We start from the raw sequence: 285,701 nt of genomic DNA, 5'->3' as shown, positions 1-285,701 counted from the left end.
TACAGGCATGAGCCACCATGCCCAGCCTTAAATAAACTTTATTGGTACAAAAGAGCCTAATTGTAGGTGCTGTTAGTCATTCATCAGTTTTACTATGCCAACTAGAATGATGGTGTTACATAGATTAAACTATATTCTGTTTGTTTTAACAGAATCTTACCATTTATTTTATTAAAGCAGTAAGAAAGTATCTTGTGTGTTAATGGAGGCTCCATGATCTGTTTAAACTCCAAAACGGTAGTAGCTCTGAAAATTTCTTTATTGTTTTCCTCAGCCTAGCCTTCTGAGGGCATTAAATAAACCTGAGTTTTATGCTTTACTTCTATTTCTTTCAAATATCCGATAAGTATATAATCATCAAGAGCACTAACATGCAGAAAATTTGCTCAAAAATTCACATCACTTTTTCCACCATAACATGTTCACTTGCAAATCCCTCATTACAAACTTTCCTAACAAACTATGAAATGAGAGTAAATGCTCAACTTCTCTTGGACTTGAATAGACTATTTAAATATGTTATTCTTTTCCATTTTGGATGACCATCTGTGACAAGTAAACGCGATTTAATATTTGTATGAAACTTCTTAAATGTCTCACTGGCAGTTGGTTAGGGTCTCTCACTGGTTTATATGTGTTTGCTAAGTGGGTCAACTATAGGGCTCAGGCAGGCTCCAGCTCAGAGTCAAGTGGGCAGCACATTGGACTTCACAGTGGTTAAACAGCGCTGATAGAGACTAGCTTTCATTTGTCTGTTTCGGGGAAGATTCCACTATAGCAATACTTTGATGAGTGTCCTGGGACAGAAGAGATTATTTTTAACTTATAATTGGAAATCCCCACTGAATATTGAAAATGCCATACCAACTCAAAGACAAGAAATACTGACTGCAAAATCAGTCCAAAAGGTTGAGGATTACCTGAATCTAGAAGCAGACGTATTGAGATACTAACTTTGCTGTGGGTTATGCCATAAGCTAAAAAAAATTAAAATGAAATAAAGCAAAAAAAGAAAAAGAAAGAAAGAAAGAGCAAGAAAGAAAGAAAGAAAGCAAAGAAAGAAAGAAAGAAAGAAAAAGAAAGAAAGAAAGAAAGAAAGAAGGAAAGAGAGAGAGAAAGGGAGAAAGAAAGGAAAAGAGGGAGGGAGGGAAGAAGGAAGGAAGGACTTGGAGGATTGGTGACAAAGAGATTATTGATGGAACTAGCTCGCATGTGGATAGATCTCTTAGAATGGATACCAAATGTACAAATATTTGTATCCTATATGAATCTTCATTAACCTACTGTGTCAGAGGGTTTCAGTAAGCAAGTGAACAAGATGATGTTGAAAGAGAACATGGACTCCTCCTCTTCACAGCCTACTGGGATCCCTCCTTAAGCTTGAAAATAAAGGAAAAATTGTGAGTCCCTTCAAGGGAAATTCCGGGCACCCTGCAACCAGTAACTAGGGAAATAAATTAATAACCTGCTAAGCAAGAAGATAATAATAGCACAAACAATAGTCACTCAAGTGAGTCAGTCATGAGATGTTTGTTTCCTTATAGAAACTAAAGATAACATGTTGACATATGTCCTTGAGTTGAGTTGTTTTTCAGAAACCAGGACCTCCACCAGATGGAAAATGTTGGTCACTGTCATATAGACCTTGACAAACAGGAACCAGAAGATAGATAAGGAAGTCCTAGAAATTTTCCAGCCTTTAACTCACATTGGAGAACCCCCTCATCCATGGCTTAAAAACTCTTGCTTGTAAGCCATCTTACAAAGATTTCAGATCTTAAGTGTTAGTGGCCCATTAACCTTGCTTGGTGCTCTGCAATAAATGCCTTACTTTCTCTCACTGCAAATCCTAGTGTCAATGTTTGGCTTTGCTGCACTGGAGAAGCAGACCCAAGTTTTGTTGCTTAACAATCTGCTCTATGGATATCAGCAACTCTTTTTTCAGCTATTTCAGCATTTGCTCAAGAAACTTTTGAACATAGTGACCATGCCTGCCATGATGAAGGCCGTACATAGGCTCAAAAAACAAGACAAAAGCTTTTCTGTTGAAATCCAATTTGCAAGAGCCAAAACCAATCCTAATCCCTAGATATGATGTAATATCACAGTGGAAACAGCCAGTCACCTGATGGTAAATTGATTACATTCAACTCTTTCCATGATGGAGAGGACAAAACTTTTCTTCAAAGCAATAGACACTTTGGGATTTGGATTGACTTTTCATACCTACCATGCTCTGTCAGTACTGACTTGTTGAAAGCCCCACTTACACCAGCCTCAACTTAGGTGGGCATTAAAATATAATGATTCGGTTTTTTCCTTTTTTTTTTTTTTTTTTTTGAGACGGTTCAACTTGTTCTTGTAAATCCTTTCCTGTCCCTTAATGGTGCCTTGAGCAGCTCCCATAGCTTTCTGGCAATTTTAAGTATTAAAGGTCTTATTCAGTTTATTTTTAATTTTAAATTTTATTATTTATTGAATAAGTTACATAGCCAAGGATTCAAAATATAAGAGGTACAAAAGGGCATGCATTGAAAAATCTCTGTGATATTTTAAATTTTGTTATGTGTGATGATGATATTGTAGTTCTGTAGGAAAATGTTCTTACTTTTTAGGGATGGGTACTGAAGTATTCAAAGATGGTATGCCATGATGTCTATAATTTAATTTAAAATACTTCAGCAGAGAGAAAGAAAGGTGGGGAGTTAAATATGACAAAATATGAACAATTATAAAATCTAAATGATAAGTATATAGATGTTCATTACACATTACATAACGTAAACTAGAAATAAAATCCAATCCCCACCCCAACCCTGGCCAACTAAACAGACCCCTTGTGGCAAAAGTGATACCAGAAAAAACTTAAAAACTGAATTCCCAGCCCTGACAGAGTGAGAGGTCAGACACGACGACTCATTATACCCACCTCCCTTTTGTGGTTTAGACACAACTGAACAGCATTAAAGTTAAAATAGAGATCATTAGACTGATAGAATAGACTCTTTGTGGCAATAAGATACCAAATTATAAGCAGGACCTAAGTCCATGCCAGGGAAGGGTTAAGTCACACATCCTTTCACTTAAAGAAGAAACTATATTCTAACTGACACAGGTTTTCCTTTTTCTCTGGCAGCTAAACAAGCACTGGCCCTGAGATAAGCAATATTCAAACAATTTGCAGCTACACTAGATGCTGACTAACTGTACCCTCTTCCATCAACTGTAACTATAGCTTTGATTGGACATGAGACTGATTTCAGTAGCTTTCTCCTGATAAGACCAATCATGGACTGATTCTAGCCCTTTTACAGAGATTGCGCACTTCTGTGCTCTCCTGTCCTAAAGTGACCATTTGACATATAGAGCCTAGTTGTAATACATGCAAATGTTAAGTCTCCACTTCAAAGTGAACATGTAACATGCATGTTTGTTCAATGTGCATGTGTCATGGCCCCTACCTGAATATTCATAGCTCCTTCAGTAACCTGTTGAATATGTATGTTTGGTCAACTCATTCAGTATAAAGCTTCCACTTCAACCCCTCCTCCTTCAAAGTGCCTGTCTCTGGATGTGGCCAGAGGAAGGCTTCCCAGCCTGCAGTTTGGCCACCTGGCAGGCTGTAACCCTTAAGAAGAAATACAGTCTTTTCTCTCTTTTTCCAAATTTGTATCTTGTGATCTTTTCTTTAAGTTAAAAATACATAAACCTTTGGGAGCAGATGTGTTTCCAAATTCAGGTTTTTGTTTTTTTTTCAATTTTAGAAAGATAATGTGCATACACTGTATATAATGTAACTTCCAGCAGTTTCAGAGCATATCAAACACCTCAATATTTCTGCTTTGAGATTTATGATTAGTTACTTTAAATGAGTTAAAGGCTATAAAGAAGTTTAGGTTTTCCCCTCAGATAGATTGTAGTGCCAAATTTATGGAGGAAAGATTTGGAGTTTTTAGAATTTTATGGATTTCAGAACTGTGATTAAGGGATCCTGGATATGCACTAGTCTATTTTCTGTGTTTTTTGCATATTTAAACGTTTTCAAAATAAAAATTTGTTAAATAAAAATATACAATCTATTCCTACCACTAGTCACCTAATTTCATTCACTAGAAACAGCCAAAGGTATTGATTTCTTTTTTTTCTTCTAGACAGGGTCTCTCTCTGTCGCCAAGGCTGGAGTGCTGTCACCAAGGCTGGAGTGCAGTGGCACGATCTCAGCTCAGTGCAACCTCCACCTCCCAGACTCAAGAGATTCTCCCACCTCAGCCCCCCAAGTAGCTGGGGACCACAGGCATGCACCACCATGCCTGAAGAATTTTTGTATTTTTAGTAAAGACGGGGTTTTACCGTGTTGCCCAGGCTGGTCTCGAACTCCTGAGCTCAAGTGATATGCTCCCCTCCTCATCCCAAAGTGCTAGGATTCCAGGTGTAAGCCACCATGCCCGGCCTTCATTTCTTATACAGCCTTTCAGAGATATTTTAGGTATGTAGAAGCAAATATTTATATATAATTTTGCCCTGGGATTTTACAGAAATAGTAGAAATTTTTCCTGTAGCCATACATACAAAGCTGCATCTCTATTTTGACAGCTGCATACCATTTCATTATGCAGCCAGTCCTTTATTGATGGGCAATTAAGCTATTAATATTTCCTATCACTTTCCATTTATAAACGCTGCTGAGCTTCAGACACGTATTATCTTACATATGTGTGAGTCTGTCTCTAGGATAAATTCCTAGAAGTAGAATTCCTGCGTCAAAGAATATGCACATTTAAAAAATGTATAGACTTCCGGCCCGGGCGCTGGAAGGTGGGGGTCTTCCGCGGAGAAAAGCCAGCAGCTCCAGCGACGCAGGGCCAGGAGGGCAGGACTGCGCCGTGGCCACAGCCCGGAGCTTCTTCAGCCCCCCGACACGGGCCACCCTCCGGTCTGTTCTCCCCGCCCGGTCGCTGCCCGCCAGCCCTTCATCCCCCAACCGCCCGACATCCTAAGTAAGAGCTGAAAGAATCATTTTTGAGAGTCATGACCCATAGCTGCCTGCTTCGTCCCCCAACCCTCGACGATGAAAAGGACTTCGTCCCCCGGCCGCGCGGCTCCGGGGAAGGAAGACAGAGCGACCTCCGCCGCGCGCTCAGGGCCACTCTAGAGGGAGAAGCCGCCCCGAGGCCGGCAGAGCGCCCAGCCGCGGCGGAGACCGGAAGCCTTCCGGAGCCCAAGGCTGTGCACCGGCCCTGTGCTGATTCTCTGCCTAGGAAAGGACCATGCAGCCTGAGATCAAAGTACCCCTGAACTTCATCATTTTCTACTCTTGTATAACAAGCTGCTCTGGCGCTTCTGAAAAAGAAATAAGAAGTCCACCGGTACCCTGACAAACTGCTGAAGGGCTCTGGCTTCCACCATGTCCACATTGGGGGGATGGTGGACCCCTTTGGGGAGCTGGCCACCAAGCGAAGTGGCCTGTCAGTGGAAGATGTGCGGGCCAATGTGCCTGAGGAGATAAGCATATGGATTGACCCCTTCGAGGTGTCCAACCAGATTGGTGAGAAGGGATCAGTGAAAGTGCTGTACCTGGATGACAGTGAGGGCTGCGGGGCCCCAGAGCTGGACATAGAGATCAAGAGCAGTTTCAACCCTGACGACCAGATACTCGTGCCTACCGGAAGCCAGGACAGCTCCTTGTCCAACTCCCCGTCGCCATGCTTTTCCCATCACCCAGCCCCACCTTCATCCTCTGCCTCGCCAGCCCATCACCTTCACCATAGACTCCTTTGCTGCCACCAAATTAGGCTCCATGAAGATAAAGAAGAGGGGTGGGGCAGCAAGTGGTAGAGGAGCAGCCAGCGGTGAGGCAGGTGGCCAGCAGCTACCACAGTAGCCTCCATGGCCCGCTTCAGCACCAACAGCTTGTTGAAACACAAGAGTCTTTCTCTGTCTATGCATTCACTGAACTTCATCCCGCTCAACCGGGCCCTCAATCCTAGCTCTCGCCGAAGGCCACGTACAGTCTCAAGTACAACAGTGGCGGCTCACTCAGTTTCTTCTTTGATGGGGCCGATGGCCAGGGCAGTGGCACCCCATCCCCCTTTGGAGGCAGTGGGACTGTCACCTGCAACAACAGCAGCTTCTGCATGGTCTAGATATTTGGAGGTGGCACCACCTGCCTCTTCCTGGAGAAGCCACCCTTCATGGAAGGCCTCAGCTACAACCTGAACACCATGCAATATCCTAGTCAGCCCTTCCAGTCCATGGTGCTGGCCAACTGACCGTCTACCTGCCCTGGGGCCAGGCACCCAAGACCACAGAAAAGAGAGAGAAAGAAAAGGAAAGGCCAAAAAAAAAAAAAAAAAAAAAAAAAAGGAAAAGAAAAATGTACAAGAAGATTTTCAATTTTCTCACTCTCACTTCTACAAAAAAAGATCTAGTGCAGGCACGGAATGGGAGGGGCTCCCAAAGCACCAAAATGTGTTTAACTTACCCCCTACCACTTACTACTCGCCCATTGGCCTGTAATTTGGTTGGTTTGGGTTTTATATATCTTTTTTCTGTCTTTGTTTTTTTAACATGTAGTTCTCTATATAACATCTTTAATTGGTGGCTTCCTTTGCTAAGAATGGTCCAGAAATAAATTTCTGCTCCCTGTTCCTCCCTTCCTCCTCACACTCCTGGTTTAGGATTGGTGTGTCCAAGCTCACAGGGAAGGAAGAGCTGCAGCTGGAGCCTGACCCTCCCTGGAACAGGGAGAGGCTGGCCTGTGTCACTGCCTCTGTCACCCAGCTATCCTCACACTCAAAGCCATCCAATCTTGGCAGGCCTTCTCAGGCCCTGCCACCGAAATAGGCCTGACTCCAGCCCCCACTTCATTTCAGGCTGGGCCACAAGGAGCTGCCAGTTGGCCACTTGCCACCCCCCACACCCCAGAGCTGATGTTTGTGACTACAGGAAGGTTAGCATTTTATCTAGCTTAATTCCTGTCATCTCTGTCCTGAGGCCCCACCTCACCATTCCCTCCAGGCCCAGACCATCATCAAGGCCCTGGCCACCCAGCCACTGATGCATATGGCCTTTTCTTTCTCTCATGCAGCTTCTTCTCTCCTGGGTCAGAGGTTGTGGGTAGGGAGGTGGTGTGTGTGTGTGTGTGTGTGTGTGTGTGTGTGGTTTGCTGTCCAGTTTTAAAGGATTCCAAGCCATGTGAAACTTACTCTCTAGATGTGATTCTGGGTTACGACAAATGCTTATTAATGAGTGAGGCTGGGGAGTGGGCTAGGAGTATTAGCAGTCCTTTTACAGTGTGTGTGGTGGGGTCACACCACTATGGCTAAGCTTAAGACACTCCCAGAGAGAAGCACTGCAGAAGGAACTGGTTTCCAGACTGCAGAGGGATCTGCACTCTTGTTTTTGACCACCTCCACCAAAAAAATAGGTTAGCTCTGACGGGCAAAGGGAATACCCAAGCCTCTGATGCCTGTGAGAAGTCCCTGGACTTCGACCCTCCTGTTGTGTGACCTTAGCCCCGTGGGAAGCTGCTCACCTGAGCACCTATGGGGGTGAGAAGGGAGGTAGGGTGGGATATTGGAGTCAGCATCTGCAGTGGGCAGCCCTGAGCCTGGAATGGATACTTTTTGGTCTTTTGGTTGTAGATGTTATTTGAGTACATTTGTGCCCCTGCCTGATAGAGCTTCTCAGAACTTCCTACTATCCCCCTCACTGCCCAGACCTGACCCCACTGGACCTTAATACAGTGAGGGGTAGTGTCCTGGACAGGGACTCTGCACTCCCAGCTGACGTGTTTGGATCACAGAGGAGTGTTTGCTCCTCTGCCTTTGCTAGAAGAGGGTTTGTTTCTCCAACCCTAGAAGGCCAGGCAAAGGTGGACAGGAGCCAGGGGAGCAGGGTAATAAACATTTTATTCTTTGGCAAGTGGGGCACTTGGCATCAGGGTCCCATCACCAGAAAGCACCAAAACCCTTGCCGCCACACTCACTCCATCCTCCCCAGGGACCTCAAGTGGGCAACTGCTGTGGCTGTGGGTCCAGCCCAGGCAGGCACTGCCAGCCTTCCCTCCCTGCAGTGGGCACTAGCTCTACTTCCCCCAGCAGGCAGTGCCCCGATTTCTCAGCCCAGCACTATCTGTTCCCCTAGACTTCTCAGGGGCCAGCCCAGTTTGGGCCACGCTCTCCCTCATTCACGGCTCCCACATAGGTGATAGGCCCAGCAGATAGCTTCTCTCTGGGAAAGGTTGGATGCTGTCTTACATCCCCTTCTAGCCCTCCTATCATCCACACACACAGGCATCCACCCACATCTAGGTCAGCTTGTTTCTCACCACATGCAGGGAGAAAGGGGTGACCAATCCCTTCGTGTCTTTTGAAATATGAGGAAAATTGTGTGTTCAGGAGCATGACTTCAGTGCTGAGCTCTAGAGCCCAGTTCAATTTGTCTTGTCTCAAATCTAGGCATTTTTGCTTCAATTTTATTTTTTTAAGAAAACAAAAACAGAAACCTGTACTAATTTACCTGGTTTCATAGGAAAACTTTCTAAAAATTTTTTATGTTTTTTGATGTCCATTTGTATTGAATAATTTGCTATACTTGTAAAATGTAAGAGGTATGTATAATAGATGTATATTTCTAACACAATAAACATATTTTTTTACTTTTCAAGATTTTTCCTTAAAAAGATGAGAGAAACATTTTTTTTTTTTCAGGAAAAACAAACTTTAGAAAAGAGAATAAAATCTTTTCTCCACTTTCCCCATCCTGTCTCTATCTATCCCTCTTTCCCAGGAACAAATCAGAAGGTGGATTATCTTGTGAAGAACGTAAACTGTTAGTCTGGAATGATGTCTTTTCCTCAATGTAGTAAGCTATGGATCCTCTAGTTTTCTCTCTAGGGATGGGAAGGGGGCATTGAGGCAAGCCTAGAAAGGAGCCAGGAGAGCAGGGTCATGAGCTTTTTTCTTTAGTGAAGGAAGAATATAATCAAGGGGTTTGTATTCAGAATGTTGTGCAATATTTTGGAATGGGACATTAGCATGTTTAGAGATTTTTAGTTTAAAAACAAAACAAAAAGATTTATGAAATCTGTAGAGTTTCTACTGTTCCAGATTGTTTTAAGTTTGTATGGAAAGCATTATATATTATATAATTTTTAAAAATGTGTACATACTGCTAGATTGCCCCCAAAGTAGTTATAAAAATTTACAGCTCTCTAACAATACCTGAAAGTTATTTCCCCTCCCACCTTCACCAAAGTTTTTGATCTTTGACAGTCTGATGGGTAAAAAATGGCATATTATTGTGGTATTAATGAACATTTTTTAAAAAACAAGCTCTGGCGAGTTTATTTAAGGAAATTTTTGCATGGTTTACTTTTCACTAGTCTGTGCTGGCATGCTTCTAAAGATATCAGAATCACCTGGATCAATGATAGCCAGTGTGCATACTCTGTAGTATTTTCCGCATCCTGTGGCCAGTTCAGTATTATTGCTGCTGTAGTGATGGACACCAATTTTGGCCAAAATTGTGTAGTACTCTATTTCAGATTTCTTCAAAGGTGGGCAGTTGTTAGTGAGAATGACCAATTTCACTTTGCCTTGTCTGATCATCTTCAGAGTCCGCTCGTACCCCAGCGCATCCTTTCCTCTTTTCAAAACAAGTTGGAGCCTAGAGTTGCTGGACTCCAGCGATTTTTTCGTTTTCTTTGTAGCCACCATTTTCCTGCCTTAGGTGCCAGATGGCCTCCAACCAAGAGCAGCCATCAGGATGCTGCAAGGGAGTGAGAAAGGAACATTTCTTTAAATGTGAATGAGGTTGAATGAATTAGTATTCATGCATATTTCCTTCCTGTGAATTTTCTGTTTATGTCTTTTCCATTTTTTCTGTTTGTGATGGCGTTTCTTTTTGTCTCCCAGGTTCAAGCGATTCTCGTGCCTCAGCCTCCTAAGTAGCTGGGACTGCAGGTGTGCCCACAACACCCTGCTAAGTTTTGTATTTTTTGGTAGAGACAGGGTTTCACCGTGTTGGCCAGGCTGGTCTTGAACTCCTGAACTCAAATGATCTGCCGACCTCAGCCAAAGTACTAGGATTAAGGCGTGAGTCATTGCAAGTGGCCTGTGATAGTATTTCTTTTGTTGACTTGTATGATTATCATGTATTAGGGAAATCAGTCCTTTGTGATACAGAATTTTTCTATTTAACTTTGTTCGTGGTTTTTGTTATACAGAAATTTTAAATTTTTAAGTGGTTTAATTTAATAATCTTTTGTGTTTTCTAGGTTTTCTGTGATACTTAGAAAGACCTCCCTCATGCCAAAACTATAAAAGAAAATTCCCTCTTTTATTTACTTTTTTTAGTGCTTTTATGGGATTTTTTTTTTTTTTCTGTTTAAATTTTGAATCTCCTGGTTGTGAGATGTGAGATGTGGATTATGCTCTATTTTTTTCAGATGTCTATCTAGATATTCCAGTACCCTTTATAGCATAATTCATCTTTTCTCCACTGCCTTGAAATGTCAACTTTATCAAATGCTTAAATATTTGTGCCTGCTTCTGGATTTTCTATCCTATTTGTACTACAATGTTTTATTCGCTATGCCTTAAAATATGTCTAAATACCCAAAAGGTATTTAGACCTCATTATTCTTTTCTGAATTTTCTTGGCTACTAATGTTGTTTATTTTCCATATAAACTTGTTGTTTATATGGAACTTGGCTACTAATGTTGTTTATTTTCCATATAAACTTTAGAAGCAATATATACAGTTTGAAAACAAAACTCTATTTTAATTTGTATTGGCATTATGTTAAATATGTAGACTAACTTGTAGAGAAGATTGACAAAGTGTTCTTTATATTCATCTTGTAATTTCCTTCTAAATTTATTTCTCAATGTTTTATCTCTTTTGTTGCTATTGTAAATGTTTTATCTCTTTTGTTGCTATTGTAAATGGGGTCTTTTCTTCCATTATGTGTGTGGGTAGGAAGGCAAGTGATTTCTCTTATTTATTTGTATAAATATATTTAATTTCATAAATAAATCCTGTGTGCCTTCATATATCTAATGTTATGATACTTTTATCTCCTTCTTTTGAATTTATTTATTTAAATAATTCTGACTAACCCAAAACACTACAAAATTCTTGTGATGAAAGTGGACATCTTTCTAACTTGTTGCTAATTTCAAAGGCAATGCATATAATGTATTCTCTGAAAAGCAGAATGATGACCGTTGATGTAAGTTAGATATGTTTTCTAAAGTGAAGTAAGGAGCAATCCTCTTTTATTAAAAGTTTCAAAAATTACAACCAAGAAAATGGATCTTAATGCAACCAAATGCCATTTCCACATTTACCTAAATCCTTATATGCTTTTTCTCCTCACGTATGCTAATGTGGTGAATTACATTTAAATATTTTTCTATTTTAAATAATACTTATGCTCATTTCCATTTTGTCATTGTGAATTATTTATTCCTTATAATAATAAGGAATTATTTATTCCTTATTTATCATTTTATTTAGGATTCTGCATAAGAAAGAATGAAAAATGGGTTTTCCTATTGGTAATTATCATGAGTTTTGAGATCACTCTTAGAATTCTTTCTGAAAAAAATCGAATATTCCCTTTGCTTTTTACATTCTGGAATCATTTTAAATGCATTGAAATTATCTGTTCCTTAATGGTTTATTAAAATTTGTCTGTGAAACTGTTAGGTCTAATGCTTTTTCTGGGGGAAGTCTGTTGACAACTTTTATTTGTTCTATTCTAATTGGTATGTTTGATTTTCCATTTCTTCTAAAGGTTGTCTGGTATGTTTTGTAGAAATACATTGCAACCAGGTTTTTCAATCATATTGCAGAGCATTAAACAAAATAATATCTTTTAATTTCATCTGCATTTGCGGTTACAAGCATTCCTACTACCACTGACTGGCTGGAGTGAGAGCAGTTACAGGAACTGAGAGAATGGCAGAGCTCAGAATAGAAACTGAAGCGGAGGGGAACTCAGCTTCCACCTAACACACGGTTTTGGCAGCGCGCGCTTTGTCAGCCAGGGTATTTAAAGTTCGCGGGAACTAGAGGTGCAAAAGGAGGAAAAACCAACAGGCTGGGCGCCGGTGGCTGGCTGTAATAATCCCAGCGATTAGGGAGGCCGAGTGGGAGGATCACTTGAGCCCAAGAGTTGGAGACTAGCCTGATCTGGATCAAAAAGGGAATTCCTCGAAAGAAAAAGGTCCGGGCCGCAAGATTCTGCCAAGAGTGGGGAAGCACAGTACCCATAGCTTGGCCAGCCCGGATTGCAGCTCCTGCTCTCACTGCGCACTCCAACGAGTAAGAGGTGCTTGAGGAATATTTATTAAGTAAATCTTCCTCACTCTGTTGTTTTCCTGCTTTGGACTCCGATTCTTAAATTTTGGTCTTTCTGATTCAGACATTTTAAACCTAGAAGGACCTGGGAACGCATCCAGTAAAGATTACACGTCGGCGCACCCACTGCTCTTTGCTCTGAGATTCCATCCCCCAATCCCACCTTAGTGTCCTACCTTGAGGTTCCTGGATGGTCGCCAGAGAATCTCCGAACCCATGAATATCAAGAATCTTTCCTCAGATCCTTAAAGGGCTACCCAAATGGTCCCGCTGGACGAAGATCAGATCTCCCAATTCCTTTGCCCAGACACTACTAATACCTCACCCCCGCCCCCGCCCCGTACTTTTTAGCACTTCCACCCCCCATCTCTGCCAGGCAAAGCACGACAAATCCTTTGCAGGTAGAAATTCTACCTTTTACTTTTTTCAGTCTTCACACTACCGTCACCACTAAGGTCAACGCAGTAGGTGGTCAGCGCCGAATGTAACATTGACTCTGGAGTCCTATGTAAGTGACTATTAATTGTATTTTACAGATTATTTATTTATTTACTTAATGCTGGATCTCGCACAGTCTCCTAGGCTGGAGTGCAGTGGTGCAATCCTAGTTCAGGGCAGCTTCCAACTCCTGCGTTCAAGCGATCTTTGCGCCTAGGCCTCTCAAAGTGCTGGGATCACGTGGGTGAGCCACCGCGCTCCACCCCAATTTTTAAAATGATATAAAGTTATATGCTCCTCTGCCTGCCAACCCCTTCAGACGTTGCAAAAGCAAATTTAGTAATAACCAAAAAGCCCTTGCACCCCCCATTCAATTCCTAAAAATAAAAAAAATAATAATCTGCAAGAGTTTGGCTTTGGCGTGTATTCCTCAAAGCTACTTAAAAATGAATATATAATTGTATGCGTACTTCTAGACTTATATTTACAAAAACAGAAACTGCTACACAATATTGTTTTGCAGCACGCTTTTTATGTCAGTTACGACCTGTCTATTTTATTCTTTTTGATAGTTGTATAGTAGTACAATTAAGTTGATGCACCACAATTTGTTTAACCAACCTCATACCAACCCTCTTTCAAAGGCTGCTACCTTGAACATTCTTTTATGCTCTTGTTCATACCTTGTGGAATTTATGCAAATATTTCTGTAGAATAGAGTTTTAGAAGTGGAATAGCGAAGTGATGATATCTACCTTTTTAAAAATCAGTTTATTGAAGTTTAATTTCCATTCAGTACAATTTACCTTTTTATATGTAGTTGGATGAATTTTGGCAGACACATGTAGTCATGCAAAGACCTCTACAATAACAAGATATACATTTCCAGCACCCCCCCCCATATTCTTCCTCACTTCTCTTTAGTCAATCTTTCCCTCTACTCCCAGCCAGACAATTACTAATGTGATTTTTTACTTTATCTTTTGTCTTATCTAGAATAGAATCATACAGTGCAAGCATTTAAGTCTGGTTTCTACTTTCTGTCACTTGGCACACTGCTTTTGAGACTCATTTATGTTGTGTTTATCTGGTTTGTTCTTTATGCTGCTGAGTAATATTCCATTACATAGATGTACCACAAGTTGCTTAATCTATTCACTAGGTGTTAGACATTTGGATTGTTTCCAGTTTTGGCAATTATAAATAAAACTGCTATAAGCATTTGTGTACAGGTGGATATGTTTTCAGTTTTTCTGAGTAAATATCTATGAGGAGGATTATTGGGTCATGGAGTAAGAATATACTTAACTTCATTTAAAAAACCTGAAAAACTGTTTTTCCAAGTGGCCATACCATTTTTGCATTCTCACTGGCAAAGTATGAGAGTTTCAATTTTTCCATACCCTCATCAGCACTTAGTATTATCAGGTTTTTAATTTTTTTTTAAAGTTTTGTCATTGTAATAGGCATGTAGTGGTTTTAATTTGAATTTTCGTAATGACAATGATATTGAAGTTTTCTCATGTGCTTGTTTGCTATCTGTATATCATTTTTGTTAAAGTGTAATTCAAATCTTTTCCCCATTTTTACTGGGGAGGGTGGAATTGTTTTCCTATTGTTGTGCAAAATCTACACATGTTTTCTCTGAGTCAGAGAGTTGTCCATTTTTACTAACAGTACCTTTCAAAGAACAGAAGTTTTTAATTTTGTCAAATTATCAATTTTTTATGATTTATGGTTTTTTTCTATTTTAAAATCCTTGTCTAACAAAGTCATAAGAATTTTCTCTGAAGTTTTCTTTAAGAAATCTTAAAGTCATAGGTTTAGTTTTAGATTTTATTTTGGTCTGTGGGCCATTGTGAGTTAATTTTTGTATACAGTGTTAGGTAAGGATGGAGATTCATGTTTTTGTTTTGTTTTGTTTTTGCACGTGGCTCTTGTCCAATTGGTACACCACTTGTTGAAAAGACTTTCCTTTCCCCTCTAAAGGATTAACTGAATCACCTTGGCAACTTTTATGAAAATCAGTTGATATCATGAGTCTATTTTTGAACTCTAATATCTACTTTTAAATTGTGATAAATGATAGGCAAATTTGCCATCCCCACCAGAAAAGTGTGACATCAGCCTTACAGCTGACTCCCAGTTCATTTGGACCCTTGCCCCTTCCTCACCAGAAACAGAAGTAGTACCCTGTGCTCCAGTTTATCTTCCCTCAGCCCAAACCCAGCTCTTCTTAAAGTCTCATGAGCTGATGCCACTGCACAGCTTGGTAGCAGACAACATAGCAACTTCTGTATTTGCCAGAAACTCTTTATGAAGCAGCCAATTCATTTCTCTATGCTAGATATTGTGGAGGCAACTGCTCTTGGGCTGGGTAAGGATTTATTACTGAATCTGGGGATGTGAGTTCAAGACTCAACCAGACCTGGGGGTCTAGTTTTGCGTTTACCTCTCCAGTAACTGCTCATTTCTCTCATTTACTGAGTAAAACTCCTTTCCAAGTTGATATATTTAATTCCAAGGAGTGAGAATGTTATGTTTCAAAACGAAAGAATTCTCACGTTGTAATTTAATGCCTCTTCTCTGTGAATCAAGTTGGGCTGAGCCCTGGAGACCTCAGAAAAGGACACTGTCTTAGGTTTATCAACTGCTCGGCAGCCAGGTGGAAAAGCCGAATGGGAAGGTTTCTCAGGATGCAACACCCGCTGGCCTCATCTTCCGAAGATCCTCGGCTCTCGCTTTGCCCCTTAGCAGGCTCACGGACGCCCGGCCTCACCAGGTCACGTGTTGCTTGATTTGTATGCAAACTTTTGTTCGTCCTTTATCTGAAATTCAAATTTAATTGGGTATTCTGTATCTTATCTGGCAATCCTACCGCGAACCCGACCTCAGGCCGGAGGAGGAGAAATTGCATTCAGGGTAACTTCCTACCCCACTGAGCCAGAGAACAGTTGCCTAAGTGTTGGGAAGAGTGAAAACCTGTCACCGTGAAAAGAAAGGAAGTCTTCTCCAATTGAAAACAAACAAACAAACAAACAAAAACCAAAAGCTGTTACCAGGGACTGGGAGGACAGGTAAAGCCAGATGCAAAGTTAACAGGAAACACTGTTTTCCAAGATCATGCAGCAGCTGTAAAATGTAGCAATGGCCTCCTCTTTGAGCAATTGCTGCCTTTTTACGAGTGCGCAGACCCGCTTTGCCACACCCATCCATGTACTACTGGGGATACTGAAGATCACTCTCTCCTTGTAACCACGCCCAATCCCTAGCTAATCCCTGCTACTCTTAACCCTGCCTCGGAAACACCAAGGAACCCAGAATTGATCCCGCTTCTCTTAGACTTCTCAGAATCCTCGAATGGGAACCCAAACCTTACAAAAGACAACTCTCTCTAGCCTCTTGTTGAACTGCATTTCTCCGTTACTCTGGAATACCCTGTCACTTCATCTATGTATTACATCTGATTTTGGTTTGTTCCTGGTGGTCTTCAGCTAGTGTCTTTAACACCACATTACCGCTCTGTGGACACCGACAGTGCAGGAGTTAGAGGGATTAATTCTGGCATTATAGACAGATTAATTCTATAATTAATTATAGACAGATTAATTCTGGCATTATAGCCATCGCATCAGGCCAAAAGCTAATAATGCTTTGAAGCCAGTGATCCAATTTCAGACCTCTGACTTAAGACACTTTAAAATTCTCATTCCCGGTGGGGCGCGGTGGCTCACACCTGTAATCCCAGCACTTTGGGAGGCCGAAGCGGGCGGATCACTAGGTCAGGAGATCGAGACCACCCTGGCTAACACGGTGAAACCCCGTCTGTACTAAAAATACAAAAAATTAGCCGGGCGAGGTGGCTGGCGCCTGTAGTCCCAGCTACTCGGGAGACTGAGGCAGGAGAATGGTGTGAACCCGGGAGGCGGAGCTTACAGTGAGCGGGGATCGTGCCACTGCACTCCAGCCTGGGCAACGAGGAAGACTCCGTCTCAAAAAACAAACAAACAAAAAAAATCATTCTCATTTAAAAAAAAATTCAAATGAGTCGTACTCTCAAATCACACAAAGCTCAACACCATTAATGCCTAAAAATCCATTAAGTATTGAATTTTTATGAAGCCCAATGTATAAACTGCCAGTAGTTACCCAGAAAATCTGAAATAAACCAAGGTCACTGAGTTTATGAGAATCCAGGATTCTCAATCACTTCCTCCTCACTGTGAGTACTTAAGCTTCCATTTAGACGATCTGGGACAATGCTAGTTGAAACAACAATCTCTCTTGTAAGGGCTGCATAAGCACGTGTGGTCTGACCTCCTTTTCACTTTATTGGGAGGGTAAATCAACACAACTTATACGGAAGAAATTTGACAATATCTTACAAATGAATATTGCCTAGGACACAGTATATCTACTAGACATTTGTATTGTAAATATAGACACACACATAAAATGCTATATTCAAAATTATATGTGTGTATATATATTCACATACAGGTATGTTTACTGCTTTTTACAAGTAGCACCTATATATATTGTCTTACATCATGCTTTTTTCACTTAATAGTATATCTTGGAGAGATTAGTAGTCTTATATATGCAAGTCTTATAAATAATAGTCTTAATATGTTTCAGGAAAGATACATGAAAGCTAATAAGAGTGTCCTACTGGTGGCAACGGTAATTAGTGACAAAACTTTGCTATACAACTTTTCATACTTTTTGAATCATGTGAATGCAGTACTTATTTTAAAAATGAAAATAATTGAATAAATTGAATAAAATTATGTGTGTTCCTTTTTTTCTCTCAAAAGATCAGCCAAGATGGAAGTTACAAATAGAAACTACGTAATACTAACATTCTTCTTTCCTTTCTCAGGAGGAAATACTTTAGTACTAACTAGAAATGTTCTATGGAATGTATTTGTAAGCTTTGTTGTATCTCTACGAGACACTCTCACTCTCCTTCCTTTTTCAAAGACAGGGATCCTTAGACAATAGTGACTGCTTTAAAAGTTAGCGTTAAGATAATAAATGAAAGTTGCAGTGGAAGTATACAATTAGGCTGAAAATGCCTTAAGTAACCCATATGGTTCAATATACATAATGTTGTGTATGTAACTCTTTATGATTTCATAAGTACTTTTAACTTTTTTAGGCAATGGTTTTCTATAGCCCTCAATTAAATCTTCAATTGTTGCCTCAATGGGGAATCATGCTAAGTAAAACTTGTGAAGGAATGAAAATTTGGGTGAGAGTGAAACATGAATCAAATACATCAACTAACAAATTACATTCACAGCGAAGACAAGTGTTACTAAAGAAGCAGAGAACAGGAAAGATCAGAGGGAATTATTGAAATGGCTGGTGAATGGGGAATGAATTCGCCAAATAAAGTGCTTACCACATCATTTATGATTCCTGGAACAAAAACGTTGTAAAGCAGCCGACGAGGATGGGATTCGAACCCACGCGTGCAGAGCACAATGGATTAGCAGTCCATCGCCTTAACCACTCGGCCACCTCGTCTCACGAAGAATTGGCACCTTGTTTCTTCCTCTGTGTAGTGCTCCCAGTGAGTCTTGTAGCAACACAATCTAATCTTTTTTTTCCTGGTTTAATCCCCATAACTATACTCTGAGTCAGGTGTCTTAATTAAGGCACATTTCACAACCACCATAAAAATGACGGATGTCACTTAGAGTAGTGAACTTACTTGGCAAATATCTAATAATAGGTTGAACCAGTGCCGGCATTCATTGGTAGACACAAATCAGCTGCTTTGCTGTTGACCCGGCTCCAGTTGGTTGACCTGCATGCCCCTCGAGACACACGCTGGGACCTTCGCCGGGTCCTTCTGCCGCTTTATTCTGCATTTGAGAGATTGATTTGCTTCCCAATCTAAACTTTGTCCTTAGATTCCTGTTTTATGTGACGTACCAGAAACCTGACTGTAATGCCTTTTCATTTGCTTCTGTAATATGCCCGAGGGCCAGGAGATGCCCTCCTTTCTCTTTTGTTACTTTCTCTAGGTGTTGTTATTGATCAGTCTATGATAAATCAGCAACAGGTGAGAACACGCTTTTTTACAAAAATTAGAGGCGCGCAGCCGCCCCAGTGGCGCTCCTCTTGGCTTTGGTCAGGACACTGAAAGAAAGAAAATCTTTTTGTGTCTAGCACAAGATTGGCTCAGTCCAGTTGCTGCCGACACTGGGAAGGGCCTGTGGGGTGGGTAACTCCCTGTTGCGGGAGTCAGGATGCATGGTCCTAATTGTGGCTCTTAACGAAGCCACCTCACTAAATCCAACCCAACTTGGGAAGCAGAACAGTAACCCCTAACGTTCCTTCCAGCTCTGACAACCTCAATTATAAAATGATCATCAAGAAAAGAAGCCTGAGGCTGGGTGCGGTGGCTCACGCTTGTAATTCCAGCACTTTGGGAGTCCAAGACGCGTGAATCGCTTGAGCTCAGAATTTCAAGACCAGCCGGGGCAACACGCAGAAACCCTATCTCTACAAAAATTGCAAAAATCAGCCGGAAGTGGTGGCCCGCACCTGTGGTCTCAGCTACTCAGGAGGTTGAGATGGAGGGTCGCTGGAGCACTGCGGGCTTAAAAGCTGCAGTGAGCCCTGATTGCCGCCATTGCACTCCAGCCTGGGCCACAGAATGAGACCCTGTCAAAAAAAAAAAAAAGAAGAAGGAAGGAAGGAAGGAAGGAAGGAAGGAAGGAAGGAAGGAAGGAAGGAAGGAGGGAAGGAAAGAAGACTCTTAAACTCGTTAGAGTTTGTGTGCTTTTTGATATTTGGTGCAGAATTTTGGTGGGGAAAGTTTTCTTTTCTACCAGAAGAATGTTGGTGCTTTTTTCCCTCCCTGTGAAATGTCCTACTTTTGTTCTCAGCTTTGTTGGGAGAGGCTTTTTTTTTCTCACACCCATGTTAAACATTAAAACTACCAAATGTCCACCAAAGTGGAATACTTAGTTAAATAAATTATGATTAAGCAAAACATTAAAGTGGTATGTGATTATTAATAAAAATAATGCTGTTCTATACATAGTAGTTTGTAAATATTTCCCCACCTTTTTTTTTTCTTTTCTTTTTTCTTTTTTTTTGAGATGGAGTCTCGCTCTGTCACCCAGGCTGCATGCAGTGGGGTGAACTCGGCTCACTGCAATCTCCAACTCCCGAGTTCAAGCCATTCTCCTGTCTCAGCCTCCCGAATAGCTGGGATTACAGGCACATGCCACCACGCCTGGTTAATTTTTGTATTTTTAGTACAGATAAGGTTTTGCCATGTTGGCCAGCTGGTCTCCAACTCCTGGCCTCAAGTGATCCGCCCCACTCGGCCTCCTAAAGTGCTGGGATTACAGGCATGAGCCACTGTGCCCAGCCTATTTCCCACTTCTAAGTTTTAAAAAAAGGCAAGTTGCAGAACAGTATGTATAGTACAGTTGTTTGTTTTCGATGATAGAGAGTTTAGATATTTAATATTGGTGAGGGGCATTTAGCTTCAGCCTTAATTTTATGAAGGTTCTGAACATAGACTTTTCATGTTATCTTTAAAGGAGTATTGTGTATGTATATCTGTGTATGTATTATACATACAACTACTGTGTATTTTTTAAGAGTGAAATTAAAGGTTTTCAATATTCCCAATATTTTCAAATCTTATTTGGGATTTATTTTTTTTATACACTGAAAATGAAGATGTCATGAACCTTTTGGACTTCTGGAAGGTTCTGCTTGATATAAACATAAAATCCAGAAGGATATATACTACTTGTTAATAGCTGGTATCTCTAAGAGTGGGACTATAAAGCTTTTTAACTTTCTATATTAAACATTTTTTCAAGATTTTACTTTTTTCATGATGAATACGTTACTTAGTAATTAATTTTTTTAAAGATAAATTTAAACAAATTATTTAAGGCATAAGAGTGAACAGAGTCAAATGCAGCTGAGAAATAAAGTATAATATTAAGAAATGACCATTAGATTTACCAATGAAACCATTTTATGTAGGACAAGATGGAGTTTTGCCCTAACATCTTGCAGTTCAAGCTGGCAGACACTACCTATAAAGGGTCTGATTCCACAGACTGCTTCAGGACAGTGGAAACCCTTCTTTTAATCATGTTCTCTAGCATAGTGATTCTAATTGCTATTTTTTTCACCAGGTCCTGCCTGGGCTTTCTTCCTACCAAAGCTTTCTAACTTCATTTCTAAATTCTCACTAAGTTACAGGGGATCAGGACTATAGTTTCCCTCCTTTTTTCGTTGCAGATCTGGGGTATATTTCCCATTTCCACAGGGAAAGCAAATGATTTCCAGAAAAAGATATTTGATTACAAACCCCTTTGAAGCAAAGTCTCAGCAGAATTCTCATTCAGCACCGTGCATTAGCTTCCCATGTTTCAGTTCCACCCCTTGTAACCTGACACCTAACCCTTCAACTCTGAGAGCGTTCAGATGATCTCACTGTCCTCTGTGCCTGTTCTGATTTTCTCCTCTTTCCTGCACTAACAAATGTAGCTAAATCACTAAGTGGTCTGGGGGATTTACTGTTCCATCTTGGACTATCTTAAGATCATTTTTTAACATTCTATAGTTTCAGAAAAATGAGAGATTGCTGCATATCTACTGGACAACAAATGTGTATTTGTGTGTGATGAAATCACACCATCTATATCTGTTTTCTCAACAGTTATTTAATAAATGCCTCTTCTATTCCAGGTGCTGTGCTATGCAAAGTTTATACAATATAGTGGGGAAGACAGACATGAAACAAAAAGAACACAAATAAATACATGATCACAAATTTTATTGAGAGATGTGGAAAATGTACAAAATGTCATGAGAAAAACTACAGGCGAGAATTAATGTAACTGGGAGATTAGAAAAGTTCTTTCCAAATAGATATCCTTTGGGTGAATGAGCGATATTAGGATAAAACCTGAGAGAAGAGTAGAAGATAGGGTGGGAGAAGTGAAACAGAGTATTCTAGGCAGAATGAAGAGCATGTGTGAAGGTACCAAAGCAGGACGTACTGGGAAAGTTAGAAATTGAGCGAAGGTCAGTGTGACCTGAACAGAACTGAACAAGGGAGACAGTCAGGAAATGGGACTGGAGAGATTGACCAAATCTCACAGGCAATAAACACTATCTTTAGGATATAAATACTGCAATACCCAAATTGCAATGGGAACCTACTGAAGTTTTATAAGTAGGGAAGAATGTGACCTGTTTAATTTTTTTTGAGATGGAGTCTTACTCTGTGACCCCAGGCTGGAGTGCGATGGTGTGATCTTGGCTTACTGCAACTTCCTCCTCCTGGGTTCAAGCAATTCTCCTGCTTTAGCTTCCTGAGTAGCTGAGACTACAGGCACACCTCACTATTCTTGTTTTTTTTTTTTTTTTTTTTTTTTTTAAGTAGAGGCAGGGTTTCACTGTGTTGGCCAGGGTGGTCTTGAACTCCTGACCTCAGATGATGCATTCACCTTGGCCTCCCAAAGTGCTCGGATTACAGGCATGAGCCACCGCTCCCAGCCCTGTTTAATTTTTTTGAAAGATCATTCTCGCTGTTCTGGAGAGACTAGGTGCCCAGAAATAGTTGTGAGTAGATCAGTTGGGAAGCCAGCACAGCAGTTGTCATGAGAGGTGGTGGTGGCTCAGACTAGGAGAGTGGCAATAGGAATGGAGAGAGGTAGATGGGTCCAAGACATATATTGGAGATAAAATGGTGGACACACACTGTGAGTAATGAGTAGGGTGAACAATTCATCCTAGTTTGCTAAGAACTTTTCTGTTTCAGCACAGAAAGTTCCATGTCTCTGGAAGACCCCCCAGTCTCAGGTAAACCTAAACAGTTGGTGACAGGGAAGGACAAATGATGAGTTTCCTGCTTCTCGCTTGAGTGGTGGGGCAAGTGGAAGTAGTGTTTATTAAAACTGGAAAGACTGAGGAAGTGGTAGGTATTGTGGAAATGACAATTTTGCTTTTACACGTTAAGACTCGTCATAAACTAACCTATGCAGGCCGTCTGCAGTAGAATGTTTTCTCCTTCGACTTTGAGTCAGGAGAAGAATTTGTTATTTCAAAAGACTATAGGAAATATGAGATTTATATCCATCATGGGGAACTCTCATTCAAGATTTTAACTACAAATGATTAATATTCTGGAATTTCTATTTCTTGGAGTAAATCTAATTTACAGGAAATCATTTGCTGATTCCTTGGCTTATTTCCCATTTTAAATAAATATATTCTTTATTTTGTCCATTTTTCTAAATACTACAAGGGTAAGTTGTACATATTTAGTTTAGTCAAAAGAATAAGATCTTAAAAACAAAATATCTCCAATCTTGCACAAGTTTTGACAGCTAATTTTTTCATATCCACATCAACTGGAATAAAAATAACTTAGTAGACGTCTTCTTAGCAAAGGTGACAGGTGAGCCTTGAATACTAAAGATCCTAGGTGCAAACCTCTGAAAAGAGTATGTTTTTACCAAAGTAATATCCTGGGTTAATTATAAAGAGCACTATGTGAAATCCAGGGAAAGGAAATTTTTAAGAGACAAGTGCAAGGCATTCAATTAGAGCAGAGAGATGAGGGAAATACCACATTCTGTCAAAGACATTATATTTAGGTGACTCTGTTATTGAACAATATTGTTGATTATGTTCAAATTAAATAGGGATAAGATCAGTATTTAACACTGGCCAATAGAAGGAAAATTATCTTGCTGCCCATGTAAGCAAAATTCTGCCCTGGCAACTTTGTGCTATGAAGTAATTCACCTAATACTTTAAGTCGATTCTAAGAAAATTAACACACTGATCAAAATAGGAAAAAACAAATCAGAGAAAGCCATTTTAAAAATTAGACATTCCCAGTAAATAAGCAGTAAGATATAGTATTTTAATATATAATGTTTTAAAATGCTATATCTCAAAATAAAATAAAAAAGCTCTCACTTTTACACAGTGAAGTTTTTATGAATAAAATTATATGCTTGCTTTAAAATGCAGAAGGAAAAAGTTTGAAATATATACAAAATATTGACAAAATATTGTTAATTCTGAGGTTGAGTGATGGATATATGAGGCTACATCATATGAGCTTTTTCCATTTTTTTTGTATTTTACATTTCCATAGTTGAAAGTTATAATATGTTTAACACCTTTTTTTCCGTTGAGTATCCCAAATGTTGTCGTCTCTGCACAGAAAGAATTAATAAAATGGTCAGGGAGAGTGTCAGTAGATAAACAAATACACTATGCTGACAAGAAAAGCAAAGGCTGAGTGAGGCTTAATACCCTATTTGTCGGAAATTCCTCGACAATCTAAAAAAAAAAAAAAAAGTAAATGAGACTACAAAATTGAAGAAACATCACCGTTCATGGGATTCAAACCTGTGCAGAAACTGCTCACTGGTCTGAAGGCTCTCGGTAGTTGCGACCGCACTCTCTAAGCTGGGGCTTTGTGTGTGTCGAAGTGCAGGAGGTGGAGGTGCACAACTTGGTGGCGACGCCACGAAACCTAACATGCTCCACGAGGTCTTGCAGGGGTAGGGGCCGGGGTTTGGGGAGGGATCTCTCTATAGGTTTACTTTATTCCCGGCTTCTGTCTTCCAAGATCCCTCACACGTTAACAACAACAATAATAATGGCAAACACCTAAACAGCGCCGACTCAGGCTAGCGCTCTCGCAAGCGCTTTCCGTGCATTAATTCATAGAATCCCAGAACCACTCTTAGAAGGTGAGTGCCTGCCCAGGGTCACGCGGCAAAGAGTGGCCGAGCTGAGGCTTTCTCCGGGTCTGTTTCCACGGCCATGCTCTTAACCATCACGCCGTATTTTAGACGCGAGAATCTTAAATTATTTTTCCCCAAAGCGCAATGGAGACGCAATCGAGTTTGAGTGGTTTGAGTCTGGGGGTAGGGGTGGGGGTGGGGTGTGAAACCCGCGGTGTCAAAAAATCAAAAGCGGAACAAAGCTTTTTGAAGACCGGAAGCCACTTTTAGGACCCAGTTTCCCAAATATCAACCCAAAAGCTGTAAAGCGAAGTTTGCTCAGTGAGCAGCTAAGGAGCGCCCTCGGTATCTCCGGTGGCTTTCGAACCACGCTACTCCGAGCCGCGGCTCGCTCGGAGGAGGGAGTTGAGTTTATAATCAGTTCTACGCGCTGCCCCGCGGCCCTTCCCCTGGCCGCAACCTCCGCATCCACTCAAATCAGCTGCCCCTGTTCGCAGCCGCGAGGGAGTCGGGGACCAAGTCCTGACCACCGTCTCCTAGAGGATTACATGTCCCTGCACACACGGAGAATAAAGCCGAGAAGGGTAAGTGGTAAATTATAGGGAACTTGGGCGGTGGTGACATCGTTAACGCCATTCTTGCCCTGCTGGGACGCGCACTTTGCGTTTCTGCAATTATCAGTCTATAGTGTGATAACCCAGGAAAGCTGCCCGAGTCCTCCCGTTTGTTGAGTACCCTTCGATTCATTCTGTGGGTAAACCAACTGTTAGTAGAGGAAATTGAAATTTTTTAACTGTTCAAAGCCGCGAGTGCGGGAGCGGAATGTTAGGGTGGATGGTGAACAGGAGGAGTTTCCAACATTTTTCCGTCTTAAGATCTGGAGCCCAGCAGGGCCATAATTTTCCACTCACTTGTGATTGGTGCCAAGTAGCTTTTGGACATTCCAAAACCACAGATGTTTCTCTCAAATTGTCCTCCCACTCTGTTAAAATCTGTTGGGGAGCGTAGCTGACTTGCTGGCTCACCAGAGACGCGAAGAAGGTGGATGCATGAAGGGCTTTGTGGAAATTGATCCAGTACTGGAGCACTGCCCGAGTGCTGGGTTTAAGAGCCCTTATCCAGTCAGCCAGATGAAGCCCGTTCTGTAGTTGAAGGAATTGCTTTCCCAGACTCTAATGAATCCGTGCTCACTTGTGATTTTGCCCTAGTTTTTTTTTTTTTTTTTAAGATTGTGGTTACCTTAAAAAAAAATTACAAACATTCCTAAAATTCTTCCTTTAATATCCCTTTTAGGAGAATACAAAACTGTCATATACCCAGAGTTGAATAATAAAACCCTAAAATATTTTTTCTTTCTCCGTTTTCTGGGAGTGTCTGTTTGCCCTTGGTGAGGATCTTTGATATGGTTTATACGATTGTATATCGGTTGATAATCCAGTGCTGAAGGCTGGGAACCAGCATTTCCACGGAGATAAGATAAGAATCCCTTAGAAGAAATTACATTAAACTTTGGCCCTTGACTATTTGTCTTATTTATTGTTTGGAGACAATTCTCAGAGATAATGTCTGCTTCTCAATAAATTGTGGCAAGAAATAAGCTAAACATTCTTCTTACCCTCTCAGTTGATCTTCCAGCGATGAATCTTTCATTTTCCACTATTTTTTATTTCCCCCAATTTCATTCAAAACGCTGTCTTTATTTGGGCTTTGCATTCAGGTCTTTCGGATTGTGGATGGTAGTTGCTCTCCCAAGTAGACACTACCTTACTTTTTCCTGATCTCTAGAGTTTGGGCCAGACTTTTGCTTGGTTGTAGATATTCTTAAGTGTTAATTTCTCCTAACTGGCTTGAAATGAGCAGATGATTAAATAAGAAGGTAGCTGGTCCATCAAAGAAAAGTTACGTCATCATCCAACTTGTATTAGAGACTAAGAATTCATTCAATTAATGTTACCCAGTCTTCAAATTGTTCCACTAGTATAATTTGATTTTTAAAATAGTGATAGCATAGCTTGTCCAGCAAAGGGTTGGCAGATCCTTGACACTTTCCACATTTTTGTTTTGCAACACTCTTTACTAATTGCCTAACAAGGTAATTATTTCGTAATGGATTCTCTCTGAAAGAGAAAGAACAGCCTCTGCTAATTGGGAGTCTTCCTCACCTCTTTTCTTTTTCTAAAAATTAGTTTTCTTTAAAAATAATCTCTGTTCAATTTTACCCATGCTCAAGACTGTTCTGTTGGAGATGGCCAAAATAAAAATTGAGCTTTAAACAATTGAAGCTCAAAGAATTGAGCATTAAACAACTGGGCGTCCAATATTTTCTTGCCTTTGTTTTCTATTCTTCTCTCCTTTCCACATCAACTTGAGACTGCATCAGTATAGCATAATGTCAGCAAGGAAATTTTCTGATATTTCTCTTTCCAGTTAAGGATCATCTGGAAAGACTAGGGGTGTGTGTTTTTGTGTGTGTGTGTGTGTGTGTGTGTGTGTGTGCGCGCGCGCGCGCGCGCGCGTGCGCGTGTGGGTGTGTGTGTTGAAAGAGAAAGTAGATAGCATGCTTCCTACATCGGTGATCTTGGATTTATTTCTCTCACACATGCCCTATTGTAGAGTGATGATAGTCACATTTTAAAAAATTAATAAACTTTCTTTTTATAGAGCACTTTTAGGTTCACAGCAAAATTAAGCTGACCATACAGAGATTTCCCCCATATCCCCTGTTCCCATACTAGCACAACCTCCCCCATTATCAATATCTCCCACCAGAGTGTTACACTTGTTATAATCAATGAACCTTTATTGACACGTAATTATCACCCAAGGTGCACAGTTTACATTATCATTCACTCTTGGTGTTGTACATTTAGACAAGTGTATAATGACATGTATCCACCATTACTGTATCATAAAGAATAATTTCGCTGCCCTAAAAATTCTCTGTGTTCTGCCTGTTTATCCCTTCCTCCCCTCTAAACTCTGGAAACCACTGATGGTTTTACTATCTCCACAGTTATGCCTTTTTCAGAATGTCATCTAATTGGAATCATAAGTATGTAGCCTTTTCAGATTTGCTTCTTTCATTCAGCAATGTGGATGTGTCTTCTCCATATGAAAAACTCCATGTTTTTCATAGCTTGATAGTTTGTCTTTTTTCTTTTTTTTTTTTCAGAACTGAATAATATTCCATTGTCTGGATGTATTACAGTTTACTTATCCACTCATCTAGTGAAGGACAGTTTTGTAAGCTCAGTTGCTTACAAATTTTGGCAATTACAAATAAAGCCACTATTAACATTCATGTGCATGTTTTTGTGTGGACATAAGTTTGGGGTAAGTACTAAGGAATGTGATTGCTGGATCATATGGTAAGAGTATATTTAATTTTGTAAGACACTGCCAAGCTGTATTTTGTATTTCTTTCAGGAATGAATGAGAGTTCCTGTTGTTTCACATCCTTGCCAGCATTTGGTGTTATCAGTATTCTGGATTTTGGCCATTTTAATAGATGTGTAGTGGCATCTCATTGTTGTTTTAACTTTTTGTGGTTTTAAATGAGCACTTTATATGATTTACTTTTCCCTCCTTTCTTAGTGTGTCAATTATCCTTCTGTATGTACTATTTTTTTTTTCTTTTTTTTTTTGAGGCAGAGTCTCGCTCTGTCACCAGTCACCAGGCTGGAGGGCAGTGGTGTGATCTTGGCTCACTGCAACCTCCACCTCCCAGGTACAAGCGATTCTCCTGCCTCAGCCTCCTGAGTAGCTGGGACTACAGGAGCATGCCACCACATCCAGCTAATTTTTGTATTTTTAGTAGAGGCGGGGTTTCACCATGTTGGCCAAGATGGTCTCGATTTCTTGACCTCGTGATCCGCCTGTCTTGGCCTCCCAAAGTGCTGGGATTACAGGCGTCAGCCACTGCACCCAGCCTGAATTTACTTTTTTTAAGTGGTCGCCCTGGAGCTTGCAATATGCATTTACAGCTAATCCAAACACACCTGCAAATAACACTATACTGTTTCTTGGATAGCGTATGTACCTTTTAATAACAAAATATTCCTAATTCCTGGAACCCTCCTGTCCTTTTATCATTGCGGTCATTGGTTTCACTTATACATAAGCATACATAATTGAATACATTATTGCTATTATTATTTGAACAAATTGTTATCAATTAGATCAATTAAGAATTAAAAAAAGTATTTCACTTTCATGTATTCGTTTTTTGATGTTCATCCTTTCTATAAGTAGATCCAAATTTTGGACCTATATTATTTTCCTTCTTTCTGAATAACTTCTTTTAACATTTCTTACCAGTCAAGTCTACTGGTAACAAATTCCCTCAGTTTTTCTTTGTCTCAGAAAATCTTTATTTCTCCTTCACTTTTGAAGGATAATTCTGCAGGGTACAGAATTCTAGGTTGATAGTATCTTCTTTCAACAGTTTAAAACTTTTATTTCACTATCTTCTTGCTTACATGGTTTTTAAGGAGAATTGGATATAATTGTTATCTTTGATTTTTCTATAGATAAGATTTTTTTCCTCCTTTGGATTCTTTTAAGATTTTAAAAAAATCTTTGATTTTATGAAGTTTGAATACTGTGATATAACAAGAAATATATCAGTGTTCTGTGCCCCTGGTTCCTGAGTTAATATTTGGTCTTTGACCTGGGTTCCTGACACACAGCTCCTAAGACTTTTGTAATTTCCTGAATGATAGGAGTGTGTCTAACACTAATCTTCTAAATCTCTTGGAATTTCCTGAGTTATAGGAACATCTTTTGTTCTAACGAGAAAAATCTTGGTGAGCTCCTAGGTAACCTCAAGAGGAGGGCTGGTTGCCAGGGCAACCAACCATACTATTTGAGAGTTTGAACTTTTAGCCCCACCCCCTACCTCAAGGGAGGGAAGAACTGAAGTTTGAGTTGATCACCAGTAGCCAGTGATATATGTAACCAATCATGCTTACATAATGAAGCCTCCATAAAATCTCAAAAGGACAGGGTTCCTGGAGCTTCCTTGTTGCTGCACATGTGGAGGTTCTTGAAGGGTGGTGCTCCTGAAGAGGGCTTGGAAGCTCCATGTTTCTTCCCACATACCTTTCCCTATGTACCTCTTCCATCTGGCTATTCATCTCTTCATAATATCCATTATAATAAATGGGTAAGCATAAGTATAGTGTTTTCCTGAGTTACATGAGTCATCCTAGCAAACTAAACCCAAGCAGTGAGTAGAGGAAACCCCAATTTATAACTGGTTGGTCAGAAGTATGGGTGACAATCTACTACTGGTGTTTGGCATCTAAAGCTGGTTGCAATCTTATGGGACTGGGCCTTTAACCTATGGGATCCAACTCTAACTCTAGGTAAATTGTGTCAGAATTGAATTGGATTAGAAGACACCCAGCTGACGTTTGCTACAGGATAGATTGCTTGCTTGTTGGTGGGGAGAAATTCCCACACATTTAGTCACAGAAGTCTTCTGTGTTGATTGCTATGGTGTGAAAGCAGAAGGAAAAAAAGATAAAATTTGAGTCTTTTTCCATTCAATTATTCTTATTCTTAGTGGATCTGCGGTAGTTCCTCATTGTGCTTATATATTTGTAAGGACTAGCATTGCAGGAGTCAATTAAGCATCATTTCCTGTTAGGGCAACATTTCACGGGAAATAGGCCCATGGTTTCATCTATTTAGAGACAGATGGAACTAAGAAGATAATTTAAAAATGTTTTAAAAATCAGACTGTTGATAATTTAACAAAATTTTAAATCATTTCTCTTACATATCAGTAAAGTATAAATGAGGCTAAATGCATTTGTTATGCTACCTTCTGATTTGTCTTCTTCAGTGTGATGTTATGTCATCATATGAGTTGAATTGTTATTTGCGTGAACTGGGTAGCTACAATCCTACCACCATAGCATAAGCATTAGAGGCACATAAATGCTAGCAGGGCCAAAATTAGGCATTGAAATAGCCATCCCTCCTATTCAGGTAGTAATTTGGCAAGCCTAGGCCAAAGGTTGCAGGCTTCTGAGGAGTCGTCTGTTATACCATGATTAGGCACTCCAGTTTTCTTTCTTTTTTTCTTTCCAGCAGACGGTTTGTTACATACTCCTTAGCAGATTCTGACATCCATGACCACTGTCTTGCCCAGTTTTCTTATTTTTAATATAATGTCTTTCATGGATTGCAATAAATTTTAAAATCCCAGATAAATTGGCAACAATATAACATTCTTCCCAGAGTTTCTTTCTCTCTAAATAATAAGAGAGTAGTAAGTTTATTCTAACTCAACAGTCAAAATAACAGCTATTATCCAGGACAATGATGCTTCCAAAACTGCAGTAAAGCCTATAAAACATAAAATAATCAAGTTAATGTACAGCTGTGACGAATTTAAAAAATTAAAAATACCTCTGTCTTCCTTTTAGAAGCTAAATCTATCATGTATCTGAACTCTCAAAGCTCTTTATCTATACCTACTATAGTATGTACAACATTCTCTGGATATTGTAGTTATTTTTGCCCACGTCTCATTTTCTGTACACAGCTATAAAAATTTTGTAGGCAAGACTTTCAATGACTGATTAATCTTTACATGCCCCAGAACATACCACATAGGCTTAGGTGTGCAAGTAACAGAGGTGAATTCTGTTAGGATCAAAAGTTAGTGTAGGAGAAGCAGAGACAAATAACACTGAAAAACTAGGTACTGTCTAGTGCCTGCCATTAGTGAGGCAGAGTTTTCAAGTGCCAATTCCAATATTTATTACGTCTTCCCTAAGCAACAAGAACATTTATTGGAAAGCCCCACCACTACCATCACCACCAGATGTATACCAATGACATGTATAAATAAAAATGTTATGTGACCTCACATCTGTTAGAATAGCATATGTGTGTGTGTGTGTATATATATATATAGAGAGAGAGAGAGACAGAGAGAGAGAATTGTACACACAATACTTGTTACTTTCATGTATATTATATATATGCTATTCTAACAGATATGAGATATATATAAACACACACACACACACACATACCTATATATGAAAGTAACAAGTGTTGGTGAGAATGCAGGGAAATTGGAATTCTTCTGCATTGTTGGTGGGAATGTAAAATGGTGCAGCCACTACAGAAAACACTATGGTGGTTCTTAAAAAACTTTAATATAGAATCACCATATCATCCAGCAATTTCATTTCTGGGTATACACCCAAAAGAATTGAAAGAATGGTCTTAAAGAGGTATTTGTACACTCATGTTCATAGCGATGTTATTCACAATAGCCAAAAGGTAAAAGCAACCCAGGTGTCCATTGATAGATGAATAATAAACAAAATGTGGTATATGCATATATAATGGATAATTGTTCAGCCTTAAAAAGGAATTCTGACATATGCTACAGGGATGAAACTTGATGGCATTACACTAAATGAAATAAAACAGTCACAAAAAGGCAAATACTATATCATTCCACTTATATGAGGTACTTAGAATAGTCAAATTCATAGAGACAGAAAGTAGAAAGCTGAGGGCAGGAGGAAAATAGGCAGTTGTTTTCTAATGGGAATAGAGTTTAGTTTTGCAAGACAAAAAGAATTCTGGAGATTGGTTGCAGAACAATGTGAATATTCTTAACATTATTAAACTGTACACTTGAAAAACAGGATGATACATTTGTGTTGCATGCACAGTAGTGCCCCTTTATCCACAGTTTTGCTCTCTGTGGTTTCAGTTATCCATAGTCAACTTCTATTAAAAAACATTAAATGGAAAATTCCAGAAATAAACCATTCATACGTTTTAAATTGCACAGTTTTCTCAGTAGTATGATGAAATCTCTCACTGCCCTGCTTCGTCCCACCCAGGATGCAAATGATCCCTTTGTACAGCATATCTGAGCTGCAGATGCTACCAGCCCATTAGCCACTTAGTAGGTGTTCTGCTTATCAGATTGACTGTCATGGTACCACAGTGCATGTGTTCAACTAATCCTTATTTTACTTAATGGCCCTAAAGCGCAAGAGTAGTAATGCTGGCAATTTGGATATGACAGATAGAAGCCATAAAGTGCCTTCTTTAAGTGAAGAGGTGAAAGTCCTTGACTTAATAAGAAAAAAGATCATACGCTGACATTGTTAAGATCTACAGTGAGAATGAGTCTTCTATCTGTGAAATTGTCAAGAGGAAAAAGAAATTCATGCATAGTATATATAGGGTTTGGTGCTATCCACAGCTTCAGGCATACACTGGGGATCTTGGAATGTACCACCTGCAAATAAGTGGGGACTACTGTCTTTTATTATAATTAAATATTAAAAAGTTATGTGAGGCCTCCAATAAGTGGCCCTCCTGTTTTCCCCCTTCCTAGAACAGATATGTGGACTGAGGTTCTAGAACTTCATTGGACTATGAGGTGATACTGAGAAAAAGAGCTACAACCCATGGTGTAGCAGAGATAAAGGCAGAATGGGTCCCTAATGCTCCTAGAGCGATTGACCCACCCCTGGACTGCTTTCCTCTCAGCATCTGATATGGTTTGGATGTTTGTCGTCTCCAAATCTCATATTGAAAATTGATCCCAGTGTTGGAGGTGGAGCCTGGTGGGAGGTGTTTGGGTCATGGGGGGTGGATCCTTCATGAATGGCCTGGTGCCCTCCTTATGATGAGTTCCTGCTCTGACTTCATGTGAGATCTGGTTGTTTTAAAAGCGTGGCACCTCCTCCATGGCTCTCTTGCTTCCTGTCTTGCCATGTGACATGCTTCTCTTGTTTCACCTTCCACCATGAATAAAAGCTCCCTGAGGCCTCACCAGAAGCTGAGGAGATGCCAGCACCATCTGCTTCCTGTAGAGCCAGTGAGCCAATTGGCTTCCTGCAGAACCATGAGCCAATTAAACCTCTTTTCTTTATAAATTACCCAGTCTCAGGTATTCCTTCATGGCACCACAGAACAGACTAATACAGCTTCTACCTATTCAATACCTTTAAATCTTTCCCTCTCTGTCTTATTACCCAATTGTATTTTGACCATGACATTTACTAGTGCCTAAAATGCTTTTATTTGTTATTTATCTCTCCTTCTTACTTCATGTTCACTAGAATATAAGCTCCATTTTCATGGAGGGACTGTGTGTTTTGTATGCCACTGTTAGTTCCACTGCCTAGAAGTGCCTGACATATAATAAGCACTTAATACATGTTTATACAATAAGAGAAAGAATAACAATACATATGGAAAATAAGGGACATATTCAAGCATTCTGTAGAGATAGAATAGTTCTGCTTGATTGTGAAGTGGAGAAACAAGATAGATGGAAACAAGGATGACTCCAAGATTTGGAGCCTGGGTGACTAGGTCAGGTGGCATCAATACAGGAAGTCATCAGAACAAGATGATGAAATATGTAGCAAAGGGAAATGAAAATAAAACCTACATATAATAGGATACCAGGGGGTGAAATAAATGTAATATGGTGAAAATGTGGGGTATGGGTGTTTGGAGGAGCTGCTACACACCCACTAAACCTCAGTTAGGTTTCCAGTGTGGGATGGAAAGAGAGACAAATGATCTAACATCAAACTCTTTTTATATGTCAATGACCATCAATCACTATTAAGGGGGAAAAAAAAGTAGTACCAGTACTGGCTACACCAAAAATAATTAGAAATAAAGATAATGTGCACAAAATAACATAAATTTCACAAGAAAAAAGAATTTTCTATGGCAGTTTCAGCGTAGCTATTTTATTGCATGAACACTTTATTGTACTGAATAGGGTCAAATCACAAATAAAGTTCTCTAAATCCTTTTTTTCCCCAGAATTTATTACCCATGCAGACTCACTCTCCAATGTGGCACCAAAGATGTTCCTTATTTAATAAGAGATTAATAACATTGAGTCTCATAATGGATAAGCCTTTTCATAGTGACTGATTCTCATGTTGACAAAAAAAAAAGAAAAGAAAAGAAAAGAAAAAATCAGCCTTGCTTAAAGTTCTCACTGAACATTGCACCCCAGAGACTGCTAGGTGTCATAATTTTCAGGTTCAGACAGGGTCCTATGGAATCCTAGTAGCAGCAGTGTCTACACTGCTGGCTGAAGGTCTTCTCTCTGGAAGGTAAAAACCCTAATCCCTGAAGTGGTCTTCCTCAAATTTCACCTTTACTATCACAAAACCTTCCAGGAGGAGCTGCTAGTCAGCAGGCTTCTTTGCATCCACAACCATCAGGGACAACAGGAGCTGTGACCTCAGCAGTGTCTGGGTCAGGAGATATTAAAGGAGCACCCTGAGGAACAAGAAGTAAATGATAAATGGAAATCGAATTTTTTGCTAAAATTGACATAAGTTAAAAAGACGAATTAATGAGAGTACTTCATTAAAAATAAAGTGAGGATTCTGGGATGGTGAAGTAGATGTACTTTTCCCTGTTCTTTCTACTAAGTACAACTAAAAACTCTGGAGATTATATATAAAACAAACATAAGAAGTCTTTAAAAGGTGAAGAGAAGGCAGACTACATAGGAACCTCAGGATTCAAGGAATTACCCAGTAATGAGTTCCTTAGGTTTTCTTTTGGCCGTATTTATCCTAAACTTGAAAGTGAAGACAGTAGCAACCTGAAAATGCCAACAGAAGCAGATTTAACAGTAACAAAAGCTTGCTGCTGCAGCCCAAGGATCAAGAAAGGGACAGCTTAGCAAGATAAAAAACCCTTTTAGATAATAACTGCTCTACTCCAGCCAAACATGACAGAAAAACTCCCCCTGCCAGAGTAGTATCAGAGAGAGCCAGGTTAAACAAAAGATTCTGAATAAGATCCAGAATTTCAGAACATAATATAACAATTTCCAGGTTTCAGTCAAAAATCCTTTTTCATACCAAGGAGCAAGAAATTCTCAGACTGAATGAAAAAAAAAAAACAATTAATATTAAAACTGACAGGACAAATATTAGAGTTATCTAACAAAGATTTTAAAGCCGCCATGACAAAAAAGCTTGACCAAGCAATCACTAACATGCCTGAAACAAATAATAAGAAAAAACAGACACAGCAAAGACACAGAAAATTTCAGCAAATAGGAGAAAAAAGAAGAACCAAATGGAAACTTTAGAAATGAAAAACACAATAACTGAAATAAAAAAAGCTCAGTAGATAGGAGAATGGCAGAATTGAGGGGGGAAAAGGAAAGAATCACTGAACTGAAAGAGAACAACAGAAATTAACCAATCTGAATACCAGAGAAAACAGACTAAGGAAATTAAAAACAGCCCCAGGAATCTGTGAACTATAACCAAAGAGCTAATGTCCATATCATTGGAGTACCAGAGGGGAAGAAGAGGGGGGCAAGGATGAAAAAGCAAAAAAAATAATGACTGAAAATTTCCCAAATTTGTCAAAAGACATAAACCTACGAAATTCAATTAAGTTGAGAAAATCCTAAACATAATAAACCCAAAGAAATCCATACCAAGACAGGTAATAATTAACCTTCGAAAACCAAAGACAAAGAAAAAACTCTTGAAAGTAGCCAAAGAAAAATGATACCTTAAAAATACAGGAAAAACAATGAGAATGACAGGGATTTTTCATCAGAAACAATAGAGGCTAGAAGGAAGTGTCACAATATTTTTCAAGTGATGAAAGAAAAGAACTGTCAGTCCAGAATCCTATATCCAGAGAAAATATCCTTTACGGATGAAGGCGAAATCAAGATACTTTTAGATGAAGGAAAACAGACTTTGTTATCAGCAGAGCTACCGTAAAATAATGGCTAATAGAAATTCTCTGAACAATAGGAAATGATAAAAAAAAAAAAAAAGGAACATTGTAACACCAGAAAAGGAGACAAAACACAGTAAGCAAAAATATTGGGCTGGGCACAGTGGCCTACACTGTAATCCCAGTGCTTTGGGAGGCTGAGACAGGAGGATTGCTTGGGGCCACAAGTTCAAGATCAGCCTAAGCAGCATAGTGAGACCCCCATCTATACAACAACAACAACAAAAATTAACTGGGTGTGGTGGCACTCACCTGTAGTCTTAGGTACTTGGGAGGCTGAGGCTGAGGCTGGCGGATCGCTTGAGCCTAGGAGCTTGAGGCTGCCATGAGCTATGTTCATACCACCTCACTCTGGCCTGACAGGGTGAGACCTTGTCTCTAAAAAGCAAACAACAACAACAACAACAAGAGTTGGCCATGTAATAGACTTTCCTTCTCCTCCTGAGTTTTCCAAATTGTGTTTGATGATTGAAATAAAAACTACAACACTGTCTAAAGTAATTCTAAATGTATGTAGAGTATGTATTTACAAGAATTATAAGTTGGGAAAGGTAAGTATGGAAATACTTTATGGGAACTTGACACTGGTAGACTGTGACAACTTAAATACATAAAATGCAATATATAGAGAATCCCCTAAAAATGCCATACAAAGATACACACACACACACACACACACACACATATATACAGATCAAAATGGACTTTAAAAAAAAGTCCCAGTTACCCACAGGAAAGCAGGAAAAAAAAAAAAAAAGAAAGAAAATGCAACACAGAGAACAAACAAAAAGGAAAAAATAAAACGGCACCAAGTATATGCTGTCTACAAGAAATTCACTTCAAATATAATGATATAAGTATATTAAACGTAGGCCAGATGCAGTGGCTCACACCTGTAATCCCAGGACTTTGGGAGGCTGAGGCAGGAGGATCACTTGAGGTCAGGAGTTCGAGACCAGCCTGACCAACATGGTGAAACCCCATCTCTACTAAAAATACAAAAATTAGCCGGGCATGGTGGCAGGCACCTGTAATCCCAGCTACTCAGGAGACTAAGACAGGAGGAATCACTTGAACCCAGGAGGCATAGGTTGCAGTGAGCCAAGATCATGCTACTGCACCCCAGCCTGGGTGACAGAGCAAGACTCCATCTTAAAAAAAAAAAAAAAAAAGTAAATGGGGCCAGGCACAGTGGCTCATACCTGTAATCCCAGCACTTTGGGAGGCCGAGGCGGGTGGATCACCTGAGGTCAAGAGTTCAAGACCAGCCTGGCCAACATGGTGAAACCCTGTCTCTTCTAAAAATACAAAATTTAGCCAGGTGTGGTGGCTTGCGCCTGTAGTCCCAGCTACTCAGGAGGCTGCGGCAGGAGAATCACTTAAACCGGGGAGGTGGACTTTGCAGTGAGCCAAGATCGCACCGCTGCACTCTAGCCTGGGTGACAGAGTGAGATTCCCTCTCAAAAAAAAAAAAAAAAAAAAAGTAAATGGATGAAAAAAGGTAGACCATGCAAATATCAGTTAAAGTAAAGGAGGAGCAATTATATTAATGTGAGATAGAGTAGACTACAGAACAAAGAAAAGTACCAGTCACAGAGGGGACATTACATAATGACAAGAGTGAATTCACTAATGCGACGTAATAATCTTAAATGTATCTGTACCAAAGAATAGGTAGGCAAAATACGTGAACAAAAACTGATAGAACTGAAAAGAGAGATAGACAAATCCACAATTATATTAGAGAACAATTGATAGGACTAGACAGAAAATCATCAAGGATACAGAAGAACTGAACAATACCATCAGCCAACCAATAGACATTTATAAAACAGTCTGCCCAACACCAGCAGAACACATATTTATTTTTAAGTACCCATAGAATATATAACAATATGGACCATATCCTAGGCCAAAAGACAAACCTCAACAAGTTTAAAAGAACTAGAATGTGTTCTGCATCCATAAGGAAACCAAACTAGGAATTATAACAGAAAGATAGGGAACAACTGCCAAATTCTTGAAAACTGAATACATTCCTAAATAAGTCAATAACCAAAGAGGATGTCTTAAGGAAAATGAAAAAATACATTGAACTAAATGAAAATTGTAAAACAATAATATTTGTAGGACACAGCTAAAGCAGAAGCAGCAAATTTATAGCATTAAGTGCATATGTTAGAAAAGAGAAAAAGTCTCAAATCAATAATTGAAACTTTCACTTCCAGAGCCTAGAAAAAGAAGAAGAAAACCACAAAGCAAGCAGAAAGAATCAAATAATAAAAATAAGAGCAAAACTCAAATGGAAAATTTTAAAAACTATAACAAAATCAATAAAACAAAAAGCAGGTTTTTTGAAAAGATCAATAAATTAAAACCTCTAGTAAGATTGATAAATAAAAAATTAGGGAGGACACAAATGACCAATGACTACAATGAAACAGGAGCTATCACAGAAGACTCTGCAAACACCAAAAGGATAATAGGGAATACTATGAACAATTCTCTACATATATATTTATTCTATTTTTGAGACAAAGTCTTGCTCTGTTACCCAGGCTGGAGTGCAGTGGTGTATGTGATCATAACTCACTTCTGACTGGAACTCCTAGTCTCAAATGATCCTCTTGTCATCCTCTTGGGTAGCTATAACTATAGGTGTTCACCACCATGCCCAGCTAATTTTTAAATTTTTTTGTGGGGATGCGGGTTTTGCTATGTTGCCTAGGCTGGTCTCCAACTCTTAGCCTCAAGCAATCTTGCCTTGGCCTCCCAAGTTGTTGGGATTACAAGCGTGAGCCACTGCGCCCAGACTGTACACAATAAATTTAACAACATAGACCAATTCTTTGAAAAACACCAACTATCGCAACTCATCCAATATGAAATAATTCTAATGTCCTAATAAATACCAAGGAAATTGAGCTCAAAATTATTAATTTTTTTTTCGAAACAGTTTCACTGTCACCCAGGCTGGAGTGCAGTGGTGTGATCACAGCTCACTGCAGCCTCGATGTCCTGGGCTTAAGCACTCCTCCAGCTTCAGCCTCCTGAATAGCTGGGACTATAGGGATGCACCACCACATGTTGCTATTTTTATTTTTTGTAGAAATGGGGTCTTTCTGTGTTGCCCAGGTTGCTTCTGGGCTCCTGCCTCAGCCTCCCAAAGTGCTGGGGTTACAGGTGGGAGCTACCGTGCCTGGCCAACATTTAACTTTTAAATCCATGATCCATTTTTTGTTAATTTGTATATAAGACATGATACTTAGGTCAAGGTTCATAGTAAGACCGTCTCTACAAAAAACTAAAACACTTAGCCAGGCATGGTGGTGCACACTTCTAGTCCCAGCTGTTTAGGAGGCTGAGGCTGGAGGATCGTTTCAGTAGCTGTGGTGGCACACATCTGTAGTCCTAGCTATTTGGGAGGTTGAGGGGGAAGGGTTGTTTGAGCCCAGAAGGTCAGGGCTGCAGTGAGCTGTCATAATGCCACTGTATTCCCACATGAGCAACAGAGTAAGACCTTGTCTCAACAAAACCAAAAGAAAAAAAAAGTAAATGTAAAACTATAAAATTTTTATGAAAAAAAGCCATAGAAGATCTTTAGGATCTAAGGTTAGGCAAAGAGTTCTTAGACTTGATACCATCAACATGATCCATAAAAGGAAGAATTGACCACTGGGACTTGATAAAAATTTAAAACTTGTGCTCTGTTAAAGGTCCTCTTAGAAGGATAAAAAGATAAAGCTGCAAATGGGGAGAAAATACGAACCCATATCTGATGATACTAGTTTCTATAATATATAAAAAACCCTCAAAAATGAATAGTAAGATAGCAATCAGAACATGGCAAAAGATATGAAAAGACATTTTACCAAAGAATGTTCAACATCATTAACAATTAGGGAAATGGAAGTTACAAGCATAGTAAGAAATTACTGTTCTATCAGAATACCTATTAGGATAAAAACAGAGACAAACACCAAATGATAGAAAAAAATGTAGAGAAACTAGATCACTTATATTTTGCTAGTGGGAATGTAAAATAGTAGAGCTACTCTGGAAAAGTCTTGTAGTTTCTTTCTTTTTCCTTTTTATTTTATTTTATTATTATTATTATTATTATTATTATTATTTTCAGACAGAGTCTTGCTGTGTCTCCCAGGCTGGAGTGCAGTGGTGCGATCTCGGCTCTCTGCAAGCTCTGCCTCCTAGGTTCACGCCATTCTCCTGCCTCAGCCTCCCGAGTAGCTGGGACTACAGGCACCCACCAAGGTCTGGTAGTTTCTTTAAAAAAAAAACTGAACATGTGGCCAGGCGCAGTGACTCACACCTGAAGTCCCGACCTCCTGACCTCGTGATCCGCCCGTCTCGGCCTCCCAAAGTGCTGGGATTACAGGCTTGAGCCACCGCGCCCGGCCGAGGTGGGCAGATCTCTTGAGGCCAGGAGTTTGAGACTAGCCTGACCAACATGGTGAAACCCCATCTCTACTAAAAAAACAAAAATTAGCCAGGTGTGGTGGTAGGTGCCTGTAATCTCAGTTTCTCAGGAGGCTGAGGCAGGAGAATTGCTTGAACCCGGGAGGTGGAGGTTGCAGTGAACCAAGATCATGTCACTGCACTCCAGCCTGGGTGACAGAGTCTCAAAATAAAAAAACAAACAAACAAACAAACAAAAAACAAAAAACTAAATATCTGACTATACCAGATGACCTGACAATTGCATTTTTGGTCATTATTGCAGAGAAATGATGACTTATGCTCACACAAATACCTGTACATGAATGTTCACAGCAGCTTTATTCATAATAGCCAAAACTCGAAACAATCCAGATCTTTCAATGATGAATGATTAAACAAACTTTGGTACGCATATACCATGAACTACTACTCTGCCTCGAAAAGGAACAAGTTATTGATATACCCAACAACCTGGATAAATATCTAACAAATTACAGTGAGTGCAAAAAGCCAATCGCAAAAGGTTACATACTACATGATTTATATAATACTAATGAAATGACAAAATGATAGCAGCGGAGAACAGATTGTAACTTATCCACACAATGGAATGCTACTCAGCCATAAAAAGGAACAAATACAGGCAACATGAATTAGTGGTGGGTAGGAGCCTGACCAAAGAGACTCAGAGCTTGAGTGTTAAATTTTCCAGAATTCTGTAAGACATTAAAAAATACATTATTAAAACTGACAACTAAATTATTAATATTAATATTTTTTGAGACAGGGTCTCACTCTGTCACCCAGGTTGGAGTACAGTGGTGTGATAACAGCTCACTACAGCCCCGAACTCCCATGCAATCATCCCACCTCAGCCTCCCAAGTAGCTGGAACCACAGGGGTGCACCACCATGCTCAGCTACAATTTAATTATTAAAAGGTAATATATACTCAAAATATATCAATCCCAATTTACTACATTTTACTATTACTTCTGCTCTTGAGGTTGTCTGTATATCTATATAGTAGAAAGAATCTATAATCCTGTGCTACCCCACATCTCTTCTCAACTCCATGACTTCAGTGATTTGACTGGTAACCAGCCATGGTGCAAGTACTGTACACCACAGAAAGCTGGATATTGGCAAACACTTCAAATCAGGGCTCGGTTTATTGTTTTCTTGGCTGTGCAGATTAAGGAAAATGTTAGATAAAATGTTAACAATGCAGAGTAAACTTAAAAGTATGTCATGTCTAGAGCTGTTACACTGTGACTAGCACAAAGAAATGCAATTCTTCCAGTGTTTGAAAATGATTATCAGCTTCAGCAAAGAAGTCCCTCATATCCTTGACCAGTGAGGGACATAGTTAGTGCTGAAGTTGAAAGGGGTTTCAGTTGAGGAAATGTAATTTGTAGGAGGGTGAAAATGCTGAAATGAAAGGTTTGTCCATCTCCATTTGAACTCAAGGAGCTGTGTTCACAATGGAAAATATATACCCTGGGCTTTAGCCATGATGGCGCCACTAAATTTTGAGTTACTAGGGGCCAAAATTGCTATGTCCTCCACACTACTTAGAATATTACACATCCTTTTTTCACTAGGAAATGATGATTCTGGAGTTGAGATGTGGAAGGGTCTTTAACTCATCTTCTAGATTGTGGCTTGCTTGGTCAGGTAGCCAAAGTAGGAAAGAAACAGAGACAACGTACCTCGCACATTCCAAGCTCTTAGATATTCCAGTGTCCTCAATTGGTACTCAAACAAGTAATTTCAACACTAGGCTATGTTAAAGTTAGTCAGAAATTGAAATGACTTCAAAACAAAATAAACAGAATTCAGTAGAAAAATATATTTTTTAAACAACTGCCCTTGTATACTTTTTTGTTGCACTGATACTTCATTGCATTTTAAAAAGGTAATTGCAGGTAAATTCCTTGATGTTTATTTTCCTAAATTCTCAACTTTCACAGTATTTATGATTTTTATAAAAAGTCTTAGATGTGACATCCATGATGTTCTTAAACAATGAAGTTCAAGAAACAGTTTATCTCAGTAAGAAAAAATCCTGGATACTACTTGAAGTTGTCACCAAACACATGGGCAAGGTGTTCAGTTGTAGTGGATTCTCTGGTGATTAATCAGGGCTGAGCTTCCACTGCAGGCTTTGCACCACTCACCCCACTCCCAGGTCTTGGCACAATGTGGCTTCTCTGATGTTGAACCAGGGTTGCTCTCTGCCCCTAGGCTTTCCCTCACTCTTCACATTTATAGGGTTTTTCCTCAGAGTGGACTCTTTCATGTTTGTTGAGATCTGACTTCCAGCAGAAAGCTCACCTGCATTCAGAACACTCAAAAGGTTTCTTTCCTGGGGGGATTCTGAGATGGTAACTAAGACCTGTCTTCTGACTGAGGGCTTTGCCACACACTTGACACTGATAGGGCTTCACCTTGTTGTGAATCCCCTGGTGTTCTATAAGATCCTCTCCCCTTTTGAGGGCCTTTCCACACTCAGGACATTGGTATGTCTTATCCCCAGTGTGGATTCTTTTGTGGTTCCTCAGGCCAGTTGACCGAGTAAAGGTCTTTACACACTTATCACATTTATATTTTCTAGGCTCAGGAGAGTTTCCATGCTTGCCTCCTAACTTGTGTTTATTAAGCCTGAACATTGACTAAAGGCTTCAGACACTCATCACATTTATAGGACTTTTCCCCAGTGTGACTTCTCTGATGTATGATCAGGGTTGAGCTCACATTAAAGGTTTTTCCATACTCAGTGCATTCATAGGATTTTTCCCTTGAGTGGATTCTGTGATGTATTATTAGTTCTGAGCTCCGGCTAAAGGCTCGTCCACATAAGGACATTCAAAAGGTTTCTCTCCAGTGTGGATTCTCTGGTGTTGGTTAAGTCCGGCATACTGAGTGAAGGCTTTTCCACATACTTTACATTCATAGGGTTTTTCTTCACTGTGAATTCATTGATATTTAATAAGAGGTGAACACTGCCTGAAGGCTTTCCCACATTCATTACATTCATAAGATTTCTCTTTGTTGTGGAATTACTGATGTTCAGTGAGGTGTGAACTATGGCAGAAGGCTTTCCCACAGTTCATACATTCCAAAGGTTTATCTCCAGTGTGGAGACTTTGATGCTTCGTAAGAACTGATCTCCAACTAAAACATCTGCCACATTTACTACATTGATGGGGCTTTTCTCCAGTGTGGATTTTAAGATGTTGGAAGAGTCCTGCCTTTTCACTGAAGCTTTTCCTAAACTCTTTACATTTATGGGTTTTTTTCTTGCTGTGAAGCCCCTGATGTTGGGTAAGTTCTGCACGTGTGATGAAGGCCTTTCCACATTCTGTCCATGGGTATGGTTCCTCTCCATTATGGATCCTCCTATGTATCTGAAGGCCTCTGATCCAGGTGAAAGTTTTCCCACACTCATCACATTTATATATTTTTTCACCCGTGGCATCCTCATCGTGCAATTCCAATTGCCATTAGGCTCACTGTCTCTTCTATGTTTGGCATGCTGAGACACAGTTTCATTACATCCATCTAACTCCTCCCTATGTGGTTCTGTTACTTCACAAAATTCCTGCTTCATGCCTAACATTGTGATCTCAGTCTTCGTATCACCATCTGAAACAACAAACCACAAAAGTTGAGGAGAAAAGACAACCCAAAAATAGTAGTTTAAGAGACAGACAGCTAGAAAGGCCAGTCTTTATGTTAGGTTAATTTTAGCAGTGGATATTATATAGTCTCTTTATTTGGAGTTCAGAGAAATATGTCAGTCAAGGCAGTAGGAATGGTAGTAACACAGGTATGGAAGTGAGAAAGAATAAAGCATAGCTGAGTTACCAGCAGAATATGGTAAATTTGATAGGATGTCTCTTCTGTGATTATAGAAGATTCCAAGTTCTATCTTGCCAGTAAACTCTTTCCATTGACATACGCCCTTACCGACTTTGATGTAGACAGCCACTATATGGAGAAACCAATGTTGTAAGGAACTGAGGGTAACCTCTGGCTAGCAGTTAGCAGGAGAGTGAGGCCCTCTGTCTGACAACCTTCAAGAAACTGGGTCCTGCCAAGATCCATGTGTGGTTGGAAGTGGATCCTTCCCTTGTAACAGATGAGATGCCAGCCCTAGCCAACATCTCATAAAAGACCTTGAAGCAAAAGGCCGAGCTAAGCCATACCCAGACTCTTGACCCACAGATATTGTGGATAATAAATGTGTGTCTTCTTCAGCTGCTAATTTTGTGGTAATTTGTTAAGCAGCAACAAATAACAAATACACCACTAGTATACAAATGCAAAGTTTCCTACCTATAAGAACTGTAATTTTTAAAAAATGAGTAAAAACAAACCACACATTAAAAAGCATATATATGTATATACATATATACATACACACAATACATATCTATGTGTGTGTACATACATTTATACTTATGTCTATATATTTGCATGTGTATGACATGTAAACAGAAAGCAGAAGAAAATTATATTAAGATCAAACATAGCTGTCATATAAATAAATGCAAATAGGCTTAATCTACCGGTTAGATCAAATTAGATTTGATCAGAACAAAACTCAATTTTATTATGTATGTAAGAGATATAACTAAAATAAAATGATTGAAAAAAGTTGCAAATAAAGAATGAACAAGGGTAAATTAAGCAAATACAAATAAAAAGAAAGAATTCATCAAACTCTCAATTTCAGAAAAAGACCAAAGAATAAAGTGAGATAAAGAAGAGTACTTTATAATGTTAAAGAATACAGTTTAAATGATGACAGAACAGATATGAATAATTATGCAGAAAATAACAAGAGTAACTTTCTTAAAGCAAAAATTATAGGAGATATAAAAAGTTTTAGGAAAAAACAGAGACTTTGTCCTCTGCCTAAAAAAACACCAAATGAACAAAAATGAATGAAATCAATAAATTAAATCTTATGGAATATTTACATATGTCAAGCTCTATACCCTAAAAATAGAGAATTATCTTTTTCAGGTATACAGTGAACATTAATGAAAACTGATTACTTATTTGGCCACAAAAAAAACTCAATAAATTCTAAAAGGTACCAAGAACATAAATATTCTCAGATAACAATGCAACAAATCTAAAATTAATAACACAGTCAGAAAACAAACAAGTCCTTCTATTTAAAAATTTCAAAATTTCCAACTAATTACTGGTTCAAAAGCAAAATACAAATATAAATTTCATATTTTCTAAAAAATAATAAAAATACTACATTTAAAACATTTGAGATTCATCTAAATCTGTGTTCAAGGAAATATTCATAGCACCATATAAATCAGTAATAGAGGGAGAGTGGAAACAGAGGGCGAATAAAACCAACCCAGCTTAAAAGTTAGGAAAAAAACACACAACAGAATAATCCAAGATAGCCTGCTCATTAATGCACACTTTGTTGACTTTTTTTCCCTTTCCTGTTTCAATAATCCCTCCTTGTGCTTCCTGGAATCACTTCTGATACAATCTACTACAACTTAAAATATGTAAATAAATAAATGAACCAAAGGAGAACACATGGAAGGAATTAACCAAAATAAATGCAGAAACAAATTAACTATTAAAAATAAACGCTATCATGTTAAAACTGAATTGAATACATCAATAGGAACTCATGAATTTTTAGAAAAGAACTGTCATTGAGCTCTGTCCAGGAAATGTCCTAGAGGCAGTGTTACTCTAGTGATAAGGACACCCCTAGCACCCAGATTTTGTTTTCCAGTACTAGTCTCCATTAAAAAGAACCAAAGCTCCTTCAGAAATGCTCGCGACCAGATCTAAGAACAGGGGAGGTACAAAGTGAGCCTGGAACAATTAATTTTGCTCAGAAAGCAAGCATTCAAAAATTAACAGGGTCATGGCAAACAGATGTAGACGCAAAACTTAAGATGTCTACACAAGCCAAAGATGTGTCAATTTGAGCATTAAAAAAAGTAATGACTATGGTGGATTAAAACCCTGATTCAATGAAAATCTGTAAGTCTATTACAATACTAACATAGAGAAAGTCCTAAAATCTCATGTCACAATTTGAAGTGCCTATTAAACCACTCCTTGGACTTAAAAATTGGTAAATAAAGGGAAAAAAACTAAGTACTAATAACTTCCTAGTAGGAAGTGACCAAACTGACATATTTGATGAGGGAAAACTCTACTATAAATAAAAATGTCAGTTAATAATGTAGAAGGAATGAAATACTTATAAAATCATTCTGTCACCCTTGATAAAATGACTGACCCATAAAAAGATTATCAAACATTATGTATTTTGTTGATGAGAAACTGGCCATTCACATAGTGCTAAAGTGACACCACAAAGTTAGTAACAAGGGGAAAAATTAGCTGTTCAATGGAGGGATCAGACTCTCATCATACTAAGAAAGTGATTTAATAGTGGGTCACCCAGATATCAGTGTCTCCTGTAACCTAATATTAATTTTATCTCCCAATGTTTAACTTGAATCCTTCAAGCCTTTTGATCTAACTTGCAGTTTACAGGAAATATAGGGAATGTAGGTATCAAAGGAAGTGACATAACGAAGAAACAAACAAAATTTCAGAGGGTGAGACAACTAGCCTGGACTCATCAAAAAGACTGTTTAATGGGGGGGGAGGGGGGCAGGGAAGAGACAGTAGGACTGCTCTAGAATAAAAAATTAAGAGGCATAACAACCGTAGGTATCGTATAGCTCTGGTTTGGGCAAATCAATTTTAAAGACATTATGGAAAAACTGGGCTAATTTGAATTTGGGCTGAATTTAGGTAATATTAAAATGTAATGATGGGGAAAGGAGAAGATTATAAACTGAAGAGAATCGGTTATAAAATACCATACATAATATGATCAGATTTTTGTAAAAGGTATATGTGTGTATGCATATATCCACACACACACATATATAAACATGGAAAAAGATGTACAGATATAAAAGTCATCAATCATAATCTCTGGGTGGTAGAATATAATGCTTTATTTTCTTTATTTTTATTTTTGTTTTTGAGATGGCGTCTCGCTCTGTCGCTCAGGCTGGAGTACAGTGGTGCAATCTCTGCTCACTGCAAGCTCCGCCTCCCGAGTTCAGGCCATTCTCCTGCCTCAGCCTCCCAAGCAGCTGGGACTACAGGTGCCCACCACCATGCCCGCCTAATTTTTGTATTTTTAGTAGAGGTGGGGTTTCACTGTGCTAGCCAGATGGTCTTGATCTCCTGACCTTGTGATCCACCCCCCTCGGTCTCCCAGAGTGCTGGGATTACAGGCATGCACTACCATCCCTGGCAAATTTTGTATTTTTAAGAGATGGGGTTTCTTCATGTTGGTCAGGCTGGTCTAGAACTCCTGACCTCAGGCGATCTGCCTGCCTTGGCCTAACAAAGTGCTGGGATTACAGGTGTGAGCCACTGCACCTGGCTGGCTCTTTTTTTTTTTTTTTTTTTAATGCACATCACAGTTTCTGACCTATATCATTATGCTGCTTTCTAAAGAACTTTTTTTGGCAAATGATATGTATGGGCGACAAATTCTCCCACTTTTTGTCTGAGGAAATCTTTTGTTTTTTCCTTCATTTTTGAAGGATAATTTTGCTGAATATAGAATTCTAGGTTGGTGAGATTTTTTTCAACATTTTACATATTTCACTCTACTCTCTTCTTGCTTGCATGCTTTCTGAAGAGAAGACCAATGTAATTCTTATTCTGGCTTCCATATAGGCGAAGTAAATTTTCCTCTAGCTTACGATTTTATTTCTTTGGTTTTCTGCAGTTTGAATATGATATGCCTAGGTGTAGATGTTTTGTTTATTCTGCTTCACATTCTCTTGGGCTTCCTAGATCTGTAGCTTGGTGTTTATGATTAACTTTGGAAAAACTCAGTCATTATTGCTTCAAATATTTCTTCTGTTCCTTTTTCTCTTCTCCTTATGGTATTTCCATTACATGTTGTTATGGACTGAATGTTTTTGTCCCCTGCTCCCATTCACATATTGAAGCCCTAACCTCCACTGGGGTGGCATTTGGGGATGGGGCCTTTGGGAGGTAACTAGAGTTAGATGAGGTCATGATGCTGGGGCACTTATAATGGGATTATAAGTACCCTTCTATTAAGAGACACCTAAGAGCTTTCTCACTCTTTTTGCCACGTGAGTATACAGCAAGAAGGCAACCCTCACCAGAAACCACATTTTTAGCCTAGGGAAATGTAGTAGGCAGAAATTTTCCCACCCACCCAAAGATGTCTATGCCCTAATCTCTAGGATCTGTGAATATGATGTTATGTGGCAAGAGGGAAGTTTAAGGTTTGCTATCACCTGACCTTAAAATAGGGAGATTATCCTGTATTATCTGTGTAGGCCCAATGTAATTACAAGTATCCTTAAAAGTAGAAGGGGGAGTCCAAAGAGAGCTTGGAATGATATGACATGAGAAAGACTCAACTCAATGTTGGCTTTGAAGATGGAAAAATAGGGCCAAGGGATGTGAACAACCTCTAGAACCTGGAAAAGACAATAAACCAGACTCTCCTCATTAAGTCCCCTAAATGAATGCATCTCTGCTGACATCTTGATTTTACCCCTCAAGTTCTTCTGCTCTGAAAAAAAGAGATTTTAGCCCAGTAATACTCATTTTGGACTTCTGATTTCCAGGACTGGATGATAATACACTTGTGTTAAGTGACAGCTTGTGGTCATCTGTTGTAGCAGCAATAGGAAACTAATATAGCTACCTATTACTCACTGTTGAGGCAGACCCCTTCCAAGTACTTTACCCAGTGATTTGTGAATTAGGAGATTCTTCCATGTTGCTGGTGGGAATATGTACTGTTTCCAGCTTTGTTTTGAGTGTTTTGAGGACCTCTAGATGTTGATTTATCTCAGCTTCTATTTATCTGAAAATGTCTTTACTTTTGTTCTTAAAATGCTTTGCTTAGTACAGAATTCTGTGTTGGCAGTTACTTTCCACAAATTTCAGTGTCTTTTGGCACTGACTTTTTTTTACTTAGCTGCCAATCTAATTGTTGCTTCTTTTAAGGTACTTTTTTTTCTTGCTTTTAAGATACTTCCGCTGGGTGCAGTGGCTCACGTCTGCAATCCCAGCACTTTGGGAGGCCGAGGTGGGCAAATTGCTTGAGCTCAGGAGTTCAAGACCAGCCTGGCCAACATGGCAAAATGCTGTCTTTACAAAAAATACAAAAATTAGTGAAGCATGGTGGTGTGCACCTATAGTCCCAGCTACTCAAGAGGCTGAGGAGATAATTGCTTGAGCCTGGGAGGTAAAGGTTGCAGAGATTGCACCACTGCACTCCAGCCTGGGCAACAGAGCAAGACCCTGTCTCAAAGAAAAAAACAAGATATTTCTGACTTTAATTTTTAGTAGTTTTACTATGATATATCTAAATATTTTTTTTCATTTATCTTATTTGGGGTTCATATGGTTGGTTCTTATGGTCCCTGAATCTGTGCTTGATACCCTTCATAAATCTTAGGAAGTTCTCACCTATTCTCTCTGCAAATATTGTGTCTGTCTCATTTCCTCTCATTTTTCCTGAAATCCTAATGACAAATATTTTGGATCTATATTCTCTGTGTTTTACCCTTTTCCTATATAGCCCATATTTTGTCCCCTTGTGCCTCATTCTGGATATTTTTTTCTAAGCTATTGTCTTCAGCTGTTTCATCTGATGCTATATTCATCCACTACTATTTCAGTTGTTTTCCAATTTCAGGATTTCCATTTCATTGTCCGCCCCCAACTGCCCCCCTTGCCTACCTCCCCCCCCCCCCCGCCATTTTTTTAAACTTTTTTTTTTTTTTTTTTGAGGTGGAGTCTCACTCTGTCACCAGGCTGGAGTGCAGTGGCACGACCTCTGCCTCCCAGGTTCAAGCGATTCCCCTGCCTCAGCCTCCCGAGTAGCTGGGATTACAGGTGTGTGCCACCATGCCCGGCTAATTTTTTGTATTTTAGTAGAGAAGAGGTTTCACCTTGTTGATCAGGATGGTTTTTATCTCCTGACCTCATGATCTGCCCGCCTTGGCCTCCCAAAGTGCTGGGATTGCAGGTGTGAACCACCGCGCCTGGCCTGTTAAACTTCTTAATCCTGTCACTTATATTTGAACACTGTATACATAGTTATTTAAAAATCTTGTATGATAACTCCAATTCTATATTCCTCTTCAATGTATTCTATTATCTGTTGCTTCTGTTGGGTTTTCCTTTGTGTCATTTTTTCTTCTCATATGCCTAGCTTTTAAAATGTTTTGCAAAATTGTTTGAGAAATAATTTGAGAGCTATGACAATATTTCCTCATAGAGAGGATTTCCAGGAAGCTATAGCATTATGGAATCACTGAAATCCAACTGCAGAAGAATATTCAAATTTGAGCTACAGTCCTGGGAAGGCCTGCCTGTCTGGTTCACCCTTACTCATCCTTTGGGGTCCCACATTATCAGTGAGCAAGTTAGTCAGTCCTGTCTTTCCCCAAACTTCAACTTGGAAGTTCCCAGAATTCAACTTTGGTGTCTTTTTCTTTTGTGAACTTATCAAACATTTGACTCACTTTCTCAGGTGCCCCTCCTAGAATCAGAAGATACCTAGAAAAACAATGGCCCCAAAGACAGGGCTCATCTCCGTCTATCTCCATGCTCCTCTAATCTAGCAATCTTTCACTCTCTAATTAGTTCTCTAATGCCATTAGGTAGATTTTTTTTTTAAAGCATTATTCCCAGCTTTTCCACTTCTCCTCAGTGGAAGAGTTGGTTCATAGTACCTTGTCTGCTATTATCAGAATCAGAATTCTGGTCATATGTTTTTGCAGGGTAGATGTAATTAGAAAAGTGATTTCAGCTCCAATTCCCATGAATTATTTTGACATTCTAACTTAAGGAAACATTTACATTTAACTTATTTGATTAAAAGTTCTTTTAAAAAGAATACATTATAAGCAATTCTTTCTGAGAAACTATCGATTTTGAAAAAATTCTCTAATTTTAGACCAGATAATTTCAGGATGTCCTTCAGCATTTTAAGCCTAAATCCTTTAAAAAATCCAAGTGAGGGCCGGGTGCAGTGGCTCATGCCTGTAATCCCAGTCTGCAATTGCCTGTAATCACCTTGGGAGGCCAAGGTGGGAGGACAGCTTGAACTCAGGAGTCCAAGACCAGTCTGGGCAACATGATAAAGCCCCATCTCTACAAAAAATACAAAAATTAGCCAGCATGGTGGTGTGCGCCTGTTGTCCTATTCGGAAGGCTGAGGCTGGAGGATGACTTGAGTTGGGAGGTCAAGGCTGCAGTGAGCTGAGATCGCACCACTGCACTACAGCCTAGGTGAGAGAGACCTTGTCTTAAAAAAAATAAATAAATAAAAATCCAGTTGAGAAAAATACTGCTTTCTTAAACTCTTGGTCTTTAGCAGTGTCTGGGGTGAAGAGAAAAGGGGATTGCCTGTAATTAAAACTTTCACCGGGACTGACAGGTGTGGCTGGGGAATGCTTCTGGACTGAGGGGCAGAAGCTGTCGCAAGAATGCCTCTTCCTTTTTTTTAAATGCCAAACTTTGTGTGAGGTACTAACAGATATCCCAGACTTAACACGTTCAATAAAAATAAAAAACAAATACAAAAAATCCCTGCTCCAACTGCATTCTCCCATCACTGTTAAAGTAACTCCATTCTTTCATTCTTTCAGTTGCTCAGTGCCAAAACATTAAGAGTCTAAATAAAAATGAGTCGAAAGAAAATAATTTTGAGACAGGGTCTTGCTCTGTCACCCAGGCTGGAGTACAGCCACCAGATCATGGCTTGCTGCAGCCTTGACCTCCCTGGGCTCAGGTGATCCTCCCCTCAGCCTTGTGAGGAGCTGGGACTATAGGTGCATGCCTCCACACCTAATTTGTTGTTGTTGTTCTTTGTAGAGACGGGGTTTCACCATGTTGCCCAGGCTGGTCTTGAACTCCGGAGCTCGAGCTATCTGCCTGCCTCAGCCTTCGAAGGTGATGAGATCACAGGCATGAGCTACCAAGCTGGGCCTTAAGAGACATTCTTGCCTCTTCTCGTTCTCTGTAGCTCTATGTCTAATCCATCAACAAAATCTTCTTGGCACTGCCTTCAATGCTTATCTAGAATCTGATCACATATCACCACCTCTGCTACCTTTATCTAAGCCATTCTCATTTCCTTTCTGGATTAGCTTTAATTCATTAATGCAAATAAAAACTAAAGAAAGCCTAAATAGCTCCTAACTGTTTTCGCAGCTCTCACCCTGGCCCCATATAGTCTATTATAAGTTTTGACTTTTTAAAAACTGACATGTCATATCTTTCCTTACAATTCTATAATAACTTTCAATTCACTTGGGATAAAATTCAAAAGTCCATAAATTGGCTTACAAGTCTATTTCTTTTCTTTTTCTTTCTTTTTTTTTTTTTCAGGCAGAGTTTCACTCTGTCACCCAGGCTGGTGTGCAATGGCATTATCTCGTCTCACTGCAACCTCCACCTCCTGGTTCTACCTCCTGATTCTCTTGCCTCAGCCTCCTGAGTAGCTGGGACTACAGACGTGCACCACCATGCCTGACTTATTTTTGTATTTTTAGTAGAGACAGGATTTCACCACGTTGGCCAGGCTGATCTCGAACTCCTGACCTCCAGTGATCTGTTCACCTCGGCCTCCCAAAGTGCTGGGATTATAGGTGTGAGCCACCATGCCCAGCCTGCTTACAAGTCTGTTTCTACAGGCCCTCTTCCCTGTCTCTCTGACCTCATTTCCTACTACTGTCTCACTGGCCTTGCTGTTTCTCCAATGTCAGCACCTTTGCAATGGCTGAACTCCCTTTCTGAGATGATGTTCTTAGGTAAAAAGGAAAAATATTTTATTTTCTCTTTGCTCATAGCATAGTCTGATATGTGCCTTCTTAGGTTACACTGTAGTTTAAGTAGTATAATCAGTTTGCATCACCAGACCCTGAAAAGTCAGGCATTATTTCTGAGGTTGAGGTTTTCTCATTCTTATGTTGGAGATTCATCTCACTCCAGGCTGCTAGCAGATGAGAATATGCCTGCCTGGTTTAGTTGTCAGTTGCTCTCAGAAATTCATGCAGAAAAGGGGCTATCATGATCAGGCTAAGCTGCCAGACAGGTCTCTTAGTTCACAAAGAACAGAAACCATTACTTGCTAGTGATATTGACACGGTGCATACTTGTGACCCAGCAATTTGACTCCTGGGTATGTTCTCCAGAAAAACACTCCCAAAAGTGTTCAGAGCAAGACTGTTTATTATAAAGAGTTGTTTAAAATAACCTTCATTAGAGGAATGAATCAATGACTAAGCATTGCACAGCAGTTAAGGGGGTGAACTAGACTTTCATATATTGACATGAATAAACCTCAAAAAGCAGAATGGCATAAAATGAGACATATTAACACAAGACCAGTTTTGTAAATCAAATATTTAAGGATGGGAGAAACACGACTGGGATGAAAGTAAAGGAGAAAAAGTGTGTAAGAATGAAAGCAAGGCCTCACACAGACCAATGATTATGATGTGCCATGAAGTGAGTTCATAATCAGTCCACACTGAGTACCCGAAGTTACTCATTGATCAGGTCTGGGAAGAGGGTAGAATCCTATGGCAAACATAATTAGAGGCCCCTCTGTAGGCTGGATTGAGACCAACCCATAAACAGAACCCTTGGAGTAGTCATTCAACAAGCATGTTTTGAGGGTCTTTTCTGTATCAGTCATTATTCTGTATATTAGAGACACAAAGATGAGCAAGGCAGTAAGGTCTGTTGTTCATCATACTGCAGGTTCACACAGTCTATGCACATTTCTATGCCTTTTTTTTAAACAAAGGAATAGGAAATTTTGGGAAGTGATTTGCCAAAACACACATCTTTATTTGCAGCATTTCTGAGACTAACATCATAAAAAATAAAAGGGAGTAAGTCTGGAAGAAGTGATACACTTATTGGGTCCCAGGAATAAATGTCAAAATCATTCTTAGAAAAATTTTAGTGAGCATTATGAATTCCAAACAAACAACAATATAGTCAATAATGTTTTGATTATCCAGGTTATAGTTACGTGATTAGTTATAAAGACTTACCCTCTACTCTCTACCTCTACTACAGAAAATAAAAAGTTAATAGTATCAAAGACAGTTAAATATCCATAGAGACTGGTCACAGATTAATTCCTCACCTCTGCCCACGAAGTGACATGCCAATTTTCTTCTAATAACAATTGTCTTTAATTCCATAAAATAATGTCAAAGTGATAATATGCATTTGGTCTATTTTTTTTTACTGTCACCACTTCTATTTAATGGTCTTTTCCTTAATCATGACAGATGATGTTGAAAAATTACTATCTCTCTACCACATATTTGATTATTGAGGTCCATTTTTGTTGTGTATCCTTTGTTGCTTAGTAAAGGATGAGTTCATCAAAATGTTTTCTTACATTTGTCCAAGTTATAAAGCTTCTATCTAGTGTGGACTCTGATGCTGGATAAGATCTGAACTTTGACTGAAGGTTTTCCCACATAATTTACAAAGAGCTTTTCCCCCTATGGGAATCTTGATGCCCTTTAAGCAATGAGCTAACACTGTTAGCTTCCCTATGGTCATATGCATACAGTTTTGTTCCAGTGTGGATTTTCTGATGTATACGATTGAGCTTTTTTACATTTTTACATTTATAAATTTTCACTTCAGCATGGGTATTCTGATGATTGAAAAGTGCTAGCTTCCAAATAAAGGCCTTCCCTCATACACTACATTCATAATGGTGCTGCTCTCCAGTGTGGATTCTCTGGTGGGTGACCAGAGCTGAACCACAATGAACCTTTTACTATCTTCTTCAGACCAATAGGGTTTTTCTGCAGTGCAGATTCTCTGATGTTTAATAAGGCTGTCACAGCACCTTGAGGCTTTGCTACACCCACGAATATAGATAAGGCTCTTGTCCAAAATGAATTTACTTATGTTCAATAATACTGAGCTCACACAGAAGGCCTTCCACACTGAAGATATCCAGAAGAGCTCTCTGATGTCTGACAAGACACTGACAAGATCCAGTGTCTTAAGATTTTGCCACATTCTTTTTTATTTTTTTTATTTATTTATTTTTTAAATTTATTATTATTATACTGTAAGTTGTAGGGTACATGTGCATAACGTGCAGGTTTGTTACATATGTATACTTGTGCCTTGTTGGTGTGCTGCATTGCATTGGGAGTTATACCTGATTTTGCCACATTCTTCACTCTCATGGAAGCCCTCTCCAGGATGGCTTCTCTGTTGTTTCATGGAACTTGGGTTTACACTGAAGGTCTTTCCATGTTGAGGATAAACACAGGGCTTTCCTCCAGTTTGGACATGCTGGTGTTCAAGTCAGGGCTGCTGGTATATTAAGGCTTTTTTAAATAGGGAGGGATATTTTCAGAAAAATGACTTTCCCACTAACTTTACATTGAGAGCCTGCTTGTTTTATTACAGTTGCTGAGGTTGAAAATCATGCGCAAACTGAAAGGAGGGTTTCCCACTCTCAGAGCATTGGCAGGACTGAATTTCAGAGCAAATTCTCCCAGGTGTCTCAGGTTCCTTTATCAGTGATACTCTCCTTAGCTTTAGGCAACGTCTGTTGTGCTTCTTCAAAGGGGATCTCCCCTCACTTGGGAAAACTATTCAGAAGCCCATGAACTTGTTCAGTGTTGGGTCCCTAATAAATGTTTCTATTTAGTCCCCCGGGCATCATTCTGTGTTGGACTTCCTCTGGAAAAGTCTTGCTTTGAAACAGACTCCTGTTTAAGGCCAGGAGTCACCATCTGAAAGAACAGGTTGATTATGCAATTAGCACCTTTTTCCTGGAGACAGAAAGGGGAATTCTAATGTAACATATATGAGTAGCCTACAGAGAGAACCTACCTAAAACACACTCTTTATATATGAAGGCTCTAAGTAAGGATATATGTTTGCTTTTTCATTGATTTCTGTTCTTATCTTTAGTACTTTCTGCCTTCAGCTTTCTTTGGGTTTATTTTCCTGTTCTGAAACAGTAGGTCTCAATAAATGGTAGACAGTAGTAGTAGTAGTAGTATCGTTAAAGCAAAACAGGAGAAGTAAAATAGAAGTAAGAGGATTGGGGAGATTCAATACTGATACAAGATCTACTATGAAGATAATAACATAGAAAGCAGAAGATGAAAGAGGTCATCATATCAACATCAATAAAGTATTTTACTATGTACTTGGAGAAAGGATAAGAAATTCAAAGCTGACGGGGTATCAGAGAATATCTGGTCTGTTTACCTCATTTTTAAGGATACAGAAATTGAGGCCCAGGTATGGGGCATGAGCCTAGGTAATACGGTTACTCAGAGGTAATGACTGGATGAGACCAAGGGCTCCTGAATCTCAATCTCACTTTTAGAGTTTTTACTAGCATACCTCATGACTCTTTAAAGCCCAACATGGTACATAGACATAAACCTTCAGATTAAAACTCTCATAATACAGCACTGTGGTTAAGAGAAAAGACTGTGAAGTCAGACTTCTGGTTTCAATTCCTGGCTCTACCGTTTCCTAATGGACAGGTTATTCAATGTCTCTGTTCTTCAACTTCTTCAGCTATAAAATGCGAATACAGAAGTATCTGTCTCATAGCATTGTTATTCATTGAGAAAAATATATATATATATAGGCATTCAGGAAAAGCCCTGGTATAGAAAGCATACCATAAATATTGGCTATCAGGGTAGATATGCTATCTCAATAATAGATTATTGTTATTACACACTGAATTCTTTGTAAGGATTATTTTCCCCACCCCACAGATACTAGGCTTGGTAATTTGAGTTGTTTTAGCAGTGACATATGCTCCTCCAGAGTAGCTAATTTAAATCCATCACATAGTCCTACAACTGTTTTTTCTATTGCTGTAAGAGCAGCACATTCAAGGTAGGACTGCTCCTCTAGCCTGGATCCTAGAATAGAGAGAATGTATTGCACAGCTGCAACTGACCCATAACTGATGTGTAAGAATAAACCTTTGTTATTGCAAGCCACTGAGATTTGGGAGGTTGTTGGTTACATGACAAAAAGCTAATTGATCCTAATTAGCCCAAAATGACTTGTACAATCTCAAGCCATACCAAGGGCTGCAAAGAATCCATAAAGAATAATAATCATCCCTGCAGTCAAAAAACTCACAATCAAAGGAGCAGGACAAGAGAGACACATACAAAGTAAAATAGGGCTGGGTGCGGTGGTTCACGTCTGTAATCCTAGCACTTTGGCAGACCATGGCAGGTGGATTAGCTGAGCTCAGGAGTTTGAGACCAGCCTGGGCAACACGGTGAAACTCCATCTCTACTGAAACTACAAAAATGAGCTGGGCAAGGTGGCGTATGCCTATAGTCCCAGCTACTGAGGAGGCTGAGGCATGAGAATCGCTTGAAACTGGGAATTGGAAGTTGCCTTGAGTTGACATTGTGCCACTGCATCCCAGGCTAAGCAACAGAGTGAGAAACTGGCTCAAAACAAAAAAACAAAGCAAAAGAGAAGATGAATGTTCTAAGAAAGAAACAATGTGCTATGGGAGGTGAAAGAAGAGGAAGATTGGAAGTAGTTACAGAAATGCAAATATGTTTGTTTAGAAATCAGACATCAATAGAGCTCAACCTAAAATGTTTTAATGAACTGTGCAACTTGTTCTAAACATCTTCCAGGTTGAAGCTTTCCTACTTTTTGATAAAGAAGTTTGGAATCCCAACTAAGCACCCAAACTGTGATGTAGAAGATTCAGAGTTTTTTCATGAGGAACAAATTGTCTTTACTTAGAAAGTCGTCTACTACTCATGCTCATGCTGAAGTGGGTTGGCTTTATAGCTGGGCAAGAATAAAGTTTAGCTATCTATTCACACATCCATCCCCTAAACCATCACAAAAAGAATCTGAGGTAGCTATAAAGAATATGTGATCACAGATACTTGTCACAGAATTCAATCATGAATCTTAAGCCAATACTTGCTTAATGTATGTGAAATCTGAGAGACACTACTTGATAATCATTTAACTTTCCATCCATTTAGATTCTTGAAGTTGAACCCTTTTGATTATCAAAATCAAGATTATATAAAGCAAATCCCTGAACATACTCTTAGCATCATGTAGAAATGCTTCACTAAGTTAGAAATTTCATGGGAGAATGAACTAAAACTATATTCAATAGCTTGGATCCATCTCACAATGTCAAAAGAAACAAGTCAGCCACAAAGGAGTTATGTGGTATACACAAAGTTCAAAAACAGGCATAATTCATCATGGTGTTACAAGGAATCATGGGGATAAAGGCTTCTGGAAGGCTGAAAATATTATTTCTTGACCTGGGTGTGGGCTACACAAGTGTGTTCACTTAGTTTAAGTGATAAAATTGTATGCTTATGATTTGTATATTGTAGGTGTGTTGTAATTTAATAGAAGTTAACACAAGATTTTGTGGGATTGTTTTAGGGTTCACTATGACCCATTTTTTCTTTTTAAAACTATAGTTGAAGACAATATCTATTATTTAATATATTTTACACAGGGATTCAAGCAATATGTTTATCTGAATTTAGTTCCAGGAAAAAGTTCATCTCTGCAGTCAAAGAGAGTTGCTTTCTTTTGTTAGGCAAATAAAAAACAATATAAAACAACTTATTTTCCCTTTTGCTAATTGCCAGAAAACTTCAACTTCAGTGCTCAAGTGCATTAATCAATTATTTCTGAGAAGAGAAAAATTTATCATCTGCAGTAGGTTGAGTGGTGGCCCCCAAAAAGTTATGTCTGTGTCCTAACCCCTGGAATCTGTGAATGTGACCTTATTTGAAAAAAGGGTCTTGGCAGATAATTACTAAGTTTATGATCTCAAGAAAAGATCAGCCTGGAATATCCAGGTGGGCCCTAAATCCAGTGACAAGGATCCCTGTAAGAGATAGGAAAGGAGAAGACAGACAGTAGACAAAAGCTGTGTGAATACAAAGGTTGAGATTTGAGTGATGTGGCTACAAGCCTAGGATTCCTAGAATCTGGAAGAGGCCAGGAAGTACCCTAGAGCTTTCAGATGGAGTGCAGCCCTGCCAACAACTTAATTTGGACTTTTAGCCTCCAGAGCAGTGTGAAAATAAATTTCTGTTGTTTCATGCCACCAAGTTTGTGGTAATCTACTATGGCAACCCTATGAAACTAATACCATCTGAAGAGTTCAAACAAGGGGACACTCTGCCTTTGTTTTAGCTCTCATCAACAAGTTTCCTTTTGGGGCATAACTAGTGCCCCGTTTTGGGGGTAATTTTTGTTTAAAATGGTACCCAAATATAGTGGTGAAGTGCTGTCTAGTGTTCCTAAGTGCAACAAGACTGTTATGTGCCTTACAGAGAAAATAGGTGTGTTAGATAAGCTTCATTCATGCATGAGTGACAGTGCTATTGGCTATAAATACAATGTTAATGATTCAACAATTCAGTACATCCAGAAAAAGGAAGAGCAAATTTGGTTGAGGTCACTAGGGAAAGTGCTAAAAAGCCACATCTACAGTGTGGGATGAAGCTAAGAAAAAGCCAGGCACGGTGGCGCATGCCTGTAATCCTAGCTACTCAGGAGGTTGAGACAGGAGAATCACTTGAACCAGGGAGGCGGAGGTTGCGGTGAGCCAATATTGTGCCGTTGCACTCTAGCCTGGGCAACAAGAGTGAAACTCCATCTCAAAAAAAAGAAAAAAAAATTGAGAATTCATGAGATGACAACTAATTAAAGAAAAAAACCAAGAACATGTGAAACCCATCTAAGTTAGTGCTGGCTGTCTCCCATACTGTGGAAAATGTTAAAAGTGTGTGTGTGTAAAATGTTAAAGTTTCAGGCAAGACAGGTTCTAAATATTAGAAGGCTATGGAATATTTTTTAAACACCTGTGTAGTATTATACAGAAAAGGGTTATGTGGAAGAGCTGCTTTCCTTATTTATTTTTATTTTTTATTTTTAGAGAGACAGGGTCTTGTTATGTTGCCTAGGGTGGTCTCAAACTTCTGGCCTTGTGATCCTCCTGCCCTGTCCTCCCAATGTGCTGGAATTGCAGGTGTAAGCCACCTACCTGCTCAGCCAAGGAAGAGCTGCTTTCAAACCCTGATGGGACTGGTTTATTTCACAAGCATGTTGGCGAACAAATGTTTACAATGCAAATGACATATGGATTGATGAAAATATTATGAGTACAGGCTCACAGGAATTTAACCCCCCATTAACTCTAGGAACAACAGTTCAGTACTCATTAATTCAGTGTTTGTGGTAACATTATAGGACCCAACTGACGGTAAGTAATGCGAACTGATTGTATATAGTCGTTCCTCGGTATCTGTTGGGGACTGGTTCCAGGACACCTCAGCATGCACAAGTCCCTTATATAAAACAACATGGTATTTACATATAACTACACACATCCTCCTATATACTTTTAAATCATCTCAAGGTTACTGGTCATACCTAATTTAATGAAAATGCTATGTAAATAGTTGCTATACTATATTTTTAAAATGTTCTATTATTTTAGAAATCAGCTACCAGTGGAGCGCAACCTAAAATATTTTAATGAACTGTGCAACCACCAAGTAAGACTTGTTCTAAAGTCTTGTTTTTGTGCAGGTTAAACAGAGTCAAGAAAATGTGAAACCCTTCTCAGCTAGTGCTGGTTAGCTCGCATACAGGTAGTGTGAAAAATGTTAAATTTTTAGGCAAGGCAGGTTGTGAAGATCAGGATCAAGATAACTATTTATTTATTTAATTATTATTATTTCTGAATACTGACAATACACGGTTGAATCCATGGATGTGGAACCTGTGGACGGGAAGAGCCAATTTCTGAGGGTAACAAATGGGAAAATGATTTCGTTTGAGTCTAAGAGGTTGGCAGCCTTCTATTTCTCTTCTGCTGAGTGTATCCAAAGAAGTGAATGGTTAGCAAAGGCTTGGAATATCCAAGTTTCAAAAATGTTGGAGGTATGAGAGAAGGGTAATCTCAAGATGAGTCACTGGAGAAAGGAACCTACAGGTGAGGTCACAGCAGGCCTTCCAGACAAAGATGCCAACTATTACCACTTCTTTTTATCATGGTAGTAGAGGTCATACTAATGTAATAAGGGGGAAAGAAAGTATAAAAATTTGAAAGGAAGAAATACAACTGTCATTATTTGCAAATGGTATATGTAAAGACCAAAAATATCTATATGTTGTTAGAATGCTGGCTACAAAGTCAATATATAAAAATCAATGCTAAGTCTCTGTAAACAGAAAGTAAATTTTAAAAAATGACACTACTAACAATTACATGGAAGCAATGTCAAATGTCTAGAGATAAATCTAATACAGATCATTAAGACCAACACAGAAAGCCATAAAATATTATTGGGAAAAATTAAGACCCTAAAGAAATGGAATGCTATACCATGTTCATGAATTAGAAAATTCATGCAAGAATGTTGATTCTCCCCATTAATCTCTAGATTCAATACACTCTCAATCAAAATCCCAATAATTTTTTAGAAGGGAGTGGGTCAAATTTGACAGCTGATTCTAAAATTTATATGTAAATGCAAAGAACCAGGAACAGCCAAGACACTTATGAAGCAGGAGAAGAAGGTGGTGTTAAGAACTAAGCTGATGCAGAAAGAACTGAGCTGTCAGGTGTTGTGGTGGTCAGTTAAAACATGCCAAAACGATAAGGTATCAGTCAAGCCTTCCATCAGCAGTAGCATTAGCAAGAGGCTCAGCAGGAAAAAGTGCTGGCTCCTGCAGTGTTACATTCTTACCCATGGAACAGAGTCAAGCAAGCGTCAAAAGAATCAGCCAAGTATGGGGATCATCTTACTACTAAGACAAACCTGAATAAAAGGCTCCATCCATTTTATGGGCCTAAGGGCTGGTAGGAGAAAGAGTGAAAATTGCTAGGAGTGGAAAAGTACTAAATATTGAAAGTGAAGACAAGTGGCATCAAGGTTCCTGATCCCAGTAAAAAGGTCTCAGAATTGTTTAGAGGAGGCCACCAATAAACAGACCTCCAAATAGAGGTGCTTGGTATGCAGATATGCCGAACAGCATGGCTGGGCTGGGGGTCTGGGTCCTTGACTGCAACTTTCTTCAGAGACTGCAATGCATTGGCTGTGCCCCAAGTCTGGCATGGGAAGCGTAGCTTTCCTTCATGAGGTGTACGGACTTTGTAACTGCCTATGGTTGGGCCTGAAAAATGACACATAAAATTTGGCACGGAGTCTGACTCTTCAAGTAGGATGATTTGCTCCACTGGATACCAGAACGATGTAAAGCTACAATAATTAGGAAAATCTCATATTGATGCAGGGAGAGCCAAATAAAGCAATGGAACGTAACAGAGAAACTAGAAACAGATCCATGCATTTTTGGAAAATTAATTAATGACAAATTGGCACTGTAGAACAGTGGGAAATAACAGGCATTCCCATAAGTGATGAAGGATGAAAAGAATATCCATATGGGAAAAGAATGAAATTAGACTTTACCTCACTCAGGAAGAAAAATAAATTTCAAATGGATTACAGATACAAATGAGAAAGCAAATTAGAAAACTTTTTAGAATGGTCGAGATTATCCTCATGATCTTAAGGGCGAGAAAGAATTATTCAAAAGACACAAGACACACACGAAAGAAAAAGATTGATACATTTGACTATATTAAAATTAAAAACTTATATTCATCAAAAGACACCATTAAGAGAATAAAAGGCAAACTATAAAGATGGAGATAATATTTGCATCCTCTATGAAAAGAGCTCATATCCAGAATATGTAAATAATTCCTATAAACATGTAAAAAAATTGAACAGAACTTTCCAAAAGAATACCAGACAGTAATAAGTAAGCAAGGAAGCTAACCTACTCTTAGTCCAAGAGATGTCACCTCATCTTTCAAGGTTACTAGCTGCATGACAATAAAAAGTGGCCTGAGTAAGAGCTGCTATGCCCTTGCAATGTTGGCACACCCAACAAGACATGTAGGAGTGCAAGGCCCAAGGAGGATGGTCTCTCCCAAAAATGGTACACTGAGTTACAACATAAAATGGGTTTTTTACTGCACAAAATGTTTGAAGAAACACTGGTCTAAAGAATATGCTTCACACTTCTTAGCAGAACAAAGAATGTCATGGTCTGGTCATAATATACTACTTTCATATGCATATTCTATGATTCTCGAAATATAATCAAGGTCCATGAAAACTTCCTTCTTTACCCCCAGATGCATTGTGCTTTTTCACATGCTATTCTCACTGTACCTTCCCTCATTCTTCTTTATCATATGGCTCAAGAACTCATTTTTTTTCCTCCAAACTTTCGTCCTCCTCCAAAGCCTTTCCAATTGTTTTCGTGAGTCATTGTTAAACCTTCTTCAGTGCAAAGTACTCTACAAATCCAGTGGCTTTATCACAGTATTCGTTGTTTTCTATCTACTCTCTTCTCCCTGTCACCAAATAGCCTGCGAGTCCCCTGAGATTAGGGTGCTTTTTTTCACTTATTTTTGTATTCCTAGCACCTGGCACAAGACCCAACCTAAAACAAATAATCACTAGTACCTTACTTTGAGCTCAAAAGGAATAACCACAGTACACATATCCTGACTGCTTAATGGTTAAATTCTTCAACAAAATAAATTTATTTTCAGAAATAGCTCCTCCTTCAAAGTCTTCAGAATACCACTCACTGCTTAGTATTTATAGTTGCGCTGGTTTGGAGTGGGATATGGCATCACATTCAGTGCTGATCCCAAAAGGGTGTCCTCCACCCAGATGACTGTCTGTAAACCTCCATTCTAGAAACAAACCAAGATAGTTGGGGTTAGAAAGGTAAACATTAAAAACATTGAAGATAACAGCACAGAAATAGGGTGACAGGTCAAATAAAGGAAAACCTAGTCTCCTTCAATTGCCAAAGACAGGAAGAAGCAGGGCAAAAGAATTCACACATGAAGTCAGCAAAGCAAAGAGAACTTCTTGAAGCCCTTCACTTCTGCTATAAGTACAGTATGTGTTTTAACTTCTCTAATGTGCCCCATTCCCTGAGTAAGGTCCATTTCCTCAATGTGAGCTCCAGAACCATGATCTTCTTTGCCTTCAATCCCCATATCCAGGCCTTGGGCAGGGCTGTAGGCACTACTCCAATACCAGAGGCTTCATCATGTGCTTTTCCACATGCATCTCTGACCTTAGTGCCTTCTGGTCACAAGTTGGCTCAGAGCTTCATGAGGTCCAGTGTGTTTTACAGCTGACTTGCCTGAAGTGCTGATTAGGATAATTCATGGAAACTGTGCATCCCTTTGCAACACAGAGCCTCTTTCTGAGAAGTGAACAACATTTCACCTTCCCAGAGAGCGTTCTCTATAATCTATTCCAAATGTGAACCACCAAAGCTATCTGTAATTTCTATCAATTTGGCATATTCATCTTGAACCTCACATGAATTAAATTTCAGGAATAAAAAATTTCAGGACTATTACTCAGGAGGGAGAAATCACTGTTAAAATAGAAAAACAGCCTAACCTGGTGGCTTATGCCTGTAATTCCAGCACTTAGGTAGGATAAGGCGGGAGGATCGCTTGAGCAGGGGAAGTGGAGACCAGCCTGGGTAACATAGTAAGACCTTGTCTCTCCAAAAAATAAGAAATTAGCAGGCATGGTGGTGCAAACCTGTAGAACCAGCTATTTGGGAGGCTGAGATGGGAGGATCACTTGAGCCCAGGAAGCTGAAGCGGCAGTGAGGTGGGATCACACTACTGTACTCCAGCCTGGATGATACAGCAAGATCCTGCTTCAAAAGGGAAAAAAAAAAAAAAAAAAAAAAAAAAGAAAGAAAAATAGTAACAAAGTAATTTTAAAGTCCAGATTTCTCTCCTGAGTTTCACATGTGCAAATACAGGCTTTGGAGATTAGGGTTAGGAAGTGAGATCATGGTCTGGTGGACAGCTCTAGTGGGATTCCCATAGACAAAGCAAAAACATTTTCAAAATCAAACTCACCTCTCAAATCTGAGTATTCTTGGTTGACATTAGGTATCGAGCTTCACATAGTCATCCTAAAACCAACACCAACCTCGAAAATTCCCCAAATGTCCCATTATTATACCTCTGAGCCTTTGCATATACGACACCACACACAGCAGTGAGCTATGATCAGCTATGAGCAAGGGTCAGAAGTCAGAAATACTTAAATCTCCTCGGGAAGTTTTTGTCTTTGTTTTGTTTGCGTTGGTTGAGGAACCTCAGTCAAACTCAAAAGCTTATTGAATCAGTAAGTCAAAAAAGGTTTAAGGCTTTTTGACTATGCAAGAATCTCCCTGAAAAATTATCTGTTGGGTTTCCTACCTAAAAAGATGCTCTACCTTCTGCCAAGAAGTCACAAACACATCTAATCATCCTAAGAGCACAGTGGTACATCAAAGGCAAAGAAAGATAAATGGGTTGGTATTTTCCAGATTCAACTAAGGATATGTCCTTCCTCTCTCACCAATTGCTTCCAATGTCAAAATCTAATGTTTTATCTATAACACCAACAGCAACAAAACAACAACAAAAGGCTTGCTCATAAGAGGAAAATGTTTGAATTGCTAGTTTGCTCTAAGCCAACATAAACTGCATTATATACTATATGGTTTTTAAATGGCTTTACCTTATGAGTTGCAAAATTACATTCTCAGAAGTAGATGTGATTTTAGAGCCTTAGAAACAATGCTGATGGAGTTACTTTTCAGTGATTTCTCACTTCAGTATTTCAAGGATGAAGTGTCAATTAAGGGATTAACTTTAACCATACTCTTCTTTCGATGGTATCTTCTGATGTAACAAAAGCCCTTTGGAATATATTTGCCACATAAATCACTGATGACACTTTCCTTTGGCATGTATTTTCTGGTGTTTAGTAAGATTAGAACTCCCACGGAAAGCTTTCCCACACTCTTCACACTCATATGGTTTCTCTCCAGTATGGATTCTCTGGTGATGAATAAGGGTTGAGATCTGGCTGAACGCTTTTCCACACTCTCCACACTCATAGGGCTTTTCTCCAGAGTGAATCCTCTGGTGATTAATAAGTGCTGAGTTCACATAGAAGGCCTTCCCACATTCCTTACACTCATACGGCTTTTCTCCTGTATGGATTCTCTGATGCTTGATGAGGGCTGAGCTCACACTGAAAGCTTTTCCACACTCATCACACTCATAAGGTTTCTCACCAGTATGGATTCTCTGGTGTTTGATAAGGTCTGAGCTCACACTAAATGCTTTGCCACACTCATTACATTCATAGGGTTTCTCTCCATTGTGGATTCTCTGATGTATAATCAGGTGTGCCCTTACACTGAAGGCTTTCTTACACTCATTACAAGTATAAGGCTTCTCACCAGTGTGGATTCTTTCATGCACAGTAAGGGTTGAGCGCACGCTAAAGGCTTTTCCACAGTGATCACACTCATAGGGTTTCTCTCCAGTGTGGATTCTCTGATGTCGAACAAGGCCTGAGCTCTGGGCAAACTTCTTTCCGCAATCATTGCATTTATACCGTCTTTCTTCCATGCGCCTACCCTCATGCCTTTCTAACTGGTCCTCATACTGAGAGACTTTTTCATACTCAGGAGTCTGTAAAGTATCCCCATTATATATGCTAGGGACCTTCTGGTGTGGGTCCATCCTTAGAAAAACCTTCCCTTCAGCCCTTCAGAGTTGACACCTTGTTCACACCTCTGGCCTTGAATCCTAAAATAATAAACAGACCTTTGAAATGTGCTTTATTCCTGTTGCTAAAGCAATATAATATGATATAGACTAGAGCTCTCAAACACGTTCAGTAATCCCAGGACACGCCAATCATATGGCACTCACATAAAATGTTTTCATTCAGCCTGTATCATGTCTCAGTAACATCAAAGAACTGCTGGAATGAATATCTGACCCAAACAGCTATTTAAATATATCTTCATGGCACACGCCTATCATCTCAGCTACTTGGGAGGCAAAGGCAGAAGGATCACTTGAGTCTGGGAGATTGAGGCTGTAGTGTGCTGTGATCACGCCACTACACTCCAACCTGGGCAACAGAGCAAGACCCTGTCTCAAAAAATATATATGAATAAATAAAATATCCTCTATAAAGGCATCTAAAACATACACATACAATCTGGAATATAAATAAATATAAAAATAATATATAGTTCCTACTTTTAAAGGCGAATCATATTTAATTAATTGGAAAACAAGACAGAAACTCAAGAGATTTGCAGATAGAGCAGATGAAGGAGGATGGGAATAGAAATGGCAATAGAAACAAATTCAACTGATAAGAAGTTTGGAAAAATGACAATAACACCATTAACAGGTATGTTTTACCACCCACAGGAGTCCATACTACTTGAGATGAAAGAGAGACATGGGGACGAAAAAAGCTCTGTTCATTGCTATGCCACTACTACATCTGCAGCTGTTGTTGCTATGATAAACAGTATCTCAGCAACAGGGATGCTTTGTCTCTGCTGGAATTGTGACAGAATAAACCCTTCACCTCTCCAAAGAAAATGGATGGCTGCTACTTTCTTGGGAACAAACCTAGTTTTGTGTCCAAACTTGATAAAATTTTTGCTTCCAACTCAAATTACACTAATTACCCCTCTCTGCTTTTTTCCACCTTACAAATTGTTTTATGTCTCGACAGTTATAAGTTAACAGTATGCACCCTTGATATGATGAGAATGGCACTTCAACTTTGTGGCCTTCCTCCCCAGAATGTATAACCTCAGTATAATAATGACAAAAACAGTTAAATCCCAATTGAATGATATTCTACAAAACAAACAAACAACAACATTACCAACAAAAACCAACACAAAGCAGAACTGAGGATCCAGACCAACAGAAAATAAGGTCTCCATACCTGCACCCCACTCTCGCAAATTTAGCCCTGTCAGAAAAGCAAGTCGGAGTCACTCCTCTAATTAGGAGTTTTAAGAGCCTCAGAGACAGCCAAGGACAGGACTCAAGATATCAGCCTGCCCCAGCCATCCTCTCTCCCAGGGTTTCTGAGGGTCTACTCTGCCAGTGCAGAAGGGCCAGGCAGGAGATGGGGTAGTGAAGGGAAAGAAATATAAGAGGGAGGATGATGGAGAGGGAGGAAAAGGGAGGAAAGAGAAAAGAGGAGGAGTGTGAGAAAGTGGGTGGAAGAGGGGAGGGGTGGGGAAGGATGGAGGGAAAAGGCAGGCCTGAGGCGACCTGGCACAGTACATAGTTTCTCCCATCCTCCGAGGGTGTCCACCCCAGGGCATAAGCAAAACCCTAGAAGAAAGTCAAGAGGGAACTCACCTGAAAAACTGCGATTAGACTATCTGACCAAGCGACTGAGGACAGCTGTTGGCCTAGAAAGCTTGACTTTCACTTCCACAGATTGCGCGCCTGGGCATCTGGTCATCTACTCTAGGATCCTGGAGGCTTCCCTCTCAGTGGTTTGTGAGCTGGCCAGAATGGACCGTGTGAAGAAAGGATCGCTTACTCCAAGAAGGCATTTTATGCTTTTTATCTCATTTAATCCTACAGGGCAGACATTCAAGTCCTTCTCGCATATATATAAAAACTGAGAAGCAAATAAATTTTCCGAGGTCAGGCACCTGTTAAAACAGCCAAGATGAAATTTCAATCTAGGGCTTGCTTCCCAGATTAAGCCACTTTATGGCTCCTCAGGGGTTAGTACTCAGAGAGTAATCTCCAAATTAATTTGTAAATTCAACACTATTTCCATGAAAATATCAACTTTTTAGAAGATTTTAATGTTCACCTAGAAGACTAAACATACAGGACTACCTGGGGAAACTGAGAAAGAAGGGTACTTGTCCTAAAGAACTTACATATTACAAAGCCTTAATACTTAAAGTGTGTAGTACTCATGAAAATGGTACAGAAGGCTCAGAAATAGGCACATACATTTAACATACAATAAAGGTAGCAAATAAGTTAAAAAAAAAAGCGAACTCTTCAAATGCATGGTGAGAACTGGATAACCATCTGGAAAGATGGTAAATTAGATTTCTACCTTACTCTATAAACTAGGATATATTCCAAATAAACCAGTTTTAAATGTTATAAATGAAACCATAAAAGTACCAGAGGAAAACATGAGGTGAGTCCTTTATAACCTCAGAATAGAAAGGCCTTCCTCCTGGCCGGGCACAGTTGCTCACGCCTGTCATCCCAGAACTTTGGGAGGCTAAGGTGGGTGGATCACAAGGTCAGGAGTTTGAGACCAGCCTGACCAACAGGGTGAAACCCCGTCTCAACTAAAAATACAAAAATTAGCCGAGCGTGGTGGTGCATGCCTGTAATCCCAGCTACTCAGGAGGCTGAGGCAGGAGAATTGCTTGAACCCGGGAAGCGGAGGTTGCAGTGAGCAGAGACTGCACCACTGCACTCCAGCCTGGGTGACAGAGCGAGACTCCATCTCAAAAAAGAAATGCCCCCCTCTATGAGACAATATCCAGAAGTCATTAATGAAAAGATTGATAAACTTGACCCACATAGAATAAAAACTCCTGTGAGGTAAAACAAACAAACAAAAGCACTTTAAGCAAAGTCAAAGACAAAAAAATGGAAATACAGTTACAATTTCTATTTCTGAAAACTGGCAGCCAAGATGAAGCTCCTGAACGATTAAAAAACGTGGAAATGGCAGATCTGAGCTGTATTCTCTCCTGCTCCAGTCTCACTCTGAACTTAATCAGACTCTGCTAAGCATTCACAACTCACTTATCCTGATCCTATCCTATAGCAGCTGTTTTAAAGTCTCCTCAGGTCCCTTACTTCCAGAATCCCCAGAAGACCACAAAACGCCAAGTTTAGCACAACTCTTCTGTAGAGGGAAGAGTCTGTCATTGACACCTCAGTGGCATATTCCTGGATGGCACTAGAGAATATCTTATTCTCCCTCTGCTTCCAGAGCTGGCATTTCTTGCCTACTTCCTGACTGTATCCAAGAGCTGGGGCCAGAAAAAAAATAAACACATGAGTTTATGAAAGAATCGCTGTAGAAATGAATAAATCAGCAGAACAAGCTAATCCCAGGGAGGTAAGGAGAGTAAGAAATAATTACAACAAATACCTGGATAGCACTTCCTATGTAGCAGGTACTGTTCATGTAATCCTCATAACAACTCTAGACAGGTGCTTTTACTATCCCCATTGACAGATGGCACATAGGCACAGAAAGATAAAATGACTTGGACAAAATCACAGTTAGTCTGGCTTCTGACTTACGTGCCTGTAAAGTAGGGGAAAAAAGGGAAGAATCCCTAAGGGACCAAAAGTTTTAAGATAACTTGATAGTATCTCTCCCCACCTGCTGTCTGGATTCACTCAATTCCTTGAAATCATCCAGCTTAGCCACTTCCCCAAGGAAAATCCTCCCTCCCTCCCCTGGTCAGTGCTGCTCCCTCTCCCAGACCTGGTGTTCCTCAGATAGGATGATCAGGAACTGGCCTCAGCCACTGTCAACTGGACTGCTGGAGCCAGCTTACAGAATGCTGGCCTGTGGAGTTTTCTCATTAACAGAATCCTTGGAACCAGCGAAACCAACTCCTCTAAAGATGCAGTCAAGCGTCTTTTCCTGTAATTGAAGAGTCTTCAAGAACACTTCTGTAAAAGAAAAATTATTTTACTCAAAGAAAAAGCAAAGATTGCCATAGGTGTTACACTACTAACGGTTTTGGGGGGAAAGAAGTGCAATGCTAAATAAGGAGCTAATTTGCAAAGGGCTCTCAGATCACATGCTGGGGCAGCAGGTCTGCAGTGGTGATCTTTCCCATTGCCTTTGAGCACTGGTTGGGATAGTGGAAGGGCTCATGAGAGAACAGCATTAAGGGTGCTGTAAGGTGGTCCTGGCGTGGATGGAGGTGACTGTTAAAGGGAAGGGTAGCCATTTACTGCCAAGCTGAAGTACAGAGAGAACGAATTCTGCATTCAAAATGAAATGTCACGGGGACAATTAAGTGGTGGAACAAGCCTCTCCTGAATTTAGAGCACCGAACACTTATTTCCAATTCTTTGCAATTTCCCCCTTTTGTTTGAAAAAGCTGAAGATCTGGTGGGCAGTGATACCAATTGGTACCAGAAGCACACTTGTAGTTGGTACTCAATGAAGTTCTGAAGACGGCAGTAAAGACCAGGGTTGTAACTGAGAGGGAAGTAGTCCCAACTCTGGGCCCCTGCAGCACTAAATCTCGAGGAAAAACCCTTTCCTGGAAGACTGCATTTGGATACAATCCCCACTGTCCCAGGACGGGTTGCCTCTCCTGGGGTTCCTGCTCACATTCCACCCAGGCAGGCGCGGAGAGAGGAGGTCTGAGGGGTTGCAGCTGTGCAACACCCACCCAAGCGGCACCCAGATGCATACCAGCCTTCTCTGCCTGTGGGCAGCAGCCACCTCCGAGGCCTCGCCGCAGGGAGGAAGTCCCTCTCAGCACTTCCGGGGCGTGCCCCGGAAATCTCTGGGCGGGGCCTGGCTGCGCCCGAGTTTGCCAGAGAGGGGTTGAAACCTCAGCCTGTCCAGGCTGTGGTACGGGCGGGGTCTAGACAGGGAGCGATTTGCTCTGGACCGTCGGCAATGCTATGACTTCCTACCTCACCTCTCCCGAAGGTTGTTTTTGCTTCCTGAGTTTTATCCAGGGCAGGACCACCCGTGTATGTTGGAATTTAAAGATAGTACAGCTGGTGAAATATCTCGTGTGGGCCCTACAGGATCCCTTAAACCGACAAATGGGGCCACAGACATCTGGTCTTATTAGTGATCTGAAAGCCAACACACTATATCCTGTGTGCTTTCTCAAAGATTAGAGACAGGAACCAAGAGCAATCTTTTCAAAACATGACTGCGATACTGCAAAATTTCTCCGGCTATTCAATTATTTATGAAAGAATTTAACTCAAAACACTGTAGTCAGTAAATATACTGGCTTGAACATAAAGCTGATAAAAGGAGTAATTCGTAAAACAAAACATTAGAGGTGGAGGCACAAAGTTTGAATCCATCTTATGGCAGAGCATGAATTAAGAATATACAAGGGTCACATCTGAGAGCATAACTAGGGGAGAATGGGCAAAGCCCCAGGAAACCTAACCAAGTGGCCTCTTTGAGCCTCCATTTACAGAATAATGGATTGGAACACTAAACTTAGCATTCTAGACTATGAATATTTAAATATGACAGAACAAGCAGTTATTTCTTTGGTGTATTACACATTTAAACTGATTTTCTAACTTGGGTTGAACTTTTGAGACCTCTGTCGCCCAGTGGCATAATCACAGCTCACTGCAAGGGCTCAAGGGATCCTCCCACCATATTCTTTTGAGCAGCTGGGACTACAGACGCATCCCACTACACCTGATTAATTTTTTTATTTTTTAAGTTTTTTTTTAGAGACAGTCTTGCTGTTGCTCAGGCTGCTCTTGAACTCCTGGCCTTAAGCAATCCTTCTGTGTCTTGGCCTACCAAAGTGCTGGGATTACAAGCATGAGCCACTGCACCCAGGGGTTGAACCTTTCTAAACCTGCTGGATTAAGTACCACTGAACAGCAAAAGGAAGCTAGTGCTTCTAAAGGCCTACTTTTTAACGATTTAATTTAGGAAATCACATTTCCTCCTACATATTTGCCTTCCTAAATAGGATTAACACAGTATGTTAAAAACTATGTTAAAAACAAGTAAAGCTGGAATGGTTTTACTTGGCAAACTGACAATATTCTGGCTCGTGATTTCCTTGGTGTGCTGGTAATTCCTGCCTAGTGGCTGTCCAAGGGACTGAGGGTCGTACGTTGACCTCAAGGATAAATCTTTGATGTTATAGCCCCTCTGCTAAAGAGACAGCCCCCAGCATTTTACCGTTGATGCTATAATGAATCAAGATGTGGAAGACTAAAACTAGTACTTCTGTAACACTTGTATGCTGAAACACTTGGCATAGAGATGATGGCAGATCTGATGCTGAAAGCAACCTTAAAACATCATCAATAACTTTATTGTTTCTCAATACCCTGACATATGTTGCTGTGAATGCCAAACACTAAGTCTTCTTTTTCTTTTGTAGTCTTAAACACCACAAAATATGCACACACTTAGGATTCTCTTAAAGCTTGGAATAGCTACTTTTTCTAATTGTATTGCCAGTACTTCTTATCTCTTTCTCCTATTTACCTTAAATATATCAAGTCTCGCAACCTCAGCATTAAGGATTTTGGGCCAGATAATTCTTTGTGGGGCGGGAGCAGGGGCAGGGGCCGGGCAATGTGGGGGGTGGGGTTGTCCTGTGCAAACATGATGCTTAGCAGCATCCCCAGCCTCTACCTACTAGATGGCCAGTAACATCCCAGCTGCCCACCAATGGTATGACCAAAAATGTCCCCAAACATTGCCAAATTTCTCCCAAAGACAATCACTAATCTCATATACCAAAGCCTATTCTCAAGCACTTTTGGAATTATAACCTTAACACAATAGTCTTAGTGCTTCTTATTTTCTTTCTTGACCAATAAGGCTGGCCAAATGGAAAGCTTCAGCTTTTTACACATAATTTCCTAAAGTTGAATTTTTTTGGCCTTACTCAGGTAGAGGCAGATCCTGACATACTATACTAGCATATGAAAATAGGTCTGTACATTTTTGAGCACCCAAAGTGGTAAGACACATTCTTGAAAACAGCTTAAAAATTTCTGTAGATAACACCACAAATAATCCACACAATACTTCAACAAGCATTTATTAAACGCCTACTATGTGCTCAGCACTATACTAGGCACTCGGGGGTGCAGAGATACAAATGTAAAAGTTATTATTCCTGCCCTCAAGGAGCTTACAATTTAATTTTGGAAATAAATACAAATATGAAACTATAACACAGAGTGCTAGAAAATAATTACAAAGCAACATATAAGTACATGGACCACAGTATAAACTCAAAGGTAAGTGCTGAGGCAGCACAGAATGAGGGAGGTCACCACATAAGGTGATGTCAATCAGGGAGAGCTAACTCAGAAGATATAAAGATAAGCTTTGAAGGGAGTGATGAACATGAGCTGGGACCAAAGAGCAATCTAAGCAAAAAGAATAGCATGAGAAAGGCACAGAGGCAAGAGCTTGTAAGACATCAGTAGAAGGCTGTAGGAAGTTTGAATCTGTTGAATCAAGGTGAATATGCTAGAGAGTAATGAAGGCTGATGAATATTAAGCATAGAGGTAATGGAGAATTTGGAACACCACTGCTCCATAGGAATTATCTACTGGGTGTTACTTAGTGAAAATGAAATTTTACAATAGAGATATTGTAAAAAACAGGTGTTTGAGGAGGATTGCCTTGGAAAAATTATCTACTGGGTGTTACTTAGTGAAAATGAAAATTTTACAATACAAATATTGTAAAAATGGAGTTTGAAGAGGACCACCTTGGAAACTTTATACAAGATGGGGATCCTGGGAGCAAGGAAATTGGAAAAAAAAGAATTACAGTAATCTGGGCCTCAGATCTACAAGAAAGGCTATAATGGGATGTGAGAAATGGGAGATCAAGCCTCAAGGAGAAAACTGATTAAAAACTAGACTGACAGCAAGTGTTTGGACATGGAGAATGGAGAGCAGAAAAAGATAACTCCAAGGCTGGGGTAAAAATATGAAAGGTGGTGACACTTTTCAGGGCAAAGGAATTAGGCAATGAGGCCTGTTTAAAAAGAAAACAGGGATTGGCGATATATGGTGATGAATCCTGTTTTCAAATATCAAGTTGTACAGGTACCTGTGGAAAATTCCGAAAGTCACAAACTGACCCACAGGGTGGGAAAAATGAAGTCATTCGAATACAAATAGTAGGTATAAACAATCAAAATGGATAAACAGGAGTATAGAAAATAAAGTGAATAAAAGATAGACGGGAGATTATTCTCAGCGGAGAAGAGAAGGGGGAGTGGGTGGAAAGATCAGTCAAAAAAAGAAAGCCAGATATTAGAGAAAAAGGTTCCCACAAGCCAAAGGAGGGAAAATTCAACAATATAAAATATAAATTAGATCAAAAAGGACATTAAAAAAAAAAAAAAAGGCCTTACTATTTGTCCACTGGTGAGTCTACGAACATTTCACTGGAATGCTAAGTATGAAAGCCAGCAAGAAGAAGTTTTAAGAACAGATTAAAAAAAAAGGGGGGGTTGAAAAGCGGAAGACATGTTTGAAAAACCATGAACAACAGAGGAGAAATAGAATGGTAGTAGAAATGGGCAATGAGGTTGAAAGCATTTCACATTTTATGCTGCAGATGAACTTACTATTGTTATCCTAACTGACCATCTGCCTGGCCTGGTACATGGATATTTCATTTCCCTCCACAATTCTACTTTCCCTTTGGCAGTTTAGAGAAAAATTATATTTGAATTTATTATTGGTTTATCCTCCCAGTTACTCTGTTAAATTATGTTTTGTTTGCACAATTTAGTTTTATGGTACTACAAAGCATCAGCACTTAAAAATGATATAACTATAACCCCAAAGGGCATTTTCAACCAATTTACCAGTAATTCTAATGTATTTGCACTCTACTGCATATTCTCTTCCCCAGTACCTCTCATGACAAGGGCTACATATTTTTAAGCAGCTGACTAGATTACCATGTACATTATACACAGCACAGCACAGTAGTCAGAAGCACAGGCTCTAGTCTAGAATCAAACTGTGTGGATCAGAATCAGTTTTATCACATACTGGCTGTGTGATATTGGTCAACTCACTCAACTCTCTAAGCCTCTGTTTCCTCATCTATAAAATGGGGGATAAAATAATACCTACTGATATGGTTTGGCTGTGTCCCCATTCAAATCTCATCTTGCATTGTAGCTCCCACAATTCCCACGTGTCGTGGGTGGGACCAAGTGGGAGATAATTGAATCATGGGGGCAGAACTTTCCTGTGCTGTTCTTGTGATAGTAAGTCTCATGAGATCACACTGTTTTATAATGAGGAGTTCCCGTGCACAAGTTCTCTCTTTGCCTGCTGCCATCTATGTATAAGACATGATTTGCTCCTCCTTGCCTTCCACCATGAGTGTGAGGCATCCCCAGCCATGCAACTGTGAGTCCATTAAACCTCTTTCCTTTATAAATTACCCAGTCTCAGGTATGTCTCTTTATTAGCAGCATGAGAACAGACTAATACACTTATTATGAGCCTGAGAAAGGCATAACAGGGTTGGGCACACAGTAAGTGCTCAATAAATGTCGGTTATTATTATCTGGAGACTCAGAACCAACAGTAAAGTTAACTGCTCTGTTTGGGAATCAATCACCATATTCTAGCTCTGCACCTTGCTCCACGGAGAAAATCTTTGAAACCTAACATGCCTCTCCCAGGGCTATGTTGGATGGCATTAGAGTTATGAAAGAACCACCTTATCATGTCAGTTCCTAAAATGAGAAGCTTAGGATGGGAGGAAAAAGTACTGATGAACCGTTCATTTCAGGTAACATAAAGATAGAATCTATAGGATAAAGGAGCTTAATGAATGCCATTCACAGTTAAGAGCTCAAAATAACACACAGCCTGGTCAATAATATTCTATGCTAAGAGTGTGAACTTGAGACAAAGAATGATTTATAATGATGTCCTCAAAGAATCCACAGCCTTTTTCTATTGTCTTATACCGTTTGGCTAATTCTATATATGTGCTGTATCAGCTTTGATAATTCTTTCAAGACACAGTCTTTTCTCACACCGAATATAACACTGATTTTTCTAGTCATTATTTTCTCCGAATTTATGCCAGATGCTTAGTGATTCTGAGATTTAAGTAATCTGGCTACACATTACTCTGAATACTGACACATAAAGAGACTTTAGCTAGTACATATGTACACATTTCAATATGTTGCTCTGGTCTATGGCCATACCACCCTGAATGCACCCAATCTTGTTACTATGTTGCTTTGCTAAAAGGGCTTTTTATTGGAATAGAAGAGAAGCGTTCTTCTAAAGTGTACGGCAGGTGTGTGTGTGTATACATACACATGTGTACACACACATGTATTTTCCCTCTGACAATGCACCTATCATATGTAATACCTGCATACAAGGTAGTACTGGCCCCAGGAAGAATCAGTATCTTACAGAGGGTAAGGCACAACTGAAACAGAGAGCGAAGATCTAGATATGACCAGATTTAGTTGTTTCTGGTTTCTTAAAATTTCAAATACAAAGAAATTAGGAATGGTAACTTATAAATCAAAAAAAGAAACAAGAGAAGGGAGAATAAAATAAAGGATAATGAAAAAGACTGTTGGAAACCAATTTGACAAGTGATGGGTGCCTTCATTCACCAATAGCTCAATGAAATTGATGTAAATAATTCTGATGTTGTTAGTAGTCAAAGTGGGCCATAGGGAGGCAGAGAAGGAATGTTATAGGGAAAGAATTTATGATCCAAAAGGTGGTCCTCTATGAGATAAGATTTTGATTGCTATTTTTGACCCATCAATCATAAAATAATATGATTAAGTGTTATTTCTTTTCAAGATAGTCACAGGGTGAAATTATGAAGCTTTCATCAGAACCTATTTTTTTTTTTCTGAATAGGCTTAATGTAATCAATTTTAAGTTTGAAGGTTAATTTTGGAAAGCCCAAAATTAATTCCAACTCTGGTAAATAAGTGGCTACTCAAATGGTAAAACTAAAGTGTAAGAGTAATAGAGGGTTTTCTCATATGGGTTATTAAATGGGAATTCTAAGAATGTTCCAAATATTTGGAAGAATACAGTAGTACTATTGGAATAACAGTACTTGGGAATAACAAGTGACAACCCACATTGGATGCGTAAGTTCTGGCATGTTACTTTAAACCAGTCTCATTACTTTATATAGTATTCCTTGGTATAATGAAAGCCTCAAAGATGAAATATAGTGCCTGGTGATACCGAGTTTAATAGTACCTCTCTGTTGGTAGATTACAGACATGGATTACAGATCAAGTGCACCAGAGTTCAAAAGAATGAAAAACTGTGAGGTAAGATATTAGATTACCACTGTGGATATTAAAGTCATATAAACTAATGGCAAGAAACAGATGGAGAATAACGAGTGAGGTGCTAAGGCCATCTAAAGAGGTGGGTGCAAGGTAGTGATAGGAGTGACAGACCATCTAGTCAGGGAGTTTGCACAGGCTGATAAGAACCTGAGAAAGCAGTACTGTAATGGGCCAAAAAGGATGAGTATACATTCTTTGTAAGGTTTTTATCTTCCTAAAGCATCTTTGTCTCCTTCTCCTACCTGATGCCATAACTAGCATAGTGCAAACTATTTGTACCACAGTGTACAGTGGGGAGGTAGAAGGAGAGTCAGAAGTCAGCAAAATGTGTAACTATCCAAGATCAAGAGCAGCTGGGCTGAGTCTCCACTCACCTCTTTCTCTGTATTACTCCCATAACCATCACTATATGTGTCCACTTCCTTTGCTGACACAGGTACTGGGACTGGGGGTGGTGAAGGATATATATAGATGCTTAATGATTCAATGGAGTCAGTGAAGGTGATACATGAAGAAAAATGCTGGAGTGCTGTTAAAAATATAGCATTCTGAGTTTGTATGGGAATACAAATTTCCACTGACTAGAAGGAATATTAGAATAAAAAAATGCACACTTAAGCATAAATACATTAAGTGTCTGTAAAATTTTCCTAGAAAGCTACATACAAATATAAGTTTCACACAGAAGCTACTTGTGACTCTAAAGCAGCTTCTTAGATCAGATTAGGAATACAAGGGCACCTTCAAGGGAATAAATGGGAGAGAGGGATCACAGGAGATAGGAAGAAGCAGAGGAACTAGGAGTAGCAGCCTCTCTCAAATCTATAGCTACTCACCTAAAAGACAAACTTAAGTACCTCAAGCCACGACAAGCAACTTGCTCTAATGCTATTTTAAATTTCTAAAGGATACATTTGTCAGGAGCTCCATCAGATACTTTCAAAGACAGTCAAGCTAATCAAACCCCAAGGCACTGGGCCCAAATTACTGAAGAGCTATCCTAATTTTGCCACCACTATAGATTCTGACACTAAAGTTGTGATGACCTTTCTGCCTTTTAGTACACTGAAAGACCTCTCACTGATGTGTGGTTTCTCTAATGCTGAATAATGCTCAAATTGTAACTGAAGTTGTTCCTAAACGCCTATGGATTCAGATTTTTCACCACTGTGGATTCTCTGATGTCGAATGAGACTCGACCTCTGAATAAAGGCTTTCCCACACTCATTACATTGGTAGGGCTTCTCCCCTGTGTGAATTCTCAGGTGTTGAATGAGACCAGTGTTCCCATTGAAAGCTTTCCCACATTCTTTACATTTATAGGGTCTTTCTCCAGTGTGGATTCTCTGATGTTCAATAAGGCCTGACTTCTGACTGAAGGCCCTCCCACACTCATTGCATTTGTAGGGTTTCTCCCCAGTGTGGCTCCTCTGATGACCAATAAGATGTGAGCTCCGCCTGAAGGTTTTCCCACACTCATCACACTCATAGGGCTTCTCCCCCGTGTGGATTCTCTGATGTCCAATGAGGTGTGAGCTATGACTGAAAGCTTTCCCACACTCATTACATTCATAGGGTCTCTCCCCACTGTGGATTCTCTGGTGCAGAATAAGGCCCGCACTCTGACTGAAAGCCTTCCCACACTGATTGCACTGATATGGCTTCTCCCCAGTGTGGATTCTCTGGTGCAGAATCAGGCCTGTGTTCTGACTGAAGGCTTTACCACACTCCTTACAGTGATAGCGTTTTACCTTGTTGTGGATATCCTGATGTGAAAGAAGGGCTGACCTGTAACTGAAGGCTTTACCACACACATTACACTGATAGGGTTTCTCCCCAGTGTGGATTCTCCAGTGGCGAACAAGGCCTGAGCTCTGAGCAAAACTTTTCCCACATTCATCACATTTATGTCGTCTCTCTTGTGTGGGATTTCCCCGCTGCCTCTCTAATCTGCCCAGAAGGTCTCGGGCTTCTCCATGCTCAAGACCCCTGATAATATCCCCGTTGCATTTTGCAGCTGTCTCTCCATGTGGTTGGATTCCAGTAGATATTACCTGTTTTGATGCTAATTCCCTGTTCTCATTCCTGGTCTCACCACCTGAATAAAAATGTAATAAATAAACATTAAGCCAATGTCACATCCTATTCTTTATGGTAGGAGAAAGGAACTGAAGATAGGGAAAAAGGAAAGTACACATGAACAGCTATAAGTAAACACAAAACTTCTGTCTCCAAAACAGCTTCTTAATAGTGACCTTGCTTAATATGAGCTAGTCAACTGGGAAAGAGGTACCATTAAAAAAAAAAAAGGTAACTGGAAGGGGAACTAAAGTCAGGAAAGGATCAACTGAGGTAAGATGAAAGCTGGGGAGTGAGAGGAATATGAAACTACTAAAAAAACTAATGAGCAGGACAGAAATGGGAAAACACCCCAAACAGTCATCAAAAGGGAGGAGATACAATTAATTTATGTGAGAAAAATCTATGTAGGAATCCCATGACAACTTGGAGAAGAAATGTATGAACTCAGACAGCACCTGTGAGATGTCAATTTCCAACTGGCAAACACGCCAGTACCCTAGTACAAAATATAAGGAAGTTCTGGACAGGAGAACAGAAGTTTCATGTAAGATTTCAAGAAGTCTAAACATTATATCCCTCCGTTGGATCCTGAGCTTAAACTCAACTGTCTTTCAGAAAGGCTGTAGCTACTATACACATAAACAACAAACAAACAAAAAATCTAAAATGACAATAATCACCACAGTTCTCCTTACCCAGGGAGAACACGTTTCTGAAATTTTCTGGCCTGTTATCTCTACTCAGATCCTTCTGTGATGGATCAAGAAGCCACTCCTCTCGAATAAGGGACACGGCCATGTCTTCAATCTTCTCCAAAGTCTGAAACAAAACAAGATACCCATTTGGGGACTGTGATTCTTCCACAGCTCAAACCTAGAGCTTGGGAGATCCACCAGTATTGGGAGAAGATTACAACTTGGAAATGTACTATGTAAAGGGATATGAATAGCCAGGAAGAAGAGGAAAATGCATGAGATCAATTGGGGGAAATTTAGGATCGATCTGTCCCTAGGCAAAAGAATTTTTGGGATAAGTTTTTGGGTAGGTACTGCTACAAACTAGACAGTCTAGATATAGGGCAGATGCCACAAACACTGACAAGCACAGCTATGGGGTTTCAGTGAGAAGGAGCACAACTCACCTGGAACCCTGCTGTGAGAAGTGTAGCTGTCATTTCCTGGTCTCCAGAACTTCCTTTCTGGGAAGGAGTAGGACTCTGGGAAGTAGACATGGCTGAGAGGAGAAAGGAGCTATGAATGAGACCAGTCCTGTCCTGTGGTTGTGGGAGTCGGCAGTCACCAATTCCAAATTATTTTTATTTCAGCAGATATACACGTATGCCAAAGATTTTGCACATGAAGTGCTGATATCTTGGATTCTGGGCCCATATCTATGGTTGCCCCACAAAACACATGCACCCCAATGTCCCTGAAGTCAGACTGAAGTTACAGTCAAAAATAGAAAGTATACTGGTTTCCTAACAGGAATCACTTTTCAATTTCTTCTCTACCATCAAAACTACTTCTATCTTTGTGCTTGTACACAGTATTTCCTTAGGTCCTGTTCTCTTGGCAAACCAAGTATCAGAATCAATCAATCTCTATTAATTCATTATCTTTCTGAAATGTCTACTATGGCTTCCAGTATTTGCTTTCTATAGATATCAAACAACTTACTATTAAAATATAGATTACTGTATCTCAGGCAACAAGCTTTAGGACTTTAGACAAGAATTATTAAGAGTGTTTTAATGCTTCTTTAGAAATATTAAAAAGTCATATTTATAAACTAAATCGCATAAATGAAAAAATATGAAATGCAGGGGAAGATGAGATTGGAACATCTCATTCTGCAATAAAGTAAAAAAAATTCTCAAAAAACGATGGGAAAATGTCAAGAGGATACAAGAGCCAGACTGAAGGGGCCTTCTGTGGCCAAATCTGAAATGATTTAGCAAAATAAAGACAGTGGCCGAGCACAGTGGCTCATGCCTGTAATCCCAGCACTTTGGGAGGCTGAAGTGGGCAGATCGCTTGAGGCTAGGAATTCGAGACCAGCCTGGCCAATATAGTGAAACCTCGTCTCTACAAAAATTAGCCAGGCATGGTGGCATGTGCCTGTAATCCCAGCTACTGGGGAGGCTGAGGCATATGAATCGCTGGAACCCAGGAGGCAGAGGGTCCAGTGAGCTGAGATCACTGTGATCACAGTGAGCCACTGCACTCCATCCTGGATGACAGTGAGACTCTGTCTCAAAGACAAAACAAAAACAAAATAAAGACAGTAACAGAATATTTATGGAATAAATAGGAATTTATGAGTCCATATTGATAAAGAAAAAATAATAAAATTGGGACAAGGGAACACTCTCCTTTACAATAAAGAAATGTAGAAGAAATGACACAGTTAGAAAACCACTACTTCATAACTATTTCAGTAATCACTAAGTCAGTTAAGAAGCACCAATGAACACTAAAACTAGTGTTTTAACAAGAAAAGTTTAATGAGGACTAAGATATTTAAATACACTCAAGAGTATCTTCCACAAATTATTTATTACTTATTAGTTACAAATTACTTATTAGTTACAAAGGGAAAAATAGTAACTATACAAGAATAACTTTAACCAAGTCATCAAAGATAACACCACCAATAATAGGACAAATTCCTGTTGTACCCTTAAGAAGGAGTACAACATCTCTTGTTAAGATTTAGGTCCTGTATCCTTGGCAGGGTGAGGTGTTCCTGCCAAGTATATATGACCTCAATGTAAACATGATCAAACATCATGCAAATCCAAATTGCAGCCATTCTACAAAATAACACACCTGTACTGTTCAAAAAAAAGAAAGGTTGAGGAACTGTTCCAAATTAAAGGAGACTAAAAAGCCATGACAATTAACCACAAAGTGTGAATCCGGACTAGACTCTGAACCAGAAAGGACATAATTGGGGCAACTGGTAAAATATGAACTGTGGCCTAGGTTGGTATTGTAGCAATACTACATTTCTTAATTGTGATAAATTTAGGAATGTATTTATTTAAGTTACCTAAGAAATGCTCTTGTCTGAGGAAATACATACTGAATATTTCCAAATGAAGTGGCATGACACTACCAGCATAACCCCAAAAACACCTGTGTTGTAAATGTACTGGGGTAACAGAAATACGCAACTACATAAAAAATAGCCAAATTATTTAATTTGTCCATGAGTTTACCACTAGAATGAATAATCTATATTTAAAGCCTAAACATTTAAACACAGACATTGGGACTGGTCTGTAAACAGGATTTTAGTTCCTGGGTCTTCAGGAACGAGATAGGTATCCCAAATGGACATTTTTTTTTTTTTTTTTTTGAGATGGAGTCTCGCTCTGTTGCACAGGCTGGAATGCAGTGGCATGATCTTGGCTCACTGCAAGCTCTGCCTCCCGGGTTCATGCCATTCTCCTGCCTCAGCCTCCTGAGTAGCTGAGACTACAGGTGCCCGCTAATTTTTTGTATTTTTTTTTTTAGTAGAGATGGGGTTTCACCATGTTAGCCAGGATGGTCTCGATCTCCTGACCTCGTGATCCGCCCACCTCGGCCTCCCAAAATGCTGGGATTACAGGCGTGAGCCACCACACTGGCCCCAAATGGACTTTTATTTCTACTTCCCCTCCTTATTATCAATGAAATCTGGCTACTCACCTCTCTCTTGTGACCCTTGGGGCACTGGAGATTTATGCTGGGTTGCTTCAGATTGGAGCTGAGTATTTGGAGGCTCTGGTGCAGATTCTGAATGTACTACCTCCTCCCAGAGTACTCTATGTCCATGTACACGAGCTGAGACCTGGAAACAACAAACAGTTGAATAATAAGAAATTCCTTTGCGAAATGTAATGAACAATGAAAGAGGACCAAGAACACATCTATAGCGATATATACTTGGGGAAGGAAGCAGCGGACTCTCCCTTACTCCTTAGGGACAGTAAGGAACACCAATATGTAGATGAGCACAGAAAGAAAGGCATCATTTTTGTTTAGTACTAAAGGAAAAGCTTTCTGCGGATGCCTTCCCTGCTACACAGAACACCAATATTTTGTGCTCCTAAGGCAGAAGAAGGAGGAAAATAACAAACTTAAAGCAGTGCTATGCAGTAGAAAAATCTTTTAATAAGGAACTAGAAAGCCTGATTTCTGGTCTCAAATTTACCTTTAATTATTTGGGTGTCCCTGAAAAAGTAACTTAAGCTTCCTATACATTAAGTTCCCATCTGGCAAATAAGAACAACACAGTTGTAGGGACATTATGACAAAAAAAAAAAAAAAGGATTTATATCCTTTACAAACATAAAAAGAACTCTACAAGTACGAGTCATAACTACACTAAAACTATTTTCATCCTTATCCAACAGAAACTGATGCTAAGCATCTGCTCTCCCACTGTGATGCCTATGTCCCTCTACCAAGCTTCCAGGACTCCCACAGTCACAGCATGCACACCTCCTTCTACTTACTGGTCGTCCTAGTATATCAATCTGCCTTTCCAAATCCTCTAATAGGGTCACCACCTCCTCTCCGTTCTCTAGCTGATGTTCCTTAACCAAAGTCTGGAGCTCCTCAGGTAGGATGGTCAAGAACTGCTCCAGCACCAGCAGCTCCAGGATCTGCTCCTTGGTGTTCAAATCTGGCCTCAGCCACTGATGGCAAAGTGCCCGTAGTTGGATCAGAGCTTCTCGGGGTCCTAGTGTCTCCTGGTAGCATAACTGCCTGAAGCGCAGGCGGAACAGTTCTTGGCCAGGAGGGTTATTCTCATGCAGACTAGATTCCTGGTCCCAACCATGATCCTCCTCTACCTTGACGATTACAAGATCCTCTTCAGGAGTCTGGTCTGGTGGGGATGGGGCTGACGGCTTTCTTGATTCTTCAGCCATTAGAGCCTGAAAAGTTCAGTAGGTTCGTTTCCACTATCTTCTTTATCTTCTTAAGAGAAGACTCTTCTGAGGGCCTCTTTCTAAGGGTACTTCTTCATGAAGAAAATATGATAGTGTTAAGGCAAGTCAAAAGTCACTGTAACTTACTATGGTATCTTAACAAGTTCCTTATCATGACATGGACTTCACGGTTCAGCCAACTAAATGATCCTCCCCACTGTTCCAGAAATAACTTCTTACTTCCCTAACTTTCTGCCATGCCAGTCACGCCAAACCCATCCATAGAAAAACCCCTTCCTTCTGCTTTCATCAGCATGTTTGGGATGTGGAACATGGCTAAGCAAAGTCAGGAAACTATGTAGACTGGGTCTAGTTGAAATTCTGTGTTCAATCTCAGCTAGCCTTCAGGGCTGCTCATTTAACCCCTTTTAGCCTTTGTTACACCAGCTGTACTAACCTGGTTCTACACACTTCAGCTCTCAACCTTTCCCTTACTTGTAACAGATGAGACTAATTTCCATATAATCTAATTCAAGGTATTGTCAAAAACTTTCCTAACACTTTGCTCTTCTCCACCCAACATTCCTTATCCTACCTGTGCCCCCCATCTTTCCTCCTATCTCAAGGTTAATTTCCTCTACTATGGATGTGACCTCCAACTCAAAAACTCTCTATAGAGCACTCCAAGGAACCAGGATGCCCTATTGACACCTACAATCCAAAAGTCTACTCCTACACTCAAAAGGCTACATACCATATGATTTTATTGATGTGAGATTCTGGAGTGGGAATCTCACATAAAATCATATGGTATGTAGCCTTTTGAGTCTGGCATCTTTTACATAGCATAATACATTTGTTTTTAATCAATGATGCATCAGCAGTTTGTTCCTTACGTGGATGAATGTTTAAATGTTTATCCACTTCCCAGTTGAGCAATATCTGAGTTGTTTTGTTATCACTGAATAAAGCCACTATGAACATCTGCATGAGTTCTGGTGTGAGTGTAGTTTTCATTTTATTTGGGCAAATATTCAGAGGTAAACTTGCTGTGTCATAAAACACATATATGTATAACTTTATAAGAAACTGCGAAACTGTTTTCCAAAGCACTTTGCATTCCACTACCTGTATATGAGAACTGCAGTTGCTCACCAATTTGACCAGCACTTGATATTGTTTTTGCTTTTAATTTTAGATATTCTAATAGGTGTATGTGTGGTGGCAACTCATTATGGTTTTAACATCTCGTATGATTTTAGTATGCATTTCTCTACCAATAATGTTGAGCATCTTTTTCTATGCTTACTTAACATCTGTATATCTTCTTTAGTGAAGTATTTGTTCAAAACTTTTACCTATTTTTAAATTTAGTTATTTTAAAATTAGGTTTTAAGCATTCCTTATATACTCTGGACACAAGTCCTTTATGAGATATGTAATTTGCAAGTATTCACTCTTTTTCATTCTTTTCACAGGGTCTTTTGAAGAAAAAAAGTTCATTTTTTTTAGTGACTGTGCTTTTTGTGTCATATCTAAGAAATCTTTGCTTAATCCAAGGTCACAAATATTTTCTCCTGTTTTTTACTAAAAGTTTTATAATTTTAGGTTTCACATTTAGGCCTATGATCCATTTTGAGTTAATTTTTGTATAAAATTTGAGGTATGGATGGAGGTTCATTTTAAGGATTTTCCTTTACGTACTCAACTGTCTTTGTGTATTTGTCAAATATCAGCTCACTATATGTATGTATATATAAGGGTCTATTTCTGGAATCTCTATTTTGTTATTTGACCATCTATTCTTTCACCAATACAGAATAGTCTTGATTGTGTGACTTTTAAAATCTTGAAACCAAGTAGGTGTGAGTCTTGCAACTTTGTTGTTCATTTTCAAAATTATTTTCACTTTTCTAGTTCTGTTGTCATTTGATACACATTTTAGAATCGGTGTATTAATTTCTACAAAAATTCTTGAATTGGATTTGTACTGAATCCATAGCTCACTTTAGGGACAATTGATAGCTCAACAATACTGAATTTTCCATTCCATGAATACAATATGTCACTCTGTTGAAGTCTTCTTTGACTTCTTTCATCAGTACTGACACTACCTTCTTAAAGGACAAGATAAAATACTGTTGCCTTTAAAATCCTTTCCTGGTGTCTCCAATTCTAAATTATTTTCCTCTCATTCTATACCTCTGTTACTTAAATGTGTATTGTTTTAATGTGACTTTCCCAATAACTGTATATTTATTAGTTCTAAAGGAATTCTGACTTCGTAACTTAATTGTATTTTCCCCAGAGGCAAAGATCTATATCTTTATCTTATTGATAGACTCGAAGAACATTAGCTGTATTTACAATAGCAAACACAGAACATGTTTATATTTCTTGTAAGAGTGAGGTTTAAAAACAAGACCTGACGTCCAAAAAAAGTTCAATTTCATGATCTTATTTCTTTGTGAAATATGTCTATGGTTTCCATCTTTGGTATAGACATCATCTCTTGCCTAGAATCGCAATGGTAACTTTGGTTATGCTTTTTTCCCATTCATGTTCTACAGTATTGCCTACCGTGGGTTGAAATGTGTCCCCCAAAAAGATATGTTGATTTCCTAACCTCTAGTACCTGTTGATGTGACCTTATTTGGAAACAGGGGCTTTGCAGATGTAATCAACTTAAGATGAAGTTATACTGGAATGGAAGCCAATACAACTGGCACACTTTTAAAAGGAGAAAAGACACAGAGAGACTCTCAGAAACGAGAAGGTCATGTGAAGACACAGACACACAGATGAATGACAGCTAAGTGACTACAGAAGCAGAGACGGAGTTATACAGCGCAAGCCAAAGCTTGTCAATGACAAGAAGCTAGAAGAGCATGGCTCTGGCGACACCCTGATTTTGGACATCTAGCCTCCCTAACTATGAGACAGTAAGTGTCTATTGTATTAAACTACCAGGTTTATGATACTTTTTTTTTTTACAGTAGCCCTATACTGCAGAGAGATTTTTTAAAAATATGTAGTATGACTCACTTTCTGAAAATATTTCAATAGGAACCAAATTATTTAGCATGGTATGCAAGGCCCTTTATGAATGTAAACCTGGCTGGCTTTATCTACTTTAAACTCACATAAAGCCTTTTTGGGCTGTGGCTTTCTCATACTTCCATTCTACTACAGAGTTCTTTACTCTAGCTCAGTGGTTCAAAACTGATGGCAATATTGTCCTTATCCCCATCCCAGGGACCTTTGGTAATACCTGTAAATATTTTTGTTGTCACAACTTGGGGGGAAGGGGTGCTACTATTATCTCATACATAGAGGCCAGGGATCCTACAACGCTCAACATAGCCCCCACCACAAAGAATTATTTGGCCCAAAGTGTCAACGCCAAGGTTGATAAATCTTGGTCTAGCTAAAACCATTCAACTTTTTTTTTTTTTTTTTTTTTTTGAGACAGAGTCTCACTCTGTCGCCCAGCCTGGAGTGCAGTGGCACAATCTCGGCTCACTGCAAGCTCTGCCTCCCGCGTTCACGCCATTCTCCTGCCTCAGCCTCCCAAGTAGTTGGGACTACAGGCTCCTGCCACAATGCCTGGATAATTTTTTTGTATTTTTAGTAGAGATGGGGTTTCACCGTGTTAGCCAGGATGGTCTTGATCTCCTGACCTCGTGATCCGCCCACCTCAGCCTCCCAAAGTGCTGGGATTACAGGTGTGAGCCACTGTGCCCGGCCTAAAACCATTCAACTCTTAACTATAATTTATCTATTACCTTTTTCATGAGTTCTTCTCTGTCATCCCCCTGCCATTTGTCATTCCTACCAAAGCATTTTTTACATGGTCCAAATTTAGGACTTATCACATTGTGAGAATGGGTCATAGCCTTACTGCAAATGTTTATTGACAGAGGTGATCATTATCTTTGTATTTCAGGAAACACTGTAGAGAATGAAGAAGAATGTAAGTAAAGGTAGCATACCCAAAACCAGATGTCATAAGATGCTAACATCAAGATAAAACCAGAGACCTATAGTCCACAAAGAAGAGACAGGTACTTAGGAAAAAAATCAGATTACTGTACATATAGTTCCCCATACGGATCATCAAGGCAGCGCTTATCTTTCTAGTTTTTGGAGTTGCGGCGGGGGGTGGGGGTGGGGGTGGGGGTTGGTTTATAGACTCTTCAACCTAAAGAAAACACAGAACTTCTTTCCAGCAAAATGTCCACAGATACAAAATTGTACATTCAATTTTAGCAGGGTTCACAGACTCAAAGGCCATCTAAGAATGACAGAAAGGTTAAAAACAAACAAACAAACAAATCCTCCATAGAGAGTATGCACAGAAAAGGAAGCGAATTTGAAAATTATTTTTAAAGTTAGACAAGGCCAGGAACAACAGGGTGGAGAGTAAACTACAGATTAGAAGAACCAAGGAGCAAAAGATATGGTTAAATATATCAATTAACATCAGGGGTATAGTTCACTGATTACGATTTTACAGGAAAGTGGAGGAATTTGCTAGAATAGTGAGATTTGGGGGAAGAGAGAATTTGAGGAAGATGCTGAGATTTTTTTGAGAAAGGGTAATCAATTTGGTTTGAGCAAATTACCTATTTGTTTTTGTTTGAATAAATTATCTATAATTTTAAGATAATTTATTTTAAAATGATCTTAGCTCATTTTAAAATAATTTAATTTTTCAAATCAAAACAAACTTAAATTTTCTTAAAATAGCTTCTTGTGGTTTAATGTTAAAAAACTTAAAGGTCATTACATGGGACATAAATTCTAACTGTTTAGAATGTGATGTTATATAGTGATAGCCTTACCATGTTTTCTTGTAAATTTCCTTAAAGCCGAAGTTCATTTTTAACTACTGAACAACTGGCCATCTGTTACTGAACAATCCTCATCCATAATGGTTATAAAATATTTATTATTATTATCATTATTATTATTTAGGGACAGGGTCTCACTATGTTGCTCAGGCTTGAGTGCAGTGTCTATTCACAGATGCAATCCCACTTCTTACCAGTACAGGAGGCTATAAAATATTTTAATGTGAAGTGTGCAGCATTCAAGAACTTTATATTGTTGATGTGGTATTAAAAAGTCTCAATAGTAATACTGATGAAAACCAGCTAATTACCAGGTTTGTTCATTTTTTATACCAAATCGGCCAACAGGTCTTGCCCATTGCCCATTTTGATTATTCTATTTAGTGGCTAATTTTCCATATTTTTAAGTCTCTTCCCTCTCTAATCAGCTAGTTTTTGAGAATTACAACCTATAAATAACTGAGTGCAAAATTACTCCACTATGTACTTTCCTCTCAGTTTTGTGCGTACATGTCTGTATTAAGTTGGTGAGCACTGTGTGGATACAGACTGATTTTTACAGTCTCCTTAAATAACACCTAGTCAAGTTTACATGAGTTTAATATGCCATCTTTAAAGCTTCCTCTGAATTTTAAATGCTGTAATCCTGTGAGATACTGAAGGCACAACTCAATTTTAACAGCATTATTTTTTCAATAGTTGTAGAAGGAATGTATTCTTCCTTCAGACTAAGTCTAATTTGAGAAATGTTTGGGAACTGAAAACAAAACAAAAAAGACATTTTCCAGGATTTAAAATCCAAGAAAAAGTAGGTGAAGCAAATACTATGCTTTGTTATCTCAAATTGCATTAGCTGAAAGTTTTAATTAACATCATATTTTACATTTAACCACAACAGAAATTCAAAACATGTATGTATTTGCTAAAACAATGACTGTTTGTAAATATACTCAACGGAACTAACAAACAACAGAAATATGTTTTTAAAGGTGGTGGTGGCAGTCAAAGTAGCCTGACAAAAATTATTCATGACTAACCAGAGTTTTGGAAATGGGGACCTCCCAGAGTTCCTCGTTGGCTAACTTCAGTTTGCTTTAACAAATGAAATAGGCATTCTGATAACGCTGAATTCTGAATTACCCTGAAATTAAAAAAAAACAAAACAAACTTTCGTACAATTATCTAGTCAACACACCACCAGTTTCTGAAAACACTAAAGAAAGCAGAGTAACAGCAAAAATGGGTATGCATGGAAAACTGGGGCTTCCAAAAGCAAAATATGTCTTTTTTAAAAACTGAGAATTTTGTTGTGACCGAAACGCAAAATAGCGCTATCTGAAAACAATTCAGACTCTGGAAATAATTGGATAAAAAATAACATGGGGGGGTCAGTTCCCCATTTTAAGATAAACACGATCGACTACAAAATCATACCACAAAACGATTATCTATGAAGAAAGCTTCATAAAAGGTTCCCTCGCAAAAAGTTCGAGGGCAATGCGTGGGGACGTACTCTGCCTGTACCAGCAACTAAGGCGTCGGAATCGGTCCGCGGCGACGACCACCGCACAGGCCCCTCTGCGGACCCCTCACGCCAGTTCTCAGCTGCGGCCTGGACCAGCCACAAAGCACCCACTTTTCTCCGACCCAGAGCCCGACTGTACTCACTGTGAGTTGCAGAGGCGCCCCGGCGGGGGGAAGGTACGCTGCAACGGATAAACACACCCGGAAAAAGGTCAGGAAGTAAAGGCGATGAAAACTGTACTCCGACCAGGGCCCTCCGGCCACTAACTTCCAAATCTGCGGAGGCACAACACCGTCCAGCACGCATCTTGCCCCAAAGGCACTTCCGGAAGCTCTCTAGGAGTCCTGGAGGTCTAAAAGCTCTATGGTCTGCCGACTGCGGGTACAGGAGTACCACGCCCCTCACCTGCTGTGTGCTGTGCCTCAGGTTCATCTGCGTGCCTCAGGCTTCCCCGTCGCTGGGGCAGTGAACGTGCTGGGGAATAACGGACCTTGGTGTCCCCTCTGCCTTGTGTGCTCGTGCAGCTCCGCGCATTCGCTGACAATAGTAACGGCCCCCTGGGGGTAGATATCCGACGTAGGGAGGCTGGAGCTGTGTAAGGAGGCTAGGAAAGTGTTGGAGGAGGGAGCACTTCATGGTTCCTCAGGATTCCAACTGGACTCGCGTTTGGCCCCGTTACATACCCTGTACTTTACTGTTCATAAATATATTCATAAATATATCCAGTCCTCCCACATAGAGTACAAACTTCATGAGAAATTCCTGCTAATCACAGTTCATAGTTTTGTGAAATCCCTATGGCATGGCACTTAGGAATCGCATACTTTATTAAGTATTCAAAAAATCGTAATTAAATATATATTCTTTTTGGATCTTTACATATTTTCCACTCTTTCCTATGTTAATGAATTTCAATTGCTTACAACATCTGCTTTGCTGCTTAGCTGTTTTAATGCTAAACCTATGATGTAAGCTTGGGGAGTAAACCCTAGTTTTAATACCACAAAATTTGGGGAACAAATCTATGTTCATTCTTTTTTTGCTAGTCTTTTTTTTTTTTGAGACGGGGCGCTATTGCAGAGTGTGGTGGTGTGATCATAGCTCACGGCAGCCTCAACCTTCTGGGCTCAAGCAATCTTCCCACCTAAGTCCCCCAAGTAGCTGGGACTACAGGTGTGCACCAACCTCAGCTTTAAAAAATTTTTTCTTGTAGAAACGGGGTGGGGGGGGGGGTCTCACTATGTTGCCCAGGCTGGTTTCGAACTCCTGGGCTCAAGTGATCCTCCTGCCTCAGTCTCCCAAAGTCCTGGGATTACAGGCATGAGCCACCGCCCTGGCCCTATGTAATGAACAGACCTGTTGCATTACAGCCTTTTAACTTTTGAGACTAATAGTATTTCAGGGGTGGAGGTTGTGGCAAGCGTTAATTTTTGTTGTTTAGGTCTCATGTATTTATTTCCTTCAGCGCCTTTCCCAACCACCTATTTATTGAGTTCTCAGGGCTCCTCCAATTTTCACCTTAGTTTCCCTCTTTATCTGCTCCTGCTGGTAGCTACCACCACCGTTTCTATCCCTTCCCAATTACTAACTCCCCAAATTTTGTGTACTGACAAAGTTGTTTTGATTTAAGGGTTTTGTCATCTAATTATCACATGAAAACAAGTAAATAATAGTAAACACTAGGAAGCTACAGTGCTTCTGGACTCCTTCAAAGCACTTATTTTTGCTTTTTATTTCACAGCTGTTGCTTTCCAACTGGGATGGTAACTGGAAGTAACTGGTGACAGATTAGAACTCTACTTTGTTTCTTTTTTTACATTTAAAAAATAACTTTTTTGGCTGAGCAAGGTGGCTCATGACTGTAATCCCAGCACTTTGGGAAGCTGCGGGAGGATCACCTGAGCTCAGGAGTTTGAGACCAGCCTGGCCAACATGGCAAAACCCCATCTTGGCAAAAAATACAAAAATTAGCCGGGCATGGTGGTGGGCTCCTGTAGTCACAGCTACTCCAGAGGCTGGGGCAGGAGAATCACATGAGCCTGGGAGGCAGAGGCTGCAGTGAGCTGAGATCCTGCCATTGCACTCCAGCCTGATCAGTGGAGCAAGACCCTGTCTCATCTTAAATAAACAAACAAATAATTTTTAAGTCTGAAGTTGTGCACATACATAGTTGTACAAATTCAATGTGCACACAACTATGACTGCACATACTATGTATAAAATTGTGTACACACAGGAAGTAAAATAGCATCATGCTATAGGCAGTTTTCTCAAACTGGACACACAGACACCGATTATAACAGATAAAATTGATAAATTTGACTTCAAAATTTTAAATTTAAATTCTCATGAGAATTTAAATCTTCTCAAAAAAAGCACCATTAAGAAAGTGAAGAAAAAGCTATACACTGGAAAATATTTGTAATACATCTATCTGACAAAGAACTATCCAGAATATATAAAGAACTCTCACAATTAAATGAATAAGATAATTCAACACAAATAGGCAAAATATTTGAACACTTTGTGTACAAAAGATAAAAGAATGGCCAGTATGCACACTAAAAAGTAATAATTATTCATCAGGGAAATGCAAAGTTAAAACCACAATGAGTTACCACCACATATCCATTAGAATGGTTGATAACATCACCAATTTCTAAGTTATCCAGGTTTGAGAGGCTTCCTTAGCTTACTCAATGAAATATGGAAATAAAGGAGAAATTATCAGCACCAGATTTCTCCTTTGAAATGTTACTTTTCTCCATTAATGTAACCACCATCCTCAGTTCTAATTAATTCATATCTATGTGACTGCAACAGCCTTGAGATAGTCTTCCTAACTATCCAAGACGTGGTCCTTAAATATCATTATCATTCTTCCAATCACTAACCCTGAGTGGTTCCTTCTCTCTAAGTAAAATTTAAACTTCTCTGTTTGCCTTTTATTTTTTGTATTTTTAAAAATAAATGAAACATGATATATTATATCAAATTATTAAAAGCTGGTATCTCTACCCTCAAATGGTATTTACCTAGAATGTTGGGAGATAATTCTTTAATGGTCTCTCAAATTACTCCTAGTCTTATGGTAGATTTTTCTTTCAGGTTAGCTTTTCAAGGATATTTGTATCTCCTTTTAGAGCACAGTTGTTTCCTGACCAGGATAAAGATAATGGCTCATTCTGGGGCAAGGCTAAGCAAAGGATGGGCTTCCTACGCTTGGCATTCCTCTGTTAAGTTGCAAACCCACTGTTCCATCCTAGCAGAGGAATGCCAAGCTTAGGCCACTCTGTGGGCTTTGGGAACATAAGCTTTGGGAACAAGGGAATATAAAGCTTATGTTGCCTGTGTTATTAAGTAATAAAGTCTTATGTCTCTGACGCAGGAGTCCAGGGTCTTCTGTTAGTATCCATAAAACTGTGGCAAGTTAAATTGTTAGCTTGCAAAGTAGGGTAAAAGTTTCACAATTTTCGACATGGGGTAATCACTGTTAAGTCTGGAGTGCATCCTTTTCCTGTACAAATACCCCACAAATTATATCTATATACACAAAATTTTTCAACAAAAATGGAATATATATTGTTCTGACACTCCTTTTGTCACTGATCATTTATCATTTTAACGGTTGAAAGGTATTCCTCAATAGCATATGTCATATGTAATTCTTCCCCATTGATAGACATTGATAAACAAGTGTTTTCCTTTTTTTATACCACTAGCATCCAGTCTGCCTTTTATTGCCTTCCAGAATGACCTTCTCCCTATCCCATACCCCTGGTCACAATTCCCCTGTACCCCCAAGTCAAAGGACTTATCTCATTGCTCACTACTCAATCTAAACACTCGTCTATTATTCTAATAACCCCCTCTCAAGACTTTATTATTCGATTTTGCACTGATCACATTCTGTCTTATATTACTTGCTATTGTTACATTTGCTGTCAATAGATTAAAGCTTCCATAGTTGAGGTGTCGGTTCTGAGATCTCCCTCCCAGTTCTAGTAAGTGGTAGCCCTTGAAATAATGCAGATGTGCCATACATTTCTGACAGGAAAAGTGGTTTGCCTTTTTTTGTCAAGTAGCTAATCAATGTGATTCATCCTCTTCCTTCAATTCTAGTCTTATTCAATAATTCCTTCTCCTTAGGTAGGTCCTCATTCACCCAAGTACTTATCAAGCACCCACCATGTGACAGACGACAAGTGAGGAGAAAGTGCTGGGATGAGCACCTCTGTGGATCATCCATCCATCTTTTGTATCCTTCTTGGTTTTTCCTTTACCCAAGTCCTGTACTTTACTCTTCTTCACCCGTGCTTCAGAAAAGCGGAAGTTGGTTAATTAATTCCATTTGTCTGACTTGGATGAGAGTTGACAGCAGACAAGGGGAAAGGCAGGGAAATGCCCTTAGACTGTTCTTACATGCACTCTCACACTTAATAGTCAAAGCCACCCTATGAAATAGGCACTACGTTATTAGCCTTACATAAACGAGTAAACAGAGGCTTGAAGAAGTTAAAAAATAAATTGCCCTAAGTCCTCACTGGAGAGTGGTGGAGTCAGAATTTGAATCCAGGTTTAAAGAATTCCAGTGCCGGCACGCTGCACCTATTTCGCTCTAGACACTCATTTCCCCTAAGGATCAGAGAAACTCAAAATAGGCTCCTTGTCGTCTCCGTAAGTCCGCAAGGTCCTGCCAGTTCCCAGTGAGCAGGACACCGGCAAATACAGTCTGCGACCGCGAGACGTAAAGGGAGGAATGCTCCTCGGCGCCCCTCCCCAGTCTATCCTAAAGTCAAGAACGTCCGAGCCCGCCTTTTTCCGGGGGCGGGCTGCACTAAAACAGTAAAATCCCCCATTCCCCATCAGCGGTCGACTGGGGGCTCTCCCGAAGCGGCAGCTCTATAGGACCACTCTTCTACCCCAAGATCCCTCGGCTTCGGCCCCCTCGGTGCCAGGGTTTGCGGGACCCCACGCTCAAAGTCTCAGGCTGGGGTCGACAACTGCAGAGAGGGTCGGGATAGGAAATTGCGGGTAGCGGCAGATGCTGGTCCCCGGGCATCCCGGAGGTTCCCACAGGTCTGCAGTGGGCCTACTTTGCGAAAAGGGCCCAGCTGCGGCGAGCCTCGTTCAAATCAGATGCCAGACAGTGTTTCTTCGGATCCATCCAAATAGGTCCCTAACTTCTCCTTGTGGGAGCCCTGGGCCTCCTTCCAGGCCGGAACCCAAGTGTTTAGGCAGCTGGGAAAGACCGGCCCCCTTTTTCAGTTCTCTCTCGACCTCTAGCCACTTCCGGTTGCTAACGGTTCCCAAGCAGCCCACGAAAACGCTACGTGAGCTGGGCCCTGGGCCAGAGGCAGAAAACGGACGGAAGAAAAGGTCTGGCCGGTGAGTGTCAGAGTGAGAGCGAGGTTGGGTGGTGTTCTCTGCCGGTGGATAGGCTCGACCGTCCGGTTTGGGATTGGGGTTAAGTATTAGGGAGCGGTTCAAAATTATGCTAATTGTTAAGATTACGAGTATTATTTAAAAATACACACAACAGCAACAATACAATGAGTCCATGAAGATCAAATGTCAGTTAACTGATTTAAGCAGCTTTGATAGGAAGAAAATGCTGAATTTAAGGCTAACAAAAAGATCTAAGTGCGCTGTTAGGGACTAAGACTTTTATAACATTATGGGCCAATCACTCTTCTAAACCTTTCACATTTGGTCACTCATTTAATTCCTACTTTATGAGGTAGATATCATTATAATACTGTTTTACAGATGGGGAACCTGAGTTTCAGAGAAAATAAGTGTATTAGCCAAGGTCATATAACTAGTAACTGGCAGAACAAAGATTCATATTCAGGCATTCTTCCTTTAAATTCTGTACTCTCGCCTTTCGTTGATAACCTGGTTTTATCAGCTTAGGAAATTTGCTGTCCAGATGAAAGTATAAGTTTCTACAGAGATACGTTATTGCAGCAGTGTTCTGAATCTCATCGAGTTTGTTGGCAATTTGTCTTTAAACAAACGGTTTTTTGTTTGTTTGTTTTTGTTTGTTTTTTGTTTTTCTCTCTCTTTTTTTTTTTTGACAAGGGTGCCTTCCACAGAGATTTAAGGAGAAGAGAACAATAAAAATTTTCATTTTAATAAATAAGCCCCATTTCAATGTCCCCTCTCCAGTTTCATGCCTCTGATTCTTCTCTATCATTATTTGTTTCTATTAGGTTAAATCATTTTACCTTTCTGGTATTTAACCATTTTGACCCACAAAAACAAGGGATTTCATTTGTTTAACCTAATACAGAGACATCTTTTCAAGCAGAATTTAGGAATCTACAACAATGAGCAAGATTATATTTTCATCTCCAAAATGTACCTTAAATCTGTTTGTTTCTCTTTATACCTACTGGGAACCCATGGTCCATGCCACCACCTTCTCTCACTTGGGTTACTACAGTAGCCTCTGGACTGATTTCCTTACTTCTGCTATTTTCTCATTCTTGCCTCTTTAAGGAGCCAGAATGATCTTTTAAAAACAAACATTGGATTATGTTCCTCCCTTCTAGTAGTTCCCCATCACGTTTAGAATACACATCCCGGCCCCTGCTCACCTCTCTAACCTAATCTTGTGTGACCTTCCCCTTAATCCAGTGCTTTCAACACGTGACCTTTTTCAGTTCCTGTAACACACCAAATTCATTCCTAATCAGAGACTTTGCATTACCTCTCTCCTTTGTGTGGAATGGTCTTCTGCAGAACTGAAGGTCAGTTCTGTCTAATAAATAGGAAGATAATAGGATTCACCTATGTAATTTAAAACTTTCTTATTAATAGCCATATTAAAATGCAAAAAGGCAGGTGAAATCTTTAGTTTAAACCATCATATCCAAAATATTACTATATCAGCATCTAATCATTATAAAAATTATTAATATCCTGTATTCCATTTTTTGAAAGCCAGTGTGTTTATACTTATTGGGCATCTCAATTCACATATTACATTTTCATAAATAATTTATACTGAGATTACATAAAATTTAAAATGGAAAAAATAGATTCACAAATCCAAATTATTTCAAACATACTTAAAAGTTACCTAGTGAATTATGAGTTTTAAAGTTTAATTAAAATTATAAATTTAGTTCCTCAGTTGCAGAGCCGAATGTACTTCGTGGCTACTACACTGGACAGTACAGATTTAGATCAGGGATAAAATGTCCATGTTCATGTTTGGGTCAAGGGGCAAAGAAGAAAATTGCACCAGAAGTGTGGCAAGGAGGGAAGGGGAAGGTCTGCAAAAATGCAGTGTAAGCTCTTTATGCAAGTCACACTGAAGTCACATTACTAGTCCTCACTAGTAAATAAGGTAAGGCTTTCTAAAGTAGACTACTTTTTAGCATCATTGCTGCACTGATTTTAGGTATGTTGGGAATAATTTTCTGGGGTAGGAAAAGGGTCCAGTAGTGCTGGTCACATGTAGCATTTCTTTCTTCTCTTTCCTTCCTTTCCCTCCTTTCTTTCCCTCCTCTCTTTCATTTCCTTCTTTCCCTCCTTTCCCTTTCCCTTCCCCTTTCCCTTCCTTTTGTTTCTGCTGTTGTTGCCCAGGCTGGGGTGCAATGGCACGATGATCTCGGCTCACTGCAACCTCTGCCTCCCGGGTTCAAACCATTCTCCTGCCTCAGCCTCCTGAGTAGCTGGGATTACAGGCATGTGCCACCACGCCCAGCTAATTTTGTATTTTTAGTAGAGACAAGGTTTCTCCATGATGGTCAGGGTGGTCTGGAACTCCCAACCTCAGATGATCCACCCACCTCGGCCTCCCAAAGTGTTGGGATTACAGGTGTGAGCCACCGCGCCCGGCCACATGTAGCATTTCTAAGTAGAATTTTATTGTATATGATGTGGAACAGTCATAGAAATCTGATTATTTTCCTGTAGTTCAGGGGTTCTCAACTAGGGGTGATTTTGCCTCTCAGGGGACATTTGCCTCACTCAGCCTGCCCACCAAATTGCCTGGAGACATTTTTGGATATCACAAGTGGAAGTACTAGTAACATCTAGTGGGTAGAGGCCAGGGATACTGCTAAACATACTACAGTGCAGAGGACAGCCCCTGACATCAAACAATTGTCTGGCCCAGAATGTCAATAGAAATAGTTTCTCAAGGTTGAGAAACCTTGCTCTAGAGGATCTGAGTAAGAAAGACTGAGATACCTACTCTTTTAAAACCTCAGCCTAACTCCCTTGTAATATTATGATGGGAAAAACAGGTTGTTTTGAAGCATTTCCGTTTCCATTTGTTTCCACTGTTGATGGATTTTGTGATGAGACTATAATAAAATAATTTCATCCTCAGGATAAGAATGTAGACCATTTAATAAAGCTAATACAGTGTGTGCTGTACACATAAGACTCAAAGCACTTGGGATCAGGAGCTAGTCTTTTTACCTTTATATGGCTTGTATCAGATGATCCACTGTCTCCAACAATGATTGATGCCAATGTATTAGAATCACTTGTCTATCTTTCCTATCTCCATCCCTTGTTTTATAGTTGTTCCTCTCCCTATGCCTTTGCCCTCCTTTTAAAATTATTCTCTTTTCATCCCTTTCTCCTCATTTTCCCCCTTTTCATCAATACCCACTGACACCTCCTATAGACCCTCCCTCAACACTCATCTATTTGTTCCATTCATACCTGTTGACACCCTCACTTAGAACTGCCAGTTCACTACCATCCTATCTGTGTCTGAGAGAGCTGTCCCCCATAATCCCTATAGCTGTCTGTTGTAATTACTGTCTTGTTAGTCCATGAAACTACAAAATATAAATTCTTGACTCCTCCCCCAGGAAAAAAAAAAAACCCTCCAGAAAGATATGAAGAACAACAACACATTTGCTTTCGACACAACTCTCTGAGGAACTGCTTTTGATGTTCAGGGTTTTTTTTTTTTTTTTTTTTTTTTTCCAGACCAGGTGCTGTCCATTCAGGATGGCTCTCTTCTAGAACTGATACAGTGTCCAAAATATTACACCTCCTCTTCCAAGAAATGTGGCTTGATTGAGCTGTGTTATTTCCAACTGGTTGCACTCCCACCCGTTTCTTCTGTGGGTTTCTACATGCTTACTAAGACACTGCCTGCGTCTCCATAGTACCAGCAACTACTTCGATTTCCTTTGACCTCATGCCTCTTTTGCCTTTTGCCTGCAATTATCCTAGATCCCACTGACTGTTCTTCTCTTACCTACATCATGCTAGGCTGTCTCTGGCCCCATGTCTTTCTGTCCCTCCCTGACTCTTACCGTTACCCTTCTGATTAACATTAGACCAAACCTGTGGTGGGCACTGTGGTGGCAATTTGGAATCAACATAAAATCTAAAAAGGGGCCGGGCGCGGTGGCTCAAGCCTGTAATCACAGCACTTTGGGAGGCCGAGACGGGTGGATCATGAGGTCAGGAGATCGAGACCATCCTGGCTAACACGGTGAAACCCCGTCTCTACTAAAAAATACAAAAAAAAAAAAAAACTAGCCGGGTGAGGTGGCGGGCGCCTGTAGTCCCAGCTACTCAGGAGGCTGAGGCAGGAGAATGGCGTGGATCCAGGAGGCGGAGCTTGCAGTGAGCTGAGATCCGGCCACTGCACTCCAGCCTGGGAGACAGAGCGAGACTCCGTCTCAAAAAAAAAAAAAAAAAAATCTAAAAAGGGTAGAATGGTTGTACTGCTCCAGACTGCTCTTCGCTCAGCCTTTAAGGGTGCAGAACTCTAAGACTAGAACAGCTCTTTGTACATAATACGTATTCAAAACTACTAGCTGAATGGAATGTTCTGTCATATATAGCAGAAGTCCCCACGTCCCCGCCATGGCCAGGAAATAAGGAGGTGAGGGGCCAATGAGCAAGCAAAGCTGAGCTCTACCTCCTGTCAGATGAGCAGTGGGATTAGATTCTCACAGGGTCGCAAACCCTATCGTGAACTGCACATGCGAGGGATCTAGGTTGCACTTTCCTTATGAGAATCTAATGATAAATGAAACCACACCCACTTCCCTGTCCCTGGAAAAATTGTCTTTCACGAGACCAGTCCCTGGTTCCAGAAAGGTTGGGGACTGCTGATACAGAGGATAAAGGAAAATCAGTCTGTCATGTGTTTACCAATTTTAGGAAATCTACTCTTGGGGTAGCCAAAATCATCTTTCTTACCATTGCAGAAGCCTCCCTAAATTCAAGGAAGGATAAGATCAGAAACGTGAGTTTCCCCTTTAAAGATCTGAACACTTTCTAAGCATTGTAGTGTTTCTCAGAAAGATTAAAGGTAAAAGGGGAAAAGCCATTATTCAGAAAGCACCTAACTTTATTTTTAAAATAAGGATGTTTCTAATACTAATATTAAATATTTCATACTTTACTTTTCAGGACCATTAAAGAAAATCCTTTCTTTGACTGTTTCAAATTCTTTGAAATATTGCTCAGGTAATTATAGTAAGTCACAAAACAAGTATTCGTGTGAAACCTGACATTAAAAAATGTGTTGATGTAAGATATTCAAAGTAAATATACATTTTTTTTAAAGGACCATTATGTTAAAGGGACATAAAAGCTCAGTTTATGTTTAGGGCATTATGAGAAATACCTCAAGATTCATTTTCTTGGCGGGGCATGGTGGTTCATGCCTGTAATATCCAGCACTTTGGGAGGAGGATGGGAGGATTGTTTGAGGCCATGAATTCGATACTAGCCTGAGTAACATAGTCAGACCCTATCTCTAAAACAAACAAAATACCCAGACACGGTGGTGTGTGCTTGTAGTCCCAGCTACTCGGAAGGCTGAGGTGGGAGGATCGCTGGAGCCCAGGAGTTCCAGGCTGCAGTGAGGTATGATTGTGCCACTGTACTCCAGCCTGGACAATGAGGCTAAACTCTTTATTATTATTATTTTTTAAAGATTCATGTTCCTATAGTTGTAGACATAAAAATGATTCTTGTAGTTTTCCTGATCTTAAACACAACGATAAAGCAGGTGTTCTTAATAGATATCTTCAATTGAAATCTCTTAATTGAAAACAAGAGATTTGAAGAGATTAGATCACTTCTTTCCTGATTGTTTTGGTGATCATTATTCCTAGAACTAAGCAAAGAACCAGAGTTCTGCTCTTGGCAGTTTGATTGGTGGTGTGAATTTGAATGTGCAAGGCCTTCGGCCACAATTCCTGTCATGGTATAAGATTCTCAAATTAGTGATGTGGCCAGGTGTGGTGGCTCACATCTTTAATCCCAGCACTTTGGGAGGCTAAGGTGGGCAGATCACTTGAGTTTGAGACCAGCCTGGCCAACATGGCAAAATCCTGCTAAAAATACAAAAATTAGCCAGGCATGGTGGTGCATGCCTGTAATCTCAGCTACTCAGGAGGCTGAGGTAGGAGAATCGCTTGAACCCGGGAGGTGGAGCTTGCAGTGAACAGAGGATCACTCCAGCCTGGGTGAAAAAAAGACAAAAAAAGTGTATATCTGTGCTATCCAATATAGTGGCCACTAACATGTAGCTATGAGCACTTGAAATATGAGGAACTGAATTTTCCATTTTATTTGAGTTAATGTGAGTAGTGGCCACCCATCTGGACAAACTGGACCAAGTTAGATCAACCCCTTCCTATCTCCCTCAGTTTAAAATAACCTGAAATCCAGAAAAGAAGTTATTTATCTAGTTATAGATCCTTTCCTCTCCCCAGCAACTCCTAATGATCACAGACTGCCTTCTCCTCCATTTTGTTTTCCTCAGCCTCCTTTTTTTCTTCTTTTTGAGATAAGGTCTTGCTGTTGCCTAGGCTGGAGTGCAATGGTGCAATCACGTCTCACTACAGCCTTGAACTCCTGGGTTCAAGTGATCTTCCCACCTCAGCCTCCTAAATAGTTGTGTGGGACTACAGGTGTGTGCCACCATGCCTGGCTAATTTTTCTTAAGTTTCTGTAGAGGTGGGGTCTCGCTGTGTTGACCAGGCTGGCCTTGTCTTCTGATGGCTTATTCTTTATCACTGGCAAACAAAAATTTCCAAAAAATAATCATACTCCCCATTTTAAGATAAAAAAGGGATATTTAGGATATTATATGAGTAATGATGGAAAACAAATAATTAGCATTGTTTTATATCTTAATCTCAAAAGTAGTTTTCATCTGTTTTAACTTGTCAAAACATACCTGGTGAGCTTCCATTATCATCTGTACAGAAGGGGAAATGAAGGCAGAGAAAAACTGTATGTCTTGCCTAAAGTCAGACAGTGAATGGTCAACTAAAAGGATCTAGAGCAGAGACAGAATTAATTCACTGTCTTTCATCCAGGAACCATTGATCTTGGACTGCAGGTGAGCAGTGTTGTCAGTGGACAAAGCTTTCTGAAAGAATTCTTGATTCCCCCTCAAAACTGAACTAATTTGAAATAAAAGGACATTTTACTCAGGTAGATTCTTTGGTGCCAGAGAAATTTAATGATGACTGAAGCTTTGACCACACTGAGGAAACTCAAGGTTTCTAAATTAGATTCTCTGATAACTAGTTAGGCCTGAGTGTCTAAAGAACTTTTGATATCACTACTATATTAGTAGAGTTTATTTGCTGTATGAATTCTTTGATGTCTAATAAGAGCTGAACTTACTCGGAAAGGTCTTCCACACTCATCACATTCATAGGGTTTTTCACCTGTGTGGATTCTCTGATGTTGAATAAGACCTGTGCGCCCACTGAAATCTTTCCCACATTCTTTACATTTATAGGGTTTTACTCCAGTGTGTACTCTATGATGTCCAATGAGATGTGAGCGCTGAATGAAGGCTTTTCCACACTCGTCACATTTATAGGGCTTCTCTCCAGTGTGAGTTCTCCTGTGTTTACTAAGGTCTGAGCTATGACTGAAACTTTTCCCACATTCATCACATTTATATCGTCTTCTTTCCCTCTGTTGCCATTCTGATCTGCCCTCATTTTCCATAATATCTTTGGACTTAGGATGCTGAGGAGTATCTTTGTTCAGTCTGTCATTTATCTCCCCAAGGAATTCCTTGTCTTTGGGCATATCTTCCTTCTGGAACAACTCTTCATTCTTAGTCCTAGTTTTATCACCTGTAACAAACAAACAGTACACAAACGGGTCCTATTGTATGTTTCAGAAGCAAACAGCCTATGGAAGAAAGAACATGTAAATGTTATAAATGTGTTATAAAATAATGAGAAGTCAACATAACAACACACATATCAAATATTTGGTACCATCTTATTTTTGGTATCATCATAGCACAGAGTCACAATGGAGGGAAGAAATTAAGAAGGAAGATATCAGCAGAAGAAGTTGTTTGAGAGTAGATTAAGAAGAAAAGGCAAAAATAGAGCTCAAGAGATAAGCTAGCAATACTGTATAAGGGAAGAAGGATAAATGAGAGGACTATAGATATGCCAAGGATAATTAGAGAGACTGGAGAACAGAGATGGGGATGGAGGTAAAAGTTTGGGAGAAACATGCAGGGGCCTGAAACATAGGTGGCAAGTAAAATCAAGTAAAAGTGAATGGAGAGGATAATAGGATTTGGGGTCTGAGAGGAATATAGTGAATAGGAACCATCCAAGGAGAGGCGTGTGTTTGAAGGATAATAATTAGCTGGAAGCAGGGTGACAACATGCAGGTCAGGGTAAACAGAGGAATGAAAAGGAATAGGAAATGACAATGGATAGTCAGTGTATATGCTGGATAAAATATTTTTTTCCTGAAACTGATGTTCTTGCTGTTATCGCCTCCTGTCTAAATCCTAGCTTAGTGGTTTCTAACCTTACTGTGCATCAGAATCAGCTGGATGGTTTATTAAAACACAGATTGCTGATTTTCCCTCCCACAGGTGACTCCTTATCAGAATCAAACTCAGAGCAGTTGCTATTCTTAGAATATTATTCTCTGATGCTATTTTTTTTCTCTGTTTCTTTGCCTAAAATGTCACCCCCTTTCAGTTCCCACATGACCTTCTCAGCTCAAGCAAGCCTACTCTGTGATACTTTTGCAGGTGCACCTTAGGGATAGCTATCCTCTTTGCAGTTCACAGTGTATCTCTAGTACAGTAATTATTATGCTATTGTAAGTGCTCACTCTCCTGCTTCTTGAAGAGAAGTAATGTAAGTGTCTTACCTTTGGATTCCTTACATTTAGTATAGTGCCTGGCATACAGCTGCTACTTAGTAAATGCTCAATGAAAGATGAATGAATCAAAAGATGGGTTGAGCTAGGCACAGTGGCTCACGCTTGTAATCCTAGCACTTGGGAAACTAAGGTGGGAGGATCACTTGAGCCCAGGAGTTTGAGACAAGCCTAGGAAACATAGTGAGACCTCTCTTCTAAAATAAAATAAAATAAAATAAAAATAAAAAAGAACAGATAGGAGGTTCTCAATCTCACTTCTAAAGTCAAACAGTAACCAGTACTCCACTCCTAGAGTTAAAGCACTTAAAGGCTTCTTTATGTTACATATAATTAAATGTCATCCTTTCCAGATAGCAGCTAGGAACATCTTCACTCAAAATAATCTTTCAGATTAGACAAATCATTGGGTAGGGATCCTACAAAATGGGAGAACTATATTGGTAAAACTTAAGTAGTAAGAATACAAAATAGGCTGGAGTATAAGGAACTACCCGGAGAGGCATTATTAGACATGAGAGCCTCTAGAGAAAGGGCGGTAAGCACTGAAAAAGGTAGGGTTTGGACAAACTGGAATTTAAAATTCACCTGCTTTTTAATGTAGCCTGGGGGATACACTAGACACCCTCGTTTGTAATTAGGGAGCTGGGATGGGGGACCAAACCCAGTTAATTTGACATGCAGATAAAAACAAGAAACTTTGCTGTACTGACTGATCATTGTCTCTTTTCCCTACTTCTTTCATCATGGGAATGTGTTATGGATTGACTTGTCTTCCTCCACAAATTCACACATTGAAGCCCTAACCCCTTTCAAACATTACTGTATATGGTGATAGGGCCTTTAATGAAGTAATTAAGGTTGAATGAATTCATAAGGGTAGGACCCTAATCCAGTAGTACTAGTGTCCTTACAAGGGGAAGAGACACCAGGAGTGTGTGTGTACAGAGAAAGGCCATGTGAAGACACAGCAAGAAGTCTGCAAGCCCAGGAGAGAAGCCTCACTAGAAACTAACCCTGTAAGCATCTTCTTCTTGGACTTCCAGCCTCCAGAACTGTGAGAAAATAAATTTCTATTGTTAAGCCACCCATAAGTCTATGATATTTTGTATGGCAGGCCTCGCTGACCAATACAGGGTGCCATAAGTTCTCCTGTCTCAAAATGGAAATTTAGGGAGATTTGGAACTAGAATCATTAGATAACAACAGAATTATAAGGATATTAAATAAACTCCATCCTCATCCCTTGGGCCAAATAACAGCTTTTTTTGTCCAGTGAGAAACTAAAATATAACTCTATCATGGAGCAAGGGTAATAACAGGAGAAAATTATCCACAGTGAGGTGGAGGACAAGCAGGGAATCTTTAAAAGGAGAAAGTTCTCCTCTCACCTAAGGAAGCACCTCTTCCCTCATATACTTAGAGCTGTTCCTGCTTACCATTCCTTTGTGGTTTCCCAGCTTCCTGCTCCAGTTGGGTCTTCTTGGGATGAAGCTGGACAGTCAGTGATTCATATGGCCTTCCCAAGGGGGCCAACTTGTCCATGAGTATGTCCTGTCTCTCTGAATTGCCTGGGACCTAGGGAAAATAAAGTGTGTAAGGTGAACTTTATGGAAACTTAAGTAACTTCAGATAATCAAATGAAACATCTGCCAGGGACATAGGAAGGGGGGACAAATTCTCATTTCATTGTAAATGGCAATAATGGCTAGGAAAAGGAACAGAGGCTAATCTCTACAATTCAGGACACTAGAGAGTAAAATTCAGTGTCTCTTCTTTCATTGATCTGCAGAAGTCCAGGATCAGAGCACTGGGATTTGGAAGGTAGCTTAAAAATCATCTAGCCCAACTTCCAGCAAATGGGAGCATTTCTTCTATAACCATTCTGTCTGATATGGTAGTCACTAGCAAAATGTGGTCACTGAGTACTTAAAATATGGCTAGTATAAATGAGATAAATATCGTGGGTTAAAAATATATTTCACCTGTTTTTGTTTTTTTAATGTGGCTACTAGAAAATTTAAATACATATACAGCTTTCATTACATTTCTGTTGGACAGGTCTATTCTGCAATATCCTTGACATCTACTTGAATCTCCGCTTGAATACCTATATGGAAAGGGAGTTTCTTATGGGGTAGCCTATTTTATTTATGGGTATCTATGAATGGCAGAAAATTATTTCTTTTCCTCTAATACCTGATTGCCTTTTGGTAACTTCCCATTGATCTTAGCCTTCCAAACAGGCATAGAATCAGTCTAGTGACTCTTTTCTCTTTACCCAGCCACACTTTAATTATTTGACATAGGTAGTCAGGTCCTTTCCTATGCTTTGTTCTTTAGAGTATAAATATTTTGAGATGTTTTTTCATATGCCTTTTGCTTTGGCTCCGTCCATATGCCCTTATCACTCACAGCCAGATGACTGCCCCTTCACACCTGCTTTCCAGGTTCATCAAGCTCTCTCTCCAGATCCTCCAGCACAGTCACTGCCTCCTCTCCAGTCTCTGGATGGTGTGCCTGCACCCATGCTTGCAGGTCTTTAGGAAGAATGCTCAGGAACTGTTCTAGCACCAGCAGGTCTAAAATCTGCTCCTTGGTGTGGCATTCTGGCCTCAACCACTGACGGCAGAGCTCCCACAGCTGGGTAAGAGCTTCACGGGGTCCAGGTGCATCCTGATAGCAGAGCTTCCTGAAGTGCTGTCTACAGAGTTCCCTCCTGTGAGGACTGCACTTTGGTGAGCTGGAATCCTGTCCCCAGTAATGGTCTTCTGCCTTAATTATCGGAAGTCCTTTTCGTTCCTCAGGTTCCAGGGCTGTGGTCATTCTGGGCTCTGTCAGGAGAGATTGAGTCAAAGAGAATCTCTTAGAATCCTGCCTCAGAGACACTCCTAAGGCATAAAAAGTTGTTACCATAGAGAAATTACAAAAATTGCTGTGAACATAAACACATCATAATAAAGCCAAGCCACCAGAAGTCAATCAGAGAAAACAGTCTTATAGGAAGCTGAAAACAACAAAACAAAACAATAAACAGTGATGCAGGGACATGGTTTGAATCTGTGCTCTATTGTGTAACTTAGAGGAAGTTATTTATTTGGACTAGAACTACAGATCCTCATGTACAATTCTCATGTGTGTTACAGGGTTGATACACAGATTACATGAGAACGTATGCAATGTCTCTGGCATGGCAGCAGGCACTAGTAAGCACTAAATAAACACCAAGTATTATTAACTGCTTTGTTAAAAGGCTCTTCATTCTGTTACTATGAGATGCATGGGCCATTTGTGTCCCCAGGATTCACTGGTTATAGGATATGTGTGCCAACCCTGGAAGGGAATCAGATGCCTCTGCAAAGGAACCCGCAACCAGTGTCCCCCTTCCACCCGTCCTCTCCCAGAAGGTCGGGCCAACTCCTCTCCCGTAGATCTGTTGGGGGACGGAGGGAGGGAGAGGAGTATTACACTCTGCCCGCGACAGGGAGGTGTGGGGAGAGTGTTGCTGCTGACCACAGCTGCGCCTTGTCCCCTTTTCTCCACCTGGGAGCCGGGAGACACTCACCTTACGCACAGGGAGGAACAGGTGCAATAGCTAGCGTCCTTTGGACAGCCCCGAACAAAGACTAGACTCAAAGACACCAATCAGCGCCCGGCCGCTTCAGCCGGGCACTTCCGGGCCGCTCTAGGAAGCTTCGCCTCTGTGGCAGCTTTAGGGCTTGCCGCCTCAGCCCTAGGCAGTGGAGGACCGGGGTTCTACACCTCGTATTGATGGGATTGCGGGGCCTGCGAGCAAGTCTTATTTCTACTTTTTAAAAATGTTTTACGGTTTAATTATTAAATAAGTAGTATGGATAAGTAATGCATTCACATACATTTATTAAAAAGAGTAAATGTCCCCCAGCGTCTAGTTTGACAGTATTTTTCGTGACTTGTATATCCTTCCATAGATACATTACACCGTTATAGATTGTCTGCGCTTTTTCCCCTCTGCATAAAGAGTAGCATTTCTGTAACTTTCTTATTTTTCTTTTTACCAAGTGGTCTTGGTAAAGACTGTACATAACTGTTTCCTTGATCTTGGTCTTTTTAAACAACTGCACAGTATTCAACTGTGTATTATGTGCCGTAATATATTAATAAACTACCCCATTGGTGGTCATGAGGTTGTTTCCAATTTTTCTTTTTCAAACATTGCTGCAATAACTTACCGTGAACTCACATTTTTCATGTGTAAGGATATATCCATAGTCTGCATTTCTAGAAAGGGAGTTACTACAGCATAGAAGAGGGAAATTTGTACTTTTGTTAATGCCAAATCACCAATCATAGAATCTACTAGCAATATTCTTATTTACCTATACTTGTCAACACAGTGTTATAAAATATTTTGATCTTTGCTAAACTGATGGTTGAAAAATGCTCTTAGTTTTTTCCTCCCTCTTCCCGTTTGTTCCGCAAATATTGATTTACCTACTATGCCAGGCACTATTGTGGAAGCTGGAACTAATTTTGAGCAAAACAATGCCCTTTCTTTCATGGAATTTATAATCGTGTGTGTGTGTGTGTGTGGTGGCAAGGCAGGCAATAAACCAAAAAAAAATAGTGTATAGATGGTGAATATTAGTGCTAAGGAGAAAATAAAGGAAATAGGGAATTTGGGGTGAGAATGAAGTGATACAGTTTAAATAGGATATTCATGGAGGACCTGACTAGTAAATTGACATTTGAGCAAAGATTGAGGGAGCTGAGGGAATGGGCCATCAGGGATAAAGATGTTTCAGGGAGAGGGATAACAAATGCAAAAGCCTGGAGTGAGGTGTGTTTTAAGTAATTTGGGCAAAGGAAGGATACTTGTTTTTCTGGAGCTGAGTAAGCAAAAGAGCATTGGGTGGAGAGAGAGTGAGAACCTTCGGTGAGTGCAAGGGTATTTTTACTCTAAAATGATAAAATGCTAAGCTACTGAAAGTTTATTTTCTTTTATCTTTTCTTTCCTTTTCCTTTTTTTAAGTGATGGGTCTCATTCTGTCACCCAGACTGGAGTGCAGTGAGTGGTGTGATCATAGCTCACTGCAGCCTGAAACTCCTGGGCTCAAGTGATCCTCTTGCCTCAGCCTCCTGACTAGCTGGAACTACAGGTGTGAGCTACACAGCATGGCTCATTCGAGATTTCTGAGTAGAGAAGTAACATGATTAAACTTGGGTATTGAAATTATTATTTTGGCTGCTATGTTAACAGTAGACTTGAATGTGAAGGGGTTGGGCAAGGGCAGAAGCAGGGAGGCAGGTTGGAAAACTGGACTGGGAAGGGGCTTTTTAAGAATAACGCAAAACCCTAAAGACATAAAACTGAAAAGGCCATGGAGGAAAAGATAAATGAAACTGGTCTTGTAAAATTAAAATATTTGAATGAAAAAAGTAAAAATAAAATATAAATTAAAAGTAAAATATGCCACACATCTAAAAGACACAGCTGATTTTCCTTATATACAAAGACCTTTTATCTTACCAAAAAATAAAAATATGAACAAGCCAATAGAAAAATAGACAAAGTACTTAACCTGCATGCATTTATTGTCAGGCCTCTGACAATATGATACAAAGCCATCATAACCCCTGTGACCAGCAAGTATACATCCAGATGACCTGGAGCAACTGCAGAACCACAAAAGATGACATTCCACCATTGTGATTTGTTCCTGCCCCACCCCAACTAATCAATCGACCTTATGACATTCCCCCCACCCCCGACAATGAGTCTCATGATCTCCCCACCCTGCACCTTGTGACCCCCGCCCCTGCCCACAAGAGATAACCACGTTTAACTGTAATTTCCCACTACCTACCCAAATCCTGTAACACTGCCCCATCCCTATCTCCCTTTGCTGACTCTCCTTTTGGACTCAGCCCACTTGCACCCAAGTGAAATAAACAGCCTTGTTGCTCACACAAAGCCTGGTGGACTCTTCACACGAACTCAGATGACATTTATAGAACACAAAACTAAGAATAATGAATATGAAAAGATTCACTAATAAGAATTTAAATAAAACAAGAAAGATGTTTAAAAATCTTTCAGATTGCTAAAGACAAACAATTTATAATATTCAGTGTTAGGAAGTGTATGGATATACGGGCATACTTAGTTGTACATTTTTAGAAGGTAAGACTTATTTAGAAGGTGAGAAGTTGTCCATACCCCTTGATTCAAAACTTAGCTTCCTGGATTTATCTATATAGAAATGCTTACTTAAATGTTTGAACATATGTACAAAGAAGCACTGTTTATTTAAATTGGGAAACTCGAATGCCTAATATTTGGAATTTAAATTTCTATATGTCTATTCATTAAAATACCACCCAGTTTTTAGAAACTAAGAGATGCCAAAGGTATATTGAGTAAAATAAAAAGTTACAAAAGATATGGTATGATTGTTTTTGTGAAAATTATTATCTTAAAAATGTTGGCCAGGCACGGTGGCTCACACCTGTAATCCTAGCACTTTGGGAGGCCAAGGCAGGCAGATCACGAGGTCAAGAGATCGAGACCATCCTGGCCAACATGGTGAAACCCCGTCTCTACTGAGAATACAAAAATTAGCTGGGCATGGTGGCATGTGCCTGATAGTCCCAGCTACTCAGGAGGCTTAGGCAGGAGAATCACTTGAACCCAGGAGGTGGAAGTTGCAGTAAGCGGAGATCATGCCAACGCACTCCAGCCTGGTGACGGAGTGAGACTCTGTCTCAAGAAAAACAAAATAAAGTAAAATAAATAAATAAATAAAATAAATAAATAAATAAAATTCACCGTGAGTATCAGTTGGGGGTAATCTTAAGGAGAATTTGCATTTTATACATTGTATATTTCTGGAATATTTCAATTTCTTATGAAGATTTGCTACTGGGAAATGGGAAAAGATAATTGTTCTTAAAACCCTATTTATTCTCCACAACCTACAAATTGATGGAGAATTTCATCAATATCTATTTTCCTCCTCTGAAATTCTTTGCTTGACAAGTCAAAGATAAGTAATGAATTCACATAAATTTATTAAAGAGAATAAATGTCCCCAGCATCTAGTTTGACAATTTTTTTTTTTTGGTGAAATGTATATCCTTCCGTAGATATATACCTTTTGTAGATATATACCTTTCATCTTAAAGGAATTATGCCTTGTAAAAGGGTATAATTCCTTTAAGATGAAAATCAGATTCAAATTCCCTGTGCTTTTAAACAGTAAATATAAGTGAGCAAATAAATTTGTGTGAAACATTTAGAAAGTGTAGATATAAATAATTTTCAAATAAACTTTAGAACACTCTCCACTCTGGAAAGAAAATTTTAGAAAAAGTATAACCCCTGCATTTCTTTCCATTAGAAGTACATGATCAAAAGCCAAAGTCCCTTTTTCCCTTGACTGTGACATAACATGTCCCTCATAGGCAACTGAACAGATAAAAAATCCAGACAATGCTTAGTAATTTCCTGCTTCCCCTTTAGTGCACAGTGTATTATCAGTATGTTTTGCTCTCTTTATTTTAAATATCTTACTGAATTAAATTATCTCATCAGCTTTTTAAGCACAAGCCCAGCCTGCTTTCTGGATGACACCTGCCACAGGTCAACCTTCCTGAACTTCCTAAATAGCCCAGAATATTCAAATATGCCCCTGGCTCATCATCCAACTTCGGAGAATTAACTGGCTAGCACCTTGGAGCACCTGCTGTGGTAACGTGAGTGGCTGAACACCAGACAAAAGGAGGATTCCAATCATTGTTGCAGATCTTGTTAAAATCCTGGCTCTATCCTCAGCTTAGGTGTATTCTTCCTGTACTAGGATAAAGCCTCTCTCACGTCTTCATTAGTCTAAGTATACAGTCTGGTATATGACAAGCAGGACCTTCCTCTCCTGCCCCTGTATCTTCCAAAACTACAAAAACAGAAAGCCCCAACCTTCTCACCCCTGCCACACACAAATCCCCACAGTGGACTATTTAAAAAATAACAGTACTTGGTAGATGTATATTCTCACTTGCTTTCGTTATAGAAAAGAGAAAGAAAATAAATGAACTAAGCATCCAACTCAAGGAATTACAAAAAGGAGAAAGCCTCCCCTGCCCCCAAGGAAAAAGCTAGAAAAAAATAAAGTAAAAGCAGAAGAAAATTGATTAGAAAATAGAAAATAGAAAAATAGTGACATTAATAAATAAATACAAAAATAAAATCTTTGTTAACAAGCCTATGGTAAATCCAATTGAGAGAAAACATTTAAACATTATAAATCACAAATAGCAGAGGAAAATAGCCTGCTAACATTTTTGAAAATCTCAATGAAATTAGTGATTTTCTGGCAAAAAATATTAGTTCCAAAATTCATTTGAGAAGTGGACAAATCTAAATAAACTAACCCTACCCTAAAGACAATAATTGAAAATGTTATGAAAGAATAATCTCTGGACTCAGATAATTCTGTAGCATTTTAATTTTTCAAAAGCATTTACATGTGTGTGATGAATTCTTTCTAACTTTTCCATTTGGAATATACAGAAATTGGAAGAAAAAAGGGGAAATCTAATTACCTAATTACCTAAATACAGTTGAGTTTGTTGTAATTTCCTTTCAATTTTTAATATTTTAAATATTTTACATAGTTGTGATTATATTATGTAATATATTCAGTGATGAAAAGAACACAAGCACGGCTATGCTGCTTGACTTTTCTTTTTTTTGAGATGGAGTCTCGCTCTTTCCCAAGGCTGGAGTGCAGTGGCGCTACCTCAGCTCACTGCAGCCTCTTCCTCCCAGGCTCAAGTGATTCTCCTCCCTCAGCCTCCCGAGTAGCTGGGACTATAGGCGCACACCACCATGCCCAGCTAATTTTTGAATTTTTAGTAGAGACAGGGTTTCACCATGTTGGCCAGGATGGTACAATCTCTTGACCTTGTGATCCACCCGCCTCAGCCTCCCAAAGTGCTGGGATTACAGGTGTGAGACACCATGCCTGGCCCGCTACTTGACATTTTAATGTAATAAAAACTTGTCATTTTATTATAAACTTTTCATAAGAATAATTTGTCTATACATTGTTTAAGAAAATATATAGAACCTAAAAGAAGAATTGGAAAGTTTACATTAAATATATAAGGTGCTTGGTACAATGTCTGAACCACAGTAAGTGCTCAACAAATGGCAGCTACTATTGCTATACTTTATAAGGGCTTTTCCTTTTGCATGTATCATTTATTTAATTCAGAATGAGTATTATTATCTCAGAAAATACTGTTGCAGGGTGGAGAGGGGGAATAGACAAACTTCTTCCCACAAAGGAGCACTCTGGATGCCTCTGGAGAAGCCAAGCATATATTTTTGCTCCTCAGGAGAACCTTTTTTGCTGAAGTGGCATCTAGGCTGAGCAGGATTCAACAAACTGGGGCCTAGAGTGGTAGACAGGAGAGGTATCCTGTGTCAACACTCAGAGACTAACACAGGGCAAGGATCCTGAGTGGCCCTCAAGGAATAGTAGTACATTTAGATTTGGGTTAGGATCCTTCATATAAGGCATTTGGCTTACATGGCTTGGAAATAAAAGGTTGATTATTACTCTGAAGTCAGTGATAAAAAGAACATAAAGTACTCCTACCTCCAGAGACCTTCAGCTTCCATCTCACATTTCTCTAAAGGTTGCTGCGTTCTCCCCTACTATACTTTCACTAGCTTGGCTTCCATTTCCTCTTTTTAGTTTGTTTTTGTCATGTCCTTGTCCTTTTTAACCACTTTTTCCCTTCCCCCCTCCTAATTTCTCTTCACTTTCCTTTGCTTATAGAGTTTATTCCCATCCTTCCCTTATTCTTCGCTGCTTTTTTCCCCCTACCTCTCCATTTTCCCACTTTGGCCCCATTCTACCGTTTTTCCCACAACTGCTCCTAATACTAAATACTTCAAATGTAAATGATTCTCTCCTCAGTTTAATACCTGCTTTTGGCCCAGTGTTTTTTTACTATTACACTTAATGTTGACCCCCTTCATGTGTTTTTTATCTTACCCAAAGAACTAGTCTTTAAGGAGTCTCCTAGAAGCTATTATAGTTGACTTCCCATAGATTACCTACAAATTCTATCCAAATAAAATTTCAAAGTGGCTTTCCTCTAACTTCAGGTGATCAAAGAATATATTTAAAATTTTTAATCTAAATCTTCAGATTTGTTAGCAGAAAACCTATTCTTCATAGAAAAATTTAATTGGAAGGCTAATATATAAAACTAATGAAATCACGTGAAGCTGTTTGGGTGGTAAAGCATCTACAGTCCTTGAAACCTCACTAAGAAATCCTTAGGGCACACAGTTTAAATGGGTGAATGAAGGGGACAGTGAAGGGGTGGCCTGCCCCTCCACACCTGTGGATGTTTCTCCTTAGGGGGAACCAGAGACTTGAGAAAAGAAATGAGACACAGAGACAAAGTATAGAGAAAGAAAAAGTGGGCCCAGGGGACCGGTGCTCAGCTTACAGAGAACCCATGCCAGCCCAGTCTCTGAGTTCCCTTAGTATTTATTGATAATTATCTTTACCATCTTAAAGATAAGGGAGTGGCAGGACAATAGGATCATTTTAGGGAGAAAATTAGCAGTAAGACATATGGATAAAGATCTCTGTGACATGAATAAGTTCAAAAGAAAATACTGTGCCTTGGTACGCATATGCAAACATCTCCATAAACCTTTTAGCAGCATTGCGCCAGCGAGTCCCACCTTATGCCGTAAGGCGGTTTTCTCCTATCTCAGTAAACAGAGCATACAATCGGGTTTTACACCGAGATGTTTCATTGCCTAGGGACAGGCAGGATTTTTAACCAGCAAGCTGCCTTCAGGCACTTGTTTAACAAAGACACATCCTGCGCAGCCCAAAATCCATTAAACCTTGAGTCACCACAGCACATGTCTCTTGCAAGGTCAAGGTTGGGGGTAGGGTCACAGATTAACAGCATCTCAAATACAGAACAAAATGGAGTCTCTTAATGTCTACTTCTTTCTATATAGACACAGTAAGAGGCTGATCTCTCTTTTCCCCACAGGACAGTATAAAGCAACAGAAGCTGTGTGGCAGTGAGGACCGTGTCCAGCTGGAGAGTAGAATGAATTTGAATGAATTATTAGAATGAATTATTATTTACACAGGTAGGATGGTTCAGTGAGGGTAAAACAAGATTCGTCACGCAAATTCCCAATAACCTTTCACATCTTAAAGATGGCAAACAGTCCAAATGGGCTGTATTTGGCCTGCACAGGCATTTCCCCACCCAATGCAGTATTTTTAGTACTTTGTGTTCTAGGTGAGAGTAGAATGAATCAGCTCGTCAACTGCTGCCATGTGGGAATGTGGTGTCTAATATAGTCACGTCATGCATTTTTGTAAAAGTATCTGGAAAGTTAGATTTTATGTGAAATCTCCAGATTCTTAAATAATGGCAATAGTTTTAAATATTTTTAAAAATACTGCATTGGGAGGAAATGCCTGTGCAGGCCAAATACAGCCCACTTGGACTGTTTGCCTTCTCTAAGATGTGAAAGGTTACTGGGAATTTGTATGATGAATCTTGTTTTACCCTCACTGAACCATCCTACCTGTATAAATAATAATTCACTCTAATATTACAAAATGGCTTTTGTATTTCACAATGCTTTTAGGGTAAGTAAGTAAAAAGCTATAATATTTTTTCAAGTTAAAAAAATACAGGGCTTTTTTATGTAGATCAGATGTTCTAATTTCACACTCTAGAGAAGATTATTACTCCAGCTTCAAAGAAAGCAAATAGAAGAGGAGAAAAAGGGAAGGGGAAAGAGAACAGTAGTAATTGCTAAAACCTCCAATATATGTCTAATAGAATTTTTAGATTTCCTGAGCCACTTGCTTTAGAGACATTTTGAGAGTATGGAATAAGCCCCTGCAGAGTCCCAGTTTATCAGGTGATGTGCCTAATGGCAGAGAATCAGAAAGCCTTGTTTAGCAAGCCTGCAGGTGCTTGCCCATTTCAGCCTTCACATATATTTTCTTTCCTTTTTTCTGGGACAGAGTCTTGCTCTATTGTTCATGCTGGAGTATGGTGGTGTAATTATAGCTCATTGCTGCCTTGAACTCCTGAGCTCAAGCAGTCCTCCTGCCTCAGACTCCTGAGTAGCTGGAACTACAGGCATGCACCACTATGTCCAGCTAATTTTTAAATTTTTTGTATGTTGTATGTAATTTTTTGTTATATGTAATTTTTCTATGTTGCCCAGGCTGGTCTTGAACTCCTGGTCTCAAGTGATCCCCCACCTTCACCTCCCAAACTACTGGGATTACACGCCTGAGCCACCATGCCTGGCTGTATTTTTAAATGACTGCTGAAATTGCAATAGTGATTGCAGAGTTCCCTACAAGACTGTATTGGTGGCATCTTTTTCTAGTTGGGCTTTTTTGATGTTCCACAGGAATGAGCATAGATGAACAATGTTGCACCACGCTTGACATCACCGGGGCTTCTTTTCAGTGTGGATTTGCTGATGTAAAATGAGGTGTAAGCTCCGCTGGAAAAGTTTTCCATATGCACCACATTTTCAGGGCTTTTCTCCAGTATGGGTTCTTCGGTGTCCCAAAAGATGTGAGCTGTTACTGAAAGCTTTCCCACACACATCACACTCATAGGGCTTCTCTCTACCATGGATTTGCTGGTGTCTAACAAGAGCTGAACTGTATCTGAAGGCCTTTCCATGCTTGTCCCATTCATATGGTTTCTCTCCACTGTGGATTTTCTTGTGACAGAAGAGGCCCAAGCACTAGCTAAAGCTTTTCCCTCACTCACTACACTGCTATGGCTTCTCTTCAGTATGAACTCTGATGTTGTCTCAGATATGAGCTCAGAGAGGATTTCCCACAATCATTACACTGGTATGGTTTCTCTTCTGTGTGAGTTCTCTGGTGTCAAATAACATCTGAGCTGTCATGAAAAACTTTCCCACACTCACTACATTGGAAATGTTTCTCCTGTGTGGGTCCTTCAATGCTGAATAAGATATGAACTGTAATAAAAGACTTTCACACTCATCACACTGATAGGGTTTTATTTGGCTAAACTAAAATTTACTGATGGTCAGTAAGTTGTGAGCTCTGAGTAAAAGTTTTGATACATACATTACATACATGAACAGCGTGTCTTACGGTACAGATTCTTTTATGTCTAATGAGGCTTGAGTTTTGAGTGAATGTTTTCCCACATTCATCACACTTATATTTTCTCTCAGTTGATTGTGTTTCTCTGATATACTACTTTGCTTTTTTTTTTTTTTAAAGACGGAGTCTCGCTCTGTCGCCCAGGCTGGAGTGCAGTGGCGCGATCTCAGTTCACTGCAACCTCCAGCTCCTAGGTTCAAGTGATTCTCCTCTCAGCCTCCCAAGTAGCTAGGATTACAGGCTTGCACCACCACACCTGGCTAATTTTTGTATTAGTAGAGACGGGGTTTCACCATGTTGGCCAGGCTGGTCTCAAACTCCTGACCTCAGGTGATCCGCCCATCTCTGCCTGGAGTGGTGGGATTACAAGCCACTGCGCTCGGCTCTCTGATATATTTCTGTCCATCCTTCATGTTCTTGGGTTTCTCCTCATTCAGAAGCCTTTCCATTGATTTTGCCAGGCAAATTTTCTTGGGATTCCATATCTACAGTAAGTTCCTGCCCTTGAATCAGTTCTATATTATTGATTCTGATAACATAATCTGAAATAAAAAGTAGAGCATCCAAATGTCACTGGGGTATACAGGAACTAAAATCATATACTAGAAGTAAATGGCTTAAATATACCAACAAAATGGTTTTAAAACATTTGAGGAGGAAATTGGGGGATGGCAATGGAAGAGAGGATGGACAGAACTTTGAAGGCATGATTGAAGAAAAGAATGGAGAAAAGTAGGGAGGAATGATAATCATGATCCAATGAGCAAGCACAGTAAACAACAGAAGAGATCTAAGATAAAAATATGTTCACCAGGAAAGGCCGGAAGTTGAGTAGAGAAAAGTAAAAAGAGAGACAGGAAGTCAACAGTGGCAGGTACCCCGTGAGTGCCATGAAATAGTTCTGTGCAGGTTGCCCTGAAGGCCTCTGGGAATACCGAAAAAGTCAGGGAATCAGAGCACAGGGAAGTATCCCATTTCCCATGTGCAGAACAAACAGATTAGGCACCTTAGACAAAACAAGATGTTATCACGGGAATAGAACAGAAATTACTTTGGTCCCTAAAGACCTCACTACTTTTTTTGTAGAGAACACTGGGGATCTGTCAAGCTTGAAACTGCATTCTGTGGGTCATTTCAGACTTCCCAGGCTAACAGTCACTGATAGAGAGAAGGTTCTTTAACAGACCCTCAACTTGCATCTGTCTTTGCCCAGGGGATCCATGTTCCTATAATTCCTCTGCCTATATTTTCTGGAGAGGTTCCTCTGAGCAGGGTCTCAATACCCTCATTTCTTCAGGGCAGGAGATGTGGCCATATCCTCAGTAATCTATAGTTTTTGAAAACATGAGATTTTCATACCCAAGGCATATTTGCTTGAACTTAATCCTATTTTTAGGACCCAGAGTAAAGGGGAGAATTTGTAACTACATAGGAAGAACACAGAGAAAAGCAGTGTTTTGAGTGGATAAGGAACATTAAATGGAAAAAAAAAAAATCATGAAGACAGCTGAAGCACTAGGACACGGACAAGTCACAGCTAACTCTAGGCAGAGGCAGTGGGATTCATTGTGCTAAAATGTGTTGACTAAACAGACTCGGATGAAGAAGAGAAGGAGCCATGGTGAGACAGTGAATTCAAATCTTTGAGAATGTGGATGAGGAATAAAGTTCACTAAGCAGTCTGTCTGAGAAAAATGACTCTCATCTGGGTCTTGGAACTTCTGTGAAGGGCAGGAACAAGGGATGAGGCAGAGCTGAGAAAGCACATTGCCAAGAGTGAGATCAACCTTCTCTGGGGGCCTCGTTTTACACCAGAGCCTGCAATAATCTCACCATACCAGCTTGCCACACTGCTTAAAAACCCCTCACTGTTAGTGGCTATTTAAGGTTATCTTAAAGTCTTTGGGTACTTTAAAACTTTATGTTACAGCTACCTGTCTTGGTCCATTTTGTGCTGCTATAACAGAATACATAGACGAGGTAATTTATAAAGAACAGAAATTTATTTCCTGACTTCTGGAGGCTCGAAGGTCCAAGATCAAGATGGTGACATCTGGTGAGGACCTTCCTGCAGTGTCATCCTAGTCAGAAGATGGAGGGGAAGAGAGAGAAAGAAAAGGGGAAAGAGGTGTTGGAGGAAAAAACACACCAAACTCATCCTTTTATTAGGAACCTACTCCCATGATAACTAACCCACTCCCACAATAAAGACATTAATCTTTTCATGAGGGCAGAGCCCTCATAACCTAGTCACCTCCTGAATATCTCACCTCTCAACACTGTTGCACTGGGGATTGAGTTTCCAGCATGTGAACTCTGGGGGACAGGTTCAAACCATAGGGCTACCTGAAATATATCTGTGTGCAGAATCTGAAAGCAAATTGCACAGATACACATTTATAAAAGAACATAGTCTTTTAGAACCATTAGCAGATAAAAAAGTGACTATCATAGATGGCATCCAAAATACTACTACAGATATAGTAACTAAAATCCATATTAGCATCAGACGAAAATATATGGATTATTATAAAAAAGAAGCACAACATAGAAACTCAATTAGTAACTGAATAAAAGAGGTTGAGGAAAATGGTGTATTTCCAGTCAAGATGGCACAGTGAGTTTGAAGGGGTGGCCTGCCCCTCCACACCTGTGGGCGTTTCTCGTTAGGTGGAACAAGAGACTTGAGAAAAGAAATGAGACACAGAGACCAAGTATAGAGAAAGAAAAAGTGGTCCCAGGGGACCAGCGCTCAGCATACAGAGGACCCACACGGGCCCCAGTCTCTGAGTTCCCTTAGTATTTATTGATAATTACTATCTTAGAAAAAGGGAAGTGGCAGGATAATAGGATCATTGTAGGGAGGTGGTCAGCAGTAAGACGTATGAATAAAGATCTCTGTGACATAAGTTTAAGGAAAAATGCTGTGCCTTGATAAGCATATGCAAACATCTTCATAAACCTTTTTAGTGCATAAAGAGCGGCATTGCGCTAGCAAGTCCCACATTTCGCCCTAAGGCGGTTTTCTTCTTTCTCAGTAAACACAACATACAATCAGGTTTTACACTGAGATGTTCCATTGCTCAGGGACGGGCAGGAGAGAGATGCTTTTCTCTATCTCAACCGCCAAGAGGCCTTCTTTCCTCTTGTACTAGTCCTCCTCAGCACAGACCCTTCACGGGTGTCAGGCTGGGGGACGATCAGGTCTTTCCCTTCCCACGAGGCCATATTTCAGACTATCACATGGGGAGAAACCGTGGACAATACCTAGCTTTCCTAGGCAGAGGTCCCTGCCACCTTTGGCAGTATATGTGTCCCTGGGTACTTGAGATTAAGAGAATGGTGATGACTTTTAACCAGCAAGCTGCCTTCAGGCACTTGTTTAACAAAGCACACCCTGCACAGGCCAAAATCCTTTAAACCTTGAGTCATGATGAAAGGAGCTGGGCACATTCCTCAGCCCCGGGCTCAAAACTCCCTGAGCCTAGCACAGACACATCCCATCCTCCCATCCCACCACCATATATCTCTCAAACTCCCTGAGCCCAGTATAAACACCACCTGGAAAGTCTCCGATAAGGAGACAGCCGTTCAAGGTTACTGAAAGCGCGGGAGCCAAAAGAATTTCTTTGTTCCCCTGCAACTTTCGGGCTATAAAAAGCAAACGCTCGCATTGTTCAGGGCCCTCTTGTATACTGTGTAAAGGAAGGACCAAGTTCGAACTTGTAGTAAAGATCCTTGCCGCTTGGCTTTGACTCTGGACTCTGGTGGTCTTCTTTGGGGAACAAACAGTCTGGGCATAACAATGACAGCACATGTCTCTTGCAAGGACAAGGTTGGGGGTAGGGTCACAGATTAACAGCATCTCAAATACAGAACAAAATGGAGTCTCTTACGTCTACTTCTTTCTATATAGACACAGTAACAGGCTGATCTCTCTTTCTTTTCCCCACAGAATTCATACTTCACCTCCAAATACAAAAAGTAATAGATAAAAATTAAAAATCTGTAAACACATCTGTGCTTAAAAAAAAAAAAAAAAAAAGGAAAAGGAAAAAAACCCAACAAGATAAACATTTCTGTGTACCAGAAAGGAAGCAAAAACACAGAATGGTGGCTATAGCTGAAGCTCTGGGCCTGCTGGGCTCCTGGTCTTAAAAAATGACTGAAGTCTTGTCACCAGGGGAACCTGGAGAACTACAAGTGCTCCATGAGACGAGGGACTGGCACCATCACACTGCATGGTGCCAAAGGCTAGGTGGAACAGACAGGCACCCACATACACAAGTACCTTAACGTGCACAGAGCAAGACAGTACCCTGTGACCAAGAACCATGTGAAGCCATCTGGAAGCCTGTGACTACGTTGATGATATTTGTGATATCACATGGAACAGGAGTCCTAAAATATCACTGTATAAAACCTCGTTCTGGAGGAGGAGGTGCAGGTAAAGGTACAACAGAATTGGTAAACAAAGAAGAAGAGAAAGTAAATAGACCAGAACTCCAAATGAGGCTAGAAATAGAAATTTCAAAACGAATGAATTGAATGCTAAGAAAGATGGTGACAAAATCACCAACTGGAAGATGAATTCAATCCAGATGAAATTACTTTCATCAAACAGCCTGATGAAATTAATAGATTAAAGATATGGGGAAAAAAGATAAATAACATACCATCCATGGCAAATAAACATAAATTTATGAAACGAAATAAGCAGAACAAGGATAATTGCTATGAAAACTCAATAGAAATTTTAGAAGTAATAGTTTTTGAAATAAAATCTTCAGTGGAATGGATAAGCTGAAGACAGTCAAAGGGAGAATAAACTGGAAGATAGTAGAAGAGGAATCCACTAGGATGTACCACAGAGAGACAAAGACATAAAACGTGAAAAAACAGTTAAGTGGAATCGATGATTGGTAAGTGGTTTTAATGAGTACATGTTGGAAGCTCCAGCAGACGATAATGTAAGGAATAAAAAAGATGCTTATTTAAGGAACTCATAGCTGAGAATTCCCCAGATTGAAGAAAAACATGGGTATTAGAGCAAAAGTGTGCATTTATAGGCCAAGCAAGCTGAACAAAGATAAAACCGTACTGGACATACTTAGTGAAACTCAGAGCATAAAAGTTAAGAGTAAATTTAAAAAGCTACTAAAGAGAAAAAATGGAATCTTTTTTTTTTTTTTAAAAGGCAGACTACTAGTAGCTTTTTGCTAGCAAACAATAGACGCTAGAAGAGAGTAAAGTATTAATAGTATCTTCAAAATACTAAGGGAAAAAAAATGTCAGTTTAGAATTTTATCCCAGCTACATGATTTCAAAGGAAGGGTAAAATAAGAGAACTTTCAAACATGCAAAAGCTCAGTCTACCACCCAAAGAACCTCACTAAAATAATTTTTAAAGGATAGACTTCAACAAGAGTGAACCCAGAGGAAAGGTGTTAGTATACAAGAATGGTGACCTCGGAAATTGATAAAAATTATCAAAAAATTTAATTTACTATTAAAGAACTCATCTGTTGAGCATACAAGCCCTTCATGATCCTAGAACTGGGATTCTTGACCCTAGCTACACCTGGAGAATTAAGAAGAAAAAGCAAGCCCATGCCTGGGCCCCACTGTAGTCCAGAGAAAATCCACTTTCTGAGGGTGAGGCCCAGCCACTGATAAATTTTTAAAGTCATCCAGATGCACAATCACATCACTCTGATGTGAGACTGCCCTGCCTACCTTTCCAGTTTCATTTTCCTAACTCTTCACCTCTCTCACATTTTTACATTCCATCTCTACTATAGAGTTAAGAACATGGGCTCTGGAGACAGGATATTTAAATTCTACATCTGCTATCTATTAATATGGCAGTCTAATACCATTTTAGGATAAATCTGATAGACCTACCTACCTAGAGCCTCTAAGGGCAGCAGTGATTTGCAGGCCAGAGTGAGCACTCATGTCCATAATTTATAAAAATTTCTAAATTATGAACAATAGTTTTATTATTAATTAAATTAATTGTAATTAATTTAAATCTTCATGAAAAGGATCATTTGTGTTCACCCTACTCCAAGAATATGTTATACATCTTAGTAAGATGACCCTTAAATAATAAAGTTTGACCAACAAATGGCAAGCTTCAGTTATTTAGGGAAACCCTAGCATGTAGAACACCTTATTTTCTAATCTCTTACTAGAAAATTTGGAAAACATGCATTTCACAATGATACCAGAATGAACAAACATACCCCTATAGGTAAGATGTATCCTACAGTCATTAAAAGTCCTCCCTAGGTATAATGAGGAAGACCACAATGAAGAAAACATAGCTCATATTTTTTAGATGACACTAGTTCCAAAAATGATGTTCTTCATTTCCATTGGGAAAGTGAGCATCATTTCCATCCGTCAGACATAGGAAGATTCCAACCCTGATACCTGGATCCTTACTGAAGCAAGGAGAGGTGTCAGAAAGAGCCATTCTGTCCTCTTTCCAGTACGCTCTGGAGCTTTAGGACAAGTGATCTAGCTAAATCTCTCGCTCCCTCTCCATCCACCACCTGAAGCTGCGCACTCATAATGTTGAGTTGCAACTATAGCAACAGTCTTTAAAGTGGTCCTTTTTCTCCTCCCTCTGCAATACAGCTTATATCTAGTTTATAGGGCACATATTAGTTCCTGCTTGTATAGTTGGTTTTCACACTGCTATAAAGATTGAGACTGGGTAATTTATAAACAAAAGAGGCTTAATTGACTCAGTTCTGCCTGCCTGGGAAGGCCTCAGGAAACTTACAATCATGGCGGAAGGTTAAGGAGAAGCATTGTGGAAGGTTCAGGAGAAGCAAGTACCTTCTTCACAAGGTGGCAGGAAAGAGAAAGTGCACAGGGAAAACTGCCACTTTTAAAACCATCAGATCTCATGAGAACTCCCTCACTATCACGAGAACAGCATGGGGGAAACTGCCGCCATCATCCAGTCATCTACCACCAGGTTTCTCCCTGGACACATGGGATTACAATTCGAGATGAGATTTGGGTGGGGACACAGAGCCAAACCAACTGCTCAAATTAACCCCCATCTCAAGAAGAAAAGAAAAATAGGCTGTCTACAATTTTGTTCCAGACCACCTAGTTAGCATTATTCCTCTATTGGCTACTCTGTCTCAGCCAAACTGATACACTCACATTCTCTTATCATTGTTTGTACTTTTCCACAGTATTCCTCTGCTTAGACTTCATCATTCACCTTTACTGAGCATTTTCTACATATCAGTTGCAGGGGATACACAAGAACTTCAGACAAGTGAAGCAGTTAATACAGTATGCTAATGCTATGACAGAAGTATGCATAAGATGCATCATATAACTCAAACATGTGGGGGGTATCAAGAAAGGCTTCCTAAAGGAGGTGACAACTGAGTTGAATCTTGAAGAATAGCTATGAATTGGGTTGGCAGAACAATGGAGAAGGTTTGGTCAGAGGTGGTATTTTACAAGACTAGCTCAACAAGGTGGAGGTGTGTGTGTACATGTGAGTATGTGGCAGTGGGGTGGAAAAATGTTGGCCATATTTGCAAAAAACTAAAATGTACCATGGGTCCGATGCAAAAATCTGAAATGTACCATGGGTCTGATGGGACAGGGAAAGAAAGAAACATTGAGAGGAAAAAAGGGATGAATGACTGTAAGTCTTAATGTGACGGAAGAAGATAATAGAGGGACAGAGAGCTAGAAGAGGGGTAAGTATGAGGAACATCGTTCCTGATACTGTCTGCCCAGTGAAATGTTACCAGTTCTTTATGATCCAGTTCAAATTCCAATCATTCCACTAACATTACCATCAGGGCCTGAAAAGACAGATTTCTCTCTTCTCAGAACTGTTATCTCTTATTTGGCAATCATTCACTGCCTCAAATGAGGCAATCTTTTTATTGGTACCCAACTCCTTTAGGGCAGGGACCCTCATAGAAACCAGAGCTAGGTTTTACACACTGTGAAAGCTAAATATTTAGTGAAGTTTTGGTGGGGGGACTGGAGTCTCGCTGTGTTGCCCAGGTTGGTCTCAGACACTTGGACTCAAGCGATCTTCCTTCCTCAGCCTGCTGAGTAGCTGACATTTTCTTTCTTCTTAACAGGAGCCACGAAGCTCTCATGTCCTGGTCCCTGACCACCTCTTCTCTGGGGCTCTGCCTCCATGCTGCAGTCACACTGGTTTTCTTTCAATTCCTCAAACCCACCAATTTCTTTCCCACTCCAGTTTTTGCACATGCTCTTTTGGTCTGGAATGCTTTCCTTTCTATTATTCACTTAGCTAATTTCTACACCACCTTTAAGATTCAGCTCCCATATTACTTCCTCAAAGAGGCGTTCCCTGACTACCCTCTCTCCCCATATACAATCTGTCACAGTGTATTTATTTGTGTGTTTAGTACCTCTGTCACAAGACTGTCTCCATGAAAGCAAAGATCATGTCTGCTTTGTTCACTATTCCTAGAGCCTTGCACAGTGCCTAGCACATAAAAAGTAAATATATATTTGCCAAATGATGGATGATTCTAAGGTCTCCAGGGGAGCCATATGACCCAAGTGTCAACACTAACCACAATCCTTTTGCTGTTGAGAGTCCTGAGAGTCACTTTTAAGTTGAGTCTCCACGGAAGGATTGAGAGGCACTGAAGTCTCAGAAAGCACTTCCTGACCAGGTGCAGTGGCTCACGCCTGTAATCCCAGCACTGTGGGAGGCCGAGGCAGGTGGATCATTTGAGGTCAGGGGTTCAAGACCAGACTGACCAACATGGCGAAACCTCGTCTCTACTGAAAGTACAAAAAAATTAGCTGGGCATGGTGGCATGTGCCTGTAGTCCCAGCTACTTGGGAGGCTGAGGCAGGAGAATTGCTTGAACCTGGGAGGCGGAGGTTGCAGTGAGCCAAGATCGTGCCACCGCATTCCAGGCTGGGCGACAAAGTGAGACTCTGTCTCAAAAAAAAAAAAAAAGAAAAGAAAAGAAAAAGAAAAAAAGAAAGCACTTCCTGCACATGGACCTGGGCTGAAACCTGAGGACTAGCTGGCTCACTTGGGCATCTGAAGGGGCGACAGTGTACATGATCCCCAGAGATCCCACAAAGGACCAGCTTGGATACCCTCTCCAGGCTGTTCTACCCAAGTGTATAGGACCCTTTCTTACCTCCAGCAAAGCCACTGCCTCCTCTCCATTCTTTGGATGATGCTCATGCATCCAGGCCAGGAGCTCCACGGGCAGAATGGCCAGGAACTGCTCAAGCACCAAGTCTAACATCTGCTCCTTGGTGTGCATCTCAGGCCTTAACCACTCACAGCAGAGCATCCAGAGCTGGCTCAAGGCCTCACAGGGCCCAGGAGTCTCCTTGTATCAGAACTGTCAGAAGTGCTGGCAGAATAACTCCTGTTTGTTTGGGCTACTCCTTTTTGGGCTGGATCCCTGCTCCATGGCAAGGCTTTCTTTGTTGTTTACTTCAAAGAGCTGCTTTGTCTCTTCAGGAGCCCATGAAAGGGACACAGTGGGCATTCTAGCTCCAATGGGCTAAGAGGATTGCTGCTGTAAGTGTTATGTTAAGACACACTCCTAAGGTAACAGAAACTATAGTTCAAAAAATAAAAGTGTAAAGCAGTTCAAACCTTTTCTCAAATAGAAGGAATGTTTGTCAAGAAACAGCAGTTTTCACAGTCCTGAGAAAATTTTTGGATGCTTGTTTCCCAAAAGTAACAACAAAACAATGTTGGCAAGGCAAAATGAAGTTTATTCTTGTGGGTGATAAAAAGCACTACCTTGACAGAGTCCTGGTAGCATCTCTGAGGGAGGAAGGCAAAGTCAGGATATTTACAAGATTTGAAAGGTTTAATGCTGATCTTTCAAAGCAGAATTAGGACTGGGCAAGGATGGTGATACAATAATTTAAGGTTGATGGACACATTCATTAAGATGAAGGTTTTGAGGTGAGGGTTTCAAAAAGTCTGGATGCTAATTATTTAAAGTTGAAGAATGTGATGTTCATTTAAATAGATTTTTTGAGGGTGAAGTTCTTGAAACAAAAATATTTGCAATTTTTATCTCCTACAGCAATAATGTCCTGGAATACTAAAGTCATGTTGATAAAGACAGTACAATAGTAGTATCACATTAGTAAAGACAGTTGAATAGTAAAATTATGCCAACGTAGTTAGGAGGCTGTGTGGGTATAGGCATTTCCAATTTTCCAAGTAATAACTGATTTAGGCAGGGCCTATCTGTTACCCAGGATTAACATGGTGGGCAGTGGTTAAGGGCATGGGCTGAGGATTCCAAAAGTCCTGGGCTCGAATCTTGTCACATTCTCTTATGTGTAGTGGCCTAATCTCTCTAAATTTCTATTCCCCTTCCACTGTTAAAAACAAACTTCTAATTTTGTTTGTAACTTTTTATTTTGAACTAATTTTAAACTTAGAGAAAATTTCCAAAAAGGTATAGAATAGTCCCTATATCCTTCACCCAGCTTCCTATTATATTAACATCTTACATAACCATAGCACAATTGCAAGGCCAAAAAATAGTATTGATACAATGTGATTAAACCACAGACCTGATAATATAGGGTTGTTTTAGAAAAATTACAAAAAGCATTAGATGCAGTGCCTGGAAAGCATTAGACTCAGTGCCTAGCACTTAGTAAGACCTCAGTAAAGGACTGCAGTTATCGCTGACCTGGTCATCCAGGGGCTGGCAGGGGAGTCCACACCTGGTGCTCAGGGACACTTCTCTGTTTTTTGGCACACAACTTAGGACCACGCAATAAGGCCCTCTACTGCCTTCTCTGTGCTTAACTTCTGTTACCCAATCGGCATCTTTGAAAGATATCTTCACTTCCTGGGCTCTAAGGATTAATTCAGGGGCTTCTGGAGCAGGTTTGGAGAAAGGCTGTTTCAGGAATCATTCAAGATAAAGGACATGGAAGCGGGTTCTACAGGTTGCCTTCCACTAGTTTAGATCTTTGAAAGAATAAGGCAAAATACATGTTAACCAACGAGACTGCAAACACCTTCCCTGTTTACTCTGTAACATAAACGAAATGGCAGATCATCAGTGGACAACCATAACGAGCCTCGGACTCAACAAGATCTGGCTATGTTCCTTAAGCCATCAGGGCCTGACAGATCCCAAAAAAATTCCAGTAATCCGCGGTCACGTTGGAGAAAAGGGTGGTCCGCACAGACCGACCAGGTCGGCGTCTGTGAACCAGAGTCGGACTTCGCAACGTCTGGGGAAACGTGTGGGCCGCGTGGGGAGCTGGGCTCCGGTTAGCTAGGGCAACCCGGCGGTGCCAGTGCCGGGACGCCCACCAGTCCGCCCCGTGCAGTGTCTCCGGACGGCGCTTCCAGCGCGGGGATGAGCAAACACGGGGCTCCTCTCGCCTGCACCTGGCTGAGCCGGGAGACTCCGGCGGCGGCGTCCGGCTCTCTCCCCGCCAGTCCTACTACCTGGGCCGAGTGGCCGCTGCAGCCCAGCTCTAACTAGCTCCTCTGCGCCCTGCCTGGCCGCCGGCGGAAGTGCGTTTGCGAACCCCTTCCGACCTTGCGCCCCAGCTTCCAGAGGCTTCAAAGAGGTGCGCACCGTGTGAGGTCCCCAGTGCGCGCCGCGGAGTCTCTAAATGGGGTCACTTAGGCATGGGGTTTTGTTTCACAACTTGTCTCATCCCAAACAAAGGATTTGAGTGCCAGTTCCGCAGCGATGAGTCCGTCAGTCCTCCCCGCTCGGGTCGGCAGGCGGGAACCTCCCCCACTTCATCCCTGTCCACATACCTGGAATTTAAGTTTTCTCACAAAAGTACACTTTTCCCAATCACTGTAACCATAAATGGCTCAAAATAAAAATGAAGTTTTTCTTGACTCTGGAAAACAAAACAAAAAAAGAATCAGAATTGTTTCAAACAAAATGTCACAAAAGATCACTGTAGTCCTCTATCAGATTAGGCCTATGTTATTAATTCTTGTTCTGCTTGATGTTGGGTTTGTAATCTTCATGAAATCATCAGTTTTTTTTTTTTTTTCTTAAGAGTTCTGGAAGTTTTTAGTTAGTCCAGTGGTGTGATTTCCAAAGTTATTGGAGACCTGCATTCAAGAGTACTTGGCAGTGTCCTTTCCATGAATTTCCTTGAAGAAAAATAAAATTTTAGACTGTAGCGAATTGTAAATCACTTTTTGAGAAGTAAAGAAAGACAATAATTGTCTGGGGATGACAAAAGGCTTAGAGTAGCCATGGTTAAACACACAGTTAACAAGAAAATTTGGTTACTTCTGTGGCCTACAAAATTTGCCATAATCATAATTATGACTGATAACAAAGACACGTCAGAATTTAGGAATATACGATTTTGGAACACATGTTAATAACATTTATACAGATGTGACTGAAAGTTTTGGGTTTTTTTTTTTTTTTTTTGCCTTTTCCCACATCTTCTAGTCAATGAAAGTTAAATGCCATTTCTTATTTGACAATGCTTCCTGTGTGATTTTAACATGCCAAATAAGCCTAATATGTTTCTCTTGACCTATCAGACATTCCTTATAGAAAATACTTAATTTTAGAATTTGAAATTTGATTTTGGGAAGTATGCCAAATATCAAAGTCTTAAAACCTTTGATATCAAAAATAAGATCACAAGTCATAATAATCATTTATTTAGCCAAAGTGATAATTGAAATATTTCAAAAAGCATAAACCTTTACTCTTTGAAAGAGAGGAGATTCAAAACAAGAATCTGTCTCTCTCTCTCCTTTTTAAATTTTTAACAGTTTATTCAAAAGATGAACACCAGTCTTATATCTCTTATTAATACTATATTGTTCAAGCAAGACAATGAAATTCTACTTTGTATCAGTGTATTGTTAATATTAAACATAATTTTAATAATACCTTATAAACAGATCCATCTATTCGCATTAGCTTTGACCATGAACTTTTTAAAACCACAAACTTTTTATAACCTTTTACAATTTTTCCTATTCTCTTTTCCCAAATTTCTGTATCCATTCAGTTTATTATTCTTTTTAAGCCTTTCACTTTAAAGCAACCATTTTTTAAAAAATTTTACTTTAAATTCCGGGATACAAGTGCAGAACATGTAGGTTTGTTACATAGATATATGTGTGTCATGGTGGTTTGTGGCACCTGTCAACTCGTCATTTACGTTTTAGGCCTGCATGCATTAGCTATTTGTCCAAATGCTATCCCTCCCCTTGCCTCCACCCCCTGACAAGCCCCCATGTGTAATGCTTCCCTCCCTGTGTCTATGTGTTCTCATTGTTCAACTCCCACTTATGAGTGAGAACACGCAGTATTTGTTTTTCTGTTCCTGTGTTAGTTTGCTGAGGATGATGGCTTCCAGTTTCATCCGTGTCCCTGCATAAAGGACACGATCTCATTTCTTTTCACGGCTGCATAGTACTCCATGGTGTATATGTGCCACATTTTCTTATCCAGTCTATCATTGATGGGCATTTGGGTTGGTTCCATGTCTTTGCTATTGTGAATAGTGTTGCAATAAACAGACGTGTGAATGTGTCTTTATAGTAGAATGATTTATATTCCTTTGGGTATATACCCAGTAATGGGATTGCTGGGTCAATAAGTATTTCTGGTTCTAGATATTTGAAGAGTCACCACACTGTCTTCCACAGTGGTTGAACTAATTTACATTCCCACCAACAGTGTAAAAGTGTTCCTATTTCTCCACAGCCTCACCAGCTTCTGTTGTTTCTTGACTTTTTAATAATCGCCATTTTGACTGGCATGAAATGCTATTTCATTGTAGTTTTGATTTGCATTTCTCTAATGGTTAGTGATGTTGAACTTTTTTCCTTATGTTTGTTGGCCACATAAATGTCTTATTTTGAGAAGTGTCTGTTCATATCCTTCACCCACTTTTTGATGGGGTTGTTGTTTCCTTGTAAATTTGTTTAAGTTCCTTGTAGATTCTGGATATTAGACCTTTGTCAGATGGGTAGATTGCAAACATTTCTCCCATTCTGTACGTTGCCTGTTCACACTGATGATAGTTTCTTTTGCTGTGCAGAAGCTCTTTAGTTTAATTAGATCCCATTTGTCAATTTTGGCTTTTGTTGCAATTGCTTTTGGAGTTTCGTCATGAAGTCTTTGCTCATGCCCATGTCCTGAATGGTATTGCCTAGGTTTTCTTCTAGGGTTTTTATGGTTTTGGGTTTTACACTTAAGTCTTTAATCCATCTTGAGTTAATTTTTGTATAAGGTGTAAGGAAGGGGTCCAGTTCAGTTTTCTGCATATGGCTAGCCAGTTTTCCCAGCACCATTTATGGAATAGGGAATCATTTCCCCCATTGCTTGTTTTTGTCAGGTTTGTCAAAGATCAGATGGTTGTAGATGTGTGGTGTTATTTCTGAGGTCTCTGTTCTGTTCCATTGGTCTCTATGTCTGTTTTGCTACCAGTACCATATTGTTTTGGTTACTGTAGCCTTGTAGTATATAGTTTGAAGTTAGGTAGGCATGATACCTCCAGCTTTGTTCTTTTTGCTTAGGATTGTCTTGGTTATATGGGCTCTTTTATGGTTCTATATTAAATTTAAAGTAGTTTTTTCTAATTATGTGAAGAATGTCAGTGGTAGTTTGATGGGAATAGCATTGAATCTATAAATTACTTTAGGCAGTATGGCCATTTTCATGATATTGATTCTTTTTTTCTATGAGGATGGAATTTTTTCATTTCTTTGTGTCCTCTCTTATTTCCTTGAGCAGTGGTTTATAATTCTCCTTGAAGACATCCTTCACATCCCTTGTCAGCTGTATTCCTATGTATTTTACTCTGTTTTTAGCAATTGTGAATGGAAGTTCATTCATTATTTCGCTCTCTGTTTATTACTGGTGTATAGGAATGCTTGTGATTTTTGCACATTGATTTTTTATCCTGAGACTTTGCTGAAGTTGCTTATCAGCTTAAGGAGTTTTGGGGCTGAGATGATGGGGTCTTCTAAATATACAATCACGTCATCTGCAAACAGAGACAATTTGACTTCCTCTCTTTTTATATGAATGCCATTTATTTCTTTCTCTTGCCTGATTGCTCTGGCCAGAACTTTCAATACTACGTTGAATAGGAGTGGTGAGAGAGGGCATCCTTGTTTTGTGCCAGTTTTCAAAGTGAATGCTTCCACCTTTTGACCATTTAATATGTTATTGGCTGTGAGTTTGTCATAAATAGCTCTTGTTATTTTGAGATATGTTCCATCAATGCCTAGTTTATTGAGAGTTTTTAACATGAAAAAGATGAATTTTATCCAAGGCCTTTTCTGCATCTATTGAGATGATCATGTGCTTTTTGTCATTGGTTCTGTTTATGTGATGGATTATGTTTATTGATTTATGTATGTTGAACCAGCCTTGCGTCCCAGAGATGAAGCCAATTTGATCATGGTGGATAACCTTTTTGATGTGCTGGTGGATCTGGCTTGCCAATATTTTATTGAGCACTTTCACATCGATGTTAATCAGGGATATTCAGGACTTGAACTCAGCTCTGGATCAAGTGGAGCTGAGAGACATCTACAGAACTCTCTACCCCAAATCAACAGAATATACATTCTTCTTAGTGTTACAGGGCACTTATTCTAAAATCAGCCACATAATTGGAAGTAAAACACTCTTTAGCAAATGCAAAATAACTGAAATAATAATAGTTTCTCAGACCACATTGCAATCAAATTAGAATTCAAGATTTAAAAACTCACTCAAAACCACACAACTACATGGAAATTGAACAACTTCCTCCTGAATGAGGTCTGCTGTTAGTGTGATGGGCTTCCCTCTGTAGATAACCTTGCCTTTCTCTCTGACTGCCTTTAACATTTTTTCCTTCATTTCTACCTTGGAGAATCTGATGATTTTGTGTCTTGGGGTTGATCTTCTCGTCAGGTATCTTAGTGGTGTTCTCTGTATTTCCTGAATTTGGATGTTGGCCTGTCTTGCTAGGTTGGGGAAGTTCTCCTGGATGATATCCTGAAGTGTATTTTCCAGCTTGGTTCCATTCTCCCTATCTTTTTCAGAAACTCCAATCAATCGTAGGTTTGATCTTTTTACATAGTCCCATGTTTCTCGGAGGTTTTGTTCATTCCTTTTCATTCTTTTTCTCTAATCTTGTGTGCATGCCTTATTTCAGCAAGAGGGTCTTCAAACTTTGATATCCTTTCTTCTGCTAGGTTGATTTGGCTGTTGATACTTGTGTATGCTTCACAAACTTCTCGTGCTGTGAGCTCCATCAGGTCATTTATGTTTCTGTCTGAATTGGTTATTCTAGTTACCAGCTCCTGTATTTTTTTTGTCATGTTCTTACCTTCTTTGCATTGGGTTAGAACATGCTCTTTTAGCTCAGCAGAGTTTGTTATTAGCCACCTTCTGAAGCCTACTTGTGTCAATTTGTCCATCTCATCCTCTGTCCAGTTCTGTGCCCTTACTGGAGAGGCACTGCAATCATCTGGAAGAGAAGAGCCACTCTGGCCTTTTTGGTTTTCAGCATTTTTTCATTGATTCTTTCTCATCTTCATGAATTTTTCTAGTATCAATCTTTGAGGCTGCTGACCCTTGGATGGGGTTTTTGTGGGGAGTTTTCTTTTTGTTGTTGATGCTGTTGTTGTTGCTTTCTATTTGTTTTTCTTGCAATGGTCAGGTCCTTGTTCTGTAGGGCTGCTGCAGTTTGCTGGGGGTTCACTTCAGGCCCTATTCACCTGGTTCACTGCAGCTTACAGTGAGACCAATGCAGAAGGTGAGTGATTTCTGCCTTTCCAACTGAGGTAACTGGTTCATCTTATTGGGACTGGTTAGACAGTGGGTGCAGCCCACAGAGGGCGAGATGTCACTTGAGGAGGCTGGAGAGCACAAAATGGGTGCCTGCTCCTTCCTCTAGGATCTCTGACCTCAAGGGGCACCGAACTGATACCAGTAGGAACACTCCTGTATAGGGTGTCTGACAACCCCTCTTGCAGGGTCTCACCCAGTTGGGTGGCACAGGGAACAGGACCCATTAAACGAAGCATTTTGACTGTCCCTTGGTGGAGGGGGTGTGCTTCTCGGGGGGGAAGCCCACTCATTTGTTCTGCCTGGATTCCTCAGAACTAGCAGCAGGAAAGTCTACATCTTTTGGTCTGTGGAGACTATAGCCACCCCTCTCCCTAGGGGCTCAGGCCAGCAAGTGATCCTATTGTCTTGGCCTCCCAAAGTGCCAGGATTACAGCTGTAAGCCACTGTGCTGATCCCGAGTAAGCAATTTAAGCAATTTTCATTGTTATGTACCAGATGCAGAGTCCAGGACAAAAGATAGATTTGTGAAGATAATGTCAGGTGAAACTAACCCTTCCTAGCATGTCCAGGAGATACAGCTGAGCCAGGGAGAATATACTTGTTTGGTACTTCCCTGCAGCTATTGGCCGAAGTGCTGTCATCATACATATATTCCCAGGCCTTAACATGGCCACCTGTCTAGATTCCAGAATTTAATGGCTCTAAGACATATGCTCACACACAAATTGAGCAAGTATCAAAGAATATCACAGAAGGAACAGTTTTATGACTTAAAACATTTAGTAGAGATAAGCCTAAACCTGTCTGACCAGCAGACCCAAGCAAAATGTCTGAATTATATTTAATACTGACAATTCTGAAGACATTTTTACTTTACCAACAATGTTTTTCCTAGAGATACGAGCACAAAAGAAAATTTACCAACAACTTTAAAACTAGTTTTATTTACTGAAGATTACTAAAGTCCCATGAACCTGAAAAATATTTGGGCTTATTAATTCATGAGTGCTCAGTTATTTATAAGTCAACTTGGTACCATGTAGATAATATACAAACAGATAGGTATACAGGTATACATAAAAGTAGAGACAAAACCTTTTATAGCATTTTAAAAAATTATTTTATTTTTATTTATTTTTTCTTTTTTTGAGACAAAGTCTCACTCTGTCGCCCAGGCTGGAGTGCAGTGGCATGATCTCGGCTCACTGCAAGCTCCACCTCCTGGGTTCACGCCATTCTCCTGCCTCAGCCTCCCGAGTAGCTGGGACTACAGGCGTCTGTCACTGCGCCCGGCTTTTTTTTGTATTTTTAGTAGAGATGGGTTTCACCATATTAGCCAGGATGGTCTTGATCTCCTGACCTCGTGATCCACCCACCTTGGCCTCCCAAAGTGATGGTATTACAGACGTGAGCCACTGCGCCCAGCCTATAGCTTTTATTTTAAAACTTTTCCATGAAGTAGATGAAACTCACTAGTTTAAAAGGACAATTTGTGCCTTTGTAAATGGAAGAAGTTAAAGTTTATCTGTTTCACAAGGCTGAAGCCTTAACTGAGTTTTAGAGAACAAGGTAGCAAGTTTACATCTCAAAGTGAAGAGAAAGAATTTAAGCTTTCCAAAAGGCCAATTAAGTTTTACATTTTTCTCAGCAAAAGTCATGACAAAGGGATCTGATAAGATGACCGAATAGGAACAGCTCCAGCCTGCAGCTCTCAGCAAGACCAATGTAGAAGGTGGTGATTTCTGCATTTCCAACTGAGATACCCAGTTCATCTCATTGGGACTGGTTAGACAGTGGATGCAGCCTATGGAGGGTGAACAGAAGCAGGGTGAGGCATCGCCTCACCTGGGAATTGGCAAGGGGCAGGGGACCTCCCTCCCCTAACCAAGGGAAACTATGAGTAACTGTGCTATCTGGCCCAGGTACCATGCTTTTCCCATGGTTTTTGCAACCCACAGAACAGGAGATTCTCTCATGTGCCTACACCACCAGGGCCCTGGGTTTCAAGCACAAAACCCAGGTGGCTGTTTGGGCAGACATCGAGCTAGCTGCCGGAGTATTATTTTTCACACCTCAGTGTTGCCTGGAACCTCAGGGAGACAGAACCATTCACTTCCCTGGAAAGGGGGCTGAAGCCAGGGAACCAAGTGGTTTCGCTCAGCGGGTCCCACTCCCATGGGGCCCAGCAAGCTAAGAACCACTGGCTTGAAATTCTCACTGCCAGCACATCAGTCTGGAATCAACCTGGGACAATCAAGCTTGGTGGGGGGAGGGGCACCCACCATTACTGAAGCTTTAGTAGGCGGTTTTCCCCTCACAGTATTAAGGAAGCCACCGTGAAGTTCGGATTGGCCTTTCTAGATTCCTCTTCAGTGGGCAGGGCATCTCTGAAAGAAAGGCAGCAGCCCCAGTCAGGGGCTTATAGATAAAACTTGCATCTCCCTGGGACAGAGCACCTGGGGGGAAGGCAGCTGTGGGTGCGGCTTCAGCAGACTTAAACATTCCTGCCTGCCGTCTCTGAAGAGAGCAGCGGATCTCCCACAGCACTCAAGCTCTGATAAAGGACAGGCTGCCTCCTCAAGTGCATCTCTGACACCCATGCCTCCTGACTTGGAGACACCTCCCAGCAGGGGTCAACAGCCACCTCATACAGGAGCACTCTGGCTGGCATCAGGCAGGTGCCCCTCTGGAATGAAGCTTCCAGAGGAAGGATCAGGCAGCAATCTTTGCTGTTCTGCAGCCTCCACTGGTGACACTCTGGCAAACAGATCTGGAATGGACTTCCAACAAACTCCAGCCAACCTGCAGAAGAGGGCCTGACTATTAGAAGGAAAACTAACAAACAGAAAGCAATAACATCAACTTCAACAAAAAGGACGCCCACCCCAAATCCCCATCCAAAAGTCATCAGCATCAAAGATCAAAGGTGGATAAATCCATGAAGATGAGGAAAAACCAGCCCCCAAAATGCTGAAAATTCCAAAACCAGAATGCCACTTCTCCTCCAAATGATCACAACTCCTCTCCAGCAAGGGCACAAAACTGGACAGAGAATGAGTTTGATGAATTGACAGAAGTAGGCTTCAGAAGGTGGATAATAACAAACTCCTCTGATCTAAAGGAGTATGTTCTAACCCAATGCAAGCAAGCTAAGAATCTTAATAAAAGGTTACAGGAACTGCTAACTAGAATAACCAGTTTAGAGAAGAACATAAATGACCTGATGGAGCTGAAAAACACAGCATGAGAACTTTGTGAAGCCTACAAGTATCAATAGCCGAATCGATCAAGCAGAAGAAAGGATATCAGAGATTGAAGATCAACTTAATGAAATAAAGCATGAAGACAAGATTAGAGAAAAAAGAATGAAAAAGAATGAACAAAGCCTCCAAGAAATATGGGACTATGTGAAAAGACCAAACCTACGATTGATTGGTATACCTGAAAGTGACAGACAGAATGGAACCAAGTTGGAAAACACATTTCAGAATATCATCCAGGAGGACTTCTCCAACCTAGTAAGATGGGCCATTATTCCAATTCAGGAAATACAGAGAACATGATTAAGATACTTCTCAAGAAGAGCAATCCCAAGACATATAATTATCAGATTCTCCAAGGTTGAAATGAAGGAAAAAATGTTAAGGGCAGCCAGAGAGAAAGGTCAGGTCACCTACAACGGGAAGCCCATCAGACTAACAGTGGATCTCTCTGCAGAAACCTTACAAGCCAGAACAGAGTGGGGGCCAATATTCAACATTCTTATAAAGAAGAATTTCCAACCCAGAATTTCATATCCAGCCAAACTAAGCTTTATAAGCAAAGGAGAAAAATAGAATCCTTTACAGACAAGCAAATGCTGAGGGATTTTGTCACCACCAGGCCTGCCTTACAAGAGCTCCTGAAGAAAGCACTAAATATGGAAAGGAAAAACCAGTACCAGTCACTGCAAAAACATACCATAATATAAACACCAATGACACTATGAAGAAACTGCATCAACTAATGTGCAAAATAACCAGCTAGCATCATGATGACAGGATCAAATTCACACATAACAATATTAACCTTAAATGTAAATGGGCTAAATGCCCAATTTAAAAGACACAGACTGGCAAATTGGATAAAGAGTCAAGAGCCATTGGTGTGCTTTATTCAGGAGACTCATCTCATGTGTAGAGACACATGTAGGCTCAAAATAAAGGCATGGAGGAATATTTTCCAAGCAGGAAAAAAAAAAAAAAAAAAGCAGGGGTTGTAATCCTAGTCTCCGATAAAACAGACTTTAAACCAACAAAGATCAAAAAAGACAAAGAAGGGCATTACATAATGGTAAAGAGATCAATGCAACAAGAAGAGCTAACTATCCTAAATATAAATGCACCCAATATAGGAGCACCCAGATTCATAAAGCAAGTCCTTAGAGACCTACAAAGAGCCTTAGTCTCCCACATGATAATAGTGGGAGACTTTAACGACCCACTGTCAATATTAGACAGATCAATGAGACAGAAAATTAACAAGCATATTCAGGATTTGAACTCAGCTCTAGACCAAGCAGACCTAATAAACATCTACAGAACTCTCCAACCCAAATCAGTAGAATATACATTCTTCTCAACATCACATAGCACTTATTCTAAAATTGACCACATAATTGGAAACAAAACACTTCTCAGCAATTGCAAAAGATCAGAAATCATAACAGTCTCTCACACCACAGTGCAATCAAATTAGAACTCAGGATAAAGAAAGTCATTCAAAACCACACAGCTACATGGAAACTGAACAACCTGCTCCTGAATGACTACTGGGTAAATAACGAAATTAAGGCAGAAATAAATAAGTTCTTTAAAACCATTGAGAACAAAGAGACAACATACCAGAATCTCTGAGACACAGCTAAAGCAGTGTTTAGAGGGAAATTTATAGCACAAAATGCCCACATCAGAAAGCAGGAAAGATCTAAAATCAACACCCTAACATCACAATTAAAAGAACTAGAGAAGTAAGAGCAAACACATTCAAAAGCTAGCAGAAGACAAGAAATAACTAAGATCAGAGCAGAACTGAAGGAGATAGAGACATGAAAAAGCCTTCAAAAAATCAATCAATCCAGGAGCTGATTTTTTGAAAAGATTAAAAAAAAAAAAAAAAGACCACCAGCCAGAGTAATAAAGAAGAAAAGAGAGAAGAATCAAATAGACACAATAAAAATGATGAGGGGGATATCACCACTGGTACCACAGAAATACAAACTACCATCAGAGAATACTAAAAGCACCTTTATGCAAATAAACTAGAAAATCTAGAAGAAATGGATAAATTCCTGGACACATACACCCTCCCAAGACTAAACCAGGAAGAAGTTGAATCCCTGAATAGACCAATAACAAGTTCTGAAATTGAGGCAGCATAATAGCCTACCAACCAAAGAAGCCCAGGACCAGGTGGATTCACAGCTGAATTCTACCAGAGATACAAAGAGGAGATGATCCGATTCCTTCTGAAACTATTCCAAACAATAGAAAAAGAGGGAATCATCCCTAACTCATTTTATGAGGCCAGCATCATCCTGATACCAAAACCTGGCAGAGACACATCAAAAAAAGAAAATTTCAGGTCAATATCCTTGATGATCATCAATGTGAAAATCCTCAATAAAATACTGTCAAACCAAATCCAGCAGCACATCAAAAAGCTTATCCACCACAATCAAGTCAGTTTTATCCCTGGGATGCAAGGCTGGCTCAACATACACAAATCAATAAACGTAATCAATACACAAACAGAACCAATGACAAAAACCACATGATTATCTCAATAGATGTGGAAAAGGCCTTCAATAAAATTCAACACCCCTTCATGCTAAAAACACTCAATATGGTGGATGATGCCCGTAATCCCAGCACTTTGGGAGGCCAACGTGGGTGGATCACGAAGTCTGGAGATTAAGACCATCCTGGCTAACACGGTGAAACCCCGTCTCTACTAAAAATACAAAAATTAGCCTAGCGTGGTGGTGTGCGCCTGTAGTTCCAGCTACTCAGGAGGCTGAGGCAGAAGAATTGCTTGAACCTGGGAGGTGGAGGTTACAGTGAGCTGAGATTGTGCCACTGCACGCCAGCCTGGGTGACAGAGCGAGACTTCATCTCAAAACAAACAAACAAATAAACATGTTCAATAAGCTAGGTATTGATGGAACATATCTCAAAATAATAAGAGCTATTTATATCAGACCCATAGCTAGTATCATACTGAATGGGCAAAAGCTGGAAGCATTCACTTTGAAAACCAGCACAAGGCAAGGATGTCCTCTCTCACCACTCCTATTCAACATAGTATCGGAAGTTCTGGTCAGGGCAATCAGGGAAGAGAAAGAAATAAAGGGTATTCAAATAGGAAGAGAGGACGTCAAATTGTCTCCGTTTGCAGATGACATGATTGTATATTTAGAAAACCCCATCATCTCAGTCCCAAAACTCCTTAAGCAGATAAGCAACTTCAGCAAAGTCTCAGGATACAAAATCATTGTGCAAAAATCACAAGTATTTCTATACACCAATAACAGACAAACAGGGTCAAATCATGAATGAACTCTAATTCACAATTGCTGCATAGAATAAAATACCTAGGAATACAACTTACAAGGGACGTAAAGGACCTCTTCAAGGAGAACTACAAACCACTGCTCAAGGAAATAAGAGAGGACAAAGAAACAGAAATGGAAATGGAAAAAAATTCCATGTTCATGGATAGGAAGAATCAATATTGTGAAAATGGCCATACTGCCTAAAGTAATTTATAGATTAAATGCTATTCCCATCAAGGTACCATTGACTTTCATCACAGAATTGGAAAAAAACTACCTTAAATTTCATATGGAGCCAAAAAAGAGCCCATATAGTCAAGGCAATCCTAAACAAAAAGAACAAAGCTGGAGGCATCATGCCTACCTAACTTCAAACTATATATTACAAGGCTACAGTAACCAAAACAACATGGTACTTGTAGCAAAATAGACATATAGACCAATGGAACAGAACAGAGACCTCAGAAATAACACCACACATCTACAACCATCTGATCTTTGACAAACCTGACAAAAACAAGCAATGGGGAAATGATTCCCTATTCCATAAATGGTGCTGGGAAAACTGGCTAGCCATATGCAGAAAACTGAACTGGACCCCTTCCTTATACCTTATACAAAAATTAACTCAAGATGGATTAAAGACTTAAGTGTAAAACCCAAAACCATAAAAACCCTAGAAGAAAACCTAGGCAATACCATTCAGGACGTAGGCAAAGACTTCAAAGATTTCATGACGAAAACTCCAAAAGCAATTGCAACGAAAGCCAAAATTGACAAATGGGATCTAATTAAACTAAAGAGCTTCTGCATAGCAAAAGAAACTATCATCACCATGAACTGGCAACGTACAGAACGGGAGAAAATGTTTGCAATGTATCCATCTAACAAAGGTCTAATATTCAGAATCTACAGGAACTTAAACAAATTTACAAGAAAAAAGCAACCCCATCAAAAAGTGGGTGAAGGATGTGAACAGACACTCCTCAAAAGAAGACATTTATATGGCCAACAAACATAAGGAAAAAAGTTCAACATCACTAATCATTAGAGAAATGCAAATCAAAACCACCATGAGATACCATCTCATGCCAGGTAGAATGGCGATCATTAAAAAGTCAGGAAACGAAAGATGCTGGAGAGGATGTGGAGAAATAGGAACACTTTTACACTGTTGGTGGGAGTATAAATTAGTTTAACCATTGTGGAAGACAGTGTAGTGATTCCTCAAGGATCTAGAATCAGAAATACCATTGACCCAGCAATACCATTACTGGGTATATACCCAAAGAAATATAAATCATCCTACTATAAAGACATATGCACACGTATATTTATTGCAGCACTGTTTACAATAGCAAAGACTTGGAACCAACCCCAATGCTCACCAATGATAGACTGGATAAAGAAAATATGGCACATATACACCATGGAATACTATGCAACTATAAGAAAGAATGAGTTCATGTCCTTCTCAGGGACATGGATGAAGCTGGAAACCATCATTCTCAGCAAACTAACACAGGAACAGAAAACCAAACACCACATGTTCTCACTTATAATTGGGAGTTGAACAATGAGAACACATGGACACAGTGAGGGGAACATCACACACTGGGGCCTGTTGTAGTGTTGGGGGCAAGGGGAGGGAGAGCATTAGGACAAATGCCTAATGCATGCGGGGCTTAAAACCTAGATGATGGGTTGATGGGTACAGCAAACCACCATGGCACATGTGTACCTATGTAACAAACCTGCACATTCTGCACATGTATCCCAGAACTTAAAGTATAATAATAATTAAAAAAAAGAAAAGAAAAGAAAAAGAAAGCCATGCAAGCAAAGTGAGGGACCAAGCATATAATTAAAAGGTGGTTTATGTTGACGGAAAAAACAAACAAAAATTCCTGGAAACAGAATCCAAAAGAGAAAAAGCGGAAAGGCCATATATACATACATCTCACGCACACACACACAGACTCTCACACACACACACTCACACACACACACACTCTCTCTCTCTCACACACACACACACACACGCCTGATTATCAGCTTTTAATTAAGCTGACTTCTGACCATAGAGCTCTTAATAAAATTCTTTTCACATCTTTTATCAGATTTCATCTGGGACAAACAGCCAATATTCCTAGCTTTTAAGCTTTTTTTTTTCTTTTAAACCAAAGGTACCTTTTCAAGTGACTCACCTGAACCAATAAGCCTTACCTAAGGCCTTGTGATGCACAAGGAAATCTCCAAAGAGGTGCAAAGCAGTCCTCACAAGACCCAGAACCACCTCAAATGTCAAAGAAAGAAATTCTTGCAAGCCACAAATGGTATACAACCTATGTTTTAGTCAGGCCATATTCTCTAGGGTCTCTGCTTCTCAGCTGATGTCCTACACATAAAGGCCAAATGGAAGATTGAAAGAGACAGCTGGTAAAACAGGAAAACCAAAGGTGCCTATAGGGGTAGTGCCAAAGGTGGGAAAATATGGAAAAGTAAATTTATGGGAAGAGTAAAGTCTGCTTCTAGATTCTCTGGGGCTGTCTCTGAGCTGATATGTAAGCTTTGTAAAAGGACCAGTCTTCAGGTAGGAAAAGGCAGGAAAACCTTTGTCTTTGAAAATCGCTTTCCTGCCATCAGGCAAGCAAGGAAGGAGGCAGAATGTCCTCATGCATTTTCACCTTTTCTAGCTCAGTATTTTAGAGAGGAATATTTTAGTTTCCTATAGTAGAAAGAATTACAAATGAGTACCCCAAAATGTCAAGAGTCATATGAATAATTTGAAACAAATAACTCAAATTTATTCTAATATATGTTTGTTTGTTTGTTTTCCCCTGAGCTAATGGTGTCTGCTAGAGGTGTTTGAACCAGAGCAACCCCATCCTGAAAAGGAGCTGGGCAAAATACAGGCTGAGACCTATTGGGCTGCATTCTAGGAGGTAAGGCATTCTAAGTCACAGGATGAGATAGGAGGTCAGCACAAGATACAGGTCACAAAGACTTTGCTGATAAAACAGGATGCAGTAAAGAAGCTAGCCAAAACCTACCAAAACCAAGATGGCTAAGAAAGGGATCTCTGATTGTCCTCGCTGCTCATTATATGCTAATTATAATGCATTAGCATGCTAAAAGACACTTCCACCAGCACCAGGACAGTTTACAAATGCCATGGCAACATCAGAAAGTTACCCTATATGGTCTAAAATGGGGAGAAACCCTCTGTTCTGGGGAATTACCTATCCCTTTCCCAGAACACTCATGAATAATCCACCCCTTGTTTAGCACATACTCAAGTATTATCAGTCAAGCAGCCCAAGCTGCTGCTCTGCCTAGGGAGTAGCCATTTTGTATTCCTTTACTTTGCTAATAAACTTGCTTTCACTTTACTCCATGGATTTGCCTTGAATTCTTGCACGAGATCCAAGAACCCTCTCTTGGGGTCTGGATCAGAACCCCTTTCTGGTAACATATCCACTGAGGAAAGGAATTTTGTGATGGCCTAAAGAATTTTAACTCTTTCAAATCTGATCTCAGCTAGAATGCTGCTTAGCTAATTCCTTGGATGTTAACATTTCAAATGAATAATAAGATTTATATCTTCAAGAGACTGCAAAATCCAGCAAGACATTCAAAGGGTATTGGCTGATATTGGGTAAGGATTTAATCGGGTTTACTTCCACTTTAACGGTGGCAGCTGAATACATTTTAGCAATGTCAGTGGAGGATTGGGACCATAAATGGTCTGGCAAAGCTTGCAATAAATTATCAGTGGCATTTATTAGTCCCAGTGTAGAAAAATATTATTGGATATGTATTTTTTATAATCTTAGGAGTTTCATTCTTATTCCGTAGTTGTTCATTTGCTCCTTCTGTTACAAATTTAAATACATTTCTCCCTTTCAAGAGAAGAAAATGTGTGCATTTTGAAATTCCAAAAAATATTTGCCTAAGAGATATATGGGAGCTGAGGGAACAAGCAGAAAGGAACAACACTGAGTAAACCTACCTGGAATTCTAAGGTTTTGGACTTACATACAGTAATAGGTTGATTAGATACGCCTACCATTTAGTTTCATTACTCTGAGGAAGCAGACAGTTTAAGGTAGTAGGGTAGAGGACAGAAAAAGTAGCTCTAGTGTTTTGAGGGTATGTGTCTGTTCTCCATTCATGAAGATGTAAGATACATTTGGAGAAATGGGAAAGCCCCCTTTTGGTCCTTGAAGCAACCCTACTTATCTTGTCAGGCCCTGTCCTCTTGTTGTTCCTGTTGTCATTTAAGTTTTCCACAATCCTTTTAAAAATGGCCAGGCATGGCTGGGCACGGTGGCTCACTCCTGTAATCCCAACACTCTGGGAGGCCGACGGGGTGGGCGGATCACCTGAGGTCAGGAGTTCGATATCAGCCTGACCAACATGGAGAAACCCCGTCTCTACTCAAAATACAAAATTAATCGGGCGTGGTAGCACATGCCTGTAATCCCAGCTACTTGGGAGGCTGAGGCAGGAGAATCGCTTGAATCCAGGAAGTGGAGGTTGCGATGAGCTGAGATCGCGCTCTAGCCTGGGCAACAAGAGCGAAACTCCATCTCAAATAAATAAATAAATAAGTAAAATGGCCAGGCTTTTTGCAATAGAAGCAAATGCCTCTTTTGTCATTAGAAAGAGGATCATTCATCTTTTCTCAAAAGGCCTAGTTTGACTAGTCAATTGTCGTAGTTACAAACTAAGGCCTCTTTGAGGCCTTAGTTATTTTTTTTTTCTTAGTAGCTTTAGAAAGTTGATCTGCTAAGCTTGCTAATTCATGAATTTATATATTCACCCAATTAAGCTGGTGTCTTTTAATTAAGATAACCAAGTCCTCATTTAAGTCGTTGAGGAAAGTAGAATTTATAAGATAATCATTCTGGTGATCTTGGAGATTAGAATCAGCCATTCAGAATTTTGTTTAAAAGTTTTCTTCAAATCGTTCAAAATAATCAAGTACAGAATCAACTGATGTTTGAGTACCTTGTGGAATTCTACTCTAATCTACATGTTTAGAAAAGACCTAGGAGACTTCCTCAGGCAGTGATAATGGAAGGAGAGGCAAGTCACGACAGGGGAGTTCAGATAAGAAAGAATATGAAGGCACAGGGATGTAACCACTCAACAGATTTACCTTGCCCACTGCCTAGACAAAGCTGATATATCAAGACAGGGGAACTGCAATAGAGAAAGAGTTATTCATGCAGAGCCTATGGTGTGGGAGACTGGAGTTTTATTATTACTCAAATTAGTCTCTGAAAACTCAGGGATCAGAGTTTTAAACTATAATTTAGCAGGTAGGGGCTCCGGAAGTGGGGAGTGCTGATTGGTCAGGTTGGAGATGGAATCACAGGGGGTCCAAGTGAGTTTTTCTTGCTGTCTTCTGTTCCTGGGTGAGACTGCAGAACTGGTTGATCCAGATTACCGTCTGGTGGTGTCAGCTGATGCACTGGAATGCAGGATCTGCAAAATATCTCAAGAACTGATCTTGGGGTTTACACCAGTGATGTTATTCCCAGGAGCCCCTTGAGGAGGTTCAGACTCTTGCAGCTGGAGGCTGCATGGCCTCAAACAGTAATCTTACAGCTAATTTGTTAGTACTACTAAAGTAGACTGGTCCCCAGGCAAGAAGGATTTGTGTGTTTTGTTTTGTTTTGTTTTGTTTTTCTGGGAAAGGGCTATTATAATTTTTGTTTCAATGTTAGATGATAAATTCCTTCCCAAGATTAGTTCGGCCTATGCCCAGAGATGAACAAGGACAGCTTAGAGGTTACAAACAAGATGGAGTTGGTTAGTTTGATCTCTTTCATTGTCATAATTTCCTGAGTTATAATTTTTGTAGAGGCTATTTTAGGAGTAGAAGGAGGAGGAGCTGGAGGTGAAAGAAAGCAAATCTCTGAAGTCTTTTAAAATTCAGAAATAGTTTCAGATATTCTTTTGTTTACCTCTTGTGAACCCCGAAAACCTGAGACAAGTCTCAGTTAATTTAGAAAGTTTATTTTGCCAAGGTGAGGACACACACCCATGACACAGCCTCAGGAAGTCCTGACGACATGTACCCAAGGTAGTCAGGGCACAGCTTGGTTTTATACATTTTAGGGAGACATGAGACATCTATCAATACGTATAAGAAGTACATAGGTTCGGTTCGGAAAGGCGGGACAACTTGAAGCAAAAGCAGGAAGACTGGAAGTGGGGAAGGGGGCTTCCAGGTCACAGATAGATGAGAGACAAACGGTTGTATTCTTTTGAGTTTCTGATTAGCCTTTCCAAAGGAGGCAATCAGATATGCTTTTATCTCAGTGAGCAGAGAGAAAACTTTGAATAGAATGAGAGACAGGTTTGCCCTAAGTAGCTCCCAGCTTGAGTTTTCCTTTCAGCTTAGTGATTTTGGGGGCCCAAGGTATTTTCCTGTCACATTCTTGAATAGAGAAAATTTTCTCAGAATTTCTTTAGAAGTTTCTAGTTGCTGTTGGAAGTAAGTCTCCCCATTCAATTTGTCTGGTTCTAAACCAGCTTCTTCCAACTGTGTGCACCAATAAGTGATTTAGCCATTTCTAAAGATGCCTATTTTGGCCATTGCTGCTATGACCATCCTGGTTTAGGTGGGTCCACGTTCCTAGGTGTTTATAAGAGGACACTCCGTAAACATTATAAATTCAATTGGTATTTCTAAAAGTGGCTGTCCCTTAAAAGAGTGCTTAGATTTTTAGGCTTGATTTCTCATATTTTAGGAACTTTTCAAAAGTGACTAAGGCTAGGAATGTGTTTTGAGTCCAAGTATGCTGCTTATAAGTGTCACTGCTCTAGGTGTCACCCAAGAGTTGTGAATTGCTCTCTTACATATCTTGGGCTATCTCTAACTACCAGGTGACATTAGAGTGCTCAAGGTATAGGGGACCATACCCTCATATTATACCTGAAGAGCAGAAGGGGATCCCTAAAATGTTATTTTGGTGAGGAATGCCCTACAAGGCCACTTCACATCCTAGGCCATATACCTGACACCTCTGCAAAGTCTTCAGTCATCTGGAACACCTGAATGGGTCAGAAGGCACAATTGCTTCTTTTCTTCAGGGCAAAAGAACTCACCCTCATATATTTTTCAGTTATAACTAACAGGAATTAGTAACAAATGAAAATCTACATCTGGATTTCCAGCAATAGAAAACACCTGTAGTCTTAAAAGCATGCCATGTAAAATGAAACCACCAGTGCCTAATTGCTAGTACTTTGAACTGAACCCTCTGTGGGACAGAGGTGGAAAAGGCAGGAATTCTCTGCAAAGCTCTTTGCCTGACTGTGACCTAAACCTTCTGTCCTCAGGCAGAGGCAGAAAAGGCAGTTTTTCCTGTAACCCAAATCTTCTATCTGCGGGGTGACAACAGAAAAGCTTCATTCTAGAAAGGGAGGATTGGAAAGAATAACTCGAACAAAGTATAGACTTTAAACCAAAAAGTGAAAAGGTACAGATTTTCAGTAGAACTTACCCCTTTATCTTCAACAATTTCTCTCAGAGTCAGAAGAATGAACATAAGGGGTTGGAGGTAGCCAACCTCTTGAGTCCAGGAGGAACGTTGGATGGTAGGGGATGGGTTGTTCTGAATCCTGCTCACAGTGCCAAAAATGTCAACCTAAAAGGAAGAGATTGAGGCACAAAATATAATTTAAGGAGTTTACTTGAGCCAAAGTGAGGACAGCTGCCCAGGACACACTTCCAAGTTGCCTGGGGAGTGCTGTGCCAGCCTTGGTTACAAGCAGGCTTTTAAAGTCAAAGGGAACAAGGAGTGAACTGATGCAACATTGTTTGACAGTAATTCTCATTGGTTTACAGAGATAACATTGATTAATGATTGGTTATATGTTAATATTGGCTATATGAACTATGGGGTATGAGTTATGGTGTCCAGCATATTGTACTTTATTGCTTCTTGGCATCAGTTATTTGAGAATCCACACAGCAGGTGGCTTCAAGAGATAATTATTTAACTTGAGGTGGAGTGACATGACTGCTGTTTCATTCTAATGTCTCTCTGGGCCTGATAATTTAAAGGGGCTCACATTTCTTAGATAAAAGGTTTATTTTCTTTTCTCCCCCCCACAACCCAAATACACTTTTTTGACATAAGGATTATTCTGAGAAACAGCAAACATGGGAGAAGATCTGAAAACAAGGTAGAAGTTACCCTAATGAAAGTGAAACTTGTATTTATGAAACAGGACATCTCTATTTGTAAGGGTGTCTCCCTCTCTATACCAGGAAGAGAAGGAAGACTCTGAATTACAAGACAGTCATATCAATGGAGAAGGCACAAACTTTGATTTGTACAACAAACCTTATTCTTATTTACTTTTCCTGGTCATTTCCATAACTGGTCTCTCTCACACCTCTGTTTTTAGCTAAAGATGGTGTTTAAGCCTGAATTCTAAGCCATCTCTTCGAGAGTTACTCTTTCTTTGAGCTTTTCCCCATGCATACATGAGATATAATACATGTTAACCATCTTATTTGTTTTTTACTTATTAATTTGTCTTTTATTACAGGGGCCCCAACAAAAACTTAGAAGGGTAAAGGGAAAATTATTTTTCCCTCTTTTATAGACCAGTCAGGGAAACATAATAGCTAGGGGTGTATTTTAAATTATTAGCATTAATTTTATTGTTCATCTTTATATTATGCAATGCCAGTTTTAAATGCAAACATAAAAGGATTTACCTCATGTGTAGAATTACCAAGATTACACAAAATTCATATTTTGTAGCTTCTACATGCATATATATTTTGTTCTTACCACATTAGTGAAAACACTGTATAAAACGAACTCATCACTTGAAAGGCACACAGTCTACCAAAACTCTCTATCTTTAGCTTACTGATGAGTTAGGAAGGATTGAAAGAAAAAAGAACTATGAGTTACTCAATCTTTCCCTTTCCTTCTGTGTCATTTTCAGGAAGTGTTTGCCTAATATAGAAAGTAACATGAATAAAAAAGAAATACTTTTTCCTTATGAAACACAGGAGTCATGGCTGACACACCTATAACAAAAGACATATTAACAAGAGGAAAGCATTACAAATTTATCTAATTAAAGTTTTACATGCCACAAGAACCTTCAGAAATGAAGACTGAATCAGGTAAAACTGTATTTTTAGCCTAAGTATGATGAAAAAAGCAGATGGTTGTGGAGAAACCTGATTGAACAAAAAGGGTATGATTTTACGGTAATAAACTGAGCAAGGTCTCTTTGTTCAGATTCTTCTTGGTCTCTCTGCATGAATTCCTTTCCTTTAAGTATAAGGCAGGACATCTGACCCATGAGGATCTTCTGACCTACTTTCAAGGGAGGTAGGTCAGAGAGAGTGACCTTAGTAGGTGTTATAGTTTGCTTTGAGAAAGCAAACTATAAAAAGAGAAAGATGGGCAAGAGACACGAGGGAGGAGAAGGTCAGAGAGACTTTCTTGCTTCTGAAGTCCTCCTGTCTCCTTCAGCACATGCCAAGGTGCCATACTTTGGCACACCATGCTTTGAGCCCTGATAGTTCCTTGGCTACTCCAGTTTTTTAGACCCTGCCATTGACAGATTTCTGACTTAAAAGCAAGTTCTGGTTCCTGCAGAAAGCATGATCTCTCCAGGCTGTGAGTGCCCCAGCTTACTCAAATACTTTCCTTGTACTCACTTTGAATCTTGCTGAATGAACTGTGATGCATTGTTGACCCACCAGAATTCCATGCTCATGGAGGATCACAAGTGCCATACGTGAATGGTGCAGCAGGAAACCACAGATAACACATATAGCATGGAGAGCTTCTGCTCATGTGGATGCTCTATTGTTCTACTTACCTCACTTACAAAACACAAGTTCAAAGGTAAAATTAACAGTTTCAAGCCTGTGACAACAAAGCACTAAACTGTGCTCAGGGCCCTCTAAACACAGTACCCTTGTGAATACTGGGCCCTGTGGCCTGTGTGACTGCATAGGTCACACATCTTTGAGGCCAGGCATGAAGATCTAGCAGACTCAGTGGGGAAACTGACAAGGAAGACAATTGCAGAGAAGACTTTAAACATACAAGTTGTAATTATGAGGATAATTTTGCCTGGAACTCAAATCTCATTAGACACAGGAGAAACCAGACTGGAGAAAAACCTTATAATTATAGTGAGTGGAAAAATCTTTATTTAGTGTTTCCAACTTAACTGGGTATCTGAGAAGTTGGTCTTGGGAGAAACTGTATCATTGTAATAAGTGTAATTGGTCAACACTGTTATCCTGAAAATCTATGTCAAAGTGAGGTCTTATAAATGTAAAGAATGTGGGAAAGCTTTAAATTAAAGTGCCAGCCTTATTCAGTACAAGAGACTTCACACAGTAGAGAAACTCTATGAATGCAATGAATGTAAGAGAAGTTTTTGGGTGAGCTCAGCTCTGATAAGGCACCAAACTTCCATGTAGATAAGAGACCCTAATAATGGAATAAATATGGGGGCCAATTTTGCTAAGAATTCAGGCCTTTCCCAATGGATAATGCATTTTGGAAAAGGATGTTATGAGAAGGAGCACAAAGAAAGCTCCAAAGTCATTTCCTTCTCACATGGCACATTTTTTCCTGACTTGATGGCCCTCATATGGAGATGATTCTTCAAAATGTCTTGCAAGGTGAAAAGACTTTCCCTCTACCCTCTGAGGATTTGATAACTGAGTCTATGACAGAAACTGATAACAGGCAGGTTAACATGAGAAGATGTACAATTTTATTATGTGCATGGAGGCAGTACAGAAAAGAAAGCATACACCTAAACAACCAGTGAGATTCAGGAGTTTCTATCTACAGGGGAGGGGAGGGGAGATGTAGGCAATTTAGGGGAGAAATAATTTTTGGGAAAGATGAATGGGTCCTCAGAAGAAGAGCTGATAGTTTTTGAAGAAGTTTGTCTAGGTGCTGTGTCAACTTCTAGCCTCTTCTCTTGTGATAAGAGTTAATCTTCCCTGGTTGATGAAACTCTCAGGGAGGGGACTGATGACAACTGAGCTCCTTTTGGAGGATCTGTCTTTAGGCAGATAGGGGGAGTTCAGAGAAAGCTTCTCCTTACATTTGTTGTTTTTCAAGTCGCTTTGGCTAGAATTAACCCATATACCAAATTGGCATAGTTTGGAGTGGCATTTCCTGAATTCCTTCAGTCTTCTAGCTAAACACTCATAAGTCTTCTTTGCAATGCACTAGACACTTATAATGTAAGGGTTTATGTATTGTCTTTGTATAAATAGCTGTAGCTTTGGAGACTGTTGCTTCTTTGCCTCATAACCGTGTAACTGTTGACAAGTTATTTGACTTCCTTATACTCAGAATTTTCTTCAATAAGATGAGGGTAATATCTGCCCTACTATCTGCCAAGGATATCTGAGGATAAAAGAAGGTAATACATGGAAAGTATTTTGAATACAGCATTCTTGTGCTGGCATAAGAAAGCTGTAGTATAGGTGAGTATTGGCTCTGCCAAATCAAAATGGAAGAACAAAAGGATTATATGACATATAAGTAAAGAAATAAACAATCATAAAATACCTGTTAAAATGTCATGAATCTCATTTAAGCAACATATTACAAATGTATTTCTAGGCTATGGACCAAAATCTTTTCCCAGGGTTTATGTTATAAAGGGTTTTTTATTTTGTCTTTATAAAATGTACATACTCAGAAGACAAACTACTGTGTTTCTAACCAAATATTTTTTCTTGAAAAAACGTGGAATATCAGTGCTTTCAGATGAGAAAGATGGGATTAAAATATTTTAAGACTTCTACAAAATTTTACGAAATGATGTGGATACATAAAAAGTTATGTTTCAGAGTTAGTGTATTAGTTCGTTCTCACATTGCTACAACGAAATACCTGAGACTGGGTAATTTATAAAGAAAAGAGGTTTAATTGGCTCATGCTTCTGTAGGCTGTACAGGAAGCATGACGCTGGTATCTGCTTGGCTTCTGAGGAGGCCTCAGAAAACTTACAATTATGGCAGAAGGCAAAGGGAGAGCAGGATTCTTACATGGCAGGAGCAGGAGCAAGAGAGACAGAGAAGGGAGAGGTGCCACACACTTGTAAACAACGAGATCACACAAGAATTCACTATCAGGAGAACAGTACCAAGAGGATGGTGCTAAACCATTCAGAAGGATCCAACTCCATGATCCAATCACCTCCCACCAGGCCCTATCTCCAATATTGGGGATTACAATTCAACATGAGATTTGGGTAGAGACACATATCTGAACTATATCAGTAAGTAACTCTGGGTTGAAATGAAAAGAATAAAGAGGAATTATTTCTAAATTCAAATTTGTTATACAGTATGAATTTAAAATTTGGCTTATTATCTGTAATAGTGGATGACTAAAGAATTTTTATTATATTGTATTTTGAACCTTCATAATTTGCCTTTTTCAGTGCTTCTGAGAATTGGGTTCCTTTGTAGGAGCTACATATCAGAGAGCTATCTTGGCCTACATTTCACTGCTGGAGACACATTATTTAGAGCCAGAGCTGGAAATGAAAAATAATTCCTTAACTCCCCCAAACTGGTGCTGATTGGGAGGAAACTAAGGGGTGAGAGTTTCCAACTACAGACTCATTTGGAAGATGGGGAACCAGAATAAAGAAAAGGAAAACTAGGCTAGTTAAGTCTGAGTCTTGAATCGTAAAGATCTCCGTATCTCAAGGGTATAATCTCAGTAACTAAAGTTTCCCCAAATTAAGGGAAAGAAATATAGTACAGAGTAATACTTAGTGATTTTCTAGGATATAGCCACTGTGAATGGAGTATGCATCCTATATTTGTAAAATTTTTCATGAATTCTATTCCTAAGTATATGTTTCACTTTGAATAAAATACTAAATTGGGTTACTTATACTTTTGGGAGCACACACTGGTTTTCTGTGAAAAAATGGCCCTTAGAAAATGTAAATGGTTCTTCAGTCAAAATCTACTATTAATACTTTTGTCCTTTTCTTTAAGCAAGCAAGCTATACTCCATGCAGATAACTATCTTCCCTGCTTGTGATATCTCTAAGAATATATTCCTTGTAAGCGAGGAATAAGATAGCTGGTAAATGGAAGGAGACCTCTCGTGCACATTATTGCCACAGAATTGGGACATGAAGTCGTGTTAAGTTGGGCTGCCATAACAAAATACTATACTGGTGGTTTTAAATAAGAGAAATTTATTTTCTCACAGTTCTGGAGGTTGAAATCAGGGTACTAATATGGTTGGTTTCTGGGGAGGGCTCTCCTTCTGGCTTTCAGATGATCACTTTTTTGCTGTTGTGCTCACAAGACCTTACCTTCATGTGTGCATGGAAAAGATATCAAGCTCTCTGGTGTCTGCTTTTAAAAGGGCATTAATCCTATTATACCAGGGCCCTGCCCTCAAGAACTAATTACCTCTCAAAGGCCGCATCTATAACACCAACTCATTGGAGGTTAGGGCCTCAATGTATAAATTGTTTGGGGGTTGTTGGTGGGACCACAAACATTCAGTCCAAACCACTGAGCAAAGGAAGAGACAGAATAAAGGAACAACCAAGAAGAGAGCTGTGTTGAGCAATGGGAGTAAAAATGAGTATCAAAAGTAGAGGAGGATGAAAGTGAGTGGAAGGTCTGAAGATGGCATGTGGAAAGTGACAGGTAAGAGAAAAATAATTTGTTTCTATTGAGAGTCAGGACAAATTCCAACATACTGAAGTTAGAAGTAATGGGTCCAATGAGGAAGTAATACTGAAGACGATTGACCTAAGGGATATTTTAGAATTATTTGTAATGTTTGAATTAAAGACAACAGGGACTAAAGAATAAAAATGTTTAGATGAGTCTAAAAGATCAGGTCAATGATGTAGCTTCTATTACAAGGGAACAGAAAAGAGGGTACAAAATGGCTTTAGGTGATCCAGGGGATTCAGAAAAGGTAATTTTAAGACAAAAGAGTAAAGTCTACTTTACAGAGAAAGCACTAAATGTGTAGTAGAGATTGGTATATGAAGTTATATATTATGAAAATATTACAAAAAATTAAAGGTAATTTTGTTTTATGAGAGTGGCCTAGAATAGCTTTTTAAAAGAAATTAGGGAAGCTGGTGTACAACTTCCTGCTGAGGCTGATATGAGGGAGGACAGCATTATGCCATTCTGCATCAGGTCCTTTGTTAGTGCCACATAAGCTGGAATGTAGTACTTCAGGGGATGGACCTTCAGTCTGATTCAGCATGGTGTTATGTCTGAGATGCTCCTGATGCTGTTCAGCCTGGGTAACTGGCAGAGCTTTCAACCACTCCCTTTCTCTTGAGATGGATTGCAATGCTCACCTTGCTCATGAATGGCCTGGAATTCTGGATATTCCCATTTAAACTGTCTTTTCATTGGCTGGAAAGGAATAGTTGGTGGCTCCTGTGCTGCTTGATGATGATATTCTGAGTGCAGTCCCATTCCACATGCACTGGCTACAACTTGGAAATGATTAGATATGGCTGGGCTTGTGAAAGACTCAATGAGGGAACCACAATTAATATATTTAAAAGACATCTTACAGAACACATCTCAGGGCATAGAATAGAGAAAGAATGCTGACACAGTCTTCTTCCACCCTTAAGAAGTAAGGAGCAAACCAGAAAGGATGAGAGTGAGAAACAGAGAATTATATATCTAGTGGGAGGGAGTGGAGATTGAGCTCTGCAACCTTGCTTCCCTGGGTGTGTGGCTGCTTCTTTCTCTGGCTAGGGTGTTCATGTGCCTTTTAATCACACATGACATTCTGTTTCATCAAGCTCTCTTTCCAAATCCTCCGCCATGATCACCACATCCTCTTTGTTCTCCAGCTGATGCTCTAACATCTGGGCTTGGAGCTCCTCTGGCAGCATAGTCTAGAACTGCTCCAGCACCAGCAATTCCAGGATCTGTTCTTTGGTGCGGGTCTCTGGCCTCAGCCACTGATGGCAAAGTTCCCAGAATCAGCTCAAAGCCTCACAGGGTCCAGGTGCCTCCTGGTAGCAGAAATGCCTAACGTTCTGATGAGCTACCTCCTGGTTGCTGGAGTTCTTCCATATGAAGTAGCCCATATCTTGGCCCCTAGTGTAGTCCTCTGCTTTAACTGTCAGGAGACTTTTCTATTCCCTTTGAGATTTAATAGTCAAGGCTGCAGCTGTTATGGGCTATAACAGTTCATGTAAAGTCTTATTTTGCAGGTTGGGGTATATAGAAGTCTGCTTTAAGGAGGCTGTCCTTGGGCAAGTTTCTTTTGGGTCACTCCCAAGGCAAAATAAATCATTACTAACTTGCAGAAATGAAAAGGTTGCTAAGAACTGTTATTTATTTTTTTAAGATTAAAGACATCTAGTTATCTTGAAACTCATTGATTGAACCACTAATTCAAAAGGAAAATGGACAATTCGGGTGAATTTTATCATGTGCAACAGAAAGCACAAACTAGGTAAGACAGACATACAATTAATAATATGATTTGAAAACTGCAGATACGAGGATGAAATCACTTTTGTCAGACCCAGGTAAAATACGGCTGGGAAGGCATGAAGGAGAGGAGGCTCATGCTTACATGTTTGAGATAAGAACTGTTTCCAAGGTCTTTCTAAACACCGCACAAGAAACCCTTTCATTTCCTCCATGCATCTCCTGCTTTGACAAGGTTTATCAGTAGACATTCTTCAGGACTGCTATAATTCAGATACGATGTTCTGGAAAGAACACTTGCCCAATTATGGCATCTCCACCATGAACTGACAACTCCAGATTTGAGCCTCTGAAACCAATGAACACGGTCTCTAAGCAGCTTATATGAACCTCTCTTTTTGCTAATAAAAACTTGCCTTTACCCTTCCCTCACTGAATGCATTAGTAGCTTGCCATTCTGTGCATTCTGGGTTATAATCTTCATTTCTCATTTGCGAGTCAACTTTTTTTAAGTTTAACAATGGAAACAATGTGAAGCTTGACTACAAATATTATAAAATTAAGACACCAAAGCAAGCATACTAGTGTGTCTCACTACAAATACATCTACATATAACACTTCTGATCATTAGAAAATAATCCAATTGTGTTTAGAGGTTCAATGACAGCATAAACAGATTTAAGTGTGATTTATACACCTCATTTCTCCCACAGGGCTCCTCTACTAATGCCTCTGGGAGACAGCTTCATACTGCCAGCACCAGGAGGGGAGAGGAGAAGAAAGGAAGTCTTCTCTCCATGCCCTCCTGGGGCCCATCTTGGTGTTGTGTGTGGTGAAGGGGGGACGAATCTGGGGTCTCAGTCGCAGCCTCCTCTTGCAGCTGCCACCTTCATCCCCGAAATCCTGTTCCTAACAATCAATAGGAACCCTGAGAAAAGTTAGAGGTGTGAAGTCTGCACATAACCCTGGGCCACAAACTCGGTCCCGGACGCCACAGGACACTCACTCACCCGGGACACACATCCTGGCTGGAAGATGGGCGTGTACCGGGGCTCCTGCTGCTTCCGGCCCCTCTAGGAAGAGGCTCTCCGTGGTGGTCTCGCGCACTCCGTATTGGGAGGGAGCCGCCGCGGGGTTTAAGGGTGCAGTCGGTTCCTAGCCTAGCGGGTGGCAGTTCCCTCCATGATTTTGAAATGTTGATGCATTAACCTTCTAGAAGGGTGCTAGGTCTCCCTCTTTCCCCCGCCACCAACTTTAGAGTTGTGGTGTACAAGTGCTATCTTTTCTGATGTTATATTCCATAGGAATATTTTCAGTGACAAAATCAAGTGTAAGCGTTAAGAACTAGGGCCCTGGAATAAAATGCGTTAAAATCTTGGTTCTACCACTTACTATGTGATCTTTAGCAAGATAGTTAACTTCATTACTGCTGAGTTTTCTCACCTATAAAATGTGAAAAATAATAACCGTTACAGAATGAAGTAGGACATACTAGTACAGTGCCTGTAAAAAACTGTGGGCTCAACATTACCTTAAAAAACAAACCAAATATTGTGTTACTTAGATCCTGTCAGGACATTTTTAAAGTCATTGAAAGTAAATGCTATCTCTTACAAAGCCTCTTAGTGGGAGATTTTGTACATTTCACATTATCATACATCTAACATCAAGCTCCTGTTTACATTTTAAAATGTAAAAACCTTACATACTATGGAATGTTTCAGACTTAAATCATTCCTCCCTACCCTCTTTCATATACTATTGCTCTACACTCTCTTCTCAGTCTTTTCTGTAGACAGCAGCCAGCAGCAACGAAATAACATTTCAGGACCATTATTTCCAGTACTAACTTCCTCGGTAATCTACCACAATTGCCAGTAGCCAGAGAATCCTATCACTTTCTGTCAGGAGAGCTCACTATAGTCCCTATCAACCTACTCCAGAAAGGTGCCAAAAACCAGTAAAAGCCCGGTTATCCTGTGTTTATCCTCCAACTTCTGAGGTTTAGTTCAATTTGAACACATTTTCTCACTCCTAACCCAATTCTATTTCTTCCTGTCTTACTTAAATATCTGGATTCTGGCCTCTTCCCTGGGGTGCTCTTCTGCTTTTTTACTTCCTGGTATGACCTCTGGACACAGATTTTGGCCTCATATAGGAATGCCACCATTACATATGTCCTTATTTGACATGACTCTCTAACTTAACATTAGCATCTAACATAGTTTTGTGGTCTTCAGTTTTTAAAGGGATGCTCTGAAAACACTGTTCTGCAGTGCATTGTGCAAGCTATTTCACTCCTGGGTTTAGCTGACCTCTTTTTGTGCAAAACTAACTAGGAAAATAAACTAGGACTGATTATCAGTCTCTTTACCTAAATCTTTATTTTCTTCCCACACTGTAATCATGGTTGTTTCCCCAGTCTCTATTTCTCTACACTGCACTGCCATAGACTACCCTATTTATTAGGCCCCCTAAATGTAGCTCTTTCGGTTTGACTTTAGTAGTCAATGAAAGAAGGGGTACATCATCAGTCTCACAGAAAGCACACACACACAGATGAAGACCAGACACTGGTCTTTCAGTCTTTCATCTTGCCCAATATTTATTTTTTATTTAATATTTTTCATATTGTGTCATTTCCTCAGCATTTACATACAAATTTAAGTCCCTTACATTAATAGGTTTTCCCTCATGTGAATTCTCTGGTGTTGACTAAGGTTTGAGCTCTGACTGAAGGCTCTTCCACACTCACTGCATTCATAGGGTTTTTCTCCAGTGTGAATTCTAAAGTGTCGAATAAGATGTGAGCTCACTCGGAAGGTTTTCCCACATTCACTACACTCATAGGGTTTCTCTCTGGTGTGAATTCTCTGATGCCGGATAAGATGTGAGTTCAGGTTGAATGCTCTCCCACATTCTTTGCACCCAAAGGGTCTTTCCCCAGTGTGAATTCGCCGATGTCTAGTAAGATCTGAGCTCTCTGCAAAGCTTTTCCCACATTCATTACATTCATAGCGTCTCTCTCCAGTGTGGATTCTCTGATGCCTAGCAAGTTTTGAGCTGTGCCTGAAAGCTTTCCCACATTCATTACACTGATGAGTTTTATCTGCACTGAAAACTGCTGCATGTTTAGCAAGTTTCGGGCTCTTGAAAGATTTTCCATATTGGTGAATTTTTTCTCCAGCATAAATTCTTTGAGGGTTAATAAAATCTGAGTTCCATTTGAAGCTCTGGTCACAGGTACCATGTTTACAAGATTTCTGGTGTGTGAATTCATTTGAGTTCAGATTTAATCTCCTCTCACATCCATCATGGCTTATTATTTCACCTCTGACTATATTTTTGTGGGTGAGGATTTTATCAAAACCTTCATCCTGGGCAGATGACAGTCTCTGAGACTCCCCTGATTCTTTTTCCCATTGCTTCTTTACCCTACCTGCAGACTTACAGATGTCTTGAGATTCACCAGATGCTTCTGATATGTATCCTGAGATTCTTCCAGATGTAATTCTCTGTGATTCAATTTTTTCAAAAATTTCCAGCTTTGGCATGGATCTACTGTTTTCACTCCCATTATCTAAAATAAAAAAGAAAGAGGTAAATATCACCTGTTTGCTGCACTAGAAGAAAGAAAATTTTGCAGCATGCTCAAGATAGTTACATATTGATATGCCCACTTTAATATATGACCTTTCAAATGAGAGGAATGATAGAATGAAAGAGGATGACAGGAATGAAAGAAACATTGGTAAGAACAAGTAATGCCTGCAGTGGTTGGCAGAGAGAGGAATCAGACATGTGAAGCATATATATTAGAAAAGATTGGGAGGAGGATTGCCATCAGCAAGAACTCAAGAGATAGGGGGAGACAGAGTAAGGAGAAGGAACTCTACAATGTTGACTGAAGGGGATCTTGGGAACCTTGGATCTACGATACATTTCTAGAGGGAAAATGGAGGCACTACCTCAAAGAAAGCAGATTAGAACACAAAAAAAGTAAAGCTATGTTACTCTGAAGTATGTGTGAGAAAACTTCCATCCAACTATCGTCTATTTCTTCCTCATATTCCATGGTAAATCAGTCTTCTAAATCCTGTCATCTCTGTCCGCTAAGTGTCCCTTGTATAAATCCCTTCTTTTACATTTCTGCTACCATTGCTGTAGCCTTCAACCTCACCATTTCCTATCTAGACTTTAACTGCCTCCTTGCTGTTTTGACTGCACTTTTCTTCTTCCTAGTTATCCTAAAGATCCTTACTAGACTAATGGTCATTAAACACTGTCATCCTTACATACTCTACTCAAAAACCTTGAATATCTCTCTCTCTCTCTTTTTTGTTACAAGACTAAACTCCCCAGCCTGGTTTCCAAGATCCATTTATCATCTAGTCTTCACAAATCCCACCTTGTAGCTCACAACTCTATACCATGCTGGAGTTGAACTGCCCTTCTTTGTCATAAGGTATCCTTTGTCTACAATATGCTAGGGCAGGAAAGAGGGTTAGGGAGTGCTGTTCGTGGGGTGAGGGAAATTTACAATTTTATATAGGATAGATGGAGATGTTTCCAGAACAAACCTGAAGGCAGAACGTGTAGAAATTTATTAAAAATTAATGGTGGCTGGGCGCGGTGGCTCATGTCTGTAATCCCAGCACTCTGTAAGGCTGAGGCAGGTGGATCACGAGGTCAGGAGTTTGAGACCAGCCTGGCCAACATGGTGAAACCCCGTTTCTACTAAAAATACCAAAATTAGCCAGGCTTGGTGGCAGGCACATGTAATCCCAGCTACTTGGGAGGCTGAGGCAGGAGAATTGCTTGAACACAGGAAGCAGAGGTTGCAGTAAGCCGAGATCACGCCACTGCACTCCAGCCTGGGTGACAGAGCAAGACTCCGTCTCGGGAAAAAACAAAACAAAACAAAACAAACGAACAAACAAACAGTAAGTTATTCTTGGGTTTACTATAGGGACCATTCACACCTTAAGTGATACTGTATCTGTGAATCTTTTAAATAGATGAGTTTTAGAATAGAGATGCATAGTCTATGGAAGTAGTCTCTAGAAGTATAGCTAACTTTCTATAAAAGTGTAAAAGAGCTTTATAAGACCAAGAGCATAAGAGGAAAAATATGGACCAGGGTCTATGTTACTTGTGAATTATATACTATTTCTCAGTATATCATCGTGTATCTGTTTCTCTTGATCATTATATGTACCTCTCTATGAACATGTTTTGCTTCTGCCCATGTATTTCTTTTTGTTTTGCTGCTTTTCTCTTTTTATGATATTTTTTCACTCATTCACTTTTATTTTGCTTCTGCCCATGTATTTCTTTTTGTTTTGCTTCTTTTCTCTTTTTATGATATTTTTTCACTCATTCACTTTTATTTCTTTTAATTTGGTCATATCATAAAAATGTTCTGTGTTTTGGAAATATTCTGGATAAGGAACAAAATTATCTTTTCCCCCACAATTGGCCAAAGACTCACAGGAAAACAAGTTCTCTCTTTTCATTTTTTTTTCCTTTTTGAGATGGAGTCTCGCTCTGTCGCCGAAGCTGGAGTGCAGTGGCGCGATCTTGGCTCACTGCAAGCTCCGCCTCCTGGGTTCACACCATTCTCCTGCCTCAGCCTCTCGAGTAGCTGGGACTACAGGTGCCTGCCACCATGCCCAGCTAATTTTTTAGTACAGACGGGGTTTCACCATGTTAGCCAGGATGGTCTCAATCTCCTGACTTCATGATCTGCCTGCCTCGGCCTCCCAAAGTGCTAGGATTATAGGCATGAGTCACCGCACCTGGCCACAAATTCTCTCTTTTCATTGGGTAATAAAGGAAAGGACCACCTACAGTTACCAAGACTAGTTTGTGAAGGGAGATTCATTCTCCTGTTTCTTCAGTGATGTGCACTGTATGGCATTCTGCCCCTTACCACAGTCCCATAGGAGCTGGGGTTCTGATGAATCAAAATAGGCCTTGGTTTCCACTGGCTGTAACTGGACACTAAGTGCTGGTCCAGGTGGTGACACTTTTTTCCTGAATATTTCTTGTCCACGTTCATGGGCTTGAACCTGAGAAAAATAAAGTACATTTGGGCTATAAAAGAATCCCTGTGTTAAACATCTTCTAACAACGAAGAGAAACTCCCATAGGAATACAAAACTGGGGAAGGAAGAATCAAGTCTGAGTCATTTGTAAAATGTCATGTGGAATCAAACAGACAGGAAAGGAGACATAAATGCACATTCAACCAATAGCTCCTGCAAGCTAGATACGCAATCTCAGGCCTCTCCTCCCATTGTGGGACTTTATCCATTATGGAGGTGTTAGATCTCCCATCCCCTATGCACCTGGAGTACTGCTTTATCAGTGCCTCTCTCCAAATCTTCCACTATGGTCACTGCCTCCTCTCCACTCTCTGGGTAATGTTCATGCACCCAGGCCTGCAAATCTCCTGGCAGGATGGTCAGGAACTGCTCCAGCACCAGCAGTTCCAGAATCTGTTCCTTGGTATGGATCTCCGGCTTCAACCACTGACAGCAGAGCTCCCGGAGCTGGCTCAGTGCCTCGCGAGGTCCAGGAGAATCCTGGTAGCAGAACTGCCTAAAAAGCTGCCTGTAGAGCTCCTGCTTAAGGAGTTCACTTCTCTGTAAGCAAGCGTCCTGCCTGTGGATAAATTCTTCCTCTTCTATCTTCACTATCAAAAGTCCTTCATCCTCTGGAGAGTTCTGGGCTGCAGCTTTCTTTGATTCCGTAGCCATCTGTGGAAAGAATATATTATCAGAACTGCTTTGGAAAGGGTCTTCTTTAGTTTCAAGAGTCCTCCTGAGGGATCAAAAATTACTATTACTGTCTAGGGAAATGAAAGACCATGTAATAAAAATCATCATTCTCCCTTACACAAAAATTTACTGGGCATTTATTGTATGCAAAAGCACTGACATACTTGATTTGTAGAATACAACTGTTATGATTTCTGCTTCAAGATAGCTTAACGTTTAAATTTAAAAATAAGAATTTAAATTAGAAACAATAAACTTAAATGTAATACTAAATATTAACAAGGTACATGTTATTAAATTTTAAAAGTCACAGAGAAAATAAGGATGAAAAAGAAAAATGACAGAAGTGCTTCATAAAATGGAGATGGGAAAAATACAGATGGTTGCAGTGGTCAAGGGAAGCTTAATGAAAAAATGAAATTCTGAAGAATAGAAAAGATTTGACTGGGATGCGAGAGAGAAAGAAGTAGGAAATTACAAACAGAGAAATAGTCTGAACAATTGGGTAAGGGTAGGAATACAGAAGTGGGAAAGCAAAATGTTTAGTAGGTTTGTATAAGAAAATTATCGAGACAAAGCTTGGAGATGTCACTGCAGAAAACATCAAATGTCAGGTTCATGAATTTGGAGTTTATCTTTTAGGCACTAAGGAGTCATTGAAGAGGAGTCAATTCTTCTGAGCAGAATGACCTACTGAACACTGTAGAGATGAATATGTTCTTAATTTCTAGGGTGGGTAGTAATAGGAAAAGACAGAAGCCACTGTATTCATGAAAGTATGAGGTTCTTTTTGTTTGTTTTTTGAGAGGAAGTCTCACTCTGTCACCCAGGCTGGAGTGCAATGGCACAATCTCGGCTCACTGCAACCTCCGCCTCCCAGGTTCCAGTGATTCTCCTGCTTTAGCCTCCTGAGTAGCTAGGATTTCAGATGCACATCACCACACCTGGCTAATTTTTTTGTATTTTTGGTAGATATGGGGTTTCATCATGTTGGCCAAGCTGGTCTCAAACTCCTGACCTTGTGATCTGCCCACTGCCCAACTCGGCCTCCCAAAGTACTGGGATTACAGGTGTGAGCCACCGTGCCAGGCCTGAGGTTCTTTTACTGAACATTTCACTAAGTTGACTACTGACTGATGCAATCACATACATTTTATTAAGAATCTTATCACAAGCAAAGTGTTGGGCTATAAGTTGTATAGCGATGGTTTACAAGAAAGTCTGAATCTGACACTGGGCTTGCTGCCTAATCATCATATGGGATCTCTGGTAGAAACAGCTTCTTAGACCCTACCTCTGGAGATGCTGACTTGGGCCCTGCTCCTAGAGATGGTAACTTGGTCAGTATGGCATATGCCTGGAAAATCTGTATTCTAATATACAGCTTAATGGATTAAACAAGAAGTGTTTGAGTTTGTGAACTAGTTGGGAAGAAATTATAAAACATGGAAATAAAAGATTTAAATGAGAAACATTTAACATGACATACACATTGCACATGTTTGTTAAATGTTGAATATTGAAGTATAAAATGAATTTATGGTGGAGATGCTGAATGTTCTAACTGTCCTGCGGTGGGAAGAGACTGTCAATGGTAGAAGGTATTTCCCAGAGGTGGTGGGTATTAGAAATAAATTTTTGGGCGGCAAAATAAATAGCACTCGAACATGAATTTTCTCATCAAGGCAATTTTGCTTCTATAGAAAGGTGCGTCTTGCAGATGGAGCAATGGCGAGAGCACACCTAAACAAGGGAGGGGAGGGGTTCTTATCACTGACACAGGTAGCCCTTACTGCTGTGTCATTCCCCTATTGGCTAGGGTTAGACTGCACAGTCTAAGCTAATTCCGATTGGCTATGTTAAAGAGAGCAGGGGTATGAACCAGAGTGGTGGGGTGAGCAGTTTCAGCGGGAAGGACAGTTATGGAACGGGTAACTAAGGTGATGCAGGTCAGAGCAGGTGACCAGGGGAATAGATGTGAACTACTGATTGGAACTGGTGGGAAAGGTTGTTTACTGAAACTAGGGGCAAGAAGACGAGGTTAAACTTTAAAATGGAGAGCAAAGAACTGAACATACTGACATAATAATTCTTTGAAGAGAAATGTAGAACTCACTGTATTTAACATGGGGCTTAAATTGGTCAATAAAGGATGAAAAAGATTCAGAAAGGAAAGGACAGGAACAGAGTTGAGGAAGTGGGAATGAGCAGCAGGTTGATGGTGAGATCAGCTTACAGGGTATGGTGGCTGGAGTGACTAAGAACTCTACTGCCTCTGTTAAGAAATTGCTCAACTCTAGTCTGAGTTCTTACAATTCCTAACACATACATATATGAATATATAAGTCCTTGTATTATTTTTAGTTGTTTGGCTCTTTTTTTCATCAACTGATTGCTGTTCCATGAGGTTAAGGACCATGCATTATTAAGTGTTCTTAAGGCTTCATATTTGTTGATTGAATGAAAGGAAAAATTTGGAAAGTTTCAGATGACTTCTGTTTTGGATGATCTGTATTTAAGATGATAATAAGACATCTACTTGGAAAAATATTTCCAACAGAAACAATGATATTTCAATAATGGAAAGGAACTTGGAATGGGAAGACAGATTTTGACAAGTGTTGGGAACAGGGCCCCAAATCTGGCCATAAACTGGCCCCAAAACTGGCCATAAACAAAAATCTCTGCAGCACTGTGACATGCTCGTCATGGCCTTGATGCCCTCGCTGGAAGGCTGTTGGTTTACCGGAATGAGGGCAAGGAACACGTGGCCCACCCAGGGTGGTAAATGGCTTAAGGAGTTCTTAAACCACAAACAATAGCATGAGCGATCTGTGCCTTACGGACATGTTCATGCTGCAGATAACTAGCCAGAGCCCATCCCTTTATTTCGGCCCATCCCTTTATTTCCCATAAGGAATACTTTTTTTTTTAAATGCTACTAATATTTAGATGAATTTATTTTTTTATACATATATCTATACATTTTTAAACATATAGAGATTAAATTCAATGTGCATTTACTTAACATTTGCAAGAAATTATATGAATATTTAATATATATTCACTAACATACTTTTAGTAAATCTTATGACTGGCTTGCTGTCAATAAACATGTGGGTAAATCTCTGTTCAAGGCTCTCAGCTCTGAAGGCTGTAAGACCCCTGATTTCCCACTCCACATTCTATATTTCTGTGTGTGTGTCTTTAATTTCTCTAGCGCCGCTGCGTTAGGGTTTCTACGACCGAGTTGGTCTCCGCAGACAAGATTCATGAAAAGGGTAGTTGAAGATATCTATCAGTATTAATTCTCCAAGGCTATGAAATAAATATCACAGGTTCAGACTGAACCTTGGAAAACAAACAGTTTGAGTGAGAATAAGAACAAAATTTATCAATGATTAAAAAAAAGGAGGGGGTTAGTTCCATGGTATATTAACCAGAGAGTCTCAATCCCTTATATTTTACTGGGTCATTCCTTTGATGTTTCTTGTTATGTTTCCTAGATGCCCTAACCAAGTAGTGTCCTAATGCTTAATGAGCATGATCTCATTTACCATAGTAGATGGGTATAAAGTAGGCCCATATAATCCGAATGAAACTTCAATTATGCTAAGCAGCTGGTTCTACGACATGTTATCTCAGCTGACAGTCCTGTCTCCAGGTGTTTTATCACTTCTCATCCATTTAAAACCTAGTCCCCCTAAAGTTAGTAGCTTTAATAAATATTTATTGAGCATCTAGTGCCTTATAATAGTGTTAGGAGGACTTACAAAAACGGGTAAGCAGAAGTGTAAACAAACGCTAGGAGAACAGAGAGGAACGAGTAATTAATTATGAGAAAGGTGGAGGTTAAAGAGGAGGGCTCCTGATGGATGAACATGCCTTGGTGGGTATATGGAGGAGGGGAAAACGGGTGAGAGTTTTGTTGGTGGAGGGGGAGAGAGTCAGGGGAAATCCGGTAGAGACCACAAAGCAGAACAGAGGCGTCAAGGGGCATGCCTGTAAAGGCTCCCATAGTACCTTGTGTTTCTCAAGGGTAGGTCAGTGTTGGTTTCACTGCATCCTCGGCACACAGGAAATACTATTTACCGTGTCAATAAATTTCAGGACAAGCCGGGGTTGTCCCCAAGTGTCCTACAAAAGGGCAGTTACTCTTCCCAAGGGAAGCAGGGGACTGGGGATGGTCGTCACAGCAGTTTCTTTTGGCAGACAATGACAGATGCGAGACATTTGACACCCCTCCCCATTCCACCTGGCTGGAATGGGCAACTCCTCTTACCAGTGACCCCAAATTCAGGATCAGCAGGACAGCCCCCACCCCACGCCACCACGCCCTCTCAGCGCCCCACTATGACGTCACGCGCGGCGGAGGTAACTATGGAGACCGCCAAACCCTCACTAAATACGTAAGCGCGCCTGCCCTCCCAACGCCGAAGCTGGTTCCACCTTTCTCCGGGATTCCTCTGAGGTCCAAGGTCTAGTCACCCAGAGGCTGCTAATTTCAAAGGCACTATGAGAGGGACTGGATGTTTGGAGGGGGAAACAGGGCTGGACGTCTGGGTCCCCAAACCCGGACTCACCTCTCGGACAGGGCTGATTCCGATCGGACACTTCCGGTGGAAGGACTGAGCGGCACTACACTTCAAGGATTCCGTCCACAGGGACTTGTGAGTCTGCGCAGAAGACGGGATGCCTTTGGACTACGATTCCGGGAATCCTTCCTGGGTCGCTTCAGGCGCAGACTTTTCGCCAAAGTCCTGAAGCTCTCAGGGCTTGAAGGAGAAGGCGTCTTTTTTCTCCATTGTAGTAGTGTGTCTCGCTAAATAACAGAGGGGACTCTCGAAAAGAAAATGACGTTGGCCGGGCGCAGTGGCTCACGCCTGTAATCCCAGCACTTTGGGAGGCCGAGGCGGGCGTATCACGAGGTCAGAAGATCGAGACTATCCTGGCTTGCAGGGTGACACCCAGTATCTACTGAAAATACAAAAAAAAAAAAAAAAAAAAAAAAAAAAATTGCCGGGCGTGGTGGCACGCCCCTGTAGTCCCAGCTGCTTGGGAGGCTGAGGCAGGAGACTCGCTTGAACCCGGGAGGCGGAGCTTGCAGTGAGCCGAGACCGCGCCGCTGCACTCCAGCTTGGGTGACAGAGTGAGACTCAGAAAAAGAAGAAGAAGGAAAAAAAATATATTTACACTCGAGCACAAATTTTCTCAGCAAAGCAATTTACTTCTATAGAAGGGTGCGTCTCACGGATAGAGCAATGGCTAGAGCACACCTGATCAAAGGAAGGGAAGGGGTTCTTATCCCTGACGCAGGTAGTCCCTAGTGCTGTGTCGTTCCCGTGCTGGCTAGGGTTGGACCGCACAGTCTAAGTTAATTCCGATTGGCTATTTTAAAGAGAGCAGGGGTAAGAGCCGGGGTGGTGAGGTGAGTAGTTTCGGCGCGAAGGATGGTTACGGAACAGGTGACTAAAGGTGACTCAGGTCAGAGCAGGTCACCGGGGTGACTCACGACAGAGCAGGTGACTAGGGGTGACTCAGGACGGAGCAGGTCACCAGGGAAACAGATGTGAACTACTGATTAGAACTGGCGGAAAAGGTCGTTTACTGAAACTAGAAGCAAGGAGATGAGGAAAATGAGGAAGTTAAACTTTAAAATGGAGAACAAAGAACTGAAGGTACTGACATACTGGTTCTTTGAAGAGAAATTTAGAACTCACTGTATTTAACAAGGAGTTCAAGGCCAGCCTGGCCAACATGGTGAAACCCCGTCTCTACTAAAAATATAAAAATTAGCTGGGTGTGGTGGCGAGTGCCTGTAGTCCCAGCTACTTGGGAGGCTGAGACAGGAGTATCGCTTGAACCCAGGAAGTGAAGGTTGCAGTGAGCCAAGATCATGCCACTGCACTCCAGCCTAGGCGTCAGAGCAAGACTCCACCAAAAAAAAAAAAAAAAAAAAAAAAAATTTATTCGGGAATAGGAAATTGCATTAAAGAATAGACTTGCCAGAGTAAACTATGTTTCTATTCAGGGAGGTAAGGGAAGACAAAGGTTTTTAAAGGAAGAATAAGGAGGTTTATGTGATTGTTTAAAATCATTATCCTTGACTACAAAGATTGGTAACAAGGATGACACCAGTCTGAGGTTAGACAAACAGTTGCTGGGCAGATGTCCTTGCAGAAGTATTTTTGGTGTAAGGTGGGTTTTGCAGTCATATGTGATAGTTTTCTTATGAGGCGTACAAGCCTGAGAAGGGCTATAAAGAGACCCTTGAAGAGACCCTGGCTCTATCTGTCAGATTCTTGCTTTTGTTTTTATTTTTTAACACTAGTGGGCCGGGTGTGTTGGCTCACTTTTCTAATTCCCCACTTTGCGAGGCAAACACGGGAGGATTAATTGAATTCAGGAGTTCGAGACCAGCCTGGGCAACATAGCTGGGACCTTGTCTCTACAAAAATTTAAAAAAAAAAAATAGTCGAGGGTTGTGGAGTGCACCTGTATTCCCAGCTACTCACGAAGCTGAGGCGGGAGGATCACCTGAGCCCAGGAAGTGGTGGCTGCAATAGTGAGCTGTGATTGCACCACTGCACTCTAGCCTGAGTGACTCCTGCCTCTATTTAAATCTCAGACGGTGAAATTGAAGCCCACGCAACAGGGATGCAACTGAAACTTCACCTCCTCTGCAAAACCTTCCTGCATTCCCATGCAACTTTTCTTCTAAGGCCTTGTTTGATTCATCGCCTTACTCCAGTGGAACTCAGATATTCAAAATGGTATTAATTATAACCACTGGCTGTCATTGGTCCATGCGTGGCCTTAAAGTGTGAACATTTTTTAATCCATTACCTGATCTGTAAGAACTATAGATTGACAACAACTTAGATTTAATACTACTCTTTTTCTAGTCCCTCTCTGTACTACCTCTCATCTGAGGAAACACTATCACAAATTTTGTATTTGTTGTTCCCTTGCTTTTTAACAAGATGATTCCATTAGATATGTACTGTTTTGTCCCTCGAAAGTGGTGGCAGGGGAGTTCACACAAGGGAGTGCCCAAAACTGTCCTAGTTGGGGCTGGTTGGAATTCCAAAGAAAGAAGCACTATGTGCCAAGGTGATCAGTCTAAAGCATTTATTGAGGGAACTTACATCGTGTTGCAGAAATCCTCCGCATGGATAGGAGAGAAAAGGGGTGTTCTACCTAGATATGTCTGCAGTGAGGGGGTCAGGGTATGGAGTTTATATGAGGGTTTAAAGAATTTGGCTCAGGGCCAGAGCTAGTTTCTTTCAGTGTTTTTGGCGACAACTTAGATACCTTTATCAGTGCCTGAGAATGTTCAAGACCCAAGTTTGGGTTCAAGCATGCTGGGAAAAAGCTGCAGCTGGCTAGGTCAAAGAGGGGTCAAGGCACTCTGATTTTCAGTCACAGAATAGTCAAGGCTCTATGATTTCCAGTCAGAGATCCTGCAATCCATTTTCCTGATTGGCTCTTACAATTTCACATGCCCATCTCTTCCTATATGTTCCCTGAGCTGGTCAGAAAGGGTGGGATCGTCGGCAATTTCTTTCCCCTGGCTTTATGAAACACAGCAAACAAAACCTACGCTAACAGTAAATACAAGTGCACATGACAAGATCTAAAATCACATTTTCCAAAACGCTTGCTAGCAGAGCTTTCCACCAAGGACCCCATCCTGGAAAACATGACTTTGTGTAGACCACTTGGCATACCCTATGTGGTCAGTAAGCTGTAATTGCTTTTATAAGTGAAGGATGGATTGATTAACTTCAGATTCTTTGTCTGGAATATGCACACAATGTTCACTTTTGAAAAGGGCGCAGGTTCCCCCTTGCACAGGTGTCAGCATCTCTAGGGCCATTTGGTTTTGTAGACAACTTTTTTCATTGCTGCTTTTTCAATGTTCAAGGCCTCCATACCATGTTTGGCATCATTCAAAGCTGTGGAGATGAATCTCTGAAGGGCTTCCAGCTTCTACATGATATCAGAAGAACCTACTGGAGGCACAAATATAGTCAATAAGTAATCCCACCAAGAAAAAACAGACCTACTCCACTGACTTCTCCAGATGGACTCATTGAGGGATACAGGAATGGTGTCAGAGATTCTGGAGTCATCCAAGCCACCCCAGGGGAAGCCTGGGCTGCAGGTTAGTAGCACAGAGCCACTGGGTACCATTTGGGGCAATTCAGTATATTCCTGGCCTACAAGACTGTTTGTGACAAATCAATCTGTGTCCTTAAGGATAATGGTGTATTGGCATTGGGCAGTTGGGAGGAAACCTAGGTACTAGAATACCTTAGGCATTACCTGAATGTCTTTAGCGTGATTAAGTTGTTCCTAACAGATCTCTGCAACTCAAGAGAGCATCCTTGCTGTAGGGATGAGCTAAAGAAAGCCATCCCACATTTGCCAGTATGATCTCCATTGCCAGAAACTGGTGCTCTTCAGGGCAGTTTTCACTTTTATGGTTGCCTTCTGTGGGACATGTTTAGGGAAAAACTTAAATTTTGTCTATAGTTGTTCAATGTCATATCTCAATCACTCACATTTGCATGTGTGGTGTTAGATGGATCTATGGTACCTATTTATATGTATTGTCCGGTTATCCAAGTTTGTACAGAGATCCAGTCTTTACCCAGTAGTGGCTCAGTCCACCATAGAGTTCCTACATGGCTATTCAAGGTCATAAGACCAAACACTCAGCAGTTAGGTTGGCCATACAGGTGGGCTGTGTGATGGCCCCAGGCCAGGAAAACATTTTGGAAGGATTTCCAGGTGCCAGTGGGAATGATATAACAGCAAAGGACAAAGCAACTCAAGCTAACAGTGAAATGAACTGTAAACTAGTTCAACCATTGTGGAAAACAGTGTGGCGATTCCTCAAGGATCTAGAACTAGAAATACCATTCGAGCCAGCCATCCCATCACTGGGTATATACCCAAAGGATTATAACTCATGCTGCTATAAAGACACATGCACACGTATGTTTATTGCGGCACTATTCACAATAACAAAGACTTGGAATCAACCCAAATGTCCATCAGTGACAGACTGGATTAAGAAAATGTGGCACATATACATCATGGAATACTCTGCAGCCACAAAAAAGGATGAGTTCATGTCCTTCGTAGGGACATGGATGCAGCTGGAAACCATCATTCTCAGCAAACTATCGCAGGAACAGAAAACCAAACACCGCATGTTCTCACTCATAGGTGGGAATTGAACAATGAGATCACTGGGACACAGGAAGGGGAACATTACACACCGGGTCCTATTGTGGGGAGCGGGGAGAGGGGAGGGATAGCATTAGGAGATATACCTAAAGTAAATGACAAGTTAATGGGTGCAGCACACCAACATAGCTCATGTATACATATGTAACAAACCTGCACGTTGTGCACATGTACTCTAGAACTTAAAGTATAATTTAAAAAAAGATAAAAATAAATAAATAAATAAATAAAATAAAATAAAAATAAATAAATAGAAAAACATTTAGAGTTTAAAAAAAAAAAAAAAGAAGTGATTACAACGATCTCAACTTGTCAAGAAACAACCTGACAAGCCCCAAACTCTCTTCTCTGCTTTACATTCTAGTTTTTCTCTCAAGATAAAAGAGGAACAAAGCCATATGATTACTTTTCTTACAATTTGATTGAAGTGATAGAGTAATGGTGTTGCACTACTTCAGAAAATGGTAAAATGGAGTAATTGCAATAGGGTAATTAAATTGTAGAGAAAAGAGGCAATTGTAATAGCACATAGTATTCCCATTCTTCCTCTGTCTACCTGCCATTTGGGACAAACACCTGGTGTTCAGCAGGCTTTCTGGAGCTGTCAACCAAAACTCCAAGACAAGGATGTCCTGCTGACTCCAGAAAATAAACAAGGCAGATTTGAAAGGTCTTATAGACCCAGATGGGGGAAAAAATGGAGGGGTAATATCTTAGGATCAAAAGCCGTACCTGAAAGTTGGCATAACATATTTTCTTGCAAAGATCATGGGGGTTGCATGCTCCCTTTGGGTAATTAACTAGTGCAGCAGAAGGAAATAGAAGAGTAAATTCTTGTGGGAAATCATGGAGTCATCAGGGAAATCATCAGATGATTGGGAATCAAAACTCTTAGGTCCTTTTTTAGGTTTTAGTCTGGGCCATAGCTGTTCATATCCTTAAACTTTGACTTTTTATTTCTATGGTAAAATACTCTTGGTGTTTGGTGAGGCAAAAAAGTAAATTTGGCAAGATAGCACAAATATGAACAGTATTTGAATACTTCTTTGTACTTAAATTGAGATTTTTGTCAGTTTTCTTAGGAAAGAATATTGAAGTCTAATTTATTTATATTTTAATATAATTTTCAATTGAAAATTATATTAAATCCAAAGAGTTTTTTTTTTTTTTCTTCCATTGTCACTGGATTTGTAACTTTTATTTACAGGTTCGATTGGCAAAGTTACTGGAATGTATGACATACAAAATAAACACATGAAATTTGGTTGACTGATGCTCATAAAATTATATTCAAACAAAAAACTGAAGTCACACTGATTACCCTTTGGAGAAGGTAAAATTGGCCCCCAAGAACCTCCAAAATCATAATATTGTCTCTAAGAGAAGTTAAGGATTACAGAGATTTCTTTAAGAATGGCTCATAGCTTAAGAAGAAACATTGAGCACATTCATTGCTGTGAGAGACTAAAGCTTACATTTTCCTCAAACTGATGTTATTTGAAACTCATGACTGACCCTAAAAAAAATTATTTCAGGCCGGGTGCGGTGGCTCACACCTATAATCCCAGCACTTTGGGAGGCCAAGGCAGGCAGATCACGAGGTCAGAAGATCGAGACCACCCTGGCTAATACAGTGAAACCCTATCTCTACTAAAAATACAAAAATTCACCGGGCATGGTGGCACGCACCCTTAGTCCCAGCTACTCAGGAGGCTGAGACAGGAGAATTGCTTGAACCCAGGAGGTGGAGGTTGCAGTGAGCCGAGATCATGTCATTGCACTCCAGATTGCATTGAATCTATAGATTGCTTTGGGTATCATAGACATTTAAACAATGTTAATTCTTTCAATCCACGAACATGGATATCTTTCCATTTATTTGTGTACTTTTTAATATACTTCAACAATGTTTTATAGTTTTTATTGTAGCGGTCTTTCACCTCCTTGGTTAAATTTATTCCTGGGTATCTTTTTTTGTAGTGATTATAAATGGGATTGCTTTCTTGATTTTTTTTTTCCAGATAGTTTGCTATTACACTACTGAGTTTTGGATACTGATTTTGTATATTGCAACTTTACTGAATTAGTTTATTGGTTCTGACAGTTTTTTTGGTGGTGTCTTTAGGGTTTTCTATATATAAGATCATGTCATCTGTGAACAGGGACAATTTGGCTTTCTCCTTTCCAATTTGTATGTCTTCTATTTCTTTGTCCAGCCTACTTGCTCTGATTAGCACTTCAGTACTATGTTGAATAAATGTTCTAAAAATGGGCATCCTTATATTTTTCCAGATCTTAGAGATTGGAAAATCTTTCAACTTTTCCATATTCAGTATGATGTTAGCTGTTAGCTTGTCATATATGGACTTTATTGTTTTGAGGTATGTTCCTTGTACACTTGGTTTGAGAGTTTTTATCATAAAGCCTATTGAATTTTATCAAATGCCTTTTATTTGTCATGTAATTTTTGTCCCTGATTCTGCTAACATGATATATCATGTTTATTGATTTGTGTATGTTGGACCATCCTTGCAACCATAGGACAAATTTCACTTGATCATAGTGAATGATCTTTGTAATGTGCTATTGAATTTGGTTTGCTATATTGTTAAGAGTTTTTGTATCTATGTTCATTAGGGATATTGGCCTGGAGTTTTCTGGTTTTGTTGCATTTTGTCTGGTTTTAGTATAAGAATAACAATGGCCTTGTAGAATGGGTTTGCACGAATTTCTTCCTCTTCAATTTCTAAAATACTATGATTTACATAAATATGCAAAGATAACAGGAGTTTCAAATAAGTGAATTTTTAATTTTCCCTGTTTAGTCTTGTAAAAATAAAAAAGTTAACATATAACCATATGAAAATGTAATATATAATTATGACTATATGTTGCTTTAACATTTATAAGTGTTAAATAAATGTTGGAAGTAAATTTTTAAAATTAAGCTTCAGTTTAATGTCATTTGTTTTTTCATGTTTTCTCTGTCTTCTAAGTAAAAAGGAAAGATACTCAACCCACTAACTCATTTAACAATTGACTTATTGTCCCTGACAGTTAAGTTCTGAAGGAGATGAGAAAAAAAGATGGAATTATAGATTGGAGAGACTAAAGAATGAGAAATGTTTGGATTTATTGATAAAAGAAGTTTTTCTTAGGCCATCTTTTTCTGGTAAAATTAAAAGATGGTTACATTTACTCATGTGATTCTCTCTGCATAACTGAAAAATCTTAAGGGAGTCTGAGTGATGACATCGATGGGTAACATTTAAAATTAGAGCAAGTGGGAAAGTGATTTTCAACTTCTGCAGTTCTTTATAAAAGGTGGAAGGAAGAACAAGACCTTAGAGATCTCATTATAATAATTATTAGAATTCAGCTGCCAACAGCAATGATCTTGTTTTCTCCATGTCCACAGGGATCCAGCTCTTGGGAGAGTAGAATCGATTAACATGTTCTGCCTATGCTGCATGCAACTATTAAAAAGTTTCAAATGAGTTTTGTTATAATTCATAAAATGGAATACTCTCTGGGGTTGTCTGCCTTAGAAGAGAAACAGTCAATTAAGGACTAATTACAGTGGAGAGCTAAAGTGAGTCAGCTCCTGTCACTGTTGTCTTCCCTTTGCTTTACAGTTGCATCTTAGAGCTATTCAGCAGCCCTGGGATTTACCCAATACTATTATTCACACCATCGAATCTGAAACTTTCCCAATAGAACTCAAATAATCATCCCCTCACTTCTGGATGGCATTTTGGTGAGTAAAGATTTAGTGAGAGTACCTAGGAAAGCTATTCTCTATCAGTGACTTTTTTGTTCTATGCGTATCCTTCAGGAATAATTCCCATAAAATCTTACAATGCAGAATGACTCTGGGATATGCAATATGTTTCTATCATTAGACATTTTCAGGCACTGTGAAAGACACTTGGGATGTAAATAAATGTTACATATGTGCCCTCAAGGATCTCACAATCCAGAGAAAGGTAAGAATGAGGAAGTTACAATATTGTGTCACAATTACTATCTTATCCAAGACAGTGAAAAAGATAAACATTGGATTATTTATTCTATTATGTTTGTTAAGTGCTTATTATTTTTCCACTCTTTGATATTTTCATTTCCATTAAGTATTGTGTTTACTGCTATATTCCCCCATGTGTAATCCCTTCTATTAAGTATGAGTTAGTCTTATTGATGATGGCAGGAGGCAAATAGGTTACTAGGTGGGAAGGGGCGGGTCTGCAGTGAGTCCCGACCTTCAAGCCAAGAATGGCCTGAAGCCTCGGGACTGGGCTGCCAGTTCCAAATGGAGTCCAAGACATAGAGTGAGAACTTCCTTGATGCCTTTTGGCTAATCAGATGGTTTTTCCGGGCCTACTCATTGACCAATTAACATGTACTTTCTCCATGGACCAATTCTCCCACCCATGGACCAATCAGCATGTACTTCCTCCTTTTCGAGGATGGTTATAACCTTCCTGGGGTTATTCTGAGCCCATAAAAACCCCAGATTCAGTCCAATCCTGCCTGTGAATAGGAGTTACCCACTTCGGGTCTCCTCTCTGCTGAGAACTGTTCTGTTGCTTAATAAAGCTCTTCTTCACCTTGAACACCCTCCAGTTGTCCATGTGACCTCATTCTTCCTGGACACAGGTCAAGAACTCGAGACCCATGGAATGGCAGGCATGAAAAGGGCTGTAACACTTTCCAGGCTGGCTCACTGAGCTGTGGGCAGTGACACACTCCTGTTTGTCAAACTGTGGGAGTGAAACCTGGTGACTGGGGACTCTTCTGAGGGCCCAGACCTCGGGATTTCCCCTACCAGAGCTGTAACACTATAGCCCTGCCCACCTTCACTGGTGTAGGTGGCTGCCCCATGCAATGGGAGGCAGGGTGTGGTTGGGCCAGCCCAGGAGTAGGTTGGAGTGGGATGGTGGGACCGAACCAGTTGTAACACAAACGGGCTGAAACCGACCCTCTCTCCATTCACCAAGCTGCAGGTGGTGTGAACAAGAGAGATGTAGCATGTGCCCCGCCCAACCCTTGGGGTTCTTGTGGCATCGTCAAGTTTTCAGGCACCACCACATTCCCCTCATCCAGGCGCCAGTGCCTGCAGTGGAAGCTGCTTGCCGTACACCTGGTCCAGCCACAGCCTTGCATGGGGTCGGCACCAGGAGCTGCCTATTCCGCCACAGCAGTTGGTGCGCCTGGTTATGTTCAGTGGCCAGACCCCACACTCACTCACACAACCCTCACTACTCTGTGCCTGGCTCACTCTCGGCGGGCATGGGATCTGGGCCGGTAGTGCAAACAGAGTGCAGCCTGCTGAGCCAAGTGGGCAAAATGAGCCCAGTGGGCACGAGCTAAACTCAAGCAGAGGCGCAGATGGCCACAGAGGTTTCTGGCTGGCGAAGTGACACCTGAAGGATCCTGTGACATTATTGACTCACTTCTAACAATTAGAATAAAGCAGAAGTGTTGTGATGTCACTTCCAAGATGTTAGGTTATAAAAAGACTGGCTTTCACGTTGCATGCACTCACTCTCACTCGTTCTGATGGATTACTCATGGTGGAGAAAGATAGCTTCCACGTCATGGAGCAGCTGTATGAATAGGCCTAAATGAGTAACCCTGCAAGTAGGTCTTCTGAGACCAGCCAACTATCAGTGGGTGAGATTGGAAACCCCATTAAGACCTAAGATGCCTGTAGCTCCAGCCAACACTTTGTATCCTTGTGTGAGACCAACCCTGAGCCAGAGGACCCCACTAAGCTGTGCCTCAATTCCTAACCTAAAAGAAACTGTGAAGTAATAAATGTTTGTTGTTTTAAGCTGGTAAGTTTTGGAGTGATTTGTTATGCAGCAATAGATAACTACCTTACCATACTGTCAGGGGAAATTGACCCTGATCAGCAGGAGGAAGCAGGGCTCATTTTAGACAAGGGGCCACAGAAGAATTCATGTGGAGTACAGGAGATCCACTTGGCTACCTCCTGTGTTCCATCATAACTATGAATAGACAGATGCAGCAACTTCAGACTGAAGACAGCATGATTACCAAGGGTTCAGACCTTTAGAAATGAAGGTTTGGGTCACAATCCCAGGTTAGCAATCAAGACCCTTCAAGATGCTAGACGAGGGTAGGGGAGATTGGAATAGATAACTAGAAGATACCCTTGTGAATTTCCACTCAGAAAGAGAAGTCCATGAATACCATGGGAGATCTGCTTTCCTAACATGTTGGGAGAAAAATATCTGTGTGGGTCATGGAATGGATTACAGTGATCAGGAAATTGATGTACTATTCTGTGTCTCAGAAGAAATGAATGAGACTTTCTGCCACTCTGCATCTTTGCTAGCAATTTGTATTGTCGATTTTTAGATTTTAGTTCATTCTAATGAGAATGTAGTGGTATCTCCCTATTTTTTGATTTGTAATTTCCTAACAAAAAATGACATTGACTATCTTTTTACATGCTTATTTGCCATTTGTATTTCTTCTTTGTTGAGGTGTCTGTTCAGATATTTTGCCCATTTTTTAATTGGTTTACGTGTTTTCTTATTGTTGAGCTTTGGCTCACCAATACCTTGGGCAATGATATCTTAAATATTTTTTTCCATTCAGCTCACTGATAACCTTGTTTAGCCAGTCATCAGTTGCCTCCATGCCTACTCTGTCCAGGATCTTCTTGATGTCCTTGGCACTAAGGGAGGTGTTGCTCACAAGGGAAGGTAATAGGTAGGAAGTGAGATAGAGCATCTCAGTGGCAGTGGCAGTGGCAGAGGAGGGGCCTCGTGGGTCATGATATGCATGTTTTGCAAATATTTTCTCCCGATCTGTGACTTGTCTTTTCTGCAACTCTGGAAATAAAGCTAAGGCACAGAACAAACAAAGTTAAATGGTCTATCCAAGAGAAACAGCTGAATCTTAATAAGCTAGTTGGGGTCTGTGATATTTTAACTTGGGGATCCCAAGCTCAGTGGCATCGTATTCAAACTCTGGCAGCCTTTCAGTCAATAGAGAGGTTTGACCTCTTTTGGAGCTCTGTTAAAAAAAGTAAAAGTCATGTTCACTGAAAACTATAAAACATTGTAGAAAGAAATGAAAGATTTAAATAAATGGAAAGTCATCCCATGTTCATGGGTTGGAAAACAATATTATTAAGATGACAAAACCCCCCGAATTGATCTATAGATCCAATGCAATCTGTAACAAAATCACAGCTGGCTTTCTTGTTTTTTGTTTTGTTTTGCAGAAATTGACAAGCTGATCTTAAAACTAGTATAGAAATGCAAGAGACACAAAATAGTCAAAGCAATGTTAATAATGAAGAACAAAGTTGAAGGACTCACACTTCCTAATTTCCAAACTTACTACAAAACAGTTATAAAGAAAGCAGGGTACAGGCATAAAGGTAGACATATGGATCAATGGAATAAATTGAGAGTCCATAGATAAACTTACAGATTTATGGTCAATGGATTTTTGACAAGGGTGCTAAGATAATTTATTGAAGAAAGAATAGTCTGTTCAACAAATGATGCTGGGACAAACATCAAATAGATATGCACATCTAAAAAGATGATACTGGACTCCTTCCTCACACCATACGTAAAAATTAACTCAAAATGGATCACAGACCTAAATGTATGTAGAGGCTGAACTATAAGTCCCTAGAAGAAAACCCAGGTAAAAATCTTTATGGTCTTCATTTACACAGTGGTTTCTTAATACTTAAAGATAAATTGGGCTTCATCAAAATTGAAAAACTTTGTGCTTCAAGGGACACCATCAAGTAATTGAAAATACGGAACAGGAGAATATCTTTGCAAATTATATCTCCAACAAAGACTTGTACCCAGAATATGTAAAGAACTTCTGTAATTCAGTAATAAAAAGACAACTCAACTTAAAAAGTGGGCAAATGATTTGAATACACATTTCTCCAAAGAAGATATACAAATGACCAATAAAAACATGAAAAGATGTTCAATATCACTAGTCATTAGGGAAATAAAAACAAAACCACAAGATACTGCTTTGCAACCAACAGGATGTCTATAATAATGAAGAATGGCAGTACCAAAGTGTTTTCAATAAAGTGGAAACTTAGTATCCTCTTATGTTGTTGGTGGGAATTAAAATAGAGTAGCTACTTTGGAAAACATAGTGGCTGGGTGCAGTGGCTTATGTCTGTAATCTCAGCACTTTGGAAAGTCGAGGCAGGCAGATCATTTGAGGTCAGGAGTTTGAGACCAGCCTGGCCAACATGGCAAAACCCTGTCTCTACTAAAAACACAAAAATTATCCAGGCATGGTGGCGGGTGCCTGTAATTCCAGCTATTTGGGAGGCTGAGGCAGGAGAATCGCTTGAACCCAGGAGGCAGAGGTTGCAGTGAGCTGAGATTGTGCCACTGTACTCCAGCCTGGGTAACAGAGTGAGACTGTGTCTAAAAAAAAAAAAGAAAAAATTAAACATGGTGTTACTATATGGCCCAGCAATTTCACTCATACATAGAATATATACCCAACAGAAATGAAAACATGTGTCTATATAAACTTATACTTAAATGTTCATAGTGACATTATTCATAAAGACCAAAAAGTGGAAACAACTGAAATTTTCATCAACTGATGAATGGATAAATGAAATTAAGTATATCTATGCAATGGAATATTATTTGGCAATAAAACAGAATGAAGTACTGAAACATGTTACAACATGAATGGGCCTTGAAAACATTATGTTAAGTGAAAGAAGTCAGTCACGAAAGACTGTGTATTATATGACTCCATGTATATGAAATGTCTAGAATAGGCTAACGTATAGATATGAAAAGTAGATTAATGGTTGCCAATGGCTTGGGTTGGAAGTGAAGAGCAGGTGAAATGGAAAATGACTGCTAAGGTACACAAGGTTTCTATGGGGGATAATTATAATTTCTAAAATTCAGCGGTGGTGATGATTACAGAATTCTGTGAATGTACTGGAAAACCACTGAACTTTATTTCTTATTTTGTTTATTTTATTTTGAGAGAGGGTCTTGCTCTGGCACCCAGGTTGGAGTGCAGTGGCGCAATCAGGGCTCACGGCAGCTTCCACCTTCCTGGACTCAAGTGATCCTCCCACCTCAGCCTCTCAAACTGCTGGGATTACGGGCATGAGCCACCCCACCTGCTAACTATACTTTTGAATGAGTAAGTTTTATGGTATGTAAATTATATCTCAGTAAAGGTGTTAAAAATGAAACAAGCTTGAACCTGGCAGGGCCTGAACAGTACTTCTAAATGAGAAAGTTTTCTGGTATGCAAATTATATCTCAATGAAGGTGTTAAAAATGAAACAAGCTTGAACTCAGATTGCATCACTGCATTCCAGCCTGGGCAACAGAGTGAGACTCTGTCAAAAATGAAAAAGAAACAAAAAAGCTACAGATTAGGAGAAAATAATTGCTAAATATGTATCTGATAAAAGACTGTGTCTGCAATACATAGAAAAGTCTTGATAATAATAAGACACTTCATTTGACAAATGGGCAAAATATTTGAATGTATATTTTATAAAAGGAGCTGTATAAATGGCTAATAAGTGCATGAAAATACGCTCAAAATCATTAATCACTTGGAAAATGCTAATAAGTACATAATGAGACATTACTACACATACTCTAGAATGGCTATACTCCAAAAGTCTGAAAACATGTGTCGGTTAGGATGGGGAGAAATTAAAACCCTCATGTGTTGCTGGAGAAAAATATAAAATGGTATAATCACTGTAGAAAACAGCTTCGTATTTTGTTAAAAATGTACACATGGATTTGCCATTACAACCTAGCATTTCTACTCCTAGATGTGTGCTCATGAAAAATGAGAATTTATCTATATAAAAAATTGTCTATGCATTTTCATATAAACATACTGAAAATAACCCGAACTGGAAACAATCATAAAGTACAACTGGTGAACAACTGTGTAAATTTACTAAAAGTCATAAAACAATAAAAAGCAAGTTAATGTTATGCTGCTTAATCAGAGGATAATAGGCTACATAGCTTCAGTCTATGAATGTCTATAGATAACTATTCATCCTAATCTTTAATTAAACATTCCAAAACTTCAGAACTTTTGGCTCTAGACAGTTATTTTATTCCTAAGTTAAATTCCTTCTTTATTTATACTCACAGACTCACAGAATCTCTGGGTTAGAAATCATCCTGTAAGTCATGTAATCCAACCATCCTTCCAGTATTTGAATACCATATGAAATATTTCCACAAAGTGATATACTTGAATAACTGTTGCTAAGGAAATTTTATTTTATTTTGTTTTTAAATTATTTATTTATTTATTTATTTGAGATGGAGTCTTGCTCTTGTTGCCCAGGCTGGAATGCAATGACATGATTTTGGCTCACTGCAACCTCCGCCTCCCGGGTTTAAGTGATTCTCCTGCCACAGCCTTCCGAGTAGCTGGGACTACAGGTGTGTGCCACCACGCCTGGCTAATTTTTGTATTTTTTTAGAGACGGGATTTCACCATGTTGTCCAGGCTACTCTCAAACTCCTGACCTCAAGTAATCTGGCTGCCTTGGTCTCCCAAAGTGCTGCGATAACAGGCGTGAGCCACTGTGCCTGGCCAGGAAATTTTATTATTCATGAAGCCAAATCATTCCATTTTTGTTTTTTACTGACTGTGAGCAAGTCCTTCCATACAACCAATATTGTCTCCACATACTTCTTACTAGTTCTTTCTATTTTAGAAACCAACAAATAAAGTCTAACTCCTTTTCTATATGACATTTTCCCAAATGTTTCAAATTATCTGTCATTTCTTTTTCACATTTTGTTTCTCTGGACCTCAATGGAAATGGTTATCATGGATGCAATTTATTACAAAAACTCCCATAAGGATAGGTATATCTGTTATAAGGATTATTATGAGTTGAACTGAATTTGATAATCTACATGTGGTACCATGAATATATGTCCTTAGTTCTATCCTTATGAGAGTCACTGGCAATCTTATAATTTCTACTATTACATAGAATATAACATGTAGTAAAAGCTTTTGCATTGATGTTCAATTTTATTTTTTATTTTTTTAGAGATGGGTCTTGCTATATTGCCCAGGCTGGCCTTGACTCTTGAGCTCCAGCGATTCTCTTGCCTCAGCCTCCAAAATATGATGTGCAGTTTTATTCCCTAAATTTAGTTTACTATTCCTGGTTGGACCTGATTGCTCTTTTATTTGAATATTTATGTCCCATTACAATAAAACCTCTCTTCTTGAGTAATTTCCATTAATCAATTTTTGAGTGAGAATATAGAAATAGATATGAACAAAAAGAACTCTACTATTTTCTGGTTATTCTCTGTATCATAAAATATATATCACAAAACACTTTATAAAAATTAATTTTATTAAAATGAGCTATATGGAGAAATTACAGCCCTTGTGGACAGTTAGTGAGAATGAAAAATGGTGCCACCATTATAGAAAACAGTATAGCAGTTTGTCAAAAAATTAAAAGTAGGATTACCATATGATCTAGCAATTCCACTTCTGGGTATATACCCAAAAGAACTGAAAGCAGGAACTCAGACAGATATTTATACACCCATATTCATGGCAGCATTATTCAACATAGCCAAAAGGTGAAAACAACTCAAATACCTATCAACTGATGAAGAGATAAACCAAATGTGGTATATACATACAATAGAATATTATTCAATCTTAAAAGGGAGGAAATTCTGACACATGCTACAACATGGATGAACCTTAAAGACATTATGCTAAGTGAAATAAGTTAGCCATGAAGAAAAAGCACTCTACAATTTCATTCATATGAGGTATCTAGACTGTTCAAAATCAGATGGAAAAGAGAATAGCAGTTGCCAGGGGCTGGTGGGGACAAAATATGGAATATAGGTAGTTATTTTTTAATGGGTACAGAGTTTTAGTTTCAGGAGATGAAAAAATTTTGGAGATTGACGCTCAATGTGATTGCACTTAATGCCACTGGCTGTACACTTAAAAATGGTTAAACTACCAAATTTTATGTATATTTTATTATAAGTATAAAAAAATCCAAAATACATTCTCCTTAAAAGTGGTTTGTATTAGAAAAATAAATTTCTCAGAATTGCAAAAAAGGAGAGACACAGTTAGTTTAATGTGTCTTGTTCTATATGAATCATTAATATATTTTTTATATTCTCAAGGTAACTGATAATAGCTTAGTTATAGAAGTTACCAGTATAAAATTATACACCAGCATACAAGTATAAATACTAGTTAAAACCAAATCTGCAATTATAAAATTAGTTAAATCAATAAACCTCTCGTTTTAAAAATTAACTATTTCAATTTCTGGAATTCTGTTTTCTCTTCTATGTCCTCATAATTCATCAAACTACACTGACATTGGCTTTGAGATACACATTTGTCTCCAGTAATCTGACCTGTCATTTATTTGGACCTTTAGCAATGAATTAATTTTCAGTGAGAAAATTATTATCTTTTTTTTTTTTTTTTTTTTTTTTTTGAGACAGAATCTGGCTCTGTCGTCCAGTCTGGAGTGCAGTGGCCGGATCTCAGCTCACTGCAAGCTCCGCCTCCCGGGTTTACGCCATTCTCCTGCCTCAGCCTCCCGAGTAGCTGGGACTACAGGCGCCAGCCACCTCGCCCGGCTAGTTTTTGTATTTTTTAGTAGAGACGGGGTTTCACCGTGTTAGCCAGGATGGTCTCGATCTCCTGACCTCGTGATTCGCCCGTCTCGGCCTCCCAAAGTGCTGGGATTACAGGCTTGAGCCACCACGCCCGGCCGAAAATTATTATCTTACGCTTTAAATATACTTTATCACTATTTTGCTTCCATTTATGCTTTTTATGATAATTATTCCCATTAGGAGAGAAAACTGAAGTCAGAACTTGGCAAACCAGATTTATTTCTTTGTTAACATTTTATTATGGCAAAAGTACTGTAGGTTTTGATAAGAAACATGATAAATATATTTTAAGCTACTGTATTTTCTACATGTATAATGCATTAGTAGAAGAAAACAATGGATAAAGAAGGGTAGCAAGGTTGTTAAATTATTATAATGTAAATGAATCACTCAATAACCAAAAGAATCAACTAATAATGTAAATGCATGCTATTTCCTCAGCACTACGATGACTTCTAAAGGTGATGTGGTAAAATGTATGCTGTAGTTTTTGTACACTCAAGAATAAAATATAATTAGACTACTATTATGCAAGACAAAAGTACTAAACAATAAATCTTTGGAAATCATTATATAATGTACTATTTTGGAATCTAAGCTGTAAGTGCTTTAGGGTTTAAAAGAATGGTAGATAATATGATAGTTGGGAGAATTAGGAAAAAAAATTCATGTAAAAGAAAATTAGCTGGACCTAATAAATATCTAGGGTTTGATTTGCAAAGGAAATAAAAAGAATGCTTTCATTTAGTAGAAAAAACATGACTACAGAAATATGGTAAGAAAATGGAAAATCTGGTTATAATTTTAGAATAAAAATTATTATAGATTTCCTTATTATGCTGATGTGGGAGTGGAAATTTTAAAATTAGAATTGTTAACCCAGATCCAAATTTGAAGTGGTGGGGTTTGAGAGTTTCAGTGAGCCTCCTTTAGTGTGTGTGTGCTTTTGTGTGTGTGTGTGTGTGTGATATTGGAGAAAGAAATTCTGGCTTTTCTAAGGGTCTAAGTTACACTGAATTGTACAAGCATTGATGGGATGTTTGACAAACCTTGAAGATGTTGTGATTACAATTTTTGGTGAATTGGAAGGTCAATTCTGGGGGCTTGTTGAATGAAAACATTTCGGCAACAGAAGCAAATATAGTTCTTCGTCAAGGAAATTTTATTTGAGGGAGATTACAATTGTTCTCTACAGTAATGACAAAAGTAGGACAACTTGCAGAGAAATTAGTAAGCTAAGTAAACATTTTGTCTTTAGCAAAGCTTATCATTTGCATGTTTCTTATTTCTTGATTAGAAGACTCTTGCAACCAACCTTTTAAAGGCTTCCTTTACCTCTTTGTTCCTAAGTGTATATATAAGGGGATTCAGCATGGGTGCAATGATTCCATAGAAGAGAGAAACCATCTTTCCTCGGTCCTTGGAGCGGGGTGAAGGTGGTTGCACGTACACGGAGATAGCTGTACCATAAAAAAGTGACACCACAATTAGATGGGAACCACATGTCCCAAATGCTTTTTGTCGACCTTCAACAGACTGTATCCTCAACACTGCTCGGACAATAAAAGCGTATGATATAAGGATGAGTGTTAGGGGTATTAGATGGAAGAGCACACTGACAAGGAATAGTTCAGCCTCATTTGCTGTTGTCTCAACACAGGATAACTTGAGCAGTGCAGGGACTTCACAGAGAAAGTGATCTATCACATAAGGGTCACAGAATGGCAGCTGGAGAGTCAGGGTAGACAACCACACTGAGTTACCAAAACCAGTAATCCAGGATGCAGCTGCCAACTGGAGACAGAGTCTCTAGTGCATGATAACTGAGTAATGGAGAGGCTGAAAAATAGCTACAAACCTATCAAGGGACCTGACAGCCAGGAGAAGACATTCAGTAGCCCCCAAGGCCAGAAATATGAAAAGCTGAGCTACACAGCCGCCATAACTGATTACTTTTCTGATGCTGCATAAATTTACTAGCATTTGTGGGACTGTACATGTGGTGTAGCAAAGATCCAGGAGTGACAAATTGATAAGAAAAAAATACATAGGGGTATGGAGTTTGGAGTCCAGGCGTGACACTAGAATAATGGTCAGATTGCCAAAGATGGTCATGACGAAAGAAATCAAGAAGACCACAAAGAGTAGAAATTCCAGCCAAGGTCGATCTGAGAAATCCAGCAGAATAAACTCCTGTATGATGCTCTTATTTACCCAATTCATGATTAATGTTTCAACTCTTGGTTTCCTGAAACAGAAAAATTCAGGAAGTCAATTAACACCCATTTGTTGACTATTTCAGTTACTTATAGTCATTTTACTACCTGTTTGAAGATATTTACAGAATTGATATTGCTTGTTTTATGACATGAAAAATATACAGCTGAAAATCCTCATAATTACCAAAGTATTTCTAAAATTTAATCTTTTTATATCTGTATCATCACTGCAAAAGTGAAAGCTAAAATGTAAAAAGTAGATTCCTGATTTAAACAACTATCACAAAATTTGTTCTTTGATCTTTTGTCGTTTGGTTAATCTTTCTAATACTTTCCACATAGATAGCTATTTTTAGATTCAGTCATAATCCCTAACACATTTTTTTTCACTCTAATTTCTCAATGCTAAGGAAACTGTCTTGTCATCTGAAACAAAGAATTTGTTAGTTTCTTACTTTTTTTTATTTCAATAGGTTTTTGGGGAACAGGAGGTCTTTGGTTACATGAATAAGTTCTCTAGTGGTTATTTCTAAGATTTTGGTGCACCCATCACCTGAGCAGTGTATACCGTACCCAGTGTGTAGTCTTTTATCCTTCAGCTCCCTCCCGCCCTTTCCCCCAAGTCCCCAAAGTCCATTGTGTCATTCCTCATAGCTTAGTTCCCACTTATCAGTGGGAACATACAACGTGAAACAATTAAAATTATTTAGACCACCTCAAAAACTATACATATAGGCTTTAGCAAGCTATTAGACACATCTCAAGGAAACATCTTTTGCCTTCTACGACTTTATCAAATCAGAATAAAAAGATATTAGCATGGAATTTGGAGGCAGATAATCTGGGTCCATGTCCCTACTAAATAAGTCATTAGTTATATCCTCCTGGGATTATTTCTTACTCTTTGTGAGCTTCAAGCTTCTCATCTATAAAATGAGTGTAATAGTGCCTTCCTGGGATAGTGGTACAAAGTGTAGACAAAAGGAACTGTAGTCATCTTCTGATGCTCAGAGAAAAATTATGTATGATTTTCAGAACTCTAAATGTCCTAGGGTTGCCAATAAAAAATGACTCTGTGAGTTAAAATTTATCTTCTTATTCTCTCCACAGCTCCAATACCATCAACTTTAACAACAGAGATAATAATAACTATCTGATGTGAAGTATAAATGTGATCTTTAATGTAAATTGCCTGGCATAATGGCACACAGCAATGTGAATGAAAGTATCATATGATACAGGAACTCTGAGACATTCAAGGCAGAGGCTGTTCAGAGTCCTAAATTTGCTAAGTACTAATATAAGTCAAAGCTACCCGTTAAAAATTTCCAAGTCATCTATCTTGCTAACGCCACCCTCTATTGTTTTATTATTATTTTGTTAGTGTAAAAGTGTAAGTTTAAGGATAAGATCACAAATTTTAAATTATTATTCAATATGTATTTTAATTTTGCTCACTTATTCTACAGTTGTTAGTATAGAATGGGAGGGAAAGCTTTTATAGCCTCTCAAATGAGTCCCAATGCTATGCAGCTGTCAATAAAATTAGGAATGTGGTATAGATATAAATTCAGATATAGCTATAAATGTACAAAAATACTCAAATCCTCAAGGAAAAAAACAAGTTCCTGAACATGTATTTAGCGTGCGTCCCTGTGTTTACATAAGGGAATATAATATATTGGTCATATTCATATATGTATAAAATTACCTAGAAGGATACAGACGTGTTAAAAGTTGTTACTTCTGGGGAATGGAAATAGAAAGAGGGAGAAAAATCAGATTTTGATATTTGACTTTATCCTTGCTCTTTCTAATTTTTAATAAATATTATAATGCCTTTTATTATTAATAAAAATTATTATATATTACATAATTACTTTAAGTGAGGACACATTCATACTGTATGTTTTACTATAAAGACAAGCATTGCTTTAGACTTTATAACTGAAACAATCTTATATGAATTTAGACTTTTATCTCTTAACAGATTTTTAAAAAAGAATCTACATTAATCTACATGGACATTTTCTAAAGACTGGACTGCAGGGACATTGGGCATTCGGCATCTTATTGACAAAAAAAATCGAAAAGGGTTGCCACTCATTATAGGAATTCTGAAAAGCAGAACAAGTGGAATCCATAGAAAGAAATTTCACAAGTTCACAATTTCCTTGCGTTAACAAGTGTTGGAAAATACCCTCAGTCTATATAATTAGGGTGACTGACTGCATATCTCAGTTTGCCCAGGACTGCGAGTTTACTCCTGCTGTTCTGACACAATTACTAATAGAACCACTCAATCTTCAAAAGGGTTCATGTTTGGGTGATAAGTTATAAGTCTCTCTAGCTGTAATATTGGAGACTAAAATAATTTTCAAATTATTGTTCAAGAGCTACCTCATCACTGAGGACACTGCATATGCTTTCTCCTTACTTGTGCCAGTGGCTTTCCCTGACCAGCCCTGTATCTGGCATTTCTCTGCCTAGAATTCAGCCAAAAACAAACTCTCCAAGAAGCCCTGACTAATGACAATTCTAGAAGGGAGGAATTCAATTAACTTCTCACCCTTTCTCACTGAGGTTCAGCAATTACAAAAGTATTAAATGCACTTCTGTTATAGGTAATGTCCATGATCCACAGCAGTAAGGGAAATTTTGCCCCAAATTTCTCCTGCAGGAGAAGAAAAGTACTGGGGAGACTGCAGTGCGACTCATTCTTATATTCTGCTCTGCTCATTTTTGGGGCAAAATTTCGCCATCTTTCAAATATCTAGTAACCTCAATACATATCCACTCTAAAAAAGAGAACTTTTGTTAAAAAGTTGAAAAATTGGCTGGGCGTGGTGGCTCATGCCTGTAATCCCAGCACTTTGGGAGGCTGAAGTGGGTGGATCACCTGAGGTCAGGAATTCAAGACCAGCCTGGCCAACATGGTGAAACCCCGTCACTACTGAAAATACAAAAATTAACTGGGTATGGTGGCACATGCCCGTAATCCCAGCTACTCAGGAGGCAGAGGCACGAGAATCACTTGAACCTGGGAGATGGAGGTTGCAGTGAGCTGAGATCGTGCCACTGCATTCCAGCCTGGGCAACAGAGTGAGACTCCATCTCAAAAACAAAAATGTTGAAATATTATCTTGCACACAGAAGTTTCAAGTAATTTGAATTGTTATTCTTATCACTATCATTGGATTGGAAGGACTTGTTAACAATGGAAACAAGTAGGAAACTTGTATCTTGGAAATCCTTGCAGATAACATAACCAGTTATTTCGCGGATTACACCTGTGCTGATGGTAGTGCCCAGTCATGGCTGACACCTCAAAAGGCTACACAATCTATTCCTCTGGTCCTGAATAGAATTCTGTTTACAGCATCTTCGGAAGATATCATTCTCATTTTGAGTTAACAAGCTTTCCTTTGGTCAAGATAGGAACATATTTTAATAATGCGAGACAAAAGGGATCAGATAGCATAGCAACTGTGTTACAACTGCAGGTAAGAAAAAGTGAGTATTGGGCCAGGTGCAGTGGCTTCTGCCTATAATCCCAGAGGGAAGCTAGGGCAGATTGCTTGAGTCCAGGAGTTCATCCTGGGCAACATGTTAAAACCCTGTCTCTACCAAAAATACAAAATCAGCTGGGTGTAGTAGCATGTGCCTATAGTTTCAGCTACTCAAGAGGCTGATGTGGGAGGATTGTTTGAGCCCAGGAAGTTAAGGCTGCAATGAGATATGATTGCATCACTGCACTCCAGCATGGGCAACAGAGACCTTGTCTCAAAAAAAAAAAAAAAAAAAAAAAAAAAGCAAAAACAAAAGTGAGTATTGTAAAAACCAAGAGCTGAAAAGGTTTATTTGGACTTTTAGAACTTTTATCTACATATAACTCAGGATATTTTTAATTTTATTGCCCGAATAAATACAATCACCACCCGTTTGCTTGTATATTAGTTGGGATTGCATCCATCAGCTACATACTGAAGTTTTTCAGTACATGGCTGACAGAGGATTCAGAATAATGAGGTTCAGCAAAGTCCTGAAAATTTTATTTTAAGCTGTTTACTATGGAATGAGCATTGAGATAAGAAATATGACAACAGCTGTAGTTTAGATGCTGCTACTAAGTCACTTCACAACTGGGCAAGTTACTCAATGACTTTGGGAAGCAGTTTAATCTATTGTAACACCAGAGTTTTCTGTTTTCCACTCGATATAAAAATTGTTTGCTTCTAAGTTTTCTATAATTATCATACCTCTGAGAATGTATAAAAAGCTTTAAAAATACTACAGTGAACCCCCATGTTCCTGCTGGAGTATAAGGATAAATACTAGGAGTAATTTTTTCACACAACAGTGCAATTTGGCTTAGAATAGATGAAAAGTTTGCCAATATTTTTTGTCTGTTTCACAAAAGGTTAATTATTCAGGTGGAAATCTGAATCTAGAGGTTCAGAGAGATTATTTTCGCAGGCTAGTACATAGCAGACAGAAGGCTTGAATCCAAGACTGCTCTGCTCTAAAGTTTTAATTTCCAGTAGAGTTAACAAAACATTGCAAATAGTAGTATAAAACAAATAAATGGAATTAAGACACTGGAGCCTTAGTCAAATTTTTCTAAGTGAGATAATCATAAACAGTCCATAAGTGCTCAAAACACCCAAATTTTAGCAAGTTTTATATAATAAATTTCTGAAATGTGTTCTGCCTACCTCTATTTTAAGCATTAGTGATAGGATGATTTGTGTGTCCAAGAAGCTTTAAATTCAAATAGGATGAAATGGAAGCATGCAGATTCAATAACCTCTTCGTAAGCTATTAATTGTAAAACTGATATGGTGAAGTTTGTTCACTTTTCCCTTGTTTCACTCTGTAAGTGGCAAATTACAAGATCTCCATTCAGGATTAATTTAGAAAATATGAGAGTAGGTACAAAGCATTACAGATAATCCGACATGTTTTTCTGATATTATATTACCAAGTATGAAGGTATTTATTCGTCTTTCCAGAATTCTCCTCACCAGGTTTACAAAATAAATGAGAGGGATAGGAAACTTTATTTTCGAATGTTGGGTGTGCTCTGGCTTACAGGGGAAGATAACAATCCTCATGTGGTTTATGGTAATTGACCATGATACCTGATGGGAAGAGAGAAGGAGGAGATCTCTGTGACGTGATACTTCATTTTAGTTTAGATTTTCTCCCTAATGCCCTTTCTCTGGGGATTGTCTCCTCAATTGTTTCTGAGACAAAAGGGAATGACAGTAGGGACTAAAATACTTTATCAAATAAAGTCTGGATTTTGTGCCACCAAACTGAGTGTTCGTTTCCTTTTTACTAAGCAAGTTCTGTCAAGCCACAGAAATTTGTCCATTTACTCTGAAATCCTGAGGTCAATTATTATGCAATAAAATAGGCTTCCAGTTAATTTGATGTAGAAATATTTTTACCTTGATTTACATAAAGTAGTTTTCTTCATTATATATCCAAATAGGTTTCTTTTCTTTCATAGATTTTGAATTTCTAGCCTTAGTTAAAAAACTCTTCTTCAGTTCAATGTAATTTCCTAGATATTTTTCCAAGATTAAAAAAAGATTTATATTTTTCTATAGTTTTTTCTATACAGGATTTGTTTTTATACATTCTAATATGTAGTTTCATCAGCTTTTAAGGATGAGTCGATATGAGAAAATATATTTTCTCATATGGTTATGAAAAAGGTTGGTATCTATAAGTAGAGTTTTTATAAAGCCCAAGAAAAATACAAATAACACAATTGAAAAAATGCTAAATGATATGACCATATATATACTGTGAACTCAGAATAGAAAATCTATATATGATTTTAAATTCCCAAATATTCAGACAAATATATTAAAGTAGTAATGATGAGTCACTTATCAGACTGAAAAAACAATGTAACTAGCAGTAACTCCTATTTCTAATGTTGCTGAAGGGAAAAGGCTCTCATAAATTATGGTTAGAAATTCAAAGTGTCACTGACATTTTAGAAATAAATAGGGCAGTTAATCTTGAAAAAAATATTCTACTCATCAACATAGCAATGCCATTCATGGAAATCTATCCTATGGAGTAAATTTACCAGTACACAAATCATAGAAATAATGATTTTTATTGTAGCAATGTTTGTGGTGGCCAAAGTAGAGAAAAAATTAGTTTCTCAATAGGAAATTGACTAAGTAATTAACCTAATCCGGAAGTATTTGCCTGTGATGTTGCTGAGTGAGAAAATGAAGATGTAAAAAGGAATAAATAACATGATCTTAATTACATAAACAATGACTAAAATGCTCTCAATATAACTTTATGTATTGTGCACCTGCATGGAATTACACGAGAGTGAAGAATAATAAAGAATACTTATTAGCTCCTTCATGTGGGCAATCTGAAGAGGGCAGAGGCTGACAGCTGTGAAGGGAGAAGGAAGGGGCATCAAGTAAACCAGGGAAAAAGAGTAAGATGTAATCCACAAAAAATAATGCATACCATTTAAAACCTTCCCAAACTAGTAACAGTGCTTATCACTGAAAGTAAGAGTGAGCATGAGGGCGGGATTAATCAGGGGAAAATGTTTATAATGTTGAATTTTCTTTTTTCCCATAAATGCTTATAATAGATAATTTAAGTAAAGGGAATAGTATTTAAAGAAAAAAAAAACACCAAAAAACAGAGAGTTAAACAAATAAGAAAATAAAGACAAATCTTTAGTTTGCAGAATGAACCAAGGTAAATAAACTAAAAAATTTCAGTAGTCCTTAAAGTGAAAAATTAAGAAATAATGCTCAGTTATCAAAGGACTGGAAACAGGGGAGAATCTGCAGTTTAATACTACTACTAATAATAATATCAATGTTTACTATCCTTACAATGTCTTACATTTGTATCCTTACATTTCTATCCTTACAATTGCTACACTTTATTTTTTTTAATGTGGAAACGGAGGCTTAGAGAGGTTAAACAAACTTCCTAAATTAACATAATTTGTTAGGAAACCTAGATCTACTATGAATCTACATTTTTGTTCAAGTTTAATTTCTCCTCTTTGACTAATGCTTAAGGATGATTCTTGCCAAACTCAACACTCCCCGTTTACCCTAATTTCCCAGAGGACTACTTACTTGATTAGTAGTGAAAGATCTCTTGAAACAATATAATTATAATTTTGTATATTAATTTATGACCATCTAATCAATTACCTCTCCTTATATCGGAATGAATGAGGCTTGGCTACAGTAATATTTTAGTGACTAGCCTTGGGGGTTGGATCACTCAGGCTTAGCTCTCAGGAAGAACTTTGTATGTAAGGGGGAACTGAGCATTGAGAAAGATAAACCTTTAATAGTACTTTAGGAAATGCCAAGTATTAAATATCTGAGAGACTAGGTGAATATAGAATTTGAAAAACAGTGTATCAGAGCAAAACAAGAGAGGGTCTTGGGCTACTGCCACAAATGTGCATGGGTATTTGTGCTTGATTTAATGGTACCTGAGAACATAACATGTTCTCAACCCAAACCTCATTCTTAGTTTATATTTTCCCTTTTATGATGGGAAGGTCAGCAACATCATTATGTTTAGTATGTAGAAGCTCAGATAAAACTTGGAGCATTCTTGGATTAGATAGGTTTCCATAAACTGATATTATGACTCAACCAATTTTAGTTACTGCCCCCAAAATTAGAGTGGCATGATTCTGGAAGAATTTAGGCATTTTCATAAATGTAATTTTGGTACCTTATGCCTGTATATTGGGTACATGTAGAGTTCAGGGCAGGGTCTAGCTAGGCCCCCAAAAAGCAAGGATTCAAGAATGGAAGCTAGATACAAATGCATAGGAAAATTTGGAAAGGTGTGAGATTGAGAACCTTACAGATCTTATTGGCCTTAGAAATAGTATTCTAGTTTATGAAAGCATAGGAATGTGTGAATGCTTTAGTGGGAGAGCTGAATAAATCCTTAGCAATATTTATCTCATTCTGATGCCTGTATTTGGTTGAAATATACTTTATACTATTCTTTGCACTGAATGTTTTGCAAAAATTATTGAGTGGAAATAAGTTCTTTCATGTACATAAATGATGAATGCACTGTGGAAAGGAAAAGTAATGAGGGAGAACATCATGTTTTATATAAAATGCTCTGTCTTGCAAATTTGCTGAAAATTAGAATCAAATTCTATATCAATAAGGCAGGTGAGCCAGTTGTATTTTCTGTAAAAGAAATTCTATAACAGCAGAAAAGACTGAAGACGTTGCCTCATGTTAAGAGGAAATGAGGGTGGTGTGGGAAGAGGCTGAAATTCTACTACAATTATAAAATGCTCCATACTGAAATTCATAAGAATAATGATTTTAAAGCAGTGAATAGTAAGATCACGTGATATGAGAAATATCTGAAGTAACTGAAGACAACAATAAGGTTTCCTTCAAGAAAGGACAGTCAAAAGAGTGATTCCCTTAATCTGATGCTGCAATTATCAAAAAGAAGTTATTTGGGTACAAAGATGAAAGTGTTCTTTTGAGGCTTCCTTTTAAAAATACCTCCAGTAGTAAAATCTGTCATTTTTATTGTCACAAAATCTTGATCAAATTATCTCCCTATTTCATTTTATTATTTGTCTGTTGCTGATATGTATAGATACAATCGATTTTTGTGCATTGATCTGTTTTCCAGTGACCTTCATGAACTCATTTAATTAGTCTAATAGTTTCTATGTAGACTCTTGCATTTGAACCCATACAATCATGTCATTGGGAAAAAATGATAATTATACTTCTTTCCATTTCTAGTGTATTTTATTTATTTTTCTTGTCTTATTACACAAACTAGGACCATCAGTATAATGCCAAAAAGAAGTGATGATAGTGGGCCTCTGTGTCTCATTCAATACTTTATAATTGTGTATGATGTCTGCTGCAGATTTCTTGTAAGTATTCTTCATGAGCTTAAGGGAATTTTCACTATATTCCTAGTTTGCTAAGATTTAAAAAAATAAATAGGCATTTAATTTTATCAAATGCTTTGTCCAAATCTATAGAGATTTGCGAAAAATTTTTTTAATTGATAAATAGTATGAAATGATTTTCAGATGTTACACCACTCTATCCTGTGATAAACACCACCAGTGCAATATGCTATACTTCTTGTATAACACTAGATAAAATTGATTAACAATTGTTTAGGATTTTCATATCTAGGCTCACAAGAGATTGGTCCCTAGTTTTCCTTTCTTGCAATGTCGTTATCACATTTGGTATTTAAATTATGGTGGCCCTACAAAAGGGGTCATAAATTGTATCTGCTATCTATTTTCAATATAATACTATGGAAGAAATAACCACAAAATCCCTGGGACATCCAAAAATAATTATTTTTGCTTAGAAGTCCCTGGTTTAGCTGAGTGGTTCAGTTCCTCAAGTCTCATGTATGTATCTGTGGACAATACAGTTTGGCACAATAATTTTGCTAGCCTTGGCTGAAGCCTCAGTTGAGAAAATTGGGCTAAAATAGCTCTACTCAGTGTATGTTATTTTTCACCTTGCTATCCTGAGCATGTTCTCAAGATAAAATTGGAGAAGCATGAAAGGGAGTTGGAACCATGCAAAGCCTCTGGCATATTCTGTGGACCAAAGAAGTCACAAAACAACTCAGATTCAAGGGCTCAGGGAATAGACTTTACTTCTTGATGGGAGATGCTATAAAGTTACACTGTAAGTGGCATAAATACACTTACAATATGTATTTGTAAGTGTATTTATACTTACAAAGAGAGAGGGCTATAGAATTAGAAATATTTTTATAATCAATCTATCATAGTTAACAATCTTTTCATATAAGAAATATGCTTACTTCTTTCCATGATCCCCAAAAGTCTGTCCAATCATGGCATCAGCCTCAAAGTCCAGGATCCTATGACCAGCATTGCGTTTGGATGCAGCTCCTCTTGATCTACAGACCTACTCTCATAGATACTATGGTGCTCCACCTAGATAACGTCTTCAGGGCCAAGGCACTCATCCCCAAGGTCCTAAGATACTGATGACCGATGAATCATCCCTAGAAATTTCTTTGGCCATAGGGAAATGCCTTGGCCAAGGGTTTACCTCCTCCACAGTTTACAAAGACCCATCTTCTTTGCTTCTATTGGGAAAACTCTGAAAGGCCAGCCTAGCTCCTAAGCTCCCCATAAGACTTTGTGAGTTGCAGCCTCAGCTGTAAATGCATTTTGGATACTCCTCCAACGTATTTACCAATAGGGAAGGTTGCCATCTCTGAGTGGGCCCTAGAACAGGAAAAGGCTCTTCAGAAATTCCAGACTGCAACATAATTATAGTATTCCACAACTCTAGGCATCATGTGAAGCCACAGGTTAAACTCCAATAGTAGAATTGCAGTGTAGACCCCTAGAGTTCTTAAAGTTATCTGAAATAGAGAACTATAAATGTTTGTAAAACCGGTTTATGACATGCTAGTAGGCATTGTAGAGTTAGAGTCTGACCGCATGACGTCAAGTAACTATGAGGCAAGAACTGCCCATCATGAGCTGGGTTCTGTCCAGATTCATCAAATCATAAGGTTGGGTGGGCCATTAGCAATGCAATATTAGATGGAAATGGTATATCCTGGACAGGGCACAAGCAAGGCTGGCAGTCTAAGTAAGCTTCATGAGCAGGTAGCCTGGTCTTATATGTTCATCTTTTTTGCATTGGGACCTCTCCTTTAGTTCATTTCTATGTCTGTCTGTGGCAGAAATTGGGGGTGGCTAATAACTAGCTTGCAGTAGACAAGAAAGCTCATACATAGCTCATAGAGGGGTCAGCCCAATGTGTTCACAGGAGCTGAAAATGGATTGCTTTTACACTACAACACCACTCATGAGTGGTCCTAAAGACATTGGTGAGAAATCTTCCCAATGGGAAGAACTCTGGGAAGTGAACTAGGCCATCTATTTTTTGTGTGAAGAAAGAAGTGACCCAAGAAAGAATATAATGGGAGGTAAAAAATGGCCTGGCTGATTAATTAAGGAGCAAGAATGGAAGATCTGAGACCACTTTTTCTGAAACAGGGTATGTAGATGGTTACATGGAAGTTAGTATAAGTGTGAAGAACTTTGCATTACACCTTAATGTCCACCAGGGACTATCCATTATGGAAGATGGACTCAACATCTGGATAGTTGCCTAAGCTAGTTGGCATCAGCCAGCCTCTATCATTAACCATCCCAGTCCTGGCACAACGGAGTTGTAAATGCAGTAGTTCTGGTAAAAGAGATGGAGGCAATGTGTGGACCCAACATCTTTGGCTCCCTCTTATCAAAACTGATCTAGCAAATTGGTGACCAGATTGAAGATAAGTTTACCAGCTTAGACACTTTCCAAATCAGAAGAGGCAGCAATTTATTTTGAAAAGTATAGGCAAGAATATGCTGGGTATGAGCCTATCTTTCTTGCCTATAAGTCTTCAACCTTCTTTACTATCTGGTGGTTTATATTAGAGTGGCATGAGATTTCATATAACATTTTGTGAAGAATAATGCAGTGAAGAAGTATGGCAGTGGGTAAATGATTATGACTCCATTGGTTGTGTCATATATTACACCACACAGAAGCTGCTATCCTGAAAAAACAACGAATGTCTTTTTAATGGTAAGGCTAAAGTACCACTATGGAGGCAGAACTTTACTAGACTAGGAGGTGTGCTCCAGGATTCAGTTGACATTCTAAATCAAACACCCTTAGATGATACTTTGCATCTAGTATACAAAATACATGGGTCTGGGAACCAAGGAGTGGAAGCAGGAATGGCTGTACTTTTCATCACTGTCAGTGATCCACTTGAGGAATTTGTGCATCCCATCCCCACAGTTTTGGGGTTTGTGGGTTCAGAGGTCCTGGTTCCCAAAGGGAGAAAACTTCCACCAAAGACCAAGGCAAGAATCTAACTTATCAGGCTTCTCAGACTAAGGGACCAGCAGGTAAGAAGTGGAGTCATCACCTTAAGCAGGGACAATTTACCCTGATCATCAGGGAGAGCTAGAGCTACTGTTACATGAGGAGACAGGAAGTGGTATATTTGTCAACTCTAGGCAAATCCTTGCCCAATTTTCAGAGCAAACATACAAGTGAAGCAAGCCCAATTTTAAAAGGACGTAGTGACTAGAGTCAGGAATCAAGATTTGAGTCACTTCACCAGTTTAAGTTACCAGGATCTGCTGAAGATGAGGGAGGTCTGGAATAGATAACAGAGAAAGGCTATGATAAACATCAGCCGTGGCCTCTAAACCAGCTGGAGTGATGGAAGTTGTAGATCATCTCACTAACCTTCACTAGTTTTCCTTAGGAAAAGAAGCTCCGTGGAATTTTAAAAGAGAATATGTATCTAAGAATACATATAAGGAAATGGATCAAAACACAAAGAGTGGACTATGGTAGACACTGCAACATGCTAGCCAGTCCTTATTCAGAAATAAAAGACGTATTTCCTAGCTGTCAACTTTCTTTAGGGGTTGTCTTAGCTAAAGAAAACTGACCTGCCAGAGGTCATTCCTTCTTCCAGAAGCAGCCCACATACAATGACCGATCAAAATGGTGGCATAAAGCCACTCTTGCCTCAAATAGGGACAATTTTTAAGAGCCATCCTAGTTTCAGAGTTCCTTATGGGATCTGCTGAGGTCTTCTTTGTGAATGCATTAAAGTTCAACTTTTCCCTCTGCCAAGCTTGTTTCTCTTTTCCAAGTGTTTTACAGAGTATCTCCTAATAAATTCCTGCACACCAACCTCTGTCTCAGAATCTTCTTGCCAGGAACCTAACCTGCACCAGTACAATTCAAGGTAAAAGCATATTTAGAAAAAAACCCAAACCAAGAGAATTAATTGCCAGTTGAGAGATATGACAATAAATACTAAAATAAGTTTTTGAAAAGGAAGTAAAATTAACTCAAGTGAAAATGCTAAAAATACAAGAAGATATGGAGCAACAGGAAAAGTAAACATATGGGTAACTGTAAATGAATGTTGATTGTGCAAAACATTAATAGTAATATAGGATTAAAAGTATGCATAGACTAAAAAGGCATAAAGAGAATAACATAGAAGGCATGATAAGGCAAATGGTATTAAGGTTGTCTAAGATTTTAAAAAATAATAAATGTCATAAATTGTGTTAATCTATAATTGGTCCCAAATATGCACATACAAGATCCAGGGCAACCACTGAAAGAATGTTAAAGAATGTAAAACTAATTAGCTAGTATAGGGTAAAATGAAATTTAAAAATTGATAAATTCAAGAGAAAGAAAAAAGAGAGAATGTAAAACAAGTGAATCAAATAGAAATAGTAACATAATAACTATAAATCCAAATATATCAATGATTATATTGAATACAAATACAATAAATAAACTAAAAGTCTAAAATTATGAGACTGGAGGAAAAAAATCCAACCATAAGCTGCTTATAAAATAAGACTTAAATATAAGGACACAATATTTGAATGTAAAAGAATAGTAAAAAGCATATGTAAATGTGAATGAAAACAAAGCTTATGTTGCTCTATTATTATTTTTAAAAAGTACACGCTAAAGCAAGATGCACAGCTAAAGAAGAGCAATATTTTGGAATGGAAGAAGATTCAATTCACCAGGAAGAAATAACAATTTTAATTTCTGTATGTATCCAATAACAATTATTCAAAATATGTACAAGATAAATAGACAGTTAAAAAGAGATAGAAACAATTCCACAATCATATTGGGATACTTCAATATACCTTTCTAAATAGTACATAGGAAGAGCTGACCAAATTTCAATATGGGTATAAAACATTGTAGGGGAGGCAAAACTTACCTCTGTCCTCTCAGGCTCTCTGGCTAAGTCTGAGAATTAAATTGATACAAGACAGATTAACAGTAGAAAAGCACACAGATTTTTTACATACACATGGGAGGCCTCATAGGAAAATGAAGATCCAAAGAAGTGGCACAACCCAAGTGCTTCTACACTACGTTGAAGAAAGACAATTTGTAGAAAAGTAACTAAAATAAATGGGGGAGAGCAAAGGAAGATATAAGTTACTTTAACAAGGTCTGTTTGTACAGAATTCTTTTGGACTCAACTTCCCATCTATGGTGATAAGAACATTTCTTTCCAATGGAAGTTTTATCTACTGATTTTAGGAAGAAAAAGAAAGGTCAGAGTGCCTTTCTTGTACCTACTGTTTTTCATGTGCCTTTAGCTCAAAACAATCCTTATGCCGAAGTGGCATATTTTGGCATCTGATAGAATATTCTGCCACTCATCAAGACAGAAAATATAAAAGAAAAGCCATATGGCCATCTTAGTAGATGAAGGAAGAGTGTCTGACAAAATGCAACATCCATTTTGATAGTAGTCTAATAGAAGAGAACTTCCTCAAATTGCTGAAGAGCATCTATGAAAAATGTATAACTAACAGCACACTTACTGAGGAAAAACTGAATGCTTTTCTCCTAAGATAAGAAGCATGGCATGGATGTCCACTCTTATCTCTTCTATTGAACTTTGTTCTGGAAGTTATAGCCAGTGCATTAAGGCAAAGCAAAGAAAAGGCATCTAGATTGGAAAAGAAGATGTAAAGTAGCTTTACTCACAGATGACATGATTGCCTGTGTAAAAAACTTGATTGAGTATACAGTAAAGCTTCTGGAACTAAGTGAATTCAGCAAGTTTGCAATATACAAGATAAATACTCAAACATTCAATTGCATTTCTATCTAGTAGCAACAGATAAATAGAAATTAAAACTAAAAATACTTTTTATGCTAGTATCAAAAATATGTAATTTTTAAGAATAAACCTGATACTCCATCATCATTCTCACTGAACCATTTTTTCCATACCCTATTTCTACTTGTCTCTTCCAAAATAAATTTCTTCATTTTTGCTTATCTTTTTATTTTTTCTTATGAGCATACATCCATGTATTTTTTTATGTCCTCTGCTTTCTTTCATCAAAAGTCACATGCTATAGATACTTTTTTTGTACTTTGCTTTTTACACCTAACAGTATGTCCTGGAAATTACTGCATATTGGTTCCTAAAGATGTTCCTTGTTCCATAATAGTCTATTGTATAACTATATCATTGTTTATATGATCACTCCTATGTAGAGGCATTTATGTTGTTTTCAATATTCTTAATTTATAAGAAATGCTGCACAAATAACTTTGTACATATGTGTTGTTGTACTGAAGGAGATGTATCTTCAGGGTAAGTTCTTAGACATGGGATTGTTGGGTAGAAAGATAAGAGCATGTGTGATTTTGTTAGATATTCCCAAATTTTCCTCCAGAAGGGTTGAACTCATTTGCATTCCCAACAGCAATGTACACTAGGAGAATTCTGGCTCCTGTCTAGAAATCTATGTGGGATGTTTCAAGTCTGGTCACAGGCAATTACAAAGATTTTACCTGGCAGAATCCCTAGGGGAAAACTGCCTCCTCACACCAGACTGGATGTACAGCCAATGTATGGCAATCCTAGGAGAGCTGCAGCCAAGAACTCGGGCCCCCCACTGGCTTGCTATGTTCTTTGGTGTCTTGGCATTCTTAGCCCAGGCATTTCCTTTTAGAGGCCTCTTTATCTGGGGTCTTTTGCCAACATCTTCCTCAGGTGCCTCTGCCAATACCTCCATACCGGAAGAAGGGGATGGTAAACTTAAAGGCACTTTTATTCACTTTTACTCAATATTAACTACTTTTCTACTTGCAGCCTTTCTTCCTGTCCCTCCCTTCAACCACTGGGTCCATAAAACTGTCACTGAAAAAGAGGACTTGTCGCAGACTCCAAGAGCAGGTTCTTGGATCTTGCATGGGAAAGAACTCAGGGCAAGTCGCAGAGTATAGTGAAGTTAAGATGACCTATTAGAGACTTCAGTTACAAAGTAGAGCATCCTCAGAAAGCAAGAGGAGGAACACACCACCTTAAACATACTGCTTGCTTATATAGGGTGTTAAGAATAGAGTGTTTATTAAAAGTCTAGGATCAGCTTCTGATAGGCTACTAGTATTGTTATTTTCCTATGTTACTATTGATTTCAGTAAGAATTTATGAGTATTCTTTTATTTTTTAAAGCAAAATCTATCCTTAAACTAAGAATGCTTTTCATTCTTAAAGTATTGGGACATTTCAATAAGTTCTGGGTCTTTAGTTAGTTAACATCATTAACTCAGTCCCTCAACCATAAACATCTTGTAACCAAGAGTGTCCAACTCCCTGGGAAGGCAACCCAGCAGGTTTGGCTTTATCCAGCCTTTATTCAAGATGGAGTCACTCTGGTTAGGAAGCCTCTGACAGAACTGCAGGAGCCTTTTGTTTGGGACTTTCAGCATTTGAGAAGATTCCCCAGATTTGTGCTAGTTCACAGGGTATAATGGAAGTGTGGGGAGCACTTACTCCAGTTTAGCTGCTTTACAATATTATCAGAGTAAGTGATTAAAGGCATTTACTTTAATGGATTTAAAGGATTGCTCCTTTCATTTTGGCTGTTGTTTTAATTGACTTCTCCCACAACTGGCAGCTCAGCTCAGCTCTTACTGGCCATTGGAACTCCTGTTTCCACGGAGCTTCACTAAAAGAACATGCCAATATTTTTAATGCCAATCTAATAAGTGAGAAATAGTATCTCAATATTGTTTTAATTTGTGCTTGTCTAATTATATGTGCATTTAAATTTTTTATATGTTGAGAATAATTTTTGTCTGGTTTGTTGATTGCTTCATTTCTCCATTTTTCTATTTGATATTTGGCTCTTCCTCCTTCAATGGTTCTTTATATATTAGAGATATTAGCCCTTTGTGCTATACATTGTGAATAGTTTCTACTACTTTTGTCGGCTGCATTTTGACTTTGTTTACAATATTTTTGCCATAATTTTTTTTTAATATGTAGACAAATTAGTCAATCATCAAGAGTAATTCATCCATTTCCTTTTGATACTTTTATGTTTTCAATTTTATCTAGATCCTCAATTCCTTTGGAGTTTATTCTTGTAGTGGGTGTAAGGAAAGGATCTTATGTTTTTTAATAATGATCTACATGATCCTGCATGAATAAAAATAATTCCATTTTTACCTAGTTATTTCAGATGTCATCTTTGTAATATACTGAATTACCATATATATTTGGGTCTAATTCTGGACTTTTTATTCTATTCCACTGGCATAGTCATGCACTAGTACCGTGTTATTTTAACTATAGAGTTTTATGATAATGTTTGGAAGGGCCAGTGCTCCTTCATGGTTTTTACTTTTCAGTGTTTTCTTAGCTCTTCTTTCATTTTTTTGTTTTTCCATCTGAACTTATTATCAACTTGTTTCAGGCTAATACTGTTCTAACGGCCTTTATCTCTACCATGTTTTATATATTGTGACAACACTATAAACATGTGCATTGTGCTTACAACATGCCAGGAACCATTCTAAATGCTTTCATGTATTAACTCATTTAAACATCAAAATAGCCCCTGGAGAATGGCAGTGTTATTATTCACATTTTTAAGCGAAGAAACTGAAGAATGGAGAAGTTAAATCTAAAGTAGAGATGAAATTCCAATTATGCAAGGAAGCCCATGTTCTCAAACACTTGACCCTTCTCTCTGTGGATCTATATAACCTCAAAGTTAACTTTATCTTTGACATATGTGTATCAGATTTGGGGGAAGAAAGAGTGGCTTGCAGCAGCATGATTTTCCTGAGACTCTGTATGCCTGACTTCAGGTGAGAGCTCTCTGAGTGTTGATAGGCTGCAGCTGCATGCAATACCACACGAAAGGGTCAGGGAGAGACCAGAAGGTAACTGGAAGGTAACTGAAAAACCCAGAGGAAAAACTTAAGATATTGACTTCTGATACCAGGCCTGACTGCTTATTATTGGATGGGGTATATTATGATGATAGGAGTGGAATTAACTAGGAGGAGCTTATGAAAGCACATCATGTGAAGGAGGCTTTACAAATCTTTCTCCTAGGAATTGCATATACATGATTCCCATTTACGGCATGAAACTTCTAATCTCACTTGACCTACTAGTCACATGTTAGACAGTTGATCACTCCTTCCTTCTGGAAACGCGTTCTGCTCTTTCAGGATACACCTGGTCTTAATCTTCCTCCTGCTCACTCAATCCCTTTCTCTGGTTCTTCCTCATTTTCCTGAGATAAAAAATATTGTGCTTGCGACTTTCTCTGCTGGGATCACTCTCCCACAGATGTGTTTTCTTTGCTTTCTGATCTCCATCAGATCTTTGCTTGAACATACTTTCTAAGGTCTTCCCTGACTTCCTCCATTTGAAATTGCAGCCCTTCCGTAATTCCTCCCACCTTTCCCTGTTATACTTATCGTCATAACACTTACAAAGATATTAACTATCACGTTTCTTTTATTTGTCGGTTTTCTTTCTTCTCCACTAGAATATAAGCTCAATGCTATGATGATTTTGTGGGTGTGTATTTTTGTTTATTTTGTTCCAGTACCTAGAACAATGCCTGGTGCATAGTAGGTGCTTAATACATATTTACTGAATGGATAAATAAGGAAGAAAACCTTGAAAATAGACAACATATAAAAGAGATGAAAGTTGTCTTCATGGCTGTTGTATTACCCATCAAGACAACAAGATGGAAAGTGATGTGCTAATCTGATTAATTGGCACTCATTGAGCTGTTCTCTTATAGATCATAATTCAAAATCACAGTGAGTAGAAAAACATGCACAGAGGCATATATGTAATATTTATTTCTCCTGGAGTTAGTTTCAGCATCATGGCTAAGAGATATGCAATTGTGCACAGTGGGTTGGATCCTGATGCTCTTTTATCTAAACCTCCGTCTGCTCTGTCTGTGTAAAAGACCAGACTGTAAGAATGAGTCATAGATTAGCAAAAGGAAGAATCTGTAGAGGATAAAATGTTTCTGATTTTTTTAAAATTATGGGCAGTATTATGTGATTCCCATGAACGATTCCCAAGGCAGAACTATTAGAATATATTTGATTCAACTCACTTTATGCCTAAGTAAGCTATGTCAACTTTATAAACTATCCTACAAAATAAGTAAAAGGTGATGCTGGGCCATGTTAATGTTTTTAAGGACATAACCAATGTTATTAAGGACATTTTTCCCTTGAGATCTGACACTGATTATTCCCTAAAACCTATAATAATGATTCTAAGTTTTTTAGAAGAGAGTGTAATTAACATAAAGCTTATGGAGAAAAAATAAAGTTTTGAAGAAAATTAGTCGGAAATTCCACAGGGTGCTTCCAAAATCAATGTATCTATAGAGATTTATACTCTGTTTTTTTAATCTTCTGTCTTACCTATGAATTCTAAAGTAATGCATGTTTAAACAGTATGGAGATTATAAAAAATTAATATAATCGTTGTTTTTAGAGAATGATTCTAAAAGGACTTTTATTTATTTAGAAATGTATAGTATATACATGCTAGTAAGACACATATCCATAAGTTGTTTTCTAGTAGAAGAGATGGAAAATGCTAAGCTGTGGGTCTCAATTCTGTTGGCTGAATTGATCCCTTTAATAAACATCATCATGGACAAATATCATATTTTACTCAGTGTAATGTAGGAAAAATCAAATATATTCTAATTTTTCTGCCTTCTTATGGAAATAACTGAATATCTTCCACAATCAAAACCAAACCAAAACCCCATTCTCATAAACCCTAACTAATCTAAATATAATATAATATAATCCACCTGGATAAAATACAAGAGTTAGAGCTCAAAAAGTGGCAAATACGCACATTGTATCTGACAATTATATGTTTTGAGGAAAATACATTAACTATGTGGTATATTTTCTAAGGCTTCTAGATTAACCTGACCTTTCTTAAAATTTTTGAGGGAGCTTAACTGAGAAATTGCTAAACCCATTTTGTATCCAGTTCCTAATGATGCTGCTGGCAATACTCCCATATTTTGGAATCCCTTATTCATTTGCAGAAATTTTAACATAATAGATGTTTTCCAAAGTTTTGAGATGAGATTGATTCAAATGATATGTCAGATCTGAAGAAACACACTTACCTTTAAGGTGGATATCCATTCATTTGACATAAACCATTCAAATCAATTTCCCTGATGACTGTTGAGGTACTGCTATCATTAAGGTAAATGTGAAGAAATCAACACTTGGGGAATACCCAATCATTAAGATTCTAACAGCCCCCTAGAATTGATCTCATTTCTCTCTGCCTCTATTCAAGGTTATCCTGACAACATATGAGAAAAGCAGAGATTGAACAATCTTCAAACATTTTAATCAAGAAGACTCCTTAGCTTTCTTTTGCCATTAACAAGTAATAACAAGGATCGAGTAGTAACAAGAAATTCTTCCTTCTATATAAAGCAAACACCTCATGGTCTTGCTTTATCTCCTTTCTTCTTGATTCTCTATCACCTCAGAAAATCAAACATAAATGTCATTAAACTCAATTATATAAATAATTCAACATATTCGGAATCCACGATTGGTTATGGTGTTGGAGATACTAAAGCTAGATAATTCAACAATTTATTTTGGCTCTCATTCAAGCATTTGGCACTATAAAAGCACATTTGAACTTTCTAGAAAAAAATAAGTACTTCTTCAGCACGACTTCGAAGATCTTTCTTTTCATATACTGTTGAGGACCTACTAAGTCCTTCTAAGATATTTCTTTTCATATATTGTTGAGGACCTATTAAATAACTGTGATAGAAACTGGTATGAGAACAAAAATGGCTGGTGTCTATATTCACGGCCAGTATTTTGGAGGCTTCTGGTGATGATGCTTGATTTAGAAGGACTTGAAAGGAATACAGGTGATTGTCAACTCAGGAGGAATATTACATGTTTTACATGTTTTCCTTCTTTTCTATCTTTCTTTTTTTCCTTCCTTTCTCTTTTTCTTTCTTTCTCTTTCTTTTTTTTTTCTTTCTCTTTCTTTTTCCTTCTTTCTTCCTCTTTCTTTCTCTCTTTCTTTCCCCTCTCTCTCTCTCTTTCTTTCTGACAGGGTCTTGCTCTGTCACCCAGACTGAGTGCAGTGGCACAAACATGGTCACTGTAGCCTCAAATTCCCAGGCTCAAGTGATCCTCCCACCTCAGCCTCCTGAGTAGCTGGGACTGTAGGCATGCACCACCATGACTGGCTAACTTTTTATATTTTTCATAGAGATGGGGGTCTCACTATGTTGCTCAGGCTAGTCTCAAACTCCTGGACTCAAGCAATACTCCCACCTCCCAAAATGCTGGGATTACAGGTGTGAGCCGCTGCTCCCAGTCTCTACTTTCTTGACCTAGCTAAACCATTGAATTCCCCCATCTCATTAAATGCCTCTTCATTCTGCAATGCCAAAACATTCCTATATTTGCTAGGTCTAACAACATGTATAGAAGATGGGTCAAAAGACAATCCCAAAATTTAATCACCCCTTACTATATTTCTGCACTCCCCTTCCCTAGCACCTTCTTCACGGCCTCTTGAACGTCTTTGTTTCTCAGTGTATAGATCAGGGGGTTAACACTGGGAGTGACAATTGTGTAGAAAAGGGTAAGAAACTTGCCCTGGTCCTGGGAATAAGTATTTGCTGGCTGGAGGTACATGTATATGATTGTACCATAGAAGAGAGAGACAACAATTAGATGGGAGCTGCAAGTGTTGAAGGCTTTCTTTTGCCCAGCAGCTGATTTGATTCTAAGTATTGTTCCTGCAATGTAACCATAAGAAATGAGAATGAGGATGAGTGGTGCCAGGATGATAAAGATTGCCAGGGCAAAAGCCAGTGCCTCAAGCATCGTGGTGTCTACACAGGCCATACCAATTAGTGCTGGCATCTCACAGAGAAAGTGGTCCACCCGTCTGTGCCCACAGCGGGGTAGCATCAATGTCTGGGGTGCCATTATGAGAGAATTGCCAAAGCCACTCAGCCATGCCACTGAAGTCAGCTGTCCACAGAGACGTGGGTGCATGATGACAGTGTAGTGCAGGGGTTTGCAGACTGCAGCATAGCGGTCATATGCCATGACAGCCAGGAGGACACACTCCACCCCTCCCAGGGCCAAGACAAAGTACAACTGGATGGCACAACCCACATAGCTGATGGTCTTATCTGGACCCCAAAGGTTGTAGAGCATCTGAGGGATGGAGCCTGTGGTGAAACACATGTCCAGGAATGAGAGGTTTACCAAAAAGAAATACATCGGTGTGTGCAGCCGGGAATCCAGAGCTGAAAGCAAGATGATGGTCATGTTGCCAAGAAGAGTCAGCAGATAAAAGATGAGGACAACCACAAAGAGGATCAGCTCTAGGTGGGGACGGTCAGAGAAGCCCACCAGGATGAAGCCTTCAAAAGAACTTGTATTATCCTTTTCCATCACCTGTGGCTACATATTACCTATTGAGAGAAAGATGAGTGCCTGTGAATAGCAGAGATATAGCCCTTCAAAAGTGAATGATTGGTAAAATAGTAGAATGGCAACTTCCTTAGATATGTGGGATGCTTGACCCAAAATTTTAATAGGTATGGATTAAATCATTATTTGGTCTGAGGAGCAGAGCATTTGGGAGAGGTCCTTTTTTTTTTTTTTTTTTTTTTTTTGCTCCTGGCTGTGATGATTTACCAACATTTTGCATCACTGTTTTTCAATTGGGCAGGATGTAAAAAATTACTTTCAAAAGCTAAAGGAATTAACACTCAAAATGTTCCACCTTTTTTAAAAATGGAGAAGTAATAAATGTTTCTAGCCGTACGTGACCCTTGGATAGACAAAGTGGATTGGGCCGGGCATGGTGGTGGTTTACGCCTGTAATCCTAGCACTTTGGGAGGCCAAGGTGGGTGGATTAACTTGAGGTCAGGAGTTCAAAACCAGCCTGGCCAACATGGTAAAACCCTACATCTACTAACAGTACCAAAAGAAAATAAATAAAAAAAAACCTGGGTGTGGTGGCTGGCGCTTGTAATCCCAGCTACTTGGGAGGCTGAGGCAGGGGAATTGCTTGAACCTGGAAGGTGGAGGTTGCAGGGAGGTGAGATCACACCACTGCACTCCAGCCTAGGTAACAGAGCCAGACACCATCTCAAAAAAAGAAATAAATAAATAGTGGTTTGTGTCTCTGGATCAGAGAACCAGACTTGCTATTAGGTGAAATCTCATTCTAAATACTGTCTCATAAATACTGGAAAACCTAGAGTCATATCTAAACTCAACAAGGTGCAAGCCATCAAGCAAAATTTTAGGAAGAAGATTACTTCATTATTATTTATATCTACATCTCTGATCCTATTCATTTTATTTACTGGGCATGACTCTGACATAGATGTGTCAGACAAGACAGCAATGAAAAGCTTACATCATCACCTCAATATCCTCAGCCTATCCAAAGCCTCTGTGATCAATTGTTTTACACCGCTGAGATGTATTTAAACCCTGAGATTGAGTGACTTTTCTGATGTTGGGAATGCTTTTCCACACAGATAGAAAGACAGAAGTAAGGCAATCTCCAAACTCAATTCCAATGGAACTAGTATTCCACATTTTATTCTCCCAAAGAATCCACTTCTAAGAAGCCGAATCGAATATTGTATTTAGTTGATTCTTATGATCTCATAGAATGAAAAGATTTCATTCCTTACATTTTTAATTACTTGGTGGTGATTTTACGTCTTAAGGTGAATGCACTATATAATATTAATTAACTAAAGGCAGAGTCCCACTTACTAATATTTTTGAATACTTTTCTAACTAAGCAGTTAGTAAAAAGCAATAGCATTGTGACTGTTAAAAGGGAATCTTTTGTATCTCTCAGGTACATAGAGGCACAAAACAGGGTACAAACCCACTGTTATAAGAATGCTTTGCCATAATTAAATCATGTTATGACATGTGTTCCCAGCAACGGCTTTAAGATTTTATACATTAAACTTTGACACTTAATTTAAGTCACCATAATCTTTGCAGAAACATACACTCACACACAAATGTTGACATTGGAAATTAAAGGATTGTCAAAATCATCAGTCCAGAGGCTGCAACAAGTTTCTACAGTAGTGAAGGGTGTATGTGATAATATCTAGCTGGATAAAATGGGAATTTTAAAAGATGATGTTATATAATGGTTAAAGAAGAACATACAGGTACCTACAAAAGAACTGGAAAGGTCGATACCAAACTGATGATACTGGATGCCTCTGGAGAGAAAATTGGATTAAGGACTGGGACTTTCTCTTTATCTAAAATGTTTTATTTCTTTAAAAATATCTGGAAGAAAATATGGCCATAAAGGAATAGCTATTAATTCTGAATGGTAGAGTATACATGTTTTCTTCTATTAGTCTTTGTAAATTTCTATGTTTTAGATATCTCAAAATGTTTTAGAAATATAAATTACAAGTTATTTAAATATTAATGTAACCGATATGTACCTCTTATGAGCTAAGGCACTAATGTTAACTGTGTGATAGAGTTTACCTCACTTCATTCTCAAAGAAGTCCCAGGAGGTCAGCAGTTTTATTTGTCAACATTAAGCTATTGAGAGTGATGAAATAACCTGCCCCAGATCACAGGACTGGGTCATGGAGCCGACTAGATCCCCTGTGATTTCACTCCAAAGATCACTTCATCAATCACAGTTCTCACTGTAGAGCTGAGCAGCACAGTAATTATACTAAATCTGCACATAAAGAGAGAAAATAAGTTGTAAAATTTGACTAAAACTCATGTCCTTTGACTTGTTGCACAAAGTTCAATATAAAAAGACTTATTGGTTATAAATTGAATAAGGTAGGTAGGTAACTGTCTTGGTATTACCGGCAAAGATGTAGAGAAACAAATCACATTTTTATTCGGAAAATGAGAAATACAGTTAAAATTTGCCTGCTAGGATGGGTTAACACTAAGTTCACTGGGCACAGAAACTCTGCTGCCAAAATAAGCCTAGGCCTGGCATCATCTGTACTTACGGGAAGAAAGTGCAAGGCGACTGTGATTGGCAGTGACTGTCTCATTCCATAGTTATCATAATCAGCATTTTCCCTATGAATGTTTATCAGCCATAAAGTGGAATGTAATAAACCCAAGTTGTTTTATTATTTTTCTTCTTTCTCAAATCAACCAGGGATTATTCAACTAGGATTATCTTCATAAATTTTTCATTTTGATTCAAAGTGGTTAAGCCATCTGTTCACTGCCTTTCTCCTTATATGATCATATCAATTCAGTTATTACTCTTCCTTATTGAACCTTTCCTTTGTGAGAATTGCATTCCTGTGTTTATGGACTTTAAATAACTAATGCATAATTTCTTTGTGTGCCAAGAATATTATTTTAAATGATATGTGTATGTCTATCCTTATTTGAATTCAATAGAATGGCTTCTAAATACAGTGACATGACAATTTTCTCACAAGAGCCATACACATTAACTATTTAATTATAGTGAAGCAGCTCATCAGTTCTGGCATTTAAATGTGTTACTATTGTTTTGGAAAACAAGACAAACTTGTTTTCTTGAGTGACTTCTGTAACCATGACCAGGTAATATAAATTTCACAATATTTTTAAAAAGTTGAACCAAATAATACTCCAACACCAACTATTAGCTAATTAGCTTATAAAGAACCAGAATGGGGATTTACTGCTTAGTTAGTTTGGAGGAATGGATTATCAGGTCCCAGGGTTAAGAAACACGTGGGCACACTTCATAGCTAGATAGGCTGCTCGTTCTGTGCCAAATGGAAAATGAGGTAAATTCAAAGTCATAAGAAACCTAGAAGAACATTTTTTTTCTTTCATTGACTCTCCATGTTGGAGTTCAAAGTCCCAGTATCAATACTTACCACTCACAATTACTGAGAGCTCATTATTCAACATACTCTCATGCAATGCAGAACTACAGTTCATAATTTTATTCTTAAGATTTTCTAATACATTAAGTTCTACTCTCTAAATTAAGTTTTTGGTAATAACTCCACTAATAAACTCAAAGATCTCTCTCTAGCTTCCTCCTAACATTAATGGTATTACACCACAATCTTTAAAATTTGACCAAATCTATGTAAATAAAGTGCAAAGACAGACTGTGAGGTATTGGCATAATACATTTAATTGTCCATGATTTTGGCCACAGCCTAAGGTTCTAGGGAAACCAGATCCTTGGGTAGTTTAGAGGCCTAGGTCACATTTCTTACTACACCATTAACTTACCAAATTTGACTGCAACCTCAGAAAAGCCATGTCTGTGTTGCTTCTCTTTTTGGGACTTCACTTGGAAGTCCAAATGGGATGACCAGAGTGCAGACAAGGAGAGGAGAAAGATGACATTTAGGAAATCCAAAAGAATGGGAAAAAAACAAAGGGGCAACAGTACCTAGCAGAGCTAAATCTGAGTGAATGAAGAGAGAATGTTGATGAGCACGCAATAGTTACATCACCCGAGGTACAGCTATGAGGTACATCCACATACTCCACCACCCAGCCCCAGATAAGGAGCCAGATAAGAAGCAGCATGAGGGAAGTTGGGGGTTCTCTGATGTACACCCAGCACAGGAAACACTTAAAGATTCAAGTCTGAAAAGGAAACTCTCCTTATAGGGTTCAGAGTTGATACGGGATTGGATACTTCCTTTTCTGATCACTCTATGGAGTAAAACTTGCTTTTCAAAAACTCCTGTCACTAATTATCCCTAACAAGGTTTGGGGGACAGTATGGCCTCAGAGGAAATATCGCTCTTCCCAGCACACACAGACACACACATAGGCATGCACACACACAATGCAGATTCACCCAAGAGAGAGACAAGAGACAGCACCAAATCTTCAAGAGTCTATTTTCGTCATCAAGACCAGTACATAGCAATAAGCATTAAGGTACCAAAAGTGGCCACCTTATACTTAGTTCAGAGCAGAACCTAGAGTCATGGAAAAGATGTACCAGGATATATGTGTGCTTTGGTTTCTTTTTGTGTTTCCTATCCTCTACCACTTGCTTAGTATATGCAGTGCAAAGAAGTGCTATTATTAAAGTGCTTTTACCATTTTGTTTACTTAAGATGAATTTTCTATGCAATTTTAAAATCCTTAACCATAAAGTTTAACTTGAATGTTTTCTATTTGAGACAAATATAGGTTATCAAGAGGAGGGTGAATTAAAAAAAGAAAAAGATTGATTTTTGACATTTAAAATTAATATTAAAAAGGCCAAAAATATTAAAATAATTTTATTTCAAAATTGCCAAATTTGGCATAAAATTATTTCAAGAGAGTTACTATCAATCTGACTGACAAATGACATCAGCTAAGTCAGAATAAATTAACAAGTTTTGGGTTTTTAAAAAGGCAGTAAATAACAGTATGCAATCGTTTCAGATCACTTGATTATCTGTTATAGTCATAAGGTAAACAATATAGAAACAACTGCATCTCAAAAGCATATGTTCTATATTTACCTATCAAAGGCTTCTAAGGGAGATAAATTTTACATTTTACCTCTGCAACCAAAGGTTTTAATTGATGACACACATGAAATATAACATATAAATGCAGTTTGTACATTTAAAATGTTATTTAAATTTTAATAGTGGGCTAATAGTCTACTAACTTCAGTGACTATTTCCAGGGACTTTTGTCAACAGAACAGAAAATATCTGGTCATTAGTTTGTCAAATACTATGTTTTAAATATAAACATTATTAAAGTCATGTAATCTTAATACCACTAACTATATAAGTAGAGATAGAATATATTAGCTAGAAACAATGATAATACTATCATCTCCATTAATTTACAGACAAATGACATGCAACTTGTTTTGTTTAGACAGAAATACTGAAACACATAGAGGTGCAGTCAAAATTAATCAATATTAATTCTGTATGCCAACAAACTTCTTGGCATGGTCAGATGACTATTCCTCCTGATAATTGCTTTCTATGCTTAGATTCAGTTATTAGCTCATATTACTATCTGTTAGCTAATATTTTCTCTTGGAAACTAGGGAAAAATACCTAGAGAATTTGATGCTCTCAAGAATTTCCTATCTGAGATAATGAGTCCCTCTGAGAAGTGAAGGAGATGAGGTCCTTATGGGGCAGTTAACTCAAGAAGGGATATTAAGTTATTAAACAAAGAAGAAAATTTAGAAGCAATATTTAAATTTATTTTTTGCCACCTCGCTTCTACCCCTTTTATTCACTCTTGGCCCACCACCATTCCTAACTCATTACAAATACATTTAAACTTGTAACTGATGGAACTATTATAGTCATGGAAAGCTACTTTCTGTGAAATAAAATGATACAATCAAAGGGTTATATGTGATGCAAGAAGTGCTTCCCAACATGTTGCCATACGACTTAACATTTTGTAATATGACATAATAGAATGTCTTCAAGAAAGAAATGAAAGCTATATCAGTCATCTTTTCCATCAGATGCAATTACATTTAATTCAGTCTTTTTTTATTGCAATTTAATTGTTATCATTGTAGATTTTGTGGAAGTGAAAAACAGATTACTTATAATAGTTACATCACAAGTATGTATAAAATTTGATGTCAAATGTCCATTATTTCTTATTTCTTCAAACTTTATTTTTCAAACCTGCTCTTTTTGATTTTCATCCCTTTGTGATTTGTCCAGTCAACAAGTCTTGAAATACCACCATTTTCTTAGGTCATCTATTTCCCTGAATGCTCATATTCAGTAAGTTTCTAGGACTACTTTTAACCTCTGTCTTTCATACCTCCAACTAACTTTTTTGTTTTTACTCATCTTGTGCTAGCTCAGTAGCTCATTAACTTTTGCATGATTTGTTATACTAGCCTGTTCCTTTGTTAATCTCTAGTATCTTGCTACTTCAAACCATCTTTCGCTTTGCTACAAAAGGAGCCCTCCTAAAATATAGGCTTTGTTATGCCCATACGTAAAGTCCTGAAATGACCCTGTCTAGAGAAATACATGCATATTCTTTAATATTGATGTGGTTCTGTACCAACTTCACATTTCCAACTCTATCTAAAGAGCGCCTGTTTGTTTTATGCTCCAAATGCATTAAACTACTGACCATTTTTCATAAAGAATAAGAATTTAAATCATCTCTGGAATAAAGAGAAAGAAGAATAGCCTTTAGAGAATGGCTGAAACTCTAGCTCAGAAACAATCACTGCAGGCTTGAAAATTAGGAAGGCTCATTTACTATCATTAGAGAGAAAAATTGCTTTGAAGAGTTGTTGTGAAAGTTAAATAAGGTAAGAAACACTAAATATTTAGCATTGTCCCTGACATACAGTAGCTCTTTGATAATTATCATTACTGCTTTAACTATATCTCCTTCCTTATGATGTTCTTTCAGATGAGGATGTTCATCTTATAAAAATAATACTGAAAGAATCAAGGCCCAGTTGAAAAATTCTTCCTGTTGCACTTGACTATTGATATGGTTTGACTGTGTTCCCACCCAAATCTCATCTTGAATTCCCATGTGTTATGGGAGGGACCAGTGAGAGGTAACTGAATCATGGGGGCAGGTCTTTCCCATGGTGTTCTTGTGGTAGTGAATAAGTCTCACGAGATCTGATGGTTTTAAAAATGGGAGTTTTTCTCCATAAGCTCTTTTTGCCTGCCACCATCCATGTAAGATGTGACTTGTTCCTCCTTGCCTTCCACCATGATTGTAAGGCCTCCTCAGCTATGTGGAATGATAAGTGGATTAAACCTCTTTTTCTTCTCATTCTCAGGTATGTCTGTATCAGCAGCATGAAAATGGACTAATACAGAAAATTGGTACCAGCAAAGTGGGATGCTGCTGAAAAGATACCCGAAAATGTGGAAGCAAGTTTGGAACTGGGTAACAGGCAGAAGTTGGAACAGTGTGGAGTGCTCAGAAGAAGAGAGGAAAATGTGGGAAAGTTTGTAGTTCCCTACAGACTTGTTGAATGGCTTTGACCAAAATGCTGATAATGATATGGACAATGAAATCCAGGTTGTGGTGGTCTTGGATGGAGATGAGGAACTTGTTGAGAGCTGCAGCAAAGGTGATTCTTGTTATGTTTTAGCAAAGAGACTGGCATCATTTTGCCCCTACCCTAGAGATTTGTGGAACTCTGAACTTGAGAGAAATGATTTAGGGTATCTGGTGGAAGAAACTTATAAGCAGCAAAGCATTGAAGAGGTGACTTGGGTGCTGTTAAAGGCATTCAGCTTCAAAAGGGAAACACAGCATAAAAATTTGGAAAATTTGCAGCCTAACAATGCAATAGAAAAGAAAATCTCATTTTTGAGGAAAAATTCAAGCTGGCTTCAGAAATTTGCATAAGTAACAAGGAGCCACATGTTAATCACCAAGACAATGGGAAAATGTCTTTAGGGCATGTCAGAGAACTTTGCAGTAGCCCCTCCCATCACAGGCCTGGAGACCTAGGAGGAAAAAATAGTTTCATGGACCAAGCCCAGGGTCCCCATGCTGTGTGCAGTCTAGGGACTTGGTGCCCTGTGTGCCAGCCACTCCAGCTATGACTAAAAGGGGCCAATGTACAGCTTGGGCCGTGGTTTCAGAGAGTGCAAGCCCCAATCCTTGACAGCTTCCTTGTGGTGCTGAGCCTGCAGGTGGACAGAAGTCAAGAATTGAGGTTTGGGAACCTCTGCCTAGATTTCAGAGGATATATGGAAATGCCTGGATATCCAGGCAGAAGTTTGCTGCAGGGGAAAGGCTCTCATGGAGAACCTCTGCTAGGACAGTGTGGAAAGGAAATGTGGGGTTGGAGCCCCCACACAGAGTCCCTACTAGGGTACTGCCTAGCGGAGCTGTGAGAAGAGAGTCACTGTCTTCCATGCCCCGGAATGGTAGATCCACCAACAGCTTGCACCGTGTGACTGGAAAAGCTACAGACACTCAGCACTAGCACATGAGAGCAGCTAGGAGGGAGGCTGTACCCTGCAGAGCCACAAGGGTGGAGCTGCCGAAGACCAAGGGAACCCACCTCTTACATCAGCATGACCTGAATGAGAGACATGGAACCAAAGGAGATCACTTTGGAGCTTTAAGATTTGACTGCCCCACTAGATTTTGGACTTGCCTGGGGCCTGTAGCCCTTTTGGCCAATTTCTCCCATTTGGAACAGCTGTATTTACCCAATGCCTGTACTCACATTGTATCTAGGAAGTAACTAACTTGTTTTGATTTTACAGGCTCATAGGTGGAAGGGACTTTCCTTATCTCAAATGAGACTTTGGACTGTGGACTTTTGAGTTAATGCTGAAATGAGTTAAGACTTTGGGGGACTGTTGGGAAGGCATGATTGGTTTTGAAATGTGAGGACATGAGATTTGGTAGGGGCCAGGAGCAGAATGATATAGTTTGGCTATGTTTCTAGCCAAATCTCATCTTGAATTCCCACATGTTGTGGGAGGGACCTAGTGGGAGGTAATTGAATCATGGGGGCAGGTCTTTCCTGTGCTGTTCTCATGATAGTGAATAAGTCTCCCGAGATCGGATGGTTTTAAAAATGGGAGTTTTCCTGCATAAGCTCTCTTTTTGCCTGCTGCCATCTATGTAAGATGTGACTTGCTCCTCCTTGCCTTCCACCATAATTGTGAGGCTTCCTCAGCCATGTGGAACTGTAAGTCCATTAAATCATTTTTTCTTTTCTTTTCTTTCTTTTTTTTTTTTTTTTTGTAGGGGGATACAGAGTCTCACACTGTCACCTGGGCTGGAGTGCAGTGGTACAATCTTGGCTCACTGCAACCTCAGCCTCCCAGGTTCAAGTGATTCTCCTGGCTCAGCCTCCTGAGTAGCTGGAATTACAGATGCCCGCCATCATGCCCAGCTAATTTTTTATATTTTTAGTAGAGATGGGGTTTCACTATCTTGGCCAGGCTGGTCTCAAACTCCTGACCTCATGATCCGACTGCCTCAGCCTCCCAAAGTGCTGGGATTACAGGCATGAGCCACCGCACCTGGCCTAAACCTTTTTTTTTTCTTTCGCACTCTTGGGTGTGTCTTTATCAGCAGCATGAAAATGGACTAATACAGCTATTCCTCTCTGTTGTATTTGGCAGAATACCAGAAGCTCTTTATTTGCAGTTTGACTTTAGCACTTATTTTACTCTACATTGATTTTAGAATATTTTGAAGAAAATTTAGAGAGATGGATGATTAAGGGGTGAATTACTAATAAAAAGAACAAAATGTACATAGAGAGAAAGGAAAAGTGATAATTTAGAAGAATTTACCAAAATGAAAGAATCAAAATGCTTACTGTGGCTGGTATGTGAGGAGATATGAAAGTAGGGGTGAAGGACAGTGAAGTGGAAGAAAATCTGCTTACTTGATCTACCTAAAGGAGAAACCCCTTTGGTGGAAAATAACATCATCTATTGCTCCTATTGTCCACTTACACAATGTCTAGTATATAATAAAAAGTTACTAGACATGAGAAGAGCAAGAAGACCATATAATCAATAATCAAAAAATTTTAAAGAGGCCTTAGAAAGAGATCCCTAGATGAACCAGATTTTAAGGTTAGCAAACAAATATTTGATCATAACTATGATTATTTTGTTAGAGAAAAATATGGATAAAATACATAAACTTACAGAATTTTCACCAGAGAATTGAAATACACAAAAAAGAATAAAATATGCATTCTAGAAATAAAAAGTAAAATAATAACAAATTACAAATTTAGTCTGGCTACACTGTTGTTGGGAACGTAAATTAGTGCAGCCATTGTGGAAAGCAGTTTGGAGATTTCTCAAATAATTTAAAACAGAACTAACATTAAACCCAGCAATCCCATTACTGGATATATATCCAAAGGAAAATTATTCTACCAAAAGACACTTGCACTCATAAGTTCATTGCAGCACTATTCACAGTAGCAGAGACATGGACTCAACCTAGGTGCCAATCAAGAGTAGACTGGATAAAGAAAATGTAGTACATACACACCATGGAATTCTATGCAGCCATTAAAAATATCAAAATCATGTCCTTTGCAGCAACACGGTTGCAGCTGGAGGGCATTATCCTAAGCAAATTAATGCAGGAACAGGAAACCAAATACTGCATGTTCATTGGGTACGCACAGATATAAAGATAGACACTGGGGATTACAAGGGAGAAGGGATGAAGGCAAGGTTAAAAAACTAACTATTGGATACTATGCTCAATACCTGGATGATGAGATCAATCAGACCCCAAACCTCAGCATTACAAAATATGCCCATGTAACAAACCTACACATGTATCGCCTGAATCTAAGATAAAAGTTGAAATTATTTTTAAAAATACATAAATGTAATTCATTTTTCTTTCTTTTTTTATTATTATTATTATACTTTAAGTTCTAGGGTACATGTGCATAATGTGCAGGTTTGTTACATATGTATACTTGTGCCATGTTGGTGTGCTGCACCCATCAACTCGTCAGCACCCATCAACTCGTCATTTACATCAGGTATAACTCCCAATGCAATCCCTCCTCCTCCCCCCTCCCCATGATAGGCCCCGGTGTGTGATGTTCCCCTTCCCGAGTCCAAGTGATCTCATTGTTTAGTTCCCACCTATGAGTGAGAACATGCGGTGTTTGGTTTTCCATTCTTGCGATAGTTTGCTGAGAATGATGGTTTCCAGCTGCATCCATGTCCCTACAAAGGACACAAGCTCATCCTTTTTTATGGCTGCATAGTATTCCGTGGTGTATATTTGCCACATTTTCTTAATCCAGTCTGTCACTGATGGACATTTGGGTTGATTCCAAGTCTTTGCTATTGTGAATAGTGCCGCAATGAACATACGTGTGCATGTGTCTTTATAGCAGCATGATTTATAATCCTTTGGGTATATACCCAGTAATGGGATGGCTGGGTCATATGGTACTTCTAGTTCTAGATCCTTGAGGAATCACCATACTGTTTTCCATAATGGTTGAACTAGTTTACAATCCCACCAACAGCATAGAAGTGTTCCTATTTCTCCACATCCTCTCCAGCACCTGTTGTTTCCTGACTTTTTAATGATCGCCATTCTAACTGGTGTGAGATGGTATCTCATTGTGGTTTTGATTTGCATTTCTCTGATGGCCAGTGATGATGAGCATTTTTTCATGTGTCTGTAGGCTGTATGCATGTCTTCTTTTGAGAAATGTCTGTTCATATCCTTTGCCCACTTTTTGATGGGGTTGTTTGCTTTTTTCTTGTAAATTTGGTTGAGTTCTTTGTAGGTTCTGGATATTAGCATGTAATTCATTTTTCACGGCAAATCCTCCCCCCCAAAAAAAAACAAAACAAAAAAACCCACCAAACCCTGTAGTCTTATTTTAACCTCATAATACAGGAATTGTGACTGGAAGACAAATAAGTAGAAGAAATCCCAAACTAACAACAAGAAAGAAAAAAAGAATAGAAACAAATTATGAACATAATGATTTGTATAGATGTATACAAATAATTTAAGATACAAATAGAGTACCAGAAAGAGAAGTGAGAAAATACAAGGCAGAAGCAAAATTTGAAGAGATAATGGCTAAGAGTTTTTCAAAACCAATGAAAAACATCAGCCAACATATTCAAGAATCTCAGTAAATGCTAAAACGTGACAGCAAAAGCGTAATCCATAAAAGGAAAACAAATAAGTTGACTTCACCAAAATTGAAAATGTTTTTCTATGAAAGGCCCTGTTAAAAGCATTAAAAAAACAGTTATAGACAGGGAGAAAGTATTTACAAACCATATATCTGACAAAAGACTCCTAACTAGAATATATTTTTTTAAAACTGTCAAAACTCAACAGTGAAAACGCAAACAATCCAACTAGAAAATGGCCAAAAGACAGGAGCTAATGTTTACCACAGAGCTGATGTTTACCACTGACAGCAATAAGCACACGAAAATATGTTCAACATCGTTACCTATTAGGGAAATGCAAATTAAAATCACAAAGAGATATCACTACATACTTAATAGAAGAATTTTTTAAAATACTGATGACACCAAAGCTGACAAGAATATGGAGAAATGAGCTATAATACATCGCTGGTAGAAATGTAAATAGTACAACCACTGTAGAAAATAACTGCTTAAAAAATTAAACATACACTTACCATATAACCCAGCAGTCACATTTCTTGACAGTTATCCCAGAAAAATGAAAACTTATGCTTACAGAAAATTCTAGACATTGCTGTTTATAGTAGTTTTATTTGTAGTACCAAAACACAGACACAACCTAAATGTCCTTCAATGAGTGAATAGTTAAACAAACTATGGTACTTCCATGTCATGAAATATAACTCAACAGTAAAAAGGAACAAACTATTGATACATGCAACAGCTTGAATGAATGTCAAAGGAATTAATCTGAGTGAAAGAAGTTCATCTTAAAATATTACATGCTATATGATTTCATTTATGAACAAACATTCTCAAAAATGACAAATTAATGGAGATAGTGAACAAATTAGTGGTTGCCAAGAGTTAGGGATGGGGCATTGAGAACAGAAAGAGATAGGTGTAATTAGAAAGGAGTAACACAAGAGATATTTGTAGAAATGGAACAATAGTGTATCTTGATTGTGGCAATAGTTACACAAATCTACATGTGATAAGTTACATAGAACTATACACACACACATGCTTGTAAAACTAGTTAAATGAGTAAAACCTATGGATTGTATAAAAGTCAATTTCCTGGTTATTTTACTATTATTATGTAAGATGTTCCATTGTGGGAAACTGGGTAAAGAGTACAAAAGACCTCTATTATTACTTTTGCAATTTCTTGTAAATCTGTAACTTTTTCAAAATAAAAAGTTTTTAAAGAGACTTTTAAAATAGAATAAAGATGATCTGTATGAAGTAATACAGAGTGATTTCAGGTTATATTGTTAAATGGAAAAAGCAAAGTGCAAAGAGTACTATATATCATCGTTCTATTTTGTTTGTTTGTTTGTTTTTTAGATGAAGTCTCACTTTATCACCCAGGCTGGAGTGCAGTGGCACAATCTCAGCTCACTGCAACCTCTGCCTCCCAGGTTCAAGCGATTCTCCTGCCTCAGTCTCCAAAGTAGCTCGGATTATAGGTGCACACCACCACACCCAGTCAATTTTTATATTTTTAGTATAGACAGGGTTTTGCCATGTTGGCCAGGCTGGTCTCAAACTCCTGACCTCAAGTGATCCACCTGCCTAGGCCTCCCAAAGTGCTGGGATTACAGGCGTGAGCCACTGTACCCAGTCTATACTACCTTTCATATAATGTACTATCTTACAGTTCTTTCATATAAGAAAGAAGGACATGTAATAAACGATACACATATCTGCCCCTTTATACAAAAAGAAAGACAGGAATGATAAACCAGGAACTAATAAGATTAGTTACCCACAGGGTTAGAGGAGGTGGTGATTTGGAATACAGTATTAAAAATGGGAGAATTAGTGGAATGGAAAGGCTGAGGGGGAGTGACACTTTCGTAAGTACATATAACATTTTGTGTGTTCTAACTTTTATAGCCATAGTAATGCTTCATATATCCAAATTTAAATAAATAATTAAAGTCAACCGGAATGGAAGATACCCAAAAGAAATACAGAGAATAATAAATTAACCCACCTGCATTACAAATGGGCAACAAAAGCAAGTTAAAGAGGGTAAGGAAGAAAAAAAAAAACTAACCTAATTAACTTTGGGAAAAAGAGTATCTTGACTATTTTGCTGATGACAGACTCATCTAAGGATAAAAGCAAAAAGAACTGTACATAAATATTGTACTCTAGTTAGTGAAATTGTTATTCCCAACAGAGTGGATTAGTAATTCTAAAGCTATTTGTGTATTAGAATTGAGCAAATAAGTACATATATTATGGATAATGAGAGCCAAATTTCTCACTGTCCAAGAAAGAAGGTACAAGAAAGGAATGGAGGGAGTTGATGCAGATAAACTCTGTGGTATTTAGATTGGAATCGGAGGCATTAGTATGAACTGTGGTCACACACACACACACACACACACACACACACACAGAGCTAGGTACAGAAATAAAAATGTATGTGTATGCTCTGTTCACTGAGAGTCTGGAAGCAATAACAAATCAGTAGCAATGAGCACACCTGATGCCTAGATCTTGATTTCCAAATATATTTTCCAGTAAAAGGAACCAAGGATCCTTAGAAAAATTATTGATTCTAGGGCTGGGGAAGTAAAAGTCCAAGATGACCCTAGAACAGCTGGTGGTGACACAGAGTATAGAAGTTCTAAAATAGTGATGGGGCATGTTAAAAAGATACATGAGTCAACTTGAAGGAGCTCCCAAAGGCCAAATCTAGGACAATTTTAGCAGTAAATTAAATAATGATAGTATTGGGACTACAAACAATAGAATAAAACAAATTCCCATGAGTCTATATGAGTTTAAATAAATGACTGAACAAATAACAAACGGGGGAAAATAACAGCTCTTCTTTACAGTAGAATTCCAATAAATAAATGTAGAATTAGCAATAGAAATAGAAAATAGATGCTACAGAAATAATGGTTGCAGGCAAGAAGCACTGATGAACACCAACGTAAGTAGCAAAAATATTATGAGAAACAGAATATTTGCAGAATCTCAAAATATTCCCTCTCAAGATAATTATAAATTTAAAAAGGAAAAATGGTCACTTTACAGTGGAGAAACCTGGAAGAAATTATCTTAACCAAGTGTTCAAAGTTATCGTCATAGCAATACAATAAAACATCGTGAACATCTTGATATGAGGTACTAAAAGGAGCACCTCAACGTTCTTGTGATATTCTTGCCAAACATATATAACCTCAATATATGCCATAAGAAAACATCAGACAAACCCGAACTGAAGGTACTTCTATAAAATAATTGGCTAATAATCTTCAAAAGTGTCAAAGTCTTGAAAGACAGACTGAGGAACTGTCCCAGGTTGGAGGAGGAGACTAAAGAGATACAGCAACTAAATGCAATGTAGGATCCTGGATGAGATCCTGGGATAGTAAAAGGACATTTGTGAAAGAGTTTGCTTTTTTTTCTTCTTCTTTCTTTTTTTGAGACAGAGCCTCGATCTGTCACCCAGACTGGAGTGCAATGGCTTGATCTTGCTCCCTGCAACCTCCACCTCCAGGTTCAAGCGATTCTCCTGCCTCAGCCTCCTGAGTAGCTAGGATTACAGGAGTGCACCGCTGCACCTGGCTGATTTTTGTGCTTTTGGTAGAGAACCGGGTTTCACCATGTTGGCCAGGCTGGTCTTGAACTTCTGATCTTGGGTGATCCTCCCACCTCGGCAAAGTGCTAAGATTACAGGTGTGAGCATCTGCAGCTGGCCCAGTTTGCAAAATTTTAACAGTATTTTATCAATGGTAATTTCCTGTGCTTTGAAAATTATGCTATGATTATGTAAAATGTCTAGTTGAAGAGTATACAGGAGTTCTCTCAACTATTTTTGTAACTTTTTTGTAAGGCTAAAATTATTTCAAAATAAAAAGCTAACAGAATCAGTAAAATACACTCAGCAATTCATTTAAAGAGCTTTGCATTTAATTATGCGCAGATATATGTGTATATCTATATACATATATCTATAATCTACATTTCTTAAGACAATTAAGAATGTGAGGTCTCCTTTTATTTTATTTTATTTTTTTTAGCTGTGAGTCTGAAGATCTGAATGTCCTGTTTTTAAAGCAGTAATTTAGGATTCTCACCTTTCTATTTCCCTCAGTTGATCATTTTTTGCTAAAGAAGGCATGGCTGTGCTGCAGAAATCTGGTAGCCTCTGCTAAAATACTTCTATCAAGGCATATATGGCCTCCATATAGCATTCCAATCTGCTTCAGACAGATCAAGCACTTTTGGATTTTCTTGGGTATGACAGCTAAAGCCACAATTGCTCACCTATAGATGGACAGATTCAAGATCTTTCTCTTGCTTTCAGCCACACACAAAGCTAACAGTCTCATGAGTTGATTCAGAAATAGAAGCAGAACATTCAAATACAGTTAATTTCTTCTCCAAAGTTGAAATTTAGCTCACTTAGTTTATTATATCCCTGTGGCAGCTTTTACAAATTGCCACATACGTGGTGACTTAAAACAACATAAATGTACTATCCTACAGTTCTGGAGATCAAAAGATAAAAATCTATTTCAGTGGGCTAAAATCAAGGTGTCAGTGAGAGGTTGCCAGATGTCAAGGTGGTCAAATAGGACAGCAAGTCAAACTGAAAGTAACAATTAATTAAAATTGCCACCTTATGAAGCTTATAATAATCCATTTCATTCATCAATCTCAATTTGCTTTATGCACGGGCTAAAGAGATAATGCAACTGGAGTTCAATACATCTTTCAAGTGTTTAACAGAAACATTATTCTCTGAAATCTCCCCAGAAGGGAGATTCTACTTGGTCAACTACTGAGTGTGGAGATTCGTGGCAGTCAAATGATAAATACTGTTTTCACCTAAATTCATTTCATGTGGGCCCTGGGAGTCCATAAATCCAGTCTGTGGTCATTTCCTCTGATTCAGGATGTTCACCTTTTCCTTTGCTAGGTAGAAAGGAATTTATCCAGGCAATGCCTGGATATATCAAGCATGATGTCTATATATATATATACATCAAGCATGATGTCTATACAGTTTCAAAGTAACTCTCTACAACATACATCTCAGTTAATAAATGCAAAATACTTATTAATTAGTTTTGTAGCAGACAAACTTAGCAGACACTTCATAAACCAGGTAATAAAAGTAAAAAATCTCAAATAATGAGACACATGGATATCAGATGCCTCTTAATATGATGAATGAGAAGATAACAGTATTTCTGTTGTATTCCTGCCAAAAATAAATAATGAAGAAAAGTCAAATGCCCCAAATTGAGAGACAACCTACTAAGTGACAGGCCAACATTCTTGAAAAATACCATGTCATGAAAGATGAGGAAAAGCTGAAGAACTGCTCCTGATATAGGGAAACTAAGGAGACATCACAACTAAATACAACACATAACTCTGAGTTGGATCCTAGACCAAAAGGAAAAGTTGATTATGAAGGACACTCCTAAGGCAACTGACAAAATTTAAATGTGGTGTGTAGATTGGATGGCAGTATTGCAATGGTGTGAATTTCCTAGTTGTGATGGTTATGCTGGAAATGGAGAATATTCTTGTTTGGAGGATATACTCTCTGAAAACTTTAGGAGTAGTGGGTATCAGGTCCAAAACACACACAAATGCTTCAAAAAATTTATACATGCACACATGTATATCTAGAGAGAGAGAGAGAGAACTATAAAACAGGACTTGATTCTTTGTATTGAAGGCTTTGCTTTTTTGGATTTCTTATGGCAACATGGAATTAGTTGAGGAAATTATTGTTGGGCTAGCCTTGTTTGGAGAAAGCTTCAGCATTCCCTTTGATTTCTTAGAATACGACCCACTCCCTTTGGACTCCAGTACTAAGGGTTCATTTTAAACGTTAGTAAAATTTGGTCCTTATCCTATCTCCATTTCTCCTGGGAAAGTTGTTATATCCAGTCTTTCATGCTTCCTTAATATTTATCTGACAGAAAACACTTTGCCCACCTTGCTACTTACAGAATTTTGTTCTAATATTCGATACATTTTCTATTTTAAAATGCTAACAAGTAAATTTCTGAAAAATAAGTCCTAGTGGTAAGAAGGAAGGCATGAAAAAAAAAAGAACAACAAAAATACAAAATACAAAAATAAATAAATAAAAGTGGAACAGCCATATTATGTCACCAGTTCCCTGACACATTCTATTTTAATCACCCTAAGCCTCAGTTTCTACATCTATAGAATGCAGATAGTGAATTGCTTTCTCAGAGAGCACTTATGAGGACTGAGTGAAATCATCCTTTGAAAGGATGGCACATGTCTGGCTAGTAATAATAAATTCAGCAGATCCTTCCCTACTTCCAGAACTTGCGTAAGTGGGTATCACTTGATAGTTTCTAAGTTTCAGAACTTTTGAAACCATTTCCATTTTTGCATAATTGGTTCATTCTACAGAATATTTATATTTATTCATATTTTCTTGCTTAGTTCTTTACTTTCTTTTCAAACTATGCTTTTGTTTATTTAAATTACAACCTCTTGGCCATGCCCGGTGGCTCACACCAGTAATCCTAGCACTTTGGGAGGTCGATGCAGGCAGATCACTTGAGGTCAGAAGTTCGAGACCAGGCTGGCCAACATGGTGAAACCCTGTCTCTACTAAAAACACAAAAAAATTAGTTGGGCATGGTGTTGCATGCCTGTAGTCCCAGCTATTCGGGAGGTTGAGGCAGGAGAATTGCTTGGACTCAGGAGGTGGAGATTGCAGTAAGCCAAGGTCACGCCACTGCACTCCAGCCTGGGCCACAAAACAAGACTCTTGTCTAAATAAATAAATAAATAAATAAATAAATAAATAAATAAATAAAACCTTTTTGAAAATATTGTAAAAAAACAAAGTCCACACACCAGTACAATTTTTCCGCTTATTCCTGGTCTTCTATTCAGGGGTAACCACTGCTATTACATTTTTAAAAAATCAATTGTATGTGAAATCTTAATTTCTTTCTCTTTCCAGTTTTACTTCATGTCCCATCTACCTCTTTCCCCTCCTCACCCCGCTCCTCCTCCTAATATTACTGTCTGCCTCTCTCCAAGTTACTCTTGTTAATTATGTAAGAAGTGGCCTTTCTTATTATTCTGGGGGAAAAAAAGGTCTTTTGTTATGTAATCTCACACAGACACACAATACAGAAAATCATATTTATGGTGCCTTAAATAATTATTTTATAAAACTGGGACCATGTTTTTTACCTTTTTTGCTTCTTTATTTGCTCACCCAGCGATACCCCAGGAAAATATCTCCAAGCTGTCTGTAAGACCTATAGTTCCTTATTTTAGATGGATGCATATTATTCTGTTCAGTGAACATATTAATTATTTAGAAAACTATCTACCAAAAAAAACACGTTTTTCTCTATCTCTGGTCATTAAAATATCTCTACAATAAACGTCATTGCCCATGTGTCCTTATATACTGTTAATTTCCTTTCCCTAGGAAAGATTCCCAGGAGTAACAGTGCTAGAATGACAATATATATAGTTTGTAAGCAACTATTGCCATATTTCTCACCAGAATGCCTATAACACTTTAAATAGCCACCAATAATCTGTGAGTAACTGTCTTCCTTCATCCACCTTAGCAATAAAATTCATTTATCCTTTTGTTTCTGATCTGGTGAAAATGGGGAGCTTTATCATCATTACTTTAATATATCCTTCTCTCAGAAGGAGATGTTGAACTAAAAAGATATATCTTTCTATATTTGATAACTTGATCATATTTTCTTATATCTATTGATCATTTGAATGTGCTATTCTCTAAACTGCCTATGTAATTTATTTTCCTATTGAGCTATTTGTAGTATTTTTTCAAAATTGTTAAAAGTGTTTTTTTCTATTTAATAGATACCAAATATTTTTTCTAGAATTATAAACATATGTCTTCTAATTTTATTAATCTAGAAAACAACTTAAATGAATCTGCATATTACAACATATAGAAAATAAAAGTATTACGTTTGGATTAAATACTGTACTATAAATAAACTTTAAACCAGGCAATTTAAGGGGCCAGATACAATTCTGAACTGAGGAAGACCTTAGAAACTGAGACTGAAAACTCAAAATCCATCAAAGAAAATATATACTAGATATATTGCTGCACATTAACTTTTTAAAAAGCCATTTTATACAAAATATACCATAAATCAAATTAATACACTATTTTCTTGAGATAAATGGTAGCTTATTTTCTGATATAGAAATCAAAGTTTTGGGAACATGATCTCGGATCGCATCTTAGAGATTTTACACGTGAAATAAAAACATTCTTCCCTTGGGCTGGGCGCGGTGATTCATGCCTATAATCCCAGCACTTTGGGAGGCCAAGGTGAGCGGATCACGAGGTCAGGAAATTGAGACCAGCCTGGCCAACATGGTGAAATCCCGTCTCTACTAAAAATACAAAAAAATTAGCCCATGCGTGGTGGCGCGCACCTGTAGTCCCAGCTACTCGGAAGGCTGAGGCAGGAGAATTACTTGAACCGGGAGGCAGAGGTTGCAGTGGGCCGACATCACGCCATTGCACTACAGCCTGGGCAACTGAGTAAGACTCTGTCTCAAAAAAAAAAAAAAAAAATTATTCCCTTGGCATGTGCAGCTGTGATTTAAAAAAATAATAATAAAAATAAAGACTTCTTTCCTGATAGAAGTAATTGGTTTTAAAGAACTCATGAAATAGTTTACAGAAGAAAACTAACTTCAATTCAATAGCATAAAATTCCAGTGTTTTTTGATAAAGTATTTTAGTCCCCATTGTCATTCCTTTTGCATTAGAAAAAGTTGAGGATTCAGTCCCTAGAGAAAGGATTTTGCTTAGCAAATCAGTTTTGAAAGAGGAACATCACTTCGTAGAGATCTCCTCTCTCTTCCCACTGGGTATGCTGTTTACTGCTATAAACTGGGGTCGCCGGGGCGGGGAGGGGTTTTGCAGTTCAGTGATTGAGATTTCTGCCAGTGACCAAAACAAACACTACAATCAATAGAGAAAATTCTCTTATCCATTTTGCAAAACTGACTCGAAAGGTTCTCCGAGAATAGCAGTTGACACCCTAAATTCCAAGTGATGTGATGCTGCACACCACATTCTGGTCATCAGCAATATTTCATCCTTATTATCTAGTTAACTCTGAGTAGGGACTTCAGGACTTACTGCATATTGAGTGGAATTAAAATAAGTAAAAAAATTTCATGAAATCAATTATACAACTAAATGTATGAAGATGTTTATCTGTGCACTTTAAATTAGTCCTGTTTGAACTCAAGCCTTCTTACACACACACACACAAAAAAGATCTACCTCTAATGCTTAAAATGGAGGTAAGTAGAAAACATTTCTAAAAATTATGAAATAAAATTACATTAAAATTTGAGTGTTCTAAGTAAGCACTCATGTTAAAGTCTGTAATTCAAATCTCAGCAAAGACCAAATTATCTGCTGGAAAAATCTGACTTAGCTTCATCTTTTAGGTGCTTTATTGTTATACATAATGTTATTTTGAGCATATCTGTAATTTCTATGGGAAATAAGAACTTCAGAGAAGGTCAGTCTTTTGTTCTAATCTTCAGTTTGCTGCTTACAAGACCTAGGACTTCGGGAAAGTAATTTCTTTGAGTATATAATTTCAGGTTTCTACCTACAAAATTAATCTTTTATAAACAGGAATTTTTTTCTTTTACAAACTTCCTTGTGCAATGTATCAGCTGTGTGGAGAAAATGGTCCTATGATTCATTCTCATACTCCAGCAAAAAGACGGTATCTGGAAATGTATCTCACAGGGATATGAGAAACTTTAAGAAAACATAGAAGTAAACAGTTTTATGCTGTAAGGAAAATAGCAACCCTATAATGTTACAGAAAATAAAACTGACAGCTGAAGCTATTAACTAACTCGCCCAATTATACAGTGACTTCGGATGGCAGGTTTGGGACTAAAACTCTTGTTGCCTCTCTTGTCTCGATTTTTTTTTCCACAGTGCAATTTAAAAAGATGCTTCCAAGACTCTGTTGAGCCTCATCTGTTTTTAATGTTAAAAATATGTAATGAGAAAATTCACGAGGGAGATGACAAATATAAGGTCAACCAATACACAGGTAAGAAAGGAGGTAAGGATGCGTATTCATCTAGGTAAGTATTCTAAACTAGGGATTAAAACATTCTAAAGTGACCACAGAAAAAAACTATAAAGATCCCCTCAGCAGCTTTCTAAAATTCTCTTCCATTAACTTCTGTTTTAATCCACTTGCTACGCTCTCTTTCTGATCTGCTAGATATATCACATAATTCAAATGTTTTGTTTTGCTAGTCAATGGAATGTTTGCTATTCAAAATGCGAATAATTGTATCTGGAGATGCTGGTAATGTGATTTTATTGGAAAGCAGAGAAAGCTACCACCTTTAAGACATTAGCCACAATTGCAAGCAATTGGAGCAGGTGTTAACAGGTAAGTACTCAGTAGCCTATTTGATATAATCTTAAAGATGCAGATAAGGACTTCCTAGTTTTGTTTTGTTTTGCTTTTTAGTTGTTGACAAACATTTTAATCCTAAAATTAAGGATATGAATCAGAATTTAAATTACATAAAATGTATGAAATACAAAAGGATACCACAGCTATTTAAAAATATCCTTTTAAGAGTGGATAAATATTTGAGGTAACTGTTTGTTTAGAAGATGAGAAAGTATGCAAAGATGAGTAAGACAGAATATTAGAATTCAGTGCTCTGAAATCTCCAGCTTCCTCCCCTCACTGCTTTCCGGCTGCATCATTGTTATTCAGCTCCAGGGCTTCCTACCTGAATGATAAATATTTCCCCCCTCCTTGTGCCCTTACTACAGAATGCGAGGGGTATTACATAACAGGATACACTAATATGTTATATTGATGAGAGGGCAGTTTATTTATTTTGTAAGGACTGAATCTCAGAGTGAGGCAGTCAATTAATTTGAAAAGAGTTAACTGATTCTCTCCTTCTTCTATAATCCTCAGTGAAAGGGCTTTTTGGTGAGGCAGTCTCTTAGCTGAGTTCTAAGGAGAAAAGTAAGACAGACGGCCTGGTCAGGAAGGAAGGGCCATTGACCCATGTTAAAGGAGAAAGCACATGCAGTGTCCTTAATAGTGAGAGATCTCCTGAGCAATAAATGACAGGAGACATTATAATTTATCCAAACAGGAACGTGTCTGAGAATAGGAGTGACTCTGTTAGTGACTATGTCAAGATAGCAGGAGTACATTCAGCAGTCCTGAATGAACTGGGGCATTTCAGCCATCCCAAAATTATGGGTTTGAGGGGATCTCTTCAACACTTGTGCAACTCAAAGAAATTGTGAAGTATATGAAATCTGTCTTTACTGAGGCCATTTGCCTTGTTTTATCTGATTCCTGCATTCCTTGGTGCTCTCTCTTTCTCTGTCTCTCACATTAATTGGATCAGTCTGTAATTTTATGTAAATTGCTAGCAAAATATATTACTAGTAATATATATAATAGTAATATATATATATTACTAGTAAGATACAAAATGCTCCTACAATCCATCCTTTAAAAAACTCTTTGTAGGCCGGGCGCGGTGGCTCAAGCCTGTAATCCCAGCACTTTGGGAGGCTGAGGCGGGTGGATCACAAGGTCAGGAGATCGAGACTATCCTGGCTAACATGGTGAAACCCCGTCTCTACTAAAAATACAAAAAACTAGCCGGGCGCGGTAGCGGGCGCCAGTAGTCCCAGCTACTTGGGAGGCTGAGGCGGGAGAATCGCGTGAACCCGGGGGGCGGAGCTTGCAGTGAGCCGAGATCGCGCCACTGCACTCCAGCCTGGGAGACACAGTGAGACTCCGTCACAAAAAAAAAAAAAAAAAAAACAACAACAACAACAAAAAAAAACTCTTTGTACTTTCAGACTGAATTTTAAGGAATTATCAAGAAATAAAAAAATTATATTTCTTATAATATTTTCACCCTCATGGAGATCAAAGTCTTAACTAAAGCAATGCTAGTCTGAAAGTGGAATACAGAGAATAAATTGGTCAGCACAGTCATTTAAAAAAAATATTACAAAAGTAATGTCTGCTTATTAAAAACTTGAACAAAAAATAGGTGAATTTATTAGTAGAGTCTGCTTTACTCACCACCATTTTGATTTCCTAGGAGTAATACTTTCTTCTGTATCATTCAAGGTAGTTTTTAATTTATATATTAGTATATATGTTATACTAATATTATATTCTTTTTATAAACTGATGGAATCATGCTATACAAATGTTCAGTAACTTCCTCTTTTCACTTAAAAATACCTTTGAATATCATTTCATATCCACATCTATGACTACAAATCTCAAATTTCTTTTCATATGAGAGTCAAGGAGACATTTATTAGGGAACGAATGGCTCTAAAATAACTAGAAAAATTAAAATTCACATTGCTAACATTTTGCTGAACATGAAGGAAATTGAAAAACAAATATTCTGATATTGATAAAGTAATAAAATAATTAAGTGTCCCATTAAGATTTTGGGGGGAGGATGAATACATGTTTAGCTGGTAGAGTTGGCGTATTAGTCCCTCCAGGAAATGTATGGGGCTGAATAGCCTCTACTCAAAGCATCTCAGAGTTCCTGCAGAACTGTTGTACTTTCTCTGACATGGCTGTGCATCTATGTGCCAGGCACTTTGCTAGGCAATTTACAGTAAAGATCACATTTATACTCACATCATATGCTTACTATGACCCCCTCTTGTTGGAGCTGATGGTTTGTGGGTTAAGAAGGAAATCAGATGTTGAGTTTTAACAGGCATAGTCATTTCCATTGGTAACCCTAGGAAATTTAAAGTTCTAAAAATCATAAGTAATTCCTCTCTGAGCACCTCAGACCTTGGATCACTATAGTTCCTTTCATCCACTTTTCTCCATTTCTAAAGGCGTGAGTCTAGGGTAAATGTGTGCACTTATACCTCACATCATTTATACTTCACATCAAGACAACTTAGAAAAATATTACAGTAGTCCTTCCTTATCTGTGGTTTTGCTCTGCACAATTTCAGTTACCCACAGTCAACCACGGTCTGCAAATATTAAAAGGAAAATTACAGAAGTCAACAATTCAGAAGTTTTAAATTCACGCCATTCTGAATAGCCTGATGAAGTCTTGTGTTGTCCCACCCAGTCACAGGAATCATCCCTCTGTTTAGAGCAGGGGTGTCCAATCTTTTGTCTTCCCTGGGCCACATTGGAAGAAGAATTGTATTAGGCCTCACATAAAATACAGCAACACTAACAACAGCTGATGAGTTTTTTTTTTTTTTTTTTAAATCATCAGTGAATATCAGGATGTTTTAAGAAAGTTTACAAATCTATGTTGGGCCACATTCAAAGCCGTCCTGGGCTGCGTTCAAAGCCATCTTGGGCTGCATGCAGCCCGTGGGCCTCAGGTTGGACAAGCTTGATTTAGAGCATCCACCTGCCTGTTAGTCACTGAGTAGCCATCTCGGTTATCAGATCATCAGAACACAGAGGGGTGAGTACACTAGAATAAGGTGTTTTGAAGAGAAAAAAAGAAAGGGCCACCACATTCACATAACATTTATTACAATAAATGGGGGTGTGGAGCTGTTATACTTGTTCCATTTTATTATTGTTCTTAATCTCTTACTGTGCCTAATTTATAAATTAAACCTTATTATAGTTGTGTAGGTATTAAAAAAAACATAGTATATATAGGGTTTGGCACTACCCACAGTTTCAGGTATCTAGCCACTGGTGGTCTTGGAATGTATCCCCCATTGATAAAGGGGGACCACTGTATCATCTTCATTTTACAAATGAGAAGTATGGAGATCAAAGGGTTAGAAGCATTCCAATATCATGAATGTAACTAATTAGAGAGGGTAGGGATATGAGACCAGCCTGTCAACTTCAAATATCATATTATTAAGGAATCTATACAAATTCTATGAGCTTCTAAAATGAAAAGGATGTGTCTCCTTAAATTGTGTCTGATAACTTACTAGATACTGTCTACACGACTTTTTTGAGGGAAGGGGAATAATGGGAGGTGGCTTTAACTAATTTTAACTGATTCCTACAATCAGGGAATCTCACTGGCCTTGAGGAGAAATTAGAATGAATTCAAATGACAGGAAACTGTATCTACATCTACCTCACAGTAAATATCTAGGTAGGAAGAATGTGAAAAATACATTTACAAACAGTAAAATATCAAAGGATACATTATGTCAATTTGGAAACTGAAAATATGGCTTAAGATTTTTGAAATTAGGCCGGGCACGGTGTCTCATGCCTGTAATCTCAGCACTTTGGGAGGCTGAGGCGGGAGGATCACCTGAACTTGGGAGTTTGAGACCAGCCTGACCAACATGGAGAAACTCCATCAATATTAAAAATACAAAATTAGCCAGGTGTGGTGGCACATGCCTGTGATCCCAGCTACTGGGGAGGCTGAGGCAGGAGAATCGCTTGAGCCATGGAGGCAGAGGTTACGGTGAGCTGAGATGGCGCCATTGCACTCTAGCCTGGGCAAAACAGCGAAACTCCGTCTCAAAAAAAAAAAATTAAAAAAAAAAAAATGGATTCTTGAAATTCACTTTGCTGATACGCTGTTACAAATATATAAACACTTTTTAAATACTTGGATGGATAAATATTTATATTTTTATCAATACTTTTTCACATTAATTGGATCAGTCTGTAATTTTATGTAAATTGCTAGCAAAATGATTATAGCCGACAAAATCAGTAAGTGTGTTGTTAACTTCCTGACTTCTTGTATTTCAGAGAATGAAGAGTTGAACCATTCAACATGAATTGGGTAAATAAGAGTGTTCCACAGGAGTTCATTCTGTTAGGTTTCACAGATCAACCATGGCTAGAGATTCCACTCTTTGTGATGTTTCTGTTTTCCTATATCTTGACAATCTTTGGCAATCTGACAGTAATTCTTGTGTTACATTTGGATTTCAAACTCCACACCCCTATGTACTTTTTTCTTAGCAATCTCTCACTCCTGGACCTTTGCTATACCACAAGTACAGTTCCACAAATGCTGGTAAACATATGCAACACCAGAAAAGTAATCAGTTATGGTGGCTGTGTGGCCCAGCTTTTCATTTTCCTGGCCTTGGGTTCCACTGAATGTCTTCTCCTGGCCATCATGTCCTTTGATAGGTTTGTAGCTATTTGTCGGCCTCTACATTACTCAATTGTCATGCACCAGAGGCTCTGCCTCCAGTTGGCAGCTGCATCCTGGATTAGTGGCTTTAGCAATTCAGTATTACAGTCCACCTGGACACTTAAGATGCCACTGTGTGGTCACAAAGAAGTGGATCACTTCTTCTGTGAAGTCCCTGCTCTGCTCAAGTTGTCCTGTGTTGAGACAACAGCAAATGAGGCTGAACTATTCTTCATCAGTGTGCTGTTCCTTCTAATACCCGTGACACTTGTCCTTATATCGTATGCTTTTATTGTCCAAGCAGTGTTGAGAATCCAGTCTGCTGAAGGTCGACGAAAGGCATTTGGGACATGTGGCTCCCATCTAATTGTGGTGTCACTTTTTTATGGTACAGCTATCTCCATGTATCTGCAACCACCTTCACCCCGCTCCAAAGACCGGGGAAAGATGGTTTCTCTCTTCTATGGAATCATTGCACCCATGCTGAATCCCCTTATATATACACTTAGGAACAAAGAGGTAAAGGAAGCCTTTAAAAGGCTGGTTGCAAGAGTCTTCTTAATCAAGAAATAAGAAATATACAAATGATAAGTTTTGCTAAAGACACAATGCTTACTTAGCTTACTAACTTCTCTGCAAGTTGCCCTATTTTTGTCATTACTATAGAGAACTATTGTAATCTCCCTCAAAGAAAATTTCCTTGACAAAAAGCTATATTTATTTCTGTTGCCTAAACATTTTCATTGAACAAGCCCCCAGAACTGGCCTTCCAATGCACCAAAAACTAATCAAAACATTTTCAAGGTTTGTCAAACTTTACATCAATGTTTGTACAATTCAATATAAACTAGACTTTTCTGATCTAGAAATCATTTCTTCAGTAATACACACATACACACACACTTAGAAACAAAGATGTAAAGGGAGCTTTTGAGAGGTTGCTTGCAAGGGTGTTAATAAATAAATAAGGAATTCCCAAATTATAGGCCTTTTAAAGACATCAATTTTACATAGCTTATAATTTAATTCTCTCCAAATTGCTTTATCATTACTATTCTTAGAAAAACTATTATGGTGGTCTTCAAATAAAATGTCGACAGAGAACTATATCTGTTTTCCACTGCCTAAATATATTCATTGCACAAATCTTGAGAACTGATCTTTTATGAATTCTCAAAATAGCATAGCCTTAAAATCTTTAAGGTCTCAAACATCTTAGCACTAGTCTGTATACATCAGGAAGAGTCTTAGACTTCTCTGAAACCAAAATAAAAGCTTAGAAATTCTTTCCCCAGAAACAAAACATTTGATACACATACAGATGCCCTCATCCTTACACACATACACACACAAACTCCATGGCACAAATTATTTTTCAGACAATTGTAGATCTAACAGAAGTATCCAAAACCTTGTCTTAATTATCGATATAAGGTTAACAGCCCTAGCCTAAATTTTAACACTATTCGCACATCAACACAATACTAAAATCCACAATGATTCTCCAACCCCCAGTTTTACTTAGATCTTCTGTTGTTTCTGTACTTCGCACTTCCCGTTGAAGTGTCTTATTCCATCTACCAAATAAAGTTGTAGCTACATTTTAGACTGAAATCAAATGCCTGCTTTTAACCTTTTAAAATTATTCTTCCATTGTATATATTATCTCTCTCCTTTAAACCTCGAAAGCACTTAAAGGGGCCAGGCATGGTGGCTCACGCCTGTAATCCTAGCATTTTGGGAGGCTGAGGCGGGTGGATTGCCTGAGGTCAGGAGTTCAAGACCAGCCTGGGCAACAATGGTGAAACCCTGTCTCTACTAAAATACAAAAATTAGCTGGGCGTGGCGGTGTGGGCCTGTAGTCCCAGCTACTAGGGAGGCTGAGGCAGGAGACTCGCTTCAACCTAGGAGGTGGAGGTTGCAGTAGAGATCACACCACTGCACTCTAGCCTAGGCAACAGAGTGAGATTCCATCTCAAAATAAAAAAAAAAAAAAAAAAAAAAAAAAGGAAATGAAAGCAAGCACTTATAGGTTAAGTCATTAAAAAGCACATTATATAATCATGTCCACAGCTTGTTTAATGCACATTTCTTGTACAAAAAGAAATGCTTATTAATTTCATGTTAGTTCCCTTGAGGTAGCATAGATCGTAATTTCAACTTCTTCCATATGGACTTCAGAGCCCGTAAAAATGCTAGAGACAATAAACACTATAAGTTGGTTATTTGGTTGATTTTGTGAGTTACACTATTATATTAACTGCTTCATTATTATTCTTTTTCCAATTTTTTCTTTTATCAAATATGTCATAAAAGTATAAAATGCAGTAACAAAGAAATACAATTAGAATGTTTTACTTCAAAACCTTACAGTAACAACATAAATTTCAGCATAATTCTAACCCAACATGGTGGATCTTAAAACTTTAACTTGCATCAGAATCATCTGTAGGGCTTTTAAAGTTCAGATTGGTGGGGGTCACCTACCCCTAGACCTTCTAATGCAGTAAGTCTGGGGTGAGGCCTGATAATTTGCATTTCTACAAATTTCCAGGTAATACTTATGTTGCCTGTTAGGAGACCACACTTTAGGAACAGCTGTGCTAACAGTTAAAATAAATAAAGGTATGCTGCTTGCTGAGTTTCTATCCTTTATTTTTAGAAATGAGTTATAATTTAAAGGAAAATAGGAGAAAACACTAATAGAGTATATTGAAATACGAGGGGACATTCCTTAATAAAAATGTATTCATATCTTAAAGTCCAACTAAATGATATACCAGATTTCCAGAGACAAATTTTGATGTCAGCTCAAAGGCAATGTCAGGGTCCTTTAAAGAATTATGAGAAAATAGTAGAGAAACCAGAGTGATGGAGATTGAAGTATTTTATATTTTTTTAAATGAGCCATTAATTGATCTAATAAATTGCATATTGGTAAGTTCTAAAGCCATATGACAAAATTTTATATATATTTTGCCATCAGTTACCTTGTGACTATATACATATATATTCTGGCTTCATTTAGAATAACAATTACTAAACTATGTTATAGAGATACGTATAATAATTTTTTTTTTTTTTTTTCCAGACGGAGTCTTACTCTGTCACCCAGGCTGGAGTATGGTAGCACAATTTTAGTTCACTGCAACCTCCGCCTCCTGGGTTCAAGCAATTCTCCTGCCTCAGCCTATGGAGAGTAGCTGGAATTACAGGCAAGTGCCACCACGCCTGGCTAATTTTTGTATTTTTTGTAGAAACAGGGTTTCATCATGTTGGCCAGGCTGGTCTCAAACTCCTGACCTCAGGTGATTCAATTGCCTTGGCCTCCCAAAGTGCTGGGATTACAGGTGTGAGCCACTGCACCCAGCCTATAATTCTTGATTTCTTTTTTTTTTTCTAATTCAACTTTTAGTTTAGATTCAGGGGGTACATTTGCAGGTTTGTTACCTGGGCATATTTTGTGATACTGAGGTTTTGGGTATGATTGATCTTGTCACCCAGGTACTCAGCACAGTATCAATAGTTAGATTTTCAACCCTTGTCCCCCTCCCCACCTACCCACTCTAGTAGTCCCTAGTGTCTACTGTTGCTATCTTTATGTCCATGAGTACCCAATGGTTAGCTCCCACTTATAAGTGAGAACATATAGTATTTGGTTTTCTATTCCTGTGTTAATTCACTTAGGTTAATGGCCTGTAGCTGCATGTTGCTGCAAATGACATGATTTTTTTCTTTTTTATGACTCATGGTATTCCGTGGTATATACGTACCACATTTTCTTTATCTAATTCACTGTTGGTGGGTTCCTAGGCTCATTCCATGTCTCTGCAATTGTGAATAGTACTGTGATGAACATATGAGTTCATGTGTTTTTTTGGTAGGATTTGTTTTCTTTTGGATATATACCCAGTAATGGAATTGCTGAGTGGAATCGTAGTTTTAAGTTTAAGAAATCCCCGAACTGCTTTCCACAATGGGTGAATTAATTTACTTTCCCACCAACAGTGTATAAGTATTCACTTTTCTCCATAGCCTTGCCAGCATCTGTTGTTTCTTGACTTTTTAATAATAGCCATTCCAACTGGTATGAGATAATATCTCACTGTGGTTTTGATTTGCATTTCTCTGGTGATTAGTGATGATTAACATTTTGTCATATGTTCATTGGCTGCTTGTATGTCTTCTTTCAAGAAGTGTCTGTTTATTTCTTTTGTCCATTTTTAATGGGTGTTATTTGCTTTTTGCTTGTTCAATTGTTTAAGTTCCTTAGAGATTCTGGACATTATGCCTTTGTTGGATGTGTAGTTTGCAAATATTTTCTCCAATTCTGTAGGTTGTCTGTTTACTCTGTTGACAGTTTCTTTTCTATGCAGAAGCTCTTTAGTTTAATTAGGTCCCAGTTGTTAATTTTTGTATTTGTTGCAATTGCTTTTGAGGACTTCGTCATAAATTATTTCCCAAGCCCCATGTCCAGAATGGTGTTTCCCAGGTTTTCTTCTTCGATTCTTGTAGTTTGAGTCTTACATTTAAAACTTGAATCTATCTTTAGTTAATCTTTGTGTATGGTGACAGATAAGGGCCCAGTTTCATTCTTCTGCATATGGCTAGCCAGCTATTCCAGCACGATTTATTAAATAGGAAGTCCTTTCTCCATTGCTTAGTTTTGTCAATGATCAGATGGCTATATGTTTGTGACTTTGTTTCTGAGTTCTCTATTCTGTTCCATTGGTCTATGTGTCTCTTTTTGTACCAGTGTCATGTTGTTTTGGTTACTGTAGCCCTTATAGGATAGTTTGAAGTCGGGTAATGTGATGACTCTGGCTTTGTTCTTTTTTTCTTAGGATTGCTTCGGCCAGTGGGACTCTTTTTTGGTTCCATATGCATTTTAGAATAGCTTTTCTACTTCTGTGAAAAATGACGTTCATAGTTTGATAGGAATAGCATTGAATCTATAGATTACTTTGGCTGATATGGCCATTTTAACAATATTGATTCTTCCAATCCATGAGCATTGAATGTTTTTCCATTTGTTTGTGTCATCTATTATTTCTTCAGCAGTGTTTTGTAGTTATCCTAATAGAGATCTTTTTGTTTGTTTGTTTGTTTGTTTGTTTGAGACGCAGTCTCACTCTGTCGCCCAGGCTGGAGTGCAGCGGTGCGATCCTGGCTCACTGCAAGCTCGGCCTCCCAGGTTCATGCCATTCTCCTGCCTCAGCCTCCCGAGTAGCTGCAACTACAGGCGCCTGCCACCATGCCCAGCTAATTTTTTTGTATTTTTAGTAGAGGCAGGGTTTCACCGTGTTAATTAGAATGGTCTCAATCTCCTGACCTCGTGACCCACCCCCCTCGGCCTGCCAAAGTGCTGGAATTACAGGCGTGAGCCACTGCGCCCGGCCTAATAGAGATCGTTTACCTCCTTCATTAGATGTCTTCCTAGGAATTTTGTGTGTGTGTAGCTATTGTACATGGGATTGCCCTCTTGATTTGGCTTCAGATTGAACATTATTTGTGTATAGAAATGCTACTAATTTTTGAATGTTAATTTTGTATCCTGAAACTTTACTGAAGTAGTTTATCAGTTCCAGGAGCCTTTTGGCAAAGTCTTCAGGGTTTTCTAGGGATAGAATCATATTCTCAGTGAACAGAGATAGTTGCACTTCTTTTTCTATTTGGATGTGTTTTACTTCTTTCTCTCACCTGATTGCTCTGGCTAGGACTTCCATAAATCTTGATTTCTGAATAGAATTTGCAAACAATTCTTATCTACTTCTGTACAACATGGAGCAATAATGACCAAAATGTCAAAGCGGTTCCATTTGTCCCTATCTTTTTGTAAAATCTCACTCAAAAGATGATTAATAAAACACTATCACCCTGAAAATATCATTATAAGACTTAAGTGTTTTGTCCTACTAGAATATGCACTTATAAATAACTTGCATGAATTTAAAGAGAACAGACTTCATAAGTTAAAAATGACATTAAACTTTGGGAAATTAATAATTCTAGAGAAATCAGAAGTAAAATTAAAAAATAAAAGCAATAAATAAAAGGATGAAATTTAACATAAATCAAGATGGACACATTTACTTCATTTGTATACTACAGAATAGTATTAGTAGAAATATGACTGGCAGTGAATCCCATAGAAGCCCAGCTAAGACATATGGATAATAAAACATGTAGATTATTGGCTTTAGTTTGAGGATTTTTATCTTAAGAGATACATTATAAAACTAAAATGCCTACACAAAATAATGACTAGAGAATTGAAAAATCAGAACATCATGCCTCTTGAAGAATTATTGAAGGCATTTATTTTTTCAATGTTGAGTAGAAAATGCTTTGTCAAAGTATGAAGCAGAGCTTTCTTCAGGTATTTAAAGAGAAATCATGTGCATAGCTTAGTTTGTCTCATAAAGGTTAGAAATCCTACTAATGCATAAAAATTAAAAAGTAGATCTGAGCATGATATACGGACACACACACACACACACACACACACAAATAGATGTTATACCATGATGAAATAGCTGACCATTTCTGGCAATTTGGGAAAACAGAATTCTATATAAAATAGAGATTAAAGAGGAAAATGCGTTTCCTCTTTAAATTCTGTTTTAGGGATTTTCTTTTGTGAAATAACATTTGTGATAACAATTTCTGTTAATGACCAAAGAAACAAAAACAGGCAGAGAAAATGATAGCTATAACTAAACCTTTGGAATAATGTCATGTAAAAGAAATTGAGTTGATTCCAAGGAAAGAACTGGATGGAAGCTATTCTGATTTAGCATATAGAAGTCAATGCTAGAAAACATGAAATGGCTTGAATGGGTAAATATCTGTGGAGATACGATTTTCAAATATGAGAAGTAGTCCAAGGGAAGTTGGACTATGTGACTTATAAGATCCCTTTCAATCCAAAAAGTGTATGGCTCTGCCAATTACAATATAGGAGAAATTTGGTTAGATTTTTTAAAAACTTCCTGAAGATAAAAGATGGGGTTTAATGGAATATTTAAACAAAGGATACAGTGAAATAATCAACTGTATCAGTTTCCCAGGGCTATCATAACCAATTGTCATGTACTTGATGGCTTAAAACCATAGAAAGTTATTATCTCACAGTTCTGGAAGCCAGAAGTCCGAAATCAAGGTACTAGCAAGGCCATGTTCTCTCTGGAGGGTGGTGGGCAGAGGAGGTGTGGTGGTGGTGGTGAACTTGTTTCCACTTTTTTTGTTTTTTAGTGACTATTGGCATGCCCTGCTCATCCTTGTCTTGTGGCTACATCACTCTCAGCTCTGGCTTCATTTTCATATCTCTTTCTTTTCTGTGTGAGCCTCAGTCAAATCCCTCTTTGCCTGTCTCTTACAGGAATTCATGATGGCATTTAGAATTCACTCAGATAATCTAGAATAAATGTCTCCTCCCAAGATTCTTAATCACATCTTTCTCCATATAAGGTAACATTTGCAGATTCCAGTGATTATCACCTAGACATATCTTTTGGGAAGGGCCATCATTCATGGTACTGCATCATCTGTATCATTTAGGGCTATATAGTCCATCATCTTCCAAAGAAAAGAGCATAAAATTTACTTTTGAAGGGTCAGATTTTTAAATTTTAGATTCTTAAGGAAATGAGCAAGAATCCAACTGTATTCCTACTCATAGTATCATTACTATCTTATGAGAATTTGTAAACTGCATACATTTTCCTGTTTAAAACAACAAACACATAGATTATATCATTTTTCAGTACATACACTGAATTGACCACAGGGCAAAAATTGGTGAAAAAATAAAATCTTTTGTGCAGATATAAGAAATCAATATAGTTTTTAAAAGGTGCATGAGTATTAGCACCATATGGATAGTGGAATTATTAGGAAGATAATACAGTCTGTCTCTCTGTGTATAATTTAAATATAGACACAAAATACATTGTCATATTTATCATATTTTACTTTTCTAAGTTATTTACATTAAGAATAACAATAATAGTCCCATAAATATGTCACAGGTTTTTTTTTTAAACACCATTTCCAGTACCAAAATGTGTCCCACATATGCTCCAATAAAAAGACACAGATCATCAGACTGATAAAAAAGCAAGGCTCACTATATGCGGTCTATACAAAAGGTACTTTAAATATAAGGACACTAGCCGGGCATGGTGTCTCACACCTGTAATCCCAGCACTTTGGGACCCCAAGGTGATCACTTGAGGTCAGGAGTTTGAGGCCAGCCTGGCCAACATGGGGAAACTCCGTCTCTACTAAAAATATGAAAATTAGCAGGACACAGTAGCAGCACATCTGTAATCCCAGCTACTTGGGAGGCTAAGGCACTAGAATCGCTTGAACCCGGGAGGCGGAGGTTGCAGTGAGCCATGAAATGTGCCACTGCACTCCAGCCTGGGTGACAGAGGGAGACTGTTCCAAAAAATATATAAAATAAAATAAGATAAAAATATATGTGTGTGTGTGTTTGTGTATGTGTATATATATGTATCTATAATGACACACACAAGTAAATAGTAAAAGATTGGAAAAGGCAGCCATAGTAACATTAATCAAAAGAATTGGCTATGTTATTATAAGAAAAGGTAGATTTCAGAGTAAAGAATATTGCCAAGAATATAATCATTTAATAATAATAAACCAATCCATCAAAAGGACATGTGAATCTTAAACATTTATACACATGATAACTAAACTTCAAAATACATACAGAGAAATCTGGTAGAGATGAAAGAGGTAGGTATGCCATGATTATAGGTGATTTCAGCACCCCTTCATCAATAATAGATAGAACAAATAGACAGAAAATCAGTAGGCATATAGAAGACTTGAACATTATCAACCTAAGTGATCTATTTGACATTTATAGAAGGCTCTACATAGCATCAGCAGAATATGCGTTCTTCTCAAGCGCACACACATTTCCCATGATAGACCATGTTCTAGAATATAAAACATCTATCAGTATAGTTAAAAGGATTCAAATCATAGCAACGTATGTTCCCTGACAACACGTTTTGTTGCAAGCCTGAGAGAATTTTAGTTCAGTTATAGATGTTTGCTTCTATGCCCCACAGTTTATATTCCAAATTTCATAAATTCTAAGATGTATATTTTCTCACATTTAACTTCTCTTAAAAATTGCTGTTCATCTCTAATCTATGACTTTTACAATCATGTTGGCCAGGTGACAGTCACAACATAGTTGCTATTGCAGTTGTGAATTGCAATGTGTGAAGTTCACTGTTACTCCTGATAGCCTAGCTGGCTAACTGGAATCCTCCATGTTTCAGTCAACAGATGATTTTAGGACCATTTATGGAAGGACTATAAGTCTGAGTTGTATCCTGAAAACTTTGTTGATACTGTGAAAGAAAAATCAAAATTACTAAACTAAAGGGAAAAGTCAAGCTGGGAACTACTCAGGGCAAACCTTCCCCCCCCCATTTTATTTAAAGTCATCCCTCTGCTCGCTGAGACAGATGCATATTCTGATTGCCTTCTTTGGCAAGGCTTATCAGAAACTCAAAAGAATGCAACAGTTTATCTCTCACCTACCTGTGACCTGCAAGCCCTTCCCTGCTTTGAGTTGTCCCTGCCTACCTGGACGGAACCACTGTTCTTCTTACATATATTGATTGATGTCTCATGTCTCCCTAAAATGTATAAAACCAAGTTGTGCCCCAACCACCTTCGGTACATGTCGTCAGGACTTCCTGAGGCTGTGTCATGGGTGTGTGTCCTCAATCTTGGCAAAATAAACTGTCTAAATTAACTGAGACCTGTCTCAAATTTTGGGGGTTCACAATACTTTCTGGTAAGCTCAAGAATGCAACAGCGTTTGTATTTGCAGAATAGGTATAGTAACTATTACTAGATTACAGGGAATACTGTAAGAGTTCAGAAATTTAATGGTTCAGCATAATTCTGGGAACATAGTAAGTTCTCACTGAGTATCTGCTACAATAATGTTTCAAATATTATTGTCCCTCAGTAGCAGGTAAAAACTGTGGCTCAGATTGACACATACTTTGTAACAGGGAGTTCCAAAATTTGAATTCTGGCCAGTACCTCCAAATTCCAGTTGTTTGCCACTAAACCACTCTTTTCATATGTGTTAAAAGTGTAATTGAATTACATCTTCTATTTAAGAAACAACTTATTCTTTTCAAAGAAATCACATTTCTTATCTCTTTGAACAGATGTTCTTATTTCCATTGTACACGGGCAGAAATTGAAACATGACAATTATCTAGTCAAGGTTGTCCAGCCAATCTAACAGAGAAATGTCCTTTTCACTAGAGAAACACTATAAGGTTAACTTGGTTTTTCACAGGAAAACTTGAGCAAAAAAATGAGAATATCAGGATTGTTAAGCATGAAGAAAATTCTAAAAACAAGAGACAAAAGTTGATAAAAATGAGAGTCACTCATGCCTGTAATCCCAGCACTTTGGGAGGCCGAGGAGGGCAGATCACAAGGTCAGGAGTTCGAGACCAGCCTGGCCAGTATGGTGAAACCCCGTCTGTACTAATAATACAAAAATTAGCCAAGCATGGTGGCACATGCCTGTAGTCCCAGCTACTTGGGAGGCTGAGGCAGAAGAATTGCTTGAACCAGGGAGGTGGAGGTTGCAGTGAGTCAAGATCATGTAACTGCACTGCAGCCTGGGTGACAAGAGCGAAACTCCATCTCAAAAAAAAAAAAAAAAAAAGGAGAAGAAGAAGAAGAAGAAGAAAGCCTCAAGTAAGCATGTGTACAACTTCAGTAACACATTGTGCATGCAGCCCCTCCAAGTGCTGGCAGGGCCACTGTGCATGAGCACAGTCCACCCCAAGGGAAGAATCAGGGGAAAAGGAATGCAACTCCCCGGAAACATGCCAATGGAAGCATGCTAACATATAAAGTCCCAAGTCAAACATCAAACAGCGCACTTGAGTCTCTCAAGTCACCCACTTGGCCGTCTTCCAAGTGTACTTTACTTCCTTTAATTCCTCTCTAAAACGTTTTAATAAACTTTCTCTCCCAGGGCGCAGTGGCTCATGCCTGTAATGCAAGCACTTTGGAAGGACAAGGCAGGTGGACCACCTGAGGTCAGGAGTTCGAGACCAGCTCAACCAATATGGCGAAACCCCATCTCTACTAAAAATATAAAAATCAGCTGGGCGTGGTGGTGTGTGCCTGTAGTCCCAGCTACTTGGTAGGCTGAGGCAGGAGAATTGCTTGAACCCAGGAGGCAGAGACTGCAGTGAGCCAAGATTGTGCCCACTGCACTCCAGCCTGGGCAATAGAGTGAGACTCTAGTTCAAAATAATAATAACAATAATAATAATAAAATTTTCACTCCTGCTCGAAACCTTACCTCTATCTCTCCCTCCGCCTTATGACCCTCAGTCTAATTGTTTCTTCTGAGGAGGCAGGAGGTGAGATTGCTATAGACCTATACCGATTTGACGCAGCTAGTATCACAGCCAGCAAGGTATGGAATGCCTTGATGGCATCACCTGAGAACTTGTTACAAATGCAAATTCTTGCATTCTATTCTGACACACTGCTTTAGAAACCCTAGAGTTTGCGGCCCAAATATCTTTGTGTAATAAGCCCTCTAGGTGATTCTGATGCATGCCAAAGTTTGAGAACCACTGGTTTAAACTATTTGAAAATTGGGCTGTTGTCAAATTGAATGCTGAGTAACCAACCAACATTGCATCCTTCAAGTGTCTACGAGGTGAACAACACCATGCTAAGGGGTACAAATTTACTCATTCATTTGATGGGATTCAAGACATGCTACCCCAAAATATGGCACCTTGGCATTTGAGAAAACATCAGAAGCAGGAAGGTCACTCTTTAACCTTCATTTAAAGTAGGTCATAAAGTGAACTAGTGAAGTATTAACTCTCACTTTCATTCCAAAGGTACCCTCCCTAAACCTGGAGGAAAGCCTTATCTTGGCCACTGCGCCTTATCTTGGCCAGGCGCTGTGGCTCACGCCTGTAATCCGAGCACTTTGGGAGGCCGAGGCAGGCGGATCACGAGATCAGGAGATCAAGACCATCCTGGCTAACACGGTGAAACCCCGTCTCTACTAAAAATACAAAAAATTAGCTGGGTGTGGTGGTGGGTGCCTGTAATCCCAGCTGGTCGGGAGGCTGAGGCAGGAGAATGCCGTGAACCTGGGAGGCAAAGCTTGCAGTGAGCCGAGATGGTGCCACTGCACTCCAGCCTGGGCAACAGAACAAGACTCTATCTCAAAAAAAAAAAAAGAAAAAAGAAAAAAAGAAATGTCCTTATCTCTGAAGACATAGGAATACAGAAGAATCTAAACAGGTCTGCTAAGATCCCCCCAGTTTATTACCATTAGATCATACCCCTTCTGTCCTACAATGATATTTCTCCCCAGCTATCCACTTCTTCATCAAACTTAGCATAGAAATACACAGGTATCTTTGAAATTTGTCTCTGAAGGCTTCTGTGTCACATAAAACCTAGAATAAATAAGTTTCTGTTGTTAATTTGTCTTTTGTTATAGGGGCCTCAGCCATGAACCTTGAGATGGGTGAGGAAAAGATATTACTTTACTGATAAGTACTTACTGCGCATCTACTAGGTGCCTGCATATTTTCAGAAATTGCAGACACAGCAGTAAACAAAACTGACAAAAATCCATTTCTTTGGGGGACATCTAATCTGGTGGACAGGAAATAAAGTGAAATTTATGCTAGGTCAGAAGGAACTAACTGCTATGAAGAAAAAGGCAAAGCAAGAAAGAGGGGTAGGGTGTGTACATTTCTCTGTTTGAAGGCAGATGTTGCTGCGTCAAATAGTGATCAGGCAAGCCCTCAGTGATGACAAATGGACACTTAAAGGAGGAGTAAAATTGAAGAAGGTGAAAGACCTGCAGGAATTTCTTGGGGAAGACGTTTATGGGCATAGGGAAGACAAACTGCAAAGCCTGTACTGAGTCTGTGTGATATGGTTTGGCTGTGTCCCCACCCAGATCTCATCTTAAATTGTAGTTCCCATAATTCCGACGTGTCATGGGAGGGACCCAGAGGGAGGTAATTGGATCATGGGGGCAGTTTCCCCCATGCTATTTTTGTGATAGTAAGTTCTCATGAGATCTGATGGGTTTTATAAGGGGCTTCCCTCTTTGCTGGGCTCTCGTTTCTCTCTTCTGTCACCATTTGAAGAGAGACGTGTTTGCTTCCCTTTCCGCCACGATTGAGAGTTTCCCGAGGCCTCCCCAGTCCTCAGTTAAACCTCTTTCCTTTATAAAGTACCCAGCCTTGGGCAGTTCTTTATAGCATCATGAGAACAGGCTAATACACTGTGGTTGGAAGGCTCTAAAGAATTACCTGGCTCTTCATTGGTTGAAGCACAGTGAACAAGGCCTGGCGTGGGAGGAGAGGAGGCATGTGTGGCAGGAGGCAGGGAAGTAGGGCCTCGTGGGTGATTTTCAGGAATACAGCTTGGTGTGTACCTACTTACACATTATCTGCTCCCCGTCCCCTTCCCATCTAAGCTGCTTCCCCAAGGAGGGGGCCTTCACAAAGGCGAGGCTGAAGAGTAGGTGTGAGAATGAATGAATGAGCAGCATGAGAGGGATGGTACTGATGAAAACTACTTTTTTTTTTTTTTTTTTTGAGACGGAGTTTTGCTCTTGTTGCCCAAGCTGGAGTGCAATGGCGTGCTCTCGGCTCACTGCAATCTCTGCCTCCCAGGTTCCAGCAATTCCTCTGCCTCAGCTTCCCGAGCAGCTGGGATTACAGGCATACGCCACTATGCCCGGCTAATTTTGTATTTTTAGTAGAGACGGAGTTTCTCCATGTTGGTCAGGTTGGTTTCGAACTCCTGACCTCTGGTGATCTGCCCGCCTAGGCCTCCCAAAGTGCGGGGATTACAGGCGTGAGCCACCGCGCCCGGCCGAAAACCACCTTCCTGGTTAAAAGAGGGAGAGCAGAGGCCCTAGAACTACTGGAGTACGGTTTCTAATGTTGCTAGTGGGCCAGTTCAGGTTCTTGACTTCACGGCACAAAATAATTTGAAAGTGAGTCCTAAATAAGCAAGAGTTTATTGCAAAACGAAAGTACACTCTGATAAAGCTGATCAGAGAGGGCTGCTCAAGAGACAGTACTGGCTGATACTGGACAAACTCGCCTCACGGGAGTCTTACATGATTATTCATGAGCAGGTGGGAGGACATTGCTATAAAACATGTTCTGGGTGGTCTCTTGGTGCACTGTGGTTTTGCATGGTAGCACATACATCGCATGTCTCATTAGCATGTTAAATATCCCCCTGGGGTGTGTTTTTTACTGCTATAATGAGTATAGGTCAATTTAAGGACACCAATCACGGGTTTCTGTGCTTGCGCCTATTGGAGGATTTTTTTCCCCCTTTTTGCTCTTCTAATTCTTCGCTGCAGAATGTTCCAACTGTCAGGCCTCTGAGCCCAAGCCAAGCCATCGCATCCCCTGTGACTTGCACGTATAGGCCCAGATGGCCTGAAGTAACTGAAGAATCACAAAAGAGATGAAAATGCCCTGCCCCGCCTTGACTGATGACATTCCACCACAAAAGAAGTGAAAAATGGCCGGTCCTTGCCTTAAGTGATGACATTACCTTGTGAAAGTCCTTTTCCTGGCTCATCCTGGCTCATCCTGGCTCAAAAAGCTCCGCCACTGAGCACCTTGTGACCCCCCACTCCTGCCCACCAGAGAACAACTCCCCTTTTGACTGTAATTTTCCTTTACCTACCCAAATCCTACAAAATGGCCCCACCCTTATCTCCCTTCGCTGACTCTCTTTTCGGACTCAGCCCACCTGCACCCAGGTGATTAAAAAGCTTTATTGTGCACACAAAGCGTGTTTGGTGGTCTCTTCACACCAACGCGCATGACACCAACCATAAGTCCAGGATGCGGCTGGTTTGTGCACTGTCAGGCAATTTGTCCTCTCCATTTATTTAGCAAGTTTGTCCTCCTTTAAGAGAAGCTATGATCACCGTATCTAATCTACCTCATTTAAACTAGGTTCCATATCTGAAATCGAATGCAGATATGTGTGTGCATGCACAGGCTTCTAGAGAGTGAGTCCAGATCTTTCATCACTGTCTTAGCTTGGGCTGCTATAAAAAACAACATAGGCCGGGCGCAGTGGCTCACGCCTGTAATCCCAGCACTTTGGGAGGCCAAGGTGGGTGGATAACGAGGTCGGGAGTTCGAGACCAGCCTGACCAATATGGTGAAACCCCATCTCTACCAAAAATACAAAAATTAGCCGGGCGTGGTGGCGGGCGCCTGTAATCCCAGCTATTCAGAAGGCTGAGGCAGGAGAATCGCTTGAACCCGGGAGGCAGAGGTTGCAGTGGGCCGAGATCACGCCACTGCACTCCAGCCTGGGTGACAGAGCGAGACTCCATCTCAAAACAAACAAACAACAAACAACAACAACAAAAACTGCCACCATAGACTGGGTAGCTTAAACAGACATGTATTTCTCACAGTTCTAAGGCTGGAAAGATCAAGCTGCCAGCATAGCCTGGTTCTGAAGGGGGTATTTTTCCTGGTTTGCAGACAGTTACCTCCATGATGTGTCCTCACATGGCAGAAAGAGGTAACGTCTTTCCTGTATCTTCTTATAAGGGCACTAATTCCATTCATGAGGACTTAACCCTCATGACCTAATTACCTCCCAGCTACCTTCAAATATGTCACATGGGGAACTGGGGCTTCAACATATGAATTTTGGAGAGACACAAACATTCACATTCTGTGAACCGAGGTCTTAAGAATCCCCAGCCCTGTACTGCAGCCTAGGCGACAGAAAGATACCAAAATAAACAAAACAAAAAAAGAAAGAAAGAGGCCGGCCGCGGTGGCTCACGCCTGTAATCCCAGCACTTTGGGAGGCCGAGGCGGGCGGATCACGAGGTCAGGAGATCGAGACCATCCTGGCTAACACGGTGAAACCCCGTCTCTACTAAAAATACAAAAAATTAGCCGGGCATGGTGGCGAGCGCCTGTAATCCCAGCCACTGGGAGGCTGAGGCAGGAGAATGGCATGAACCCAGGAGGCGGAGCTTGCAGTGAGCCCAGATCGCACCACTGCACTCCTGCCTGGGCAACAGGGCGAGACTCCGTCTCAAGAAAAAAAAAAAGAAAGAAAAGAAAGGAAAGGAAAAGAATCCCCACCCAAGACTTTCCCCAGAATATGATCAGGAATATCAGACCAGTGCTTTTGGCATTGATAAGCTTTCAAAAGCAAGTTTAACTTCTGAGTTTGGCCCTTACATTTATGCTCAGGTAAGGTTGAGCAGCAATCTACCTTAAAAAGGAAAAGATTGCTGGAAAAATTTGTGCTTCAGAGGAAAACTATAACACATCTTTCTGTGTCATCTGATTCCGATTGTACGGGAGCTATTTTACAACTCTGCAAATTGTAGATAATGATGGCAATACAAAATTCTTCGTATCTATGGACATGCAAATTAATTATATACTGTGGTAGGGACAAAATGGATGGCCATCTTCTTTAAACACGTTTGGGGAACATCTCACCAAAACAGTTTTGGCCTCATTTACACACCTATTTTAATATTCCTGATCTATAAATAGCATCTGTTCTTTGGATTCTCCTATATGTGCTGCGAGCACTCTTTGGATTCTCCTTTGAACAGGTATCAACACCTCACCAATTACCTCATTGAGTTACACAAATTTTTTTTACCCGGGTTCATTTTTATATTTATATTAGAGTCATCACTGCACCCGTTGTGGAAATTATTCTTCAATGAGACCTTTGCGCTCAGTTTGCCAGGAAGAAGTTTCCAGTGCCACCCCATAACCATGGCAACTGAAGCATAAGGTAAATCCACAAAACTCTTAAATCCCCCACTGCCTCCCTTTTCTTTGGGGAGCCCAGTGGAGAGCAACACTAGGTTCCTGTTTGACTCCCCTTCCCTCTGGCTCCTCCCCTCCTCCCTCCTCTTTTGGCCGCCCTACCTTCTTTATCCTCTGCTCTGGTTCTCTTCCTCCGCGGTCCTCCACTTCATTTTCTTTATTCTTCGTGCTCATGTAACCCTATTCTACCTCTCCCGTTCCCTCCAGAACCTACCTGGACTTTGAGCGGTCATAAAATGTCTTCTGCCTCCCAAACTAAGGAATTTGGCATCTTCCGTAGCGCTTCCTGAAACTTAAGAGTCCGGAGCTTGAGAGCACTCGGCAAGTGGATACCCAGGGCCCTGCAGCGGCGGACAGAGTCAGCTCAGGAGCCCGCACCCGCGTGGTGAAGGTGCAGGCCCAGTCGGAGCAGTCCAACTGCGCCGCTGAGACCGTGCGGGAGCCGGGCAGCCCACACACGGGCCAGCCTCCAGTGTTGCCAGAGACGCTTTGAAGTTGCATTGAAAGGGATTTTTTTCTTCCTGAAAAGAAGGGAAGAAGGCAAGAAGGCTCTGTTATGAGGCTCTATTCAATAAGAACGGAAAGCTACCTAAATATCTTTTTGAAAACAAGGTCTATGGTATCAGTTGGATTCCTGAAAAATGGCAAAGCATTCCTAGAGACGGCAAGGTTTGTCTGTACAGCAAGCATTGGTGGTTCAGTGGTAGAATTCTCGCCTGCCACGCGGGAGGCCCGGGTTCGATTCCCGGCCAATGCAGCGGTGACGTTTTATGCTTCTTGAAAACTACGCATTATAGTTCAGAAGTTGGATATTTTCCCTATACGGTTTTTTGCCTTAGTCTTACGTCCTGACTACATGATAAAGCAGGCAGGGTAGCGACAGGCTATTCTTACAGAAACATCGAGGTTTTCTTTTTTTTGCTTTCAGAATGTTTGATACCAATACACGCTGAACTCATCCTCATGTTTGCAGCATAAATAGAACTAGTGGCCCTTGGTGGGGGGTGGAAATCAGATTTATTTAACTGTACCAAAAAACCAAAATCCCCACCAACTTTTACCAAAATCCCCACCAACTTTTGAGGTAAACATCACAAAGAATTTCCCGGCAGAGTAAGCTTCCGCGTGTAGCAGAGTGGCGCAGCGGAAGCGTGCTGGGCCCATAACCCAGAGGTCGATGGATCGAAACCATCCTCTGCTAGTCTTTCTTTTTTTTTTTTTTTTTTTTCCCCTAAAAAGTTACTTAGGATATACTGTCACCAACCTTCCTTCCCTTGCTAGGTCAATCAAAGTGAAAGTGACAGCAAATGGAAGTATTCACATTCCTTAGAGGAGAAAATCAGAAAGCAGCTTTCAGTTAAGAAATCAGAGGTATCCCATCTTACAGAGCGGGAATTGATACTAAGTCCATGAGCTGAAATACCTCCACCTCTACATACTATCATTTTGTAAACTATAATTTAAGTTTACAGTTTACAGTTTATAGGTAGGTAAATTTTAGAGATTCAGTTAAAGAGAATTGGAAGTATTTATTTTATTTTTATTATTTTATATTTTATATTTTATTTTATATTTTATTTGAGACAGGGCCTCACTCTGTCACTCAGGCTGGAGTCCAAGTGGCGCAATCATAGCTCACTGCAACTTCGAACTCGTGGGCTTAAGCAGCCTTCTGAGTAGCTGGAAGTACAAGTGCTCCCCGCCTAGCCCAGCTGTATATATATATTTTTTTAATTGTAGAGATGGGAGGTGGGAGGAAGGTGTCTCACTTTTTTTACCCAGTCTGGTCTCGAACTCCTGGGCTCAGATGATTCTTCTGCCTCGGCCTCCCAAAGTATTGGGATTACAGGTGTGAACCCTCTCGCCAGACCATGAAGTTATTTTGAATAACAACTCTTCCAAAAAATGTCTTGCTCCTAGTCTGTTTTCTTCCTTAGCACTTATTACTATGCAGTATATTGTGTCTTTATTCATTTAGTATTTTCTCTTTCATGGGAAGTAAATTTAAAAGGATAGATTTTTGTGTTTTGGCACTGTAGTTGCCATCATACCTAGAACAAGGCCTGGTACATCTTAGATACTGGTGAGTTGGTAAATATTAGTTAATAGCCACAATTTTCAATTCACTAAACCGAAACATCAGCATTTCTCATTACTCATCACCTTATTTTACCTTTTAAAAAATTATAGAAGAGTTAAAAGTGACCACACGGATTTGATCTATTATTAGCATCATGACATATTCACTACAAGTTTCTTTTATATTTAGAGAAAAGAGGAAAACACTCATGAAATGTAAGTATTCTTCAACTCCATCCCCAGACCTGTTAACGACTTTCTCAGGGCAAGTCTATTATGACTTTGATGCTCATCTGTCACGTTTCGTTTTCACTCCTGCTTATATATAGGCCCATGGCAATACAATTTTTTTCTGAAACGGTCTTACTCTGTCGCCCAGGCTGGAGTGCCATGGCACCATCTCAGCTCACTGCAACCTCCACTTCCCGGGTTCAAGCAATTCTCCTGCCTCAGCCTCCTAAGTAGATAGGATTACAGGTGTGCACCACCACTCCCAGCTAATTTTTTGTATTTTTAGTAAAGACAGGGTTTCACCATGTTGCCCAGGTTGGTCTCAAACTCAACACTGTTCTGAATAAGAAACTTTCTAATCACACAGATAAGCAGGGACACGTGGTTTATCTTAAAAACAAAAAATAAAAAACAAAAAAAACAAGAAAAACGGAACTGTACTTTTTATTTTCTCCTGGATCCTATTTAAGAAATGAATTTTCAGTTTATTCTTGGATATCGTGACTGTAGACAGAGCCTCCTTCCAAAGTAGTGAATTCAATTTACCTCCTAATCTTATACAAGGCTGCCATTCTTCTTTCTGTATATAGTTTCCTATTAGCAAGCATGAAATTGAAAAGAGAGCAGCTATATAAAGATAGTCGTTTTGTAAAGACAGACACTTTGGGACCTCAGAGCACACTGTCAGTGTATTGTGAAAGTTGTCAGAATCAAAATGTAATCACTAATGTTAAGAAAACTCTGACAAATAGAGCCCAGGAAGGCCATGAGGAGTGAGTTTTTATATTTGTATATCTGATCATAAAAACTATCACAAAACATTATAAAAACCACAACCTTGTATAAAGGCCCTTGCAAATTTACACAAAAATATTTTTATAAGGACATCCATCCAGTAACTGTCTGTCTAACCTTGAACTGGTGTTACCTTTGTTATTGATCTTGTCAATGAAAAGAGTCAAACCCTGTAAAATATTTGAAGAGATGTATTCTGAGCCAAATATGATTGTGTCCTGTGACACACCCCTCAGGAGGTCCTAAGAACATGAGACCAAAGTGGTCAGGGCGCAGCTTGCTTTTATACATTTTAGGGAGGCAGGAGACATCAATCAAATACATTTAAGAAATACATTGGTTTGGCCGGGCGCGGTGGCTCAAGCCTGTAATCCCAGCACTTTGGGAGGCCGAGGCGGGTGGATCACGAGGTCAGGAGATCGAGACTATCCTGGCTAACATGGTGAAACCCCGTCTCTACTAAAAATACAAAAAACTAGCCGGGCGTGGTGGCGGGCGCCTGTAGTCTCAGCTACTTGGGAGGCTGAGGCGGGAGAATGGCGTGAACCCGGGAGGCGGAGCTTGCAGTGAGCCGAGATCACGCCACTGCACTCCAGCCTGGGAGACACAGCGAGACTCCGTCTCAAAAAAAAAAAAAAAAAAAAAAAGAAATACATTGGTTTGGTCCAGAAAGGCAGGATGCCCAGGCGGGGCAGGAGTGTTCGGGTGGGGGGTGGGGATGGGGTGCTTCCTCGCTACAGGTGAATTTAAACATTTTCTGGTTGACAATTGGTTGAATTTGTCTGAAGACCTGGGATTGACAGAAAGGGAGTGTTCAGGTTAAGAAAAAGATTGTGGAGACCAAGTTCTTTTGAAGTCTTACAGTGGCTGCCCTTAGAGAAAATAGATGACAACAAATGTTTCCTATTCAGATCTTAGTTAATCTCTTTAGGACTGGGAGGGTCTGGAACAGAGATTCTTTACAGACGCAGATTTTCCCCCACACAAAAAAACAGCTTTGCAGGGTCATTTCAAAATATGGCAAAGAAACATGGTTTTTGGTGTAAAATATTTTGATTTTCTTCCTTGTCTCATAATGTTTTATGCCAGAGTCAGGTTGGAAAGTAACTCATGATATATAGGGTTAAATAAAACCCATCTGATGAGAATTTATGATTTGTAGGGCATGACTCCCCAGACCCCTTATTTGGGAATTTGGGCAAGATAAAAATCAGAGTTTAGTCCTCAGTCTTTATGGTCAAGGATAATTCTTTCTAAACAATTATGTAAATAATTGATTTTTTAACCTTGTCTTTTTTTACCTTCCTATATACTCACCTTATTTACTCTGGCATGCATATTCCCGTTACAATGCTCTAGTCCCCCAAGATATATTTTATTTTAGAGAGCCTCCCTCTGTTATTTAGGTTGGCAGTGTAGAACTACTTTTTCCATGATTGAAACAAGTCTTATGGTATGTGACATTTGTTAGTGATAGCTTCATGTGATCCATATGGAGGAGATCTATTTTCACAAGCCAACTATTTATTCTGGAAGAGACTTTAGAAATCACTTTTAGTTGAGGAAAAAGAGACCAGGAAGAACAATCCAGTAAATGGCATAAAATGAGGTGATGGCAGCCAGGGCGAGTGGTGGATAGAACTTAAACTTTCTAATTCCTCAAATTATTAGTCCTCAGTTGCCCATTTTATTCTTTTGGATGCCAACTACAGAGATTTTCTAACCTCAGAATTTCTTAGAGATGCCACGAAACTCCTTGTGTGGGAGACTATTTCTCTGGCCAAGAACTGCTCAGGTTTGGAGGAAAAGGGTATTAAGATTAGCTTTCCTCTCTCCCCACCTCCTTTCCACATTCATCACTCCGAACCATTCAGCATTTTATCAACTCTCTACAACTTAAATTCTTTCTCTATTTAAATAGAGGAGTAAGGAGAAAGGGGAGTTGGAGCGACCTAGGAAGAGTACGATAATGAAAACAGGAATGGGCTTTCAGAGTAGATAGTGGCCTATCTGGACGAGGAGCCAATTTCTAGTCTGTTCTCCATTCCACTTCTGTTGCTGTTAATCTTCCCAAGATAGATAAAAATGCCTAGGAAGGATTTTCATGATTAATTAACTTCCTTCTCCTGGAGAATCTGCATTTAATCAAATAAAAGAGATTCAGAAAAAGCCCCTCTGTGCATTTGCTATTTCCCAAATGACTTTAGCATGAATTAATCAGCATGACAATGCGGCATATTTACAATGCGGCATATATTTGGGATGATATTTACTGAACTCCTTCAGTATACACTATAGAGGCAAGGGGCCAGGCACCGTGGCCCACACATGAAAATCCCAGCACTCTGGGATGCCAAGGTGGGCGGATCACTTGAGTCCAGGAGTTCCAGACCAGCCTCGCCAACAGGGTAAAACCCCTTCTACGAAAAGTACAAAAATTAGCTGGGCGTGGTGGTGCATACCTGTGGTTCCAGCTACTTGGGAGGCTGATTGAGACATGAGGCTTAAGCTTGGGAGGTGGAGATAGCAGTGAGCCGGGATGGAGATCGCAGTGAGCCGGGATGGTGCCACTGCATTCCAGCCTCAGCAACAGAGTGAAGGCAAAAAAAGAAAAAGAAAGAAACACTCCTTGAATTACATTACAGAGTAAAGGAAAGCTTCCCCTTCACCCTCTGAAGGTTTGCTGAAAATCACTGACTAAAAGGCAGATTAATAGGAGAAAAAAAAATTGATCATAGTTGTACATCACATGGGAGCCCTTCAAAATGAAGGCCTAAAGATACAGGGGAAATTGTCCATTGTTTTTAAGGTTCTATAAAGTATGGACAGCCTTGTAGAAATGATTGGACATGAAGGGTAGGACCTAATGATAATAAACACAGTAGAGAAACCCAGAAAGGCCTGTCTGTCCAGATTCTTCTTGGCCTCTCTGAGCAGCATTCCTTCCTTCTCGGTATGGGGCAGGTCCCTCTCTGGAATAGGGATCTTATGACCTATAGTCAAACAAAGGAGGGCAGATAATTTCTGACCATAAATGGCCAGTTTTCATACAAAAAGCCTTGTGGAATGGGGTGGGTGAGGGGAGCTACAATAGTATTTGTAGGTTTTACAGCTGGCTTTGGGGAAAAGGGGTTCTGGTTTTTATGACCTGCCTTGGGGAAGAGAGATTTTAGTTTCTGTGGCTAAGCTTGAGGGAGAATGACAGATCAGAGACAGAAGGGCAGGAGGTCAGGGAAAAGCTTCTGCTTCTGAGGCTGCTGCTGAGGCCTTCATTTTGGGTTATAGTTTTCTGAGCCCCAGCAATATATCAAAACATCATACTCTTTCTCAAAAATGTATACAATTATGATTTGTCAATTAAGAATAATATTAATAATAAAAAATAGTGTTACAGCTCTTTTAGAATTTGTCTAGCAGGCCTTATGGTTTTCGCTAGGAAGTCCCCACCCCCACAAAGAATAACATTAATTTAAAAATAAGACAAATGTAACATAAATAGAAAAGAACAGGTTTATTTACCCGGGTAACTACTCAATCCACAATGAACAACTCTGAACGTCTTTCACCACTTTTACCTCATAGCTGTGAGAACTGAATTTTTTGTTTTTTCTTTAGTTCACTTTGCCTGTTTACTTAACTGGCAGAAAATAACTCTTGAATGCCTGATGTATGTGAAGCCTAATGCGCTATCCAGAGGGGCCAAGTGAGGAATGAATTACTTTCAGCTGAGGATTTAGAAAGTTGGGAAGTCCGGGGCATTTGATGTGGGCCCTGATGGCAGAAAGAGCAGCTTGGTGAAAAGCTTGTCATGGATACAGGAATCTTTGTTAATGTCCAGAGATCTCAACTTCAAGGATGAAGGGCTTCACGAGATCTCTATTTTAGAGGTGAAGGGCTTGATGAAGTCAGCAGATTTGTTTTTTTAATAGTCTGTACCATGATATAAATGTTTTATTAGTTGTCAATATTGAAAATTTATAATATTTCATATTAAGCTGCACATAATCTTGAAAAATTAGAAGTCACACTGTCCGTGTGCTTGCATTGCTAGAAGGGAGAAATCAGTGAAACCAAATTGCACAGGTTTTGTCTTCACTTCTCAAGTTCCCACTGGTCCTGTTAGTTTCCATATTAGTTGGCATTTATCAATATGCTTGTGCTATGGTTGTTCTTACAGCAGAATTAAGAAAACAGTTAAATATATCTTGGTCGATTATCTCTATCAAAACTGGAAAAATGAAATATGGTGTCAGAAGTTAGTGTGTTTCAAGAAAAATAGCAAATAGCACCTCTCTTTATAGAGATAAGGCATGATTTTTAATATCCAGATATTTTTACTCTAATGTGCTGGGCCTTTGTGAGCAATTGACTTTTAACTTCTGGTTTAAGGAATATCATAACTGTCACCTTATCTGCAAATTAAGCTAAATGTAGATATTTTATAAAGGAGAACTTGGAATAGAAAGTTGGGATGAAAGCATGGAAAATGGTCTTAAGTGCTGTTATGGACTTCATTGTGTTCCCCCAAACTTAGACCAGGTGCAGTGACTCCCGCCTGTAATCCCAGCACTTTGGGAGTCCAAGACCAGCCTGGACAACATGGTGAAACCCTATCTGTACTAAAAACACAAAAATTAGCTGGGCGCGGTGGCAGGTGCCTGCCTGTAGTTCAGCTACTCAGGAGGCTGAGGCAGAAGAATCGCTTGAACCCAGGAGGAGGAAGTTGCAGTGAGCCTAGATTGCGCTACCGCACTCCAGCCTGGGCGGCAGAGTGAGGCTCTGTCTCAAAAAACAAAACAAAACAAAACAAAACAAAAAAACTTAATGTTGAAGTCCCAACCCTCAGTGTAGTTGGTATTTGAAGTCAGGGCCTTTAAACGGAAAATTAAGGTTAAATTGAGTTGTAAGTGTGGGGTCTTAATCTAATAGAACTAGAAAGCGTGATCCTATTATTATTTATTTTAGGGTACAAAGCATTTTGGCTTTTGATTTTATTTGTTTATTTCTTTTGGACAGCTCTGACCAGATCACAAAACTCAACAGGACTTCCTCCCTTACCCACTCCTCGCTCTTTCTATTTACCTCCCCCACCCTCCTCCCGCTCCCTTTTAACCTCCGCACTAACGACTCTTGAAGAAGCTTGAATCCTGCAATTAAAAGGAGTGAAAAATGGAAACCCTACCCTAGCCCACTGACTCAGTAGAAAGTTAAGAAGAAAGCATTTTAACTGGGACCAGAAAACACAACGCCTTGAACTTGTGCTTTTGCTTTTTTTGCCACAAGATGGCAAGAGAAAGTCACACGTGCTCTCTCACCCACTCGGAGGCTAATCATCCCTCAGATGTTCTCTCAGGGTCGCGGGATGGGCAATCTCGTAAAAGAGAGCGACGAGGAATGAAGGGAGGCGACAAATGTGATGCCAAGTTAAGGAACATGATGAAATTAGGGGACTGCTCTCCAAGTAGCTTAGCTTGTCGATAAGCTCCGTCGCCAAGCCCGAGGCGCCAAACTAATGACAAGGTACTGGGGAAGAGAACATTTTAGGGTAGTGAACGGCAAATCCTACATGTATTTTGCACGACTCACTAACCAGTTGGCATAATTCGGGGCTGTTTGTCACCTGTGACAGAGACGACCCTATTCGTCCGAGATAGCCTTCCACCCAGAGCTGCAAAGGAAGTGACGGCAGGAAAATAAAGGAAAAGCTACGGGGTGATTTTAAAGCCTGGAGTGGAATTGTGGCGGGGCTTGCTATTTTGCTTTTAAAGATTTACAGTAGAAGTAATTTATTTAAGAGAGGATAACGCTGTGGCAGAGGATGCAATGCTGAGAATTCAGGCACTGTTGAGAAGAGGGGATCATGCCTTGAAAGTCTCCACTCCCTTATACTCCCAGACTCTTGGTTTACCTCCTATTTCTGTGATCTCTTCTGGGGTCCGCTTCTCTTTAAATGAGGGATTCTCCAACATCTGTCTCAGGATTCCTAATCATGGACTTTAAAATCCCACCTGCACAGAACGGAAAATTCATTCCCATTCCCGCAGAACCTCTTCGAAAAACACAACCATAATGAGACTATCTGGCAAATTGCAGCCCTTGGCGGGCTTTTCAAATAGAGCGTTGACCAATCAGAGAAGGGGGACGTTACAGGCATTTAAAGATTAACCCGACCGGGCGCGGGCTATGGCTCACGCCGGTTATCCCAACACTTTGGGAGGTCGAGGCGGGTTGATCAGAAGTTGCAGACTAGCCTGGCCAAGATGGTAAAATTCCGTCTCTACTAAAAGCGCAAAAATTAGCCTGGCACGGTGGCGGGCGCCTGTAATCCCAGCTACTCAGGAGGCCGAGGCAGAATTGGTTGAACCCGGGAGGCGGAGCTTGCAGTGAGCCGAGATCGCGCCACTGCACTGTATCCTGGGCAACAGAGGAAGGCTCCGTCTCAAAAAGAAAAAAAAAAAAAAAAAAAAGGAAGGAGTAAGCGAAAGCAAACTTGTAATTGTAGTTTAAAGCACAACTGCAAGGCTTTTTCCCCAAGGGCACCTAAGAACCTAAACTAAATTTGTCAGACTGAGCGTATATACTCACACGCAAAAAGCCTAGGGAGCTTAGCTTACTTTTTCCCGCCATCTTCCCTCCTAACGGAGGCCGGCCGTAGCCCACTCAAAAGACTACAAGCAAAATGCACCGGCTCTTTCTCTGGAAGCGTGAGTGGCTCTGAAAAGAGCCTTTGGATTGTCGGCAGCTGCGGGCGAGCTCACTTGGAGCTGGTGTACTTGGTGACGGCCTTTGTGCCCTCGGACACGGCGTGCTTGGCCAGCTCCCCTGGCAGCAGCAGCCGCACGGCCGTCTGGATCTCCCTGGAGGTGATGGTCGAGCGCTTGTTGTAATGCGCCAGGCGGGAAGCTTCACCCGCGATGCGCTCGAAGATGTCATTGACGAAGGAGTTCATGATGCCCATGGCCTTCGATGAGATGCCGGTGTCGGGGTGGACCTGTTTCAGCACCTTGTACACGTAGATAGAGTAGCTCTCTTTGCGGCTGCGCTTGCGCTTCTTGCCGTCCTTTTTCTGGGCCTTGGTTACGGCTTTCTTAGAGCCCTTTTTGGGGGCTGGAGCGGACTTAGCCGGGTCAGGCATGGCGGAGGAGAGTGAAAGACCACTCAAGAAAAAAGAATGAAGAGAAGCTAGGTTATGCCCTATTTATTCACAAGTCTATATGCAGATGAGATTGAGAAACTCTTCTGTCTGATTGGAAGTTACTCAGATGACGTCGATATCAATATAGTCCAATCAAAATACGTATATTGAGAAACCTTATTTGCATTAAGAGAGAGCCGCAAGCTTAGCCAATGGCCCAGCTTCTTTTTCGCGCCCAGCAGTCGCTATAAAATGCGTCCCTCTAGTTTTCTTCCAGTCACTTTCTGACTTAGGTCACAGGTCGTTTTACCATGTCTGGACGTGGCAAGCAGGGAGGCAAGGCTCGCGCCAAGGCCAAAACCCGCTCCTCTAGAGCCGGGCTCCAGTTTCCCGTGGGCCGAGTGCACCGCCTGCTCCGCAAGGGCAACTATGCTGAGCGGGTCGGGGCCGGCGCTCCGGTTTACCTAGCGGCGGTGCTGGAGTACCTGACCGCCGAGATCCTGGAGCTGGCGGGCAACGCAGCCCGCGACAACAAAAAGACTCGCATCATCCCGCGTCACTTGCAGCTGGCCATCCGCAACGACGAGGAGCTCAACAAGCTGCTTGGTAAAGTTACCATCGCTCAGGGCGGTGTTCTGCCTAACATCCAGGCCGTGTTGCTCCCCAAGAAGACTGAGAGCCACCACAAAGCTAAGGGCAAGTAAGGACTGGACTTTAAAAGTGTAAACTTATAAGACAAAAGGCTCTTTTCAGGGCCACCCACCGTTTCTACGGAAGAACTGAGCACTCTGTTCTCCAAACCTATCAGAAATTTGTGGCCGAGTTCAAGCACTGAGGTCATTAGTTTCCTATTGGGTAAAATGCAGGTATTGAATCAGGCCTAGTGAATACTATCCAATTGCTTCATTATACTGTTAAACGACCGTCCTTCATTGTACCCTCCCCACAAACACCTTTCTAGGTCTTTAAAAAACATTTTGGGGCCGGGCGCGGTGGTTTACACGTGCTCAGCATTCTGGGAAACTGAGGCAGGTGGGTGGGGAGAGGAGAAATCTCTTGGGACTTTGAGTTCCAGACCACCGTGATAACGAGACCTCTGCCTCTAAAAAAAAAAAAAAAAAAGCTGGGCGCGGTGGCTCACGGCTGTAATCCCAGCACTTTGGGAGGCTGAGGAGGGTGGATCACGAGGTCAAGAAATCGAGACCATCCTGGTCAACATGGTGAAACCTCGTCCTTACTAAAAACACAGAAATTAGCCGTCCGTGGTGGCGAGCGTTGCCAGGGAGGCTGAGGCAGGAGAATCTCTTGAACCCAAGAGGCAGAGGTTGCAGTGGGCCGAGATCACACCACTGCACTCCAGCCTGGGCAACAGAGCGAGACTCCATCTAAAAAAAAAAAAAAAAAGAAAAAATCAATGCAGGGCGCAGCGGCCCTTGCTTGTACTTGGCGGCAGAATAAACTTGACAGCAGAAGGAACACTTGAGCCCCAGGAGTTTGAGATTTCAGTGAGCCAAAACCTTGCCACTGCACTCCAGCCTGGGAGACAGAGCGAGACTCCGTCTCAAAAAAAGAAAAACAAAACCTAAACAAAAGTATTTCTGGTGATCATTTGCTCCTGTGAATATAACAAATGTTAAACCAACCTTTTTGTTGTTTTTATGGGTCTTTATCAATACCAGAACCTGGTAGTCCTTTGATCAACTAAAATCTCCATCCTAATAAAATGCTGTTGTCAGAACTACCCAGATTCACTGGCAAAAATCTAATCACTGACCCAAACCTATAATTCCGCGCATGCTAATGAAATTAAACAATGATTTACATAATTAATCCAATAAGCCATTGGGTTGCTTTAAACTCAGTTAATGAAGAGGTCACATACCATTTATTGGTTCAAGCACCTATCAGACTCCTTCTCCACACTACACTGGGCAAAACTAAGGTTTTGGTGTTTTAGCGGAGAATGTGCCAGACTAAATTTAAGTTGTTTTTGTTCTGGGTGTTGATATAGTCATTAAAAGATTTAATTAAGAAGTTACAAAACGGAACTACTTTTTGGAAGTACTAGCAAATACATTGTTCTACTGTATATATTTTTACAAGATCCGAAATAGGAAAAATGACCCATTGGAAATGAATTTAAGACTACGACTGACCTATACAAATTCTAGGTCAGATTATATTTTCATTGGGGGAATCTTAACATGATTGGTTGAAAACAATAAATAAAATAGCCCGGAGGGCGGGCGCGGTGGCTCGCACCTGTACTCCAAGCACTTTGGGAGTCCGAGGCGGGCGGATAACTGGAGGTCAGGAGTTTGAGACCAGCATGGTCAACACGGTGAAACTCCTTATCTACTCAAAAATTAGCGGCGTCGTGGCAAGTGCCCAGCTACTCCGGAGGCTGAGGCAGAATCGCTTGAACCTGGGAGGCAGAGGTTGCAGTGAGCTGAGATCGCACCACCACACTCCACCCTGGGCGACAGAATGAGACTCCGTGGGGGGGAGGGGTTGGCGGGGGAAGAGGTGGCAGGAACCAAATGAAGATAGTACTGAGAACCAATCAGGTTATTCCCACAGCAGTTCTGACCAATCAGGATCAGATCATCGTTATAAATTCTGGTAGAAGCCACTGCTCATTCAGTGCTTTCTTTCAGAGCATAGCTTTCTCAACTATGGCTCGGACGAAGCAGACAGCCCGCAAGTCCACCGGCGGCAAGGCACCGCGGAAGCAGCTGGCCACCAAGGCAGCGCGCAAAAGCGCTCCAGCGACTGGCGGTGTGAAGAAGCCCCACCGCTACCGGCCAGGCACTGTGGCCTTGCGCGAGATCCGCCGTTATCAGAAGTCGACTGAGCTGCTCATCCGCAAACTGCCATTTCAGCGCCTGGTGCGAGAAATCGCGCAGGATTTCAAAACTGACCTTCGTTTCCAGAGCTCGGCGGTGATGGCGCTGCAAGAGGCGTGCGAGGCCTATCTGGTGGGGCTCTTTGAGGACACCAATCTCTGTGCCATTCACGCCAAGCGCGTCACTATTATGCCTAAGGACATCCAGCTTGCGCGTCGTATTCGTGGTGAGCGAGCATAATCCCCTGCTCTAGCTTGGGTTTCCTACTTGTTTCCAAAGGCTCTTTTCAGAGCCACTTACGTTCTCACGGAGGATAGCTGTCACACCATTGGTTGACTTAAATCAACTTTAAAACAGGGGGAAACTGGGGGAAACTGGTCAAGGCTTGTTCATTCTGATTCCTTCCTGTGTCCTTTGTCTTCTAAGATGGTCCTTTTCTCTGGGCCCATCTCACAAAAGGGTCTTACTTTATCCGAGGAAATCTGTACATCTAAGGTCAATCTGCTTCAAGGGGAAAGCCAAAATCCTTGCACATGCTGTCCTTTGGGGCCGAACTTTGGGGATAGCATGTCCTGAACCCCATAACTAACAATTAGATTACAGGTTATATGAAATGCCATTCTTAACTGTGAAACAGGCACTGGCCTTGGATCCCTGGAAACTCGCTGAAAATCATTGACGTGAGGCCAGTTGATTAATAGAAGAAAGGGCATACAAGTGTATTTGGCACATAGACGCGAGAGACTTCAAAATGAAGACCCACCCGCCGATGAGATATAGAAATTTATATATCACTTTGAGGTTATAGAAAGAATGCAAGCTTAGATCCTGGCAAAACAGATTATAGGAGGGAGAAAGGAAGAGGCTTGGCTAGCAAGGGGTGGGGGGTGTTGTTATGTAGCTGAAACCTCACAGGTAGCAGTCCTCAGAAAAAATAGATGGTAAATGTCTCTTGTCAGGCTGGGCGTGGCGGCTCAGGCCCTCCACTTTGGGAGGTTGTGGAAGGAGGATTCCCTGAGCCCAGCAGTTTGAGATCAGCCTGGGTAACAGCAGAATCCTGTCTCCACGAAAAACAAAAGCTGGGTGTTGCAGCGCACACCTGTAGTTCTAGCTGCTCGGAAGGCTGAGGCAGGAAGATTGCTTGAGCGCACCGAGTTCAAGGATGCAGTGAACTATGATTGCAACACTGCGCTCCAGCCTGGGTGACAGCAAGACGGTCTCTTAAAAAAGTAAAAATAAAAAAGGTATCAGACTCTCAGTTAATCTCTCCTAGATCCAGGAAAGGACTAGAAAGGGAAGGCCTGGCAACAAATGGAAATTTCCCCCACAAAAGACTGATTCGCAGGGCCTCATTGGTCTGCGGGCCCTGAGGCAGCCATTTAAAAATAGGTCAAAGAAATATCTTTTGGGGTAAAAGAGTTTTATTTCCTTCACTTTACTTTCCTCAAGAGATTGCTTTAAAGGTTAAATGCAGTAGTATATTCTAGGGCCTTGGACAGTGCCCCAGAAAACACATTAGGCGCACAAAAAATACTCCTTGAACTTGATTTTATCTCTGAATCTTAGTGTGGAGTACCCCTTGTGGGAGACTAAAATATGCCATCCCAAAGTATACTTTGTCCTATTTCAAGATGGCTATTCAGAGAAACTGCAAACATAGGAATAGCTTTGAAAAACTCTTTTGTAAGAGAAATTTATACCTATCAAGAAAATCTACATTAGTAAACCATGGATGCAGGTACTGGCTTTCTCTGAGGCCCCTTTTCCTGCCTAAAGAAGTATCTAAGACTGACTCAAAGGAGAGAAAACTACTTTGTCACAGGCTGTCAGCTATTCTGCGATTACCAGAGAGACTTTATCTATATAACAAGAAAACCTTTGCCTTTCCTCCCTCACCCTCCTACAACTTGTGTCACCACCTCCTCCAACCCCCCAGAAGTCCTAAGACCTTTTTTCTTTCTGTAGTCTCAGAATGGTATAAAAACATCAATTATTTGGCCCTTCTGAGAGAGAAATAATATAGGGTGGTCACAAGAGAATAGAAAATTCCAGGCAGCAGTTTCACATGACTAGCAAAAAGGAAGCTGTTGAAATAGCTGCACAAGCTAGGAGCCAAAAAGACCCTGAAAACTGAAATGTTTGCTAAGCTGAGTAAGTCCTAGTTGACCCAACATGGCACTGGATTTGACCGAGCTTTCACCTGGGACCTCTTTATACACTTATTAACATACAAATCAGACACCCACCAACACCATGACAGTTCTGAGAACACCCATATTTCATGGAAAAATGGATAGCACCACAGTTCTGAGAAATTGTCACCCTTTTCCAGAAATCTTCATGAATATTCCACCCCTTGGTTAAAGAAACCCACAAAGATAGAAGCCCCAATCACTGCTGGGCAAGACTGACTCTCTTGAGTAAGCCTGCACTTTCCTTCCTTGAGTGTGTATTTTTCACTTTGCAATAAACCTCTGTACTTTCACTATTTTCTGACTTGTCCTTGGATTCTTTCTGGCAACAGTGGCAAGGGCCTGGACACTGGCTGGGATCAACATCCTAACGGCGTTTGGGTACCTCCCCTAGCCCACAGTATCATTTCTTGGAGCATTGTATTTTGTGAGGCTCTTGTGCATATGCAGGTAATAAATTTGTATGTCTTTTTTTTTTTTCCTGTTTATCTTTCTACTGTTGGTTAATTCCAGAGACTCAAATTATTGAAACTTCAGAAATCAAAGCAGAAGTTTAAAACAACCTTCATCCTCATAGAACTGGGGAAATACATCTAAATTCTCTGATAAGATTGGATTGAGAAGTCACTCTTGTCATTGGTCAAGATTTGGGAAATAATACAGTTTGATTAGTAACACAGAAACAAATCACTGTAATGATGTCACTTCTGCTAATGGCCAGTATTTATTTGTTTATTTATTTTTATGATTTCTGTTAGCTTCTGCTTCACAAAGCAACATTTTCCAATCTTGTGTTCCAAAACAGGAAACATTTTTGTTTAGGAAGCAGAAAAGATGAGAACAAATGCTTCAGAACCACTCCCTCCTTCCCAGAAGTGATGAAGCCCTGAAAGCGTATAAAACAAGACAGGAAACAAAGTCACTGAAAATATATTATAAATAAAGCTTATGTAGATTTCCACTCAAATGGAATCTTGAGATTCTACAAAAACTGTTTCCCAAAAATATGGTTCTCAATATGAAAGAGATTCTAGGCCTGACCCAGTGACTCACGCGTGTAATCCCAGCACTTTGGGAGGCCGAGATGAGTGGATCACCTGAGATCAAGAGTTTGAGGCCAGCCTGGCCAACATGACGACAAAACCCTGTCTCTACTAAAAATACAAAAATTAGCCGGATGGGGTGACCCGCACCTATAATCCCAGCTACTCAGGAGGCTGAGGCAAGAGAATCACTTGAACCCACGAGGCGAATGTTGCAGTGAGTCAAGATTGTACCACTGCACTCCAGCCTGGGCAGAGGTGGCAAAGCCAACATTGTACCACTGCACTCCAGCCTGGGCAACAAAAAGGTTCTAAAATGTAAAAAACATGTTTTTCTATATATCTGTTGATAATAATAAGGTTTCTTATCTGCACAAGATTAGAAATACTGAATTTTCTGAGATGGAAACTAGTACAAGCTACATTAAATTTTTAATCTATACAAGTAGTATAGAGAACCAAGGGAAAAACTTCCCCTTTGCCATCTGAAGTTTCACTGAAAAATCAACTCACAAAGTGCAGATTAATAAGAGAAATGGCAAATGAAGTTATGATGTATACATGGGAGACAATCATTGAGTGATCATCCAATATCCCAATAAGGCCCAAATACTTAAATAGCCTGATTTCAGAAGGGAGAGAAAAGATGAGAAATATAGGTAATTTTGTTTATGGACAATAAATAATTAATAGGGTGAATAAATGGCTTGGGGAACAGAGATTAAATGTAAATAATTCCCTTGGGAAATTGACCTAATCGCCCCCCAAAGGCCACATCTAATATCACCACATTGGAGACTAGGCTTCAACAGTGAATTCTGTGAGGACACAAACTTTCAGTTTATAGCACTAGGTATAACTTAGTGTCGAATGGGAGATGGAGAAACTCACTCTCATGTGGTGGTTTAGTGATAGTGGCTTTGCAAAAGACATTTGGAGAACCATTCCTTCTGTGCCCAGGCCTATGCTCCAAGAAAACTCTCCTGTAGACCCATATGAGGACAGATCAAGAGTATTCATCAAAGATATTTGTGATAACATGAAAGTAGAGGTAATTTAAGTCATTGAATAAGTAAAATATAGTGGATGAATACTAACCAGTGCTCTCTTTTTTGAGGTCAAGATATAAGTAAATGTCAAAAACAAGAGCTGAACTCAAGACTCCATCAACCTTACTATTGCCACTCAATTCATACTGTAAAAGAAAAGGGCTGGGCGCGGTGGCTAACGCTTGTGAGCCCAGCACTTTGGGAGGCAGAGGCGGGCAGATCACAATGTCAAGAGATCCAGGCCATCCTGGCCAACATGGTGAAACCCCGTCTCTACTAAAAATACAAAAAATTAGCTGCATGTGGTGGTGCGCCTGTAGTCCCAGCTACTTGGGGAGCTGAGACAGGAGAATCACTTGAACCCGAGAGGCGGAGGTTGCAGTGAGCCGAGACTACGCCATTGCACTCCAGCCTAGTGACAGCGAGACTCCGTCTCAAAAATAAAAAATAAATAAATAAAATAAAATTTCAGGGACTTCTAAATTTATTATGTCAAAGGTGAACTTAAGCCCTGAAGACTGATTCATGTAGCATATTTTCAATTATGCCTCTTAGATTATAGTTTAACTCTTTTCCTCATTGTTCTTGTTCTGTAAATGTCTAGGACAGATCCAGACCTCCCCGCTTCCAATCACTGATCTTAGTTATGCATTATCTGCCTCCTTCACTGTCCTTTGTCTAACTCAGACCAGATGGTGCTCGAGACCTCATGACAGTTACATCTTCTTGAGGCTCAGAAACTAATAACCAAAAATATGGTGGATTGACATGCTGAACTGAAGAAGCTTCAAGTTCTCTCTGACCATGCTTTGCAAAATCTCTAAATCCTCTATCTCAAAGCACTAGATGAAGTTGTTCTCTGAAGTTCCTTTATCGGCCTAAAGTCCCAGCCCACCAAGGAGAACAATTGTTTTTTATTCTTTTTATCCTGTAATCTCATTATCTATTATGGAAAAAAAAGATCAAGAATATAACCATTGACCGGGTGCGGTGGCTCACGCCTGTAATCCCAGCCCTTTGGAAGGCTGAGGTGGGCGGATCACCTGAGTTTGGGAGTTCGAGACAAGCCTGACCAACACGGAGAAACGCCGTCTCTACTAAAAATACAAAAAATTAGCAGGGCGTGGTGGCGCATGCCTGTAATCTCAGCTACTCGGGAGGCTGCGGCAGGAAAATCGCTTGAACCCGGGAGGAGGAGGTTGTGGTGAGCCCAGATCCCGAGATCGCGCCATTGCACTCCAGCCTGGGTGACAAGCGTGAAACTCTGACTCAAAAAAAAAAGAATGTAACCGTACCTGAACAGACCCTCAAGATAATGTTGTCTCCCAGGAGCATTCAAATTCCAAAGAGAACTATTTACAAGTTAATCTCTTTTCCCCAATCCACTCATTCTACCTAGTAATCATTTACTGCTCCTCAGCAGAATCCCTCTTCTCAGAACCTTCGGTTAACCTGTTTAGCTACGACCCAAGCGCACATTCTTTCTGTAAACATTTTCTGCCTAAAGAATGTTTGTAAACTTCTGTATACTAGTTGGAAAGTGGGTAAACACTCTGCGGTTGTCTCCTATGTGCACGTTAACACATTCGTAAGCCTTTTCTCTTATAAATCTGCCTTTTGTGGTAAAATGTTGTAAATGACTACAGGACACCAGGGAAGACCACTTACCTCTTCACTATTGAGTCTCATTATAGATGAACTTCCCTGTTTTCTATCTTACACAAAGACTTCTTAACTATCATATTGTATAAGATGGAATTTTAAATACACTCTTTTAAATGTGAAAGAAAATAAAAACAAACCGTAACTAGTCAAATTGTAACTCGTAAGCCACCTTTGTACAGAAACTTAAAATTCTACTAAATTTCTTTGTTTTCTATCGATATAAGCAAGATCTTTACTTTTATATTTGGCGCTCTGATTGATTCCATTGATCCTGGAGTCTATTTTCCAAATGGCTATTCCCAGTTTTCATTTGAATAAACTTAAAAATATATATATATATTTTTTTTCTTTTTTCTTTTTTGGAGACGGAGTCTCGCTCTGTCGCCCAGGCTGGGGTGCAGTGGCCAGATCTCAGCTCACTGCAAGCTCCGCCTCCCGGGTTTACGCCATTCTCCTGCCCCAGCCTCCCGAGTAGCTGGGACTACAGGCGCCCGCCACCTCGCCCGGCTAGTTTTTTTTGTATTTTTTAGTAGAGACGGGGTTTCGCCGTGTTAGCCAGGATGGTCTCGATCTCCTGACCTCGTGATCCGCCCGTCTCGGCCTCCCAAAGTGCTGGGATTACAGGCTTGAGCCACCGCGCCCGGCCAAAATATATATATTCTTAATAGAGACAGGGTTGCTATGTTGCCCAGGCTGGTAGGCTGGTCTGAACTCCTGGGCTCAAGCGATCCTCCTGTTAAAGAAAGGGTTCCCAATACAGACCCCAATAGAGGGTTCTTGGATCTCTTGCAAGAAAGAATTCAGGACAACTCCGCAGTGCAAAGTGAAAGCAAGTTTATTAAGAAAGTAAAGGAATAAAAGAATGGCTACTCCGTAGAACAGACTGGTTGCCCATTTTTATGGTTATTTCTTGATGATATGCTAAACGAGGTGTGGATTATTCATGCCGCCCCTCTTTAGACCATATAGGGTAACTTCCTGACCTTGCCATGGCGTTTGTAAATTGTCATGGCCCGCTGGGAGTGTAGCAGTGAGGACTACCAGAGGTCACTGTCATCACCATTTTGGTTTTGGCTGGCTCCTTTACTGCAATCTGCTTTATCAGCAAGGTCTTTATGACCTGTATTTTGTGCTGATCTCCTATCTCATGCCGTGACTTAGAATGCTTTAACTGTCTATGAATGCAGTCCAGGAGGTTTCAGCCTTATTTTACCAGCTGCTGTTTAAGATGGAGTTGCTCTGGTTCACACCCCTCTGACATTCTTGCTTTTGCCTCCCAAAAGGATGGGATTACAGGTGTGAGCCACCAAGCCCAGCCAATTAAATTCTTTACAAGTAAATTCTGATCCTTTCAATGATAGGTTGAAAGACTTTCAGGAGAAACTGAGAGGTTTCCTGATAGAGTTTTACAAGTCAGGTTTAAAACCGTAGGCACTCGGCGGGAAGCAATGGCTCCCGCCTATAATTCTAGCACTTTGGGACACTGAAGCGGGCGGTTTGACTGAGCTCAGAAGTTCGAGACCAGCCTGGGCAACACGGTGAAACCCCGTCTCTACTAAAAATACAAAAAATTAGCAGAGCGTGGAGGCCTGCGACTGTAGTCCCAGCTACTCGGGAGGCTGAGGCAAAATAATTGCTTGAACCTGGGAGGCGGAGGTTGCAGTGAGCCAAGATTGCGCCATTGCACTCCAGCCTGGGTAACAGCCAGACTCCGTCTCCAAAAAAAAAAAAAAAAAAAAAAAAAAACCATAAGCACTCAAAGAATATAGCACATATGGCATAGTAAACGTCAGGCAAGAGGGTAGAGGGTGGTCGCTGTGGCTCACGCCTGAGATCCCAGCACTTTGGGAGGCCAAGGCAGGTGGATCACCTATCAGGAGTTGGAGACCAGCCTGACCAACATGGAGAAACCCTGCCTCTACTAAAAATACAGAATTAGCCAGGCGTGGTGGCGCATGCCTGTAATCCCAGCTACTCGGGAGGCTGAGGCAGGAGAATCCCTTGACATTCGCCATTGCACCCGCCATTGCACTGGAGCCTGGGCAACAAGAGCAAAGCTCTGTCTCAAATAATAATAATAATAATAATAATAAAAAGGGCACGGTAAGAGGAAGAGAAGTCAAGAAGGGCAGTGGATTCTGTATCTTCAAAGTTCTTTAATTGATCTTTTTGTTTTGCTTTTTTAGAGACAGGGTCTCACTCTGTCACAGGCTGAAGTGCGGTGGTGCCATCGTAGCTCACTGATACATTGAAGTCCTGGGCTAAAGTAATACTACCCTCTCACCCTCTGGAGTTGCTGGGGCTATAACCTTACCTGGCATCTCAATAGGTCTTAATACCACTTGGAGGCATTATAAGCTTAAAGATGCAGGCGGGGCGCGGTGGCTCATGCCTGTAATCCCAGCACTCTGGGAGGATGAGGTGGGCTGATCACCTGAGGTCAGGAGCTGGAGGCCAGCGTGGCCAACGTGGTGAAACCCTGTCTCTACCAAAAAATACAAAAATTAGCCAAGCATGGTGATGCGTGCCTTTAGTCCCAGCTACTTGGGAGGCTGAGGCAGGAGAATCGTTGGAACCCAGGAGGCGTAGGTTGCAGTGAGCCGTAGACCACACCACTGCCCTCCAGCCTGGGCAACAGTGAGACCCTGTTTCAAAAAACAAAACAAAAAAACGCTTAAAGATGCTTTGAGGATGAGAGCAGGGATGGTCATTTCTCTGAGGCAAGGCCAAGGAAGAAGGAAAACTTGATGTTTCCATGTCTCATGTTTAAGGTTCTGACCTGGCAAAGGCCAATGAAGTAGAATGCAAGACTTCAGAGAATAAATTAACGGAGAGGAAAAAACTGAATTGCAAATGGTGTTTTGTTTTGTTTGAGACAGTGTCTCATTGCGTTTTATATACATATATATACACACACACATATCTATATATATACATACACATATATATGTGGGGGGGTGTCTTTGTGTGTGTGGTGTGTTTATGTGTGTGTATTGGAGCAGGTGAAGTGAGAACTAGAAGTACTAATAAATAAACTATTTGTGAATGAAGACCAAAGAGGGGGAAAAGCCATGTAAAACACAACCTATCAACCAATTCTAAAGCCTTATGCAAAACAAACAAAACTAGGTGTCAATGAGATAAATAGGTGGCATATCAAATGGAAATTTTAAACTATATTAAAAAGGATTGAGGCCAACACTGAAACCACCTTTGCAAAATTATGACTGAGACAGTGAAAGAGATTTAACTTAATCAACTCCATCTTGCTTCTAACCTCCTAGCTGTCCTTGTTCATTCCTGGCCATAGACTGAACTAACTTTGGGAGAAACATAGTTTATAGTTTAAAAACAAAAATTGTAAGCCCAGCATTTTGGGAGGCCGAGGCGGGTGGATAACGAGGTCAGGAGTTCAAGACCAGCTTGGCTAAGATAGTGAAATCCCGTCTCAAGTAAAACTACAAAAATTAGCCAGACGCGGTGGCAGACGCTTGTAATCCCAGCTACTGGAGAGGCTGAGGCAGGAGAATCGCATGAACCTGGGCGGCAGAGATTGCAGTGAGCCGAGATCGCGCCATTCCACTCCAACCTGGGCGACAGAGTGAGACTCCATCTCAAAAAACAAAAAACCAAAAACCATAACAGCCCTTTCCTGGGGCAGATCTCCTTCTTGCCTGGGGACTAGATGCAAATATGAGCCGCAAGATTTGAAATTACGGTTTAGAAGTCATGCAACTGGAGGCTACAAGATTCAGACCCTCCCTAAACTGCTTTCAAGATCAGCACTTGAGATGTTTTGCAGACCCTACACTTGATGAATCAGCTGGCACCACACAGATCGATAAAGTGGTTCATCTGATCTTGTGGTCCCCACCCAGGAACCGACTCAGTGCCAGAAAACAGCTTCGACTCCCTGTGCTTTCAGCCCTGACCAGTCAGGACTCCCGGCTCATTGGCTTCTCCCCATCCACCAAGTTATCCTTAAAAATCGTACTCCCTGGGCAACCAGCTCGGGTCCCCTTCCACGCTGTGGAGGCTTTGTCCTTTCGCTCTTCACAATAAACCTTGCTACCGCTAAAACAAAACAAAACAAACAAACAAACAAAAAACCTGTACTCCCTGAATGCCCGGCTCTGCATGAGTTACTCTTTCTTTATTGCAATTCCCCTGTATTGATAAATAGGCTCTGTCTAGGCAGGGGGCAACCTTGGGCGGTTACAGTACTCTAAAGTAAGGACATTAAGAAATTGTCAGAGACAACTGCAGATCAGCAAGCATCCCCCAGAACATCGAAAAGATAAGCACACTTCATTCATTTGCTTAAGCACAGAGGGAATTATATGGAAATGAAAATACTGCTAGCATTTCTCTTGGAAAAGTAAAACTTATTTTTCTTTTTTTTTTTTTTTGAGACGGAGTCTCGCTCTGTCGCACAGGCTGGAGTGCAGTGGCACGATCTCGGCTCATTGCAACCTCCACCTCCCGGGTTCAAGGGATTCTCCTGCCTCAGCCTCCGGAGTAGCTGGGACTACAGGCGCGTGTCACCACGCCCGGCCAGTTTTTTGTATTTTTAGTAGAGACAGAGTTTCGCTGTGTTAGCCAGGATGGTATCGATCTCCTGATCTCGTGATCCACCCGCCTCAGCCTCCCAAAGTGCTGGGATTACAGGCGTGGGACACCGCGACCGGCCAGGAAAAGTAAATATTTTAAATCTCTTTTTAAAATATCTTTTTAATTTCTATTATTTATTTCTTTTGTTTTCTTTTTTTCTAGTCAATCTTGAGCATGGTAGAAGTACAACTTTTTTTTTTTTTTTTTTTGTGAGACAGCTTCTTGCTCTGTCACCCAGGCTGGAGTGCAATGCTGCAATATTGGCTCACTGTAACCTCTGCCTCCTGGGTTCAATTGATTCTTGTGCCTCAACCTTCTGAGTAACTGAGATTACAAGTACAGGCCACCATGCCCAGTTAATTTTTTGTGTGTTTTTAGTAGAGACGAGGTTTCATCATCTTCGCCAGGCTAGTCTCACTCTCCTGGCCTCAAGTGATCTGCCTGCCTCAGGCAGTACAACTCTTTTTTAATGTGAAAAGAATACACAATATATTCCAGTTAACCAACAAGGATATACTGAGCAACTGTCATATCAATTAACATTATCATAAGTGAGGAAAACAAAAAGGAGTCATTTAAAAAGGTACTTAATTTAAATGAAACAAACTTTTTTTTTTAATTAAGAAATCTTCTATTTGTTTCCATGCTGGTAGGAGAAGAGAACTAACAAAGTATCTGATTTAACGATTTAACACAGAGAATTTTCAAGGGTCTGGGTGTGGTGGCTCATGCCTGTAATCCCAGCAGGTTGGAAGGCTGAGGCAGGTGGACCGCTTGAGCCCAGGAGTTCGAGACCAGCCTGGGCAACATGGTGGAACCCCATCTCTACAAAAAAATATAAAAATTAGCCGGGCATGAATGGTGGATCACACCTGTAGTCCCAGGATCTGGGAAGGCTGAGGTGGTAAGATCGCACTCCAACCTTGGTGACAGAGCAAGAGCCTGCCTCGGGGAAAAAAAAAAAAAAATTACATATCTGAAAAACACAGATGTCAATGCTGTAGGGCACAGAAGTTGGGAGACCATAAGGGTCACAGCCTGAACTATAACAAAAAAGAGGTTAACAGCCGGGGCAGGTGGCTCACGCCTGTAATCCCAGCACTCTGGGAGGCCGAGGCGAGCGGATAACGAGGTCAGGAGATCGTGACCATCCTGCCTAACACGATGGGACCCCGTCTCTACCAAAATTCCAAAAAAATTAGCCAGGCCTGTTGGCAGACACCTGTAGTCCCAGCTACTTGGGAAGCTGAGGCAGGAGAAAGGCGGGAACCCGGGAGGCGGAGCTTGCAGGGAGCCGAGATCATGCCACTGCACTCCAGCCTGGGCGACAGAGCGAGACTCCGTCTCAAAAAAAAAAAAAAGGTTGACAAATGTAAAGCATAACAAATGAATCTAATCAAAGTTTTACCTGACACTAGAGACTTCAGAAATGAAGCTCCAAAGATCCAGGGAAAACTGTCTATTTTCATATGTACCTCCAATGAAGAATAGACAGACATTTAGAAATGTGTTTAGACAAAGACAGTATTGAAGAAACTTAGCAAACCTTGTCCAGATTCTTCTTGGCCTCTCTGTATAGCATTCCGTCCTCCTAGATATGGCAGGACCCCTTTGGAATGACAGTCTTCAAGGGAGAAGGGAGGTGGCACCACAGGTTTTAAGGCTTGCAGGGGAGGAGGAGGAGTTGTAGTTTCACTGTGACCTTTCACTTTGGGAAGACCTTCCTGGTTTGGCAACGAGCTCTCTTCCAGGGGAGAACAGGAGGAGGTCGGAAAGACTTTGCTTCTGAGGGAGTCCTCCAATCTCCTTTAGTTCAAAGTACTCAGCATGCCAAGATGTCATACTTTCAGGAATTATGTTCTGAGCCCCAACAATGTAAATATTCTCAGGGCAATTTATTTATTTATTTATTTATTTATTTATTTATTTATTTGTATTTATTTACTTTATTTTTTTGAGATGGAGTCTTGCTGCATTTATTTATTTATTTATTTGTATTTATTTACTTTATTTTTTTGAGATGGAGTCTTGCTCTGTCGCCCAGGCTGGAGTGCAGTGGTGTGATCCCGGCTCACTGCAACCTCCGCCTCCTGGGTTCAAGCAATTCTCCTGCCTCAGCCTCCTGAGAAGCTACAGCATGTCAATATGCCATACTTTGCGGAATTATGTTCTGAGCCCCAACAATGTAAATATTCCCAGGGCAAAGCATATTTGTATTTATATTTATTTATTTAGAGACAGAGTATCGCTTTGTTGCCCAGGCTGGAGTCCAGTGGTGTGATCTCGGCTAACTGCAACCTTGGCTTCTCAGGTTCAAGCAATTCTCCTGCCTCAGCCTCCTGAGTAGCTGGGATTACACGCATGCGCCACTATGCCCAGATAATTTTTGTGTGTATTTTTTTTCTTTTTTCGTTTTCTTTTTTTTTTCTTTTCTTTTCTTTTTTTTTTTTTTTGTGACAGAGTCTCGCTTTGTTGCCCAGGCTGGAGCGCAGTGGCGCCATCTTGGCTCCCTGCAAGCGCCGCCTCCTGGGTTCAGGCCATTCTCCTGCCTCAGCCTCCCCTGGGACTACAGGCGTCCGCCGTCATGCCCAGCTAATTTTTTGTATTTTTGGTACAGACGAGGTTTCACCATGTTAGCCAGGATGGTCTCGATCTCCTGACCTCGTGATCCGCCCACCTCGGCCTCCCAAAGTGCTGGGATTACAGGCATGAGCCACCGCTCCCGGCCGCTTCGTGTGTATTTTTAATAAAGACAGGGTTTCACCAGGTTGACCAGGCTGGTCAGCAACTCCTGACTTCAGGTGATCCAACAGCCTCAGCCTCCCCAAGTGCTGGCATTACAAGAGTTAGCCACCGCGCCCAGCCCAAGGGCAAAATATTTTCAAGGCAATCAGTAAACCAGAGATCTTTCATAGGATTGTGAAAGGAAAATAAATCTCAGGACCCCAAAACCACTAAGCCAAGGGAAAAGTCAAGCTGGGAACTATGTCAGGCAAACCTGTCTTCCATTTTATTCCTAAATAAGATAGCTATAATAAAAAGCTACATACCTCCCTTACAATTTTCCCATAAGGAAATTCCTTGTGGACAAAGGATAAAGAGAACTCAAAGTCATCCTTCTGAGGCTCACCTGAGACACATGTGTATCTGATTGCGTCCTCTGCCCTATTATTTATGTAAAAATGCAGATTCACTGAGCCAGACTAAATTGTGTATTCAATGGGAGGCTGATCAATGACTCAAAAGAATGCAGTCTTTTGTCTCGAATCTACTTCTAACCTGGAAGCCCCCACTTCGAGTTGTCCTGCCTTACTGAACCGAACCAACGTACATCTTACACATGTTGATTGATATCTTTTGTCTCCCTAAACTGTATAAAAGCAAGCAATACCCCAACTACCTTGGGCACATGTTATCAGGACCTCCTGAGGCTGTATCACAGGCCCATCCTTAATCTTGGCAAAACAAACTTTCTAAATTGATTGACACCTGCCTCAGATACCTTTTGGTTTACAGGATGTTATATAGACAACCAGAATATTCCTCCCCCAAAATATACCACTTGGCTATAAGGATTATTTTGAGAAACAGCTGACACAGAAAAAGCACTGAAAACGGTAAAAGTTTCTCTTTCATGAAGCAACAAAAACAAACACAACTCCTTTCATGTATAAAAGACATTTCCCTTGGTAAAGATGTCCTCCTTGGTTATATCAGAAGAGGAGAATGGCCCTCAGAGACAATTCTTACCACCTGAGATGACTTGAACCTGCATACAAGACTTTATCAGATAATCCTTGTCTTCCATTAGTTTACTCCCTATATTTTCCTTCCCACAGTTTACTCCCCTAGGAAACCACCACCTCTTTAAAATGGTATACAAACCCCCGGGTCTGTCTGCCTCCATGGGCTTTTATTCCCTTTCTGTGAAGGCTCCCATATGCATATATACAGCAATAAATCTTTTCCCCTGTTAATCTGTCTTTTGTCAATTTAATTTGTAGGGCCCAACTACAAAGCCTAACAGAGTAAAATAAAAGTTTCTTAATCTACAGTTTCCTTCGCCAGGTAAAGGAGCACTTATAAGGGTTTTCAGTGCTTCTAGATTTCATCTTGAAAAAATTAATTATAAAATAACATATTCAATACCTTGTTTTATGGTCCAAAATGCTGCCTAATTTTTCTGTAGTTGGAAAAGAGGATTGCTGAGATTAATGCGCCACCTGAGATACAGGGTTTAAACCCTCAAGTTTAAGCACTTAGGTTCCATTGTTAAAAGTGAGGGGAAAAGGCCCGGCCTGGTGGCTCATGCCTGTAATCCCAGCACTTTGGGAGGCCGAGGTGGGCGGATCACCTGAGGTCAGGAGTTTGAGACCAGCCTGGCCAACACGGCGAAACTCCGCCTGTACTAAAAATACAAAAATTAGCTGAACGTGGTGTCGGGTGCCTTTAATCCCAGCTACTTAGGAGGCTAAGACTGCAGAATCGCTTGAACCCGGGAGGCAGAGATTGCAGTGTGCAGAGAACGCGCCATTGCACTCCAGCCTGGGGGACAAGAGCGAAAATCTGTTAAAAAAAAAAAAAAAAAGGAGAGGGGGGAGAGACCAGCCTAGCTCAGCGAGAAATTGATTAACTGATACAACATAAGTATGTAATGTTTTGCACATACAGTAATCATAGAATAGTTCATAATATACTTGGAGAGACTGACTTTTAGAATAAAATTACATGTTTGTTAAAGGCATAAATAATCTAACACTTTTGAAATATAAAAGGTAAACAGTACTGAGAAACGGAATCTGATAGCTGGAAGGCAGGGCAAAGCAGGGCCAGCCTAGGTCACGAAGGTCACCCAACATGAAACTGTTTTTTTGTTTTGTTTTGTTTTTTGTTTTTTTGAGATGGAGTCTCACTCTGTTGCCCAGGCTGGAGTGCATGGAGTGCAGTGGTGAGGTCTTGGCTCACTGAAACCTCCGCCTCCCGGGTTGAAGAGATTCTCCTGCCTCAACCTCCCGAGTAGGTGGGGTTATGGGCGCCCTCCACCACTCCTGGCCAATTTTCTTTATTTTTAGTAGAAAAGGGGTTTCGCCATCTCAGCCAGGCTGGTCTCAAACTCCTGACTTCGTGGTCCACCTGCATCGGCCTCCCTAAGGGCTGGGATTACAGGCGTAAGCCACAGAGTCCAGCCATTTGAAACTCTTTTTCTTGGAATAAAGTCATCCTTGGTCTTTCCCTCCTGCATTTTATTTGTAAATGTAAAAGACAGGGTTTCCGGGCACAGCTGATTTCCTAGTTCAACAGAAAAGAGGAACAAGAGGGAGCTCAAGCGGCATCTTCACCACTCGAAGGAACTAGAGGGTAAAAGCCACCTTTCTTTCTCAAACAGCTTCCTGAAGTGTTTCTAGGTGGAATGAGGGAAAAAAAAATAGGAAATCAGTTCTTGCCCCAAAAATGTGGTCGGGGAGGGAGGTAAACGAACAGAAAGGACAGCTACAGAAAGAATAAAAGGTAAGGAAAGAATAGAGAACCAAATTTGGGAAAGGTGAGGAATCCCACCTTGGAGCTATCA

At 39.6% G+C, this 285,701-nt stretch overlaps 11 protein-coding genes, 4 non-coding genes and 2 pseudogenes across 60 annotated transcripts; 8 read left to right on the top strand and 9 right to left on the bottom strand.

Annotated features, from left to right (window-relative positions):
• Positions 1-4,973: 4,973 nt before the first annotated feature.
• On the top strand, positions 4,974-6,362 carry LOC101014138 (annotated as a pseudogene). The gene has a single exon (XR_002521486.2). The product of XR_002521486.2 is annotated as a protein Tob2-like (transcript).
• A 1,414-nt stretch (positions 6,363-7,776) lies between these two features.
• LOC110743054 lies at positions 7,777-9,948 on the bottom strand (annotated as a pseudogene).
• Positions 9,949-18,258: 8,310 nt separating this feature from the next.
• On the bottom strand, positions 18,259-18,340 carry TRNAS-GCU. Its single transcript has one exon. It is a non-coding gene; the product is annotated as a tRNA-Ser (tRNA).
• A 37,698-nt stretch (positions 18,341-56,038) lies between these two features.
• On the bottom strand, positions 56,039-73,331 carry LOC101012591 (zinc finger protein with KRAB and SCAN domains 8-like). Of its 13 annotated transcripts, none has more exons than XM_017957704.3 (6): positions 71,402-73,331; positions 71,060-71,218; positions 69,274-69,575; positions 66,596-67,677; positions 64,636-64,743; positions 56,039-56,698 (listed from the first exon to the last, which is right to left on the bottom strand). In XM_017957704.3, exon 4 carries the CDS (start codon positions 67,609-67,611, stop codon positions 66,802-66,804), a length of 810 nt encoding a protein of 269 aa, XP_017813193.1. In that variant the 5' UTR covers positions 67,612-67,677; positions 69,274-69,575; positions 71,060-71,218; positions 71,402-73,331; the 3' UTR covers positions 56,039-56,698; positions 64,636-64,743; positions 66,596-66,801. The 13 variants fall into 13 exon arrangements, 9 of the variants coding, with proteins under 9 accessions (XP_017813193.1, XP_017813191.1, XP_009202906.1 ...); XM_017957702.3 differs by lacking the exon at positions 56,039-56,698 and having other exon boundaries at positions 64,549-64,743; positions 71,402-71,592; positions 72,350-73,331; XM_009204642.4 differs by lacking the exon at positions 56,039-56,698 and having other exon boundaries at positions 64,549-64,743.
• Positions 73,332-74,692: 1,361 nt separating this feature from the next.
• LOC101012229 (zinc finger protein with KRAB and SCAN domains 8) lies at positions 74,693-93,469 on the bottom strand. Of its 6 annotated transcripts, none has more exons than XM_017957697.3 (7): positions 92,527-93,468; positions 91,896-91,999; positions 85,589-86,097; positions 84,780-84,921; positions 82,229-82,320; positions 81,783-81,906; positions 74,693-81,103 (listed from the first exon to the last, which is right to left on the bottom strand). In XM_017957697.3, the coding sequence occupies exons 3-7, from the start codon at positions 86,003-86,005 to the stop codon at positions 80,142-80,144; spliced, it is 1,737 nt and encodes a 578-aa protein (XP_017813186.1). In that variant the 5' UTR covers positions 86,006-86,097; positions 91,896-91,999; positions 92,527-93,468; the 3' UTR covers positions 74,693-80,141. The 6 variants fall into 6 exon arrangements, with proteins under 6 accessions (XP_017813186.1, XP_017813187.1, XP_017813190.1 ...); XM_017957698.3 differs by having other exon boundaries at positions 85,589-86,094; XM_017957701.3 differs by lacking the exon at positions 91,896-91,999 and having other exon boundaries at positions 85,928-86,097; positions 92,527-93,469.
• Positions 93,470-96,466: 2,997 nt separating this feature from the next.
• On the top strand, positions 96,467-184,102 carry LOC103883559. Of its 24 annotated transcripts, none has more exons than XR_001901655.1 (5): positions 97,683-97,771; positions 102,583-102,620; positions 102,788-102,844; positions 109,693-109,752; positions 111,558-112,493. XR_001901655.1 is itself a non-coding variant. In XM_017957685.3 (4 exons), the coding sequence occupies exons 1-3, from the start codon at positions 97,428-97,430 to the stop codon at positions 114,244-114,246; spliced, it is 528 nt and encodes a 175-aa protein (XP_017813174.1). In that variant the 5' UTR covers positions 96,467-97,427; the 3' UTR covers positions 114,247-114,280; positions 117,617-118,656. The 24 variants fall into 24 exon arrangements, 13 of the variants coding, with proteins under 13 accessions (XP_017813174.1, XP_017813178.1, XP_017813181.1 ...); XR_645840.4 differs by lacking the exons at positions 97,683-97,771; positions 102,583-102,620; positions 102,788-102,844; positions 109,693-109,752; positions 111,558-112,493 and adding exons at positions 170,993-171,126; positions 173,376-173,615; positions 175,914-176,039; positions 178,342-178,463; positions 181,965-182,824; XM_017957685.3 differs by lacking the exons at positions 102,583-102,620; positions 109,693-109,752; positions 111,558-112,493 and adding exons at positions 114,120-114,280; positions 117,617-118,656 and having other exon boundaries at positions 96,467-97,771.
• On the bottom strand, positions 104,833-110,227 carry ZSCAN16 (zinc finger and SCAN domain containing 16). Of its 3 annotated transcripts, XM_017957680.3 has the most exons (4): positions 110,112-110,227; positions 108,986-109,380; positions 107,986-108,124; positions 104,833-105,486 (listed from the first exon to the last, which is right to left on the bottom strand). In XM_017957680.3, the coding sequence occupies exons 2-4, from the start codon at positions 109,370-109,372 to the stop codon at positions 104,966-104,968; spliced, it is 1,047 nt and encodes a 348-aa protein (XP_017813169.1). In that variant the 5' UTR covers positions 109,373-109,380; positions 110,112-110,227; the 3' UTR covers positions 104,833-104,965. The 3 variants fall into 3 exon arrangements, with proteins under 3 accessions (XP_017813169.1, XP_031522857.1, XP_031522858.1); XM_031666997.1 differs by having other exon boundaries at positions 108,986-110,227; XM_031666998.1 differs by having other exon boundaries at positions 105,355-105,544; positions 108,986-110,227.
• ZNF165 (zinc finger protein 165) lies at positions 161,246-170,547 on the bottom strand. Of its 3 annotated transcripts, none has more exons than XM_003897228.5 (4): positions 169,472-170,547; positions 165,017-165,427; positions 164,599-164,737; positions 161,246-162,246 (listed from the first exon to the last, which is right to left on the bottom strand). In XM_003897228.5, the coding sequence occupies exons 2-4, from the start codon at positions 165,425-165,427 to the stop codon at positions 161,339-161,341; spliced, it is 1,458 nt and encodes a 485-aa protein (XP_003897277.1). In that variant the 5' UTR covers positions 169,472-170,547; the 3' UTR covers positions 161,246-161,338. The 3 variants fall into 3 exon arrangements, with proteins under 3 accessions (XP_003897277.1, XP_009202894.1, XP_003897278.1); XM_009204630.4 differs by having other exon boundaries at positions 170,032-170,547; XM_003897229.4 differs by having other exon boundaries at positions 169,731-169,810.
• A 4,479-nt stretch (positions 184,103-188,581) lies between the features above and the next one.
• On the bottom strand, positions 188,582-257,694 carry LOC101022063 (olfactory receptor 2B6). Its single transcript, XM_017957683.3, is given in 2 exon segments — positions 188,582-189,688; positions 256,701-257,694. A coding segment is annotated over 1 exon segment (930 nt). The 5' UTR covers positions 189,664-189,688; positions 256,701-257,694; the 3' UTR covers positions 188,582-188,733.
• On the bottom strand, positions 210,899-212,586 carry LOC108585404 (putative olfactory receptor 2W6). The gene has a single exon (XM_017957682.3). It carries the CDS (start codon positions 212,093-212,095, stop codon positions 211,157-211,159), a length of 939 nt encoding a protein of 312 aa, XP_017813171.1. The 5' UTR covers positions 212,096-212,586; the 3' UTR covers positions 210,899-211,156.
• LOC101021712 (olfactory receptor 2B2) lies at positions 239,184-240,125 on the top strand. The gene has a single exon (XM_003897227.5). The coding sequence runs from the start codon at positions 239,184-239,186 to the stop codon at positions 240,123-240,125; it is 942 nt and encodes a 313-aa protein (XP_003897276.3).
• Positions 257,173-257,243, top strand: TRNAG-GCC. Its single transcript has one exon. It is a non-coding gene; the product is annotated as a tRNA-Gly (tRNA).
• Positions 257,616-257,687, top strand: TRNAM-CAU. Its single transcript has one exon. It is a non-coding gene; the product is annotated as a tRNA-Met (tRNA).
• A 5,280-nt stretch (positions 257,695-262,974) lies between the features above and the next one.
• On the top strand, positions 262,975-263,037 carry LOC116275546. The gene has a single exon (XR_004184662.1). It is a non-coding gene; the product is annotated as a U7 small nuclear RNA (small nuclear RNA).
• Positions 263,038-266,213: 3,176 nt separating this feature from the next.
• On the bottom strand, positions 266,214-266,768 carry LOC101021342 (histone H2B type 1-O). The gene has a single exon (XM_003897226.5). The coding sequence runs from the start codon at positions 266,724-266,726 to the stop codon at positions 266,346-266,348; it is 381 nt and encodes a 126-aa protein (XP_003897275.1). The 5' UTR covers positions 266,727-266,768; the 3' UTR covers positions 266,214-266,345.
• A 213-nt stretch (positions 266,769-266,981) lies between these two features.
• LOC101021003 (histone H2A type 1) lies at positions 266,982-267,848 on the top strand. Its single transcript, XM_003897225.5, has one exon. The coding sequence runs from the start codon at positions 267,038-267,040 to the stop codon at positions 267,428-267,430; it is 393 nt and encodes a 130-aa protein (XP_003897274.1). The 5' UTR covers positions 266,982-267,037; the 3' UTR covers positions 267,431-267,848.
• A 1,510-nt stretch (positions 267,849-269,358) lies between these two features.
• Positions 269,359-272,875, top strand: LOC101020664 (histone H3.1). The gene has a single exon (XM_003897224.5). The coding sequence runs from the start codon at positions 269,402-269,404 to the stop codon at positions 269,810-269,812; it is 411 nt and encodes a 136-aa protein (XP_003897273.1). The 5' UTR covers positions 269,359-269,401; the 3' UTR covers positions 269,813-272,875.
• The last annotated feature ends 12,826 nt before the right edge of the window (positions 272,876-285,701 follow it).

Source organism: Papio anubis, chromosome 6, assembly GCF_008728515.1.
Source record: "Papio anubis isolate 15944 chromosome 6, Panubis1.0, whole genome shotgun sequence".
Classification (NCBI taxonomy): Eukaryota; Metazoa; Chordata; class Mammalia; order Primates; family Cercopithecidae; genus Papio; species Papio anubis.
Note: the sequence above shows the minus strand (reverse complement) of the source record. Positions and strands in the feature narration are given on the sequence as shown.

Bases quoted from the DNA above. Each gene is read 5' to 3' on its own strand.
- ZSCAN16 (XM_031666997.1), bottom strand. From the start codon at position 109,462: ATGGTAACAACTTTTTATGCCTTAGGAGTGTCTCTGAGGCAGGATTCT. The intron at 108,125-108,985 runs GTGTGAAGGGGC...TATTTTCCCTAG, and splicing joins TTGATGAACCTGGAAAGCAG to GTCCCAGGCAATTCAGAGAG. The intron at 105,487-107,985 runs GTAAGCAGGAAC...TGTTTGTTACAG, and splicing joins TGGGAAACCACAAAGGAATG to GTGATAAAACTAGGACTAAG.
- LOC108585404 (XM_017957682.3), bottom strand. From the start codon at position 212,095: ATGGAAAAGGATAATACAAGTTCTTTTGAAGGCTTCATCCTGGTGGGC.
- LOC101012591 (XM_017957704.3), bottom strand. From the start codon at position 67,611: ATGGACCCACACCAGAAGGTCCCTAGCATATATAATGGGGATACTTTA.
- LOC101020664 (XM_003897224.5), top strand. From the start codon at position 269,402: ATGGCTCGGACGAAGCAGACAGCCCGCAAGTCCACCGGCGGCAAGGCA.
- LOC103883559 (XM_017957685.3), top strand. From the start codon at position 97,428: ATGCTGGTCCCCGGGCATCCCGGAGGTTCCCACAGGTCTGCAGTGGGC. The intron at 97,772-102,787 runs GTGAGTGTCAGA...TTTACTTTTCAG, and splicing joins CGGAAGAAAAGGTCTGGCCG to GACCATTAAAGAAAATCCTT. The intron at 102,845-114,119 runs GTAATTATAGTA...TTATCTCATCAG, and splicing joins TTCTTTGAAATATTGCTCAG to CTTTTTAAGCACAAGCCCAG.
- LOC101012229 (XM_017957697.3), bottom strand. From the start codon at position 86,005: ATGGCTGAAGAATCAAGAAAGCCGTCAGCCCCATCCCCACCAGACCAG. The intron at 84,922-85,588 runs GTAAGTAGAAGG...TGTTGTTTCCAG, and splicing joins TTGATATACTAGGACGACCA to GTCTCAGCTCGTGTACATGG. The intron at 82,321-84,779 runs GTGAGTAGCCAG...TTCTCCTCTCAG, and splicing joins CCAAGGGTCACAAGAGAGAG to CCATGTCTACTTCCCAGAGT.
- LOC101021342 (XM_003897226.5), bottom strand. From the start codon at position 266,726: ATGCCTGACCCGGCTAAGTCCGCTCCAGCCCCCAAAAAGGGCTCTAAG.
- LOC101021003 (XM_003897225.5), top strand. From the start codon at position 267,038: ATGTCTGGACGTGGCAAGCAGGGAGGCAAGGCTCGCGCCAAGGCCAAA.
- LOC101021712 (XM_003897227.5), top strand. From the start codon at position 239,184: ATGAATTGGGTAAATAAGAGTGTTCCACAGGAGTTCATTCTGTTAGGT.
- ZNF165 (XM_003897228.5), bottom strand. From the start codon at position 165,427: ATGGCTACGGAATCAAAGAAAGCTGCAGCCCAGAACTCTCCAGAGGAT. The intron at 164,738-165,016 runs GTGCATAGGGGA...TATTTTTCTCAG, and splicing joins CTGATAAAGCAGTACTCCAG to GTTCAAGCCCATGAACGTGG. The intron at 162,247-164,598 runs GTAAGGGGCAGA...TTTTTATTTTAG, and splicing joins CCAGCTCCTATGGGACTGTG to ATAATGGGAGTGAAAACAGT.